This window comes from Mustela nigripes, chromosome 11 (genome assembly GCF_022355385.1).
Source record: "Mustela nigripes isolate SB6536 chromosome 11, MUSNIG.SB6536, whole genome shotgun sequence".
Taxonomy (NCBI): domain Eukaryota; kingdom Metazoa; phylum Chordata; class Mammalia; order Carnivora; family Mustelidae; genus Mustela; species Mustela nigripes.
In genome coordinates, this window is record NC_081567.1 from 38,046,306 (window position 1) to 38,315,328 (window position 269,023).

General features: G+C 61.9%; 15 protein-coding genes and 1 long non-coding RNA gene across 36 annotated transcripts; 10 read left to right on the top strand and 6 right to left on the bottom strand.

Moving 5' to 3' along the window:
• Positions 1-3,079: 3,079 nt before the first annotated feature.
• On the top strand, positions 3,080-9,338 carry PTX4 (pentraxin 4). The gene is made up of 3 exons (XM_059415725.1): positions 3,080-4,762; positions 5,432-6,068; positions 7,773-9,338. The coding sequence occupies exons 1-3, from the start codon at positions 4,622-4,624 to the stop codon at positions 8,414-8,416; spliced, it is 1,422 nt and encodes a 473-aa protein (XP_059271708.1). The 5' UTR covers positions 3,080-4,621; the 3' UTR covers positions 8,417-9,338.
• A 3,204-nt stretch (positions 9,339-12,542) lies between these two features.
• CLCN7 (chloride voltage-gated channel 7) lies at positions 12,543-34,675 on the top strand. The gene is made up of 25 exons (XM_059415728.1): positions 12,543-12,762; positions 19,234-19,305; positions 22,656-22,727; positions 22,849-22,914; positions 23,342-23,474; positions 23,705-23,814; positions 24,323-24,403; positions 25,243-25,305; positions 25,397-25,480; positions 26,247-26,340; positions 26,540-26,604; positions 27,090-27,206; positions 27,868-27,922; positions 28,383-28,443; positions 28,881-29,019; positions 29,839-29,932; positions 31,001-31,170; positions 32,171-32,222; positions 32,461-32,588; positions 32,745-32,830; positions 33,046-33,175; positions 33,682-33,741; positions 33,815-33,991; positions 34,155-34,235; positions 34,504-34,675. The coding sequence occupies exons 1-25, from the start codon at positions 12,610-12,612 to the stop codon at positions 34,588-34,590; spliced, it is 2,430 nt and encodes an 809-aa protein (XP_059271711.1). The 5' UTR covers positions 12,543-12,609; the 3' UTR covers positions 34,591-34,675.
• A 16-nt stretch (positions 34,676-34,691) lies between these two features.
• Positions 34,692-43,177, top strand: CCDC154 (coiled-coil domain containing 154). Its single transcript, XM_059415902.1, has 18 exons — positions 34,692-34,698; positions 36,331-36,404; positions 36,779-37,092; positions 37,185-37,374; positions 37,498-37,550; positions 37,824-37,919; positions 38,240-38,363; positions 39,806-39,907; positions 39,994-40,122; positions 40,194-40,318; positions 40,521-40,635; positions 40,726-40,863; positions 41,428-41,547; positions 41,623-41,699; positions 41,932-42,049; positions 42,343-42,429; positions 42,663-42,850; positions 42,949-43,177. The coding sequence occupies exons 1-18, from the start codon at positions 34,692-34,694 to the stop codon at positions 43,073-43,075; spliced, it is 2,184 nt and encodes a 727-aa protein (XP_059271885.1). The 3' UTR covers positions 43,076-43,177.
• Positions 43,178-43,324: 147 nt separating this feature from the next.
• PERCC1 (proline and glutamate rich with coiled coil 1) lies at positions 43,325-45,856 on the bottom strand. Of its 2 annotated transcripts, none has more exons than XM_059415729.1 (2): positions 45,630-45,856; positions 43,325-44,675 (listed from the first exon to the last, which is right to left on the bottom strand). In XM_059415729.1, exon 2 carries the CDS (start codon positions 44,637-44,639, stop codon positions 43,884-43,886), a length of 756 nt encoding a protein of 251 aa, XP_059271712.1. In that variant the 5' UTR covers positions 44,640-44,675; positions 45,630-45,856; the 3' UTR covers positions 43,325-43,883. The 2 variants fall into 2 exon arrangements, with proteins under 2 accessions (XP_059271712.1, XP_059271713.1); XM_059415730.1 differs by lacking the exon at positions 45,630-45,856 and adding an exon at positions 45,530-45,611.
• Positions 45,857-51,983: 6,127 nt separating this feature from the next.
• On the top strand, positions 51,984-54,212 carry LOC132027055 (ubiquinol-cytochrome-c reductase complex assembly factor 4). Its single transcript, XM_059415731.1, has 2 exons — positions 51,984-52,083; positions 52,160-54,212. The coding sequence occupies exons 1-2, from the start codon at positions 52,016-52,018 to the stop codon at positions 52,524-52,526; spliced, it is 435 nt and encodes a 144-aa protein (XP_059271714.1). The 5' UTR covers positions 51,984-52,015; the 3' UTR covers positions 52,527-54,212.
• Positions 54,213-55,424: 1,212 nt separating this feature from the next.
• On the top strand, positions 55,425-89,923 carry UNKL (unk like zinc finger). 15 transcript variants are annotated; one of them, XM_059415734.1, is made up of 15 exons: positions 55,425-55,536; positions 56,560-56,769; positions 64,555-64,731; positions 65,032-65,144; positions 67,231-67,366; positions 68,047-68,164; positions 70,047-70,131; positions 70,529-70,620; positions 74,806-74,868; positions 77,202-77,355; positions 85,598-85,690; positions 85,905-86,132; positions 86,666-86,868; positions 86,997-87,233; positions 87,860-89,923. In XM_059415734.1, exons 1-15 carry the CDS (start codon positions 55,460-55,462, stop codon positions 88,013-88,015), a joined length of 2,142 nt encoding a protein of 713 aa, XP_059271717.1. In that variant the 5' UTR covers positions 55,425-55,459; the 3' UTR covers positions 88,016-89,923. The 15 variants fall into 15 exon arrangements, with proteins under 15 accessions (XP_059271717.1, XP_059271718.1, XP_059271720.1 ...); XM_059415733.1 differs by having other exon boundaries at positions 55,427-55,536; positions 65,032-65,165; XM_059415739.1 differs by lacking the exon at positions 55,425-55,536 and adding an exon at positions 55,688-55,750 and having other exon boundaries at positions 56,663-56,769; positions 65,032-65,165.
• On the bottom strand, positions 89,901-118,180 carry GNPTG (N-acetylglucosamine-1-phosphate transferase subunit gamma). Its single transcript, XM_059415751.1, has 11 exons — positions 118,075-118,180; positions 117,934-117,991; positions 117,785-117,852; positions 91,270-91,324; positions 91,122-91,205; positions 90,951-91,044; positions 90,763-90,877; positions 90,602-90,684; positions 90,393-90,521; positions 90,228-90,309; positions 89,901-90,131 (listed from the first exon to the last, which is right to left on the bottom strand). The coding sequence occupies exons 1-11, from the start codon at positions 118,124-118,126 to the stop codon at positions 90,034-90,036; spliced, it is 918 nt and encodes a 305-aa protein (XP_059271734.1). The 5' UTR covers positions 118,127-118,180; the 3' UTR covers positions 89,901-90,033.
• Positions 118,181-118,209: 29 nt separating this feature from the next.
• TSR3 (TSR3 ribosome maturation factor) lies at positions 118,210-120,428 on the top strand. The gene is made up of 6 exons (XM_059415749.1): positions 118,210-118,387; positions 118,490-118,709; positions 118,986-119,179; positions 119,537-119,713; positions 119,887-119,950; positions 120,048-120,428. Exons 1-6 carry the CDS (start codon positions 118,276-118,278, stop codon positions 120,232-120,234), a joined length of 954 nt encoding a protein of 317 aa, XP_059271732.1. The 5' UTR covers positions 118,210-118,275; the 3' UTR covers positions 120,235-120,428.
• On the bottom strand, positions 120,227-134,085 carry BAIAP3 (BAI1 associated protein 3). Its single transcript, XM_059415732.1, has 34 exons — positions 133,954-134,085; positions 129,781-129,924; positions 129,386-129,473; positions 129,162-129,242; positions 128,717-128,824; positions 128,298-128,357; positions 128,092-128,158; positions 127,793-127,988; positions 127,499-127,543; positions 127,314-127,391; positions 127,126-127,228; positions 126,757-126,864; positions 126,565-126,660; positions 126,338-126,441; positions 125,731-125,851; positions 125,210-125,334; positions 125,032-125,122; positions 124,855-124,911; positions 124,674-124,771; positions 124,542-124,593; positions 124,321-124,451; positions 123,980-124,103; positions 123,758-123,901; positions 123,572-123,664; positions 123,275-123,466; positions 123,127-123,195; positions 122,976-123,055; positions 122,788-122,896; positions 122,452-122,523; positions 122,289-122,369; positions 122,078-122,198; positions 121,869-121,992; positions 121,580-121,785; positions 120,227-121,490 (listed from the first exon to the last, which is right to left on the bottom strand). The coding sequence occupies exons 2-34, from the start codon at positions 129,912-129,914 to the stop codon at positions 121,387-121,389; spliced, it is 3,462 nt and encodes a 1,153-aa protein (XP_059271715.1). The 5' UTR covers positions 129,915-129,924; positions 133,954-134,085; the 3' UTR covers positions 120,227-121,386.
• Positions 134,086-139,887: 5,802 nt separating this feature from the next.
• On the bottom strand, positions 139,888-152,760 carry UBE2I (ubiquitin conjugating enzyme E2 I). 2 transcript variants are annotated; one of them, XM_059415753.1, is made up of 7 exons: positions 152,616-152,760; positions 148,212-148,288; positions 147,939-148,022; positions 146,777-146,849; positions 143,273-143,382; positions 143,054-143,133; positions 139,888-140,490 (listed from the first exon to the last, which is right to left on the bottom strand). In XM_059415753.1, the coding sequence occupies exons 2-7, from the start codon at positions 148,275-148,277 to the stop codon at positions 140,427-140,429; spliced, it is 477 nt and encodes a 158-aa protein (XP_059271736.1). In that variant the 5' UTR covers positions 148,278-148,288; positions 152,616-152,760; the 3' UTR covers positions 139,888-140,426. The 2 variants fall into 2 exon arrangements, with proteins under 2 accessions (XP_059271736.1, XP_059271735.1); XM_059415752.1 differs by lacking the exon at positions 152,616-152,760 and adding an exon at positions 148,371-148,562.
• A 3,145-nt stretch (positions 152,761-155,905) lies between these two features.
• LOC132027250 (uncharacterized) lies at positions 155,906-163,015 on the bottom strand. 3 transcript variants are annotated; one of them, XR_009407114.1, is made up of 7 exons: positions 162,899-163,015; positions 162,398-162,470; positions 160,630-160,819; positions 159,707-160,056; positions 158,509-158,687; positions 156,690-156,798; positions 155,906-156,323 (listed from the first exon to the last, which is right to left on the bottom strand). It is a non-coding gene; the product is annotated as an uncharacterized LOC132027250 (long non-coding RNA). The 3 variants fall into 3 exon arrangements; XR_009407113.1 differs by having other exon boundaries at positions 162,398-162,954; XR_009407115.1 differs by lacking the exons at positions 162,398-162,470; positions 162,899-163,015 and adding an exon at positions 161,891-161,923.
• An 11,434-nt stretch (positions 163,016-174,449) lies between these two features.
• Positions 174,450-175,349, top strand: LOC132027126 (mastin-like). Its single transcript, XM_059415903.1, is given in 4 exon segments — positions 174,450-174,612; positions 174,765-174,952; positions 175,105-175,219; positions 175,222-175,349. Coding segments are annotated over 4 exon segments (594 nt in total).
• Positions 175,350-191,921: 16,572 nt separating this feature from the next.
• On the top strand, positions 191,922-193,689 carry LOC132027251 (putative serine protease 29). Its single transcript, XM_059416006.1, has 6 exons — positions 191,922-191,938; positions 192,045-192,102; positions 192,262-192,442; positions 192,592-192,857; positions 193,049-193,212; positions 193,296-193,689. Exons 2-6 carry the CDS (start codon positions 192,045-192,047, stop codon positions 193,458-193,460), a joined length of 834 nt encoding a protein of 277 aa, XP_059271989.1. The 5' UTR covers positions 191,922-191,938; the 3' UTR covers positions 193,461-193,689.
• A 2,639-nt stretch (positions 193,690-196,328) lies between these two features.
• On the top strand, positions 196,329-201,700 carry LOC132027063 (prostasin-like). 2 transcript variants are annotated; one of them, XM_059415756.1, is made up of 6 exons: positions 196,329-196,526; positions 196,775-196,823; positions 197,601-197,760; positions 199,619-199,893; positions 200,212-200,357; positions 201,203-201,700. In XM_059415756.1, the coding sequence occupies exons 1-6, from the start codon at positions 196,401-196,403 to the stop codon at positions 201,395-201,397; spliced, it is 951 nt and encodes a 316-aa protein (XP_059271739.1). In that variant the 5' UTR covers positions 196,329-196,400; the 3' UTR covers positions 201,398-201,700. The 2 variants fall into 2 exon arrangements, with proteins under 2 accessions (XP_059271739.1, XP_059271740.1); XM_059415757.1 differs by having other exon boundaries at positions 196,423-196,516.
• Positions 201,701-204,428: 2,728 nt separating this feature from the next.
• LOC132027064 (tryptase-like) lies at positions 204,429-206,226 on the top strand. Its single transcript, XM_059415758.1, has 6 exons — positions 204,429-204,467; positions 204,674-204,734; positions 204,890-205,061; positions 205,154-205,419; positions 205,561-205,724; positions 205,904-206,226. Exons 2-6 carry the CDS (start codon positions 204,674-204,676, stop codon positions 206,066-206,068), a joined length of 828 nt encoding a protein of 275 aa, XP_059271741.1. The 5' UTR covers positions 204,429-204,467; the 3' UTR covers positions 206,069-206,226.
• Positions 206,227-209,987: 3,761 nt separating this feature from the next.
• Positions 209,988-266,068, bottom strand: CACNA1H (calcium voltage-gated channel subunit alpha1 H). 2 transcript variants are annotated; one of them, XM_059415754.1, is made up of 34 exons: positions 265,767-266,068; positions 232,748-232,859; positions 232,531-232,664; positions 232,003-232,100; positions 230,831-230,990; positions 229,658-229,976; positions 229,401-229,493; positions 227,568-228,354; positions 226,126-226,568; positions 224,595-224,746; positions 223,803-223,988; positions 223,434-223,551; positions 223,089-223,244; positions 222,760-222,850; positions 222,438-222,646; positions 220,922-221,332; positions 220,388-220,488; positions 220,135-220,258; positions 219,975-220,043; positions 219,686-219,870; positions 219,444-219,570; positions 219,183-219,308; positions 218,982-219,071; positions 218,566-218,758; positions 218,132-218,149; positions 216,717-216,868; positions 216,002-216,111; positions 215,711-215,844; positions 215,387-215,461; positions 214,282-214,356; positions 213,318-213,439; positions 212,810-213,203; positions 212,547-212,710; positions 209,988-211,955 (listed from the first exon to the last, which is right to left on the bottom strand). In XM_059415754.1, the coding sequence occupies exons 1-34, from the start codon at positions 266,066-266,068 to the stop codon at positions 210,948-210,950; spliced, it is 7,038 nt and encodes a 2,345-aa protein (XP_059271737.1). In that variant the 3' UTR covers positions 209,988-210,947. The 2 variants fall into 2 exon arrangements, with proteins under 2 accessions (XP_059271737.1, XP_059271738.1); XM_059415755.1 differs by lacking the exon at positions 218,132-218,149.
• Positions 266,069-269,023: the final 2,955 nt, after the last annotated feature.

Below are 269,023 nucleotides of genomic sequence, written 5' to 3' on the forward strand. Positions count from 1 at the left end.
ATGGGCGGGGCCGCCAGGGAAAGGGGCGTTCCACGCCGGGGTCGCCAGCGCAGGTGGCCGGGTCCGTGGGCCGAAATCCGGTTCCTCGGTGGCCGCTTTCCAAGGGCCGCTCTTCACCCCGGCGCACGTGCGATGGGCAGCGTCGGGTGCGATCTGCGAAGGCCTCCGAGAGGCGCCGGTTCAGCCTCGACTGCCCTAGGCGACGCCCGGGAAGCAGGCCTTCTCTCGGCGCGCACCGTTTAAATGCCCACTGCGCACCCCAAGCCCTGCTCGGGGCGGACCGTGAGGCCGAGAGTCCCCGCTCCCGAATTAGGGACACAAACGGAGTGCCGGCGGGACGTGTATGATGGGAAAAACTGGGCAGGGGCTCCTGCGTGGCGCAGCCGGTGGAGCGCGGAACTCTCGGTTGGGGCCGGGGTCGTGGGTTTGGGCCCCGGCTGCGGCTCCGCGCTGGCCGGCCGGGAGCGGGCTGGAGACTCTCGGTTCTCTCCTCGTGCGCCTCTGCCCGTCCCCGGCTCGCGCGGGCGCGCCTCTCGCTCTCGCGCGCGCTCAGATCGGATCTTTCGAAAGAGAAGGCGGCCGGCTCTGGAGTCTGGTTTTGGAATTCCCGCCCTGGGCGCGGGCGGGAGACGCGCGGGAGCGGGCAGCTGCGGGCGCAGGGAGCGCAGGTGCGCGGCAGGTGCAGCCCGGGTGTGGGCGGGTCGGAGCGCTGGCCCGGTGCCCGGCGGAGCGGGGCTGACGGCGGGGACATGGGCTGGGCCAGGCTGCGCGGAGTCCCGGAGGACGCCTTCCTGGGACTGCGGGCCTCCGCCCCGACCGCCCCTGAGTTGGAGCCTCGCTCTCCACTTGCTACATACAGCAGCTTCTCTCGACCTTGACTCCCGTGTTTCCAGCAGGCCTGTCAGGCTGCTAGGCGCCTCCTGCCGCGGGACACAAACCTCTCCGGCCTTCACGTGTGTGAAAAGTGCGTTTGCTCTTTGCGCCAGGCAGGTTCACGTTTGAGCCTGATGGACAATTTTAAGTGAAAATAAATTTCACTCACTCGGGCATGTGAAGGTTTGTTCCTCTGGGTTGGTTGGTTGAATTTTTTTGTGTTTATTTTATTTCAAAGATTTTATTTGTTTTTTTTTTTTTTAAGATTCTATTATTTATTTGACAGAGATCACAAGTAGGCGGAGAGGCAGGCAGAGAGAGAGGGGGAAGCAGGCTCCCTGCAGAGCAGAGAGCCCAATGGGGGGCTCGATCCCAGGACTCTGAGATCATGACTTGAGCCGAAGGCAGAGGGTGTAACCCACGGAGCCACCCAGGTGCCCCAACAAAGATTTTATTTATTTGACAGAGAGAGAAAACACAAGCAGGGGGAGCAGCAGGCAGAGGGAGAAGCAGACTTCCCACTAAGCAGGGAGCCTGACATGGGACTCAATCCCAGGAACCTGAAATCATGAGCAAAGGCAGAGGTTTAACCAGACACCCCGCCCCTCTGTTTTTGGCAGCTGGCCAGCATTTAGTTCTCTAAGGAGAGTCTTAGTCTTTCCCATTGACCAGGTTTTTCCTCCTAAGACACTTCTAGAATCCTCTCCTCATCCACAGGGTTCTGACACTTGATGACACACCTGGCCTCTCTGACACACAGTCTTGAGACTGACAGATGCTCTTGACTGTGACACCTTCCCAGACTATCTTCCCATTTTCTTTTCTTTTCTTTTTTTTTTTAAGATTTTACTTATTCGGGTGCCTGGGTGGCTCAGTGGGTTAAGCCTCTGCCTTCAGCTCAGGTCATGATCTCGGGGTCCTGGGATCCAGCCCCGCAGCGGGCTCTCTGCTTAGCGGGGAGCCTGCTTCCTCCTCTCTCTCTGCCTGCCTCTCTGCCTGCTTGTGACTCTCTCTCTCTTTCTCAAATAAATAAATAAGATCTTTTTTTAAAAAAAGTTTTAAGTTTTTTTTTTAAAGTTTTTTTTTTAATCTTTTTTAAAAAAAAGATCTCATTTATTTGACAGAGAGAGACACAGTGAGAGGGGCAACACAAGCAGGGGGAGGGTGAGAGGGAGAAGCAGGCGTCCAGCTCAGCAGAAAACCTGATGTGGAGCTCAATCCCAGGACCCAGGGATCATGACCCAAGCCAAAGGCAGACACTTAATGACTGAGCCCCCCCAGTCGCCCCCCTATTTTCTTCAGTCTCACTCTCTGTACTCGCTTTTCATTGGATTGACCTTGAAGGGCTTGTTTTCTTTCTCTCTCTCTCTCTTTTCATCTCTTTGTCTTCTTGCCCTACTTTCTGGGCAATTCTTTTAAGCCTGGCCTTTTAGCTGTCCTGATTTAATTACTTATTTACTTGGAAAATCCTCGTTTTCATTCTTCCGGACCAACTTCTTCATTTTTTATTATTCCTTTTCTCGTAATATCCACGTTTCCGCCTTGCGGACACAAAGCTTTTCTAGTCTTCCTGGGGGTGGTAATTAAGATCTTTCAGAGCTTTCCCTTGGCTCTCTGCGTGTTTCTGTTTGGGCAGATTTCTGTCAGAGGCCCCTGTGTCTAGAGATGTCTAGTTTAGCCTTCATATTAAGCCCGAGACAGTTAAGGGCCAGAAGCTGTGTATGTGGATGAGGGGAACTTGCTTTGACAGATGGGGGGGGGGCGGCGGAGGGAGGCTCTTGCTTCTTCCCAGGGTTAAAGAAGTCCCTCCTCCTACCTGGGGGCAGGTGTCTGGCTGTGGCTGCTGCTTTCTGGAAGTGGGTGGAACCCTCAGCGCCCCACAATTCAAAATGCAGCATCTTTCTCATCTCTTTCTTTTTAAGTCAGTTTCTTTATTGAAAGTGGTCTCCATGCCCAATGGGGGCTTCAACTCATGATCCTGAGAGTAAGAGTCAGGCGCTGTACCGACTGAGCCAGCCAGGCGCCCCAGCAAATATATTTTATGTAACCCAATCAGTCCAGATTGTTACCTTTTGAACACGTAGTCCCGTATAAAGTATGATGACTGGTGAGGTGGTTTGCATTCCTTTTTTGTACTAAGTTCTGAATCCAGTGTGCATTATATCCCTGGCGGACCTCAAGGCCAGTCACATGGCAGGGGGAAGGGGGGCGCGGGAGAGCCAGCTGACCACATCCTGTGGTGGTGGGGCTGGTGAACAGAGCTTTCACCAGCTGCAGGAGCTCAAAGAGGCTCTGGGGACCCAGGAGCTCTCCAGACTCACACGAGTCCCTTCACTTAAGCCTGTGCCATGCCCCAACTTCCCAGTGTCCCTGGATGCCCTTGGCCTCTCAGAGCTCTCTGTAATAAGCTGAATGGTGGATCCCAAAACGTAGGTCCAGGTCCTAGGCCCACCCATGTGAATGCAAGCTTTTTCAGAGCCCTGGGGAAGAAGGAGCAGGGCCCTAGGACATTGGGGCATGGGCGCGCAAAAGAAAAAAACCCTGTTTTCAGCTCCCCTGTGGGGGTCACGGGTTACCAGCCCAGCCGTGGGGCTTGAGCACAGCCAGTGGCCTAAGGAAGTGGGGCCAGTGGGGACCTCATCCCAGGGCTGGCTGCAAGGACCATGATGCGGGGAGGGAGCAGAATAAACGGCGGTCAGTTAGACAGCCGTGCAAGTTTCCTCTTCCCCAGGCACCGCTTCGATGGCAGCAGAAGGACAAAGGTGAAGGAGCCCAGGGCCCAGGAGAGGGCAAGGGGAGCTGCACGGGAGGCACGGATCCATTGTGGCCTGGGAGAGTGACAGGTCAAGGGCAGAGCAGGGGGAGCTGCGGAAAGAGCCGCCCAAGGGAAGGGAGGGAAGGAGTCAGTGTCCCCAGGCCCCAACCAATGACCCGTAACCAATGGAGGTCCCAGGTCAGCAGGTCCCAGGCTGCGCCTTCCCAAGGCTCCAGGGAAGACCGCTCAGGCCTCATCCAGCTCTCCCTGCACCCGCAGCGCTCCGGTCTCTGCCTCGGTCTTCCCACGGCCTTCTCCCCTGTGTCTTTTCTGTCTCTTGTAAGGACCCCCTAATTCAGCATGGTCTCCTCTCGAAACCTTTCATGACGTCTGCAAGGGACTTCTTCCCAAATAAACTCACCTTTGCAGGTGCACGGGGATTCACAGGGTTAGGATGAGGACCTACAATTTCGGGGGCCACCGTTCAGCCCACCATGCAACCTCTACCACAGAATAATTTAAGGTGGCCCCCAACCCCATTTCCTTTGCCTTATCCGAGGGAGAGAGGTAGACTTCACAGGCCCCTCTGTGCAAGGCCCAAACTCTGGGCCCCACAGCGGACTTGGCTCCAGAGGCTCCCTGGCCCCAGCCTGGCCCCAGCCTGCTTCAGCTTCTGGTTTTTGGGAGCCGAGTGCGTGTGTCCCCTGCTAAAGCAATCACCTCCGCATGGCTCTGAGCCGGCCAGGCCAGGGCTCGCACCCAGAATTGTCTTCCAGAGAAACTGTTTGCATCTGTTTTAAGCTTGTGTCCTTGGGAACCTCTAGCTCTCCAGAGTTCACTGACTGGAGGGCAAATGCTTTTCATTAAGGTGGCAGGAGGAAGCTGACTCCCAGCCAGGGTGGGAGAAGGAAAGCCGCCGCACTGGCTGGCTTGGGGGGGTGGGGGCAGCAGCGCACAGCCTTTCAGTCGGGGGCTCCTCTCCACGTCGACAGGATGGGCTGCCCGCGGAGGAAGGCCCTGTCTCTCCTCATTATTCTTGTGCCGGTGCATCTGCACAGGGCTTTGTCGCAGGGAGCCAGCCCTGCAGGGCCAAGGAAGCCATTTCTCGAGCGGCTCCGCAGGCTGGAAGAGCAGGTGAGTGTCCCCACCACGTGGGACAGCTGTGAGTGCAGCTCTATGGCAGACGCAGCGACAGACGGTGAGCGTCCTGCTCTGGAGATGCAGACGTGAAACGCAGGCTTCTTTCCATCCGTGACTACTGTCCCCTGCAGTGGGGCACCCATAGAGTAGGCTGCTGGGCTCTGCTAGGAAGTCAAGCCAACCGACGTGGAGGACAGGTTGGGAGTCGGGCTGGGCGGTGGAGTGGGATGCCCCAAGAGGGGGCGCTGGAGGGGTGCTGGGGCGTGCTGGGCATCGGGGTGGGAGCTCTGCCGGCACTGCCCGCTTTGATCCCCAGAAACCACTCATGAAGCTCGCCCTGCCCTACGTCCACTCAGGCAGGACCCCGAGTGTCACAGGGGTGAGGCGTGCACGGTATGGGGGGTGTAGGGGAGATGGGAGCCTGAAGCCCTCACCCCACAGTGTGCACCCCAAAGACTTTGGGCTGGTCTCACGCGTCTCTGAGCAAGGCCACCACAGGGCTGGGTGTGGTCATCGGCCCAGCCCTGGTGCCGCTGCCTGAGGAGCCGGTCAGCGTGGGGCATGGCCGGGGGGTGACAGGCACCAAGAAGCGTGAGCGGGAAGGCTTGTCCTGCGTCCTCTCTGGCCCAAGGCCCCTGTGACTGCTGCGTGTCTTTTCTGTAGTTCCGGAGGTTCCAAGAGGTGACCTTAACCCACCTGCAAGACCTTGCCAGGAACTACAACCTGTCGTACGATGTCGATGCCCGGTTCCAGAGCCTGGCCTGCAAGACCCAGGCCGTGGCCCTGGCTGTGAACCAGTCACATGCTGCCGTGCAGGGTGACCTGAGCCACCTCAGGACACGGATGCAGAAGATGCAGCGCAGAAGCCGGAAGGTGGAGTCCAGGCTGCTGGCCCTGGGGGCTGCCCTGAGTGAAAGGCAGCACACCCAGGACAGGGAGGACCAAGAGGCGCGGAGGGGTGCCCTCTCCAGCCTGGCCCCGGCCGTGAGAGCCCTGCAGGACACGCTGGCTCACCTCACGGCCCTCGTGCAGGGCCAAGATGCCAGGCTGGGTGCTCTCGAGGCCCGGATGCAGGGGGCAGGTCCCAGCACCGCGACCCCGGCGCTGACCCCGGCCCAGCCCCTCCCCCCACCTGGGCTGCCCAGCCCCAGCTCCCCGGCGGAGCACAGGGGGAGGCAGGTGCTCAGACCACCTGAGACCGGTGACCCGCCTCAGGACTCTGCAGGCCATCCGCAAGGGACATGGGCACCCCCTGGCCCTGGCAGCCAGCGGGCGTGGCCCCCTGAGAAACCAGGAGAGAGTGAGTACCACAGCCTGCCCTTACCCTGTCGGCCTCCCCTCTCCTCCCTCGTGCCTCCTCAGGCCTCTGGTCCCTTCTGAGCAGCCTTCTCCCCCGAGCTGCGGGGAGAGGATACTTCACAGCCCTGGGCACCCCCCACAGAAACGGGGGCCATGGGGGAGGTGATGGCCTGTCTGCAGGCTCTTCCCAGCGCCCTGGAGCAGACATGCACAGACATCGGGTGCTGCCCAGGGGGTCCCCCACTCCCTCCTATGACCGCTCTCACAAGGGCTGGTGGGTTAGCAAGACGTCCTCCGCTGCTCGGGGAGGTGTTTTGTGCCGAGCGGGGTCCCACTGCGGAGCCGGCCCTCTGCTGTCTCGGATCTCCCAGGAGAGGGTTTCTTGGGCACTACTGCGGGGCGGCCTTGCCCCGGGTGCTGTGGGGTTGAGCAGTGGCCCCAGCCTCTATGCACTGGAGGCCTGTCCATGTTTGCCTTGTTTTTGACTGGATTGCTTCTCTGTCTGGCTGACCAGCCCTGGGGTCCCAGGAATCGGAAGCAGGGTCCCCCTCCCTCTGGGTCGCTCTGGCAGCCTCACCAATAAGACGGAGCTGACCAGCTGACCTCGGAGGGACCACCAGGGCCCCTGGGAAAGATATGGGGATCCCCAAAGTTCTGACAACTAAAATGCCTGCAGATATCCCTAGGTGTGTGCAGGGGGGCAGTTACCCCCAATGGCACCTGCTCTATGTTATTATTATGATGATGACTGTTATTTTAAAGAGAGAAAGGGGGCAGAAGGGGCTGAGCAAGAATCTCAAGCCGACAACATGCTGAGCTCAGAGCCCAACCCAGGGCTCGGTCCCACAGTCCTGAGATCACATGACCTGAGCCAAAATCAAGAGCTAGACACTTAACCGACTGAGCCACCTGGATGCCCCCTGCCCTAGATTACGACAGATACCCCTGAGGGGAAGATTGGGGCTGGGAGCCCTCCATCCTTGGGTCCAGTGGGGTGGCAGGTGAGACCTGTAGGTCCCCAGCCTGCCAGTCGGAACCCCAGACCTCACCCCACCCCATAGACCCCCCCTGTCAGGCTGACCTGAAGGGGGGTGGCCCCAAACACGTTCACATCCTGACCCCTGGGCCCTGTGGATGCAGCCCCTCGGGGGGTCAGGGGACTTTCCAGCTGTGATTACAGATTGTGAGACAGGAGGGGATCTGGGATTAACACCAGGGTCTTCTCAGGGGAGGCCGGAAGGTCAGAGAGGGAGCTGGGACCACAGGGACGGAGGTGAGAGGAAGGTACTTTGATGATGAGGAGGGGCCGTGAGCCACGGAGCGGGGGCTTCTCCGGAAGCTGACGGGCAGGAAAGGATTCTCCCTGGGACCTCCACCTGGAGCCAGCTGCCTCCATCATGACTTTAGTCGGAGGGACCAGCTCTGGCCTTGACCTCCAGAAATGGAAGATACTCAGTGCATGTTATTTGGAGCACCTGAGTCTGTGGGGCTCCTGCAGCTGGGGCCGTGCCTGCAGGCTCACTCCCACTGGGGCGTAGACCGCTCTGGCTCCCAGTCTCCCCACCTGCAGGATGGGCCCATCATGCCATGGGGCCCATGGGGACCCCGCTCGGCCGGCCTCCCGGCTCGTGCTGAGGCAGCCCCGCCGGGTCTGCAGCCCCTGCCTCCGCGTGCTGCCGGGGCTGACTCCCCTCTCTGTTTCCAGCCTGTGACGTGGGCCCCGTGCTGGTCTTCCCCAACGCCTCCACCCAGAACGTCGCCTTCCTCAGCCCCGGCTTCCCGTGGGGTCTGCGAGCCCTGTCCGTCTGCAGCTGGGTGCGCACGACCTCGGGCCGCCTGGGCACCCTGCTGTCCTATGCCACGGAGGAGAATGACAACAAGCTCGTGCTGCATGGCGGCGGGAAATCCCTGGCCCCGGGAGCCATCCACTTCGTGATCGGAGACCCGGCCTTCAGGGAGCTGCCCCTGCAGCCACTGCTGGACGGCCAGTGGCACCACGTGTGTGTCATCTGGACGTCCATCCTGGGCAGGTACTGGCTGCACGTGGACCGCAGGCTCGCGGCCACCGGCTCCCACTTCAGGGCGGGCTATGAGATCCCTGCAGGAGGGTCCCTGGTGCTGGGCCAGGAGCAAGACAGTGTGGGCGGTGGCTTTGACAGCTCTGAGGCCTTTGTGGGGAGCCTGGCAGGCCTGGCCATATGGGACCGGGCGCTGGTCCCCGGGGAGGTCGCAAAACTGGCCACCGGGAGGGAGGTCCCAGGGGGCGCCATCCTGACACTGGACGATGCCCAGTGGAGAGGCGGGTTTGTGCAGCAGGTGAACTGCAGCTGCCTGGAGCTCTGTCCCTGAGGCCCTGCGCTCTGGGTCCCCACAGGAGCAGCCTCCGCCGCCCTCAGCCACCCCCTCCCCAGCCACCCCAGTGCACGTGCCCTGTCCAGGGCCACTGAGGGACACCCTGGGCATTTGGATTTGCAGAGCTGAGATGTGGACAAGACGCTTTAAATGTATCTTTCTCTGAAACCGTGAAAAGTCTGTGGCTGGGTAACAATTCCTCACAGTGGGCCTAGCATTCCCCACAGCAAACGCTTTCTGTCTTGATTTTATACTATTCCCCAGCAGGGCAATGTGGGAGGTAGGGAGCGGACTGACAGGTGCAGTGGGGCTGTGGGAGGACCCGTGGGCTGTGATGTCATTCCCTCCTGGGGGGGCAGGACTCTGTGGGGGCCTCGCGTCTGGGCTGGGTTTGCCAACGGAGAGCCCTGTTTTCGTGGTACCTGGCTGGGTGCATTTGAACGGCCCTCTCTCGAGGTGGCTTGGAAAGCCCCCGGGTGGTCCTTGCTGCCATGTCCCTCATGAAAAGGACCAGGAATCCATTGCCTGCCCCGAAGCCCCAGCGACTTGACCGGTCGCCCCCCCGGGGCCTCCATCAAGGTGCCGCTGTGGGAGTCTGTGAAGGGAGCAAGTGATTCAAGCGATTCAGAAACAAACGGGAGCAATAGCAGGCAGCACTTTCAAGGCACCCTCGTTGGGGTACTATGGGAGCAGAAGCCAGGAGGCCACCGGGATGTGTGTCCAGTGCAGAGATTGTTAGTGAATTCACAGAGCTGTGCCCCCATCACCGCAACCTAGCTTTAAGGTGTTTCCATGCCCCCCCAAATCATGCCTGTTAGTGGTCGCTCCTGTCCCCCCCAGCTCCGGTGCCCCCTGACCGGGACCCCACACTGCTCTCCATTCACCTGCTTCCAGTCTCTGGCTTTTGTGAATAAAGCTCTTCGAGCACTCTCACATGAGTCCTTGTGCATTCATGGGTTCCTGTTTCCCTTGAGCGGGGGCCTGGGGCTTGAATTTCTGGGTCTCGTGGGGAACTCATGTCTGAACTTTCAAAGAAAGACCGGTTTGCAGAGGAGCTGCCTCCCTCTCCGTTCCCACCCCACCCCTGCCGGTGTCAGCTAGATGTCTGCCTGCCAATGTTTATTTTTGCAATTCTGAAGCGAGGCCCCTAGAAGATCAGGCACCGACAGAAGGGCCTTCCGTTTCAGTGTGATGAAAAGGAACCCCTACGGTATCGGGGATTCTCATGGGAGAACCAAATACAAGCTCACACAATCAGGAAGGAGGCCATGAAGACAGGAGAGGGTGCTCGGGCAAAGGGGGGCACCACGGCTGGGAGAGGCAGGGAATCACCGAGTTCAGAAACAGCCTCGGTTCTTAGAACTCTCCTTGCTTTATTTTTTTTATTTTTAAAAGATTTTATTTTTAACTAATCTCCACACCCAATGTGGGGCTTCAGCTCACGACCTCGGGATCAAGAGTCCCACACTGCACCAGCTGAGCCAGGCATATGCCCTGAGAACTCCCCCAGTTTTGTTTTTTTAAAGATTTATTATGCATTTGTTTGGGAGAGAGCACGCATGTGCGCATGCATGAGAGCTTGGGGAAGGGCTGAGGGAGAAAGAGACTCCCGAGCTGACTCACCGCAGAGCACCCCATGCATTGGGGGTGGGGGGCACTCAATCCCCGACCCTGAGATAATGACCTGAGCTGAAACCAATGGTCAGATCTCAGGCTTAACTGACTGAGCCACCCAGGAGCCCCTCCCCCACGTCACCCTCGCGCCAGCCAGACTGGCCTGGCCTCTCAGCCCTGAAGCTGCTCCTTGAGGGAAGTGCTCTATCCAAATAAGGACTTCCTGGGTCCTCTAGGGCACTCCCATCTCTGCAGAGCTGTGGTCCCAGCCATCAGGGGCTGTGAGGTGTTCAGACGAGGTGGCTGCCTCCCCATGAGTCAAGATCAAGAGGAGGCATTCTAGGACCGAAATCCCCCTGGGTGGCTCCATGGGTGCTCCCTGAATCACTGACTTTGGCTTCCCCTTGCACTTCCCCAGGGCACATGCACCTTTAGGGACCATCTCGGGCTCTTCTTTCCTGGGCCCCTGGGACTTTCTCCGGAGGTCTTGGGATGACATGCTGCTTTAGGGAACACTGGTAATCTCTTTCTTAAGGGACAGCAGGGTCCCCAGCATAAAAAGACCACACAGGGTACTATTTCCGGGCCCTCCCCTTCTTGTGGGTACTTTTAACACCTGGGGTACCCAGGATGGCCCACCATTCATAGCAGCATTCCCCTACAAGTCCACAGACCCTAAAGCTGCAGGAATAGGGCAGAGACAGCAAGCCACATTCATACTCGGGAAGCTTTGTGGGGAGTGGGATTCCAGGAGGACAGAGTGGGCTGGGGAAGGGCTTGGAGTCAGGGCTGAGACAGCTTCAGGGAGAGCTCTGGTCACTGAGAATTTGGTCTGTCCAGCAAGACAAGGGAAGCCATGCACGGTTTGAAGCAGGGCAGTCTGAACACAAAACTCGAGCAATTGGCCATCCCCACAGGGTCAGTTTCCCCCCTCCCTGCCCAACCTTGCATTCTGAAGCCTGACCACCTGTGGTCCATCAAACCCTATCAATGACCTGAGCCTGTTGTGTTTCCAGGTAAGGACAGCATGACCCTGAGGTGCCCTTCTCATGCTACAGAGTCTGGGGCCTGGTGAGAAGCTGGGGTTGGCTTCTCCCTCCCCACCCCATGCCCTCAGCCTGTTTATCCTCCAGAAGGACCACTCAGCCCCCACAAGTGCAGTCAGACCCCTCATCTGTCTGACAGCTTTGGCCTTCGGGACTGGCCACAGAGATGCCCCCCGACCTCCAGCAGGAACCCCTTCTCCAGTCCAGTCGGGCATCCATGCCCAGCCCCAGCCCACCTGAGCCTCACAGCTGGTGTGCCAGGCCACAACTGGGGGCCGTCACACTGCCCCGGTCCATCACTCGAGAGGATAAAGCCAGATGACACGAATGAGAAAACACCCTTTTTGGAAAGAACGTTGTTCTCGGAATTTCCAAAAGAGCATTGCACAGTCATTGTAGGGAAAATTCAAAACCCTGTCCCACTTCTCTTATTCTGGTTTTCGTTCTGATTTCGAGTTATGTGGGGGGAGGGACTCTATTCCTTTCTCAGCCTCAGAGCCTCTGAAACACCCCATAAACTATTTTCTTTTGACAAGTTTCATACCTAAAAAACAGAAGTTGCAAGACGAACACATTGTGGTCATACAGGTTGGGCCTAGCCTGACCGCGTCAGCACCCGGCCACATCTGGTCCCCTCTGTCGCTGGCTCCCGTCCCCATGATGGTGGAGGTGCCCCGTCCCAGCCCATCCCCCCGCATAAGCCCCGTGTCTCCTGAGAACAAGGACTTTTCCTGCGGTGACCCCAAGACAATGTTCACCTTGGGCAGGGAACCGGGCAATCCCCCCACCCAGCCCAGTGCACGCCCAAGGTCTGCCAGTCGTCCAAGCGAGGCCGGAGCCGCCGGGAGCCTTCAGCTGTCCTGTCCCTTCAACCCCATCACGGAGGGCGGTCCTGGCCCTTCGCGGCGGAGCACAGCCGCCTAGCAGGGTGTGTGCAATTGCCCGGTGGTGAGGGACGCCATGCCCCAGAGCCGCGCGTCCTCGTCAGCACAAGCCCCGGGAGGCCCAGGCGGTGCTCAGCCTGTCCTGGGCTCCGGGGGGCATCCGCGGGGCTTCCAAAATCCTACATGATTATAGAAGACATGATTTCTTCCCCTTCCCGCTTGTCGGTAACGTGCAGGCAGATGCCGAGACCGCGCACGGAGTCCGCACGCAGCGGACCTGCCCGGACGGTGGAGGACCCGCCTGCGACCGGTCGTTCCTCCCGCGCCGCCACCTGCTCCGGGAGGGACAGCCTGCCCGCCTTCCTCCCCCTTCCTCCTGTCCAGTCCTCGCGGATCCCGGCTCCATTCTCCGTTCTCGGGGACCCGGTCCCCGCTGGTCACCTGAGTGGCGGTGGAGCACCCTCCGCCCCAGACGGCACTGGGGCGCGGCACTACAACTCCCAGAAGGACCCCGCGCGCATGACCCCGCGCGGCCGCCGTTGTGCCTCAAGTGCGCAGGCCTCGCGGGTCACGTGGGCGCGGCGCGGGTCACGAGAACAAACACCCGGTCGCCGCGCTTCCCCCGCCGGGCCGTCTGCCGCGGATCATGGCTAACGTGTCTAAGAAGGTGTCGTGGTCCGGCCGCGACCTGGACGACGACGAGGCGGCGCCGCTGCTGCGGAGGACGGCGCGGCCCGGGGCGCGGGCCGGGGAGAGCACGCCGCTCTTGAACGGGGCTGGGCCGGCGGCCGCCCGTCAGGTGAGGCCGGTCCGCCGGGAGAGCCCCGGGCCCGCGCCTCAGTCTCCCCGCGCCGGGAGCCGGCCTCGCCGTGGCGGGCGTGGACCAGGTCCTCCGCGCCGCTCGCACTCGGGGGTCAGCGGCTCTGGCATGCGGAGGGTGGCTCCCTCGCCGGTGGCCTTGTGCCTGGCCGGTGCTGACCGGCGCGTCGGTGCTCCGATCGCCACCCGGTGAAGAGGAGGGGATGTGCCGCGGTCGGGCGCGGGAATGGGCCCGGGGTCGTCTTCCGCACGTGGCAGCGCTGGCCTCGGAATCGAGGCCCTGGGGCTCTGGGGTCCCGGAAGGGAGGAAGCTCGGGGCCGGGTGGCTGCGGGGCTCGAGGAGCAGGCCGAGCTCACCGTGACCCTGTGCTCCGAGCGCGCACGAGCTGCCGGCCGCCGGCTGCTCTCGGTAGTGCGGCGCTCTGCGGGCCCCTTCTCTGCACGCGTCCGTGCGGGGCGATCTTAGGGGTGGTGGGTGTCTCCACCGCGGTTTCCTCACCAGTTACGCGACGGGAGAGCGTGCAGACCCGCGCTCTAAGCAACAGGTCAGAGCGGTTGCGCCGCTCGGTGACTCGGGTTGCGGCTTTGCAAGCGTGCACGGGTGTTGTGTTGATTTTGAGTTAATGAGCTGTTTCTCTTTGTCGCTCGGTCTTACTCTGCTTTTGGTTGTTATTCTTGTTCCTTTTTTCTTCTCTGTCCATTAACCATTGGAACAGTCCTCAAAAAGCGGGAAGGAGGCAAACGTCAGGCCGTTTCTGTAGGGCTTATCCCCAGGTTGCCTCCCTCCCTTGGAAATGCATGAGCGTGAAAGTGCAGGTCTACTCTTTGAGTGGCATCTTGTTCGGAAATGCCCTCTGTTATCTACACTAGAAGTGACCTGAAATGGCTAATTTGGAGGGGAGGGCCTTAAGGGTGCTTTGTTATTTTTTCCTTCTAAAAGAAAGTAGCCTAGGGTCTATGAAAGGGAATCGTGAAACTGGCTTTAAGAGTCGACAGGGAAAGCGCTAGAAACATTGAGGTGGAATTTGGGTTTATCTCAGGACTGAACGTGTGTTTCCCACTTTGCAAGTTGACCAAAGGAGTTGGCTTTTTTTTTTTTTTTTTTAAGAAGAGTCTTTTGAACTCTTAAAAAAAATCGTTAAAAACTGTTTGCAAACTATTGCGCATTTGTGTTTAGTAACACCTGACTAGCTTCTCTTAAACAACTGAAAAAGAATTACTATGCACATACTGTGTGCCTGGCTGCCTGCAATTTACCCAGAACAGAGGTGCAAAAGCAGCTTCCTTCCTACTGGCTGCAGGCTCGTGGAGAAGCATGCCTGGTGCTCTGTGAAGACTGAGGGGCCCCAAGGGCAGGAGAGGTACCATCGGGGTCCAGTCTTGAGTGCAAGACGCACAGGCAGTCCGACAGGTGGGAAAGAATGGAGAGCGTCCATGGGATCCTCTGTGAGTTTGGAAAGTAGATCGGAGCAGGGAGAGAGGTAGGTCAGACCTGTAGGGGACAGCTCTTGGCTTTGAATCCAGCTTTCTCTCAGGGGGAGTCCTGCAGGAAGCTGGAGATTTCAGTCTTCAGGGATCATTCAGACTGATGGCAAGGGGGAAACCGCTACGCACCCCAGGAGGCAAGCCCCGCGGCCTCTGCTGCCTCAGGGTGACCCCCTGCAGGAAGGTGAATGTGTGTGCCGTTCTGAGCAGTGCCCGTCCCGGCTGGTGGATGGTGGCCACTCTGTGGATTAGTACCGGAGACAGCATGAAAGTGACGGTCTTTGGGTTATTGCTCACCAGGTGACCCCACTGGCAGCTGATGGGATTCCTTGATGCCAGCTTTCTTGTGGGGAAGGTGTGCTCTGGGCTCGCAGGGCAAGTTCAGAGTTGGGCTCGGGGGCACCCTAGCTCTGCGGCAGACAGTGGCCTGTGAGGTGCTGCCAGTCGGGGGCCATTGGAACCAAAAGGACACCCCGGACCAACAACCATCCTGTGGACACGTCCTAGTGACTCTGACGTGGGAGCTCATCTTGGCCACCTCCCGGCCCTTTGGGGTTTCTTGCCCGACACCCAGAGTGGGATGGTGGTGGCGTGGGCACAGCAGAGCCGGCCAGCCTCCTGAAGCTGTTGCTTGGGGAGGCATGTGCCGTGTGGCTGCCTGGCAGGCTGCTGAGTGCCCCACGGGGAGAAGCATGGCCCTGGGCAGGAGAGACCTGGCCGCCCTGAGCTAAGCCTCCACCTGCCCCGGAGCAGCTGTTCAGAGGCCCCTGTGGGCTGCTCTTCCCTTTGTCAGGCCCCTGGGCCCAACATGCTGGAGCAGGGGGTCATGGTGAGTTACCAGAGCGTCACTGCCATTCAGCCGCTGGGAGAGAGTGAGGTCAGCCAGCAAGTCATTGTCATGTGTGTGGGCAGCGGGAAGCGGAGCATTTCCAGAGCTTCTGCAGGGAATTCTCAGGCAGAAACAGACGCTCTGGAGGCGGAGGGTGGGATAGCCGTGGAGTTGGTGACTGTGGGACATTTCCAGGGCCCACGGCTTCGGGAAGCTCCTCCTGAGACACTTGGCAGCACGGGGTGGGGATAGGACTCTCAGGTTTAGAATCCGTTCTAAGGATCCAGCTTCTTTGGGAACTGGCTTACTTCTGTGTCCTGCCCATACAGCTGGGGCCCCAGACCGCAGCCTGGAGTGCCAGGGGCAGCAGAGGCGGCGCTCACGGGTGGCTCATCTGTCGTCCTCACTGGCCCCTCGAGCTGTGCTCTGCAGTAAGCAAGCACCCCATCTTCCTCCGAGGTGGCTCTTAGCACCGGGCTCAGCTCCTCCTGGAGGTCCCTCCTCGCTCTCTGCCCACCCATGGCCTCGCTGGTAGGGTTGGGGTGGGCTGCCTGAGGGCTGCCCAGGTCTGTGTCCCTCCTGCCTTTGGTTTCACCTGTGCGGGGTCAGTGAGAGCTGAGGGACAGGACTGGGCCCAGGCTTAGACTGAGGGTCCTGGGACTGCGCCCCCCCCCCCCCACAGCGCAGTCCTTCTCCTCACTGGGATGGGGTTCAGCCTGCAGGCCTCCTCATCAGCCTGACCTCACAGGCTTCCTCACGTTTGCAGTTACCCTGTTCATGGGCGTCTGTGTGCTTAGCCTGGAAGCCTGTGGCTGCTGGAGCCCCGTGTCCTCCGTGCTGAGCGTGGAGCCTGGTGGCTGCGGGAATACACACCAGTCCAGCGGGACAGGTCATGGCCTTGGGATTGTTTGTAAACTTGGTTTTACTGTGAGTGAGAACATACAACAGAATTCACCGCCATGACCAGCGCACAGCTCCCTGCACTCAGAGGCCTGCATGCTGTTGTGTAACTGTCCCGCCAGCTCCCTGGGGAACTGGGCCGCCTTGCACAACTGAAACTGTCCCCATGAAACACCCAGCACCCGCCCCTACCCAGGCCCTGGGGCCCACCCTTCTGCTTTCCCTCTCTGTAAACCTGACTGTTTTAGAAGTCTCACACTGTGGCATGTGTGTCTTTTTGTGACAGGTGGCTTTCTTCAACATAATGTGCCCGAGATTCGTCCCTGTTCCCCGTGGTAGCAGGTTGCAGAATTTCCTTCCTTTTCAAGGCCCTGCGACCTTCTGCTGCCCGGGTGGGCCCTGGCCAGTTTTCCCACTCATCTGTCAGGGGACGCTGGTGTCGTTTCCAGCCCTTGGCTGATGTGAGTCACATGGGTTCCCATGTCCAGGGGTTGGATCCCTGGGTCACGTGGTCATCCCATGTCTTTGAGGACATGCCAGGGGTCGGATCACTGGGGCACGTGGTCGTCCCACACTGCTCTCCACAGCTGCTGTGCCGCCGTGCACCCACCCAGCGTGCTTCCGGCCCCCTCCCTGGCTCACGCTGCGCTGGGGGCAGCATGTCCTTGTGGTTCGGCTGCTGGTGTCAAGTGTGTTTTCATGTGCTTATTGGCTGTGCGTGTGTCACCGTTGGAGATGTGTCTTCAGGTCCTCTGCCCACTGTTTCTTTTCTTTTCTTTTCTTTTTTTCCCCCCACTGTTTCTTACCAGGTTGTTTTGTTGACTTCAGTTCCTGACGTGAGGCAGGTGTTAACTCCTTTCGGGTGCGCGATCTGTAGTACGTTCTCCCGTACTACAAGAGGCACGGAACTCTCTTGTCCTGCCTCTAGGTCGCCCCTCCCGCACCCAACCTGCTCCCATTCCCCCGGGCCCGACGTTTTGAGGTCGGGTCAGTGCGGCTGCTCAGTGTGTAATTTGTGGGATTGGCCACTTTTCCTTGGCATCAGTCCCCAGAGCCTCTGTCTGGCCTCTTGTACGTGTTGTAGTTGGAGGAGCTGGTACGTGATCTAACCTGTGTTCAAGGGGAAGACACAGACACTTCGAGGAGATCACTGAGCTCTAAATCAGCTTGCTTCACCACAAAAGATATTTTCTGGAAGATGCACGTACAGCCCAAAGAGAGAAGCGGGGGCGGGGGGGAGAAGGGAGGGGCCGCCACCTCCCAGTCGAGGCATGCCCTCCTGGGGTGCCCCCCTGCCCTGCTGGCGTCCTCTGGTCAGGGGCTAAGGGCCTGTATCCCCTGAGCCAGTAAGTCTGTGCTGACTAGACTGTTCGTTTTTTTTTTCTTTTGGAAGATTTTATTTGTTAGCGAGAAAGAGAGCAGGGACAGAGGAAGAAGCAGGCTGCAGGTAGGGAGCCCTGTGTGGGACTCGATCCCAGGACCCTGGGATCATGACCTGAGTGGAAGGCAGATGCTTCGTTGACTGACAGGGGACAGGCATCCCCTGACCTGACCGTTCTTGTCACACCTCTCCCAAGGCTGCCGCGTGGCTCTTGGAAACTGCAGAGGCGAGAGGAGATGTGTGATGGGTCCTGACTTTGGGTCCCTTGTTGCGGAGGGGTGACGGTCCCATGTAACCGAGCTTCTTTCCTGGTCACTGGTGGGGGCGTTGGAAGTGACCAAACAGCCTTTCTCTATGGCTCCGTCTGCCGGTTCGGGGTGTGGATCCCGTCACACTGTCCACGTGGCCTGGCCTTGCTCAGTGGGGTCTGTCCATCTGTGCACCCTGTCTGGCTGGCCGGTCTGTGTGTACAGACATATCCCCGGGGATGTGCATTTGGTGTTGCTGTGGCTAAGCTGCGGGCTGGGTGGTGGCCCAGACCCCTTCCTGCTCACACGTGTCCTGTCAGTGGAGCGGAGGTGGCAGCCAGCTTGAGAACGGGGGTTCCTTGCGGGGCCGGCACGGTGGCCAGCAGGGATAGTTCTCCTGGAGTCGGTGGTTTGGGGACACTGTCGGTGTTCTTTTTTTTTTTTTTAAGATTTTATTTATTTATTTGACAGAGAGAGATCACAAGTAGGCAGAGAGGCAGGCAGAGAGAGAGGAGGAATCAGGCTCCCCGCCGAGCAGAGAGCCCGATGCGGGACTCGATCCCAGGACCCCGAGATCATGACCTGAGCCGAAGGCAGCGGCTTAACCAGCTGAGCCACTCAGGTGCCCCGACACTGTCGGTGTTCTTAAAGAGAAATGGGTTTCTCTCCGCCACCCCCGGTCGCTGGCTCTCGGTATGCGTGTGTGAAGGGCGCCCATCTGTGCGCGGGGAGCATGGCAATGCCCGTGTGCACACGCGGCTCAGAAGGCCCCCTGGTGGGGCAAGCATGTGCAGCCCGAGCCTGCGGACTGTGCATACTGCAGCGCCCTGCTTGGGCAGTTGGTACGTCAGGCGCGGCGAGAGGTCAGGCAAGAACACGTGCAGCGACACACGGGGATGCAAGTGCTGCCGTCACGGGGCTCCTGTTCCCACGTGAGGGGTCCAGCAGGGAGACCGGCGCTATGGGGTGCAGGGTGAGCTGACTGCTGAGCTGCTGGTGTGGCAGGAGGAGGGTCATCTGCTCCCGGCTGAACCCATGGGGCTGTGGTTCCGGGGGCCGGTGTGGGTGTCGCGGTCATGGAGGGCCGCAGGGTAAATGACGGGGCAGCCAGTTCCACCTGCGCTGCCGAGGAACCCCGGGTCGGGCTTCCATGCAGCATCTGGGATATACCGACCCCAATCGAAACAGGTTTCACGGCAACGCACACCTGCCGGGCGCCTGTGTTCTGCTTCCCAGGCCTCTGCCATGCGGTGCATGTGAGGACAGTCAAGTGCCTGCCTGTCTGTCCCCGGGGACTGACAGGAGTGTGGCTGTGTGTCTGGAGGGCCTGCCTGGAAGCCGGGGACGGCTCCCTGCCTGCCAGAGCCCCTCAGTCTCATGATGAGGGGACTCGGGAAGTGGCTTGGGTGGGGGAACCTGGGCGTGGGCGACCTTCCGATCTCATCCCCAGGGTTGGCAGGTGTCTGCCGTTTCGGCCGTGTCTTAGGCCAAGGTAATAGGGGGCCCTGTGGGGAAAAGAAGGCCTGGGCTCATGCAGAGTCTGGACTTGTCTGGGGTCCAGCACTGGTCACATGACCTGCGGCTGAGCACCTGCAATCTCTCTTCCAGTCGCCACGTTCAGCATTCTTCCGGGTTGGACAGATGAGCAACGTGGAGCTAGACGATGAGATGCTCGACCCGGTGAGTAGTGGATTCGCTCCACCCTGCAGCTCTCAGCCCCTGCCCACCCCCAGGAAGGTCACGGCCCGCTCTTGTGGAGGTGCCGAGCAGAGTGCAGGGGTAAACAGCAAACAGGAAGGCGATGGACAGCAAGCAAGGCAGTGTAGAGCTCGGGGACAGGTACAGGCAGCTCTGTCCGGAGCGAGGAGGCAGGTGTGGACAGTTCCGTGCAGAGTGGGAGGGCAGGTGTGGGCAGTCTCTGCAGAGCTGGGGGACAAAATGATGAGCAGACCGTGGGCGGGCCCCCAGAGCCTGGGCAACCAAGGAAGTTGGCTCTGAGGGTCTGTGTCCCCTGAGGCTGATCTACATGAGCAGAGATGGGGCAAGTGCATGCAGGAGGTTGCCCTGAGCCTGTCCTATGCAAATGGAGGAAGCAAGGCCAGAGGAGCCGGCAGCACGTGTGGGACAGGGGCCCTGAGTGGGCAGGAGGTGGGCTCTGGGGACAGGGATCTCAAGGGTCAGGGACCTTTAGATAGGGACCTTTGGACCTTTGTCCTCTTCTCCTGCCCCCGTGCCAAGCTGTGTGGTAGCTGGCAGGGAATGTTTCTTGAGCCTGCCCTGTTCTCCAGCCTTGCACTTGACTTCCTCCCCAGGGTTTTGCGGTTCTGACCTTCCCCCCCTCTGATGGCCAGTGACGGCCAGCTGATCTTTCCTGCACTGGTGGCCACGTGTATGTCTTCTTTGCAGCAACATCTCTTCACATCCTGTGCCACTCTAATCGCGTTGTTTGTATTTTTGTCGTTGGGTTACAAGAACTCTTTGTATATTAGACGCGTGTTGTTGGTCAGGTACGAAATCTGCAGACCCCGTCTTAGGGTGTCTTCTCGCTTTCTGACAGTGTTTTTGAAAGCACAGAGCCTATTTTATTTTATTTTTTAGAGAGTGGGAAGGTGCAGTAGGGGAGAGGGAGAGGGAGATGGAATCTGGAGCGGGTTCCAGGCCCATCGCAGAGCCTGACACAGGGCTTGATCCCACGACCCTGGGATCATGACCTGAGCCGAAATCAAGAGTAGGACACTCAGCCTTTGACTGTGGCTCCCAGGTGCCCCACAAAAGCTTTGATTGTAAGTACGTCAAGTTGTCTGTTGTGTTGTTGGTGCCGTGCTGTTGGCGTCGTGTTGAAGAAGCCACTGCCTAGCCCAAGATCATAAAGATTTTCTGTTTTCTTCTGAGAGTTCTCTGACTTTAGACCTTTGATCCATTCATTTTTCACCGATCTTGTGTTCAGTGGAGGAAAAAAGGTACGAGCTCATTCGCGTGTGGGTGTCTGGACTCTCAGGACCCTCTCTCTGAAAAACCAGTCTTTCCTAATGAGTCATCTAGGCACCGTCTTAGAGAACCAGTTGGCCATGAACACGAGGGTTTCTCTCGGGGCTCTGCTTCTCTTGCACTGATGCCCGTGTCTGTCCTTGTCCCCGGGCCATGCCCTCTGGAGGACTAGGTCTTTTGTGGTGAGTTTTGAAACTAGGAAGTGAGAGTCCTCCAGCTTTGTTTTCCTTTTGCCTTTTCTGTAAGATTTTATTTACTTATTTTGAGAGAGTGCATGAGCACAAGCAGGGGGAGTGGCAGGCAGAGGGAGAAGCAGACTCCCTGCTGGGCAAGGAGCCCGACACAGGGCTTGATCTCAGGACCCCGGGATCATGACTTGAGCTGAACACAGACGCTTCACCGGCTGAACCCCCCAGGTGCCCCTGTTCTCCTTTTTTAGGGTCGTTTTGGCTGCTCGAGACCCTGTGCATTTCCATGTAGTTTCAGGGCTGCCCGCCGCGGCTTCACTCCCAGTCTCCTGACAGAAGGACGCAGCATCCTTCCGTTCATTCTTGCCTCCCACTCCTCCCGGCAGCGCTCTGTGGTTGTCAGTGTACATGTGTTCCTTCGTCGAGTGTATCTGGGGAATACACTTCAGTTATTTTATTCTCGCTGCTTTTGTCACTGCAGTTCTCTGGATTTCCTTCCTGGCTGTGCTTGCAGGCGTGTGGAGAAGCCCGTGGGTTTGCGCACCAGCCTTCTGTCCTGCAGTCTTTTTGAGCACGTTATTCTGATAATTTCTTAGCGTATTTTTGGGGATTTTGTGTATGCGAGGTCATGTCATCTACCAATAGTGAGTTTCATTTCTTCCTTTCTGCTCTGGATGCCTGTTATCTCTTCTTGCCTCCCTGCCATGGTCGGAGCTCCAGGGCCATATGGAGCAGGCGGGGCCCGGGCAGGTGTCCTTGTCGTGTTCCTGATCTGAGGGGAGAAGCTTCTGTCTCTCACCGTTGACTGGGACGCTCGCCGTGGGGTTTTCCTGGACACCCTGATCAGGCTGAGGATATTCTTTCTGTTCTTACTCTGTTACGTATTCTTGTCTTGAAGGAGTGTTAGATATTTGTTAGATCAATTTTCTGAGTCTGTTGAGATGATCGTGAGGACTTTGTCCTTTATCCTGTCGCAGCAGTGTTGAGGGTTGTGAGTACCACACTGCAGATGCTGAACGTGTGGGTTTCCTTAGCAATTCGCTCTCCCGTCCTCTGCAGACAGCAGCTGGGTGTCCTACAGCTTAACTCAGTTCTGACACCATCTGCCAGGCATGAGTGCAGACCCCCTCCCCAGGCTGCCGGCCGGGTCCCACGAGACCGCCCCCATGTCCAGGCTGTCACCAGCTATAAGTCAGGGTTCCAGACCTCCTTGTCCAGCCATAATTTGCTAGAACGGCTCACAGAACTCAGGGAAACTGGTTCATTGTCAAGGACAGGACCCGGGAACAGCAGAAGGAAGACACCCACAGGGCGGGCGGGGTGTGGAAGGAGCACAGGGCTTCCAGGCCCTGCCCCCTGCCGGCACCCCTATGTGCCTGGAGGCTCCCATACCCCTTCCATTCTTAGGGGGCCTCGGGGCTGATGGGCTCCTCAGTCGTGGGTGATAGGCTCAGTCTCAGCCCCTCCCCCTCTGCAGAGGTCACGGGTCAGGGTGTGGAGCTGAGAATCTGCCCTCTGGTCAGCCTTGATCTCTCTGGCTGGCAGCCCCCACCGGTCCCTGAGCGCATAGAGAACACCCTCTAGAGAGGCCACAGGATTTCAGACGTGGGGGCAGCACCTGGGACACAGACCAGGAACATGTTTCCCACAGTTTCACAAACACCATGTCACTTGAGTTCTGGTGTGTAGCTGGGATGATCCTGACCTGCCCGTGGTGCCGCAGGGCATGGGCCTGCACTTGCAGCCTCCTGGCTTCGTGGGACACACAGACATGTGCCCCCCCGCCCCTTTTCCTTGCTCTGTTCCTGCATATGCTGGTTGTCAGGTGTGCGGCTCTGCTTCTTTCTTCTGCAGGAGACGGACCCCCCTCACCCTTTCCCCAAGGAGATCCCGCACAACGAGAAGCTGTTGTCCCTCAAGTACGAGGTGGGCCTTCTCCCTCGCCGCCCCTACCCCATGCAGACCCTCGCCCCCTCGCCCCTCCCCCTTCTGCCCCATGACCCAGGAGCACCGGGGTCAGCTGTGTGTCTTGTGTGCCTTCCTGCAGAGCTTGGACTACGACAACAGTGAGAACCAGCTGTTCCTGGAGGAGGAGAGGCGCATCAACCACACGGTGAGTCTGCGCTGGTGTCCTCACCATGCACCCTGCTCTCAGCTGCCCTCGTGCTGCCCCCTGGCCTGGGTGCAGCCCCCTCCCACCCCCTCTGGGGTCCTCCAGCCTCCGATCCTGGTTTGTGTCCTGGAGCCAGAGACGCCTAGGGACAGGGATGGGAGTGGGTGTGTTAGGTGGGTGTGATGGAGGAGGACAGGCAGTCGTCAGCTGGGTGCCTGCGCTATCAGCCACTGACTGTGAACTGGTGGGGAAGGTCCACCGCCTCTGAGATGTTGACCAGAGGCTGCCTTCCCTGGATGCGGGGTCCCGCACGCATTGCACTGGTGGTGGCCTGCAGAACCCCTGGGGCTGGACGCACCATGTCCAGAGGGGCCTGTGGTGGAGGTGCCTGCACCGTGCCTGTTTCTGATGGTTGCCCTCCCCGCAGGCCTTCCGGACGGTAGAGATGAAGCGCTGGGTCATCTGTGCCATGATTGGAATCCTCACGGGCCTCGTGGCCTGCTTCATTGACATCGTGGTAGAGAACGTGGCTGGCTTGAAGTACAAGGTCGTCAAGGACAGTATCCTTTGTCCGAAGTCCCTGGCAGAGAAGGCGGCGCGGGCTCCACCGGGTGGGGTTGTGCAGCTCTGAGCCGGCTAGCGGTGAGGCCTCCCTGCCAGGCACGTTTGCCATCCTCACGGGGGAGGCGTGGCTGCGTGGGGGCATCGGGGGCCAGGGTGGTGCTACGGGCCCAGGAGGGCAGCAGGCAGGCCAAGGGTGAAGCTGCCAGTCGTCCTTGATGAGCACCAGATATCGACAAGTTCACGGAGAGGGGCGGGCTTTCCTTCTCCCTTTTGCTGTGGGCCACGCTGAACTCCGCGTTCGTGCTCGTAGGCTCTGCAATCGTCGCCTTTGTGGAGGTACGGCTGCCAGGGGGCTCCTGTGGGAGGGAACCCTGAAGCCTGTGCCAGCAAGGTCCACGCGGCTACACTGGCAGGGCCTCTGGTGCAGACATTCCGTGTTCTGGCAAAGCAGAAGGCGGCGGGGCCTCAGCAGCAGGGCTGGTCTGGGTGGAAGGGAGCACCCCTTCCTGGACTTCTCCCAGAAGCCTCCATTCCTGTGGCCTGCCTCTCTCTTGGCTTCTCCCCTGCCATGAGTGTAGCATCCGGAAGCTCCTATCTGCAGTGCCCGTCCCCCACCCCTGGGACACTGGGCCTCTTTTCCGCTCAATTCCCGACCCCTCCCATGGCCTGCTCCCCGTTCCCCACCATCATCACTGCCTCTGGAATAAGAGGAAGCAGGAGAGGAACCCAGCTCCATGGGCAGCTGTCCTGTCCCGGGCACCGTGTGGCCCTGTCTGCTGGGACCCATGGGGGCTGTAGCACCGCCGTCGCTCGGCCTGCTCAGTGCTGATCTCTCTCCTTCCAGCCGGTCGCCGCTGGCAGCGGGATCCCCCAGATCAAGTGCTTCCTGAACGGGGTGAAGATCCCCCACGTGGTCCGGCTCAAGGTGAGGCCCGGAGGCCGCGCTGGGCGGGAGCTACGGTGGGTCCCCGAGCGCCTCTGGGACTTGGCCAGACCCTCCTTGTGCTGCCCATGAGCTTGGGTGTGCATTTCACGTAAACCTGCTTCAGAAGGGGCTAGAATTTTCTCTTACATACTGTAAATTAGGTACTTGTGCTTAAACGGGGCGGCAGCTGGGCTCACCAGCCGTGTGGAACGTGTCCGTATATTCTGCGTGGTAGTTAGTATCTCAAGGTCAGAATAGCTCTGTTGGAGTGGTAGGTACTCTTTCCGTGAGTTTTTTCCTGTTTTTGTAGTTTTCCTTAACGTTCTGCTTAATATTCTTGACAACGCCCTAATTCTGAAGAGATTGGGGCATCTAGGAGTGTGGTTCCTCCGTGGCCATCTCCAGGTGTCGGGTCGGCATGCCTCAGGCAGAGGCTTCTCTTGGCTCGTCCGGGGCGGGGTGCTCCCGGGGCCCTGGGCTGTGTCCCAGGGGTGGGGACCTGCAGTGGCAGCCTGAGGAGCAGGGCTTGTACCCGCCACATGCAGCGGGGTCCCCCTGGTGGGTGCAGGGTCAGCAAACACACCTGGGCTGTGTCTAGTGAAGCAGAAGCTGCTGCTTCCGGCTTTCAGGGGTGCACAACTTCTCGGGATGAGAGATTTGAAGGTTCGAGAAGAATCAGCCGGAGCCCCATGCCTAGGATGCCCATTGTGCGGCGGCCTTCCTGTGTGCCTGCCTTGTGTCGTGGTTCTGAGCTGGGCACTTGGTCGGATTGTGCTACACGCTCTCAGACTATACGCGGCCTTTCTTCAGAGACTTGACATGCCTTCCTTTGTGTTTAGACCCTCGTGATCAAAGTGTCCGGCGTGATCTTGTCCGTGGTGGGCGGACTGGCAGTGGGAAAGGTAACGGAACCCTGCTTGCTGCCGATGACCCGAGGCCACTTAGTTCTCTCAGAGCCACACTTGTCTGAGGGCGGCTATCCTGTGCTTCCAGGAGGGGCCGATGATTCACTCGGGCTCCGTCATTGCCGCTGGAATTTCCCAGGGGAGGTCGACGTCGCTGAAGCGAGATTTCAAGGTGCGTGGACCGCCCCAGTGTGCCCAGGACCACGGCCTTGCCCGCAGCCGTGCCAGAGGCACATGGGGCCTCGGAGGAGGTCAGGGCGGCTCATGTGACTAGTGAAGACCCTGCGCTTCCAAGATCTGTTTCACAGCAATTTGCCACGTTTCCTCCCAAAGTCACCAGCATCCTGACGGGTGTTGCACTGACTTTACACAGGAATTCAGATGTTTGCAGTCTTTACAGGACAGTCTTGGGTTTTCTTTTTGTTTTTTTTTTTTAAGTGTATTTATTTGAGAGAGACACGGCAAGAGAGGGAACACAAGCGGGGGAAGCAGGCTTCCCACTGAGCAGAGAGTCTGATGCGGGGCTCAATCCCAGGACCCCGGGATCATGACCTGAGCTGAAGGCAGACACTCAATGACTGAGCCCCCTAGGGACCCCCAGTCTTGTGTTTTTATATCAAGCACGTGTCTTCAGCATCTCTTCTGTTTGGTTTTAGTCTGGTGTTCCGTGGGGTTTTGAGGTGTCTGGTGGGTCTTAGGTGGTCTGTAAAGGTTCCCCAGTGTTGCGAGCCTCCTCCCTTGGCTGTTGGCCCATGAGGGCACCTATGGTTCTGTGGTGCCACGGCTGTTCTGTGGTCTTCATGAGTCCGCATGGGTGGACTGTCCTGAGAGCCCTCTCCCGTGGGCCTGGTGTCCCTGGTGCTTGCTGACCTTGCTGTGCTCTCAGGGGTGCCCGTGGGAAGGCTACTGAAGTGAGTCCCCGTGTCCCCCTGTTGCAGATCTTTGAGTACTTCCGCAGGGACACGGAGAAGCGGGACTTTGTCTCCGCGGGAGCTGCGGCCGGCGTGTCTGCTGCATTCGGAGCCCCCGTGGGTGAGGAGGGCGGCCCACACGGGGCAAGCCGTGGTACCTCCCGTGTGGGAGAGGGGTCTTGCTGTTTGCAGACTCTGGGGGAGGAGGAGGGTGCAGGCATGTGGCCCAACAGGCCTGGCGACTGCCTCTGCCTGTCTTGGTGCCCTGGGGTCACAGGCTCCTGGGGAGCACGTCAGGGCTGGGCTGCTTGCCGTTCCAGGTGGGGTCCTGTTCAGCTTGGAGGAGGGTGCCTCGTTCTGGAACCAGTTCCTGACGTGGAGAATAGTAAGTGCCTGCAAAGGGCCACTCCGTCAGGCAGTGCTGTCACCTGGCCTCCGTTCACTCGAGGGACGTCTGGCTCTTGGCCTGCACTGTGGTGCCTTCCCCTGGGGTCTCCAGTTGGCTGTGCTGGGAGCCGTGCTCCTATGGGGCTGCTGTGGCCGACTCTGCCCATCGCCCGACCTGAGCTGCTTGCTGTCCTCCCGCCTCGTGTGCTCCCCCGGCAGCCATGGGCCTTGTTCGCACCTTGTCGCCCCCTTCATGGGCCCACCCAGACCCCACCACCGCACATCTCGTCCCTCAGCTTCGTCACGGCTTGGCCCCAGCACACGCTCGCCCAGCCAGGGGGGGCCAGGCACCTCCTGGATGACGGGAGGGGAGGGTCCCCTCCCATCTCCCCAGCTCCCGGCCTTCCGGCCCCGGGGCCTCCCAACTCCCCCGCCTCAGGCATGCTTGGCTCTGACGGTGCCCATGTTCCTCTCTGCCCACAGTTCTTTGCTTCTATGATTTCCACGTTCACCCTGAATTTCGTTCTGAGCATTTACCATGGAAATATATGGGACCTGTCCAGCCCAGGGCTTATCAATTTTGGGAGATTTGACACAGAGGTAATACACTGTGCTCTCTTGTCGTCTTGCTTTCTCTGGCTGGGGTCATGGTCACACACTTGAGGTTCATCCTGAGAGTGTGGGCTTTTGGGGAACATTTGCTCTTCACTGCAGGGTTGAGCTCTTGGTTGTAAGTGCTGGGGGCCAGGAGGGGACGTAGGGAAGCTCACAGCTGACCTACCTGTGCAGGTCCGGAAGCCTGACACTGCTGGGGCCTCTGGGTGGTCTGCTGAGGCCACGGGCCCAGGGTGCTCATATGGTCGTGTCCACGGAGCAAGTGGGTGCTGTGCACTAGGACCCTGCTCCCATGGGCGCCGCACATAATGGACACAGCAGAGCCCTCGGGTCACTTGGGGTCACAAGATGTATTCCTGGGGTTCTTCCTCACTTGCTCACTTGTGCCCCCCTGACTGCTATTTGGCGAAAGCTCAGGCCGTCCCCACCTTCAGGTGGACGAAGACCCCGGCCGGGAGCAGGCAAAAGCCCTTAGAGGGAGCGTGGTGTGCTCGGAAGCGCCGTGCCTCTGTTCTGCGGACCCCTGTAGTCTGCATGAAAGTGTCGGATGGCCTGTGCGTGGGCCGATTGCGGGCCGTGTCCTTGCTCACGTCAGAGTGCAGAGGGCCGGCGGTGTTCCCACGGGCGCTTGTTCTCTCCTCCGCAGACAATGGTGTACACAATCCACGAAATTCCCATCTTCATCGCCATGGGCGTAGTGGGTAAGGGCTGTCCCATGAAGAACCGCTTCCCATCCCCCCTACTCAGGTGGGGGCGGAGACTTCCGGCGAGGTCAGTGTGTGGTGGGATCCGGGCCTGCCAGACCACAGGCCTGGCTCAGCTTTGACGCGGCTGGAGGGGGCTGTGGCCCCCACAGCCAGGGAGCTGTCCTCCCATGCTCTGCCCTGTGCACGCACCCCTGGGAGGGAGCCCACAGCCGGAAGACTGGAGCTCTCCCCCTGCTGGAGAAGCCCCTTGGTGGGTGACCTTCTACAGTAGAATGAGCTCTGGACAGCACTTCTCACTCTGAAAAACCTCCTGCCCCCTGAAGGAAGGCAAAGCTTTTGAGAAATCCACTTGTGCGTGTGCTGGGCTATGCTGACATACAGCACACAGACGCACAGACCCTGTCCTCCTGTCCTTTCTCCTGTGTCCCTTACTCCTGTTGCCTCCTGGTCCTAGGTGGTATTCTTGGCGCCGTGTTCAATGCCTTGAATTACTGGCTGACAATGTTTCGAATCAGGTGAGAAGCCTTTGTTTTGTTCCCCCCGGGGTTTTCGAAATGGGCGTGTTGTGGGCTCTGTGCCCGTGGGGTTGCATGGAAGGCCACATGCTGACAGCCCTCCTTGTCAGTGGTTCATGTCTCGGGAGGCCTGGGAAGCCCTGAGCCAGGGGACACTCAGGCCTGGAGAGCAGTTCTGGGAGGTTTCGGGTTTCTCAAAATCTTTGGGTAGGCTCTGGGCTTGAGGAGGCACTTCTGCCTTCTTGTTCTCTTGCCTGGACTTAAAATGCTGTTGGCGGCGCCCAGGAGATGACCCGGTGACTGTGTGCTCTGCATCACCCTCTGTCACCCCATCCTGTCCTGTGACGAGCTCTCCTGAGACACGGACTCCAGGTGCCACCACAGCTGTTCAGCTGTGCAGCTGTCCTGAGGCCGGTCCATCCTGCTGTTTGCTCTAGGTACATCCACCGGCCCTGCCTCCAGGTGATCGAGGCCATGCTGGTGGCCGCAGTGACGGCCACGGTCGCCTTCGTGCTGATTTACTCATCCCGAGACTGCCAGCCCTTGCAGGGGAGCTCTGTGTCCTACCCGCTCCAGGTAGGAGGCCCAGGTCCAGTGGGTGGGTCTGTCAGGCGGGATGGGGCCAGAGGGTGGCCAGAAGCTGAAATCTGGCTCAAGTGGGCTTCCTGGGCCTGCTAAGCATCAGGAGAGCAGAAGTTACACTGGGTGGGTTCTCCCTGGTACTCCTCCCAGATTAGCATTCCTCCCGGGCCACACGGGGACTTCAGAATGGGGGACGGGGGGGGTGTTATAGGTGTGGACCCGAGAAGCCCCAAACATGCACAGACCTGCCACAGCATGGCCACAGCATGGCCACAGCATGGCCACGGCCCACCTGGCAAACTGACCAGCAAAATGGGGTTTGTCCGTAAGTGGGTGTGTTTGGCTGTGGAAAGAGCCGATGCTCTGATACGCCAGGCCGTGGCTGAAGCTCAGAAGCACCTTGGACATGGGCCAGACAGAACGGCCCGAGTGCGTGTGATGCTCTGTGTGCAAGATGCCCAGAACTGGCAAAGCCACAGAGGCCGGGCAGATGTTTGATGTCCAGGGCTGGGGGGTACCTAGGGGTCACAGAACCCGCCTTGCTCAGCCTGAGAGGACTCAGCCCGCTGGCTCCAGGGCTCAGGTGCCGGCTGCGGAGCCCCAGAGACCCCGCGTGCCCCAGCAACAGACTCCCTGTCCGGCCAGGCTCCTGTGGACTGGCCCCGCAGGCTGGACCTGCCTCTGGAGCCCTCGCCGTCCCTGGGCCTGGCTCTTGGCGTCCTGCCTCTCTGAGGCCACAACCTGAGCCAACCGTCACATCGTGGACACCAGGACCAGTCCACCCACTGGACGTTCTCTTTCCTGACCTCGCAGCTCTTCTGTGCAGACGGCGAGTACAACTCCATGGCCGCCGCCTTCTTCAACACCCCGGAGAAGAGCGTGGTCAGCCTCTTCCACGACCCCCCAGGTGCGTGCCTGAGCTCCATGCCATCAGCCACATGGGGGGTCTTGGCCCCTCCAGGCTGGTCTGAGACCGACATGCAGTCCCTGGGCCTGAGGGTTCCCTTCCAGCCAGTGTGCCCCAAGGGCAGAGGTCAACACCCTTGCCGTTGTGGCGGGTGCGCTGGCGAAGGGGGTGGGAGCTCGGGTAGGCCAGGGCCTTCCCCTCCTAGAGGGCAGCTGCTGTCTCCGTCGGTGACGATGTTCCTGTCTCCCACCGAGTTTCCCTCTGGGAGTTGCTTGCATGGGCGGCCTCCAGCCCAGTGACACTCACTGGCCACTGCGTCTCCTTTCTAAGTGACCTCCACCCCAACCATGGGGCTCAGACTCACGCTCCCCCAACTGACCTGGCCGCGTGCCCCCAGCTGCACTCATTTTTAATTAAAAAAACAGGTTGTCAAGTGTAGAGCGCTCCTTTTCAGCGCGTCTGCCATGGTGCTGCTGTGCGCAGTGGCTCGCCTCCGCCCATGGCACCAGGCCCACGAGGGTGGCTGCTGTGTGCACCTGTGGAAGCCAGCAAGTGGTCATTCTACGACATCATTTCACCTTTTCCGTTTGGGGCTCTTTTAGGCCATCTCTAATTGCTCCCTGCTGTGAACAGGGTCACTGAGAACTTTCTAGTTTGTCTCTGTACACGCGCAGCAGGTCCATGCGATTTAGCGGGAAGGTTTAAACACGGGGTGAGGCTGAGCCCTTGGTGCCCTGGGCCAGGCTGTTGGGTAGACAGCAGTTTCCTGGACTGGGTGGTCCCAGGTTTGAGTGGGTTTCTTTTGGTGCCTGGAAGTGTCTGCCCTAGATTGATGCCTGGCGGTCTACCTCCCCTGGTGTCCAGGGGTCCACACGTCCTTCCCTTGGCCTCAGGTCAGCCCCACCTGCCAGGCCCTGTCCTCTTGCCTCAGGGACTAGGCCTCCAAGATTCTCACTGTGGCCCCTGAGGATGGGGCTACTTGGGGGAAGCGGACTGGGCAGCTGGGCATGGTGACCATGTTCCAGGTGAATCCACGAGGCAGGTCCTAGCCAGACCCCTCTCCCCTAGGCTCCTACAACCCCATGACGCTCGGCCTTTTCACCCTGGTCTACTTCTTCCTGGCCTGCTGGACCTATGGGCTGACGGTGTCCGCCGGTGTCTTCATCCCATCGCTGCTCATCGGGGCCGCCTGGGGCCGGCTCTTTGGCATTTCACTGTCCTACGTTACAGGGGCTGCGGTGAGTGTGGGCTTTTCCACGCTCCAGGCCTGGGATCCAGGGCTTTCCGTGCAAGGGGACAGGTGCATCTGAGCCCCTGGTCTTTCGGCGTGGCCTCGAGTTTTCTGGCCGCTGGTGTTTGACCGAGACTGCCATCTGCAGACATGGTGCTAGAAGCATGGACCGGGGAGATACTCGGTGTGACTTGAGTGTGTGACCCAGGCGCGTTTGCCCGTCCCCTGGGGGCTAGCCTTTCTTTTTGTGTATCTTCCTTTCTTACTTCAGTCTTTGAAATAAGATTTTTAAAACCGCTGGAGGAGTCGGAGTGGGTCCCCATTGCCCGCCTGCTCCCTTTTCTAGGTCTCGCCATGCCTGTGTCATGTTTCCTCCCAGGCGTGGCTCCGATTTTCCTTTCTCAGTTGAGGGGTGATTCACGTACTGTCAGGCCTCCTGCCGTGGAAGCGTGCAGCTCGGGGGCTCTCCCCGTGCGATGGTGGTCTGCGTCACGTGTCTAGCGTCATGCCTGTGTTCCTGGTGCAGTCGCTGCCGTACCCAGCCCCTACAGCTGCTTGCCTGCCTTCTGTCTCCACGGGTTTGCTTGTCAAGGGCGTTTCCTGAGAGGAGTTGCACAGCGTGGCCAGTATGTGGCTTCACTGCTGCTGGTCCACGCTGGGCCCTCTCTCTGCACATGGGGACTCTGCCGGCCTCCCTGCACACACCTGCCCTGCTTCCTTCCTTGGCACGTGGAATGCGGGCTCCTGCCGTAGCTGCCGAGTTGTCCCGTATGTGCGTGTGGCCCAGATCCTTCAGGGCCTCCTGAGCGGGGTACCCCCAGGGGGTTTCCAGGCTTCTGTTGCCATAGGTGCTACTGCAGACCACATTACCTGTGTGTGTGGATGTAGGAGTTTCTTCTAGGGTTGGTGTTGCTGGGCCCAGGGCCCGCCGCGGGGGAGTCACGTATCTCAGTGGGCTTGAGAAGGGGGCTGCCATCCCTCTGACAGCTCCTCTGTCATCCCCACAGATCTGGGCAGACCCTGGAAAATATGCCCTCATGGGAGCAGCTGCCCAGCTGGGTGAGTCCTGGCCACCCCGTGGGTGTCCCAAGGTCAGGAGGGGGCGCCTTCTCCCTGGGGAACGGAGGGCCGCGAGTCCACCCTGTGGCATGCAGGGTTGCTGTCCCCACTCTGCAGCCTGCAGGACCAGACCACCGGGGCGAGTGGGTGGGGTGCCGGCATGGACACTGGGAGATGAGGGGGTTTGCACGGAGCAGCCTCTGTGGCTGCAGCCTCCTCTGATGACCTCCCTGGGCAGGTGGGATTGTGAGGATGACCCTCAGCCTGACTGTCATCATGATGGAGGCCACCAGCAACGTGACGTATGGCTTCCCCATCATGCTGGTCCTGATGACCGCCAAGATTGTGGGCGACATCTTCATCGAGGTGTGGCATATGGGAGGAGGCCTGCCTGCCTCCTCCCCTGCTCTGTGCGCCCCCACCCACCCCCAGCGGGGAGCCTGAGACTGGGGTCTGGGAGGTGGGCAGCGGAGGGGTGGAAGGGGCCCTCCGCTGGTCTCAGCGCCGCCCACCCCCCCTCAGGGCCTGTACGACATGCACATCCAGCTGCAGAGCGTGCCTTTCCTGCATTGGGAGGCCCCTGTCACCTCTCACTCGCTCACCGCCAGGTATGGCCAGCAGGGTTCAGTGGACAGCAGACATTCCTGGGAGGTTGGGGAGGGTGCACCGGTGTCTGGATGTCCGGGTGGCGGGCCCCCTGGCTCCTCGTCCCCGGTTTCCTGTGTCTGGCAGCTTCCTGCCTGTCGAGCCTCCGTCTGGGCGAGGAGAGGATATTAGTCATGTGGTCGCTTGCGGCAAGGCCACAGCAGACACTCTTGCCCAGGGAGGTGATGAGCACACCGGTCACCTGCCTGCGGAGGAGGGAGAAGGTGGGCGTCATTGTGGACATTCTCAGCAACACAGCGTCCAATCACAACGGGTTTCCTGTGGTGGAATTTGCTGGCGACAACCAGGTACCTGGGGCCCCCGGGTGCAGGTGGTTGTCCGGCCCATACATGTGCGTGGCCTCAGCTTTGGCACATGGAGTGGAAACCCTGTGTGGGCCCATGGATCTCACGTCCACCAGCTGCAAAGGAATGGGGTCCTGTGGCTAGGAGACCGCGGCCTGGGAGCTGCTGACTGCCGGTCAGGGCTGCCGGCACCCACGCGTTTTGGGGTCTGACTCCACGCTGTGCCGTCAGCCAGGGCGTTGGGGCAGTGACATGTGTCGGAAGCGGTGCGGACAGATGTGGGCGGGTGGCGGGGTGGGTCTCACCACGGCCTCTTGCCGCCCCAGCCTCTGGGCAGCAGTGAGCAAGTGCGGGCAAAGTGCCCGCAGCACGCCGGCTCCAGAGCAGCCACGCGTTGAGGGGAGCCTGGTGGGGTTTCCCGCAGTGGACGTCTGCGATCACAGCAGGGAGCCCTCGTGGCTGGAAGGGTTTCAGTCTTGGCTCCTCACAGACGAGGTCTCTTTCCACAGCCGGCCCGGCTGCAGGGCTTGATCCTGCGCTCCCAGCTCATCGTCCTCCTGAAGCACAAGGTAGCTGCTGGCCACTCGGGGGGTTGGGGGCCGAGGGGGTGGTGGCTCGTGGCTCTGACGCCCGCCGCTGCAGGTATTCGTGGAGCGCTCCAGCATGGGCCTGGTGCGGCGGCGGCTGAGGCTGAAGGACTTCCGAGACGCCTACCCACGCTTCCCGCCCATCCAGTCCATCCACGTGTCGCAGGACGAGCGCGAGTGCACCATGGACCTCTCGGAGTTCATGAACCCCTCGCCCTACACGGTGCCCCAGGTACTGCCACAGGCCGTGGCCGGGGATGGGTGGCTTGGGCACGTGGCTGTGGGGCAGGGGCAGGGGAGGGGGCCACCAGCGGCCCCAGGCTCTGTCGGAGGTGCCACCCTTCTCGGATGGGACCAGCAGGGGTTGCTCAGCAGCGTGCCTGCCCCCTTTGCAGGACGCGTCCCTCCCGCGCGTGTTCAAGCTGTTCCGGGCTCTCGGCCTCCGGCACCTGGTGGTAGTGGACAACTGCAACCAGGTGAGTAGCCGCAGTATCCTGGCTGCCCTGGTCGCACTTGGGCGCGTGGCTGTGGGGCAGGGGCAGGGGAGGGGGCCACGGGATCTGCTCTCAGCCCCTGGACGGGGGGTGGGTGGGTGGGGGGTTGTGCAAGGCTCAATACCCAGACCGGCCAGGTGTCTGACCCTGGGGCTCCCCCTCATGGTGCTGCCCCCTGCAGGGCATGGGGCTGGGTTTCCACGACTGCAAGAGACTGCTGCCAGCCCCTGCCCCGGCTTTGCTCCCGCAGGTGGTTGGACTGGTGACCAGGAAGGACCTGGCCAGGTACCGCCTCGGGAGGGGGGGCCTGGAGGAGCTGGCCCTGGCCCAGACGTGAGCCCCGCCCCCCACGCCCCCTCGCTCCCTGGGGCAGCGGTGGATGCGGCATCCCCCAGTGTTCGGGGCACGCGTGTGTCTGTGTGTCTGTGCGCGTGTGAGATGGCGGGTGGGCCCCTTGCTGCGGCTGCGCCGTCTGCTCCCCTGCGGGCTGGCCCGGGAGGACCACGCCATCTGCACTTCACCGGCTGGGGCCTGGGGGACTCGCAGCTCTCAAAGAGACCCTCAGCCTTGTCCCTTCCACTCCGTCTTCAACCTTGAGGTGATGGGGCTGCACCTGGAGGCGGGCACCCTGGGGAGCAGACGTGGCAGCAGGCTCTAGAAGGAGGCCAGCTGTTTCGCAGACTTGCCACACGGCCCTCCAGGGTCTTGGCTGGAGAGAATGCTGAGAACCATCCGTGGGTCTGAACGGCTTCGTCACCCCGACATCAGGACTGATGGCTGTCGCCTGTGTGCACCGAGAGACTGGCACTTCTGAGGGGGGGGCGGCTCCCACTGGCCTTCAAGGACCCTTGGCCCAGGGCCACTTTTTGGGGCAGCTCTGGTCCCGGTCCTGGGGCAGGTGGACTCTGGGATGGGCCAGTGGGCCTGGAGCAAGGACACTCTGCTTCTCCTGTGTCCCCAGGACCCCAGGGAACTCTTTCTGGAGGTGATTCCTTGGACTGCTTCTGAGACAAGGCTACCTGGCTGCCGCTGTGGCAGAGCCTGGGGGCGGGGGCAGTCGTCCATCTTGGTTTGGGCCCCTTTTAAGGGAGTGGGGCCTTCAAAAGCCAGTCCCTTCCTGGCAGGAGCCCTCTGGGGGACACAGGGTGACGAACGTTTTGGGGGCTCTGGAAGGGAGAAATAAAAGAATCATATCAGGACGGCCAGTGCTGGCTCCCTGGTTCCTGCCCAGCACACGCCACGGTCCAGCAGTCGGGGCTTTGCAGGCCGCTAACCAGGGGCAACCGGGACGGGGCAGCCTTGACCCCCCGGAGGGGACGGAGGCAGTTGTGGCAGATGCTTGTCTGTGGGATATCTTAGCACTGGACTCTGGACCCCCGGGGGCCCTCAGTCTGGGTGCTGTTCTGAGCTGTGGGGTGCAGAAAGGCCCCCAGACCAGGGCTGACTTTGGAATAGTTGCCTTGTCCTGGGGAAGGCCCAGTCTGCCCTCAGTGAGCGAGCCTGGCTCACTGGGCGCAGGGATCAGGTCCGCACTGGCCTGACCTGGGGTGGGAAAGCAGGGACGTAGTGATTCATGGTGATGACATTTTGAGCCAGCCACAGGGTCCCCATGGGGGAAATAAAACACTGGAAACTTGTACCTGTCTCTGTTCACTTTCTGACTGGCTGCAAGGAATCTGGAGGCACTGTGCAGCCCGTGCCTGTGGCCTCCACCCTCCCCTGGCTCCGGGGGCGCCCTGTTTGTGCCCTCTGCCAGCCGGCCGTGAGCACCTGCACGTCCCTCCCACCCAGGCGCCCGGCTCTCCCAGCCCTGTCTCCTGGGACAGTGACCGCTGCCCACGCCGGCTGGCTCTGCGGTGCCCCTCAGATCTTTCTGGCAATGGGCAGTTGGGGCCGTGGGGGGCCGGCAGGGTTGAGGGCCCAAGTTCCATTGGCAGTTGGCCCATGAAGTCACGAGGTTCTGGCGAGAGAAGGATGGTTCCAGAAGAGCACCTGCCGCTCGTCTGCTGCGCTGTTGTCCTGGAAGGAGCAACATGAGGGCAGGCGCGCCCTCCTGACACCCCACGCGCCCCCCAAGGCCCCAGAGCCTTCCAGGCCCACCTGCCCTTCCTTCCTCCGGCCGCCCTGGTGTCCAGCGCTCGGCAGTCGTGGGTGCGAGGCCCAGGGCCTCTGGCCAGTGGCTGAAGCCGTACCAGGTGAGCCTGGTGCCAACAGGGGCCAAGCCAGGAGGCTGGTCCAGGGAAGGGCCTGTGCGGGGGTGCACTGTGGGCCTCCCGGGGCAGCTCTGTTTCCTGACCCCTCAAGGAGCCATACTGCCCCCGGGGCTCGCTCTGGCGCGGGGCAGGCTGGACACAGTGTTGTTTCTGCTTCCTGGTGCTGTGAGTTCTCAGGCGGGGGTCTGGGCCTCTCTGAGCACGAGCTCCCCATTGAGGGGGAGCAAGAGCGGAGCTCCTGCCCACCCCCCACCCCCCACCGCCTGGGCCAGCCTGCGTGACTCAGCCGACGGGCCAAGTTGAGCCCAGTAGACACTCTCAGCCGATCACTGCAGTGACTTTGGTCCCCATCATCCTGAGCCCCACCTAGGAGCTGGCACCCATCAGCCCGGGAGCCACCTTCTTGCAGAGCTGGATGCTAGCACCCCGTCATCGGGGGCTTCACCCCCCTCCCAGACAAGCACTGTCACCCTGGGAGGCCTAGGGCTCTGCCTGGAGGAAGAACTGGCCAGCCCCGAGCTCTTGAGTCTGGAGGAGATGGGGAGGCATGAGTCAAGCCCCCTGGCATCCGCCACCTCCCTCCTGGAGCGGGACTCCCCCAAGCGCTGGACACAGCCGGAGCAGTGGTGAGCCTGGGCAGGGCTGGGGAGGGACAGCTGGGCCGTGCCCGCCCCCCGGCAGGCGGGGCCCAACTCAGCCTGCTCCTCGCCCTGGCCAGGGTGGCCGACTTGCAGGCTGAGGTGGCGTCCCTGCGGGGACACAAGGAGCGCTGCGAGCGAGCGGTGCTGAGTCTGCTGCGGGAGATGCTGCAGCTCCGAGCCTGCGTGCAGCTGCAGGACGCCGAGCTCAAGAGGCTGCGGCAGGACCTGCGGCCAGCGGCCCAGGCTCCTGAGAAGGAGGCCCTCGAGGTGAGCAGCCGCTGTGCCCACCCAGAGTCAAGCTCCCCTGCTCCCGGGACACCCCGCGCCCAGCTCAGGCCCCCGTCTGTGCTGGCCGGGCCACGAGGCTTAGCCTCCCCTTCCTCCTTGCAGTTCCCCAGCCCCCAGAACCAGAACCAGAACCAGATGCAGGCCCTGGACAAGAGGTACCCCCCACCCAGTGGTGCAGGCGTAACTGGGAGGCTGGGGGCCTGGGGAAGGCGGCGACTGGGGCGGGACCCCAGGGCATCTGCCTGTCCCTCCTCCTTATCTTGCTCTGGGAAGCCGTGTGCAACTGCGGCCCAATTCAGAGGTCTGGCTTTGTGTGACCGTGGCTGGGGGCCTGCAGCTAGGGACCCTGGGCCAGGACCCTGACCCTCAGAGGCAGCCAGGAGGGTAGGCCGGGCAGGCCCCAGACCTAAACGGCCCTTGTGTGTCAGGCTGGTGGAGGTGCGGGAGGCCCTGACCCAGATCCGGAGGAAGCAGGCGCTGCAGGACAGTGAGCGGAAGGACACCGAGCAGGAGGTCAACCTCAGGTGGGTGTCGCCGGCCTCCCTCGGGAGGGGCTGTTTCGGGACCCACCCTGTGTGGGCACCAGGAATGGAGGTGCAAGCCCAGATGCCCTGCATCCTCCCCCATCTAGTCGCGCTAGCCCAGGCCGCTCTGGGCTCTCCACCTGGGGCCATGGAAGTCCGTGTCTTGCCCTTGTCTCTGATTGCTCAGGTGGGGTTACCCCACCTGCCTTGCCAGCCTGTAGGTCAGCCTGGGCCCCCCAGCGGCAGGCCTGGGCCCAGAAAGCATTCACAGTGTCTCAGGGCCCCGGTGGGGCGGCTGGGACCTGCGGCTGTTTTCCTAGGCTGGCGGGGCTGGCCGGGAAGCTGGAGCGGGAGGAGCAGTTCCGGGAAGCGGCCTGCAGCGCCCTACAGAGGAGCCAGGAGGACGCCAGCCACAGGGTGGACCGTGAGGTAGCCCAGATGCAGGTACCAGGAGGGAGGCTGGGCCCAGGGCGACCGGGCAAGCCATCCTTCCCGGCCATGTGGTGTAGCCCAGGGTGTGGGGGGTGCTCCCGAGGACCTGCACCGTCCAGTCCGTGGCCACCAGCTGCAGGGGGCTCTGTCTGCAGGGAGCCAGCATTTCAGTTTCCTCTGTCCCACGAGCCACGTGTCAGGGACCCCACGGCCGTGTGTGGCCCATAGCTGCTGATGTGGGCAGAGCCAAGATGGAGCTCATCTGTCAGCACGGACGTTCGCTCCCTGATGACGTCTCTGCCCCTGGTCCTTGCCCCCCCGTCCTGTGACCGGCACCCAGATCTGGAGACAGAACGTCGTAGGCCTGCAGCCCCTTTCTCAGCCATTCCTGGGGCGGCCCCACCCCCGGGCTGCAGCAGGATCCCCTCCCGCTCGAGACGCAGCCTCTTTAGTTCTGCAAACAGAGCCCGGGGGCCGCAGGGCCCGCCCAGTGCGCCCAGCTGCTGCCCACATAGCTCGGCTGCCCAGCTTCGGTGGCTTTCCCCTCGCCGCTGCCCTTTGGGGAGCTCGTGTCTTGGCTTCATCAGGACACTGTGCCCCACTGGGACCAGGAGCTCCCAAAGACCCCAGGCCCAGGGATTCCTGGTGCTCCAGGCAAGGGCAGGGAGCAGAGCCATCCTGCACCGCCCCCTAGGCCAGGGTCAGCAGGCCGTGACCACCACCGGTGTTCGCCAAGCTGGATCGGCACATGGCCCCACCCATTTGTTACGTCCGGCTCATTTCTGGGTCTGCCCTGGGACACTGGGCATAGACCCCACATCCTCGGGCTCCTTGCAGAAACGGCCTGCTGACCCCCTCCGCAGAGCACCCTCACAGCATGGGAGGGGCTGGCAGGCGCTCAGGGCGCAACCCCCGTGGCTGTGGGAGCTGGAGCCCCGGCCTTGACACCACAGCTTGGACACACTCCAATCCGTGATGCAGTAGGAAGGGGAGGAGAAGGAGGGGCTGTGGGCCCCGGGGCTGAGGACGTCGTGTGCGCACTGATGTGCGGGTCTGCGAGCTCATGGGCGCACATGTGCGCGCGGCTGCCCTGACGGAGGCTCCCACCTCGGGACGCGATGCAGCATCTGCCATCTGCCCAGGGCAGCGTCTGTGGTCACCGCGAGTACCATCCATGGTCTGGGTCCCCACAAGTTTTACCTGTGGGCCCGTCACAGCCCCCTGCCTGGCCCTTGGGGAGGACACGTGGGCCTTGCCTTCCTAAGGAGGGTGTGGTGGGAGCAGTGCTGTGAGGCTCAGGGCATTAGGGGACATGGCCTGGGGTCGACACAGTCGAGCCAGGACACAGAGCAGTCCGAGCTCACCCTGGGTCTGGGGCGGGGGCGGGCAGGGCAGGGGCTGGACGAGGCCAGGAGGATGGTCGGACCCCACGGCTACCGCACTGATTCCCACAGGCCCAGGTGACCAAGCTCGGCGAGGAGATGAGCCTCCGCTTCCTCAAGAGGGAGGCCAAGCTGTGTGGCTTCCTGCAGAAGAGCTTCCTGGCCCTGGAGAAGGTGGAGGCCCTGGGCCTGCGGCTGGGCCGTGCCCCCCACCCCCGCACCCTCTCTGCTCACAGCTGGTGGGGCTGGTCTCCCCACAGAGAATGAAGGCCTCAGAGAGCACCCGGCTGAAGGCGGAGAGCAGCCTGCGGGGAGAGCTGGACGGCCGGTGGCAGAGGCTCCAGGAGCAGGCTGAGGAGCGCGCGCAGGCCCTGCAAGGGCAACGCCAGGTGGGCAGTCCAGGGCTGGGGGTGGCGGCGATGGGGGCAGCGGGGGCTCAGGCCTGCCTCTCCCCCCTCAGCAGGAAGAAGGCCGCCTCCTGGAGCAGTGCCGGGGCCTGGACCAAGCCGTGATCCAGCTGACCAAGTTTGTGCGGCAGAACCAGATGTCGCTGAACCGGATCCTCCTGGCCGAGCAGAAGGCCTGGTGGGTGTCCCCGGCGCCCAGCGTCCTCGGACAGGGGCTCCCGTCCGCCCCGCGGAGGACTCTGCACTCACCATTGGATGCAGCCCCGTCCAGGGGGGCTCCCTGATCATTCTCCATCCCCTGCTCCCTGGGGTTCTCCCGAATGGTTCCAGAGCTGGCCCGACCCAGCTGAAGGACAGTCTGTGTTGGCACCAACCCCCAGGGACAGCAAGGGGCACCTGGAGGAGACCCGGGCAGGGGAGCTGGCCGCCTTCCTGCAGGAGAGCCTGGAGGCCGGCCAGCTGGCCCGACAGGAGGCCCACAGCGCGCTAGAGCTGGTGAGGGCGGTGGGGGCCGGGTCCGTGACCCCAGGGCCGCCGCCACCCCAGGCAGCCCCACTCAGCCCACCCTCCCCTGCCCACCCGCAGCTCCGAGAGAAGAGCCAGGCTCTGGAGGTGTCGCTGGCTGAGCTGGGGAAGCAGGTGAAGGACCTGAGCGACCATTTCATGGCCCTGAGCTGGAGGCTGGACCTGCAGGACCGGACGCTGAGCCTGCGGCTGAGCGAGGTGAGCACGGCAGGCCCACTGGGGCCCTAGCGCGCAGCGGCTTCCACGGCAGGGCCGCAAGCCCTCGCCCATGGGCTCTTTCCTCTTCTTCGTCGTGACGTCATCGACACAGTTCCCACGCCGTGCAGTCTACCCTCGTGAAACCTGGGGTGTGGCAGCTCCTTGTGGATCCGGGGCTGAGCAGCTGTCTTGTCCCCACGGAGGAAGCCCCACGCCGCGAGCAGCCCCTCCCACCTGCAGCCCCCGGCGACCCGCAACCTGCCACCGGCCTGTGGGGATTCGCCTGTTCTGGACGTTGCCTACAAAGGCTCGCACGTGGCACGTGCCCAGTCTGTGTGTTGTTCCACTGATGGACCCCGGGGTCACCCCCTCCCGCAGCTGGGGGAGGCCATCTGTCCCCATCTCTGCTGACTCTGGGTAGGTGGGGGCCAAGCCAGGCCTCCCTGGTTCCGCTCAGCCTGGACTACCCAGGTGGCCCCATTGGCTCCAGGGGCCCCGTCGATCTGTCCCCCTTCGTCCCCCTCCATCCCCCAGCTCTGGCCCTCACTGGTGTCTGTGTTCCAGGCAAAGAGAGAGTGGGAAGGCTTGGAGCAGAGATCGCGGGAGGGCCTGGCCCGGTGTCAGAAGGAGGCCGAGGCACGGCTGAGGGAGCTGCGGGAGCGAGTGGACAGCCTGCCCCACCAGGTAGGTGAGGGCTGGGGGCGCGGCTCCCCAGCCCACCAGCTCCTGGGCTACCCACCCACCCTGCGTGCGTTGCAGATAGAGGTCGTCTCTGACAAGTGCGTCCTGCACAAGAGTGACTCGGACCTCAAGATCTCAGCGGAGGGGCGAGCCAGGTGAGGCCACATCCGCCGGACGGCAGGAGGGAAGCTGCGGCTCCCCCAGCTCTGGGCTCAGCCCCCACCCCGGGGCAGCCTGCACAGTCCTCGAGCTTTGCCGTCCATCACCTGCTGGCAACCCCCCAGGTCCCACTGGAGAGGTGGCAAAGTGGAGCACGCACCCCTGCACCCCTGCCCTCCCCCTCCCCCTTGCCTCTGGGCTACCACCCAGAGCCTCCTGTTCTGACAGAGAGTTCGAGGTCGGGGCCATGCGGCAGGAACTGGCCACTCTGCTCTCGTCTGTGCAGCTGCTCAGGGAGGGCAACCCCGGGCGGAAGATCGCCGAGATCCAGGGCAAGCTGGCCACGGTACCCCGGGGGCCTCCACGCCTGTCCCGCTCAGCAGAGGGGGCCCCGGGATGCCCCGGATCCCAGACACCCTGAGGTTCAGTGGCTTACAGAGCCAGCATGCAGTGGGGCACCTGTCTGGCACCTCACATGCCGGGGGTGTCCTCATGGTGAAAGGAGCCGGCCTGAGTGCTGGCCAGGACCACCGGATCACCCCCAGGGGCCCAGACCCCGCTGCAGGGGCCTGGGGTGGGGGCTGCCCTCACGCAGGCCAGCATACCACAACCGAGCCGACGAGCAGGGGCCACGTTCAGTTCCAGAACCAGATAATGAAACTGGAAAACAGCTTGCAGGACAGCAAGACTATCCAGAACCTCAAGTTTAATACAGAAACCAAGCTGGTGCGAAGTGGTCCCTGCACTTGGGGGGAGCTCCTGGCCCCCTACCCCTCCTTGCCGGGTCCCTGGTTCTGTGGGCATTCCCATGCCCATATGTCTGTGTGTCTGGCCCGAGCAGGGTTTCCTGGTAGATAAGACCCTGTTTTGTCAGAGAGAAATCCAGGGCTGTCCTGTCCCCCGAGGGCCGGATGCCTGGGTTCCCGCAGCAGCTGCTCCTCACACGCCCTTGTCCGCAGCGCATGGAGGAGACGGCCAGCCTGCGTGAGAGCATCCTTCGTCTACGGAGTGAGGAGAGCCCCTGGGCCCTGACGCTGGGCAGCAGAAGGGTCCTCGCGGCCCTGGGGAAGCAGCAGTCCTTCGTCAAGGACACGGCTGCTGGAGAGGTGGTCCCTGTGAACCGCTGGGGCATGTATCAGGCCGTGAGGTGGGCTATGGGGAGCTGCTGTCTGGAGACTCCTCCGGGTCTGGGGTGGTCCTGGGAGGCCCCAAGGCCAGCGGACCTGAGCCGCGTTTCCTGGGCAGGTGGCTGCAGTGGAAGGCGGTCCTCCTGAACCTGGTGGCCCAGCGGAGGCCAAGCGCATTCCTGGAGAAGTCCTTCCGCCAGGAGCCTTCCCACCAGCTCATGTCCTTGCCCCTTGCCCAGAAATAAAGGTGCCAGCTCCTGTGGACCTGAGTCTGAGCTCCTTCCCAGGAGGGTCCGTTCCCCTGTCTGAGGCCCAGCCGAGCTGCAGGCCCGCCACCGTCTCAGGCTGTCCTGCCCACAGCCGCAGAGTCCCGGAGCCCTGCCTGCTCCTGGTAGCCCTGTGGAGGGCCAGTTGGCCCAGGCTTGGGGTCTTGGCCCCTGGCCCTCGGTGGCTGGCCAAGCCCTTCACACTGAGGTGGCGAACCTGGAAAGCAGCTCCGTCTGCCCTACCATAGGGAGCAAACTGTGTGTTTGCTCACACACTCGCATAGTGCCCCTTCCTCCTGCCTCCAAGAACACCGTTGCTCATCCCACGGGAGCTGGTCCTGCCACCTGCTGTGGGGCCTGAGGGAGGGGCAGCCTCAGGACCAGCCAGGCGGGCGGCTGCCGACCTGAGACCTCAGGGCAGGTCTGGTGGGGCCAGTGGGCCTCACCCAGAGTGGGGCACAGTGTGCAAACCACCTGAGCCCACCTGCCCTCCCATCCCAGGGGCAGAGCTCCGAGGGCTAAGGGCCAGGCTGTCTGAGATGGTGTCTCCCGCCTGTTCCCTGCCCAGGGGTCCTCTGGTGGTGGCAGCTCCAGGCCCCAGGAGGAGCCTGGCCTAGCCTCCCCAGGCCTGGGACATCCCTCCCTGAGCTGGCTTGTCCTGCTGGTGGCCGGCCACCTTGGTGGGACGGCCCCTGGGGCTCCAGCAGAGAGAGCAGTGACAGGCTGCGCCCCTGAAGGAAAGGCAGTGCCTGCTACCCCTGGTGCCCCACGGACCCTGACCCGCTCACTAGGCCTCGGCCAGCGGCACCCCGTCCAGGGCCTGGGGGGCCCCTCCCCCGGGTATCTCGGGGCCAGTCTCCACCGACCAGCTGGCCAGCAGGTCGCTGAAGTCAGGTGTGCCAGGGTGGAGCAGGCCCAGGGGGCCCAGGGCCGGCTCCTCCCAAAAGGAGAGCGGCAGCTTCCTCTGGGCCATGGGGACAATGTGGCCATACTTGCGCTCCAGCCGGAGCCGCCTGCCGGCCGGGGCCCCAAGCACTGGGTACTGCCGCAGCCCGTAGTCGAAGAGCTCGGCCAGCGGCCCCAGCCCGCGAGCCTGCCCCTCGGGACCCCTGGGGGAGAGCACTCCGGGCTGCGCAGCCTCATCGCCGTCTGGGGGTCCAGCCGGAGCCGGGCGTGCTGGGTCAGCGCACTGGAGGTCGTCTGCGTGGACGTCACCGGCGTCAGGGTCCTGCCCCCCGTCCTTGCGGCCGAAATACCGCTGGATGTCGCCGCTGATGAGCTCGGAGAACCGCAGCAGCCGCAGGGGTGTTTCTGGGCTGCTGGGGCCCCGAGGAGCTGCTTCTGGGGCCCAGCCCGAGGCCAGGGGGCCTGGGCTCCTACCGCCCAGCCCCGCAGCCTCTGGCACGTCCTCCTCCTCCTCCTCCTCCTCCTCGTCCTCGTCCTCGGAGGTCTCCTGGGGCTCCGGGTCTGAGGGCAGGAAGGGCCGGCGGGCTGCCAGGGGCAGCTGGAAGTCGCACAGAGGCCGGATCACGCCCGCGGCCATCTCCTCGAGCCCGCGTCTCCAGGGCAGCAGCTGTGGCTGGGGAGGGAGGCAGAGGGCAGACAGGTGAGCTTTCAGGTCCCCAGGCCTGTGTGGCCACCGCTGAGCCTGGAGCAGGGGCCACGATCAGAAGCCAGGGATGTGTGGAAAGACTAAGGCCATGGGTGTCGGGGGCGCAGAGGCGGTTCCGGAGCAACAGGCCGGCCCACCGGGGCATCTGCTCAGGTGCCGGCCAGGGGCACCCTAGGAGCAGGGCCTGGCTGCCCCAGTCAGCGCTCTGGGTCCAGATCCCACAGCCCCTTTGGCTTCGGGGGTCTCACGGGTGGAGGGCCCCGGCCCCAAGCTGGGTGCTGTTTCCCTCCAACCCCCTGCACGGTCTGATGCTGCTGGTGAGAGCCCCGGGCCCCTGGGGTTTGGAGAGTTGGGCGGGTTAGCAGGAAGCAGGGAAGCTGTGTGGGCCTGGCGCTCAGGGCAGGGTGGGCGGGGTGGGATTTGGGGAGCTGACAGAGACAGGGCTGGTCTGAGGCCAGACGGGGCTGCCTCTGAGTGTTGGCGTGCTCTGGGCCCCGAGGACGAGTGCGAGGGAGCGGGGAGCCAGCTTGCAGCCGGGAGGGCCTTTCTGCCTCCTGGCAGGACGGGAAGAAAGGGAAAGTGGTGTGAAGGAGAGGGGGGCTTGCTGCTTGTCAGAACCCCCACCCCAGCAGGCTCACTCTTCTGCCTACAGCCGTCCATCCGCACTGGGCTCTGGCTCTCACTCACAAGATGGGGAGGGGCTCTTCCCTGCCGGGGACACCCTGGGCCCAGCACTGGGCTGTGGGGAAGCCGACGTGGGTGCCCTCCTTCTCCAGCCCCGCCTCTTGTCCTCCTGGTGGGTGGGTGGTCCCATAACCCACCTGGCCCAAAGGCACAGCGCCTTCCAGAAGAAGGGAGGTGGCCAGGTCCCCGTGGCCAGTGCCAGCACCCTTCCTGCCCGCCCCCCAGTCCGGCTCCTACCTGCCGAGGCCTGCAGCTCCCGCGGGGCAGGCCCACCTGCACCTGGGCTCAAGCATTTATAGCTGGGCTCCTCGGCCGGCCGGGCTGGCAAATATTTGGCGACTGCATTGTCATCGCAGACTGGGCAAATAGAGCCCGTTTGCTTTAGCGCCCAGCAACCAGGGCCCCGCGGGGGGAGCCTCAACCTGCCCGGGGACCGTGGAGTGTTTGCCGCGGGCCCAGCTGGCTCACACCCGGGGCCGAGGACCCTTATCTCCGCCACTGATTGGGACCCGGACCAAGCCTTGTCAAATAGGCGGAAAATTAAATTTCATGCTATTTTGACTTCTGGAGTAGGCTCCTCTAGAGGACATCCTGCTTCTGTGGTTCTCTGGATAAATGGTGCTCCTTGCTGGCGGGCGGAGCCAGGCAGGCCTGAAACAGGAGGCTGGGGGACCCCCGGCCAGGGCCCAGGTGGTGGGATCCTATGCAGCGGGCCCCATCCAAGCACCGGGCCCTCCGGGACACTGTGACAGGTCCCAGCCATCCCAGAGTTGCCAGTGTGTTTGCAACCAACCCGATTCAGCCCCTGCACCCCCAACACAGGGCCTCACCCCCAGGGTCCAAACTGGTCCCACGCCACTGCCCCCGCCCCCCACCGCAGAGCCCACCTGGGGACCTCCCCATGAGCATCTCCCACACACACACACTGAGTTACAGCCAACACCATCCCAGGACCCCAGGCGGTGCCGCCTGAGGCTGCCTGACCGTCCTGGAGACACAGTAGCCAATCACCCAAACGGGGGGTCCAGGAGCAGCAAAGGGGTGTCGTCCAGGGGAAAACCCATGCTTCCTTCCCAGTGTCCGCAGTGGGGCTCCTTGGCTGCAGATGGGTCACCCTAACCTCTGCCTCCATTTGTGCACGGCCGTCCCATGGGAGTCTGGGTCCCAGTTTCTTTCCCCCAAGGACACCCATCATTGGACTCAGGGCCCACTGGGATCCAGTCCGACTTGGTATTCACGACTGCAGCTGCAGACACGCGTTTCCGCAGAAGAGTCCACCCTGAGGTTCCGGCAGACGAAGTTTGGGGGACAGCCATTCAGCGCACGTGGCCCCTGCTAGCTGCCTCGCTCCCAGCTGGGGGTCTCCAGAGACCCGTTGGCCTTGGCTTGAAGCCACCGCTGCCTGTGGGCCAGCCAGGTTCTGAGGGCAGGACGGCAGCCCCCTCCCTGCTTGGCAGGTCCCTGGTCCCCGATCTTCTTCCCACCAATGGGGGCTCACCCTTCTGGGGATGCCTTCGCAGTCCTCCCTGGGCCTTTGGCCTTGGCTCCAGTCTCTGCTCCCTTCAGAGAGGAGACAGCACCTCTCCTACCTAGTGACCCTCCATTACGTGAGCTGTGGGCACAGACGGGGGTGGGCCTTTCCTGCAACCGGGGGCCATGGGGGCATTGCTGCGGGCATTTCTTGGGCATTTGGAGGGCCCAATGGAGGAGTCATAGGACACCCGGCTGTGGGGAAGTGACAGGGAATGAAGCGTGTGGCCCCGGCCAGGCTGGTAACTTGCCGTGGGTGGGTCCTTGGAGCCGCCTATCTCTCCCAAGCAGGTTGTCTGCCTGGGCCGGGGCCTTGCAGAGAGAGTGCAGGCGTGTGTGGTACGCCAGGCCTCCCTATGCCTGTGGTTCGTGGTTCCTGGATTGTCACGGCCCCTTCCCCACGTCCCAGGGCGCGACCAGGACACAAGTAAGCTGTCTCATGAGTTCAGTCTGCACTTGGACCCCGGTTCCCAGAAACCGACCTCAGGCACAGCCACAGTTCTGCCCTGAGACTCTGGGTTCAGTGACACTGTTGTCCAGGCTCTGGCCGAGGGAGTGGCCCTCCCCAGCAGCTGGTGTCCCCTCAGACCCAGCACAGTGAGCCTCAGCCCTGCTAGCTGGGATCCCAGGGAGGGGCCCCACAGGTGCGGGGACTGCGACCACAGCACCCCCTGCTGCTCCTCGGGAAGGACTAGGGCCAGGACCTGGGAAGCGGGTGGGCTGGGGGAGGTGTGGCCCCGAGGACCCGAAGCGGGTGCAGTATGGGTGGCGGCTCCAGGAGGGCCTTTGGGCTCAGTCTCCAGCCCTCCTCGGTGCCCTGTCAGGGCTAGGCAGAGTGGGGGTGCTTCTCCCGTCCCCTGCCAACGAGAGCATTCCCCCCTACCTCCGTGTGTCCAGAGGATGGGCTTCAGGAAGGTCATCGTCTGCTGGGCACTGGATGGGACCAGGAGCTCACCTGGCCATCTGTGCGAAGAGCAGGTGTCTCCGCAGAGGAGACAGCCTGGAAAGGCCTCAGCAACGAGGAGCTGGCACCCTGTGTTTAGGGGACCCCACAGACGTCCGCACCCCAATCCCTAGGGACTGTGGACATGTCACATCACTGCACTAGCCTCAGCAGTCAATGCTAGGGTCCCACAAAGCACAGCCCGAGAGTGTGAAGGTGGGAGACAAACATGAGAGGGACTGAAGAATCAGATCTGAGGTCTTAGTAGGGTGTGGTGAATTACCCCCGTCCTTGCCACTCCTGCTTCTGAGCCACGTTCAGGAGGAACTGGGAGTCCAGCGACTAGAGGTTGGACTCTGGCTTTTGTTACTGGCAAGGCTGGGTTGGTGGAGACGCACTTTCTCAGAACCACTGCGTACCCAAGTCCAGCTAGGTGTTGGGTAGCCAGGGCCAGGCCAAGTAACATAGGTGTCCCAAGCCCCCTGCTCCCATTGGGACCACTGCAGTGGGCCTGGAACTGATGCACTCGGGCTCGGGCCCCAGAACATGTCCGAGCACCTGCTCCCAGCCAGCTCTGGTGTGGTAGGCCTTACAGAGCTCTACGCCCTTGCTGCCCCCGCCAGCCCCTGCTCCATGATCAGGCCTCTGTCCCTGGAAAGAGTCTCTGCTCATTGGAAGGCGAAGGCGCGGACCTGCTTGTCCCCACGCACCCCGTATTGATCTTCCTGGGGAAAATCAATAGCCCCAATATGTCAGCTCTCAGGTGAACCAGCCCTGCCCATTAGGGAGACATTAGACCCCGAGAGGTTCTTCTGTGTGCTTTGAGATAATGAAGGCCGAGGTGTCAGTTTATGCCCTGAGGGGGTGGGGGAGGGGACTCAGACCAGAGCAGGCAGCACTGCAGGCTCAGGCTCCAGCACCTGTCATCCAGCGCCCTGGGTGGGGAGTGCTGGGGTTGGGGCGGGGGATGTGGCTGCCTCTGGGGGAGAGCCTTGGAAAGGGCTGTGGGTCATGGACAGGGTCGGGTGAGGGGCTCGGCTCTGGGGTGCTGGCTGGTAGGAAGCAGGAAGCTCTGCGACCACGTCCTGGGGAAGCTCTGCGACCACGTCCTGGGGCCGCCAGGGCAAAGCACGACACACTGGGTGATTTAATATGACAGCAAGTCTTCTCTCGATCTGGAGGCCAGCGTCTGAAGTGAGGGTGTCAGCTGGCTCACCCCCCCACCCCGGGGAGGGTCTGTCCTGGGCCTTTCTCTCTCTTCCTTCTGGTGTTGCTGGCAGTCCTTGGTGCTCCGTGGCTTGGGGACTCTCTGCGTGGCCTCCCCCATGTGTCTCTGTGTCTTTTCTGCTTTTCTTAGGAGGACACCAGGCCTTGGATTTAGACCCCCCAACCTGGTGAACTTTGATCTACATCTGCAAAGACCCTATTTCCAAATAAAGTCATGTGCTGAGTTCCAGGTGAATGTGAATTTGGGGGGACAGAGTTCAGCCCGGTCCGGCACCCCAGAGCATCTTACCCAGAAGGAGGGCAGACGAGGTGGGGCTGCCAAGGTCTGGGCGGTGTCTGGACCGTGTGTGCTCACATGTGATTACAGCGGGGCCTTCTTTCATCCCAAGCAGTCCCGCAGTGGCGTGACCCACACTTGTCCTTGCGTGGAAAGATGCTTATGTCCAATAGAGACCCCAGCTATGAGTCCCAGCTCCCAAAGGCCAGGGGAGACTGGGACTCTACACGACCAGGGCACCCAGGAGGCTCAGTCAGTTAAGCTCTGGCACTTGGCTCAGGTCACAACCCTGGGGTCCTGGGATCGAGTTCTGAAACTGTCTTCTTGCTCAGCCGGGAGTCTGCTTCTTCTTCTCCCCCCCACCCCTCCCCAATCTCACCCCATTTCCCCCCACCCCATGCTTGCTCTCTCAGTTAGGTAAATAAATAAAATCTTAAAAAAAAAAAAAAAAAAGAAGGACTCTGCAGGACCTGTGTTTTTGCATAGCATTTTCACAATCAGTGGAGACCAAGTGGCAGCAGGAATTGGGGACAGAGGAGTCGTCATTTGGACACATGGATTTGCTTTTTTTTTTTTTTAAGATTTTAAAATTTTATTTATTTGACAAGAGACACAGCTAGACAGGGAACACAAGCAGGGGGAGTGGGAGAGGTAGAATCAGGCTTCGCGACGAGCAGGGAGCCCGATATGGGGCTCGATCCCAGGATCCTGGGATTGTGACCCGTTAAGGCAGATGCTTAACGACTGAGCTACCCAGGCACCTCCCCCCTTTTTAAAAAGACTTACGTATTTATTAGAGAGAGGGAGAGAGTGTGAGCTTGAGAGAGCAAGCATGGGCGTGCACAAGCAGGGGAGGGGCAGAAGGAGAGGGAGGGAGAGAATCCTCTCCAGACCTTCCACTGAGCAGCTCCACCTCCAACCTCAGAGGGCTTTAATTTCCATCTCCTCCAGGAAGTCCTCCAGGCTACACACCAGGATGATTCCAGCCCATTCTCTCACAGTATGAATCCCTTCCACCAATCTGCAGCGGGGGCTCCTGGGCTTGCCTGTGGGTGAGTTGGTTAGGCAGTGATTTCAGGTGGGGTTCTGAGGTAGAGGAGAGGAAAGCTCTCCGAAGGTCTGATATACAAGGGAAGTCATTTTAGATTTCTCTATCAGGATGGCGGTACATAAACTATCTTTAAACCAAAAGCCGGACTTAAGGGCCTGCCACACAACACATTGTATGTCTGGCTCCTGAGTGAGCATCCTAAGGGAAAACCCCCTTGCCTTTGAGATGTCAGACACACTCCTGCTGCCTTCCTTGAAGTTAAACCTCGTAATCCTAAACGCACAGCGATTAGCATATACGCTAATCGGTACCCTTCTGAGCTCTTAAAAGCTGTAAAGAACTCTCTGACTCTGCGAAAACAGTTCATTTCTCCAGAACTCTCTCCCCGTGAAGACCTGCCTCCCGGGCGGCTCTCGGTTTGAATAAAACTTCGTATTTCCTTCGTGTGTTAGAGGGTTCGTGCTGGCCAGTCTGCACGGACAGGGTGGAACAGGTGGGGTGGGGCCCAACGAGGAGGACCCGGACACACAGGTGCCTCTGTTGACACAGCAGCTCTGGACATGGTCCCGGGCTGGGAGCTGAGCTGCCGCCGCGCGCCAGGGCTTCCTAGGCTGGGGGGGACCCGCAGGTGCTGTTGCGTGGGGACCGTCTCCAGCCCGCCCCCCCCCCCCCCCCCCTAGTGTCTGGAGAGTCCCCGGAGGGGCGGGGCGGAGACCCGCGCGGGGTCTGGTGTCTCTGCCGGAAGCGGGTGCAGGAAGGAGCAGTCCAGAGGCAAAGACGCCGGGTTGGGGAGGCAGCTTGTCACCGTCCACAGGGCGGCCTCGCCATCTGACTGTGTCACGCAGTCCCCAGCGCCCCTACACGCACCCCCACAACGTCTGTGAGGATGCCTGCACACCCTCCGTGACCCTCTGACGGGAAAGATCAGCAAACCAGGCCCGGTTTTGACACTGAGGACAAAAGCTCCAGCAGCGTCCCTATAGGGCCGAGCAGGGAGCCCCAGGGCAGCCCGAAGGGCGCCCCCCGCCTGACTCGGAAGGGTGACCCAGGAGAGCAACGTACGTGCGCACGGGGTCCCGCTGGCCCTCGGCGAGCAGGCCCGACGCCCGGGGAGTGCCGTGCGCGTGCCCTGCGGCGCCGGCTGCGGGATCGCGGCCCCGAGGCCGAGCCCTGCGCGGAAACGCCGCCCCGCAAAGAGGTCTGGGTCTAGAGACAGCTCTGCGTACGCTGCACAGGGCAACGCACAGCGCCAGGACGTGGGCGAGGGCCTGCGGTCGCGCAGCCGCACGAATCCCGGGGCTGCGCCTGCACGGCAGGAAGGGTGCGGGGTGCGCGGGGGCCAGTGCCACGATCTCGCTCCAACCCGCCCCTGCACTCAGGGACCTCTCGGCTCCTTCCTCTTCGGGCTGGTAGCGAACTACAGTTCCCGGCACGCCCTTGCGGCCTGGCGTGGGTGGCTGGCTGCGACGGAAGAGGCCGCCCGAGAGTGCGCGTTATTTCCGTCGCGCGACCGGACCCACGTTCTATAGTCGTGAACAGAGGCCTCGAACGGCGTCCGGCTTCCGGTTTCACGCGTCGGAAGTGACGCCAACCCGATGCGCCACGGCGCCGAGCGTGGAGGCCGGGTCGCGATGCGCGGCGTCCTGTGTGCGCCGGCGGCCGGGTGAGCTGTGCAGCTTCTTGGATCGGCCGAGGGCGGGGGCGACGGGCGGGCGCGCTCACAGCTGTCTCTCTTGCAGGGCCGTCCGGACGCTGAGGTTCGTGCGCTGGACTTCGCGCGCCCAGCCGCCGCCGAGTGGCCGAGCGCAGGCCCCGCCCGCGGCCGAGGAAGAGGACGACCCTGACCGTCCCATTCACTTTTCCTCCAGCCGAGCCCACCCGTCCCGCTGGACGGTGCAGCATTCCCTGGGGAAGGAGCAGCAGCGGGCCTGGTGGAGGGTGTTGCCCTTCAGCCTCTCTCTCATGGCTCTGGTCTTCTGGTGCTTCCTGCGGCAGGAGACCGGCGCGGACCGGTGGCTGAAACAGGTGTTCGGGGAAGAGGAGGCGGAGCCCGGCGAGGGTTCGCAGGAGCCCGGAGCTCGGGCTGCCCACCAGGCGAGGACTTAGCGGGCTGGCGGCGCGGGGACAGCGGGGGACGCGTGGCTGGCGGCGAGGGCACAGGCCGCCGCCCCGACGCTTTGGCCATCGGGTTTGGCGATTCTGCCGCGGTTGCGCGCGTCAGCGGAGTGAAGAACTCGGCGCACCGGGCCACGCTGACCCGCGTGGAAGGCGGAGCGGAAGGCCATCCTGTCGGGGCCGGCTTTCGGCCGAACACTGATACCCAGCGGATACGTCCAGAGGACATGGCGTTTCCAGATGCTCGGGAGAAGCCTCGGTTGCGTCGTGCGCTTTTGAATTTGTGGGGTGTCTTTCTACGGCGCGATCGCGTTTCCGAAGCGGTGCTCGTGACACTCGTGATCCCCGGATCCAGTTCGCGGGTCTTTTGTTTTCGGGGACGGAACAGCTGGCGAAAGAGTTAACCTTCCGATTTGCAGTGTACTGTAGTGCGTAGAAATTGTTTTACAAACTAATTGACAGTACATTTTAATTTGGTAATGTGGAATCAAGCCGATCCCCTCCCCTTGTTTGCGTTTCATTTTAGAAAAATAGAGGGGGAGACTTTTAGTCCTTTCCAGTTCCTTTGTTCTGTTTTTCCAGAGTTGGAACTGAGGGAAGAAATCTGAATGTAAATTGTGGAGTTTACGAAGGATGCTGGAAATAATGAACTTCATCAGCTCTACAGAATTTTAGGTTTAACAGTTTTCTGGTGACAGAAAAAGGTCACCAGATTTTCTGAATAGAATAAGACTGATAAGTATTTCTTTTTATTTTTCCTTTTTTTTGGTGATTTTTTTTAAAAAAGGATTTTATTCATTTATTTGACAGAGACAGAGAGGGAACACAAGCAGTGGGAGTGGGAGACGGGGAAGCAGGCTTCCCGCGTAGTAGGGAACCGAAGGCAGACGCGCCCAACGACTAAGCCACCCAGGTGCCCCTGATAAGTATTTGTTTTGACAAATTGCAGACAGTATTTTTGGGCATCTAAATGATAGCCTTTTCAAGTAGTAAGTAAGAAACAGCTTGGTTTTTAATTAAATACAAGATGCACTAAAGGAGGATTTTGTTTACTTACGCTTCTAGTGGAAGGTTTTATCTTGGCATGTCATTGGTCCCAAAATTACATGGAGGTTTCTTTCATTGGTGTGTTTGAAGGCTGCTGGATGCCTGCCAGTGTGCTGGCTTCCAGAAGGGTCTCTGTGAGGGAGTACTCTCCGTCCGGCAGTGTCTGGGCTCAGTAGGGAAATAAAACTGATGCAAGTATGTTCATTATTTAAAGACAGATCAAGGTTTGGAAAAATTGACCTAATTGTAGTTCAGGCTACATTTTTATCCCAGCAGGAGCAAAGAACTAAGCCGTCCTTTCTCTAACCTGGCATGGTTGTTACCTGTTTAATTGTAAACTATTTTGTTGGAGCAAATTGTTCAAACCTGAACCCTTACTTTTCTCTCAGTAGTTCCTGCAGGGGGAAGAAAAAGGCCTAATGAAAAGAATTTTTGTTTTAATTAAAATTAATTCTCATATGACAGAAACAACATGGATTATCTGGAAAAGTTAGATAACCATAGTAAGCAAAAGGAGGAGAATCAGAAACACTAAAAATCCCACTGCCTAGAGCCAGCTGCTGTGAACACTTTGTTGTTTACCTTCCCAGATTGTTTTGTGTGTATAAATACACAGCTTTTCAAAACACAGGGGTGGGTAATCTTTTGGATGAAACATCATGTACTACATGGGAACACATCCTGAGTATTTCTACGGCAGCCGCCGGCGAGGGCGTTTCTGGTTCTGGACTTTACACCCGGGGCACGGTGGTCCTCTTGAGCAGAAGGAAGACCAAGGCGCTGGTGACAGTGGGAGCAGGCCCTCCGGGACCTGGGCTTTTCCAAGGGGCAGGGCAGAGCAGGTGGGCAGGGGAGCTGTTCCCTAAAGCCCTTCATCGTCTCAGTCTTTGTCCCAACCGCCCTCCTTCAAGGGCTTGTCTTGCTGCAGCATTGGAGGGTTTCTGTTCAGAACAGAAAATACCCACTCTATGGGCTCTGCCTTATTTTCACTTGCTTTTTAAAATAATTTTTAATTTAATTACTAGCTGGGTTGAACATTTTCAGAAGTGTCTCATGCCTCATATTTACAAAACTGCGTGCTCTGAACCTAGGTTCTCCCTCCTGAAGTGCATATCCTCCCTCCTACCCCAGGCTCACCGAGCCAGGACCCTGCTGCTGCTCTGCTGCTTGCTTCCCCGAGCCCCCCCCCCCCCCCAGTGCGTCCGCGTGGTGACAAGAGCCGTGTGTGACTTCCCCTTGACTGTAGGCCTCTTGGATTCTTTCTTAAAATCAGCGTTACTGATACACAATTCACCCACTTGCAGTATGTAATGAAAAAAACGTTTCAAATAGTGACTTGGGGCAGCCATGACCACAGCCTAATTTGAGGACTTGTTCGCAATCCTTAAGAGAAAGCTGGGTACCCGTAAGCAGCGCTGCACAGCCCCCCACATCTCCCACACCCAGCCCTAAGCCACGGCGTCCGGTCCCCGCAGCTCCGCACCCAGCCTGGGGGGGGTAGAGTCTATGAAGGAGTGGGCTGTGAGCTGCCAGCCAGCTGTCCCACGCGGGGCACCTGCTCCGGGTCGTGCAGGACGCTCTGCGGGAGGGGCCGGGGTCCGCCTGAGCGCGGGTTGGCGTGAACGCGGACGAGGGGAGCCCGCAGGGGCACAGAAGTGTGCACCGGGGGCGGGGGAGGCGCGCTCGGGGCGTGTCCCTGCGGAGCCGGCGCGGGGTGCGCTCTCCGGGCAGGTCCGGGGTCCACCGGACGCCCGCGGGGCCGGGGCGGGGCGGGGCGGGGCGGGGGGGGGGTCGCGGGGGGCCCCGGGCGGGGGGGGATCCGGGGGGGGGGGGGCGGGCCCGCCTGGCGCATGCGCGCTGCATTGTTTTGACTGAAAATGCCGTCGGTTTCGAAAGCGGCGGCGGCGGCGCTGAGCGGGTCCCCCCCGCAGACGGAGAAGCCGACCCACTACAGGTCAGTGGCCGGGCTGGCCGCGGCGGGGACGGGGTCGGGCCGGGGGACGGCCCCGTGCGCCCCCCGGCCCGCGCCCCGCGCACCTGGGCCTGGATGCCGCTGCCGGTGCGGCCTGGAGCCCCGCGCCGCCCCCCGGCCCCCGCCCCGGCCTCAGCGTCGCGCCTGGGCTCGGGGCGGGCTGACCGCCGTCCGACGCGGGCTGCAGCCGCCTGAGGTCTGGGGCGGCGGCGCCCTGGTCTGGGGCGGCACCTGGGGGCGGGGGCTGGGGAGCGCGCCAGGAGGCGGGGGTCCATGGGCCTTCGCTGAGGGTTCGGGGGATTGCGGAGAATGAGCCTGGGGGCCGGGGGGAGGGCGGCCATCTGCACCCGGGCTGCCTCCGTCTGGGATCAGGGATGGCACCAGAGCTTGGGGCTCGGGGCGTGCCTGGGGTCGCCGTGTCGCCCCTGAAGTTGGGGGTCGCGTCGGGGGCCGGGATTGGGGGATGCTGCGTACGGCGTCCAGGGAATCGCATCCGTGCTGGGGGAAGGGCGGCCGTCTGCACTGGAAGTGGGGGGTCGCGCCTGGGGTCGGGGATGGACGGCCGCGCCTGGGCTCGGAGGGAGGGCGGCCATCTGGACTCGGGCTGCCTCTGTCCCCGGTTGGGGCGCTCCCGGGGTCGCTGTGTCGCGCCTGAACTTGGGGCTCACGCCCGTGGCCGGGATGGGGGTTGCTGCGGACGGGGTCTGGGAACTCGCACCCGGGCTGGGGGTAGGGTAGGGCGGCCGTCCGGACACAGAGTGGAGGGCCGCACCTCAGGGCGGAGATGGTTGCCTGCGCTTGGGGTCGGGGACTGTGCCTGAGATGCGAGGGACGCTCTGGGGATGGGGGGCGGCCTTTGGGGTCATCTGCCTTCAGAGTGGGGGCTGCTCCTGAGGTTGGGTTGCCCTGGCTTGCGGGGTCCGGTCCCCGCCCACGAGTCCCCCGATGCCGCCCGCCGGCGGCGGTGGCGGCGGAAGCGACCCGCAACGCTGTTTGTCTTTTTAGGTATCTAAAGGAGTTTAGGACAGAGCAGTGCTCCCTGTTTGTGCAGCACAAGTGCGCCCAGCACAGGCCATTTACCTGTTTCCATTGGCATTTCCTAAATCAGCGTCGGCGTAGACCGCTCCGCAGGCGGGACGGCACCTTCAACTACAGCCCGGACGTGTACTGCTCCAAGTACGACGAGGCCAGCGGCGTGTGCCCCGACGGCGACGAGTGAGTGTGCGCCGCGGCCGGGTGGCCTTCTGCGGAGCGGGTCCTGCCTTCCCTCGGAAGCCTTCCCCCGGCCGCCAGTGGCTTTCCTCTGCCTGCGGGGCTGTGTGTCTCCCGGAGCTCCGGACCCCCTGCCCCGCCCACGTGGGAACCGGGTCCCCGCACTCCCTGCGTTAAAACCAGCCCTTAGGATGTGCACCTGTTCGAGGCTGTCTGTGGCTGTCGGCCAGAGGGCTGCTGGAATGCTTGCAAATCATATCTGGAGCAGTTCCTTTCTTGTGGCTCAGTCGTCTGACTTCTCTGTAACAGACTGGTAGGGACGTTATTGTATCTGTAGGCTGCCATTTCCGTAGTACTCTTAAAATTTAAGAAACGAAGGTTTTGTTTTGGTTGGCTTTTTTCTTACAAGTTTCTTCATGGTGTTATGAACAGATGTATTTATTCAGCAATATGTAGACTGGGAAACAGGCGAGCACAAGTCAGAGTATGTGCGTTCGTGGAGTGGGCAGAAATCTGTAGCCGGAGGCTTTCTACTTTTCTCCTGGACCGTTGGGGCAGGAGGATGGCTGGTCCGTCTCTGCCTGGATTGGGGCAGTCTCCCTGGGCCCCAGGGCCTCTGGTAACCACTGCTTGCCCCCCTTCTGTTCAGACCCAGCACTGATTTGGGGGCGGTCTCAGGCCAGGGAGGAAACTTTTCATCTGTGTGTTATAAACTTTATACTCTTACACTTACTGCAAGTGTAGTTGAGCTCAAGATCAGTAAGGTTGTTGTCGAGGCAGCTGGAATACTGCTGAAGAGATGTGCCCTGCTCCTCCCCTGCTGAGATGGTGAGGCTTCTGTGGAGTTTTTTTGTTTTTTTTTTTTCAATTTATTTGACAGAGAAGCAGAATGAGAGAGAGAGAGAGAGAGAGAGAGAGAGAAGAGCGCATGAGCAGGGTGGAAAGGGCAGAGGTAGAGGGAGAAGCAGTCTCCCCACTGAGCAGGGAGCCCGATGAGGGGGTTTGATCCCAGAACCCTGGTAGCATGACCCGAGCCAAAGGCAGACGCTTTACTGACTGAGCTCCTGAGGCACCCCTGCTTCTGTGAAGTGTTACAAGGGTGTTACTTAATTGTTTCTTGAGCTGATGTTTTCTGCAAACGGGTCTTCAGAAGGGACGTGTTTGTCTAGCTGAGGCCTGACATCAGGTCCCACATTTCCTTTGGCCATGTCAGTCACCCCCCCAGCCTTGAGTCCTGAATTACCCCGGGGGGCGGGGGTACAGATGCTTGTCACTGGTGCTAGGGATCCAGTCACCCAGCATGTTTGACCCTGTCCTAGAGAACCAAGTGGCATATTCACTAATGCTCTTAATGCATGCGGCCAAAGCCTATTGGAACAGCTGTTTGGGGTTCTGAAGTCTGTGTGTCCTGGTACTGACCTGGCCCCTTTGCTGGGCCTTAGGATGGCATCCCGGCCTCTCAGGATGAAGAGTTAGCAGTGGACACTTACCTGCACGTGGTCATTTCAGCTGGGCTCAGGAATAATTAAGTAGCACACAGTTATTGATTACAGAAATAGTGACATGCGATCTCAGGGACACGGAGGTCATCACTGAGAATCAGGATGAGTGGGAGTGAGCTGCCTGTTGGCCCTTTTCTGTTGCGGGTGTGTCCGGTGACTGTCCATACAGTGAGAAAGTCACAGGTCTAAGTAAACAGTTTGTCCTTTGTCTTGAGCATCAATCCTTTAGGAAGTGTTTGGTAGCATGCATGTCCCCCTGGGATCTCTCCTTAGTAATTGGTGCTCCACTACGTGGGGGAGGGGCTTTCTCATTCCCCACAAGTGGAGTGGCCGAGTTTGTCCGGTTTGACTGGTTCACATAGCATCTTCATGGAATTTGTAAGTAGGTTGTGCCAATCTGTTATTTTAAAGCATGAACACCCTGAGAGGGCCGAACCCCTTCAGTCCTTGTCAGGTGACATAAGCATCCAGTGTTGGTCTTAGCGCTGGCTGAGGCCACCTCTCAGCTGAGCTGTGGGGCAGGACAAGACGGAGATGGAGGGATGGCACCCCTGCTGTCAGGGCGTTTTCTAAGCTGGCGGTTACCTTCTCCCCTCACTGTTACTTCTCTTCCTGTGGCCCCTCCCCCACCGACACCTCTTTTCCGTGGCGGGTGGTCACCCTTTCCCTCTCGCCATCACCCATTCCTCCAGGGCCCCCTTCTCCCCCCCTGGTGTCGCCAGTGTCCCCTCTCGGTAAACATCCCTCTCTCATCTCCCCCTCCCCAGAGACACCCCGCCACGATCCTCTTCTTTGGGCGGACGGGCCCCCCTTTCGCCCGGGGAAAATCAGTCTCGCGCTCCAGACCCGCGGTCCTAGCTCTCTGGGGGCGGCCCCCTCTGCCGGACACGCCCCTTCCCCCCGGTGCCGGCCACGATTGGCCGTGCGGGTCACGTGCCCCATCCCCGCCCCGCGGCCGGAGCGCGGGGGTCCGCGGCGCGCGGTGTGCGTGGAGCAGTAGACCGAGACGGTAAGAGGTGCGAGAGGCTGCTTCGGAGCTTGGGCTCCGGCCCCGCTGCACCGCGGCCCGGCTGCACTGCGCCGGTGTTCCCTCTTGGAGGATCCGTCCCAGGTATTTCTTAGGCCGGGCTTCAAGGAAGGCCACGCCTGTGCCGAGGGTTTTCAGGTCGGCCCCGTCCCGAAAGCAGGTCTGTGTGGACAGCCCCAGGCCCCCGCCGGCCCTGCTTCGCTCGCCAGGCCCGCGGGCTAGTGTGAGTGCTCGCAATGCGGTCGGCCCCTCCCCCTGCCCGAGAGCACGTGCGTGCGCAGGTGTCTTCCCTCAGGTTGGCTTTGGCATAGGAGAGGAAAGGGCTTCGCTTCGCCCGGTTCCTCGAGGCCTCTCATGGAGAAACTTTTCATTGGGGAAACCAGCAGCCCCCAGCTACCCCGAGTACAGAGTAACCAGTCTCCTCTGCTGACCCTGCTCCTGCCCTGGCGAGTGGCCCTCCCAATCCTTTGATAAGATATGGGCCCGACCCGTTCCTCCAGGGTTCCCCTGGCAGGCCTGGCTCTTGTCCCCACAGCCCCCTCCTCACTGCGCTTGGGGTCTCCGAGGACGCAGGCCCTGGACCAGGTGGGCTGTTGGTGTGTGATTCGGTGGGCTTGCCCCTGGACGCCCAGGTGTTGCTTGGAGCTGCTGTCCTCAGCGTCTGCTGCACCACACCTGCCTTCTGTCAGCTCTGCTGTGCTCAGAGACCCGAGTGTCTGCGGTCCCCAGTTCCGGGTGAATTTCCCTGTGGGGTAGCTGTACGCTTGCCCCACACTGGTCTTACCAGTGAACTCTGCTTGGGCATTTGGGGTGAGGTGAGAGCCAAGGGCAGGTCCTGAAGGTTAGAGCCATGTAGCCCATGGTCATGGGTCTGTGGTCTGGAAGATACAGGCTTTTAGGTGACACATTACCAGCTTGAGGGAATTAGGTGACCAGGTTGGCCTGGGGGAACCCCATAGAGCGAAGGGGCAGGGGTGGAGGAGGCAACCAGGAGGCCGCCCCAGGCACAGGGAGACCCCTTGCAGGCCACTGGAACCTTCTGTCTTCTGGACGGGGTGTCAGCTTGGCAGGGACACAGGGAGGAGTGACACCTGTTGGTGGTGCTGCGGCTCCCTGTGAGGGACTAGCCATGGGTCACTGGCCTGGCTCCGAGGTCCTGAGACTGAGGGTGCAGGGCGGAGGGGTTGGGCATGGTCAACATGGGGTTAGTGGGCAGTTCCCCTCCCCTAGCATCAGAGAGTAGGGGTGGGTGTGCCGTGACACTCCTCCCAGCTCCTCCCAGAAGCCCCATCTACCCTCCCCCACCTCCCTGCCCCCAGTTGTCTGCAGCCCATGGGTCCTCCCTTTGTTCATGTTTGTTGTCTCCTATGTGGCTGCCCTTGGTGGTTTGGCCCGTTCCATTCCACATCTCAGTTACTTATTTGTGTGCTGTGTTCGCCCCGCCCCCCAGCCCCTTGGGAGCTGGCAGGAAGTTGGGTTAAAGGGAGTCCCCCTTAAAGCCCAGTAGCATTGACGTCACCTGGGGCTCTCCTGCAGGTGGGCTCTGAGGCTCTCACCTGGACTGGCAGCATCAGACCTTCTGGGATTGGCCCACCCTTCCAGGGCTTGTGACGCACTCCCCGGTGAGCTCCTGGCCGGTGCTGATGCGCAGTGGGTCCGAGCTTGGTGGGCCATCTCTGTGTCCCTTCGCAGACCCATCTTGGTGAGCACTACCAGAGGGAGGGGGACAGCTTCAGACTGTCCTGGAGAGGTAGGGGCAGTCTTGAGCCCCTGGTCTGTTCCTCCCTGCTCCCCGCTTCTTGGCCCACGGGTTCAAGCACGTTGGGATTGTGCTGGTCTCCTGCACATGCCGGATGCCCCTGACAGAATGCTGGTTGAATTCCACTGTTTGGGTCACTGATTGGGGCAGATGGCTTGAGTACCGAGGGCGTCACCTGAACTGGTGCTCGGCAGAACTGAGTCACACCTAGGTACATCGTGGGGGCGGCGGGATTGCCCGTGGCCCAGGGACTAGTGGGCTCCTGCGAGGAAGAATGCTCGTGCCGTGTTGGGCTGAGCCCCAGCTCTTCCCCGCCCCAGAGAGGGTCTGGCTTTGCCGCTGTGTTCTGAGCGTTCTGTGTTCTCCTCACTTCTCAGACCTTCCCAAGGTGGAACCATTTTCTTTCATTAAATAAGAGCCCTTCAGTGTCTTGAGGTCATGCCCGTGTGAAATAATAATGCCCGCTCTGTGCTCTGCGCTCAGTGCTCTCTGCTTGGTGCTCCATGCCTGGTGCTCTGTGCTTGGTGCTTGTGTTGGTGCTCCACACACTGTGCTTGGCGCTCTGTGTTTGGTGGTCATGTTTCGTTTTCTGTGCTCAGTCCTATGTACTTGGTGCTTGTGCTGGTCCTGGTGCTCCATGTTTGGTGCTGGTGTTCTGTACTCTGTGCTTGGTGGTTGTGCTCTGTGCTTTCTGCTTGGTGGTTGTGCTTGGTACTCTGTGCTGGTACTCTGTGCTGGTGCTCAGTGCTCCATGCTTGATGCTCCGTGCACTGTGCTTGGTGCTCTGTACTTGGTGGTTGTGCTCCATGCTCTGTGCTTTCTGCTTGATGATCATGCTGAGTGCTCCGTGCTTGGCGCTTGTACTGGTGCTCTGTGCTCCGTGCTTGCTGCTCCGTGCTTGTCCTGGTGCTCAGTGCTCTCTGCTTGGTGGTTGTGCTCAGTGCTCCGTGCTCGGTTCTCCATGCTTGGTGCTCCATGCACCGTGCTTGGCGCTCTGTTTTGTGGTCATGCTTTGTGCTCCATGCTCAGTGCTCTCTCCTTGTTGGTCATGCTCAATGCTCTGTGGTTGGGGCTTGTGCTGGTGCCCTATGCTTGGTGCTGGTGCTTGGTGCTCCATGCTTGGTGGTTGTGCTTCGTGCTTGATACTCTGTGCTTGTTGCTTGTGTTGGTGCTTCATGCTCTGTGCTTGGTACTTGTGCTTTGTGTTCCATGCTTGGTGCTCTCTGCTTGGTGGTCATGCTGAGTGCTGTGTGCTTGGCACTTGTGCATGCTCTGTGTACTGTGCTTGGTGCTGGTGCTCCGTGCTCTATGCTTGCTGCTCTTTGTTTGGTGCTGGTGTTCCGTGCTTGGTAGTTGGTGGTTGTGCTTGCTGCTCCGTGCTTGGTGCTTGTGCTGGTGCTCAGTGCTTCATGCTTGCTGCTCCATGCTTGGTGCTGGTGCTCAGTACTCCATGCTTGGCCCTTGTGCTGGTGCTGGTTGCTCTGTGCTCGGTGCTCCATGCTCAGTGCTGAGGCCTGGGCAGGGGGACTAGGCAGGCTCTGGTTGCGCTGGCAACAGCACCAGCAAAGAAAGCAGAGGGTGCTTAGCACTTTGCTGAGGGGCTGCTAGGAAGGGAGTGAGGGCCAAGCCGTGACATTGTTACATTGGGATGGGAGGTTGGGGCGGGGGGCACCTGCAGGGAGCACGGTCAGTGCTCTTTGCGAGTGATGCTGGTCTCTATGGCTGCCTTGCCACCTGGCTGCCCCAGATTGAGTCACAAACCAGTGTTTCGTGCACACACAGGGTTGAGCCTGGGGGGACGCAGACCTGTGACACACAGCTGGTGCAGCGGGGCCTGGGGCAAGGCGGCGCCCGCACTCATGCCTGCGCTGGACCTTCACTGGGGAGGGCTCTCTGGTCTCAGATGCACAGTGGCAACGTGGTCCTTGTTCGCTGTTTTCACAAAGTGAGACCGAGGCGTTTTGGGACGTCTCTCTGTGTCTCACACGTCTTTGGCGATCGGCAGCGGCTACCACTGTTCCCGTGGAGAGTTCACAGGACGCTGACCGGAGGGGTTCCCTGTGGTGTGCAGTCGCCTCCCTTCCCATTCCAGTGCGCTGTGAGCACACCTTCCTGTAGGAGTAGGTCAGGTCTCTCTCTCCCCTCTCTCCTCTGGTCCCGGGGGTTTTGTTGATGATTTCGGTTACGCACGTGTGCTGTGAAACGTGTAATTTTAACCGTATTTCCGTGTGCGGTGCAGTGGCCGCGAGCACTCTCATCGGGTTGTGCACCCGTCCCCAGCCTCTGCTTCCAGATCCTTCCAGCTTCGCACGCAGGTGTTGCCATTCTGCACTGGGTCCCCGCTGGTTCCTGAGCCGCTCGCGCCCACGCTCCCCCCTCAGCCCGTTGGTCTCACTTTGACTTCCTAGGACCACCTGGAGCGGCATCATAAGGCCGTTGTCCCTTCGTGTCTCTTTTCTTTCACTGAGCAGAATGTGTCCTCTAGGTGTCCAGTGCATTTCTGGCCGCATCCCGGGAGCGCACCTGCCTGGCCCGCCCGCTGGCTTCTCCTTTGGTGGCTGCTTGGTTGGTTCCGAGGGACTGTCCGGCTGGGCATGGAGTCCTGTCTCCTCATGCTGTGTGTGGCACGGGTGCCCCGGAGGTCTGGGTGCCCCGGTGCGAGGGCTGAGCCTGCGTTTCCTTACTCCAGGGAGAGGGGTTGAGAGTGAGGTGGCCTCCGAGCCGTTCTCTCCGAGTCTGGTCCGTGCTCCTTGTGGGGAAACATGCGGCGCAGCGAGGTGGGGCTAGGCCTTGCCCGAGCCTCCCATGCTGCTCCCTGGCTGTCGCTGGAGGGGCCGGGCAGTGACAGGCTCCCACATCACTCCGCGGGTGGCTCTGGGGCATGGCTGGCTCGGGCTCCTTTCCTCGCTCCTGTGTGTCTGTGGCTCTTGTCTAGAGGGACTGACTGCGATGGGGCTCGGGGCCCGGCTCCACGTGTGCCGGTCTCCTCCGTGCTACTCGAGCCCTTCACTGCCTGGGGAGCCGTGTGGACTGCCCCCGGGCTTGAGTGGCCAGTGTCCACATGTGACCCTGCCCCTCCCCCTGCACCTGCTTCTCTCTTGTGCAACCAGCGTCCCCCTCCGGCCATGTGCAGGCCCTTCCTTCCCTCGAGGGGTCCCCAAAAGCCCCTGGGTGGGATGGGAGTGACTGCCTATCCCTCGTCTAATAGTGCTTGTCAGGGACAGGGCGTGTCCAGCTGCGGGAGGAGAGCCCCGTTTGTCCATGGTCACATCATGACGCAGGATGATTTCCAGGGAGACCCAATAGTGTTTTCTACCACACACAGTGGAGGGATTTGTGGGGGGTCTCAGCATCTGGGGATGGATGCTGTGCCTGGGGCGGTGGTCCCGCGGTGAGACGGGGTGGCTGGCTCCTGAGGCGGGGTGGGGCAGGTCCGTGCCGAGTGTGTCCCCACAGCCCTGAGGCCTCAGATGGCCTGTGCCGGCCCCTCTGCTCTCCAGGTGCCCGTACCTGCACCGGACGACTGGGGACACGGAGCGCAAGTACCACCTGCGCTACTACAAGACGGGCACGTGCATCCATGAGACGGACGCCCGGGGCCACTGCTCGAAGAATGGGCCACACTGCGCCTTCGCACACGGCCCGCTGGACCTGCGGCCCCCCGTGTGCGACATCAGGTGTGTGGGGCAGCTGCGCTCCCCGCCCAGCCTTGCCCTCGCCCTGGTGACATGGTTTCCTTCCTTCCGACGTGGGTGTCCGTGGGAGCTCGTGGGGCCGAGCCCGAGGGAGGCGGCCAGGGCCTCGCCAACCACTGCACAGCTCTGACGGGACTGGATCTCGGGTTGTACCCGAGGGACGCCCATCGGGAGCCTTCCAGGCAGCCGCATAGGGTGACGGCGGAGAACCGTTGTCTCACTGGTGCGGAGGGCTGAGGCCGCCCGCGGCGGAGCTGTGACCGCCGTGTGGTTTGGTTGTAGGGAGCTGCAGGCCCAGGAAGCCTTGCAGGACGGCCAACTGTGCGGCACGGATGGTGTCCCTGACCTGCAGCCCGGGGTCTTGGCCAGCCAGGCCATGATCGAGAAGATCCTGGGTGAGGACCCCCGGTGGCAAGGTAACCCGAGGCCGCCATGGGTGGGGGGGGTTGACGCTCTTCTCTGTCTGCAAAGTGACCGCACGGCTGACCCACTCTTTGTTTGGAGACTGGGTGGGGAAACGGAGTCTCCTGCGCGCATTACCCCCAGTCCATCGGGTGGTGGCGGCCGAGTGGGTCTCAGCCCAGGCTGCTCTTGTCCCCAGGCTGCTCGGACCTCTACGCCCGGGTGTCTGTGGTGAGGTCAGCCGCCAGCTGCCCCCAGGGAGCGGATTGCTGCGGGCCCTGCTGCTTTGGGCTTCCTGTCCCAGAGCGGGCTTGAGGTGGGGGTGGGCTGTTTAATTAGATTTTACCGTGGGTAAATCTCTTTAGGTTTCTGGACAAGTCACAGGTAGTGTGAGCCCCCACGCCTCCCTGTCCTGCCCCGGCATCCTGGTTTCGGGTCATAGACACCTGCACCGGCCTGATACGTTTGCAACAATCAGGGAACCAAGGTTGACACTTTGTCACTAAGTAGCGAGTCCTGGTTTCGGGTCATAGACACCTGCACCGGCCTGATACGTTTGCAACAATCAGGGAACCAAGGTTGACACTTTGTCACTAAGTAGCGAGTGCGGATTCTCTCAGGTCTCTGCGGGCTGGGAGAGGGGGGCTTGGGCAAGTGCATCCTGTGTCTGCTCTGCAGCATCCTTCAGGCTGTTGCCACTGCCCCAGCCCCTGGAGACCCCTGGTCCTTTAAGCCATCGTTCTGTTCCCACGGCTTTGCCTTTTCCAGAATTTCCCATAACTGGAATTGTCCAGGGTGTAGCTTCTCAGGCTCCCTTCCTCCAGGGCTCGCTGGCTTGTGTCTTCTCCCCTCTAAGAGCCCACTGTCAGGACGGGCCACCATGCCTGTGTCCATCACCTCCCGAAGGACTTTGGGGTCATAGGCTGTGTCTTGGGTGTCTTCTGCCCCATGGGTGGGATGTGTGTGCTGCCCCTGGGGTGCGTTTGCATACCTGGGAGTGTGCAGACCGCATCCTTGCCTCCCTGGGAGCTGGGCAACCCCCAGTCACGGCTGACTTTCCGGACATGTGCCTTCACGCTCGCCGAAGCGTTGGAAGCTTTAAGGAACCGTGGTGTCACCCGCTTGCCGCAGATCGCTCGTTTCTGCCGGTGTCGTGGCGCTTGGCAGGACCGGTGTCTGCAGCAGGCGTGCGGTCAGCGTTGGGAATCCCTATTCTGTAATTTTTATTTTCTCAAAGTCGGCCCTTTTGTTCCTCAAGCCCCTTCTGCTCTCTGCACAGCCTCCTGTGTGGGTCACCGCTCTTGTCTTCGATGACGTGTTTGAGACAGACTCCGGCACTGCCGGACCAGAAAACACTTTTTGAGGGCTGGGCTGTCCCTCCTGTGGCTGCCCGCTGACTCTCAGCATGGAGCTCCGCGCTTGCCCATTAGTAGCCAGCCCGAGAGCAGAGCGGTTTCTAGAATGTCCTATCAGCTCCATTTTTAAATGACCCCACTGGCGTTTTGCAGGTTTCTGCTTTGAGATGCCCTTTAAAGAGCGTGAAATTAATCGTTTGAAATATAGACCTGTTCGGGGGGCAGTGTTCGGTTCCACAGATGGGAAGGTGCGGGGGGGTTCCCGCACATCCCGTGACTCCCTGTGTTCCGCGTCCCCGTCCCCGCTGCTGCAGGACACGTGTCCCCCACCCTGGCAAGCGGACAGGATGAGCTCTTCCCTCCCAGAGTCTTTCGTTTACATCACAGCTCAGATGTCCGTTGCAGGGTTTCCGGAATGTTCGGGGTCAAGCATTCCTGTTGGGAGCTAGCGTGAGACTGTCCTGGCCGTTGGGCCAGCCGCGTCCCTGCCACCGCCGCCGCCCCCGTGCCCTTTCTGTGAGCAGATCCGTGGCGGGACCCCACGGTCGCTGGTCCCCTGAATCTGGCCATGCCCTGAGCAGCAGGTTCTCCAGTTCACCAGCCTGTGGCGGATGTCGTGCCCCGCTCCCGTGCGCAGCCGTGGGGTGGACACCTCATGTTGGGCCGTCAACGAGACTGGGGTGGCTCCTCCTTACACGTTCCCACGCTGACCCCTGTTTTTCAGACTCCAACTTCGTGCTGGGCAGCTATAAGACGGAGCAGTGCCCGAAGCCACCACGCCTGTGCCGCCAGGGCTACGCATGCCCGCACTACCACAACAGCCGGGACCGCCGCCGGGACCCCAGGAGGTTCCAGTACCGGTGAGCCCTGGGGCGCGGGGGCCCGGCTGGCCCGAGTACCACTGGGTCCGTGCAGGGACTCGCCACCGCCGAATGTGCCCAGGTCGGCCGGGCTCTCCCTGTTGTTTCGGGACGGGGCGGAGAGCCACCGATTTGCAGCCCCGGGCGCTCCTCAGCGGAGGTGGAGTCACTCCCTGTGACCCCAGTGACGCACAGGAGAAGAGGCGGGGAATTTCCCGCGTGTCCAGGCCACATGTGTGCCAGGGAATAACAATAATATGATTCATTTCCTTCTGCGGGTGATTTTTCCCATACATCCAAGGACAGGGCAGTCCCGCTGCCTGCAGGTGCAGGGAGAGCGAGGCCCAGGGGCGGGTTCTCAATGCACGTGGCCCAGCCCGCCGGCTCCCCGGCTATAGGGGTCCGGCTGCTGCCCCGACGGGCTCCGCTCGTGAGCGTGGGGGGCTTGGACTCAGCCTCGCTTTACCTTTAGTGGAAAATAGAAACAGGCTTCCTGAGTCCCCGTCTGGGTCGAGGCGGTGCTCGGCCTGCTTTTGCGTGTCCTGGTGGGAAGGTGGCGTGTCTGGGGCCAGGTGCGCTGTCCTGCGTGTGGCGGGAGCCCCGTGACAGCTGGACGGCCTGGGGCGCGCAGGAAGAACTCCTGCTCTTGTGTCCTTAGTGACCCCACCCTGTGCCCCCAGGTCCACCCCGTGTTCCAGCGTGAAGCACGGTGACGAGTGGGGCGAGCCCGCGAGGTGTGACAGCGGGGACAGCTGTCAGTACTGCCATTCCCGCGCAGAGCAGCAGTTCCACCCCGAGGTACGAGCCAGGGCACCCCTCCCAGCCTGCGCCAGGACGGGTCTTCCTCTGGGTCTGGGGTCTCCTGGACCCCTCCACAGGTCCCGTGATTTGCTCAAAGGCCTCGTGGGGCCCGGCAGTGCTGTGGTGCCCTTAGTTAGGGGTCACGAGTGACTGGAGATAGGCCAAAATCCGTGTGGGTGGGGTCCCCGGGAAGCAGGCACCAGCGCCCCGCTCTGTCCTCTAGTGGGTCGTGTGGCCAGCACCCACTTTTCTCAGCGGCAATGTGTCACCAACTAGGGAAACCCCCTGGCCCTTAGTGTCTAGGGTTTTTATCAGGGGTCATGTGGCCGTGGCTGAGTTTCCCGCCCTCCCGAGGCTGAGCTAAGACCGTGGGGCCCAGAGCCGCCCCCATAAATCATGTTGTTACCCTCTGCTGTGGCGCACAACCAGGTAAACGGACATACTTCCCAGGCAGGACATTCCAGGGGCTCAGATGTTGGCCCCCCCGCCCCCAGGAGCTGGTGAAGGGTGTAGTTGGCCAAAGTCATCTGAGCTGAGCAGCGCATGGCTTGGGTTTGTGTCAGAAACAAACCAGTCAGGCGCTGGGGTCAGGGGGTGTGCGTTCTGCCGACGGCCGGCCGGCTCTCGACTTCGGTCAGATCGTGGGCTCAGGGTCGGGAGACTGGACCTGCGTCTGGATCCGCGCTTACCAGGGAGTCTGCTTGAGGTTCTCTCTGCCGCTCTCCTGCTTGCGTGTTCTTTGTCTGTCTCTCAAAACAGTTAAGTAAATCTTTTTAAAAAACAAACAAAACCAAGTGCCTGGGTGGCTCAGTGGCTTAAGCGTCTGCCTTCGGCTCAGGTCATGATCTCAGGGTCCTGGAATCGAGTCCTGCTTTGGGCTTCCTGCTCAGCGGGGAACATGCTTCCCCCTCTGCCTGCCTCTCTCCCTGCTTGTGCTCTCTCTGCCAAATCAATAAATCTTTAAAAAACTGACAAAACCCCAGCAGATCAGCCCCTTCGGGGAGCAGGAGAGCATGTGGACCAGGGCGGCTGGGGGTGGAGGATGAGGCCTCACGGGTGGGTAGGGAGGGTGGGGTGTGCCGATCCCTGTGAACCAAGCCTGCTTGCAGGAGGGGAGCCGGGTGGGGAGAGCCAGGGACAGGGGTGGAGCAGGCAAGTCAGAGAGCAGGGAATGGGGGACCTTTCAGTGCCCAGGCCGGGCAACGGGCCCGGGAAGAGGGCTGCCCTGTGGTCTGGGCTGGCTGTCAGGGGTCGGGGGGCCCTGTTCTGGCCCGGGTCCTGGCAGCCCCAGGGAAGGAGAGCGAAGAGAGAGTGGCGTTTGTGGGGCAGGGGAGGCGGGAGGCAGGGGAAGCCTTCCAGAGGATGTTGGGTGGGATCTGGTGGGGGTGCGGAGGGCCTGGCTTCGAGGTCCTGGTGAGCTGGTGGCCAGCACTGAGTGTTGTAGGCACCATGAGCGTGTTTCCGATCTAGGTGAGGCGGCTCCAGGCTGGCCGTGGAGCTCACGCCCATGTTTGCATCTCGGTCATTTCTTCAGTGGCCGCTGTATGCCGTGCCCTGAATCCGGGGCCTCTTACGGAAAACGCCAAGTGGTCAGTCGACTCTGCGTGTGATTTCAAGGACATCTGACCTGCTCTGTGGCAGGGAGGGGACCCCGGCGCATGGGCCGTGTGCGCACCCGTCCTCAGGAAGCTCTGCGGACACTGGGAGCGGGGTTTTCTGCCCTGCGAGGTGGCAGCCCCCGGCTTCTTGCAGGGTCTGGGCTCTGAGACCGTGGCCCAAGCCGGAGCCAAGAGCCTGGTGCCTCACTGACAAGCCACCCAGGCATCCCTGTTTTATTTTTGAGTTTTATTGACTTCGTTGTTTTGCTTTTGTCTCTTAGATCTACAAATCCACCAAGTGCAATGACATGCGGCAGACCGGGTACTGCCCACGGGGCCCGTTCTGCGCCTTCGCGCACGTGGATAGTGAGTGCCCGACGCGGCCGCCCGCGGCTCCCCTCCCACTGGGCTTCGCGCTCACCTGGAGCAGGAGGGGAGCCGGCAACCCATGACAGGCCTTCTAGGGCCGTGTTGGGCCGGTCCCCCGCCCCACTCAGGGGCCACCCTGCCCTGTGGGGCCCAGGCTCCAGTGAGGACAGTTGTACCCTCTGGCTTTCCCGTCTGCTTTTTATGTTAATGGGGAGGGTGGCTGGTCTCGGAGAAATTCCTTGTCTGTTTTGTAGCTCTCCCGTCACTTGGGAGGACTGTGGTCACCTGGCCTCTCTTCCTCCCTCGCGTGGGGGCTCCTGGGACCCAGCCACCCTGCACTGGCTCGGTTTCCAGCCCGCGGGGGCTCACAGTCCACCATCCCCCTTTCTTGCAGAGAGCCTCGGGACGGCTAACGGCTGGGGCTGCCGAGATCCGGCGCCCGCCCCCGCCAGCAGCTCTGTGGCCAGCAGCGGCCAGCCTGCACATGTAAGTGGACAGAGTCCTGGGGAGGGCACCCCAGGCCTCATGGCATTTAGGGACATGGATGGATGGGGTCTGATGTGGGGTCGGCGGCTCCTTCTAGAAGTCCGTGCAAGTCTGGCTGGCTTCCGGCCTGGGTGGGCTGACCCAGCCTCGCTGGACACACGCACTCCAACCACACGGGAAATATGGCATTGGGCTGGGCTCCGAGTCCGGGCGGGACCCCTCGCGGGTAGGCAGTGTGGTGGGAGGGGCAGGGACCGGGCAGGGCGGGTGGCCCCTGGCCAGCTGGGCCTGGGGTTGGTGCTGCAGTTTTGCTAAAGGCACAGAGAGAGTCAGGGTGTCCACGTCGGGACCCTCGTGTCTGTGGGGCGGGGGCTCCTTCTGCCTGCTCCCGCTGGATACTCGCAGGGGTGTGAGAGTTGCCCCTCCTGTAGGACAGGGGCGGCTGACTGTCAGGGTTCCCCAGAAAGTGCCCCCGTCTGAGGAAACGGGAAGTGCGCAAGCATCTCCCACCCACCTTCCCACTGGCTGCTCTTCATGGAACTCACTTGCAAGGAGCCTGGCCACTGAGACACCTGGTTGCAAGCCATCCTGCGCCCCTCTGTGTCCTGCGCCAGGGGCTGCCCGGCCGTGGCTGCGCTCCCGGTGAGCTGGCATGGAGCGGCCTCTGCCCGTGGGCACTGGTGTCTGAGCCCAGAGCCCAGGACAGTCGTGCGCCTGCTGCATCCCCACCGTCCTGGCTTGGAAGCATTGGGGGGTCCAGCATGATTCCCCCTTGTACCCACTCCCGTGGCCACCGAACACAGGCCCCCCTCTCTGTGCCATTGACCCTCTTCGTGTCCAGCTAGGTGGCCCCTGGCAGACTGAGCGGAGAGCGTTCTGGACCACCAGTCAGCCCACAGCCTCGCTGGACACGGCAGGAAACCCTTCCTCTCTCCTTTTGGTGGTGGTTCTCAGGGCTGTGGCAGTTGTGGGCTTAGATGGTGGTTAGACGGCCACTGGCTGGGCCTCTCTGAGGGTCTGGGCTGCGTGGAGCCTGTTGTGGGGGGTGGTTTGTACCCAGGGAGGTAGCACTCCTGATGGAAGCCCTGGGCTCCTTGGGGGACAGTGTGGGAGCAGTGAGCCCACACCTGGCGCACACAGCCTGATGAGGACACGGCCTGGTGCAAACGTCTTTTATGTTTTTTTCCTAAATTATTTGGCAATTTAAAAAGTGGACCCGTGGGCGCCTGGGTGGCTCAGTGGGTTAAGCCGCTGCCTTCGGCTCAGGTCATGATCTCAGGGTCCTGGGATCGAGTCCCGCATCGGGCTCTCTGCTCAGCGGAGAGCCTGCTTCCCTCTCTCTCTGGCTGCCTCTCCGTCTACTTGTGATTTCTCTCTGTCAAATTAATAAATAAAATCTTTAAAAAAAAAAAAAAAAAAAAAAAAAAAAGTGGACCCGTTGCGGGCAGAATGGATCCCGGGTCGTGGGCGAGCTCCTGGGGGGATGGATGTCTGAAGTGTGGTGGTCTGTGGTCACGCAGTCTCGTGACCATGCTGAGTGCTGCAGAGCCCTCCGCTGTGGGAGGCGTGTGCTCCTGTGAGTTTGTGTCTGTTAAAGTAAAACACGAGTGGGCCAGCGTGCTCCTGTAGGCCGGCTCTGATATCCGGATCCCCATGTGCACCACTTGGTGGCGGCCCCGGGGCACACTGGCCCAGACCTCCCTGAGGTCTCCTGCTGTAGTGGCCCCTCTGGGAGGGCCAAGTTTGGGGCCTCACTGGCCTGGCCACTACCAGGCACCAGGTCTGGACGAGATCGCGCTGGGGCGGGGGCTGTGCAGGGAGGGCTTCTCAGCCAGACCCCTAGGTCTGCCTCACTCCCAAGTACCATCGTCTGTAAGGGTTGACGTCAAACCCCAAACCCTGGCCTTTGCTCTGCGTGCCCCCCGCTGCTTCGTTTGCACCGTGAATAGGTCTGTGCCAGTGGAGGTTCGGCACGAAAACCACGAGCCTCTGGGGCACTGTCGGATTCACTCAGGCCGTGTCCTTGTGTCGGGCACACCCGAGGACACCTGGGGTCTCACTGTGTGTAGACCTTGTGCCGGTTCAAGGACTCCAGGGTTGGACTCCCTCGTTCAGATGCGGGGTGGGAAGGCCCGAGTGTGCGCTGCAGACCTGCTCTTTCTGCCCAGAACATGCCCAGAAAACCTGTATGTTGTTCCTGAGAACAGCTATTGAGGCCCTTGTAATTTCCTGGGTGATAGAACCCTCTTTTTTTTTTTTTTTTTTTTTTTTTGAGGTGGTTCCTCAGTGCTCCTGGATGGGGGCTGGTCACTGGGAAGGCCAAGCCACAGTTAGAAACTCAGAACTTTCTGCGCCAGCCCATGTGACCCCGAGGGCGGGAAGGGGCTGGGGATGGAGTTAATGGGACGAACTTCCGTGAAAATCCCCCACGTCCGGGGTGGGGAGCATCTCCGTGCTGGGGAGGCGGCCCCAGCCCGCACGTGGGACTCTTGCAGACCTCAGCCGGTGCGACCCTAGCTAGCTGTGTTCTTTGCCCTGTCGTTCGTTACACAGTAAATCGACATAAGTGTGTGCTTCCCGAAGCCCTGTGAGCTCTTTCAGAAAGTGGCGGGGCCCGAGGGGAGTTGTGTGCGTCCTGATTGACAGTGGTCACAGGTGATAGTCTGACCCCAGGCAGAGGGTGTTGGAACTGGACTGGCATGGGGACGCTGACACTGGGTGTCACAGGAATGTGGTGTGGAGTGTCCAGGCCCCCACAGCGGGGAGGGGCCTGGAAGAAGGGGTGAGGTTGCCTGCAGGGAGCCCTATATTCTGAAGGCAAGCAGAATGGTTTCGGGGTAACCTTGCTTTCCTCAGTGTCACTTAGTCTGGAAGCATAGATACTCAGGTCTTTGGTCAGTGTCTTTGGAAGCCCTCAGCCTGCTCTGCAGGGAGAAGGTCACTTCTGGACAAGAGAGCTGCAGGGGATTCAGAAGTATCTGGCTTGAACCCGTGGCCCATCGCCCTGCAAAAGGAGGGGCCCCAATCAGCACTTCTCTGGACACCTTCCCCGCCTCGCCCCCTGGGGATCATTCTGGGTTCTTTTGTGATTCCAGAAGCCAAAAAAAGAAAGGAAGAAAGGCCAGGATGCCCTGAGCCACCACTGTGAATTCACGTATTATAAAATGAGTTATAAAAATCAGAATATTCCGATGATCTGAAGGACATTTTGGTCCACAGTTCTTGTGTGGATGCTGACCTGGGCAGAGCCGATGCAGAGCTCTGAGCACAGCCTTCGTCCGGCCCGGCGGGCCCAGCAGATGGCTTGTCAGTCAGGGTTTCTGTATGTGTAGGGGAGAAAAAAACATTTCCCACCACCCTCTTCGGTTCAAGACCAGGCCCCTGCAATTTTTTTTTTTAAAGAGTATTTATTTATTTATTTGACAGACAGAGATCACAAGTAGGCAGAGAGGCAGAGAGAGAGAGAGAGGAGGAAGCAGGCTCCCTGCTGAGCAGAGAGCCCGATGCGGGACTCGATCCCAGAACCCCGAGATCATGACCTGAGCCGAAGGCCGCAGCTTAACCCACTGAGCCACCCAGGTGCCCCATAGGCCCCTGCAATTTAAACTGATAAAAGGAGAAAAAGGTTATTATGTATCCATTTAGAAGTCTTTATAGAGAAGCAGTTAGATGTGGCAGCTTAATACCCTTTTAACGACGAGTAGTGAACCATGCAGGACCAGCGAGACAAAAGCAACGGGGTTTCTGTTTCCAGGGGGGTGAGCTGTGGGACAGTAAACGTATGGGGGAAGTAACATCAGGCCAGGGTTACTTAGTGAGGCCTGTTCTGTGAACACGGTGCTGGCGTGGGAGAGGGGAGGGTGTGCCTTCACAAAGGAAGCTTACTCTGCCTTCCCGGCTTTCTGCAGTTTTAGTGGAAGAGCCCTTTGCTTCCAGCTCAAGCCTGACTGCTGGTGGGCTTGGGGAGTGGGGGTTGCGGTGCAGAGCTCCCCATGACCCCTGCCAGGACCAGCCCGGAGGTCAGAGGTCAGGGAGCAGGTGGGAGAGACAGATTCAGACGTGAGGGAGGGTAGCGACATGAACACCTTTGCCGTCTCCTGAGCCATCTGTACTCCGCCTTGTGCACGTGAGCGAGGCTTGGGGGTCTGTGTGCCTGGAGCCCACCACTGCCTCCTTCTGTTGCAGGCAAAGCGGAGAGAGTCCCCTGCCGAGGGCAGCCACCAGGCCAGCGAGCAGGACGGCAAGCAGGTACTGCGGGGGCAGCCCTGGCTGCTGGGGCTCCCACAGACCTCTCCAGCCGCTGGCCGTCTGTGGTGTCCTTGTGTTTCCACTTGCCTTCCTCCCAAACTGGCCTGTGCCTCTGTCTTTCATTCGAATGTTCAGAAAATGCTGCTGTTGCCCTTTGGAAACAACAGAAGCCCCCAGCATTGTCCTCAAAGGGAGCACGGGGTGCCCTTTGCGGCCCGTCTGCGTGTGTCTTGGAGCTGCCTGAACAGAGCCTGAACAGAGCCCCATGGGGCTGCGTCAGCCACAGCCCCAGCTGCCCTTGAGATCCCCAAGTTGTCCTCCCGGCGTGGGCAGGGCCGGGCCCACCATCTCGCCTGGCGCTCTCCCCTGCGTCCGGCGCTGTCTGCGATTTCCGCTTTCCATGAGGACATGGGTCCCCACGAACGCTGGCTGCGGCTGCACTCAGCACTCGGCACACTGATATTTCTCTGTCGCCATCCATGCTTGGAAGGCCTGGGGTGCCGAGTGGCTGCCGACGTGCCCCTGTGGGCAAGCACGTCGTCTCTTGCCGTGGGTCTGTGCTGTGGGCTCTGTTCCTAAGTCCTCTGCAGGCGGCGCACCCGGCCTCCCTCCGGCCTGGTCTGCGGCTGTCCCCAGAGGGCTCTGCATCATGGCTGGACCAAGTTGCGAAGGTTCGTTCTCGTCTCAGGAGCTGTGACAGCAGCAGAAAGGGAGTTGGAAGTGAAAATGCAACTTAGTTATTTTGTGATGTTGCAAGGGAATCAAAACTGTAAGATGTTCGTTAAGAATCTGAAGCTGGACACATGGGCGATAACAGCTGGTTCACCGGGGGACCCAGGCACCCACCAGCCCAGACACCCCAGGGCATGTTGCGCTGGCCCCCAGCCCATCCTCATGTCCGCCAGCAGCCGGGAGCAAGCTGCCAGGCTCCTCTTAAGGCTCCTGCCCGCCTGTACCCAGAGACACCCTCCATCCTGTCCAGAGCTGGACCCCAGGACAGCAGGTGCCCCACTGGGGCTTCCCAGGTCACTGGAGTGGCTCCCAGTACTTCCCTGGGACCCCCAGTTTGAAGGCCACGTGGTTGGAGGCTGGCCTGGCCGTCCTCTGGGGACCCCTCACTTGCCTCTGGACACCTGTGTGCCTGCTGGCGCCGGACCTTCCCTCCGTGTAGCCCCAGGGAGACACGAGTGAGGGTATCCTCAGGTTTCAGGATTGAGTGTCACCTGATGTCTGCCAAGAACACGTCTTTGCACTGTGACTCCGTGGGTGGAGGAAGCCACAACGGGAGCCTCAGGCCAGCGGCTTCCAGCCGGGCTCAGAGCATGGGGGGATGGTGGGCTGCTTGCCCTGCCTTCCTGCCTCAGCCGGGACAGAGCGGGAGCCTGAGCCCCGGGAGCCTGGGGACCTTGCCCTCCAGACTTGGGCGGTTCAGGCTCATGTCACACGTGCGGCAGGGGCTGTCACAGTGTCCCCTGTGCTCACGGCTGGTGTCTGCACCAGGGGCTGAACGCAGCCAGCCGTCCGGGAAACACTCAGAGGAGCTGTCTGTGCAGGGTGGCCTTCCCTCATGAAGCATGTGTTCTTTCTGTTCCTGTCATTGTCATCATCATCATCGTGGAAAACATAACTGGGGCCGACCACATAGTAAAGCCATCCCGGCCTAGGCTGGCGCGGGCCCTGTCCAAAGTTGACTTCTGTCTCGTTTTGAAGCAAAAACCAGACACCACACGTTTCCCTTCCGTGTGGCTACCGGTCCCTGACCGCACGGTGACTGGGGTGCAACCTGCAGGGCCCCGAGCCCTGGCTTGCCCCTTGTCCTGGTCCCATGGGTCGTCAGTGTGCTGCCACGCTGCCGGCTGGGCCCCGGGACCGCACTTGTCCTGATCTGCGGCTACCGAGTGAAGTCGCGCGCCTTGCCCTCTGTTTTTTACCCTTTTCGGGTAATGAGATTATTTTTCTGTTTTCAGAAGCGGTGTTGGTTCTCTGCTGATGCCTTTTGGTGGATTTTTTCTTTACTGCCACGTATCTGCTCTTGAAACAGTTTCTGCAGAAAAGGCCATTAAAGCGACACTTTTTAGATGCATTTGTGCCCGTCCCTGGGTGATTGGCAGCTAGTGACTGTCTGTCCTGGTCGTTACAACCCACTAGGCAGTTAAAGAACTGAAACATTCGGAGGAGTCACACTGTGTTATATTTGTTGTGGGGTTGGACGTTAGCCAGCCGTCCCGTCTGTGACTGTCCCCGCGCCCCCCTCTAGTGGCCTCCGTCATGGAGCAGTCACGTTACCGCTCCCTGCGCCCGTCTACTCATCTTGTTTCCGTGTCTCCACGCAGAACCACCTGTCCGTGTCCGTGGTGGCTCACCCGCTTGCCCCTGGTGTGGGGTCCAGCGCCGGCTCCGGCAGCTCCTCACCGACCGCCCTGCCCACCCTCCCGGCCTGTGCCCACCCGCCCGAGCCCCCCAGCGGTGCTGCCGAGCCCGTCCCAGGTAAGTCTAACACTTCCTGGTTTCCTGACTTCGCTTCGCACTCACGTTGTATCTTTTTAGGGCTCTGTGTCAGGACACGTGGTAGGAGGCTCCTTGTTGTAGAAAAGCCACTGTGTATTAGGCACCTGTCCCGTGGCTGTACTGTCTGTGATCTAGAAACACGCCCCCTAGCAGCAGCCTCCTGGCCCTAAGACGAGAGCAGAGAGTGTGAGGACGAGGCTGGCCGAAGGCGGGGGCGTGGCTGAGTGGTCATTAGCTGCTAGGAGTCCTTGAGGGTCGGGGGACTGATGACCCAGGTGATTGGAGTCTGGCCAGAGGGAGAGTGTTGTCCTGAGAGCAGGGTGTGGAGCGGGGTGGTAGGGGCGGGAGGGCGACCTTGCCATGCTGGGCAGCACCCCCGCCCCAGGGCCCCGTCTGTGGTCCCATGTATGGCCACAGTTGCAGAGGGCTCGCATTGCTGGCCTGACCCGAGCCCCCATCTCTGTCCCGGTAAAGGGAGACTCCGCAGGGGCTCTGTTCATGGCTCTTGCCGTGCTCTCTGTCCCAGGGCTGGCCGGGATGGTGTGGCTGTGGGTACCACAGGGAAGTCGCTCCAGTGAGAGGCCAGCTCAGTTAGCTCCAGTGCCGTCCGTCCTCTGCACTTGGAGTCCTGGAGCGCATCCTTTCTTTTTCACCTGCTCTCTTGGGGACTGCAGGGGACTGGGAAGGCCCCTGTGTACCCGCGTCAGGGCACCACTTGGGCGTCAGGTGGCCAGCCCGGGGATGGTACGCTCTTACCCAGAGGTAAACGTCCATGGCTGGTGGCCCAGGAGTGTGTGCATATTGCTTTCCACCCCCTTAAACTTGGGCACCCCGGTCACGGCAGCCCAGGACAGGGAGGAGAGTATCTTTCCAGCGGCCATGCAGATGGCAAATCCTGGACTTGAAGGGGCCATGGAGCCCTTTGGTCCCTCCTGCTGATGTGAGGGACGCCGGACAGGTGAACACAGTCCTACTCCGGCATCGTGGCCCGCTCCGGGGCGCGCTCCGCATCGCTGGCTCAGGCTGGCCTCCCGGCCCCGTGCTCATTCTCAGGAGGGTCTTTAAAGGGTCACTCTTCTACAACCGGGAGACCTTCTGTGGCCGGGCATGTCTTGCTGCACAGCCCTGGCATTCCTGCATGGGCTCCACCTCGGAGCTGCTGCTTCTGCTGAAGAATCTTCTGGAGTCGAGCTGGCCTTGCCCCCCAGGATGGGAAGCTGGGGGGCAAAGAGGGGACCCCTGATGCAGCTGCCCCATCCCCCCACCGGCTCCCCCCCCCCCCAGCCCTGAACTTCTCAAACTTGTGACTCTTGCTTCCATGCTCTGGGCTTTTCTGGAAATTATGTCTATGCAGCTGTGAGAACCGCCAGCGGCTCTCCCCCGGGCTCTTCCTTAGACCGGCTTGTTGCTTCAAGGCTTACCTTCTTCATGGGTGGGTTCTGCGTCCGTTTTCTTATAAGCAAAACCAACCAACCACACGTGTTTTAGCTTGACCTGAAATGGGGGTGGAACGAGGTGTTCCTCTTGAACACAGATTTGATGTGGACTCAACGTGGCCAGTGGGCTGGAGAACTCAGCCGAGTCGCACGTGTTGGCAGAGACTTGGAGGCGGCGGGGTGGTCGTGCCAGCGTGTGTGAGCTGTCTGGCCACTGAGCAGGTCCCCTGCTGCGCTTGGGGGCTGAGTGGTTAGTTATGCAAGGAGCGCCGTCTGTATCGTGTGTCTCTAAGTGGCTCCCCTAGAGAATGCTGGACTGAGGCGCTTGGCTGCCGGACACGTGTGGTTAAAGACCCGAGCCTGGGTTGGGCACATGCACCGGTGTGCACTGGACACCTTTGTTTCCAGCTGGAAAGGAGCCAGGAAGCTGTTGCTCTGAATGGCATGTTTGATTTTACTCTTTGGGGTTTTTTGTGTAAAACGCAGAGGTTTAAAAAAAAAAGCTTATTTTCCCAGTTCACAGGTAGTCATAGTAAAATTGGAGACTCCTACACAGGCAGTCAGGGAAGAAAATCCCTGCCCTAAGCAGATGAGGCCACATTCAGCTCTGCCCCCAGACCCCCAAACGGACAGAGCTGGGGGCACCTGCACCTCGAGAGTGGCCTCGCGGCAGTGTGGCGGCCCCAGGGGAATCCGCGTCTTCTTAGTGTCCCTAGCCATCACCCTTCCGTCAGGGTCCTCGGCCTGTTTGTGTCACGGAGCGTTTGTAGGTCCTTCTTCCGCTCACCTCAGTATTCCCTGAGCCAGCTGCCCAGAGGTAGCACTGCCTGCTGACAGTACGTTTTCGGTGCCCCTGCTGTTAGAATCAGGGGCTGCTGTCATCGTTTTCTCTGGAGATCATCGCGTGTGGTCAGACCCCAGTCTACGGGCCCAGTTAGGACTCCTCAGAACTACCCTCTGGTCCCAGGAGGGCCCTTGCCAGCGGCCTTCCTGCTGCTGAGGACCCCCACGCTGCGGGGCACCTGGAAAGAGCCTGCCCTACCTGCGGTGGCCTCATGGAGGCTGGTGTGGCTTGGGTTCTGGCTTTATGGTGCTCTGCCCACGGGGAATGAGTAAACGCTCGTGTGAGTAGATGCTGTTTGCAAACTAATTGTGCGATTGGTGGGTTTAGTGGAATCATTTCACGGCACTTGGTGGATTTCCTTTCCTTTGCCTTCCACTTCATACCAGCGGGTTTCCGATTAAAATAGTGACCTTGAAATAGTCCTGGTGCAGCTCATTGCCAGGAGTGGCCGGGAGTCAAGGGTGGGAGAGCCTTCATCCAGAGACCAGATGGACTATGGAGGGGATGGGGGGCCTGGCCGCGGGGCTGTGGGCAGCTGACTCGCAGTGACCTCGAGGGCAGAGGTCTGGGCGGGGGGCCTGGCCCAGGGCCACGGCGTGCTCCGTGGTTAGCTCATTTCCATCTGAGCGTGTCTGGACGGGAGGTAAGGTCCTTAAAGCGGCCCTGCCAGTTGAAGCCCCTTCGGGCACCTGGACGTGGGCTTTGCGCACACTGCCTCGAGGTGCCAGTGTCAGGAGGTACGCGCCCCTCTGGGGTCCCACATACAGGGCGGCAAGGAACTGGGTGCTGCGAGGACTCGGGCTGGCGAGGTCCGCCCCCGCGCACCCCGCCCGCGGCGCCCCCGACCGGAGCTGCAGGGCCGGGGCCGGCACAGATCTAAGGGTTGCGTCACCGGGGGCGGGGCTGGCGCGGGGTGAGTAGGAGGGTCGCGTTGTTCGGGGGGTGGGGCCGGCGCTGGGTGGGTGGGGCTGGTCTCAGGGTTACGTCACGCAGGGGTGGGCCGAAGGATTGCGTCACTCGGGGGCGGGCCCGACGCAGGGCGGGCGGGGCGCGGGCTGCGTTTGAATCGGCGGCGGCGGCGGCGCGGTGGACGGTGAGTCAGCATCGTCAGCCCCGCGCCGTCTGGGTGTGGGTCGTCGTTATGCGGAACTAGCTGTGCACCCCGGGCGAGGTGAGAGCCAACTCCGTCTCGACGCGCCTCCCCGCCAGGAGAGCAAACACCCCTCCCGGTTGCGCTTCCTCCCCAGGTGCGCCATGTCCCCACGTGCCCACCTCCCCAGGTGAGGTGCGTCTCCCACCTCTCTGCTTTTCCAGTTCCCCGGTGGGCCTCCTCCCCAGGTGCGCTACCCCGTGCACCGAGCCCCCTCCCCCAGGCGAAGTGTGTCTCCCATCCCCCTCTCACCTTCCTCCTTCCCAGGTGCACCTCCTCTCGCCTCCAGGTGCTGCTCGTACCCGTTGTCGTCGCGTCTGTGCCCAGCCAGGGATGGCACCCAGGGGTCAATACCAGCTCCCTTAGAGACTGTCAGTGGTGTGAATGCAAACAGACCCTTTTTGGGAACCTGCTCTGCAGAGGCGCCCGCGGGTTCCCTGCGTGGGCGGGAGCCGCGGGGCTTCTTCGGGGGGCCTGCATCACCTAGCGGAGGTGCTTTGGCTCCTAGTGACGGCGGGGTTCCTGCCTGGTCCTGCGGGGGATCGTCACCTGCACTGTTGGATATTCAGGCCGGTCGGTGGGTGAGCGGGTTTGCCGGGTGCTTCTCCATGCTGTCTTAGGGGAGGACGGTCTGCTGGGGGGCATCCGGCCCTGGGTGGGGAGCACCCCCACGTCAGGGCTGCCCAATGCTGGTCTTTAATTCTGTGCACTGTGCTCGTTGTCCCTGTGTGTCCTTTGACCCTGAAGGACCGCGTGGCCTCCTGAATGTGCTGTGTCACGTCAGGATCTGGGGATTGCCAGGGCCGTTACTCAGCAGCTCTCCGCGGATTTCTCACCAAGGTCTGGGTGGTTCCTAGTGGCTGGGCAAGGCGGGTTCTGGGTCCGATGGCACAGCTTACGTAATTTAGCTTTGATTTTGAGCGTTCAAGTCTTTTTTAAAAGTCTGCTTTCGTTTGAGAGAATATCCCAGAGGACTTGGGTCTGACCCAGAGCACTGATGTGGAGCAGCGACGGATCTTGTTCTGAGATGAGCAGCCGGTGCGCCCCAGTCCGCACGCTGGCTGTGCTGTCCTGGGCAGTGGGCCCCTCTCTGCTGAGTCATGGGGTGGGGGTGGGGGACTGTGAGAAGATAAATCTTTTCCAGGTGAGGAAAGGCTCTTGGTTCAGCTTCTTCTCCCCTATGGTCGGTTCATTTGTGCTTTTGTTATGAGAAAGTGTTTCTAGAACTTTGTTGGGTTAAAGCATGCCACACCTAATCTGGTGCTGAAGGTTGAGGCCCCGTCATCAGGCCTGGCTGACCTGCGTGTCCAGGACAGAGGGTTGGGACCCCAGGCCTGCGCCAGAAGGGTGGGTTTGGGCTTCCATCCTTTGTGGCCACCTTGCAGAGCACAGAGAGGTGGGGGCAGGGCAGGTGGGGGGGGTGGAGCTGGCTTTCAGCACATGAGTCTGCAGGGGGTCCAGGCAGACAACTAAAACGAGGGTTTGGGAGGCTGAGCAGAAGTTCTCGCAGGATGAGGGGAGCCGATGGAAGATTTGGTTAGGCTGCAGCCTAGGCAGTGTCCAGTGTCATAAGTCCCAGAGGAAGAGCCACGGTGGGGGCAGGGTCTGGCCCCGGTGGCCACGAGCATGCCAAGAGGCACAGTCTCCACCGGAGGTAGGACTATTGACGTGCCAGGATTGGCATTTTAAAAAGGCCCCTTGTGGGACATCGTGGTGGGGCACAAGGGGCAGCCCCCAGAGACCGCTGGAGCTTAGGGCCCTTGGGTGCGGGTTCTAGGAGGATGGAGGGGCTAAGGGCTCCTCCTGGGGCCCTGCTGAGCGCATGAGCCCTGGTGCATGGCGGGGGGAGGGGCCTCTGTGTCCCCAGAGTTTGGGAAGCTGCTGATGGGGCAGTGGGCCTCTCCCTGGTAGGAGGAGGCAGAGTGTCTACGCGGGGGGGGGATATGTTGGCATCTCAGGGTTAGGGCTGCTGAAGCGGAGTGTGTGGCTGTGGAGCAAGCATTGGAGGGGCTACTGGGCCTCCCCAGGCCCCCCAGAGAGGATGGGAGGTTTGAGAAGGGGGTTCTGGTAGGGGAGGGGAGGGCAAGGTGGTGCTGGGGAGAGGGTGCTGCCTTTTCCCAGAGCATGGAGGCATGGGTGCAAGGCTGGAGGGCAAGGTTTAGCAGTAGTTTGGGGTAAGGTGGGGACAGGATGTCAAGGGGGGGTTGGTCAGCGAGGGCTCTGGTGCAGGGCTGCCAGGGGCTTCCAGTGCCACAGTGGGTGGGCATGGGTGAGGGGCGTCAGGGTCAGCGGTGTCTTCCCCAGAAGCAGGTGGACCCTCTGGGCAGTTCATAGTTCTGTTCGAGGAGGGTCCCAGGAGTTCTGGGCCTTTGGTCTGTGGGAGGTGTCTGTCCTTGGACCCCATTATTGTGGGTTGAATTATGTGTCCTCAAAAGGTAGCTCTCCGTTCTAATCCCTGAGAACGGGATTTTATTTGGAAACAGGCCTTGCGGATGTAGTCAAGGTAAAACGAGGTCACGTGCATGGGTCCTAACCCAGTGCGATGTGTCTAAGAAGGTAACAATTTGGCCCAGACGTGGAGGGGTGGCCGTGGGACAGCCGAGGCCAGGGCTGGGGTGTCCACCGGCCCAAGACTGCCAGGGGTTGCCAGCAACACCAGCAGGACTGAGCCTGCCCCAGAGCCATGGGAGGAAGCTGGCCCTGTGGGCCTTGCTCTCATCTTCTCTCCTAACAGTGCGATGGACTCGTGGGGCAGATTCGTGGGGCGCTGTTGGAAGCCACCTCCTGTGGTGCTCAGTTTGGGTGGCACCAGGATGCAGGTGGCCTGTGCTGCTGGGTCTTAGGAAGGAGTGGGCCAGCAGGCGGGCGTGTGTGTGTTGGTGGGGTCCTGGCTGTAAAGAAAGGCCGGAGAAGCACGGGCTGGGGGAGCCCACCAGGAGGAAGGGGCCCTGTGGGCCCCAGCTGAGCCGTGTCTGCCTGAGGGGCTCTATCTGTCCATTGTCCCTGCAGCCGTCTGGTGCAGGGCTGCCAGGGCCTTCCAGTGCCACAGTGGGTTCCCTGGCTGATCTGGCGCGGGGTCTTTCTCTACAGCCCCACGGAGGACCACAGCCCCGCGTCCTGTGCTTGGCTCCTCGGCTTCTTGCTCCTCAGAGCAGCTGGGGTGGGCTTGAGCCCGGCAGCCACTGTGCGTGCTCACCTCCTCCCTAGATGGGAGCCACAGGAGACCCTAAAACCTTTGTTGGAAGAGTGTTTCCTCCTGAGCGGGCAGGCTGCAGTGGGGGTGGGGGAGGCCAGCTGACCTGGGTACAGTTCTGTTGGGCATGGGAATCCAAAGCAGGGCGGGGGGGGGGGGCAGGGCAGGGCATGCCTGCACGGTGCCCCCCGTTGTGCGCTCCCGGCCATGCCCTCCCTCCCCCGCCCCGAGTCCCAGTCCCAGCAAGCCCACATCTCCCCTCCACATGGGCTGGAGGAAAGGGCGGTGTGTGCCTGCGATAGGAGACTTAGCCTGGAGCTGCCTTTAGGCCGGCCGCCAGGAGCCAGCAGAGCACAAGGCACCATCCCTGCGGCCAGCTCAGTGGGCTTCACGGTGGTAAGCGGTGTCCACCAGCCCTATGGACAGGGAAGGGGTGGTGTGGCTGGGGGCCAGACCCCAGCTCTGATCCGCAGGCGTCCTGCAGCCGGCTCCCGGGAAGTCTGCCTGTCCCAGGCCTGCGGTGGTTCCGAAGTCCCGTTTCTAACCCTCTCCCTGCCTGGGTTTCCCCATAAATACAGTAATTCCCTGGTAATTACGGTAGATGCTTTTTGTTTGAAGGGAGGTAGTTTCTCTGCAGCCGCCGGGAGGTTTGGGCTTCGCTCCTGGATTCTAACCCAGCTGTTGGCCGTGGTCATGGTCCCCCTGCTGCTTCCGGGCATGTCCCTGGAGCCGCGGCACGGCCAGGAGTCTGGGCCCAGCCGAGGGTGGGATTTGGTCAGCAATGAGCAGTGGCTCCTCCTCCTGGTGCCTCTGGTTTGCTGTCATTTGTCACAGTTCAGGCGACTTGGACACTAGGAGGCTGGGGGCAGGGCCGAAGCAGAAGGCTCCAGAAGTGTGGCTCACAGACCCCGAACAAGCAGGCCCAACTTGGGCCTCCAGGGTGTGTGCCTCGGGCTCTGGCATGGCCATTGGGCCTGGGGCTCTGGGGGCGGGCGACACCCTGTGGCTTCCAGAGACTGTTCCTGTTGCACATGACAGGCTGTCGGGGGGTCGGAGGGCCTGCTGGCTGGCAGGGGAGGAGCAAGGCTCAGCCACATGGGAAAGGCCACCTGCTTCACGGAAGGGTGCACGGTGGGGCCGTGTGGCTGACCTCGTGCTGTGCCTTCAGCACCCCCGGGTCTTCTGTGTACCCTGGGCCGGAAGATGGCGGCAGCTCGGGCCCAGCGGGTGTCCTAGGAGTCACACAGATGGCTGGTGGGGATGTCCTCTGGCCGCCCCTTCCCGGAGTCGACCGCTGTGCGGCTGCTGGAATTGAGAAGCTCTTGGGGCTGCTGGCCCGGAGCCAGGTGCCTGGGGGCCGGTGTCAGAGGGGGAGGGGATGAGGGGAGGGAGACCCCTGCTTGCAGGAGAGGGAAAGCTTTGGGAGGTGGGGAGCCCCATGTTGTTCCAGGCCTCTATTCCAGTAACAGACGGGCCGAGAGCGTGCTGGGGTCCCAGAAGCCCTACCAGCGCCATGGTCTGGGCAAGGAGAGTGCGCATCTCTCGCATGGGCCAGGCTCTGGTGCGGCCCCACACTCACGGGACATCCTGTTCTCCAGGTCCTTCTCTGGACCTTCATCTCCGCGACGTTGGCCTCCCCGCCCTAGACAGAGAGCTGGAAGAGCATGACAGCGCCGACCTGGGCCCGGCAGGTAGGTCAGAGCACCGGGGCTCTTAGCTGGGCTGGGCGGGCTTTCTCTTCAGAGGGTCCCATGGCCAGTCTGTGGTCAGCCCCCCGACCCCTCGGGGCCTCTGGCCTAGCATCGTGGTCTCTGCGGAGACCTGGGCGCAGCCACCACGGTCCTGCATGGTGGTCAGGCCAGCCCCAGCCCCACCTGCTCACTCGACCACGTCCGCTCTCCGCAGGTCCGAGGTCACTGGGGGGCTCGGTGCCTGTCACCGTCCCAGGCTGCCCGCCCCGGTCCCCGTCCCTGCACTCATCCTCGTCGCTGTCCACCTCCCCGCTCAGCTCGCTGTCCCAGTCCCTGTCGGGGCCTCTCGTCTCCTCGGCCATGACGCCCCCCCAGCAGCCGCCGGCCCTCAGGTCGGAGCCCGGGGCGCTGGGCCCCTCCACCGCATCCTACAGCTCCTTAGGTGAGCCGGGCCCCCCACGTGGTCATACTGCCCGGACTCGGGGGTGGCCACTGCCCGGACTCGGGGGTGGCCACTGCCCGAGGGGGTGGGTCCCCTGTTCAGTCTGCTGGCCGTGCTTTGGGGCACAAGGATGGGCTGTACACATAGCCCGCTGTCAGGGTGGCCCCGTCTGTCACCTGGGAGTAGGGGGACCTGGGACGTCACTCGGGACCCAGCGCACAGCGGCACCAGCCCTCGCTTTATTTCCTCATCAGGGACGGTTCACTCACGCACCTCCCGACACTCTCAGGCCGCACATGCCTCCCCGTAGGCGACCCCACAGCTCCCGGGCCTCCAGACTGAAGTGAGGGGGTTTCCGGGGCCAGGGTTCGCGCGGTGACAGCTCTGACCTCAGTTCCTCTTCTGCTTACGCGCCCTGAGTGGCCAGGAAGAGGCTGCGGCAAAAGATGGTGGTGGGGGTCGCTGTCAGCGGGGCCCAGAGGTGGCGTTTCAGCGCTGTCGCCAGTGACCGCTCCCGTCCCCTCCACACACAGGCTTGAACGGCGTCCCTGGGAGCATCTGGGACTTTGTTTCCGGCAGTTTCTCACCCAGTCCGTCCCCCATCCTGAACAGCGGCCCCGCCCCGCCGGCAAGCACGAGTCCCAGCGGTGCTGAGCTGGCACGTGTCCGGCGGCAGCTGGACGAGGCCAAGAGGAAGATCCGGCAGTGGGAGGAGTCCTGGCAGCAGGTGAAGCAGGTGCGCGCCAGTGGGGCACAAGGAGGCTGGAGGGGAGGCGGGACAGGTGCGCCCATGGCCGGGGGCGGGGGGGGGGGGCGCACACCATGCCGCCCGCTGCTGCAGCCTCCTCTCCCCCTGGGTTGCAGGCCTGTGACGCATGGCAGCGGGAGGCGCAGGAGGCGAAGGAGCGGGCCCTGGCGGCAGACAGCGCGCGGCAGCTGGCGCTGCAGAAGAAGGAGGAGGTGGAGGCCCAGTTCCGGCGGCTGCAGGAGGAGCTGGAGGGCCGCGGGTTGCGGCGCTGCGCCGACCTGGGCGCCGTCCCTCTGCCCCAGCTGCACTCGCTGCAGAGTCGGCTGCGCCTGGACTTGGAAGCCGTGGACGGGGTGAGTCCTGGTGTTGGCTCCAGGCAGCTGCCAAGGCCAGCGGAGCCGGTCTGTCCCCTCCCTGCCGGCTCTGCCCTCAGAGGACGAGGACGGGCTGGGCACCCCTCCCGCCAGGCGGGATCAGAGCCAGAGTGGCCCCTCCCCGAGGTCACCCCAGGTCCCAGGGCAGATCTCTGCCTTTGTGTTCTCCACCCTGGGCTGTAAATCCCTTCTACAGCAGGGCCTGTTGTGAGAACATCTGGAAGGTTCCACGGCCCTCACACACTGTTCCCCTCCCATGGCCGCACAGCCCCCCAGGCTCTGTCTGCTCTCTTGGCCGGAGGCCCGGGTCCCAAGTCAGGGTGCCTACGAGCCCAGCCCCTCAAGTTTGCTGGCCACAGGGCACGGTTGGGGCCTCCATGTGGTCCTAGTCCCTCAAGGTGGCCACGTGCAGGGCTGCCCCCTTCCGTGCCCGTGCGGCTGCTCAGCTCCTGGGTCTTGTGAGGGGTTCCCTGGCCCTGACTCTGCAGCCGGGGCCACCTTCTCCGACGTCCCATGGAGGCCCCGTCCGTGGTTTTCCTGGGGCCTTGGTTTGGCTGCAGCAGGCTGCCGACCCCACCGCCGACCGGTCGCGTCTCACCCCACAGGTGATCTTCCAGCTGCGAGCCAAGCAGTGCGCCGTGTGCCGGGAGCACGCCCGTGGTGCCGTCCTCCAGCCCTGCCAGCACCGCGTGCTCTGCGAGTCGTGCGCTGCGGGCGCGCCCCCCTGCCCCTACTGTGAGGGCCAGCCCCTCCCATGGTGACTGTTCCTGTGTTCACAGCCTGGGCTGCGGCCGCTGCCTCTCCAGCCTCAGGGGTGCACTCCCCTGGAGCCCGCCCAGCCAGCCCCACAGGCTCAGGAATGACGCAGGTGACCTTGCCAAGCACTTTGTAAACTGGGGGCGTTACACATTCTGAGTTGCTGTAAGCTGCTTTCTAGGTTTGTGGTTTTTTAATACGCGATAATGCGAAGCTTTATATGTGGACTGTGAACTTACACAGTTTCCTGTCCGTTCGTTAACCCGTGGTATGGTAAAGCTCTTAGATTTCCTATTCTGAAATGAGTACTTAATGAAATGAGCGTTTATCTAGTAGTGAGAAATGCCTAATTTTTTTAGTTTTCCAGTTAAGTGCAAACTATCTGTAGCAGTGACGCCGAAAGACAGTCTGCGGAAGGACCCTCACCCTGTGCGCACTCACTAACTGGTTTTCTAGGCCAGAAGCATGCAGTGGCGCCAGGCGCCGAGCCCCGATCGTGCTCCGTGACCCGCAGCCGCTTGTCTAAGTGCCTGAGCCTCACATGAGGGGCGGACGAGGCCCTTCCCTTGGGCTTGTCGCTCCCAGGGGCCTGATGGCGGAGGCTCTCACATTCATCTCGCAAAGCTGTCCCTGAGCCTCTGCAGCCCTGAGAGCCTGCCGGGCCCCCCATTGGGCGGCCTGAGGCCAGAGACTCACCCCCTGCTCCGGGGTAGTCCAGGGGGTCACCAGGGTCACTCAGGTGACCCCAGGCTTGTAGGGAGAGCCCAGCCACCTGGCCCTGGCAGAAATGCTCCTGAGAGCTGGTGTGGTTTGGGGGATGACCTGAATTTTCTCTGATCCAAGCTGGGTTGTTTTCCTAGAAATCTGGGGAGAAGCAGAGGATGTGTGTAGTCGGCCCAGACTTTGTCGTCCTCACGACGCTGTAGAGGCGGCGGGAACAGGTGCGGCCCCTCTGGCCCGGAGGTCTGGGCCCACACGTGGCTTTGCCAAAGACTTTTCATAGCATTTTGTAAGCGGCTCGGTGTAAATTCTTATCAGTAACCAAATATTTACTAGAGTAAGAGGTTGAAAACTTTTCTTAACTTAGGACATACCGATAGCTCTCACTTCCAGGGCGGCTCCATGACGTTCCGCAGCTGGCCCACTATGAAGGTGACTGTTGACTTGGTTTTAGTGAATCTACTTTGTTTTTAATGACAGTGATGATTTATTAGCTCTTAGAAATTACGTATATTTTGTGCTACTGTTATCACCGTTTAAAATTCTTTATTTTTATTAATATTTATGCATCGTTTCCCATTTTAGGCCTTTGGTCATTTTTGGGAAACAGGACAATGTTTATTATCAGTACCTAGTCTAGACGTTTTCAAAGTGTGGACTAAGGGCAGGCACTTCAGCTTGAAGCCTGTAGAAGTTGCTCTGGTTGGTTCTTGCCGTGTGGTGGGCAAGACAGGAGCCATGGGGACCCAGAGAACCGCCCGAGTGGGCCCCCGGGGGACTGCCTGTTGGGGTCCTTCCCGCCCCGTGGGTGGGGAGCCTCAGCTAACCTGCAGGTGGGTGGCCACGGTGCTGGGTGTAGCTGCTCCCGCCTCTCGGCGCTCGTGGTCGTGGCCACGTCCCGCCTCTGCGGCCGGTGTAACTGGGGCCACAGGAGACCTCACTTGGTGGGTGGCTTCGTGGGGGGATTTAGGGAAGCCTCCGCTTACGTTCTAAGTATTAGAGGAGAACGTTACCAGAATGGAACTTTAACCCAGAAAGTAGTATTTATAATGCATAATCATTTACTTGTAGTGAATTGTTCCGAGTTAACACTTGTTTAAAGTTTTTTACACTACAGCATTTATGCAGCGGTTTACAGAATCCATGGAATTATTTTTATCAGTACAGGAATTAATTAAAACTTTGAGTCTTTATTCTGTCTGCCTCTCTGAGCCGAGCCTGAGTCCCTCCCGGGCCCCAGAGGAAGCGGCTCCCTCCTGCCCCCCTCCCCGCGGGTCTAGGGCTGCCCTTGGCCTGTCTCGGGTCACAAGGTGTTCCCACGCAGTCCTGGGTCGCCTCGTAGCTGCTCTGCTGTCCCGTCTGTGGGTGTCTTGGGGCCCACGTGCTCAGAGCTGGGAGCTCCTGCCAGAACAGCAAGTGGCAGGAGTCAGCACAGGCCCTGGCCTGTAGGCCGCAGGTCCCACAGGGGGCCAGGGCCCCGCAAGGGGCATGACTCACCCGCGGGCCTGGCGTAGGGGATGCCGTGCTGCGTCAGCACACTCTGCAGTCTCCGCAGCTCCTTCACCAGCTCTCTGTGCGCCTGCGACAGATAAGCCCGGAGGGCAGGGGTGCAGAGCAGTGCTGGGGACCATCTTGGGGCTGGCCGCCCTGCCCTTTCCCTACCTCACTGCAGCTCTCTAAGGTCTGGAACACTGGGTCCTTGACCGCTCCTTCCTGCGCTGACTCTCCTTCTTCTAGAGGCTGTAGGTAGCCGGCGTCCTCAAAAAGTGCCCGGAGCACCTTGCTGTAGCCCTGGGGACGGGGGGAGGAGGGAAGAGTCAGCTCCAGGCTGCACTGTGCCCAGGGGAGGGGGTGCCCACCCCACACCTCACCTGTACTGTGATGAGCTCCTCAGCCAGGTCCTGCTCCGCCTGGTCCCACCGCTGCTGCAGGGCCGGGGGAAGCGCAGGGTACACTAGGGTCCAACAGAAGCTGGCTGAGCCACGCTCCTACCCACCCCCTCCACGCTGCCCGGCCGGCTGGGGGGTCCTACCTAACAACGAGTGTGGGTGGCAGACCAGAGGCGTCTCAAACGTCAGTGCGTAGACGCAAGTGCTCGGCTCGGACACGTGGGCCAGGCGGTGGCTTTTTCCACAGGTAAGCTCCACCTGCGGGGATAGCTGGTAGGTAGGCTGGGGGGGGCCAGTACCCACGCCCTCGGACCCTTCCCCAAGATCCCACCTTGCTCTGCCGGCTCCGGGTGCGGCACGAGTCACCGTCGCGCATCCACATGGCCCGGAAGGTGCTGTTGACGATTTCCCACTCGTGCCAGATGCTGAGGGCGAACGGAGTGCGTGAGGCAGGGCGGGAGTGGGGGGGACGCCAGCCCGGGGCCCGGGATCCCCTGCTCACCCCAGGATCCCGCTGTAGGCGTTCCAGCGGAAGGTCTGCTCGTGCTGCGTCACGTTGTGGAATGGGCAGAACTCGTACTTGTACCTGGGGGCACAGGCGCGTCAGGGGGGTCCCTGCAGCCGCCCCCGCCGGCACCCAGCTCACTCACGTGGACTCCAGCAGGCTGAAGCACTTGCCGGAAAGCCTGGAGAGGTGCGCGGGCCCTGGAAGAGAGCAGACCGGCTGAGTGCGGCGTGGGGCGGGCGGGCGCGTCCGCGGGATGAGTGGCCCTGGGAATGGGAGCGTGGGTGCTGGACAAAGAGCCAGAAGCCAGGGGACCCGGCCTTGCTGGAGGCTCTGGAGCACAGAGAGGGCCGATGACCAAGCAGGGACCCAGTTCTGCACCCAGCGCTCGCCCGGGTGTCCCGATTCACACGGGACACGCCAAGACAGCATGGCCACACCCAAGGGAAGAGGGACAGAACCCTCCCGGGAGCAGCCAGACGCTGGACTTAGGAGACTTCCAAACAGTCCTAAATAAGCTCCAAGAACGGGAGGACAAAGACCGACACTAGAGGAAGGCGCCTGGAGAGACATGCTGGAGCCAGAGGCCGGTAAGGGGTTTGCAGGATGGGCCGGTGAGTGCACGGAGCACCAGCACATGGCCGCGGTGAGCCCCGGGCACAGCCGGAGAGAAGCCGTGAAGCCCGCAGCACGGGCGGGCAAGGGTCTGACCCCAACCGCACAGCCCCATGGAAGGCGGTGGTGGTGCGTCTGGAACAGCCCTCCCTGATGGGGACGGAGTGACAACGGCCCGGGGCGCCCCTCAGATGGATCGAGGTCTGTGCGCCTCTCCGGGACGCGCGAATGCACAGCCGACAGGGTCCCAGACACATCGGCACCGGCCTCTGCTGGGGGCACCCCGTGTCCAATGGGGTCGCCTGCAGGGCCAGTGCCCAGGCTGGGGGAGGGCGGAGCCAACCCGAGTAGTGTAGGGCATAAAGGAAAACTCAGAACTTAATGCTGTCCGAGGTCCTTAATCCCTACGGTTTCTGGGGGCGCCGGGGTGGCTCGGGGGGTTAAGCCTCTGCCTTCGGCTCAGGTCATGATCTCAGGGTCCTGGGATCGAGTCCCGCATCGGGCTCTCTGCTCAGCAGGGAGCCTGCTTCCTCCTCTCTCTCTGCCCGCCTCTCTGCCTACTTGTGATCTCTGTCAAGTAAATAAATAAAATCTTTAAAAAAAAAAAAAAAAAATCCCTACAGTTTCCAGAGAAGACAGACGAGGGAGAGGCACACGTGGAAGAGGAGTGACATCGAGCCTGTCGCCTGGAAGAAAATGTCAACAGAGCAACGAGGAACAGAGAAGCCGCCGGGCCATTCCGGGTAGGCCGTGCTCTCCATGCGTCCCGAGGGCCACACTGGCTGTGAGGAAGGCCCCGTGCGGGAATCGTCGGAGATGCGGATGCCCCAGCCACGGCCCCGGGCAGATGGAGCTCAAAGAGCTCTGGAAAGCCGCCTCCACCGCAGCCCACAGGAGAAGTCCCAAGGGAAATCGGAAAGCCCTGACACAAAGCCTGGACCACAGGCCTCCAGCGCTCACGGGTGCAGCTCCGACTCGGGCCACAAGCAGAGCCCGCATCTTCACGGCATCATAGACTAGACCAGGGGCTCGCCAGACGCACGCTAGTGACAGGAGAGACAGACGGGGCAGAGGCCGGAGAGAAGCCGGCAAACGCGACACTGGTTCTTCAAAGAGCCCAGCAGACTTCACGGCTTTCAGCAGGACTGCCAGCCCACTGCCGCGGCTCCTCCAGTCGGGCGGGATGGAGGGGACACGGCCAGGTCTGCAGACATGAGATGCCAGGAGAAGCGCCCACTGGCAGCCGACCCAGCAGCCAACCCGTGTGACATGCACACGATCCTGGAGACACGGCCGCTCTGTCCTCCCCACGCGTCCCCAGAGCCTCCAGGGCCAGCATCACTGCAACACCAAAGTCACGGAAATCTATGATGAGCACGAGTGTGGAGAGCCCTCGCCGAAAACACCGCCGATGTCCTCCGACAGCAGGCCGGGGGGCCACGCTCCATCCCAGGGGCTCGTCCACAGCAGGGGTGCCCGCACCTCCAGCCGCCGGGGTAGCGCGGGGACAACACAGCAGCCGCAAGCATGGAAGAGCAGGAAGGCGGCACCACAACAGAGGCCACCTAGGCGGACCCCACAGCGCGTGTCCTGCCGGAGACACACGGCACGAGACCCCTGCGCTGCCTCTTAGCTCCGTGCAGTCCTGCCCGCTCCAGCCCCGCATGCCCGTTTGCACCAGAGCAGTCGGGCACCAGAGCAAGAAAAGGCATCCAAACTGGAAAAGAAGAAATACAGTGACGTGGCCACGACGGAGTCCCCAAGCCCGTTCACGATGTCGCAGGACACAACACTGCGGACGCCGGAGTGTTTCCCTCCACTAACCATCCAGGGAGCACTTCACACAGTTCCGCGTGGCAGAGCACCGGGAAGGTGGAGGACGCAGACCGCGGACCCCACGGACGCGACCAGAGACGCACGAAGCAAACCTCAATCCTAAAATATGACAAATGCCCAAAATGATGTGATTCAACCTGTACCAAATTCAGTAATGTTTCTTTGCAGAAATGGGAAAACCCATCATAAAATGGAATCTAAAGGACCCCAAAAAGCCAGAACTATCTTACAGTAAAAGAATGAAATGGAAAAACTCAATCCCTGGTTCCCAACTGTGCTGCGGGGCCGCGGAGAAACACCTCAGGGCACTGGGACACAGGCAGGGACAGCTGGGAGCCCGCAGTCCCGGATGTCCGTCCCCACGCCCTGACGTCAGGCTCACGCAGTGGGGAAAGGGCCGTCTTCTCAGTAAGCGGTGCCGGGAGAGGAGAGCGGACGCAGGATGACACGGAACCTTCCTTTAGACCATGTACTGCGGAACTCTGGATGGGTTTGAGGCTAAGCCTAAAGCTTAGCAGAAAAGCAGAGGGGAAGCCTTACGACAGCGGTGTCCCCAGTGACTCCGTGGGCTCTAACCCCAGACGAACTCTGAGGAACGACACTTAAGAGCCGGCCTTGGGATTTTAGGACTCACGTGCCTCAGGGGCGCGTCCACAGTGAGAGAGACACCCATGGGCAGCAAGGAGACAGGTGCAGTGCACACTGCCAGGACACACAGAGCTGAACCGGCAGCCTCGCTGGAAATGCGCCAAGGACTGAGGAGAGGGTTCTCTGAAGCAGCTCCAGACCTCCCCCGGGGAGCCACGGCCCCGTGTTGGGATGGCCGTGCTCGCTCGCACTGCACGGGAGGACCGCAGGCCGGGGTCGGGATCTGGAGGAGCACGCCGGGCCGGTGCTCTGCGGTCGCACAGACGCTGGCCCAAGCACTGCACGCCGCAGCCACCAGCACGTTCTTGATCTGCTTTCCCCCCCAGCTCACAGAGGACCCACAGACGGGCCTCTTGCTGGCGGGTTGGGCGGTCTGTGCGCACCTGCCCACGGTGTCCCGTGAGAACCGCACGAGTGCGGCCGCGTGGCCCGAGTTAACACACGACTGTGAGTACACAGCTCGAATCAGCGGAGCCCAGCTATGTGCGGTGGGGAGCGTGACCTCACGGGAGGTCCCTCTCGCTGAGCTGAGAGCACACGCTTCACGAGTTCATAGTCATGGCTGTGAGAGCGTGGACATCCTCATCTGTGTAGGAAGAAGCCAAGAGGGGCGCCAGGGTGGCTCGGTCACTGAAGCAACTGCCTTCGGCTCAGGTCATGATCCCGGGGTCCTGGATCGAGTGCCGCGTCAGGCTCCCTCCTCTACCGGAGCTGCTTCCCCTCTGCTGCTCCCCCTGCTTGTGCCCTCGCTCTCGCCCTCTCTCTCTGACAAATAAATACAGTCTTTAAAAAACACAACCTCGGGGCTCAGTGGGTTAAGCTGCTGCCTTCGGCTCAGGTCATGATCCCAGGGTCCTGGGATCGAGCCCCGCACCGGACTCTCTGCTCAGCGGGGAGCCTACGTCCCCCGCTTCTCTGTCTGCGTTTCTGCCTACTTGTGATCTGTCAAATAAATAAATAAAATCTTTTTTTTTTTAAAGATTTTATTTATTTGACAGAGATCACAAGTAGGCAGAGAGGCAGGCAGAGAGAGGGAGGAAGGGCTCGATCCCAGGACCCTGGGATCATGACCTGAGCCGAAGGCAGAGGCTTTAACCCACTGAGCCACCCAGGTGCCCCAATAAATAAAATATTTTTAAAAAATAAACAACCTCAAATTATTATTAAAAAGGCAGCACAGAAGTCTTTGCTGTGTTGGAGGCGGCCGCCCCTCCTGCAGGGCACTCTGCAATGCATGTGGCCCCACCGCGGGGCCTGGGCCTAGGCGAGCCCACCCAGGGTCATGGGCCCCGGTGACAGGGATGCTGGGGGGTGACCCAGCAGCTGGGATGTCGGGGCAACAGGGCAGCAGGCCCCAGGGAAGAGCCCCCAGCATCGCATCTCCCTCTGCAGGCGGCCCAAGGGAAGGACAGCAGCCCCGGGCCCGGCGCGGACAGCGTCCCTGCGAGAAAATGCGCTGCCGGTGGGGCAGGATCAGCCCTTCCACTCCGTGAGCACGAGGACGCACGAGGACACACATCCTTGACAGAACTGAGTGGGAAGAACCAGACAGGGGCGCGTGGCCGTCGTGTCCCGCGCAGGCTGTGTGTGCAGACCTCCCGGCCCGCTGGCAGCCCCCGTGCTCCCTCCCTGCGCCAGCGGAGAGGTCTCGGTCCGCTTCTCGGTCCAGCTGTCGCTACACAGCACAAAGCAGGCAAGCAACGTCACAGAAACGCTGCAATCAGACTGGAGGAGAAAAGCCTCGTTTTCTGCTGCAGAGCTGTGGTGGGCTAGAGCCGGTGGAGCGGGCAGGAGGCTTCTGAGAAACCCGCCTGGGCTTGAGAGCAAGGTGGTAGCGCTCCTTCTCGAACACCTCAGCTCTAAGGGGTCAGAAGTGAAACCAGGGGGCCCCCTCGCTGGTTCAGTTGGAGAAGCACGCGACTCTTGGTTTCAGGGTCCTGATGCTGGGTGTGGCAAATACAAAACGAGCGGTTTCATTGCGTCTGGGCGACGGCTGTTGGCTAACTGTGCACGGTCTTGCCTGGAGGACACTGAGGTCTCCGACATGTCCCCACTGCTCCCTGCCGGAAGAGACAGAGACAGATGCCCGCACGGGGGTGTCCCCGCCCCACGCTAGCGGTGGTTCTCCCCCTGCTCCCCGAGGACATCAGAGCCCTGGGCCTAGTGCGGTCAGGGCAAACAGCTGGTCACTCTCGGTCTTGCATTCTGAAGACCAGGGTTGAATCTCACGTTCTGGGAAACGGAAATCCGCAGGAGAACTCTGGGTGCCGCATCGCACGGAGTCCCGTGGGACCCGCCACCCACCATGACCAGTCCCGAGTGCCCCGTGCTTGGCCTGGATGCCTGAGCCCGTGTCACTGCCTTTGGCTCTTTTGAATCCTTGATTAACTTACTTTCCCTTTTAAAATTCTGATTTAGTTGCTGGAGGAAATCCCATGTCACTGAACGGAGGGAAATTTCCTCACAGAATGGTCCTCAACTCTGGTCTGTGCCTCATGTGCTCCAGATGGTTTCTCCGAGTTCGGCGAGAGACCAGAGCCTGCGTCACGCAGCTGCTACGATCATGCTCAGTTCCCCTTGATGTTTTAAACGACAGGCGGTCCGAGAGCCACTGGCCCTCTCCCAGGTCTCCGACCTTTCGAGTTTTGACCTTAATCATTCTCTTAGAGAAAATCCTCACACTACGTTATTTTCATAAAACCCAAGATTTTCACGTGAAAGGGTTTGTTTTGGAAGAAATACTAAAGGCTTTTAAAAAGTGAAGCTTAGGGGCGCCTGGGTGACTCAGTCGTTGGGCGTCTGCCTTTGGCTCAGGTCATGATCCTGGGGTCCTGGGATCGAGCCCTGCATCGGGCTCCCTGCTCAGCTGGAAGCTGCTTCTCCCTCTCCCACTCCCCCTGTTTGTGCTCCCTTTCCCGCTGTGTCTCTGTCAAATAAATAATAAATAAAAAATTTTTTTAAAAAAGTAGTGAAGCTTAATAAACAGATGAGGTTTACCTGAGGCTGCATTCCCCGCACCACTCACTGGGTGGCTCGGGGTCAGTTCAGGTCAGCCGGGAGCCCTGACAGAACCCCTGCCTACCTTCCCTAGAGCCAGCCTCAGACTCCCGAGCGGGAAGCCCGCGGTTCGCACTGAGGGACGCACACGTCGGCGGGAGGGGTGGGAGACGGGGGAACGTCTGTCTTCGGTCCACAAAACTAAGCCACCAAATATTCTGTAGGAAACTGTGTTAGCCACACAACCACCCAGTGCCACTGTCACACGTGCGCGTCGTCACACATCTGAACCCTTCAGTCTGCAATGGATTATTCCAGACGCGAGCCGTCTCTCAGCAAAGACTAGCTCTGGTGAGAAAACCTCACTGAGAGCCTCCGAGAGAAGAAGAGCAGTGCGGCCGCGGCCGCCCCGCCGAGAACAGACGAGGGGTAGCGCCGGGGCCTCTCCCCCACCCCCCGCAAGGCTCCGGGCCGTGTCCTCCCAACACCTGCAGAGAGCGCGCCTGTGCGGTCATGTCGGCGCTTGGTCTGAGAATAAATATTCTGGAAACGGGGACAGTCCTGAAGAAACTGTCTCCAGACCTTCTGAAGCAGCCAGGACGCACCCAGCCCGGGCGGGCGTCCCACAGAGCCCTGCGCCCCCAGCAGCAGAGCGCCACCCGAGAACCCGGCAGTGTTCTCGGTCCTTCTTTTTACATCTTTATAAACAACCACACTAAAAACCTCATAAATCAGGCCAGCGAAGATTAGTTTTGCTTTCTGAAGGAACATTCCCATGAGGTGGAAGCAGCCGGAGACGTAACTTCTGTGCGCCCTACATGTCTCAGGCTCTGCAGAAAAACAGCTTGACCTCCGGTACACTGCAAACCCATGAGGCCCGTTTAAAAATCACAGAATAATTTAAAATTCAACCTTTACAGCTGTTTTGAAAGCCTTTATATTTTTGTTGGGTAATTTTAAAAAATATTTTATTTATTTGCAAGAAAACGCAAATGTGGGGTGAGCAGAGGGAGAGGGAGAAGCAGACTCCCTGATGAGCAGGGAGTGCTTAGCTGGTCATTTTCCCCAAGTCCTGAATGTAATCTACTAAACCATGTTTATGCTGTCCACTCTGTTTTTTCAGTTGGGGAAAACAGATGTTAAAAATATTTATGATGGGGGCACCTGGGTGGCTCAGTGGATTAAAGCCTCTGCCTTCGGCTCAGGTCATGATCCCAGGGTCCTGGGATCGAGCCCTGCATCGGGCTCTCTGCTCAGCAGGGAACCTGCTTTCCTTCCTCTCTCTCTGCCTGCCTCTCTGCCTACTTGTGATCTCTGTCAAATAAATTAAAAATAAATAAATAAATAAAAAGAACACATTGTGAGCAATCATACACCAGCAAACCTGACAATCTAGAAGAAATAGATGCATTCCTAGAGACTATAAACTACCACAACTGAACCAGGAAGAAACAGAAAACCTGAACAGACCCATAACCAGTAAGGAGATTGAAGCAGTCATCAAAAACCTCCCAACAAACAAGAGCCCAGGGCCAGACGGCTTCCCAGGGGAATTCTACCAAACATTTAAAGGATAATGAATATCTGTTCTGAAACTGTTCCAAAAAACAGAAATGGAAGGAAACTTCAAAACTCATTTTATGAGTCCAGAATTACCCTGATCCCCAAACCAGACAAAGACCCCATCAAAAAGAGAATTACAGACCAATATCCTTGACGAACACAGATGCGAAAATTCTCACCAAAATACTAGCCAATAGGATCCAACAGGACATTAAAAGGATAATTTACCACGACCAAGTGGGATTTATTCCAGGGCTGCAAGGCTGGTTCAACATCTGCAAATCGATCAATGTGATACAACACATTTATAAAAGAAAGAACAAGAACCGCATGATACTCTCAATAGGTGTTGAAAAAGCATGTGACAAAGTACAGCATCCCTTCCTGATCAAAATTCTTCACAGTGTAGAGATGGAGGGTACATACCTCAATATCATCACAGCCATCTATGAAAAACCCACAGCAATATCATTCTCAATGGGGAAAAACTGACAGCTTTTTCCTCTAAGGTCAAGAACATGGCAGGGATGTCCATTATCACCACTGCTGTTCAACACTAGTAGAAGTCCCAGCCTCAGCAATCAGACAACAAAAAGAAATGAAAGGCATCCAAATTAGCAAAGCAAGAGTCAAACTCTCACTCTTTGCAGATGGTATGATACTGTATGTGGAAAACCCAAAAGACTGCACTCCAAATCTGCTAGAACTTGTATAGGAATTCAGTAAAGTGTCAGGATATAAAATCAATGCACAGAAGTCAGTTGCACTTCTATATACCAACAGCAAGACAGAAGAAAGAGAAATTAAGGAGTTGATCCCATTTACAGTTGCACCCCAAACCATAAGATACCTAGGAATAAGCCTAACCAAAGAGGCAAAGAGTGAGGAGCTCCTGAGTGGCTCAGTGGGTTAAGCCTCTGCCTTCAGCTTAGGTCATGATCGCAGGGTCCTGAGATCAAGCCTGGCATCAGGCTCTCTGCTCAGCAGGGACCCTGCTTCCTCTGCTCTCTCTGCCTGCCTCTCTGCCTACTTGTGATCTCTGTCTGTCAAATAAATAAAAATAAAATCTTCTTAAAAATAGAGGCAAAGAATCTCTACTCAGAAAACTATAAAGTACTCATGAAAGAAATTGAGGAAGACACACAAAGAAATGGAAAAACATTCCATGCTCATGGATTGGAAGGACAAATATTATGAAGATATCTATGCTACCTAAACCAATCTACACATTTAACACAATCCCTATCAAAACACCATCAATGTTTTTCAAAGATACGGAACAAATAATCCTAAAACATATATGGAACCAGAAAAGACCCCAAATATTGAATGTTGCAAAAGAAAGCCAAAGTTAGCGGCATCACACTTCCAGCCTCAAGCTCTATTACAAAGCTGTCATCATCAAGACAGTATGGTACTGGCACAAAAACAGACACACAGATCAATGGAACAGGATAGAGCGCCCTGAAATGGACCCTCAACTCTATGGTCAACTAATCTTCAACAAAGCAGGAAAGGATGTCCAGTGGAAAAAAGTCTCTTCAACAAATAGTGTTGGGAAAACGGGTCAGCCACATACAGAAGAACAAAACTGGACCATGTCCTTACACCACACACAAACAATAGACTCAAAATGGATGAAGGACCTCAGCGTGAGACAGGAATCCATCCAAATCCTCGAGGAGAACACAGGCAGCAACCTCTTGGACCTCAGCCACAGCAACGTCTTCCCAGAAACATCGCCAAAGGCAAGGGAAGCAAGGGCAAAAATGAACTACTTGGACTTCATCAGGATCAAAAGCTTTTGCACAGCAAAGTAAACAGTCAACAAAACCAAAAGACGACTGACAGAATGGGAGAAAATATCTGCAAATGACATATCAGATAAAGGGCTGGTATCCAAAATCTATAAAGAACTTACCAAACTCAACACCCAAAGAACAAATAATCCAATCAAGAAATGGCCCAAACCACGAACAGACATTTTTGCAAAGAAGACATCCAGATGGCCCACAGACACATGAAAAAGTGCTCCATATCACTCGGCATCAGGGAAATACAAATCAAACCCACAATGAGATACCACCACACACCAGTCAGAATGGCTAAAATTAACAAGTCAGGTAACAACAGGTGCTGGAGAGGATGCGGAGAAAGGGGAACCCTCCTACCCTGTTGTGGGGAACGCAAGCTGGTGCGGCCACTCTGTAAAACAGCACGGAGCTTCCTCAAAAAGTTGAAAACAGAGCTGCCCTACGACCCAGCAATCGCACTACTGGATATTTACCCTAAAGATATAAACGTAGTGACCCGAAGGGGCACGTGCACCAGAATGTTTATAGCAGAGATGTCCACAATAGCCAAACTATGTGATGTGGGAAACAGAAGTAGAAGAAAAATTACTGAATTTCCTACCCATTGACAGGCCCTAGAAGCAGGCAGCATGACATTCCTCTAGGGACTTAACCGCCTCCCCCTTAAGGCTCTGCTAAGGGCAAAGGGCAATCCTAGCCTGACCGACCCCTACCCCCAACTAGGATCCTGAAGTCTGCTTTACCAATTCCTTTGGAAACTATCTCTAAGCCCTCCAAAGATCCGCATTGGCAGTCACCCCCCGAGCATAGGGCCCACTGACACATATCTGAAGGGTCTCCGGACACAGGTTTTATTACCAGGGATGAAAAACCTTTTTCCCCAACAACAGCCAGCCCCTCGAGGTCCTGGAAACCTTGCTTCCAAAACTCCTCAGAGCCTTACGCCATCCCTGACCCACTCCCAACTTGCAAGCATATAAGGATGTTGGAGGCCAGGGCACGGCTGGGGTCGAGGACCAAACCAGGCCCTGACTTGTGTCTCCTTCAAAGTCCGGACACCTTGACGAGGTTAAGGATGGGAAAGTGGAGTGCACTGAGAAAGGGTCTGTGCTATGTGTCGTGCCTCACCTACGTGACTTCCCACACACTATCCCGGCAGTAGGGAACAATGTGGCCAGAGTCCTGAGTTCTTAGTTAATCCTCGTTGTTCTGTACCTCCCATGATCCACTCCCATGATCCACTCCCTGTCTGACTGTCTTGCTAATGGCTTTAGCCGAAACTACCTGGGCTCACGAGGTTTGCTTGTAGTTCATGTAAACTTGTTATAGGAACTTGCGGTCATCTGACTAGGTACCGATGTAATGCTCCTCCTATTCTGGTTTGCCTTATAAATGCTTGTGAGACGTGGAATAAACTTGGCGCTGTTGGACAGCCTCTTCAGTGTCCCTCCTGCCCCCATCACTTTGTCTCTTTTTTCATCATCCTCTTAGCCCCCACGGTTACCCCGGTCGATTCGGTTACCCCGGTCGATTCGGTTACCCCGGTCGATTCGTTACACTGGCCGCGACATAAGGGTCCACCCCTCACAGCCCCGGGGCAGCAGCTCTTCCTGCCCACAGGTCCTGTCCCCGTGTTTTAATAAACCACCATTCTGCACCAAAGACGTCTCAAGAATTCTTTCCTGCGGGGCGCCTGGGTGGCTCAGTGGGTTAAAGCCTCTGCCTTCAGCTCAGGTCATGACCCCAGGGTCCTGGGATCGAGCCCCGTGTCGGGCTCTCTGCTCAGCAGGGAACCTGCTTTCCTTCCTCTCTCTCTGCCTGCCTCTCTGCCTACTTGTGATCTCTGTCAAGTAAATAAATAAAATCTTAAAAAAACCAAAAAAATTCTTTCCTGGTCATCGGCTCCAAACCTCACCCACCGAACCTCATCTATGTCCTAAGACTTAATCATTCGGTGCCCGAATGTGGGGCTGTGAGTCTTTACATCGGATTCTGAGTTTCGGGGTCAAAATTGGCGAGTGCTTTGTCTCCTCTTCCTTTAGTCTCATTTCAGAGGCTCTTCAAGGAGGGCGGTCTTACTGGAACACTTGCATGTCGACTGCTCAGGCTGGAGTTCTTTAGCCTGTGGCTGCTTCAGGGGGAGGAGAATGCCTGCCTTTTGGCTGGAAGTCAGTACCCCAGCCGGAATGGTAACGAGACCCAGAACTGGATGCCCTCTCTCCGTTCCTGTCTGTCTTGGGCACGGGACAGCCACCTCAGTCACCAGTACAGCTGCCAACCTTAGGAGTCCACGTGAGGTTTCCTCTTGACTGATCTAATGTGATCCCCTCCACATCCCTGGTCTAGTGCTTCTGGCAGCGGGACCTCCACTGGGAGCCGGCGAAACCAGTACCCGACTGAATTAAAACCCAACCGGACCGTTTCCTAGGGAAGTTGGCTGTAGGGACTATGTGTACTGGAATGTTGCTTAGACCGTGATGGACTTCAGTCTTTACTGTTTCTTCTCAGTGTCCTCTACTAATCACTTAAAGCTACAAAATTGGGTAATTTCCCCTTGCCAAACTTTTCTAGTATTTTCTATGGGTTAAAAATGGCAAGACAGAGGTGCCTGGGGGGCTCAGTCTGGTTGAGACTCTGCCTTCCACTCAGATCATGATCTCAGGGTCCTGGGATTAAGCCCTCTGCTCAGCAGGGAGCCTGCTTCCACCTCTCTCTGCCTGCCTCTCTGCCTGCTTGTGATCTCTGTCTCTGTCAAATTAAAAAATAAAATCTTTTTTTTTTTTTAAATGGCAAAACAGGGACGCCTGGGTGGCTCAGTTGGTTAAGCAGCTGCCTTCGGCTTAGGTCATGATCCCAGCGTCCTGGGATTGAGTCCCGCATTGGGCTCCTTGCTTGGCAGGGAGTCTGCTTCTCCCTCTGCCTGCCATTCTGTCTGTCTGTGCTTGCTCTCTCTCCCTCTCTCTCTGATAAATAAATAAAATCTTAAAAAAAAAAAAAAGGCAACACAGCATGCAACCTGCAGGAGAGATGATGGCACGGTGCGGCATGGTGTTTCAGTCCATTCACCAGGCACCCATCGGCAGCCCAGGACGCAATGGGGGAGGGGAAGGGCGCCGGCACCCCTCCGGAGCCATCTACGGCAGGAACGCCTTCCTGGAAGGCAGGCTCGTGCTCAGGAGCAATGTCTTCTGTGAGGGATGCCTCCGGTCGCTTTTGACACCTGGAACGTCGGACGCATCCTGCATGGCACGCCGCCCGGGAGTCCCCCCGACCCGACTGTGATAATGGACCTGGGAGTCGGGGGGTTGTGATAATGGACCTTCTCACTTTTCTAGGAACATGGGATTCTCTAATTCTGCTCCCACGGATTCTCCTTTGGGGCGCCTTCTGACCCACTGGAAACAATCTGGATTGCAAGATTTGAGGGAAAAAAGAATGGTTGTCTTCTGTAACACTGAATGGCCTCAGTACTCCCCAGGAGACGCGGAGAAGTGGCCCCTACATGGGACATTAAGTTTCACTCAATCTCTCAGACCTCTTTTGTGAGGAAAAGGGTAATTGGACTGAAGTCCCATACATCCAAGCCTTTATGACCCTAGATCGAGGTCCGGGCCTGCGGGCCTCTTGTACAGCGGGTCACCCTCAGCCCGGCTAACAGAACCCCCCGGCCATTTACAGTCTGGATGGTGACTGTCTACATAGGCCGATTCCGCTCGACAAAGCCGGGATGCTGGAGAAATGGCTGGCCAGCCCGAAGAGAGAGGTCACTGGTGCTGCTGCTTTCCTTCCTCCTTCCAAACCCCAAAACCCCTCTGCCCCCAGCCCCGCTGGAGAGACCAGGAGCGGGACTCCTGGCCTCCAGGAGCTCCAGCGGGTGGTGGGGTGCATCCTCCTAGGGAAGGTGCTCGTGGAGAAGTGGCACAATGAGGAGCCACATCCCATCCTCCACGGCAGACCTGGCTCAGGACGACATTCTGCAATCCTCCTCACTCTACTGAAGGCTTCGAGAAGTACCTATTACATTCGGGGGCACCTGGAAGGATGTATTTATCATTTTAACTCGCCGTCGCTCCCCTGAGAAGAAACGAGTCTGGGAGGCAGCACAGGGGTGGGCTGATGAGTGGCCGTGAGAGATCGGGGTCTCTGCCGGCTGGGGTGCCACTGGCCCTCGTGCTGGAGCACACGAACTATTGGGAGGAGAGTCTGGGCAGAGAAAAATGAGACCTCATGATCGCTTGTTTAACAGAAGGAATGGAAAAGGGTTTCCTAACTCTGTGAACTTGGATCACGCTCAGGCGGTCCCACGAGGAGCTGCTGGAACTCCCACTCTGCTTCACTGACGATGGGCCGCTGTGGCCGCAGACACACCCGCTCGCACCCCGGCCCACCTGAGGCAGTGACCGGACTAAACACGTGTTTTATAGGCCAGTCAGCACCTGACATCTGTCGAAAATTAACTAAAATGGCTTTAGGCCCTCAAACTCCCATCCAGCGCCTACTAGAGGCAGCAACCGAAATCTTTAATAACAGAGACACGGCCTTAAGGCAAAAAAAGCACAGCAGGGCTGAACCTCAGCATAAGGTACAGGAGCCAACAGCGGCGGCTGCCCCTGCGGGCAGCACCAGACTCACCAGGGGCAAAAGAAAAGTCCGGTATCAGACGAAGAACTAGTGAGTCCCCTGCTATACACGTGGCCAGACGGCACATGGGAGCAAAGACGGTGTGAACACACGCCCTCCACCAGGGCCACGAGCAGTCTGTCAAGAAACAGGATACTGGAAGAGAGACCGTCCTTCTCTCCAGAGAGAGGGAGACAGGACTCACTTCCCCGCCCGAGAGCCGGAGCTGGAGCAGCTGGCAGGATGGGGCCCTGCGGCTGGTCCAGCTCCCTCTGCCATCAAGACGACCGAGCCCCGGGTCACCCTGGACGTGGGAGGTGAGTGACTAGTTTTCTTACAGATGTAGGAGCCACGGGCTCTGGCCCTCCTCAGCACTCTGGCCCCGCCCGTCCTTCTAACCTTACAGCTGCTGGCACAGGAGGAGAAACTGAGACATGCCACCAGACAGTGCCTGGAACCTGCAGGCACAAGAACCTTGGCTGGTCGCTCAGGTTTTCTGGTCCTTCCGTCGGGTCCCACCCATCACGGGACGAGACTTCATGGATAAACTGGTGGCCGATGCACTCTTCCTACAGAGGACGACGGCTTATTTCTCTAATGTCTAGAGAGCTCAGGCTATATCCTACTACCCCAACTCCCAGTGTCTGGAAGGAAGTAAGCCCACAGGTCTGGGACTAGACTACCCCAGGACAGGCTCTCACAGCCCAGCCTGCCAAGGCGGTCCTGAAGGACCCAACCTGCACGCGTCATAAAACCAAAACCCCTCAAACCTGAGGCCGAAGCTGGCTTACAACTGCTTACTGGTAAGTTTCTCAGACTTGGCATTTTAAAGCCTTGTCAGTCTCCTTAGAACACCCCAGTTTCACCGGTAAGAAAGCCAAATGGGGACTACTGGATGGTCCAAGACCTGAGAGCTGTGAATGCGGCAGTAACGCCTGTCCATGCCGGTGTGCCGAGTCCGGACACTGCTCCTGCCGCGTCCCTGGTGGTGCCGACTGGGTTACGGGATGTGACTCAGAAGACGCCTGGTTTTGCATCCCACTAAGGGAGGAGACGCAGCCGCTGTCTGCCTTTACGTGGACCTCACCTTCAAGGCCACAGTCCGCTCAATTAACCTGGACGGCCTTGCCACAGGGATGCAGAAACAGTCCTCACCTACTCGGAGCCGCACTCAGCAAAGATCTCAGTGAGATGCCCTCGTCTGAAGGGACAGTGATTCAACATGCCGACGGCACTCTGACCTGCGGTCCCACAGAGGAGACCACTGATAAAGATTCTATAACCTTACTTAATTTCTTGGCGGAAAGAGGGTATCGTGCATCCCCTATAAAGGCACAAATATCTCTACAAAAGGTGCACTATTTAGGGCATGAACTAACACACCAGGTCACCCTGTTCTAGCCATTGACAGAAAAAGGGCCATGCCGGAACTTGAGCCTCCGACTAAAGAAGAACCACACGTGCTTTTCTAGGCATGGCAGGTTCCGCCACGTGTGCATCCAGGCTTGGACTCTTAGCCAAACCCCTGCATGACCCACTAACGGCCCCGATGAGGAACCCTTGCTCCGGACTGAAGCTCAGCACGCAGCCGTTCAAACGTTACAAGCCCAACTCCCATCAGCTCCAGCTCTGGCATTCCCAAGTTGGGGAAAACCTTTCACTCTGTATGTAGAAAAGCAGAGCCGAGCCCTGGGAGCTCTCATGCAAAAAGGCAATGAAGCAAGGCCAGCAGGAGGTTTTTCAGAGTCACGTGACAGTGAAGCCAAGTGTGGCCGGATTGTCTCTGCGCGGAGGCTGCCACAGCCCTCCTGGCAAAAGAGGCCTCAAAGCTCAGAGCGGGACAGTCCCTGATGACTGTCAGGGACTCCGCAACAGGTCCGGAGTGTCTTAGAGATCGAAGGCCACCAACGGGTGGCGGGAGACCGCCTTCCTAAACACCAGGCTATGCTTTTGGATACACCTGAAGGAACACTCACAACTTGTTGAGCTTTAAACCCAGCTTCTCCGATGCCTGCACCTGACCGTCGTACTTCTACGGAACACAGCTGCTCAGAGGTCACTGGTTTTGTTCATGCTAGCGGGCCAGAGTGAAAAGAATTCCCCACTGAAAGTGCAGATGGTGACTGGCCTACTGGCGGCAGCAGCTTTGCGGATGAGGGAGAAAGAAAGGCTTCGTATGCCACAGTTTGTCTGATTAAAGCTTCTGGGGCAAAACACTTTTTAATAAATACTTCTGCGCAGGGGCGCCGGGGCAGCTCAGTGGGTTGAGCCTCTGCCTTCAGCTCAGGTCATGGTTCCAGGGTCCTGGGATCGAGCCCCGCATTGGGCTCTCTGCTCAGCGGGGAGCTTGCTTCCTCCTCTCTCTCTGTCAAATGGATAAATGGAATCTTTAAAAAAAAAAAAAAAAAACTTTTGCCAGGGGCGCCTGGGTGGCTCAGCGGGTTAAGCCACTGCCTTCAGCTCAGGTCATGAACTCGGAGTCCTGGGATCGAGCCCCGCATCGGGCTCTCTGCTCGGCAGGGAGCCTGCTTCCTCCTCTCTCTCTGCCTGCCTCTCTGCCTGCTTGTGATCTCTCTCAATAAATAAATAAAATCTTTAAAAAAAAAACAACAAACAAACAACTTTTGCCAAAAAGGCTGAAATAACAGCGCTCACCCGTGCTCCTCAACTGGTGAAAGGTTTAAAAATCAACACTTACACAGACTCCAAATATGCCCTCCCAGCATGACATGCCCGTGGAGTTATCGGAAAGGAAAGGGGATCACTATTAAGCTGTGACTCCCCAGTCAAATACAGGCCTGAAATCATGACCCTTTTTTTTTTTTAAAAGATTTTATTTATTTATTTGAGAGATCACAAGTAGGCAGAGAAAGGGGGAAGCAGGCTGCCCGCTGAGCAGAGAGCCCGATGCGGGCCTCGATCCCAGGACCCTGGGATCACGAACCTGAGCCGAAGGCAGAGGCTTTAACCCACTGAGCCACCCAGGCACCCCAATCATGACCCTTCTTAAGGCTGTACCCCTGCCCAAGGACTGAGCCATGATTCACCTCAGAGGACATCGAAAGGATATGATCTTAGAATCTTAAAGCAACAACTTAGCAGACCGTGCAGTCAAATAGGCAGCAAAGGATAAAGAGATGTTCAGCCTTCTGCTAGCATGAACTCCGACAGCGTCCGTAACTCCAGTCTATCCAGACCAAGAGACTCATGCAGCTCAGGAGCGAGGATGTATTACAAACACACAGGACAGGCTTGTTAACGATGAGGGAAAATCTCTATACCCAAAAATAGTCAATGGAAGGTAATCCAGGGCCCACACCAGGCTACTACTCACTTGGGCAAAGATGCTTTAAGACATTTAATTAAAAATCTATTTGGGGGCACCTCGGTGGCTCAGTGGGTTAAAGCCTCTGCCTTTGGCTCGGGTCATGATCTCAGGGTCCTGGGATCCAGCCCTGCATCGGGGAGTCTGCTTCCCCCCCACCCCCCCGCCTGCCTCTCTGCCTACTTGTGATCTCTGTCGAATAAATAAAATCTTTAAAAATAAATAAATAAATAAAAATACATTTGATGGAGTAAACCTAAAAGCCGCGATAAAACACGTCTGCCGATCCTGTGTTGTCTGTGCCCAGGTAAATCCGGGAGGTGCAGCTCGACCTCCTGCTCTCTTAAGACCAGCCCGAAGGCGTGGATCCTCTCTAGGAGAGGACTGGCAACCTGATTTCACACAAAGGTCACCTTACAAAAACTCCAGGTTTCTATTAGTGTTGCTGATACCTTCACTGGATGGTCGAGGCCTTTCCCGGGGGGTCACTGAAGAGCTGTAGAGGTAACTAAGATGCTATTGTGGGACATTATTCCTAGATTCGGCCTTCCCCGATCTCTCCGGAGTGACAACCGTCCTCTTTTTACTGCTCAAATAACTCAACAAACAGCCCAAGCATTAAAAATTAAATAATTCCCGCATTCAGGCTGCATCCACGATCCTCCAGGAAGTAGAAAAGGCTGATCAAACTCTAAAATGCCACCTTGCTAAAGTCAGTCTAGAAACCCAGGAAAATCGGGTCACTCTCTTGCTATCAGGACCTCTCAGTGTAAGGACTGCTTTGAAACAACCTCGGGGACTCAGCCCTTTCTCAGCCATTTCTCTCTGCAGATCTGTTATTAGATGAAGATTCTAATGCTTTTCTAATGCTTTCCACTGGAAGCTGGCTTACTTCATGAGTTACTCCACATATCTACTAATCATTTACTCCCCAAACCTGACTTAACTACAACTGAAAACCCACCCCGTGCGAGTCCGAGAACAGCAAACCTACATCGAAAACGGAAAGGTCCTACCAGGTATCCATGTACTCCCGCTGCGGTAAAGCAGGAAGGCCACGCTCCACGGGCTCGGGTACCTAGAATAAAGGCTGCTCCTCCGGCACGGGAGCCCGGTGAGCAGACCGCGGGCTTTCTTTCTCCTGTGAACGCGTACAAGAATGCTCTTCAATGAAAATGAAGGCCGTGTTTCTTCTCTTTATGTTCCTCTCGCCTGTCCTGACTGACAGCTCCTTTCTACAGCGGGCACAGCAATACGCTGAGCTGTGAAATGAAACGAGGCACTGGGCATGGGGAATGCCCATGCCGTGGCCAGTATGTCAGGGCTACCCTGGTGGGTTTCCCCTTCGCAGCGCACAGACTGGCACCCTCTACGTGACTGTGTTTCAGAAACAATATGAGGGGACAGTGCTTGTCGGAATAAAGCTGTCACTAATCAACAAGTTCTTTCCTGGCCCACAGTTGGTAAGACACCAGGACGTAATCAAATCTTCTCATATCCTCAAACTATTAAAGTCCTAACTGACCTCACAAACCCACCAATTAACCCCCACCAACCAGGGCCACAGCTATAAACCCCTACCGGTCGCGGTCCCGAGCAGGGCGTGCATCAAACCTGGGGTACTTACTGGTGGCTCACAGCCACTACGGGACAGCTCAGTGACAAGGCAGTTTTATGCTGGGAGCAAAGACATCCTACACATGATACTTGTACAAGTAACACACGATGCCTGGGATGGCCAGCATTAGAAGCGTGTCCCCACGTAACAGCGCTCCCGGCCACCAACTGGTTTGCCACTGACCGGGTAAGGAGACCCGGCATCACATGGCCAGTGCCAAACGGAACCCACTGGATACGTGAACCACCTGGGGCCCCGGCTTCCGGCAAGGTGGGCACAGGCCGCTGCGCCTTAGGGTTTGCCCGGAGTCATGGACGCATTACCAAAACCCCCACTACCGCAGCGAATCTCCCCAATTTAAAGCCAAGAGGGACACGATGTTTCTAAATGGTATCATCACTTCCCATCCGTTTCTGCTCCCTCCGCAGGCCAGAGGTGGTATCTGGCAGGGAAAAGCCCTTCGTAACTACTCCGTGAAGGTGCTCAGTGGGTCACTGAACGCCATCTCCCTTCCTGGTATCGAAGAGACACAGGCGCGGCAGTCCTGCGGGACAGGACCTCTCGTGTCTGAACGGCCACGCAGGGCGGCACAGGCGCCATCGTCAGGGCGGGATGCTGTGCGTACCCCCCAGATCACCACGGAATGGCACAGGACTCACGAGAGACATGAACGCCCAGACGGAGGCTCTACAGGAGCCTTCTCTCTCTCTCAGGCATCGGTTAAGTTCTGGTTTGAAGGAGGACTACCATCGGCAATTAACGATCTCCTCTGCGGACTTCTCGTTCTTACAGCCTTGCTAATCCTAATGTGTCGCCTTCTTCAGTGTTTCTCCACTTGGGCTGAGACTCCGCGGCGGCAACGGCTTCCTGATGACAGACGATCCTGAACCACACACAGACACCTCTTCGCTGCCAGCGCAGGACTCAGCTGCCTCCGTCTTTCGTCGCTCGCCCGCACACTCCTCAACTGAGCGGTGCTGACCGCGGGCAGGGACAGCTCTACACCTCTCTTCAGCAGGAAAAAGTTACGGAAAATGAGATCTTCTGCCCTCAACAACCTCAAAGAGTTAAGGGTCAAAACTGTTCAGAGGGGAATGATGTGGGAAACAAGGCAGAAGAAAGATTACTGAATTCCCTTACCCATTGACAGGCCCTAGAAGCAGGCAGCGTGGCATCCTCTAGGGATTCAACTGCCTCCCCCTTAAGGCTCTGCTAAGGGCAAAGGGCAATCCTCATCTGACCGACCCCTACCTCCAACCAGGATCCTGAAGTCTGCTTTACCAACTCCTTATGAAACGATCTCTGAACCGCCCAGGACAGTGCTGACAGCCATATGGCCCACTGATACACAGCTAAGGGGTCTCACAACACAGGTTTTATTACTGTTAATGAATAATCTTTTTCCCAACAACAGCCAGCCCCTCAAGGCCCTGGAAAACTTGCTGCCAAAACTCCTTAGAGACTTAGGCCATCCCTGACCCACTCCCAACTTGCAAGCATATAAGGGACCGCCCCTCACAGCCCCAGGGCAGTCACAGCCCCAGGGCAGCAGCTCTTCCTGCCCACGGGTCCTGTCCCCGTGCTTCAATGAACCACCATTCTGCACCAAAGATGTCTCGAGAATTCTTTCTTGGTCATCGGCTCCAGACCTCAGCCACCAAACCTCACCTATGTTCTAAGACTTCATCACTTGGAGAGAACCTACATGTTGGTCAACAGAGGAATGGATAGAGAAGATGTGGTATATACATACAACGGAACACCACGCAGCCATCACAAGAAATGAAATCTTGCCATTTGCAACGAGGTGGATGGAACTAGAGGGTATTAAACTGAGTGAAGTAAGTCCATCAGAGAAAGACAACTATCATATGATCTCCCTGATATGAGGAATTTGAGAGCCAGGGTGGGGTGTGGGGGCGGGCAGGGAGGGGAATAAATGAAACAAGATACGACCAGGGAGGGAAACAAACCATAAGAGACTCTTAATCTCAGTAAACAAACTGAGGGCTGCCAGGGGGATGGGGGTAGGGACGGGGTGGCTGGGTGATGGACGTGGGGGAAGATACGTGCTATGGTGAGTGCTATGAGATGTGCCTGATGATTCACAGACCTGCACCCTGGGAGAAAATAATACATCATATGTTAATTTAAAAAATTAAAACAAAAAAGAAAAAACAAACACAAAAATGAAAACAAAAAACCCACAAAGGAGCACAGCTGTGCCTATGTCAAGAACTCACTCCAGAAACACGAGCTGTGCGAGCGCCCAGGCACTGTGACCCATGCCTGAGTGAAAAGGAAAACTCTGGCAGGTCCAGCCGCATACCGCGTGGATGCTGAAAGCAAAAGAGAATTTTAAAGCAGCTACTACAGGTGCTCAGGGGAGTAACGGGAAACAGGAACCGAGAGTCACAGCAGTCACGCAGAAAACAGAAAAGACTGAAATTCTGGAAATGAAAAGCAGGTCAAAAACAGCAATTTAAATGCATCAGTATATAAAACATGTACTTGTCACGGCTGAGGGGGGCTCACGGCAAGGTTAGAGGTTGGCTCCGCATTCAGGGACTCACGCTCGCGGCTGGATAAACCGCCCAAGACACCGAACTCCCAACTGCCTCAACGGGTGCAGAAGAGCCTCTGCCAAAATCCGCCCCCCTGCACGCCGCAGAGCATGGGCGGGCAGGCCCAGCCGGGAACCTCGTTCATCTTCCATGGCAACAGCGGACACCCCCACCCACAGAGGGGACGCCGGGCAAGGAGCATGGAGGGACTGACGCTGCTCGGAGGCACAGGTCAGGGCCTGAGCGAGAGGCGGGAAAGACTAAGGATGGGAAAGAGAAAAACAAAAGGGCCTTTCCTCCAGCCAACAGGAATCCGGACTCTTAAGCTCCACAGGAACGAGTGAACAAAATTCAGAATGTGGGAAACAAATGGCCCAATTTCTTCAATAAAGAAGTTGTGAGCAAACAGGGGGCAGAGCTCTAGATCCGGACGCGCAGCGCATGAGGCCACGACACACAGAGAACACGGACTCGCACAAACCAGCTCCTGAACACGGGGGACTATCAGACACCCGAAGCACGGATGGATTTTTTACCGAAGGAATGTGCTCATCTTTTCCTAAGTGTGACAAAAATAATATGGCTATGCCCTTAGGACGTCCACACAGAATGATTTATAGACGATCTGAGCTATGAGATCAGCCGCGGCAAGACGGCCTCAGCGGGACCGCGGTCTCCAAGGCCTTCCTGCCGCTCTCCCACACGCTCCCAAAAGGCCCTATCACAAAACTGTTCAAACTCAAACAAAAATCAGGCGCCTGGGGGGCGCCATCTGCTGAGCGTCTAACTCTTGATTTCGGCTCAGGTCACAATCTCAGGGTTGTAAGATTGAGCCCCACGTGGGGCTCCGGGCTCAGTGAGGGGTTTGCTCCGGATTCTCTCCCTCTGCCCCTCTTAGCTCCCCCCCAACCCTGCTCGTGAGCTCTTTCTCTAAAATAAATACATCTTAGGCGCCTGGGTGGCTCAGTGGGTTAAGCTGCTGCCTTCGGCTCAGGTCATGATCTCAGGGTCCTGGGATCGAGTCCTGCATCGGGCTCTCTGCTCGGCAGGGAGCCTGTTTCCCTCTCTCTCTCTCTCTCTCTGCCTGCCTCTCCATCTACTTGTGATTTCTCTCTGTCAAATAAATAAATAAAATCTTTAAAAATAAAATAAAATAAAATAAATACATCTTAAAAACAAACAAACAAAAAACCACCTTAAAAACAAACAGTTTTAGGGGTGCCTGGCTGGCTCAGTGGGTTAAAGCCTCTACCTTCAGCTCAGGTCATGATCTCAGGGTCCTGGGATGGAGCCCCGCATTGGGCTCTCTGCTCAGCGGGAAGCCTGTTTCCTCCTCTCTGCCTGCCTCTGCCTATGTGTGATCTCTGTCTGTCAAATAAAGAAATAAAATCTTAAAAAATAAAAACGGTTCTAAAGTTCAGTGAAAATCCTAAGTGGAAAAAATGCACATCGGGCACTAGCAGTGAGCACAAGCAGAAACATTTGCCCCAAGTGCTCATCAAAGTGATTAGTAGATGCAGATGTGGTCAGCCTTGTAGCCCAGAGCTCTGAGGTCCATCTCTGGTTGGATACACCCTAAAACGAACTCCAACACCACCCTCTCGTTTCATGGTTACTGGTACTACTATTATTATAAACCCAAAGCTATTTTATATAATTAACAGAGTAATTCGGTAGACGTACTTATGTAATTAAGGATCCTAGCTTTTCAATGTTAGAAAAAGATGGGGGAAAAAACCCCAGCCCTGCAGTACTACATTTCAGTTGGAAACTTAAAGTCACATGGGTCTTCCTTCATACACACACACACGCATGCGTATCCTTTTTCAAATAATGAGACAAGAAGCTGCAAAACTCCAGGTCCACGGTCCATGTACCATCACGCAGCCTCTCCCACCGCCTACACAGCTCTGCTTCATCACCTCGACTATGACACGGATATACACGCATGACACAATCAACTACGGGCCATACTCAGGCTCCAGTTTTATATGCACCAATAAGTAAGAGCAGTGATACACCAGCACGAGGACTCCCGGAAACACGAGGCCAGAAAGCAACCAGACATGGGGATCTGTGTGCTGGGGCGCCATGTAGCTGCAGGCCACGCACAGAGACCCGTCCACAGTGACAGACACCAGAAAGGGAGGAGGAGGATCTGGAAAGGAACACGGTCATTTTCTGGGTGACAGACCTGTTCTCCACCTTGTTTTGGGTAACCAGGACATAGACGTGAGCAACTGCCACACGTAAGTCCCATAAAAATAGTTTCAGTCTGAGCCAATAATGATCTTCAAAAAGAATAAAGAAAGGAAGGGAGAGGAAGGGTCTTCCCTGTCAGACAGTCAGCTAGGAGATGCAGAAGGCATGAGAGCGGTAGAAAGCGGACACGCTTTCTCCTCCTCCTATGGGGTACAGCGTGAGACTCCTGGGCACAGAGGTCGCTCCAAGCCCAGGGACAGCTCAAAGCCCACACACCAAGAGCACAGGCAGAAGTCTGTGTCAACCCTGGAGAGACCCTGTCCACGCTGTGCCACAACCAAACCCTGACCTCCCACATGAGGCCACACGTGTCTTGCTAGGAAGGATCCGTGTCCAGACTGCTGGACTTGACCACCTGACTGCAGTCAAGCTCCCCAGCTATCTTCCCACTCATGGAGCACACACCAAAGGAAGGAGGACAAGGCAAACGACCTAAACCAGACCAATCCAGGAGGTCACTCTGAGACAACTGACCCAGACTCCTCCAAACTCAAGATCATGAAAATCTTTTTTATTTTTATTGTTTTAAAACATTTTTGTTTATTTGACAGAAAAAGATCACAAGTAGGCAGACAGGCAGGCAGAAAGAGAGAGGGAAGCAGGCTCTCCGCTGAGCAGAGAGCCCAATGAAGGACTCGATCCCAGGACTCTGAGATCATGACCTGACCCGAAGCCAGAGACCCAACCCACTGAGCCACCCAGGCACCCATGAAGGCCTTTTTTAAACTGAGGTACAGGGTAGAGGGACCTGTTCCAGATTTAAAATTAGACACCTGGGGCGCCTGGGTGGCTCAGTGGGTTAAGCCTCTGCGTTCAGCTCAGGTCATGGTCTCAGGGTCCTGGGATCGAGCCCCGCATTGGGCTCTCTGCTCAGCGCGGAGCCTGCTTCCCCCTTTCTCTCTCTCTGCCTGCCTCTCTGCCTACTTGTGATCTCTCTGTCAAATAAATAAATAAAATAAAATAAACAAAACTCAATTATTTAAAACAAACAAACAAACTAGAAACCTGACTAACCAAAGACATGTGTGAGCCTTGAACAATCCTGGGATGGGGGGCAGCTGTGGAGGGCACTGAGGCAACCAGGGGACGTGGACTGCTTACATCACACACCGACTAATTTGGGGGACTGGGGGACCCATACTGGAATTATTTAGGGACAAAATGTCATAACGTCTATAACCTGGTTTCAAACTTGCTTTTTTCAAAATGGTAACGGAAAGGAAGACCAGGCGAGTGTGAAACGTTCACGGAGGCCCAGAGCACGCTGGTGTTCACGGTCCCGTTTCTCCATTTCTCTTTTTGATACTTTTAGTAATAAAAAGCAGGGGCAGGACACCTGGGTGGCTCAGTGGGTTAAGCCGCTGCCTTCAGCTCAGGTCATGATCTTGGGGTCCTGGAATCAAGTCCCACATCGGGCTCTCTGCTCAGCAGGGAGCCTGCTTCCCTTCCTGTCTCTCTGCCTGCCTCTCTGCCTACTTGTGATCTCTCTGTCAAATAAATAAATAAAAATCTTTAAAAAAAAAAAAAAAAAGGCAAGGATAGACTTGTCACATCTGTTCCCTCTCTGACTTCATCCCACACATCCCCAACCCTGTTGGCTTGGGCCCCCCCTTTTGCTGTACCCCTCTTCCCAAGAACCCCCATCCCTGCCTCACATCCTTTCCTCCTTCAGCTTCGGACCAAAATGTCATCTCTCAGCTTTTTCCTGACTCCCCTAATTAAAATGTCAATTCCAAGGGGCGCCCAGCAGCTCAGTCCCTAGAGCACATGCCTCTTGATCTTGGGGTCATGAGTTTGAGCCCCACAACGTGTACACTTAAGAATAGTTAAAAATAAAATAAAATGGCAATCACCAAAACACTCACATCTTCACACACATACTGTAACTTTCTCTGCTTTCCACACCTACAGAGTAATCCTCATCATCAAGCATCCCATACTTCCCCTACTTCTTGGTTTACAGACACACACACACACACGCGCAAACGCGCACACACTCCCCCCCCCCCCCCCCCCCCCCCCCCCCCCCCCACACACCCCCCCCCCCCCCATAGACTGTCACCTCCTGGAGAACAAACGCTCTATGTTTTGCTTATTTCTGCATTCCCACCACACACGCTACCACACAGTATGCTCAATAAAAAACACTACTGGGTCTCTGCTTCCCGAGCCCGCGACCCCACTTCTGGGATCCTGCCTTAGCAAACCGTGCACCAGCTCAGGAAGAGTCCGGACGGGGAATGTTACCCACAGCACTGCTTCTAGCGGCCAACGAGCTTAAACAGAACGTTTGACGATACGGAAATGCAGCGCCATCCTCTAACAAACCAAGCATCAAGTGAGGAGCGTGGAGGCCGGTGCAACTCCCCACCAGGAGGACACACAGTGACTCCCAACACCAAATGAACAAACCTGTGTAGCTCGCGCTGTCTGAAAAAAGGCCAAAAAAGGGCAAAAGATACGTTTTAAAAAACAGCGGCAGAAAGCACCTTAATGCACGTTTTTCCTTGTACCTTTAGGCACGTAAAAGCACAAAAGACGTCAGTGCCCAAAGGCTAACGGAAATTCTCCACAAAAAGAATTAAAGCGAACTCATCCGGACAACCTGTTTAACTGGCACTAGAACGTTCTGGAAATACTAACGCTGGTGCACTCGAAGACTGAGCGGCTGACAAGCGAATGCACGCGCCCCGCGCCCTTGTAGGGACCCTCCTCCCCGGCTACCCCGTCCACCCGCGCCGGGTACCCGCTCCCCTCCCTGGTCGCCCCCATGGGCGGGGCCAGGGCCCCGCACTCACCAGACACGGGTGAAGGGTCCTTCTTCGGCTGGAGGCGACTGGTCTGGGGCAGGAACGGGTTGTTGAGCCTGCGAGAAGCGGCAGGGTCAGCGGCAACCGGGCTCGGGGCTGTCCCTCCGCGCCCCGCCGCGCCCCGCGGGGCCGCTCACCCGAACGCGTTGGGCTCCTCCACCACTTTCATCTTGGCGGCAGCGGCGGGCGCCGGCCCTGCGGGGAAGCGGAAGGTGAGGAGGCGCGCGGGAGGCTGGGGGCGGCGCACGCGAGGGGCCCCGGAGCTCAGGGACACTAACCGCGTGCCGCGAGCCCCAGCAGCAGCAGGAACCCCCCCAACCCCACCGCCATCGCTCCGCCGCGCGCGCGGTCACGTGGGCGCTGCCCGGTCACGTGGGCGCCGCTGGGCCGGAAGTGGCGCTCGGCGCCTGCGCGAGCGCTCGTGGATCACCTGCGGCGGAGCTGTGAATCCGCAGGTGGCAGGAGCCCCGCTGCCCGCCATGGGCCGCAGAAGGGCCGCGCGGAGGCCGGGGGCCGAAGGCAGCCGCGCTCGGCACCCCGCGGGCCGCTCCCTGGAGGCCTTCGCCGAGGAGGTGGGCGCCGCGCTGCGCGGTGAGTGGGTGCGATCGGGGGTCGCGGGGTGGGGAGCCGGGGTCTGGGGTCCAGCCTACGAGCTGCGCCTGAGCCTCGGTATCCTTCCGCGCCCCCGTGCAGCGTCCGTGGAACCAGAGGCGGCTGATGACGGGGGCTCCTCCGGCCCGGCGCGGCTACCCTGCACGCTGGCCATGTGGGAGCTGGGCCACTGTGACCCCCGGCGCTGTACCGGCCGCAAGCTGGCCCGCCTGGGTCTGGTGCGCTGCCTGCGCCTGGGCCACAGGTTCGGCGGCGTCGTGCTCAGCCCGGTGGGCTCCCAGTACGTGTCCCCCGCGGACAGGTAGGAGTAGGGCCCGGGGATGGCGGAGTGGGCGGGACCCTGGCACATCCTTCTTGCGGGGCTCCGCGAGGCGTGCTTGTCTAGGTCGCCCACGCTGCCTCCCGCAGGACCTAGTAGGTCTCAGTAAACGTGTGTTGAGTGAATAAAGGAGTCTGCTGCAGGAACACACGCTGCTGGGGCTGTTTGGGGGCCGAGGAATGACGTTCTTGTATCCCTGGAGAGGTCAGTCTCCAGGGACGTCGTCTCCAGAACCTAGCCCTCCCCTGCTCCCGACAGACAGCTGGTGGCACAGAGTGGGGTCGCTGTGGTCGACTGCTCCTGGGCCCGCCTGGACGAGACCCCGTTCGGGAAGATGCGGGGGAGCCACTTGCGGCTGCTGCCCCACCTAGTCGCCGCCAACCCCGTGAACTACGGCCGGCCCTGCAAGCTGTCCTGTGTGGAGGCTTTTGCCGCCACCTTCTGCATCTTGGGTGAGTGCCGGCAAGCTGCTGAGTCTGGCCACGCCGGCAGCAGTGTTTTCCACCATCTCCTGCGAGCAGTGTGAGGGTGTGTGGGGCGGTCAAGGTGGACAGGCCAGGACTTCAGTGCCACCTGTCACCCCTCACCTTGCCCTCAGAGAACACATGGTCCCTGTGGAGGCTCGGACAGGCAGCCCCGTGAGAGGGCCTCTGTGAACGGCAGAGGCGAGCGAGCAGCTCGTCTGGACCGTAGTATGGTGTCTGATGGGGAGTTTCAAGTGTGGGGATGGCATTGTGGGTCCCGGGGATACACTTGGGATGGGAGACGGATTGTCAGCATTGTTGGGTTTTTGGTGTCCACGCCATCAGGCTTCTCGGACCTTGCTGTCATTCTGCTGCGGAAGTTCAAGTGGGGCGAGGGCTTCCTAGACCTGAACCGCCAGCTCCTGGACAAGTATGCAGCCTGCAGCAGCGCGGAGGAGGTGCTCCAGGCCGAACAGGAGTTCCTGGCCCACGCCAAGGAGCGCCCCGAGGAGGAGGAAATTGGTGAGGCCTGGCATGGATGCAAGCCCTCTGGTTGGGAGCCAGGACCATCCAGGCATGCCACACCTCCTTCTGAGAAGCCGAGGGGTGAGGCCTTCCTGCCCCAGCACCTGGGAGGCTCCATTGTGCTCTGAGCTCACTTGTAAATCCCTTTCTTGCTTACTTCCTCTCTTCAGATCCTTTTGACTTGGATTCTGGGCGCGAGTTTGCAAACCCCAACAGGCCAGTGGCTGGCACCCGGTAGGTCCTTGGGCTTTCCAGGGAACAGTTGAATCTGTCCTCAGCTGGGCTTTTGTGGAGCGAGTGTGCCCTCGGTGAACACACCTGTCCCTTCCAGGCTGCTTGCAGACAGCGGTGACAGCGACAGCGAGGACGAGTCTGAGGGGCACGGCCCTGATGCTGAGGACGAAGGAGACCACGGCAGCAGCAGCTGCCCTGAGGAGGACAGTCCTCTTGAGCAAGGGGCAAAGGCCAAGGCCCCCGCAGAGGTTTGGGAAGGAATCAAGAAACGGCAAAGAGACTAAACACTGCACACACGTTTATTTTCATGGCGGAGCAATGAGGACTGGAGACACAGCAGAACTTGTGGGGACACAGACAGGCCTAGTAACCTCAGCCCTCACAGCACTGAGCAGCACCAGACTCTGTCCCCATGCATGTGACATGGCTGTGCTCTGGGGCTGTCCAGCCCTCCCAATGAAGCTGCAGGCCAAGGAGACCCCAGTGTGAGCCTGTTTCTTTGCTCTTGGTCTGGGGATTGGGGAGGCTTGTTGGGGAGGAATATGCAGTGAGGCAGGGCCTGCCTGCGAAGGGTGTGGACCGTGGGGTGCCAGGCGTGAGGCTGGTCTAGCATGGGTAGGTGCGGGTAGACACAGAATACGCTGGACAGCTGCATGGACCAACTGCGTGATGTCCCCAGCCTCACAGTGATGCCAGGGGACCCTCTCCCAGGCCTCAGAGCCAGGTGGTGAATGGAGACATATGCAGTTCTTAAACAAACCTGTCTGTACATCCTCTGCCCACCCTCCCCTTTGTCAGAGCCCCTGGGAGCGGTTTCCTGCCACCTTGCTTGGTGCAGACTGAAACCCAAGCTGTCCTGCCTCTTGGCCCATAAGGCCCTGCCACACTCCCAGCCCCAGAAGAGAAGACAGAGCTTCCTCTAAGACGTGCTTTCTGCTATGGTGCTGGTAACATCTGAGAGCGGCCCACCTTTGCTCGGGGTACCCCTGGTCTCACCACTAGTGCCAGTAGCCTCTCCTCCAGCCTGTAGTTGCGACCACCAAAACTGACTCCAGACATGGCCTAACGTTTCCTGGGGAGCTAAGCCACCCCACTGAGAACCCTGCTCTCAAACCGGTGCCTGCCTGCTCTGGGGCCATGGGGGCCGAGCCGGCAGACGGGGAAGCTCACCTCATGGCCAGGCCTGCTCTCTTCTGCGTCCAGGGGCATAGCTGCTGGCCAGGCCCCACCAAGTCAGCCCCCCAGACCTGGCATGGGGGGTGCTGGATGGATTCATGGGGTTCACAGGACACACCACATGGACATGACCAGGTTAAGAAGGAGCGGGACGGTCAGCTGCGCATGCACACTACGCGGTGTGGTGGGGGAGCGAGCCCCGGCTGCACAAAGCTGACGACGGGGCTGGATGAGGACGAGGAGGGGACCCATGGAGGGGCTCAAGGGTCTGCTTCCATGCTCTTCTCCAGCTCCTTGAGTTTCTTGACAAACTCCTGCGCCTCCTTGTTGGTGCGGCCCTCCAGCATTCTGAGCGCTGACTTCACTGCCGGCAGGAGGTTGGGGGGTGAGGGAGCATGAGCCCCTACCTCCAGCCAGCCCTCTCCCCACCCCCACCCCCGGACCCGCACTTACCCTGGGCTCTGGGCCTGCGCAGGTGCAGGGTGACAGGCTGCCTGGCCCTCGAGCTCCCTCCCACCTGCGGCCGTGCTATGCCACCAATGCTGCCCAGGCTGAGGGCCGCCTCCCCCGCGAAGTCGTTGGTGGACAGCCAGTCGTGGTCCATGACCGTGAACAGCACGCAGGCGCCGCGGCGGCGGCACGCCTCTGCGGGCACGGAGCTGCAAGCAGAGGGCGGTCATCGGAGCCCGGCTCCGGCTGGACTGGCGCGCAAGGACTGCTGGGGGCAGGGCGGGACACTCACAAGTAGAAGAGCTCGTCATACACGGGGTGCAGCGTCCGGCTCTTGACTTGCGTCCTCTGGCTGCGCACCAGCGGGAAGAGGTGCGGCGGGCCCAGCTCCACAATCACGAAAGGGTCACTCAGGCCTGAAGGGCGCAGCCAGGAGAGGCCGTGAGCCCCGCCGCCCGGCAGCCCTTCAGCCGCGCCCCCGCCGGCGCCCCGCCCCCTCACCATTGGCGTCCAGCGGGGGCAGGTCCGCGGCGTGCAGGACCTCCACCACCAGTCTCTGCTCCGCCGCCTCGTAGTGGCAGCGGACGCTCAGGCGCCCGAACCGGTTCTGCTCCAGGGACCTCTGTGGAAGGACTCAGGCCAGTGACCGGGGTGGGGGTGGGGGGCGGAGAGCGCGGGGAGAGGCCGAGTGCACAGCCCCTGGCCTCACTACCTGCTTGAGCTTGTCCAGGTAGTACTGCTCGATGCACTCGCGGGTGGAGCACTGATGCAGACGCAGCTCCTCCTCCAGCCTCTGCGGGGCGGACCGGGCGCTGAGCACGGCCCCCAGCGCGCACAACCCCCCCTTGGCCAGAGGCCCCCAGGCCAGGCCTCACCTTGTAGCTTCCATCCCTCAGGCTCTCCAGGGGCAGACCCTGACCCTCCGCGTGGAAAAAATTCACCAGGGCCTGGGGCAGGGCAAGAAGGCAGAGCCGTCAGAGGCACAGCTGTCAGGGGGCCCAAGGCTGAGACTGGTGGACCCGCTTCTCACGCCTCGTGCCCCTCTGAAGCCCCGGGCCAGCGGGGGAGAATGCCAAGGCCCAGGGGCCCAGGTGCTGCTGACACAGTGGGTGGGCGGGCAGGAGATGTCGGGCGGCCAGGATTCCCGAGGACCCCTTCAGGCCTGGAAGTCCAGGCGCCCCGGCAGGGACTGCTCCTCCCCAGGGCCCTACCTCCAGTGCGAAGTGGAAGCGGCCATAGAAGTCCGCAGAGACGTCAAGGTTGGCCCCGAGGGCCTGCAGGATGGCCTGTAGCAGCAGCTCCCAGAGGGCCTCCAGCACCCTGCAGGGACACCCAGCGTGGGCTGCAGCACCACGGACCGCACCCTGCCCACCCCCGACACCCCCAGACCCAGCCCTACCTGCTCAGGTTCTCCTTGACCAGCACCGTGTTCAGCAGGGCCAGCTTCTCGTCCAGGTACTTCATGAGTGGGGCCACAGCCTGCAGGCAGCACCCTCAGTGCCAGCCGGCCAACGGGCCCCCCACAGACCCCCCGCCGGCAGCGCACTCACCTCGTCGTTCTGGATGGAGTCCGGCGACAGGCTGATGTGCTGCACGTATTTCCGGATGTCGGCCACCATCTGCGGAAGGGCAGTGCTCGGCACCCCGCAGCAGGGCACCCAGCAGCCAGCTCCCCCACCTGCCTGCCGGCCCGCCCACCTTGGAAGTCAGGTGCGCGGTCACGGTCTGGACCTCCTGCTGCAGGTCTTCGTCCAGGGCCTGCATGCAGCTGAGCAGGGGCCGCGGGAGCCCCCCTTCCAGCGCCAAGGTCGCCTCCGGCCACGCCAGACCCCGCAGAGCCTGCCCAGCAGCCTTGCGGAGAAGCTCCACGTTGTTGAGCACCACGCAGAGCTGGGGAGGCGGGCCAGGTGTGGGTGAGTGCGCAGGCAGCCCTGCGCCGGCCCCACGCAGCCACCAGCACCCCCCCCCCCCCGACTTGGCCACCAGCCCACTCACTGGCTCGCTCACTGCCTCGCCCGCGGCCCCAGGCTGAGCGTCCACCTTCTTCCGCAACAGCTCCGTGTAGAAGAGGGTGGCCTCGCACAGGTCCTAGGGTGAGACATGAGGGGTGAGAGTTGTGGGCTGCGTCCGCTGCTGCTGCTGCCACCTTCCCACACGCTCCCCAAACCCACAGCCGCGCACCTGGCTCAGCTGGGTGCCCAGCGCCTGGGCCTGGGCCGGGTCTGGCCACGCCAGGCGGGCCCACAGCTCCTGGATGTGACTGAAGCAGAGGCTGGCAGTGGCCGCGGAGCTGCTGTGCTTGGAGGAGGCATCCGTGGGCTCCAGCTAAGAGGGCGGGAGGAGGCCTGGGTGGCAGGGCAGCCCTGGCGGAGCCCAGCAGCCTCGGGCCTGGGTCTTACTCACTGTGTCCACGTCCACGGCTCCCTGCAGTCTGCACCTGGTCTGGTCCCGCAGCACCTGCAGCCAGAGCTTCACGGCGGGCAGGAAAGGGGCGTGGATGCCAGCCAGAGCAAGGGAGCGGCTGTCACTGCAGCGGGGGCCCGACAGAGCTTGCCCTGACTCAGCCACCCGGAGCCAGCAAAGCCCAGGTGCCCTCCCTCCAAGGCCCCTGTCCCAGGGGCCCCCTAGAGGAGGCTGGAGGACAGCCAGGGGGGGGGGGGGGAGATGGGTCTGGGAGGCAAAGAGTGGACAGAGACAGGTGGGGGCGGGTGGAGGGAAGGGGAGAGGCTGGGCAGGGCACCCACCGGCCGGGGAGGCTGCTCCAGAAGCCCTGGATGTCGGCCAGGGTCAGGTACAGCTCGAAGAGCCCCGAGGCCACCTCGAGGGTCAACTTGGGGCTCAGCTCCTCCGTCAGCACCCACGCCTCCTCGGCCACCTGTCAGGATGGTGGAGTCAGGGGCTGTGGGCAAAAAGGAAACCAAGGCGCCCTCCCAGCCAGGGGGCTTCTCCCCACTCCCCTCCTCACCAGACGTTCCAGCTGCCGGAAGGTGAGGGTGAAGAAGTCGATCTCGACGATGCTGCGGAACAAACCCCACACACCTGCTTGCCCCACGCCCAGCCTAGCGGCATCCCCGAGGAGCCAGGGCAGGGGCCCTACCTGTGGAAGAGGCTGGCATAGACCCCATAGCAGGACTGCAGATCCTCGTAGACAGTGTCAGCCAGGTGCACCAGCCCAGCGAGGCGCTGTGGCCCCGGCTGCAGGGAAGCGGGGTTCACATGACCTCTGGGCCCAGCCTGCCCCACCCCGCCCCTGTGGCCAGGCCCTCCCTGAGCGGCACCTGCTCCCGAGGACTCTTGCTGTTCAGGAGCCTGTCGTACCACTCACGGTTGCCTCTCTGCAAGACAAGTCACCGAGACGCTGTGAGGAACGGGGGAGGCTCAAAGGGCAGCAGAGAATGGCAGAGCAGGCCGAGCCGGGGGCCAGGGCGGGGTGGGCAACTGGGGGTGGGACACACCTTCAGAGCCGCGGCGATGTCCATGTTCAGCTCCGTCTCAAAGGGGCAGCTCTCGAAGGACGGCTGGAAGAGCTGCATCTTGCTGAGACACCTGGACAGGGGCCACCTGCTGACTGCGGCCGCCCCAGTCCCATACATCCCCCCCTCCCCGCCCCACCAGCACCGGGGTGGCACTCACTTCAGCAGCAGCTCCAGGCGGTACACAGCTGTGCTGTTGGTGGCTGGGAAATAGTCTCGCAACTGGCGCAGCAGCCGCAGCCCGAACTCGGAGAAGGCAGAGAAGCTGTCAACCAGGCTCTCCTCCTAGGCACACAGGGCCCATCAGAGCTGACCCTCTCACGGCCATCCCCGCGGGTAGGGGTGGGGGAGCAGCCCGTCTGCAAAGGCTTCCTGCAGCCATCCACAGGCCTGGCCCTGCAACTATCTCCCACAGCCTCAGGGCCTTTGCACCACCAGTTCCCCCTGGCCAGTGGCCAGAGCCCACTGCCTTGGCCCCTCAGCCAAGTGAAGGGTACAACCTCCCCATCCTGAGATTCCACCCCATCCCCCGATCTCAGCAGTGCCCAGTCTTGCTCTGCCCTGGGCCACGAAGTCTATTTTCAAGCTCACACCACCCTGTAGGCCATGTGCCCTGTCTGTCCAGCCCACAAGCAGCCCAGGGCACAGCACTTTCAGGCAACGAAGAGGGCGCGCTCTCACCTGATCCTGGGGCAGGGATGACGCCTCCTCCCAGTGTGCCTGCAGGTCCTCCAGCAGCCCCAGCAGGTAGCCATAGTCCAGGGTGCAGGTCTGATGGTGGCGGCTGCTGACCTGCCAGTGCCTGTGGGGGCCAGCCCTGCCGCAGTCAGTGCAGAGTCAAGGAGGCAACCCCCCAGGAGACCCCTTGTGCCCCTTCTATTGCCCCTTCCCATCCTACAGTGCCCTCATGGCACCACCCCTTTTCACCCCTTCCCACTCAAAGCACTCCTACGCCTTCCCTTCCTGCCCCGCCCAACCGCGTCCACACACACCACACAGCACGCCTCTTTCCCCTCCCACAAGACCCCTCCAGCTCCGCCCCTCTCAGCTGCTGCCACTCACAGCACCCCTTCTCGCCCCAGGGGCCCCTCCACCATGACCCACCTCTTCCAAGACCACGCCCACTTTCTACCTCATTCCCCACAGCCCTGCCCCTTCCCGGGCCCGCCCCTCTTAGCCCGCCCACTGGCAGCGCCTCTTTCCCGCCACAACCCCGCCCCCATCCCCCCGCCCCGCCTACAGCGCAGCCCTCCCACCCGCGGCTCCTCCCCGCGCCCCGCCCACTCACAGCACCGCCAGCTGCAGCGAAGACAGGTTGCTCTGGGCGCCGTGCAGACACAGCACAGTGGCCGCGGGCCCGCTGAGCTCCCCGCGCCAGCTGCTTGAGTCCGGCTGGGAAAGGGGGCAGACGTGAGCGGAAGGAGCAGACGCCATCGCCTCCTGCCCCCGGTGCCCAGCCTCCCCTGCTCTCCCTCCCCAGGCACCAGGTCACCCTGGTCCCTAGGGCGTGGCTACCTCCTGGGACCGATGCTCGAACTGCAGCAGACGGCTCAGCAGCAGCATGTAGGACAGGAAGCCCGACCGCCCACGCTGGCTCATGCCCGTGTCCCTCTGGAAGGCAGGGCCCGCCTGTCACCAGCCCTGCCCCAGCCTGCCAGCAGGGTTGGAGGGCCAGGATGCAGGGCAGGGGACCCCGGAGCTCCCCACCTGTGTGGTGATCAGCTTTAGGACCAGCTGGCAGTCCCCCTGCACTCGGGAGGCGCTGGAGCGCGGTTCCAGCTTGAACCAGCGGTCTTCACCAGCCACAGGCACCTCCTGAGAGAAGGGGGTGCAGACCGGCAGTTCTCCTCCCTGTCCCTCCCACAGACCTCTGCTTCCCACTGAACACAGGCCACTGGCACACAGTGAGCACTCAGGGGTGCCTGGACACAAGACACCACAGAAAGCTGTTCCTTCCCCCTCCTCTGCTGCATAAGGCTCCCACCCAGCCCAAGAAGGATGGGAGAGGCTTGGGGGGATCACAGGACATAGCCACCAGCAGAGTCCCCGGGGGGAACAGGCCCTGGCCCCACTCACCCGGATGGGGATGTTGAGACACCCCAAGAAGTCATCCGTGTGGTCCTCTGTGGGCCCTGCTGTCCCATTCGCACGGGCCGACTTGACAATCTGTTTGAAATACCTGAGCAAAGCAAGGTAGATGCCCACCTGGGGTCCCCGGGGAGCCGCCACCTGTTGGCCCATGTCTGGGGGGCCCCCCATCCTACCTGCTCATGCCCTTCAGGCCGATGACTTCGTTCAGCTTCCTGCATGCCTCCACCAGAGACACATCATCGTCATGGTCCCTAGGGGCGGGCAAGGGGGCGGACATGGCTTGTCTGGGGCCTGGTTGGGCCCTGAATGCCCCCTCCCACTGCATGTCCCTTGCGCTGCAGGGCCCCGGGGCCTATACCAGATGTCCAGGTGCAGCTGGTCTGTGCTGACGTCCTCGATCTCACTATGAGGAAACAGAGAGATTGTCCCTTAGAAGCTCCAGCTTCTAAGACTGGCTGGACGTGAATCCTGACTGTGTGGCCACTGGGGCCAGCACCTTTCTCTGAGACAGTGACGTCCTCTGGAAGCCCGTCCTCGGACCAGCCCTGCTCGGATCGCTGGAGCAGGCACTGAGACAGCACGCATCCTGGCATAGCAGCCCCCCGTGTCCCCACTCCCACCACCGCTGCCCCGGCTGCAAAAAAGGACTTACAAGAAGAAGTTTTCCTTCCAGACAGGGTTCAGGGTGCTGCTCTTGACCTCGGTGACCTGGATACACTTGGCCGGCAGTGGGCCTCCACGCTTGCTGCCTTTGCGGAAGCTAAAACGCTGCTCCTTGTGCGGGCCTGGCTCCCGTGGGGCGCCCGAGGCCGGCAGGATGCCCAGCATGCAGTAGGGGTCGCTGAAGCCTGAGACGCCACAGGCACCTCAGTCCCCGGCCCCAGGCTGCCCCCCGCCCTCCACAGCCACCAGGCCCGGGCACAGCCAAGTTCCTGGCTGGTCCCCACTCACCATTGGGGTCTTTGGCCAGCAAGTTCTTGGCACGCATGACAGAGACTTTCAGGGCGTATGTGGGGGCCTGTGGGCCGAGGGTGCCGAGGGGCCGCTTGAGGGAGGATCTGTGGGGCCAGGCCAGGGCCCCGCGCTGTGCCCTCTCCACCCCCAAACCCTAGCCCTGTGGCTGGTCAGCGTCTGCCCACCCTGCGTGGCAGCCCCACCTTGGCCTTCTTCACGCGTTCAATGGCCTTGGCATGCTCGTCGGAGCTTGTACCAAACACCTGTAGAGGATGGGCAGGTGTGAGGGCCCAGGTACCCCCAAAAAAGAGCCGCCCAGTCTCCTGGGGGCCACACAGGAGAGGAGAAAGATGCATTTGTCTATCCATCCATCCTCTGTGTGTCCGTGTGTCTGTCCATTGCCCCATCCTTCCGGGGATGCCAATCAGCCTGTATGTGTGTCTGCCTGGGCACACACGTGTGTGTAGGGGGTGTTCTGTATGTGGGCCAAGCCTTCATTATTTGGGTGAGGGGGACAACACCAGGTAGAGAACAGGGCTGGGAGAGACAGTGGGCTCCTGAAAAGCAGGGCAGGGAGGGGCCGGGCTGGGCCAGCAGGGAGGAAGGAACCGGGGAGACTCACCTGCTGCAAGTAGCCCAGGAGGGTCTCCTGGTCGTCCACCTGGTCAGGACCCATGGTCCCCGCCCGGTAAAGGACTGTGTACAGGGCTTCCTCATAGAGCATCTCCACCTATGGGCAGGGAGCAGGGCATGCCCTGAGTCCCAGCCAGCCCACCCCTGTCCCCCTGAGCCCTGGCCGCTGGGGGTCCAGGCACCTTGCTCCCCCCCACCCTACCCCGGCATCCCAGCTCCCAGGAGCTCCGTCCACCGGCAGAGACAGGTCCCAGCATCCACACAGTTGTACCTGCTCGGCCCTGCAGGGGTCTGACCCCCAACTTACCGGCTTCCATGGGGAATTCTAGTCCTCACCCCCACCACCTTTGCTGTCCGCCCGTCCCCAGGACCTGAGCATGGCACACAGGAAGTGCTCTTGGATCTCCCTGGACCCAGACCCCTGTCCCCTTTACCTCCTCCTGGGTTAGGGCTCTCAGGCCATGGCTGGGGTCCACGGGCTCGGCAGGGGCTGGTGAACCACTGCGTAAGAGGACCTGTGAGGGCGCTCAGGTAAGGGCCTCCTGTGGGGACCACTCCAGGGAGGGGAGGAGTTGAGGTGCAGGGGTGGGGGCAGGGGGGCAGTGGGACAGCCCAGCGTGGTGCCCCCGCACCGGGCAGCAGCACCAGCTGTCCTCACCTCGGGGCAGGGAAGGCCCTGTCTGCCTTCGCCCTTCTTCAGAATGAGACGCATGTGCGCGAAGAACTCCACACCGTCCCCAGGTTTCCTGCAGAGGGAGGCCGGGCCGAGGGTCAGCAGGTCCTCCCTGAAGCTCAGGGTTCCCGGCATGTGCCTGCCCCCCCAACCCAGGGCCAGCCACCGGCCCCTACAACTTGAGGGGACTGCCTGGGTCTCCGCTTGTCCCAGGGCTCAGTCCGATGTCCAAGGCGTGGACCCCACCCCCTGCAGGCCTTGGGTTCAGACTCTCCTGGGCTCCCCCCAGAGGCTGTGCTAGGGCAGCAGGAGAGTGGGCGCCAGTGAGAGAAGGGCAGCCAGGTGCACGTGACTATACGGGACTGGGGGGGGGCACCCACCAAGCCCCTGCAGCGGTAGGCTCTTGTGGGTCAGCGCCAGTGCTCCCCGGCTCCCCCTCGGTCCTCCGGCGGAAGGATGGGCGCACCTGCACCTGCCTGAGCACACTGCTCTTGATCTCCAGCAGGGTCGTCATGGTGGGGGGTCTGCGGGCAGAGAACACGGCCGTAGCCTCTGACATCCAGCGGCCAGCAGCTCGGCCATGCTGGCCCCAGCCACCACAGGTGCACAACCAGCAATGGTCCAACCAGCCACAGACCGACGGTGGCAGGGCACTGCCTCCCGATGGGGCTGCCCACGGCACAGGAGGGGGCACCCGAGCCTCCCCAGAGCACCCCCTCCCTTGCTGCTGGACGGCACTGGGCACCCTGGGGGCCATGTGCACTCCTGCTGGCAACCTGGGGCCAGTCCCTTGGTCTAAGTCTTCATGGCCTGTTTGCAAAATGGGGCACCCCTGCTGTGTTGCGCTGGGGACTGAACAGTGCCAAGAGGTGACTATAAGTTGATTGGTAGGTTGGTCGATAGAGCCTGGCACAGCCCTCACTCTGTGGCTGGGAGCTGCTGGGCTCCAGCCCATCCTGCCACACCCCCACCCACCACCCATCCGGGGGGGGGGGTCCCCTGGCTGTGTCCCTGGAGTCGGAGGACACCTCAGCAGCAAGGGCCTGTGTGTCCTGGGGGCTCTGCTCTGTGCAGACAGAACGCGGACAGGCAGGCTTGGAGGACAAATCCACCACCCTGCAAAGGGCTGAGCCCAGGCCCCCAGAAGTGTGCATCTCCGAGTTGGGGACAACCTGCTGAGGTCTCCCCTGAGACTCCCTTGAGGAGTGTCCAGGACTCCCCTGAGGAGTGTCCCCGTGTGCATTCGTTCTCATCCGCAGTCTCCCCCGCCCTGCCAACCACCGTCACACTGGCTCACCTCCTCCAGGGAGTTCAGGATCCCCTGCAGACCCAGAGGCAAGGGCAGCGGGACCACAGAGCTGCCGCGGGGCATCTTCCACAGCACTGGCTGGTCCAGGCACCCACCTCTCTCCTGGCCCACCCAACAACCTGTGCCTCCCCCCAAATCCCAAGGTCTCCTTGTGCCCCTGTTGGAAGCCATCAAAGTGCTGACCCCCTGGCCAGGCTGACTCCTCCACTCTGTGCCTACCCCTTGAGCTCCCTGCCCCAGGCTTGCCAGCCTCTGGTATATGGCACACATCATGTTCTCCTCAGTGTGCCACAGGACCTTTGCACTTGCTGCCCTGGTCCCCCTTCCTGGCAGAGCTCACCCGTCCACTCACTGAGGGAACCTCAAGGCAGGCCCAGCCTGTGCAGAGGAGCACTATCATCTTGCTGACAAAAGAGAAGTGGGCCCTCAGCTGGGTGCAACAATTCTGGCCCCAGATCTCCCAGGCAGTTCGTGGCAGGAGAGCCAGGAGAGCATCCCCCCTCCCGCCTAGTGTGCCCAGGCCAGCGCCCCAGGGATCATGCCCACATCCCTGCAAGTCCCTAGGGAACACCTGCTCCCTCCTCCTCTGCACCTTATGCCCTGGTGGGAGCGCTGGAGCCCAGGCATGCTGGCCACTTCCCGAGTCCTGACCGAATCCCTGCCCTGCGCTGCATCTGTCTCTCTATGGCCCCAGGGCTACCATCCCTTCTCTGTGCCCCCGGCCAGCTCAGCCCACCCAGGCAGCATGCAGCCTGCTCCCTGAAGCCCCAGCACCAGTCCTGTGGGGCCTTGGGGAGTGCTGGGCTCCGAGGGTCTCATCTGAGCAGCCCAAGAGCTGGGGACAGAAAGGGCTGCGGGCTCCAACTCTGAAATGAGGCCCTACTTTCCCTTCTCAGACTGACCACTGCCTGCCCCTGGGGGGGGGGGGCTTCCTGCAAAGATGGGGGGGGGTGTGAGGAGGCAGGTGCTGCAACGTGGAGGTGCTGTCCTACAGGCCATCAGCAGTGAGGTTATCAGGGCCCCCTTCCCCTCTCTAGCTGTGGGGAGGAAGCAGCGGCTACCCCCGCAGCCCCTCAAAGCCGGGTAGCAGCCAGTGCTTGAGCTGTTGCCAAGGCAACCGCCAACTGCGTCTGCCGAGTGACAGGGGCTACAGGGGCTCACGGACCCAGAGACAGACATGACGCAGTAGCCAAGTGGCCACAGAGTCGGGGTGCCTCCCTGAGAATAAAACGCTCAAGACAGAGGGAGAGCTGCCCCACCCCATAATCTCAGCCCCAGAAAGGGGGTGCTGCTCTGCTCCCCTCATCTACCTGGAGAAACTGAGGTCTCGGGCTTAGAAGCTTATGCGAGGCCACAGAGCCCGCAAGTGGCCAGGGACAGAGCCCACCTCCAAATTCAGTGTCCAAGCTCTAAGCTCCGGCACATCCTGAGTTCTGGGGCCCAAGGAAGTTGGCCTCTGGCTCTGTGGCACCTGGCACTGGACAGGGGCAAAAGTGGCATCCGGGCACAGGTGTCTGGGAAAGATGGCTCATCTCTGGGTGCCCAGACACTCGTCCTGTTTCCCTGGAAACGGTCCGCCACTCTGGCACTGACACTGCGGCACACAGTGGCCTGGTCCCGGGAACCAGTCAACTCCTCGCCCAGAGATGCATGGTGTGAGTGCACGGCTGACCCCCAGGAAGCCCCCGCCGGCCGCAGGGCCCCTCCGTCTGTCTGCCAGGCCCCAGGACAACTCTTCCCTGAGTTCTGTGTGTCTCTGGTCCCCCTGGGCTGGGCAGCAGCATGGAACAAGATGGGCCTGCATCCTTGCTCATGCCTGGCCACCAGGGCCAGGATCCCAGCCCTGCTTGTCCAGTAGGCAAAGTGAGGCTGGCCAAGGACCTGAATGTCACACTGACACGGGGGCCAAGCCAATATGAACATGTCCACCTTGTCCCCTGGCTGACCCCAAGGCCCAGGCTGAACGGGAAGTGGGAACCCTACAAAGTGGACCCCCCATCCCATCTCACACCCCGGGGCTGGGTGAGCTGCCTGGAGCCTGGACTCCAGCCAGGGACTCTGAGCCACACTGTCTCCTAGCCCACCTGGGGGCTTGGGTGGCACCAAAGCAGCTGGTGATAGGGGCAGCTGAGCCAAAGAGCCAGGCTTTCTCCCTAGCTAGAGTCCCCTGGGGCCCCTGGCCACCCCCACAGTGAATAAATAACTTTATGATCAACATCTCAGAGCACTACATCCCTTTGTACCAAGATTTGGTCCCTGGAGACTTGCAGGCAGGGGTCCTCCGCAGCTACCTGTGTGTGTAGGGGGAGTGACAGGGTATCTGGCCCCACATGCTGGTCTCCATGTCACCCTCTTGGTCTTCTCTTCCCAGCCCATCTGCCTTCACTTTTCCTATTGGATTTCCAGCTGTCGCCTTCTGATGGCTCCCTAGACAGCCTGAGCCCTGGGGAAGGGCCTGGGAACGTGCATTTTTGAGCAGCTCTGCAGTCCGACCTAAAGCCGTGTGAGGCGCGGGATCCACTGCAAAGGGCCACCCAGATACTTCTAGAACGAAAACCGAGGCCCCTCCGTCCGAATTTCCTGCGAGGCTCCCTCCCGCGCCTTTACTCACCTGTCTCCACCGCGACGTCCCTCCCGCCTGGCTCACGCACATCTCTTCCCTCTGCCCCTTCCCGCCCTGCCCCCCCCTCTGTGCCGCCACAGAAGCCTGGGGGCCCCCCAGTTCCGTCGAGGTCTTTCCCTCCTCGATGAGGGGGGTGGGTCTGCGGGCCGCTTAGAAGCCTGGTGAGTGCGCATTGTTTTTACCGCTCCGCCCCCGGAGGGGTTTCGTGGAGACCAGGGGTCTTCAGACGACGGGCGGCGGGGAGGGAGGGAGCGGCGCCGGCGGCATCTGCCCCCCGGGAAAACCCGCGGGGCGGCACGGAGGTCCCCAGCCCAGACCCACCTGCGGCCTCCGTGGGGCATGGGACAGCGGGGTCGGAGGGGCGTCCTGCCGCCCCCCCCCCAACTCGACCCCCGCCGGCTCCGGCGCTCCTGAAGACGCGGGCCGACAGAAGCGCCAGGGACCCGTCCCTCCGAGCACGCGCCGGCCTCAGTTTCCCCGCAGCCGGGGGCGCGCCTTCCCACTTGCCGTCGCCCTCCTCCTCGGGGGGGCCTCCCCGCGCCCATCGGGGTTCGCAAACGCAGGGGCCGGACCGGGCGCGCGGCGGCGGCGGCGACGGCCGCCCGGAGTCCGAGCACTCACCGTGGGCCGGGGGCGCGGTGCCCGGGGGTCGGGGGGTCGCGAGCTGGGGAGACGCCGCGCTCCACACCTGCTCCACGGACGCCGGGCACAGCGCGCTGGCAGCCGAGCCGACGACTGAGCGCTGCGGGGGCGGGGCCTGGCTGCGAGCCCCGCCCCCGGCCCGCCCCCGCCGCTCTCCCCCGCCCCTGGGACCCTGCAGCGCGTACACCGGCTGCCAGGGGAGTCGGGCCCGGGAGTCCCGGTACCTGGGCGCGGAGGGGACGCGGGGCCGACCGTCAAGCCGCGGGTGGGTGCAGAGCGGGGAGCGGCTTCTGCTGGGTCAGGACCCCCTCCCCGGGGACCCTCGGCTGGCCAAAGTCGCAAAAACCGAGCGAGACCCGCCCGGGCCGCCGCGCAGACTTTTCTCGAAGGGCCTCCCCGCCCAGGCTCTGACCGCTGCAGGCATCTTCCCGGGGCGCTCCCCACACCGCGTCACCTGTTGGGCCAGCGTCCGCACGCCGCAGGGGAGACCCCCGTCGCCCCACTTGGGAGGGTGCGGGGTTTCGCCAGCTGGTAGCTCCAGGCCCGCACGGGACCCTGTGCCTGCGCCCTTCCTTGCCCACCCCGTGGGCCTCGCCCTGTGTGCGACTGGCGAGCTCCAGAGAACGGGGGCTCGCTGCTGATCCCAGCAGTCTGGGCCGGCCCACCAGCCCTTTCCGACAAACTCCCGGTGGCGCTGGGGGATCATCAGCGGACCTGGTACTTAGGGGATCCGCCGATCTGGAGATTTTTAATAAAGATTTTATTTATTTGACAGAGAGATATCACAGGTAGGCAGAGAGGCAGGCAGAGAGAGAGGGAAGCGAGCTCCCCGCTGAGCAGACAGCCCGATGCGGGGCTCGATCCCAGGACCTTGAGATCATGACCTGAGCTGAAGGCAGAGGCTTTAACCCACTGAGCCACCCAGGCGCCCTGGAGATGTTTTTAACCCCAAGTACCTTTTCTCTAATGGTGGGGGCCCAGGCAGTGCCGGAAATAGAAAGGCCCAGAACACACTCCAGCTCAGTCCAGGGCAAGGACAAGGTTTGCTGGCAGGAGGCCAGGGGTAGGCTGAGCTGAGCGCCAAAGGTGGGGGACCAGGGTTCCAGAACAGCCACTCGAAGGGAGGGAGCTCAGACGCAGCTGGGCACCAGGCTGTGACCCTCCCACGTTGCAGCCCCATTCTGCCCACTTGGTGGAGTTCAGGGAGGGAGTGTGGCAACAGCATGGCCTTGGGGGGACCCAGCACCTCTCCCATCACCCCGGGATGGGACGGACAGGGCTCTGAGGGGGACAACCACCTGTCGTAGCTGTCAGGTCTGGACCCATACGGGTCCACACTGCCTTGGAGGAGACGTGGCATTCCCAGGGTGGGTTCGGCTTCTGCAACCTCTCTGCCTGCGGGCCCTGCTTCCATCCTGGCCCAGCACAGCCAGCACAGGGGGATAGAGATGCTCAGGAACACACCTTGACTGCTTGGGACTAAGCTGAGCACAGGATGGGGATTGCGGAGGGAGCAGCTGCTGCTCTCCCCTGGGGGCTGGCAGGTCCTGAGCTAGGATCTCAGAGCCCACAACCCCCCCAACCCCTGCAGTCCTTCGTGAGCTTCTGCCAACCTGTTGGAACAAACACGGGGCCTGGTTGCCATGGTGATCATAATGGCTTTGGAGTGAAGAGATGAGATCCCACAGCCACTATAAACAGGAAGTTAGGAGGGGCCGCTGCCAAGGGAGGGAACTCTGCTAGCACCCACATCCCCTGTCCCTTGGGGAGCATGGGGCTGGGGTCCAGCAGCACAGAGGCCCCAGCCCTAACCCTGTGGCCTGTTGGGGTGGAGGCCTGTTGGAGACCTCACCACCCTCTTTGACAGATAAGAAAGCTATGTCCTGGGGAGGGGAAGGGCTGTTCCCGGGCCACAAAGCAACTGGCTGGGTCCCGAGCCCGGCCCTGGACCTCAGTTTCCCCAGAAAATCCCCCGGGCCTCCATCCACAAACACTGCCTGGGAAGGGAGAGATGGGCCCATTCTTGCCCATTCCCGTCCTCCTTCCCACCTCGGTCAGGCCTCTGTCCCGTCACACCGCTTTGCTGCCCTGGACCTCAGTTTCCCTTTTGTTGGTTAAATGGACATAGCGGGACGCTTGGGTGGCTCAGTTTGTTGGACGACTGCCTTCAGCTCAGGTCATGATCCCGGAGTCCCGGGATCGAGTCCCGCATCGGGGCTCCCAACTCCACGGGGAGTTGGCTTCTCTCTCTGACCTTCTCCTCGCTCATGTTCTCTCTCACTGTCTCTCTCTCAAATAAATAAATATTAAAAAAAAAAAAAAGAAAAAAAAAGAAATGGACGTAACAACGGCACCCACCCCTCAGCAAGGGGCCGGGGGGCAGGTCTCATCAAGGAGGCGGTACTGGGTCAGGTCCACATGGGACGGTACCCATGGCCATGGCTGCCCTCAGGGCACTCAGTTCCCACCTCTGTAGGTGTGTGGGGGGGTGATCCCACAGCAAGGAGAGAGGGTGGGGAGGGGGCAATGTGGAACACACATATTTCACAGCAGGAGTTGGGGCACAAAACCTCACCTAGAGAGATCAGGCTCGGCAGGACTGGTGGAGAAGTGGGGTTCACCTCCTCTGGGCTCTGGGCAGGCAGGGGGTGCGGCTTTCCCTCAGTAGGGCCAGGAGAGAACCCCCAGGCTCTGGACAGATGCTCGGCAGCTGGAGGGCAGGGAGAAGGGCAGCCTCGGAGGTGAGGGGGCGTCTCTGGAAGGCCACGCCAGCCCTCATGGTTCAAAGACGTTTGGAGCACCTGGCCGGCTCTGTCAGTGGAGCGTGCAACTCTTGATCTCCAAGTGTAGGTTCAAGCCTACATAAAAAAATAAAATTTTAGAGTAAGAAAATGGAGTAGCTTGACCTCATGCCCTCTGGTGGCAGCCCTTGGAATTGCAGGCAGAGCCCCAAGCAGGCAGGCTCCTCCCACCAGCTCCCGTCTGTTCCTGGGCACCTGTCAGGTGTGAGGGGGAGGGCAGCCATGGAGAATGGCCGGAGCAAAGCCCAGGGACTTGGACCAGGGCACTCAGGACCGCAGGAATGCGTCCCATTGCCTGTACCATCTGGGTGGTTCTGCCAGTAGAAGATGTGGCCCCAGGTGGGAGGGGTCATGTCACCAGAAGCCAACACCTGCACAGGTGAAGCCTGCACCAGGTCAGGGTGGTCTTGGGCTTCAGGCTCAGGTGCCACTGTGGGCCTGAGGTTTCCGTGGGGCTGGGGGAGGGGGCGGGAGCGGAGCAGCGGGCCCACACAGGGCTCCACAGGGCTCCGTGGGGGCCAGCCTCCTCGCCGCAGAGTGCTGTCCACTGTCTGTCCACTGAGCCTGCCCATCAGCTTCTGGCCCAGAGGCAGGTGTGTGGGGCCACCTCCCAGCAAGGCCCCTTCTGCACTCACTCCTCTGTGAGGGGCCGTGGAGGGGGCAAAGGTCGTGCGCCCCATCAGGAGGCAGAGATGGGGGAGCTGAGTACCCAGCACCCTCCTCTGCACAATGGAGGGCCCAGGTTCTGAGGCTCTAGGAGCAGGAGGGGCAGCATGAGCACCAAAGGCCTCTGTCTTCAGGAGGGTGCTGAGTAGGTCCCCTGGAAATGGAGGTGTCAGGGAGGGAGAACCCAGGCCTTGGACCCGCAACTTTGTGACAGGTGCTGGGTTCCTTGGGTCTGGGGACAGCAGGGTGGACGGGACCGAGTACTCCTGCCCTGTCCCACCCCATGGTCTTAAGCCAGCCCCCTCAGTCAGGGCCAGGGCCTTTGCAGATGGGATCCCAGCATCTGGAGGACTCCAGACAAGCCTTGGGGCACAGCAACAGGAAAGCCCCCAGACCCAGCACCAAGGTCAGCTGGGGACAGAGCCTAGACCAGCATTTCTCAGGCCCCTCCCTGCTGGAGCAGGCTCAGACTGGTTCTAGGCGGCCCAAGCCAGTGTTCAGCCTGGCCCTCCAACCTCCGCCAGGCAACTTGTCGTCATGGCAACCTCAAAATGGGGGCTGCCCGTCCGCAGAGCCTGAGCTGCACCCAGAGGCTTCCGGCAGCCCCACCAGGTAAGGAGGCAGCTTTGCACACTGGACAGGTGTGAGGGTGCAGATCTGGCCTGGGCGAGAACATCCTGGGAGGCCAGGGGGACTCTTGGGGACCCACTGCCCTTCCAGCCCTGGCCAGGTTTTCCCAGGAGCCCCAAGGCCAGGCCGGAGCCCCAGGCCATCCTGGACGCAGTGCTGGGGTCTGAGTTGAGGACTCACATGCAGCTGGGCATTCCTGGGGGAGGCCCGCCCCAGGAGTCAAGGCCAGCTTGGGGTCCCAGGGGGGACGCCCTGCTCTAGCAGGCCTGGGAGATGCAGGGGGCCCCTGGCCACAGGGCCAAAGTCAGCACAGGATGGGTGCCTGGTCTCCAGGGGGTCCACAGGGGCATTCCACCCTGGCTCCAGGGTCACTGGCACCCCCCTCCCCCCACTGCAAACCCCTGAGAGTCTGAGGCGGATGGGTTGGGGGCAGGAAAAGGACACACCCTACAGGCAGCACTTTGTGGAAATGTTTTTAATTGGAGGGTTCTTAGATACAGTGGTTTATGTACTGCCCACAATTCCTTACTAATCATCCGGCACCCCATGCTGGGAACACACTCTCGACCCTCACGTCGGAAACAGGACAGGCACATTGCATACTCCTGTTACAAGAGTCACATCTTTATTAAGCCAAGGACTGTGGCACAAAAGGACATTTCATTAGTGGAAATCATGACAATCTGCTAGAAACATTGATTACTTCAGAATGCTTCAACTAGAAAATATATTGAATTTCCATATATATTAACCATATACATGTGCAGCCGTTACTAAGTGTCGCTCGGTCATTACAAAATAAGACATTCTGGGAGAGGCTACAGACACACAAGCCAGCTGAGTCCCCAGGAAGGCCATCTGTATCAGAACAAATCACCAACATCAAACGTCCAGCTTCGTCCGGCTAAGCGAGCAAGCAAGGCACTGGGACCTCGGAGCCACGCAAGAACTGTGGCCGAGGAGCCTCCAGACACGGCCTCCAACCTCTGCGGCCATCCTGCCGCTGGGCCCTGTCCCGATGCCCTTCCTGACCAAGGGCCCTTGCGACGGGCCCTCCCGCCCTGGCTCCGTCTATGCGCTGGAACCACAGGTGAGACGTTCAGAGTCCCCGGAGTGGGGGATGGGGGAAAGGCGAGGTCAGCTGGTGCAGGGCCCTGAGCTCACCTGGCCCGGCCCCTGGCTTGCCTGTCTTCACCTAGGGCCTCCGGTGGCTGAGCCAGCTCCCAGACCTGTTTCCCAACTGAGCAGGCAGCTGACCTGGGGAAGCTGTGCAGTGGGGGCAGGTTTTGGGGTGCTGTGTGAGCACAGCACAGCAGGCGTTGGACCGGGCTCAGAGCCTCTCGGGAACAGGGAGGTGCCTGTGCACGGTGGCCTCAGCCTGGCCCCCGCACTTGGGGTGGGGGCTGGCGCAGCGGGCGCAGGGAGGTCGCAGGGCAGCCAGTGAGGCCAGGTGGGCACTGGAGACTGCCGGCCCGAGGTGGACACCAGCACGTGCCAGAACGAGGGGGAGCTGCTGGTGCCCCGTCTTCCCTGGGGCTGGGTCCTGCCCACGCCAGTTCTAGAAGGCTCTTGACACCACTTCCGACCTGACCCCATCCGCTCTCTGCACAGCCCCCAGACCTGGGGTGTGGGGACAGGCTCTGGACGCACGTCGTCCTCACACACAGCACTATTCAGAGGCCCAAGCCGGGCGCCACGCAGGTCCAGGCAAGGCCGGGCACAGCAGCGAGCTGGGCTCCGTGCGCCTGCTGCCGTGTGGGGGGCCGGGCACCGTGAGGCCGCCTCCTCACGCTCTTAATGACGATAATGCAACGAAAACCTTTATATAAACAGTTTATTTACTCTAAACAGCAACACAGACAAAACGCCATATAAACACAAAGGAAGTGATGCGGAAACGAGACGCCGGCGGCCTTTGGATCTGAGGCTCATAAGCAACACAACCGGGATCTGCGGGGAGCAAGGCGGGAGGGGCCGGCGGGCGGCTGCGTAGCTCTACACGGCGGGAGGCATGCCTGCATCCGCGAGCAAAGGAAACTAGCTCCTCGGGGCTCATCGAAGTATAAAAGTTTATAATTTTACAGCAGTTGAAATACTGACATCAATATTAAAATAAAAGCAAGTTTTACATAACAATCAAAAATACAAAAGACCGAAGGAAGAGACCCTGTATGAAAAACCGGGCAGCTCAGCGCGTCGAGGACTGCGTGCCAGCGGCGGAAATGGAAAATGGCGCCCGCCCCCCCTCCCAGGTGACTAGTAATTGTACAGAGCAACGTCAGATTTGCAAAAATGTTGTAAACAAGTTCTTGCCAAACCAATCCCTTCCTTCTTACGCTGCTGTGTGGTCGCTGCTTATGAAGGCGCGAACTTCTTGGCTTGTGCTCGAACCCTCTTCTCGTACTCCACTCTGTTTTGGCTGAGGAGGAGGTCAAGAGAGAGACAGGTCAGCAGGCGCGGCCCCCTCGGGGCCCGGGGCGTCAAGGGACGCAGAGCAGGCTCAGAGGGCGGCCTCTGATCGGAAAGGCCCCGGGGGCGGCCAGGCGTGTACCGCGCTCTAAGCCGGAAGCAGCTGCTTTCGTTCTGGAGAGAAAGTCCAGATTGCTGGGCACGAATCTTGGCTACAGACGGACGGGACTCCTGCTTCTTTCCCTGTGGGGCCCTGAGGGCCAACGGAAGCTCCGGGGCTGACCTGGGACCCTGCCCAGAGCCCAGGTGCAGTGTGTGCACGTGGGGACACTCGCCTGGGGGTGTGGAGTGCTCCCCGCATGGAAGCTAGGGGGCCCCCCAAGCTGTGCTCTCTCCATGGACGCCTCTCAGGACGCTGCTCCAAGTCACTGTGGCCCAGGCCCCGGGCACGATGGGGCTCTCAGGGTGGAGGGACAAAGGGCCCCCGAGGGGACTTCCCTCAAGGGGCAGCGGGCTCCAGCGAACACACCACAGTGGTAGCCACCTGCCCGGGCCACGGAGAGCTGCGGCATCAAGGCCACAGGACTCCTGTCTGCGGCCCGTTCCAGCCCCAGAGCTCCAGGGCAGGGGCAGCCAGGCCGGCTGTCCACCGCCAGGGGAGCCCCTGTGGCCCGCAGTGGCCAGCGGAGCTGTTCCAACGTACTCTTAAAAGGGACGCTGATGGGAGAAGTCGTGGCAACAAGGGCAGGCCAGGACTGGTGGCGACGCTTCCCGGAGCAGGAAAGATACCCAGCAGCCCCGGGGGAGCGGCCACACACCCCGCCGGGTCTGCTGGTGCACCACAGCTAGCCTCCAGTCCTGCTGCCCCGGCGCTGGGAAGAGACACGAAGAAAGCCGGCTGCTTATGGGGACACTGCGGTGCCTGTGGCCACCATCAGCCACAATGAGCGTCACCCATGACAAAGAGCACACCGGGGGGCGCCTGGGTGGCTCAGTGGGTAAAGCCTCTGCCTTTGGCTCAGGTCATGATCCCAGGGTCCTGGGATCGAGCCCCACATCGGGCTCTCTGCTCGGCGGGGAGCCTGCCTCCCCCTCTGTCACTGTCATTCCACCTGCCTGTGCTCTGTCTCTGACAAATAAGTAATCGTAAAATAAATAAATAAATAAGTGATCTTAAGAAAACAAAAAACAAAAAAACCCTCGCGCACCAGGCCAGCAAGTTCTCGGAAGGCCCGAGACCTCCTCAGCTCTACAGGCCACTTGGTCTGTCACAAGAACGCGGTGCGTCCTGAGTGGCCTCATATGCGAGGCTTAGACCGCCATGTCAGTGCGGACAGATGGCACGGTGACATCGCACAGCACCCGGCTCAGGACCAAGGGAGAGGATGGATCTCCTGAGTCACTGTGAGTGCACACACGCCAACAGGACACGGGACCTGCTGCTGAGCCCCACTGGGACAGGCCCCGGCCCTGGCTGGGCGCATCCTGCTGCTCGCTCCTGGCCAACACTGGGCTGGGCCTAGGACCTGAAACCACTTTGGGGGGACAAATGCAACGCCTGCAACCTGGCACTTCTCTCAGGTGCTCCCCGGACGCGCCACCTGGCAATGTCCAGAGCGGCAGGAGAATGGTCCTGACCTCAGCTTTGACCCTCGGCACTGCTGATTCCAGAAACGTCCCCCAGGAGGAACATGCCCCAGCCTCTCCCCTATGTTAGCCCCATCGGTCCCAGCTTTCCAAATGTGGAGCAGCAGGGGGCCAGAGTCCCCTCCCTGGCATAAGGCCCCTAACCTGGGCCAGCCTAAGAGGCTGGCGGACATGGCCAGGGGACCCAGGATCCACAACCGTGGGGCCTCTGCTCAAGCACAGGGCTCTCTCTGCGGCTGACTGGCCCAGGCCTGGGAATCTATCCTGGTCACTGCCTCCCTCAGCGCAGGCGGTGGGCAACACAGTACCACGCAGGGAAGGGCTGGGGCGAGGAGTGAACTCCTGACATCTGGTGGGGACAGCATGGCAGCTAGGTGACCCAGATCAAGCCAGGAGTACCGCTCCCCTATGGCCCACATCTAGGCCTGGGAGGAGCAGCAAGATGGAAACGGCGGGAGCTGTGGGGCCCCTGGGGAACCACGATACTGAACATGCCTCCTTTGGTGCCCACACCCGGGGGCCTTGCCCTCTGAGCTGCACTGGGGTTCACCGAGGCACCTGGTTTGCCTGGCCACAGCTTATCAGGGACAAAGTAGCCAATGGGAGCCTATGTCATCCAACTTCCGTCTCCTGACCGCCCCCCCAACCCTTAACCAACAGTGCTGTGGCGATACTGGCCCTGGTCACCTGTTCTTGCTCACCACAGGCCCTTTGCACATGGACTTCCCACTGCCTACAGGGCCTGCCTGCTTGCTTCCCGGCCTCAGACGCTTCCGTGCCCACCTCACTCGGTCTCCTGGTCACTGGTCGAGTCTCAGGGCCATGCAAGAAGGCCAATGGGAGTGGCAGCCTGGGCCAGACTTCTAGGGAAGCGTGTACAAGCCAACAAGCCAAGCCACGGCAAGGGCGGCCGGACCAGTACTTACCAGTAAATCGTGTAGGCCTCTGCTTGAGCTGGGTCCTGGATATTTGGTTCATTTAGAAGTTCCTGTATTCCTAACAAGATCTGTTTAAGAAATAAAGAAAACACAGAGCTCAGCGGTTAAAAAACCAAGCTTTCCTAGAACACTGGCCCCGGCTTCAGAGCAAGACCACCGTCCTCTGGCCCCACAGAAAGGCTGAGGCTGGCCCCCTGCACCTCGTACCTGCTTAATTGTGATGGCTGGCCTCCAGTCCTTGTCCTCCTCAAGGATGGACAGGCACACCGTGCCCGAAGGGTACACGTTCGGGTGAAACAGTGGTGGCTCAAATTTACCTGCGGCAGAGAGAGGAAGGAAACACGTTTCTGTGGCGGCTGCTGTCCCCTCCCCTGCATTGGGTGCCTTGCTGGCCAGCAGGCTTGCGGTTCAGAATGGGGGCTGTGAGGTGGCAGTGTGGGCAGGGCGCACAGTTCCCAGACTCAGGGGCGAAGCCATGTGTTTGCCTAGGTCCCCGGCCCTAGTCACCCTCACCCACCTCCCAAAGCCAGCCCAGATGTGGGAAGGAGGGCAGCTGTAGCAATGAGACAGTCCTGGGGGCACAGTGGAGGGCAGGAACTGAGACCCTTCCAAACAAGTGGCCATTTTCAGAGCAAATCACCCTGCTTTGAAGAGAGGCCTGTAGGACCTCACACTATACCCCTCCACATTTTTTAAAACACAAAAACTAAAACAAAACAAAACAAAAAAACCACATGGGAAACTGTAAAATGTATAAGAACAAGAACTGCCTTGAATCCACCCTGGGAAGGTCCCACCGCTAAGGTCTGAGGCCATTTCTCTTCATGTGGGCGCCCTCCCCCTCCCCCCCGTACTTACATTCACCCAGAAAAGCACGAAGGAGGCAGAGCAGCTGGAGGATCCCAAAACGACAGACCGCTGGAGCCGCCCCGAGCTGCTCTTCGCCCCCAACACGCGAGCAGCACCCCGGCGGGGACTCCTCAGATGCAGGCGCTGTGGCAAGTGTCCCCCCACACCCCACCCCGGAGCCACCTCTGCTCGCACCCGGCCGCCGTAGACAAAGCCGTGAGCAGGCGTTGTGTGTCCGTCCTGAAAAGGAGGCAGTGCCCGTGTGCAGCTTCCGTGAGCCCAGCAGAGCCAGCCAGGCCCCGTGGAGCTCTGCCGTCCCCCTAAGGAGCGGCAGCCGCCTCCTGCGACTCGGGCCGGTGCTGCCCTGGAGACCCCAGGGGCGAGTGCCACACACAGTGCTCTTTTCAAAACACCCATCAAGTCTTGTCCGTTTGCCAGTGGGGCCATCCCGACTCGCCGAGCGCCACGCACATTCTGGCCACAAGCCCCATCTGGTGGGCCTTGCAGGAACCTTCTTCCGTGCCGTGGATGCCTTTTCGCTCTTCCTCTGGGCCCTCCAGTGAGCACAACCCCTGGTCTGCGTCTCATCTGAGGGGCGGGTCTGCTGTGTTACCGAGGAAAGCGCACGGTCGAGGGAGCAGCCGCTTCCCCTGAAGTCCTGACCCCAATTCTGGTCCCCGCTGGCTCCCTCTGCCTGGAGAGGTCCCCGCCCCGAGGTGTCACAGGGCCCACCGCTGACTCCCACGAGGACTCCGGGTCCAACTGCGTGTCATCGCGTCGGGTCCTCCCCTCCGGTGGCTGTGGGTCAGCCCCCACTGCCCACCATGGGCTCGTCCACGGACCCTGGGGCTGCCTCCGGCTTCCGGCAAGCACACGTGCGTCTGGATAATCACCTGGTTAGCGCAGCTGGTGCCCGGGCAGGCCCAAGCCCGGCTCCAGCAGACACGGCGCAGACACAGCGCAGACACAGCAGGTGGCGGGCTCCGACTAATCGGCCCTTTCCACCCTGGCCACACGTGGCTTGCAAATGTCCGGTGACAGAGCTGGGCACCTTCCTTCTCTCTGCAGGTTGGCAGGCTCTCTGCCTTTTCCTCACTGACCGCGTGCGTGCCCTTCAGGTACTCAGGGTACGTGCTCAGGATCACCTGGAACCTTCACCACACCCCACTCTGCCGCTGTCCCCGGGGAAGGCCTGCTCTAGGCGTCTTGCAATCCGCTTGCGGGCTGCTCCACCCCCAGGGGGCGCCCTGTGTCACTGCTCAAAGTTTAAGGGACCCAAGGAATGGAGGTGCCACCTCCTACCCACCCCCTTCCTCTCAGAGCCCTAAGGCTCCACCTCTGCGTGGGGCATCCAGATCTCTCCCGGAGGCTGATTCCCTCCTCCTTCTGCTATGATGCTCCATGGTCTGTTACTTAGGGCACCCTCTCCCCACACCTCTTGCTCCTTCCGTCAAGAACTGAGCCACCCTGCGTGTGGCGGCTCTGCTCCGCGGGCCTGCGTCTCCCATCACCGGGTCCCCGCGGCTGGGGCATCGAGGTCCCATCTTGCCCATCCCGCTGTCAAGGCCGGGTACCCGCTCCTGACGGGCCTCTGCCTGGGCCTCACAACCACCCCCGGCACTCTGAGGGCCAAGCCACTCTCCACCCTCTGCGCCTCTACCTGCCAGGGTCCCCGTGGCCACTGCCACACAAATGTGCTTAGACTGTACCTGGGATCACACGTGCCCCACAGACAGGCTTTGAGACAACAGACACCCTCACAGCACTGGGGCTTCCCATCCATCCGGGGAACCCAGGTCCTTGTGTCGGAACCTGTCCTTGGCTTCTGTGTTGTGATCCTGACCCTCCAGTCTGGAGGTATGAACTCTGGGTGGATTCACTCCTGTGTCTGAGGCTACTGTTGCACCTGGTTGGAACGCTTCACTTGTAGCAACTCCAGGAAAACAGGTTTTTGCACGTTAACCTCTCATCCCACAACCTTCACAAGCCAGCGCTGGGAAGAAGGCTTGCAGCCCGTCTCCCTTTCATGCTCTTTTGCGGGCATTTTTCTCTTCCTTGTTGCATTTGCTCAAACTTCCATATTGAACAGAATTGAGAAAAGCAACTAAAATGTATCTCATTTTTCAGTGAAGGCAGTCATTTGAAGGGACAGCTGCACGTGATGAAAGTATCCGAACAGCAGAGAATCACCCCGAACAGTCTCCATCCCAGTGGTTACCCCGCTAATCATTGATTTCTCAAGTTCTTCTGGTACATGCCCTCATAATGGAAAACGTACTTCTATCTTCTGAATAAATAACTGCAGGGTAAACGTTTACACATGGCCTGGCCTTGCCATGGGCTGTGCACACACGGAGACACGTGTTCACTGCCTAACTGACCGACCACGGACAGGGCTGGGGGAACCTCTGGCCACAAAGCAGGAGGGACTTGCAGGCCCTCACTGCCACAGTTCTGCCACAGTGCACAGCACTGTGTGAGGCACCGCGGTCTGCCCGGGCTGCACACACAAAACTGTTACCAGCAAGGAGAGTGACACTGAGTGAGGGACACAAAGCTGTCTGGGTGGGGAGGCCCTGGACTGTGGTCCTTCACATGCCCATCCCTGCCGGGGCTGGAGGTGGTGGCACCTTCTCCCCAGGAGGCACAAAGAGCCCGGGAGCCTCCCAGTGATCACAGCCAGAATCTGTGACCCAGCCCACTGTGTGTGCCTCCCAGCCCAGGGGGCTCGAATGAGCTCCGATCCACAGCCAGGCTCAGGGACAGGAGTCCCCAGAGTCGCCCCCCCAAGAACACAGGACCGCAGATCTCTGCTGGAACGTGCCGGAGCAGAGTGACTCTGGCAGACTTCGCTCTACTCACATTTTGGGGGTGAGGATGGGTAATCGTCTTTGAAAAGCATCCGGAGCTTAAACAAGCCTCCTTCCCAGGGAGTCTGTTGGGAAACGAAGCAGCGGTTAGGAGCGTGGCAGGCTGAGCTCAGAAAAGCCGGCGTTTGCAGCCCGTCCCCCAGCACCATCCCAACAGGGAGGTGGACTCCTAAACTGGCCCAAAGACCAGCTGCCCCCATGACAGAGCTGTAAGTGTCTTCATGGCCCCCAAGGGGGCCTGGAAAGAGCCCTTCTTGGGGAGGAGTGGGGCTGAGGTTGGACTTCTAGAAAGATAGCAGGGACTTGGCAGCCCCTATGACCCCAGGACTGGGGGGAGTGGGTCGTGGTCAGATCTCCATCTAAGCAGCTGCATCGAGGCCCCTCCCACCAGCTCTGTGACCCCACAGCCCTCCGCAGCCTCCTCTGGGAGGAAGACGGCCACCCCCGCTGCAGCCTCAGACAAGGGGCGGAGAATGGTCACAGTACAGGCAGAGGCGCAGGCTGGCCGCCGAACCCAGACCCAGACCCCGTCACCACGCAAAGCCATGTCCTACCCCCACCGGCTTCACAGAGGAAGAGGAGGCTCCTGGACGGTCACCACGAATCACAGGAGAAAGAAAACAGGCGACAAGGCCTTGGGAACAATGGGGACACCTCAGGGGCTTCCTCTTCCCTTTGGGGTCATCCCGGAAAAGCTGGACACAGGGTTGTGGGAGATCCTCACTCCCATATGCTTCCAGCATGCTGGTTCCCAACGGCCCTGGCACGCTCAGGCTGCACAAAGCTTTCCCAGGTGGCCCACGGGGAACGTCTGCATCTGAGCAGCAGTAGCTGGCCCGGGGGCCAGCTTAAAGACCGCCGGGACCAGCATCATGAGCTTGGGGCTGAAGGACAAGCGTGAAGGCCCTCAAAGCTCCTCTTGCCCCAGAAATGAAGCACATTCTGGCCCCCAGGCTTGGTGGAGGTGTGGCATCCACCCCTCTCCACAGCCTGGCTCCCCTTTCTCAATTACAAGTGCCCATGGGGCGGGGCTGGGGGCGTCACAGGTCACCCTATCCCTGCCCCCCCAGGGGGATGGGGCCAGGGCCTGTGGGGCCAACACGGGCAGGCTGGCCGTAGGTAAGAGCAGCTCCGGTAAGAACAGCCTCTCTTACCCCTTTCTTCCCCGGAATGGCGCACTCCCAGTTCATGAGGTTCATCGTGCCGTCGGGATTCTTTGTCGGGACGGCCACAAAGCCCTGAGAGAAGACAAGCACACAGGCACATCAGTGCCACGAATCCCAGCTCGCCCGCTCGCAGAACCGTCCTGTGACCCCAGCGGGCGCTCTGCACAGCGTGTGACAGGCCCGAGCGGAAAGGGGACTTCCCGGTTTCCACAAGGGGAATCGAGTTCACTCTGCTGCGTGCAGAAATAAAGCTTTCCTTACAAACGGGTGGTCCTTCCTCCAGGCTTTCCGCTCCTGGGCGAGTCTGCTGAGGGCGATCCCCGACATGTTCAAAGTCCCTGGAAGAGACCAGACAGAGCAAGCAGTTAATTGAGGCAGCCCTCAGGCTCCCCGCCGCCCCCAGGGCCTCAAGGCACACACCGTGGGCACAGCGAGGCCGGGGTGCAGGAAGGCCGAGGCGCAGGCCTGGGGCCACACGGCTGTCAGGTGCTGTGCAGGGAGAGCCCGCCAGCACTCCTGGCAGATGCCTGTACCCTCGCCCTGCTCTCCTGTGTCCCAGGGTGGCGGGCTAGAGCAACAGGGATCCCGAGCTCACTGTCATACTCCTCACTGTCAGACTCTGCAGGAAACGCAAGGACAAGGTGAGGCTGTCCACAGCACCGCCTGACAACGGGGAGGGGGCCGTGGGTGTGGCAGGGTGCTCTCCTTTGCCAGTGGAGATGCAGGCGGGGTGCCATCAGGCCCCAGCTTAGAATTTAAATTCAGGTCTGGCCAGGAGAATAATCCTTGTTCTTAAAAGCAATGGAGTAGAAAAGCGCCCCAGGGCGGACAGCTGTCCAAGAGCATCACAGACAAGTCCCTAGACCACACCCAGCCCACAGCACCCAAGAGACCTACCTCTCACCGCGGCCCCCAGCACTGTCCTCTGTCCCCTCCACTTTTGCATCCCACAGCACCCCCATCCCCTGGCGGGTCAAGGCCTGTCTGCCATTCACTTCAGGAGAGTCAGCAGAAGGTTGGTGTGGCAGCAGGGAGCACCCAGGAAGGCCAGAAGACACCCCGGCAGGCCTGCAGGCAGGTCAGCCCACAGCCCGCCTGCTGTGTCCACCTGTCCTGGGAGTGGGCACGGGAGTGGAGTGGGGGGGAGGGCGGCTCAAAGACCTGCCGTTCCTCGAGGGCCTCCAGACCATCCCCACCCCCACCCCAGCCCAGAGTCCCCCGTGCACAGCCCCGCACAACCTGCAGCTCAAGCGGACTGTCTAGGCCGCTGCTTCCCTAGCGGGGCCCAACAGGCCAGCGCCCCCAGCTGCCCTCAGAGAGTCTGACCCGAGGTCCCTCTGGTGGTCCTCAAAGTCCACGGAAACGCTGGAGATACCCAGAACCCAGCACTTCCCTTAGACAAAGCTTGACAAGAGGAAGAAGGTGTCTCCTGGAAGAGAACACCGACCCTTCGGGCTTCTACAGAAGGCGGGTAACAGGTCCTTCCGCTCTTTCGGGGGAAGAGGTGCAACACCCCACGTGCCTGAGTGCGACACAGGGTTCTGCACACCACGAGGGCTCTCAGCCAGACTCAGAAGGACAACCTCCCAGCCATGCTTCCTGGCTCAGGCTCAACTACCTGTCCCTAGCCAGGCTCATCACAGACCTAGGAACAACCAGAAGAGAAACCCAGAAAGCAAGGTTCCGGCTAAGCAGGGAACCTCAACTCGAAGCCAGCTAGGGCCCCCCCGCCCTTCCTGTTAGCCACTCCTGTGCAGCAGCCCCCAGCCCAGCTCAGGCTGACCTTTGACTGCCCCCGAGCCCTCCGATCCACATCACACTCTTCGCTCCGGCCCCCGCTGCTCCCCCGCAGTTACCCCACTCCCAGTCTCTGAGCGACACACACCCTGGCCAGGGCCCACACCGTTGTGCAGCAGGAGTGAGGCCAACAGCTCAACAGAGACCAGCCCTAGACTCTCCAAGTGGGGTCCTGGGTGCTTGTCAGAAATGTATATCCTCCAGGTCCCTGGGGCCCTCAGTCAGGAACTCTGGGTAGGGCCCAGTGCTCAGGGTTTAGGAGGCTCTTGGACAATTCTTTTCCCAAGAAGTAAGTTAAGTGGGACGAGGGGTCTGGGAATGGCCGTCCCAGAGAGCCACCGCAGTCCCCGGTGTCCTGCAAGAGCCCAGGTCTCAGGAAGTGGGTTGAGTCACGACAAAGCGCCAGACCAGCTAGACGCCAACCCATTTCAAAAAACGTGTACTGAGATTATAACACGAAAAAATCACAGGTCTCCACTCATGATGCATGGCCGTAAGGATGATGGAACAGATCTGACCCCAGAACACACCTTGTAACAAATGCCCAACCTTACTGGACCTCAAAATTATGTACAAACTAGACACCGCCATGCTAGGACCAAAAAAGACCTCCAATTCAGCACCACAAAATCCCAGCATTCTGGTCTGCACCCTTTGTCCCCATCCCTGTGCAGACCAGACCACCAGGAACATGACGCCATGGGTGTCTGGGACCCCCCTTGCACACACCTGCCCAGATCTCCTTCACAGCACAGCACCCCTGTCTGGAGTATCTATCCGGGCAGAAGCGGGGCCCAGGGTGCATGTCCTCTGGTCAGATGCAGGCAATAATGACCCTGAGACTGAAAATCCAGGCAATAATGACCCTGAGACTGAAAATCCTTCACCTCCACGTGTTTCTCAAACTCTTGCCCCAACAACGACCCCAGGGTCAGCAGAGACGCCCTTCCCTGCAAGAGACTCGAGGAAAAGGCACACTCTTGTCCCTGGCGCTTGGCAACACTCCCCCGGGCCCCCCAAGCAGACAGCACAAGTTGGCAGGTCGCTTCTGCCAAATCAGCCGGCACAGAGGTTTGGTGCCCAAACACAAGACTGACAAGCACTTCTTTTAAGTGAGATGCAAGGTCCCTGCGAATTTGAGCTCAGCCAGGAATCAAAACAGGTTCCTGAAACCCCAGGCCCGCCCAAGCGATCCTGAGTACGTCTGCTTGCTGACCCTGTGTCACAACCCTGCTGCAGGCCACCTCCTCTGCCCTGAAGACCAGACAGATCCTAGATCCTAGCTGTGTGAGCTGTCCCACCTTGTGGGAGGTAATGAGGGGTGGTGCCGTAAGAGCTCCTGCAGCCCCCTCCTCAGGGGTGCCGATGGACCAGATGGGGCGCCAAAGCAGGTTTCTGCCATCAGGGCGAAGAGCCACAGGTGCACAGCTGCCTGGTCTCAGTCTCAAGTAGAGACCTGGTCTCTAAAACATGCTTCCACTCCCACCGGCCTCCCGCTGTCTGCAACAAAGCAGCCCATTTGTTACATTTTAACTACAACACAGAAGGGCTCATTCAGGATCCCACCGAAAACCCAAGCTAACAGACCTGCACTTAGGGAGCAGGTAATGCAGGTACAGGTTAACCAGACACTGCAGAACAGCAGGGGCGAGATGAAGACTGTCTCTGAACCACAGGCAGAGTGGGAGGTCTGCCCTCCAACCTCCCTCCACCGCTCCCACACTGGGATGTACTAGAAGATGCTCTCCTCCAATCCTGCCCTGCTCCCCGAGGGCAAGAACCCTAGAGCCACTTCCTGGCTGCCCAAGTGCCCGCAAGTCTCTTCTCTCCCCCTTCCTCATGCTTCTCAGTCTGTAAAATGGGTGAAAGCCCCTAAAACAGGCCACAAACAATGCAGAGAAAGTGGGGGTTCATCTCCCTTTCTCTGGGAAGAGAAGAAAGTGGAGATGCACCCCCACTTTCTGTGAAGTCGGTTCTCTACCCAAAGGCCGTTCCCTGAACAGCAAGAAATATTCAGGCTCCAGACCCCAGACAGCAACAAGTAGAAAGCCAGCTGTGCAGACCCAAGAACTGAGGATATTCCCGCACTACACCCAGCGAGCCAGCCACGGCCGCGATCCGGAGCCACCGTGCCCGCCCCTCCTTCTGCTCTCGGAGCTACCAAGTCCGCCCTCCGTTCAGCCCGCACAGAGCGACCTCCTGGAAGCCCCCCTGCAGCGCTCCGTTCGGGTCCCACCAAGCGCGAGCGGCGCGCTTCAAAAGCAGGAGAAAACTCGGACGGCTCCGCTCTCCAGACCCCCGCCAGGCCCGCCGGCGCGGCCGCACTCCGCCACTTGGAGCTCCTCCTGCCGTGCACGCTCTCCCCGGCTGGCAAGCGCCACAGGTCTGTGTGCAGACCGTGACCCCGGAAACGAATTTCCCTGGGGCGGAGGAGAACCGCGGCGGCGGGGCGGCCCAGGCTCGCGTCCCTGTCAACAGCGGCCACTGCCAGCAGCAGCTCGGGGACGCCGCCGCGCGCGCGCCAGGGGGCCGTTCTCCCCGCTCCCGAACGGGCGCGCGGCGGGGGCTCGAAGGGCCGGCCGGCCGCGACCCCAGCCAGGCCCGGCGGGGGCGGGGGCGGGCCCGAGGCCGGTGGGACCCGGGACGCGGTGTGGGGGGGTAAGCCGCACGGCCGCGGCTCCCAGGCGGACCTGACCCCAGGGCGCGGGGACCCTGCCCGGAGCCGGGGTGCGCGGGGCAGGCCGGGCCGGGGGTCGGGAGTGAGGAGGCGCCCGCCCGGCCCGGGCCCGACGGCGGCCGAGGCCCCGGCGCCCCGAGGCCGGCCCCCGCCCGCGCCTCCCGCCGCCCACCCGCGCCCCCCGCGCTCACCTCGGGCGGCCGCGGCCCGGCGAGCGAGGCGGACGAGGCGGCGGCGGCGGCGGCGGCGGCGCTCCCTTTGTCTCGGGACTTCCCTCCCGAGCCCGCTCCGCGCGCAGCCCGAGCGCTCCGAGGACCCCGGCGGGCGGGGCGGGGCGGGGCCTGCGAGGACTGCCCGTCGCGCGCCTGCCCCGCAAGCCGCCGGCACCGCCCCCGCGACCCCCGCCGCCTGCGCCCCCGCGCGCCGCCCGCCGCCCGCGCCCTGTCGCCGCGGACCCGCGCTCCGGGACCGGCTTGGGAGCCTGGTCCGGGTGCGACTTTCCAGTCAGGCGGCGCTGCGGACACCTGCGCCCTTAAAGGAGCCGCGTCCCCGATTGGAGGGAGCGTCGGCAAACTCCCCCTCGTGATGCGTGCGTCCACTCGAGGACACGCCGGCGGGCAGCAGGGGCAGAGGGAGGCCGAGATCTCCAAGGGCTCCCCGGATGCCGCGCGGGCAGCTCTTCGGGCACGGGTCCCGGAGGTCTCCTTGGGGCTGGGGGTAGGGGCCGGGGGGAAAAGACCACTGAGGCCTAAGGATCCCCTGAAGCGTCGCAGCACGGTGACGGTCCCCGGAGCACGGCGGCCTGTGAAGCCCCTTGCTATTGGCCGGTTCGGGGCCCTGGGCGGGGCGTCCGTCGAAGCCGCCCAATGAGTTGACCCGGTACAAGAGGCCGAGTCGCGACCCGACCGACGGGAGGAGAAGAGCGGACGCTCCCTAACCCGGGGCTGGCCGGGGGGTGGGGGCGGGGCGCCAGGGCTGCAGGCGGGTGGGGGAGGGGAGAGGAGAGGATGGGCGGGCTGTCCCGTAGCGAATACTGGCCCCTCCCGGCCTCTCCGGGCGCCTCCCCGTCGGGCGCACCTCGCTGCCCAAACTCCAGCCCCCGGTGCGGGAGCAGGCGCCTTCCAAGGTCAGCCTGCTCCGCCCGTGGACGCCTTGGGGTTAGGCGTTGGTAGGTGTCCCCCCTCCCCCAATCCGAGCAGCGGCGGGTGGAGGGCATCGCGCACTCAGGCTACACGGCGTGGAGTGGGGGGCGCTGGACTGCCGAAGCAACTCGCATCCATTCACTCCTTTTCCTCCGTTTCTCCTCCCTCCTCTCCCCAGAGACCCTAGTTGGAACTGCTGAGGCTGCGGGCTTCTCCAGCGTTAGGAACCATAGGTTGGTCCGGCGTCCAGCGGCCGCTCAGGGCATGCATTCCGTGGGCTCCCGGCCGTCCTGTTTCTTGGGGGAATAAAACGACGGCGTCTCACCAGTCTCGAGATGGGGGGAGGGGCTTCTGCCTAGGATACGTCCCGGTCAGCAGTGGTCCACAGAGCTTGGCTATAGTGACCTCGGTCCCAGGTGACAAAGGCCAGAGGGCCTGAGCAGAATGTGGGCGTTTCAGGTCTCTGTCAGCCTCTGACCTCCAGAGGGGCTGCGCGCTCTGGGATCCCCGCAGTAACCCAGCATGGGCCTGGCTTGGGGATGCTGCTGCCTTGGCCCCTCCCTTGCCAGGCAGCTGCTGCTCTCCACCTCAGGGGGCCGGGCCCATGGGGGCTTATCTGAGACACCTGTTCTCTGGGGCCCCAGCCCAGATTCCCCAGCAGTGGTCCTGGGAGTGAGAGGGTGTGTTTTAACAGGAACCCCAGGTGAGCCTGCTGTGCGGCACATGGCTGGGGACGACTCTTTAATAAGCTGGCTTCCTGCCCGGGGCATGGGCTTCAGTCCCAGCTCTTCCCTGCAGATGCCAGCGGGTTTGCACAGGGCTTTGTGGGGGACAAGGGCTGTGTGGGGAAGGCACCCGACATACGGCAGTGGCCACTAAGAGGTGATGGGCACTGCTGGAGGACAGAGAGAACCAGGGGCTTACGTGGGCTCCGCGCAGATGGGGCAGAGAGGGAGCAGGGCAGGCCACGTAGGGGGGACCTAGGGGGTAACAAGGGATGTAGTTTGGGGAGGCCGACCAATGCGCATGGCCTGGGTCTGACCCCATGGGCCTTGGGGAGCCTTGGGGTTAGGGAGAAGGAAAACTAAGACCAGGACCTGTCCATATGTGTGGCAAGGGGATACCTGGAGATGGGGAGGTGTGGCCCCTTGACCGTGGCTGCCAAGTCCCAACCGCAGTCACGCAGCTAAGGAACAGGAAGGACTGTCCTTGTAGGGGAAAGTGGCCTTCGTGCTGGGAAGAGAGTCAAGACTGCTGGAGGAGATAAGCTGGATGATAGGCTGGAGGGCAGGGGGTGAGCAGAAGGCTACCCCCCACCTGGCACCCTCAGCCCAAAGCCTCCTTGAGCTCCCACCTCGGCACACACATGCACGGCGATGGCCTCCTGGCTGTCCCTTCATTGGTCAGCTCATGCTCATGTATCCAGCACCGACTTTGGCCTTGAAGAAGCACAAGGGCATGGTGTAGACTGGGCCACACGGCACGGCACGCAGGGAACAATGGGGTGGCCTCTAGGACCTGAGGATGCTGCCCCATGACAGCCAGCAAGAAAGTGAGGACCTCAGGCTTTCAGTCGATGGGGGCGGGGGGAGGCTGAACGCTGCCAACCACCAGAGAGTTTGCAGGAAGGCCTGGAGCCTCAGATGAGGGCCGGAGACTCTGAGCAGGGGCCTCACTGAGTCTGGACTCCTCATGTACAGAAAATGAAATAACAAGGGCCTTGTTTAAAGCCACAAGGCATTCGGGGCCTTGTCACGCAGCTAAGGAACATGCCTGGTTCAGACAGCATGGTCGGGGAGGTCTCTGAAGGAGGATCAGGCCCCAGCTGTGGGGAGGCTGGGGGAGATCCTGGCAGAAGGACTAGGAGGGAAAGGCCCCTGTGGCTGGGGGCTGGGTGAGGGGGCTGGGCAGCAGGGATGAGGTTGGGCCGGGCACTTGGACGGGACGTCATGTGACAGTTCCAGGGTGCTGGGGACTCTGCTGTGTGTTCTAAGCGCTGCAGTTTCAGTGGGAGAGATGCGACTGGCCTGGGCCCAGTTCCCTGGATACAAAGGAGAAACTAAGGCTTGGACAGAGTGAGGGCTTTGTCCAGAGTCAGTGAGGGTAAGACCCAGACGAGGGAGGAAGCCAGCCTGCCGCGGCAGGTCTGACACCCACCCCACAAGGAGGGGTGGTGTCCCTGGGAGCTGCCTGGAGAAGGGGCAGGACCCTCTGCTCCCCTGGGTGCCCACTGGAGGCCAGCTGCAGCCTGGAGGAGGTCTGCGTGCAGAGCTGCCCCTCACCTCCCTTACCTCACACCACGTACATAACCATGTCAGAGACCTGACCAAATGTAGGAGCTAAAACTGTGAAATACGTAGAAGAACACGCAGGGGGAAATCCTCACAAAACTGATTTGACAATCGTTTCTCGGATGGGACACCAAAACCACCAGCAAGTCAAGAAAAAAACCAGATAAATTGGACTTCATCCATGTTAAGAACTTTTGCAGATCAAAGCAAACTGAGGAAGAAAAGATTCCCTGCAAGAGGGCAGGGCTGGGTCTGCGGGGCCGGACATGCCTTTCTGACCTCAGGACCCATTGTAGGAGGATGGCAGCCTTGTCTTCCAGCTCTGGGGAACGCATGCAGATTGCCAGGGAGACCCTGCAGCCCCCTCTCCTCCACCCCAGGCTGGTGTCCTCCACTTCCTCCTCCAGGCTCTGCTGTACTGCTGTCCCTTGGCCTCCCAGTTCCATCTAGGACATACCCAGTGTCTCTACGGGGTGGGGGAGGAGGGGGGGGTCTCTTTGTCAGGCTGAGACTTTCCCGGGATGTTCTAAGTAGTAGTGACCTAGCTGGGACACTGGTCCTACTACCCCCCTTCAAGGGGCTGCCTTTGCAAGCTTCTCAAAGGAATGGGGCATCCCTTGGACCCTGCCCCCACCCCCCGGCCTGCTCCAGGCTCCTTGGTCCCTGGCCTGACTACAGAGGCACCTTCTAGTGGTTCCAAGCTAGGTCCTGGGCCACATGAAGGTGTCCTGTCCTTCCACATCTGGTCTGTGGTCCCCAAGTTTGCTTATCCCTGCCCACTGGGTGGTTTTGTACATTAGAACAAAGAAAGAGCAAAGTCTTAGGACTTTACCTGCCTGTGCTGTGACCTGTGGGTTTGATGGTGTCTTCCTGCTCCCAAAGAGAAAGGAAGATGGTCATCAGATGCCCGTTACTGTGAACCACCAAGTCGCCACTGTCCCCTGCAAGAGACGCCAAGAACAGGCTGGGCGGCAGGCAAACCCCCTGTTGCATGTGCCTCCTGGCCGCTGGGTCTCTGCTTCTGCTCTGACCCAGCCCAGGAAGAGCGGAGGGACCAGTGTGGAAAATACCCGATTGTTGCGAGAGCCTTGAGGAGTGGAGGATAAAGGGCTTGGTTGGTGGGGCTAGGTGTCCCCCACTACTGCGTGGAAGGAACCTGGCTCCCTGAAACCCATGGAAAAGGCCATGAGGCAGGTGCATGGGGTCACATGGGCATTCATCCCTTCCCAGTGTTTCGAGCAGAGGTCAAGGGGAGGTTGGCCATTGCTGTCTCATTCTCAGATGAGACACATTTGCTATCGTGGGAGACCAATGGCTGTCCCTCGGTGGGTTGCTCTGTGGAGGGTGCTGGCTCCACGTGCCTGCAGGTGCAAACGCCCGTGGCGCCATGTCTGGAGCCCTCGCTCAGCCTGAGCCCCCACATCAAAATGAGGGAGGGGTTCTAAGGACCCCAGAGCCACCACCAGTGTGGGTCCTTGCCCCTGGGCAGCTCAGGCCTGACCAGGGCTGTCTTCTACTGCCCCAAACCAGGAGACGGAGACCCCTAGCCCACTGCCTCCAGGCACCTGCAGCACTTCCTGCCTCCAGACCCCCACACCACAGCCAGGTGAACCCCCCCACTTCCCCTCCTCCCTGCTCTAAACACAGCCCCTTGGCTGCCTCCCTCAGCACCTGGATGGCCCTCCCCATCATGTTACAACCATCTGGCTGCCTCCCAACCTGCACCCAGGTAGGACAGGAATTCATGATATGCGGAGGGACGAAGGCAGGAACAGCACACCCACCGGGCTGGGGGTGCTCTGATGCGGTTCCATGTCCTGTGGCCCAGGTGCCCCCATGGCAGTGGCAAGCAAGGCAGGTCTGACCCTGGCCCACACTGAGCCACGGGCACCCTCAGACCCGGCTGCTCCTGTCTTAGCTCAGCTATCCAGGTAACTAGCGCGTGTGAAGAGGGGACTTCCCACCCCAGCTAGGGACAATACCCCCTGTGCCGTGCGGCCCCGCACATGGAGTGCAGGCTGGCCAGACTCCTCGCTTGCGGCCGGATACAGTTACCTGCCAAGACCCCGTGTGCACACACAGGCCCTTTCTTGTTGGGGGTGGACGTGGTGGGGCAAGGCTCAGAGAGAGAGGACAGTAACCACAGAGGCCCAAAGGGGGCCCTTCTCTTCACCTGAGTCAGGAAGGTTTTACTGGGAGCCAGGGGCCTCTTTCACGCCACGGTTCCGCGGTATTCAAAGCGAGCTCCTGGGACCCTGAGAGCAGTCTGTGGACACACGTTCTCTGTGCCCCACGTGGGCATCCTGTGAGGACACCATTGTCACACGCCCACACCCCGTTCTGGGTGCCCCGTCTCCACATTCTGGGCGCCAGGCCCTGGTGAAGCTCAGGACCAAGGACATGCATCCCTGCAGCCTAGCCGGGTTCTCAGTCTCTGGCGGCCTCTCCCTGAGCAGGGGCACAGCCTCAGGGGCAGTCACGCTGCCCAGAACTGACGCAGGGAGGGCGGCTCAGCCTGAGTGCCACCATCCCTGTGCTCCCCGTTCCCGGGGGCCCTGTCCACCAGGGCTTTCCCAGGGCCCGACAGCCATGTCTGCCCCCTCCCCTGCCTGCCCACCGGCTCCCACCTGGCAGGCGGGAGGCTTACTCACCATAGGTGTGCCTTCTCCGGGGATCGGCTCAGCCCAACGCCCTGACGTGCCTTCAGGACTGACAGGCCAGAGAGGAGACGGGATGGCTCCGCAAAGGAGGCCTGCGACACCATGAGATTCTCACAGCTGGGCGGGAAAGGAGGGGCCCTGGTGCTTTCTCACTGGTCAGGGCAGCCTTCCTGGAGGAGACAACATCTTGGTGGGTGTTGTTGAGAGGGTCTGGAGAATGATGGCAAGGGACACAGTCAGGGAGGGGGTGCCAAGTGATTCGGAAGGGCCAGGGTAGGAGAATCTGGAAGGGGGTCCTGTAATGTGGCTGGGTCAGGGGAGATGGGAAGCATTCTAGGAACGGGGTGGACCTGGAGCCCCACCTACTGGTAGGGCGCAGGGTGTGCACAACAGTTTGGAGAGAGCAGGACCAACAGGGAGACTGACTCCCTGGCTCCTGGCAGAATCTGGGGGGAGGAATTTGACGGCCTGATCTCAGAAGAGGAGAGTGTCTGGCCGGTGGAGGAAGACCTAGGACTCGTGCTTGAGAACAGGAAGAAGAGAATAAGTCAAGGGTGACCACCCACTCCAGCCTTGAGGCTGTGCAGCTGGCCACGGCAAGACCCTGGAGATGCTGGAGTCTGCAGGTTTGTGGGATCACAGGTGGGCAGGGGCCCTATTTGGGGCCCTTTGGGTTCTGGGTACCACAAGACACCCCCAGAGGTGCAGACCTGGGCCTCCTCATGTACAAGGAGGCGGGCCCCCCAGGGGAGGGTGCACGGTGTTGGGAGGCAAGGTCTGCGTTGGCCAGCCGTGGTCACCAGCACATAAGGCTTGTGGCTGAGACTGGAGGGACCCACGGAGCCACGGGCACAGGGGGGCATCGTGGAGGACAGCCAAGCGGAACAGTGGGGTGAAGGCTGGGGGAGGCTGGGTGATACTGGAATGGCCCCATTGGGGTTTAGCCTTGAGAACCCCTTCCTGTAAGACGCAGACGTTCCACCCTAACGTATCCGTGCAAGAGAACTGAACCCGGGCACGGCCAGGGGAGCAGGTCCGCATGTGCTCGCGCGATTCTCCAGGCAGAGCTCGGGAGCCACACCCCTTTCATGGGCGCAGATGCGGGTCTGCAGCCCGGCTGCCGGACAGGGGACAACCGTGAGGCCACACGAGGCGGGAAGTGCTGACGCCCATCGCCACCAGGACCAACCTGCAGCGCAGGGAGGGACAGAAGCCAGGAGGCCACGCGGGGTAAGATTCCAGGCGTGCGGAATGTCTAGAGACAGGCCCAGGCTGGCGGTTCTGGGCGGCTGGCGGTGGGGTCCTCAGGCTTGGCAGGAGCAGCTTCTGCGGGAAGCCTGGGTCCTGGAACCTCCCGTCGCTGTTCACGCACGCAAGGCCGCTGACCCGTGTGCTTGAGAACTGGTCACGGGGCCAATGATCATGTTATCTCTTACTGCGCCGATGATGACGACACAAAAGCCACTCACGTCTTGTCAGGACCACCCAGTGGGGTTGCTGGTGACTTGAGGACGCCAGCGCAGGGCTGCGGGGTGCCGGCTGGTGGGGGGACAAGAAACCGGTCCTGGAGCCCAGAGCCACCAGCTGGAGAGTGGGGGAACAGGGTCGGGGAGGGAGTTCTGTCTGGGTTCTGGACGGGAGCAGCTAGAGGTGTGTTTAGCAGCTGATGACCCGGCCACTCAATGCAACGCACTAAAAAGACCCCACATTTCTGGAGCCCCAGGATGGCTCAGTCGGTAGAGCATGTGACTCGATCTCGAGGTCGAGTTTGAGCCCCACGTTGGGTGTGGAGATTACTTAAAAATAAAACCTTAAAGAAAAAAGGCACAGCTACTAAGTAACCTAAATAATGAGCTGCTCACCGACGCCCGTCACGGAAACAGTGAAGCCTGGAGAACTGGCTGGCGGAGGAAGACCAGAGGCCAGTGCCTCACAGAAGAGGAACCGAGATAAACAGGGGGAAACTGAGGCCCACCCAGGGTGAGTTGGAGACTGGGGGTGGGGAGGCAGGGCAGGGCCCAGGGGGCACGGGGTGGGGTCTCCCCAGGGCAGGGCCTATGACAGGAGAATCTGGGGAGCCGATGCTAACCCCGCTGCCCTCGAGGCACTCACTGGTCCAGGTTCCCTCATCAGTCAGGGCGTGTGACCCTGCTGAGTTCTCATAGCTTCTGCTTGGGACTCAGCTGTGTCCCCCAAATCCATGTGTTCAGGTCCCGACCTCCCGTGCCACTGTGTTTGGAGGCAGGGCATTCCGCAGGTCATCAGGGTTAATTAAGTGCGTGCACAGGGAGAGCCCCCGACCCTAGTGAGAAGAGGAAGAGGGACATCAGCATCTCTCTTTGTGTGCATGGTGTCTGCAGGCCAGGAAAGGCCCAACCCCCCCAGGGCCCCCATCTCGGACTTCTCGCCCCAGGACTCCGAGGAGTGTCTGTTGCTTAAGCCGCAGGCTGTGGCCTCTGTTGTGATGGCTGTCGGGGCAGACTGAGACACCCTCCCCGCGGCTCCCAGGCCTGGAAAGGTGCTCGCATGCCCGATGGTCACTGCGTGCCTGCGTCTGGCCAGGGGCACCTAGCCTGGGGCTGCCGTCTAGACGGTGCCCTCTGGCGGCCTACAGTGGGAGCGCGAAGGGGTGGGGGCGGCGTGGCTCCTGGGAGCAGTGCCGGCAGGTGGCGGAGCGGCCTCCTGGGCAGGGCCACGGCAAGAGCAGGCGCAGGGTGTGGGGTTCTGAGAGGGGGGGCTCTGAGAGGGCTCGGACTGGGAGAGCCCCGCGGATGGACTGCCCCGTCCTCCAGGAAGGAAGGAGCTCCTGGAGCCAGGCAGGACGGAACCACAGCAGGAAGCAGGAACGTCCTACCACTGCCAGATGCCCAAGGCTGGGCGCCAGGCTGCGGCAGGGCCCCTGCGTGGCTTGGGACAGGTCTGCTGGCTGGAGTAGGGGTGTGGCATGGGGGAAAGGGGGGGAAAGGGGTGAGAAAGCCCAGCCCGGGCCCCAGCCCTGGAGACCCTAAGTGCTGACTGCTCGGGAGTCTGCAGGGGCCACAAGCTGCAGAGACAGAGGTCTAGGGCCAAGTCTACCCTGACTGGCTGTGAGACCCTGGTAAGTCACGGCCTTCACGGGGCCAAGTCGTCGAGCCTGGGCATCGGGTCACGGGTGCTGGCCTGGACCTGCAACAGATTCGTGCTCTGGGCTCCTCCAAACCAGCAGGTGACGAAGGCGTTGTCGCTCAATAACTGGGTTATCAAGTGTGGCAGGAAAGGCAGGAGAGACACCGTTCGAGTCGTCCTTCAGCCTGGAAGGGACGTCGCCACACGCCCCGCAGCCTCGCATCCTAAGAGCTTCCCCGGTGAATCACACCCCCCAGGCCTGTCTTACCAGATGTGTCTCCGTCCCACAGCCACGGCGCCGCCAGCGTAGAGGACCCGTGAAGCGCTCCGCAGGTCAGCTGTGGGTGCCCCCCCCTACCCTTCCCACCGTCCCTCTCCTTTCTGACTAGTGTCACCAGCACATTCCACAGCCGGGGCTGCTGAGCTGACCTAGCACGGACCCCAGCATCCAGGCATCCGCGGGTCCGTGTAGGGACTAGCCCGGTGAAGTCTGCAGCCTGACCCTGTCCAGCCCTTCCTGGGATGGCCCCCTGCCCCTGATTTAAGGACTCGGCCAGAGCCGGGGAGAGGATTTGCCAAGGGCGTGTGCTTCGCCTCGGGCAGCCAGAGGGCTCAGGAGGGCGGGGAGCTCCCGGTGGGAAACCCGAGGCTCCCGCTGCCCCTCCCCCAGCGCGGGCAAGGCCCCGGCTGCCCCAGACGGAGAGCAGCGGGGCTCAGTCCAGGAGCGAGCCTGGCTTTCCCGCACTGACTCCGGGGTGCGGTCTCTGTGGCTGACCTGTCGTGCACTCCGGCTGGCGCCGCACGGACGTCGGGTTCAGCCCGGGCCTTCACCGCGCATCGGAGCTCGTCTGCGGAGGAGACGCGGAGCCGGGAAGCGGGCGCGGGGTCTGGGGCGCTCGGGGTCGGGACCCTCCAGGAGCAGTGCTCTCCGCCCCGTCCTGCAGCCGCGCGCCCTCACCAGCGGGCCGTCTTGTGTTGGGGGCGGTGGGGGGCGCAAACGGAGTGCCCACTCTGCACCAGCGCCCCCCACCACAGCGCCCAGGCGCCTGGTCAGACCAACACACACCCTGCCCTCCAGGCACCGTGGGAAACCTGGTGCTTTGGGGGACGGCCGTGCAGCTGCCTCCAGGCTGAGCAGAGCGGGGAGCCAGTGGGGACCCTCCCAGGGCAGCGGGACCTGAGCCCAGAGACGCGTCTGCGGGTGGGGTGTGGCGGGTGGGGATATGGGACAGGCTTGGACGCGGGGCGCTGACCTCAGCTCCCTGAGCGCCCTAACCTGCTCTCCTGTGCTCTGCGACAGGACACCGGAGCGCCCTGGCCTCCGCGCCCCACCTGTGCCCTTGACCTGCGCGTACTGCCGTCGCCACCCTGACCTGCGTCCCCTGACCGGCCCGTGCTGCCGTCGGCTGCATGACCTATGCCCCCAGACCTACATGTCCTGACGTCGTCCTCATGACGTACGCCCTGATCTGCACGTACTGACGTCGGCGTCATGGCCCGCGCTCCTGACCTGCGCGCACTGACGTTGTCATCATGACTTATGCCTCCTAACCTGCTTGTCCTGACGTCATCCTCCTGACGTACGCCCCGATCTGCACGTACTGTGTTGGCGTCATGACCTACGCCCCCTGACCTGCATGTACTGACGTCGTCGTCATGACCTGCTCCGTCACCTGCCTGTACTGACGTCGTCCTCATGACGTACGCCCTGACCTGCACCTGACATACGCCTTGACCTGCACGTACTGATGTTGGCGTCATGACCTACGCCCCTTGACCTGCACGTACTGACGTCGTCGTCATGACCTGCGCCCTGACCTGCTCGGACTGACGTCGGCGCCCTGACCTGTGCCCCCTGACCTGCACGTACTGACCTCTGCTTCATGACTGCGTGCACCCTGACCTGTTCCGCCTGAAACAACGGGCTTGCAGTACCTCCTCGTGGCCACACGGGGGCGGGCGGACCCGAGCGTCGGGGCAGGAGGGGCGTGGCCCAGGGGCGCGGCAGGTGGGACCAGGTACCCTAACACCTGGCTGTGGTGCGCTGGCGGCTGGGCTCCTGGGACTTCCAGGGTGGCGATCGGCGGGCGCTGCAAGCTCCATCCACGCGGACTCGAGCTTCTCCGACGGCCTCGAGGGGCTCCACAAGCCGCTTCCGTTTGTGAGCGGGTGTGCGCAGGTGCGAGCAGGTGCGTGAGGGTGTGCGCGGGTGTGTGTGAGTGGTGCAAGCGGGTGCATGCACGTGTGTGCACGTGCTAGCAGGTTTGTGCGGGTGCGTGTGTGAGGGTGCAAGCGGTGCGTGCAGGTGTGTCCAGCGTGCTGGCCCCGCTGCACACTCCTGTCGATCTCGCTCAGGGTCCGTCTCCGCACTAGCCTTGCCACAGCTTGGGAGCCCAGGGACGTTCGTCTCTCTGTCACGGTGCCTAGGACCTGACAGAGGCTGGCTCCGTGGGGAGTGTTGGAAGGAGGAATGAACCCGCGAAACCCTTGCTGGAAGGTCCGTAGGGAGTGGGCTGAAGGGGGCCCAGGTGCACCTTCGCCCCACGGTTCTCACAGCACTGCTGGTCCGAGCTGTGCTGCGGTCTTGTCCGCGTGGCTCTGGTGTTCCCGTCCTCCTCCCACTGCAGGAGGGGCAGGAACCAAGATGCAGAGGAACAGGCCAAAGGCCCCTGCTGCTTGTGCCGGGTGTTAAGTGTAGGACTTTTAGTTAAAGATATCATCTTTATTTAAGATAAAGAGAGAACGCACAAACTCGGGGAGGGACAGAGGGAGAGACAGATTCCATGCGGAACAGGGAGCCCGACGCAGGACTCGATTCCACGACCCTGCGATCACGACCTGAACTGAAGGCAGAGGCGTAACGACTGAGGCACCAGGCGCTTCCAAATCCCAGGCCTTCACCTGGCATCGGAGCCCATCTGCAGAGGAAAGGCGAAGCCGGGAAGTGGGCTCAGGGTCTGGGGCGCTCGGGGTCAGCACCCTCCAGGAGCAGTGTTCTCCACACCGTCCTGCAGCCGCGCGCCCTCACCAGCGGGCCGTCTTGTTTTGGGGGGCTGGGGGACCCAAACGGAGTGCCCACTCTGCACCGGCGCCCTCCCTGCCTAGTGCCCGGTCAAACCAACACACACACTGCCCTCCAAGCGCCCCTGGGAAGCCTGGTGCTTTGGAGGACGGTCGCGCAGCTGTCTCCAGGCTGGGCAGAGCGGGGAGCCAGTGGGGACCCTCCCAGGGCAGCGGGGCCTGAGCCCAGAGCAGCGTCTGCGGGTGGGCTGTGGTGTGTGGGGACATGGAGACAGATTTCAACAGTGACACCTGGACAGTGACAGGGACTGGGGATGCTGACAGGCCTCGAGACTGGGGGATCCACCCTTGCCCCCTTCCTCTCTGGGGCTTCCAGAGGCTGCCCCAGTGGGAGGAAGGCCACAGAGGTGGGCCACCTCCTGTTTTCCCTTCCTTTCTCTCTCTCCCCACTCCAGGGACCCGGGGAAGGAGACAGCGACCACCAGTAGGACAGTTAGGGGCAACTGGGGAGTGTAGTGACCTCAGGCGGCCGGCCTTGTGCCCAGCCTGGCTGTGGGCCTTGGGGCCAGGTCTCCCGCAGTGACCGCCGCGTACCCCCATCCTGGAGGCCACTGTGGGCCCAGGAGCACAGGGAAGGGCCTTCTCCATCCTGGGCCGCCTTCCCTCACTCCCACGATGCAGTTCTTTTCTTGGCTTGTGGGTGGGGAGATGTGCTGCAGCTGCAGCGTCCCCCTAGAATGAGTTCTGCATCCCTGCCCCGTGGAAACCAGGTTTGGCCCCATGGCTTGTCTGCACCCCGGGGGGAACCGAAGCAAGGCCTGTCGCTTGAGAGTGGGAGATTTTGGAGCTGGCTCTGACTCACCCTCCCTCGGCCACAGGATGCATGTCAGCCGAGACTTCTGGAGAGAGGGCAGGCGACCCTCCTGCCTCCCTTCTGCCTGCCGGCCAACCTTCTCCCTCAGTTTCTGAGGGACAGCTGCCCCGGTCCCGCATGGCGGCCCACCCCGCACGCAAGCCAGCACACCCACCGAGGCCGCCCACACAGGCCCCCATCACGGGGCACCCTGTCCACCTCCCGGTTCTCACCCGGGAGCCCTAGGCTCTCACCAGCTCGAGAGAGGTGTGGAAGGTTCTAGAGCAGACCTTGTTCCTGGTGGTCTCCAGCTTCTCGAGCCACCGGTACTCCCTGGCGTAGGGTACCTCGGTCCACCTTCAGAGCCAGTGTTGGCGGCCGGTCCGCACACCGGGGCCCCTCTGTCCCCCTGGCGCTGGGCTGTTTTCACCTCGAGGTCCACCAGCCGCGTGTTGCTGGGTCTCTAGCAGCAGCCCCTGACCCTGGCGTCCTCCAGCTCACACTCACAGTGGCTCCCGACAAGCAGCGCTCCTGCGGGCACGTGGCCTGCGGCCTGCTGGGGTAGAGGTGGCTTAAGATAAAATCAGGTTTTGAAGACCGACAAGCACATACGGTACTGGGAGCAGAGAGGGTCATCTGCGAGTCACAGACGACCCTCCCAGCGGCATCAACTAGCAAAGGAGAGATGAGGGGAAAGGAAATCAGGAATGAGTTCTGGGGAAGAAAACGTGTTTTTTAATGAGTATAGCCTCTCGTCCTCTGATTTTTATTTCTATAGTGAAACTTCTTAGGTTTTCATTAACTCTGTTTTCCTTTCCTCGTGGCGCAGTTTGAACACCTGCTGTCTGGGGCCACCGCCAGCCCCTGCTCGGGCTGAGACCAGGGGACCCCCCCAGCCCCGCCCCCGGCCCCCTGAGTCCTGACTGAAGCCAGGAGCCTGAGCCCCCAGGAGGGGAGGTCTCCAGGTGGAGCCAGCCCAGGGCCAGCGCAAATCCCCAGCGCCAGCCTCCGGGGGACCCGCAGCCATCTTCATTCACTTCCTCTCAAGCTGTCCCTTCCAACAGCCCCCCAGGGACCCCAGTGTTCTGGGCAGGAGGTCCCCCACAGGACCTGTCACCGGTGCAGCTGAACGTAAAAGCGTCGGTATGCAAATGGGATGTCCCCCTGGGAAGTAAAGAAGGAAGGCATCATTGGCGAGGAGACCCCACCTCTCTGGATATTTCCAGTTCAAGCCCCAGGGGACACATTTGGTGATTCCGTGTGAAAATATTTTTTAAATGTGCCGCTCTCCAAGAGGCGGTGGGTTTATGTGACCTGGGGCCGCTGAGCACACCTACACATACACACACGCATGTCTCGACCAGGGGTTTAGGAGGTCCTTGAAATGTCACAACTGGCTGAGCAGCTCTGCCCAGGCTGGGGTCCGCGGGTGTCTGGAGGGGCTCCGTCCGGCGCTGTGGGAGGGAGCTGGACCCCTAACCCCGCCAGGTTCTTCCAATTAGCCGGCCCCACCTCCTTCCTGGGTGGGCCCTTGGCTGCCCTCCGGTGGGCTCTGGGGGACTGCAGGTCACGTGAAGACCGGCAAGGCAGCTCCAGGAGTCCCAGCCCCCTCCCGTGAGTGCCACCGGCTCCTGGAGCAGGTGCCAGCTGGCTGTGGGCTTCAGTCAGTGAGTCCTGTGCCCGCCTCCCCGGGGCGGACCCCCACGAGGGCTGTGCGGGTGGGGCTGGGGGCCCAGGGTCAGGGCGCTTCAGGGCAACCGCCGGTTTAGGCTGTGGGGGGGTCTCCGTGCTTTAGGCTGTGGCCACCAGGTGGACCCCCCAAGCTAATGGGGTCTTGGCCTGTCTTGCATGGCGTCCCGCCCCCAAGGGCCTTCAGGGTCGGGAGGGAGTCACTCTGTGGCTGATCTGGGGACTGCTCAGAGAGGCTGGGGCTGCGGGGCACACACTGGCTTGGGAGTGTCGCAGGTCCACACTCTCCCTCCCGCCAGCCCCTGCCCAGGACTTGAAGATTCCAGCCACATGGTGTCCTCCCCCTGCCCTGAGCCACGGCCACCTTGTCCCTGGGGGCAGTTCTGTCTCCTGGACAGATGGTGGGGAAGGGAGAGAGTGGCCTCAGTTCTCTGGGGGAGTCTTGCCATCCCTTTGGAGCCGACTCTCCAGACCTTGTGGAAGGTATCAGGCAGGGCAGGCGGGTCCGGCGAGATCCATGGGCATCCCCAGGTCCCAGGTGGCACTGGGACCTAGCTGGAGTTCTCAGCCTCAGGGAGAAAAATCCAGCAGCTAAAGGGACCGCCCTGGGGGTGCCCATCCCGGCTGGGCCTGGACACTCCGTACCTTTCCTGCAGTCTGTCCTGCAGTGCTGGGGGTCGGGCTGCGGCCCCTGAAGTTCGGATGCCCGTCTGCCTCCGGGACGTGGACTCGCTCGCCAGAGTCCGGGCTCCCGTACCAGTGTCCGCAGCAGGACCCACAGCCTCCCTGGGAAAATTCTGCCTCAGCAACTGAGGAGCTGGGACCTTGGTGGGTCACCCACACTCCGTGAGCCTGGGTTTCTTCCCCCGAGACTCAAGGGCCCCTGTCTGCCCTCCGACTGTGGTGGCCAGAGTCCAGGTGGGATGTGGCGAGGGGACTTGCCGGCCCAGAGCAAGTTCCTGGTTCCTGAGGTCTGTTCCAGAAACGCCCTGTCCAAAACCCTGGCATCACAGCCCACCCACCCCGGGGATCCCAGAAGGGGCTGCAGGGAGCCACGTACTATGAAGGCCCAGCCCCCAGCCCCTCGTCCTTCCCCACCTCATCTCCCTAACACCCGCACCTGTCCGCGGTGTCACCCCAGCTGGTGGACACAGGGTCAGCCTGGCCCTTAGTGGCCCATCGGCCTAGTGCTAGCGAGTGGGCTGCAGGACTGGTCACTTATGGGACCACCTCAGCCTCAGGACCCTGATGTCAATAGTCCCATGATCCACCGGTGGAGTCTGCCAAGCACCCCTCGTGTTTTAAATGAGAAACTGATTTGAACTGCCAAACTCCCCAAAACCAACACATGCAGTTTGTGGGCATGCAGGAAGCCCCGGGGCTTGCGGACGTGCTGTAGGGCCTCAGGCCGACCGCGGTGGGCGTGGACATCACCCTGCTGAGACTGGAGGCCCCCCTGGCTCTCTCTGAGGTTGTCAACCTGGTGTCCCTCCGGCGGCCTCCCTGAGGGTTCCCTGGAGGAAGATGCGCTGGGTGGGCAGCTGGGGTGACTTCAGACTCTGAGGCAGGGCTCAGGGGCAGCTGGTGCAGGGGCGCTCTTCACCTCAGCGCCGCCTGGGGTCCTGCTGGCCCGTGGGGGTGAGCCGGGCGGAGTGTTGGGTGGGGGCCGCCGGAGGACCACAAACTTGGGGACTGTTCCACACGTCATGTAAACCTGTTGGTGGAAAACTCACGCTCAGCATTTTCGGGGGCTCTCATGTCTAGCTGGGGCACTTCGAACGCATCCTAGGCAGGGTAAAGCCTTCCAGAACGTCCGCCGAGATCGCCATCCCCGCCAGATACTCCAACCCGCCCACTTCCGAAGCCGCCACTGGGGCAATTCTCCCCGGCCTGTGGGTGTGAGACTCCCCCGAGGCCAGCTTCCCTCCGCCTTCCGACAGGCACAGCAGGCTGCCTCCGGTCTTTGGAGGGAAGGAACACCCATGTCCTCACCTCCAGGTGCAAGCCTCCTGTCCCCAAGGATGTCCCTTTGTCCTGAGGAGAACCGGTGACTGCAAATAGGAGAGGAGGGAGATGGGGGTGCCGGAGCTCCCTGCTCTGGGAGTCAAGAATGGGGTTCTTTTGTTTTTAAAGATTTTGTTTGTCAGTGAGAGAGAGAGAGCGAGAGAGAGCGAGAAAGAGCGAGAGAGAGAGAGAGAGAGAGAGAGCGCGCAAGCAGGGGGAGCCACCTGCAGAGGGAGAAGCAGGCGCTCCAATGAGCAGAGCCCAATGCGGGGCTCGATCCCAGGACCCTGGGATCATGACCAGAGCCGAAGGCAGACGCTCAACCGATGGACCCCCCAGGTACCCCAAGCTCGGGGTTCTTTACCACAACCCTCCAGAGACCTGCCGACGCCCACCCTTCCCAGACACCTTCCCAGTGATGGAGCCTAAGTCACCCCTGCCCCATTCGTCCCCGCTCAGTTCCTGTGTTGTCTCAAATGATCACATCCTCCAACCCAGACTGGGGCAGACCCACTGTCCCTTTTGTTCATGGTGTTCTCACGGCCCTGTGCCAGGCACAGGGCCGGGTTCAGGGAATGTTTGTTGATTGACTGACGGACCAGTAATCAGCCCTGGTCCCAGGAGAGGGAGAGAAACTCAGCAGCGTCCACCAGCTGCAGCCCAGGAGAACTGCCAGGTCTCCAGTGGGGAAACTGGCACTCAGAGGGATACAACGATGTGCTCGGCTTCACAGTGGTGATGCCAACTTTGAACCCAGCAGGTGATCCCCGTGAGGCTCGGCCCAGCGCGGACACCACCACCCAGAGTCAGTGTGACGGGCTGACGCGGAAGGAAGCTTGGCCCCACCGTGTGCAGTAAGGGTGTCCCTCCCTCCCGCTCTCCCCCTCCCTCCCGCTCTCCTTCAGAAGTGTTCAGGTGACTGGGAGCCCGGGAGCATTCGGTAGTACTTCTTGGAAATCTCACCAAAGTCCATCAAAAGGCCCCCTTGGGATTGGCATCGGAATCACGTAGACTCTAGAGGCACTAACGTCTCCGTGACACGCCGTCCTTCCAGCCACAGCAGAGCCCCCTTCGGTTTATGTCTCCTCAAAAGTCTATCCCAGGAGCTGCCCCACTTTCGTAGCAGCACCATCTGCGGGTGCTGAAAGGTGGGAGCGAGCGGAGTGCCCACTGCCAGGGGAATAGTACGCACGGCACGTTCCATCCATGTAGGGGACAGGGATGCTGCCTGGGGAAGGGGGTTCTGACACCTGTTCCAGCACGATGAACCCGGAGGATGTGCCTGTTCTAATTTCAACACGAAATGAAGCAGATGCAGCCATAAAGTTACAGATGTTTCACTTTCCCGCTTCTCTGAGGTCCCTGGAGTCATCAAATCCACAGACACGGAGAGCAGATGGCACAAACCGGGCGCCGGGGGAGGGGCGCTGTGTAATGTGGACACAGCTTCAGTTCTGCGAGATGAGAAAGTTCTGGAAGTGGATGGTGGGTCCGGCTGTACATTATGAATGGATTAAATGCCACAGAACTGTGCACTTAAAATGTCTAAGATACACACACACACACACATTTATTTACTTATTTGAGAGAGAGAGAGGGCGGGGGGAAGGGCAGAGAGAGAATCCCAAGCAGACCCCCGACTGAGCTCGGCGCCCCACACGGGGCTTGATCCCAGGACCCTGGGATCGTGACCTGAGCCGAGATCAAGTCGAACCCTTCACCGTCCAAGCCACCCAGGTGCTCCTAAGATATATGTATGTGTATTTTACCATGATAAAAAAAATTAGGAAAAAAGATCCTAATAATTTTCATAATTTCCTTTCTTGGATTCTTGTACCCCTTTGAGCAGACAGACTCGTACCGATGTGGAAGTGGCATCTCCTCACTGGAATGGCCAGGGCTTTACTGGTGGTACGTGAGAATGCTGGGCTTTTTTTTTTTCTTTTCCATTTCTCGTTACATTAGCTACAACTTCAACGCAATATTAAATAAAAGTGAAGGTCATACTCCCTCTTGGCTGATTTTTTTTTTTTTTTAATTTCATAGAAGATACGTCGAATCATGATCCACTTGGGGTGGCGTCTCCCCGCGGGGCTTGAACTCACAACCCTAAGATCAAGACCTGAGTGGAGATCAAGAGCCAAACGCTTAACGGAAGGAGCCGTCCAGGTGCCCCTCCATTGTCCTTTCTTAGAATGAATGGTCTGGGGGTGACGCTAGCCTCACAGTGGCATCTTAGGACAAGGTGTGTGGGTTTCACTCTTTCCCTCTTTTGGGAGAGAAGATCTTGTTTCAAACCGGGCTGACAAATGGCTAAAAATTTTGACAGAACCCATCTTTAAAATATCCGTGTCTGGTGCCTTTTTTCCTTTTTAACAAAATAGCTACAACGGTCCCACTTTCATGATGATTTCCATACCTATTACTTCCGGGCTCCCGCTCTAGGGTCACGTTTCAGGTTTAGGAGGGAAAATCCAGCTGCTTGAGCGTGTGGACCTGAGTTGTGACAAACGTGCACAGTCAGGGATCAGTCCCCCCACTCCAGACCCCCTGTGCCCCCTCGTGCCTAAGCCCCCTGTCCCGCAGCCTCTGGTGGCTCATGATGTGTTTTCCGCCTGTGATTCTATCTTTTCCAGAAGGTCCCACTCATGGAACCACACGGCACTGGCACTTGGCCCTCACAGACCACATGGCTGTCACCTTCACTGGCCTACAGTTTTACTGTTTTGTTTTGTCTTGGTTTATACACGACCCACCCCCACCCCCACCCTGCTGCAGACTGTCGGCCGACGCGGGTCTCCCGCAATCTGGCTGGAAGCGGATCCGCTGTCGGCATCCTGGCTCCCGGTGTGGTCCATGACACTTAGCCCTCCCCGGCCTTCGGCTTCCCGCATTTTTCCCCCCAATCTTGCCCCGATCCCGCTTTCACAGCTGTGCATTGGTCTTACTCTGCCTCTTCCTAATGCCAAAAGACGGCCGGCACTTTCTCCCACGCCCGTCTGCCGGTGTGTGGTTCCTTCTGGGGAGTGTTCCCATCTTTTCAGGATTTCTTTACTTGGCTTTCTGCTTCCTCATTATGGTGTGGACAACCCCTTACGCGTTCTGGGTACAAGTATTTTATCTTCTGCAAATGTTTTCTCCCCGCCTGCAACTTCCGTGCTCTCCCGTTTCCTTGGAGTGTTTTTGGATGAGCATGTTCTGAATTTTGACAAAATCCAACTTATCAAAAAAGCTTTTTAATGAATCGTGCTATCTTTTTCCTGGCACTTGCCTGCAGTATCTCTTCCCTTCAGCTTTCGGTTCTGTCTTGCAAGCGGTGTACATCCACCTTCATTACTGACATCTTCACCGGTAAGTTCACTTGCTCTGGGTTTATTGCAATCGCCAATATTCTCGGGCTGATTCCTACCGCCTTGATTTATTATTTTATATTGTTCAACTATCCCTGTTTCATTTTTTCATTTTTTCTCCCTTTCTAGAACAGGTGTCCACGGGAAGGGAAGACCGCGTCTGCGCCTCCAGCCTCCTGGTCTGACTTTCTTAATTCTGTCGCCAGGTTGGTATCATCTTGACGGTTGGACCTGGGTTTCCCTGGCTCTATCTTCTCTTTGACTTTGATACTATCTTAAAAAAAAAAGATAACAGTAACTTTTGTGATGATACTTGGTTTCTTTTGCTGGATATCTCTCTTGCAACATTTTCCTTTAAGAGTTTTATCTAAACTGTTTCAAAGGGAGGCAAAGCTTTGCTATGCCTGGGAACTTTCCTGAGGATATAGTCCTGTGGCTTCTAAAGGGGGGCTTGCTGGGTTCTCAATGACTTGTGTTCACCTTGAATGACACCAGAATGGCGTGCGTACAAGCGTGCATCGGTCTCTGTGCTGGCCTGCCCACCCACGCACGGCCCTGGGCCTCCTGCGGCCTCTCGGAGAGGACAGGAGTGTGCCAGGGCTGACCACCCATGCCCAGGATCACGGCCTCCTCGAGGGCTGTGTGTTTCCACATTCCCAGTGTGTCCCTGGGGCTCAAACTGGGGCTTTCCAGGGGGCTCCTCCAGAGATGCCCCCATTCTGAGGGAAGACCCTGTTTGCATTTCTAGGCTCTCCATCTGGCTGCACCTGTGCCAGGGCCCCCCATAGCCCCCCCACCCTGGGCACCTGCAGGCCATAGGCCCAAGGCCTTTTGGAGCCTCCTGCCCTGTTCTGGGGGCCCCTGCTGAAGGGAGCGGAGAGCCAGGGCCTGACAGAAGACGGGAGTGGGCCCATCACCCCAGTGCCCTCCCTGCCCTGCCCTGGGGCCCCCCAGCGCCCCACACCATGCTGCGTGCTCTGACCCTACTTGTTGAAAGCTAGCATGAGCAGAGAAGAATGGGGATCCTGTCTCCGCCCTGAGGTTGGGACTGGGGTTCTCACCCCTTCTTCTGGGCTGTGTGGGCATCCCGGCATCTCTCGGTCCTCCCTGGGGCAGGAGGCTCCATGGCTCTGGCTGGGCCGAGGGCCTGGGGGGCGTCACTGCCCCGTTGCCTAATCTCTTCTCGCGACACTGTGGGGGCCTCAGGGAGTGGCTGAGGCCCCGGGAGCGCGGGTCTCCCAGAGGACCTCAGGCAAGTTTCCTGGAAGGCCGAGGACCCCAGGCCCTGGGCACCCCCTCACTTCCCCTCTTTTGGGCGAGCATGGGAGGCCAAGACACTCTCCATGAAAGAAAGACAAAGCACAACTTGGTAGAACGTTCGAGCCCATCTTGGGTGCCCTCTGTGAGTCCCAGACAGAGCAGAACGGTTGCCACTGAGAGGGACTCCGGGAATCCTACCCATCTCCGTCCGGAAATATCCCAGCTTAGCCTCGACGTCCGAAGGGAAGCCAGGCGTGGAGTGTGCTCGTCTGCTCAGGGCACCCCCCCGCCCCACTGCCCCGACTGACTGGGACAGAGGAAGCAGGACCGTGGGCCGCGCGTGGGGCATCACCAAGCAGAGGGCAGAATGGCTGCAAGTTCTCCGTCTCAGCCTGAGGCACTCCCTCAGGCAGCAGACGGTGGGGAGGGGGGTCTTCCCACCAAATTCTCACTCTTTGCAGACATCAAGGTCATGACCATGTCCTTTGTGATGGCACCCACTGTCACAGGGTGGCCCCGGGAGGTTTTCTCCTCCACCCACCCAGGGTCCAGCCCTGTGCCCTGTCACTACTGGCCCCATGGAAGAAGACCTGTTGGGCTGCAGCCCCGGAGAAGCCTAGCCTGCCACGGCCACTTCCTGTATTGTTAGGATGAATGGGGGATTGGAGGGATGGCCCCGGAAGGAACCGTCATGGAGAAAGCTGGTACTGGGCCTGAGCTCTCCCCCGCCGGGCACCCTGCAGATGCTGTGGTGGCTGTTTCTGACCATCCCCTGGCTGGGGGACTCTGTGCCCGGACCCGTGGTGAGTCCCGATCCCCTCCAATATGCTCAGGGCTCCTGGGACTCAACCAGGAGGAACAGGGACGGTCCCCATTCCCTTAGGGAAAAGCTTGCCTTGTCCTTTCCTGAGCTCTGGGAAGGTCATGATCTGGGTCCCTCATGGCCCCACCACTTGTTTCGGCACACTCCAGCCTGGGGCGTGAGCTGGGGGGCATCGTGGGGGCTGCGACGTGGCAGGACCCGTGGCCGGACCCGTGGCCAGTCAGCCTGAGCTTCTACAACCTGAGGCACAGCCTGTGGCAGCACATCTGCAGGGGGTCCATCAGCCACCCCCAGTGGGTGCTGACCGCTGCCCATTGCCCGGAGCCGAGAGTCCTGCCTTCTCCATCCCTGTGGCTGGAGGTGTGCACAGATGCATGTGCATGTGCAGGGTCCCCCCGTGGGAGACTGGCTTCTCGGGGTCCCCCAGCTCTGAGAGCCCCCAGCCTGCCCTGAGAAGCCCGGCTCTCCGCTTCCCCAGGAAGAACCTGGAGGCTGGTGCCTTCAGGGTCCCGGTCGGGCAGCTGAGACTCTACGACCATGACCAGCTGTACAAAGTGGCTGAGATCATCTGTCACCCCAGGTTCAACGAGAGCCTGTCTGTGCGGACATTGCTCTGCTGGGACTGGAGGACCCCCTGGCTCTCTCTGAGGTTGTCAACCTGGTGTCCCCCCACCACATCCCACCTGGACTCTGGCACCACAGTCAGAGGGCAGACAGGGGCCCTTGAGTCATGGGGGAAGAAACCCAGGCTCGTGGAGTGTGGGTGACCCACCAAGATCCCAGCTCCTCAGTGGCTGAGGCAGAATTTTCCTGGGGAGGCTGTGGATCCTACTGTGGACACTGGCATGGGAGCCTGGACGCTGGCGAGCGAGTCCACATCCTGGAGCCAGACGGGCATCCGACCTTCCGGTGCTGCAGCCTGACCCCAAGCACGGCCGACGTGGGGAAATAGCACTAGGTCTGGTGCTGGACCCCAGGTCAGGGCTGGCCGCGGGGATGTCCCCTGCCCCCACTGATAGACCGGGGCGGGGGTCCCAGCACAAAGTAGGAGTACGTGTGAGATGGGAAGGCGAGGAACCCCCATTCTCACGCAGCACCCCCCCACAGAGCCGCTGCCCCCCACCACCTACAGGAAGTGGAGGTTCCCATCGTGAGGAACAGGGAGTGTGATCACCGCTCCCAGAACTCTCCGGACCCAACGATCAGATCATCAAGGGTGACATGCTGTGTGCCTGGAGCGAGGGCTGGGACTCCTGCCAGGTGAGGTCCCAGGCTGCCCCAGGTGCGTGCTTGGTCCCCTTCTAGCTGGGACCGTGGGACCTACCGGTCCCTTTATCGTGGGGACGTGGGACGCTCTTGCTCAGTGGCTTCTATCCACAGAGCTGGACCCTGGGGGTCCAGTGGAACTGCACCTGGGTCCAGGGGGGTCTCGCGAGCTGGGGCTACAGGTGTGGCGACTGCGACTTCCCTGGGGTGTATACCCGCGTCATGAGCGACGTGTCCTCGATCTGCCAGTATGTCCCTCTGTTTCTGGGACCCTAGAAGGGACCGACGCCCCCTCCTCCTCATCTCTGCACCCTGTTTTCCCTGCGGAGGGCAAGGGAGCAGGGGCGAGGCTTCAGCGGGGAGTACAGGTGGGGAAAGCCCAGGAATCCTGCTGGAATTAGGTTATTAAACATGGCGGGAAAACCCTCCAAGGCTGTGCGTGCTTGACTCTCCTGCATCTAGGGGTTTAGGGGGTTGGCCGACCAGGCCTGGCTATTGGGGGTCCCTGACGCTGGCATCTCCAGGCCCGGCAGAGCGGAGAGGGAAGGGGTCCAGGGCAGGTTTCTGTGCTTCTCTTCCCAGAAGGATGTCCGCTGAGATGGGCTGTGGTTCTCTGCCCCAGACTCCCTCCTCTCCTTCCTGCCTGCTTCCCTCTGGTCCCTCTGAAGCCACGGCTGAGGTGTGGGATCTGGGGGGATGCCCCTGGGGTCCTCCTCCCACTGTCCCGCAAGCCCCCTCCTCTCCTGGACAGTGTGGCCGGCTGGTGCCACAGACCATTCCCTCCCTTTCACAGGCTCCTTTCCTGGGTGTTCAAAGTCCCATCTGACAAGGCTGGTTTATTCTGAAGCGTGTCCTGTATGCCTTGGCCCCTTAAGGTCCTCCTGTGGGGGGTGGCATCCGCCCAGAGGACAAGTTCACCAGGAAAACGGGGGTCCCCTTTGGCACCTCTGCATTTCCTAGGGGCTCTGTAACATGACAGCCAGGTCTGCCTCCCATGCAGCTCTCCAGCACAGTCTAGAACGACCGGACCCATAGAGCACAAGGCCATTGTCGGGGCCAAGGGGCTGCTCTGCCCTGCTCGATGGCTCAGCTCCCAGAAATCTCAGCTTGGCTCCTTCCCTCCAACCCCCAACTCCCCACCCCCAACTTAAAAACAACAACAACAACTAAACACTAAAAAGAAAACATTTTAAAAGAGGCCACAGCTCTCACATTCCTGATTTCCTCGTAGCCGATAAACCAGGACCCAAGCGCCTGGAGAAGCTGCCGAGACCTGCGTGTCTGCAAAGGCACCGGGGCCTTCTGGGCTCCCCTCCTGCACAGGGGATGTGGGGGTCTGAAAAGCAGCAGCCCCCAGGTCTGCAGCGCAGCCACCAGACGGAGGCCCACTGTCCAGCTTCTCCCAAGCTTGGGAAACCCCTCCTCAGAGGTCCTGGTGGGGCTGGTTTCCCATCTCCTCTGTGTGGGCGCGCCACACGAGCTGGCTGAGCAGGGGAAGGGGTCAGGGGTGCTGGGAGTCGATGAGGTGGGAGGTTGGCTGTGGGGGCCAGCGGGGGTCAGTGGCAGCTGTGCGGGTGCCAGGGGGACAGTGTGGTGGGACAGTTCTGGTGCCTGCAAGCGGCCCCTGCCCCTTCATCCCTGACCTTGCGGGCTTCTGTACCCAGCAGGGACCCAGCTGGGGTGGTGATGACGGGACCCTTCCCCAGACACAGCACCCGCATGTCAACAAACTCAGCCAGATCCTAGCACTCCACCTGGGAAGCCTTCTCCCACACTGGCCAAGGGGGTGTCCAGCCCCAGGAGGAGATAGGAGGGCTCCATGTGGGGTCCCCGCAGAGGTCCCTGAGTTCCAGCCCTCACCAGCGCAGATCAAGCTCCTGGGACTCTGGTGGGGCCACGTGGGGGAGTTGGCGGTCCCACCAGGGCTGCCCTCTTTCCTAGGTGGGTCCACAGGTGGGTGTGGACACAGGAACCCAGCTCTGCCCTTATCCTTCAGGTCTGACCTCTGACCAGGCTCCTAGGACAGGCCTCTCCTGACCGTGGGCACCTCCTGTCCTCACTGCCCTCATTGCCACGGAGGTCCCTGATCCCCCCAGGACGGACACATGTCCACTTTGTCCCCTGTGTCCCTGGCACCCAAGCCCAGGCCAGCCACGGTGTGTTCTCTGCAAATGCTGATGCTGTGACCCCTTGCACAGGGGAAGCCCTGCCCCAGAGCCCCCCACCTCTCACCGCACCACTTCCTGGACAGGGAGAAGAAAGGGGCTCAGAGGCCCCGGGGGCAGAAGGCAGAGGACCTGGCATAGTAAGGACCCACTCAGATCCTTGCCTTCTCCGTTCCCTGTCCAGAGGGGTCCTGGCCCTGGTCTCCCGACTCCAGACTTTCCTTCTCCCCTTGCAGATGCTGTGGGACCTGACCCTCCCCAGCCTGGGGGGCTCGAAGCTCACGACCCCAGGTGAGGCCTAGTGTGGAGCAATACCCCTGCTGCCCTGAGTCCCGCGGGTGATCTCAGCCTGTGCTGACCTGGGCGGGACAGGGTGGGGACCCCCAGGTGAGGACGGCTGAGGGAGTGATTGAGTGTGGGAGGCTGTGCCGAGTGCCAGGCAGGGGCACCTGGGTCCTTGAGGGCTCCTCCCTGCGTGTCCCCAGACCCTGGCCTGGGGACTGAGCTGGCGGGCATCGATGACGTCCCTGCCGGGAAGGGGCTGTGGCAGGTGACCCTGAGGCTGCTCAACGCCGAGCGTGCCCAGTGGCAGCACATCTGTGGGGGTTCCCTCAGCCACCCCCAGTGGGTGCTGACCGCCGCCCGCTGGGCTGCACCTTGAGTGATTCACGTGCCTGCTCCTCTGGGGGGCGGGGGGAGGGCAGCGAGCTGAGGGACAATGCAATGGGAGGGGACAGTGTCCTGGGCTGGGACAGGAGATCCAGGGTTCATGCAGCTCGGAAGGTGTCCGGGGGAACCTTCAGGCTCGGAGCCCCAGAGGCCCTCCTGCTGCTGGGGGCCGGGGGTCAAGTGCTTCCCCCACTCAGGCTCCTGGAACAGCTCCTGGTCCTCTCCCAGGGCTGCACTGGAGCCACAGAAAACAGGGTCCAGGTCGGGCAGCTGAGTCTCTACGACCACGACCAGCTGCACAGAGTGGCCGAGATCATCTGTCACCCCAAATTCAATGTGAGCCTGTCGGCTGCGGGGGGACGCGGACATCGTCCTGCTGAGACTGGAGGCCCTGGGGACACTCCCCAGGCTCGTGAGCCTGTCACCCTTTCTCCCAGTTCCCTGGTGCTCAGCCCCGGAATGAAGTGCTGGGTGACTGGCTGGGGGACCTTTGGGGTCCACAGTAAGGCGAGGGAACCTGAAGGATGGACAAGGAAGGGGACATGGGTGGGGTGTGTGGGGACCACATGGCCAATGGCCTCAGTTCTGGATGGGGGAGTAGGGGAACATGCTCGGGTCACAGATGCCCAGTAGCAGTCCGCCTGCCCCAGCCGGGCTTTGGGATGCATCTGAAAAAGCTCTTGTTTAAACTTGGACAGCGTCCCAGAAGCAAGCAGGCATTTCCGAGTGTTGCTGGGGAAGCCAGTGGTTTGGGACTCGGTCTCAGGGGAGAGACTTTATTCCTGTGTTTCCCCAGTAAAAACTGCCGAGGGGGACAGGTTCCCTCCCTTCCCTTGCCTGTCCCTATTTACCCAGGCTCTGTGCCCTCCAGGGGCTAAGATGGGGAAACTGAGGCACGGGCTTAGGCTCACACAGCGTTCCTGGGAGAGGCCCCTTCCTCACCCTGGTTCCTGGCTCCAGAGCTGGTTTCTCTGGCCGTGGGGCACCCCGCCCCCGGAAATTGGGGCCTGCAGGATACATGGGAGGGTACAGCTCCTCCTCCCACGTGGACCCCTGTGGAGCCTGGCTTCAGACCCCACAGGTCCCCCAAAGCCAGTCCCACCTCTTTCATGGGGTCTGGCTCTGGTGTAGCCCCCTCTCCTGACTGCTGGAGCGCTGCAGCCCTCCCTCGCCCCCCCTCCCGCAGCACCACCGTCCCAGTCCTCAGCCCGCCGCCTACAGGCAGCCCAGGTCCCCATCCTGTGCAACTGTTCTAGGCTCCTCCAGTGGCTCAGCCTTCCTCCCCAGCCTTCTCCCCCAAACCCCAAGGACGAGACAAATGTCCTCTCCCAGCACTCCTTCCCCAGACAGTCAGCTGCTTCATTACCTCATGGCCCCATCTACGCCATCAAACTCAGTTTCCCCTGGGGCCAGACACCAAGGAAAGGTAAGAGGTGGTCCTGTACCCAGCACCGGGATGTGTCCTTCTCTAGGAACATGGAGATTCGCTTCTGCCCCCCCAGGACAGCCTGGACCATTGTCTGCCCATGTGGGGCCGCATATACACAACTTAACCAAGCGTGAAGTAAGGGAGAACTCATGTCCTCAGTCTCACAAGCGACAGCACGGGACAGTGGATACGGAGACACCGTCCACCATCCCAGGAAGGTCCACCGGGCAGCTGCGTTCGCAGTTCAGAGAGCCGACAGAGCCAAGTGATCCAGAGGCGGGTGTGGGAGAAGAGCCCGCCCAGCTCCCCGAGCGCACAGCTCCTCCCCTGCTCTCTCTGCTCTCTCCTCCTCCCAACACCCGACCCTTCCCTGCTTGCCCGTCCTACAGCGCCCTCAGTCCCATCTGCCCTGGTGGACACTGACTGCTCCTGCCTCCAACACTGGGAAGAAGAAAAATGGAAGCTGCTTTGAATGAGGGTTAGGAACAGAGACCTACCTCTCAGACCTACGTCTGGGACCACGTCTCAGTTCTGTTTCATTAAACTGTTAGCAAAGCAAGACAGAAAGTGCCCAGTGATTTCTTGGGTGTGGGTGTGGCGGGGAGTGGTTTGTGACCCTGCGGCTACCTGATGAGGGTCCACCTGCTTTGACAGTTGGGTTGGAAAAATTTTTGCTCCAGGCCAGGCACTGAATGGGGGGGTGGTGGGGGATAGAAGGGGTGGCGTGAGGGAGGGGGATATTCTGTGACTCCTCCACTCTAGGGACCCTTGCTCACAGCCCATCCTCCCCTAGAAGGCCAGCCTTATCTCAAAATTGCAACCATCCACCCACTCATCCATCCACACATCCATCCACCAACCATCCCTCCATCCCGAATGCTATGTGACAGGCCCTGAGTTGCCTTTGGAAGACACAGACATGAAGAGAACATGGCCTCTGCTTCTCTCAGTCCTCCAGCCTCGCAGGACACCACCTTTTAAACAAATAGTGAGGGGAGGGTGTGGCATAGAAGTGGTGCCACAGAGGTAGATCCGGTGTCTGTGCTGGGGACCTGAGCAAGCCTTCCAGGGCCGTTAGGAGAGCTGCTCCGAGGAGGGGTTGCCCGACTGGCTCTCCGAGGAGACATAGCGTGTCCCTCAGGGGACGTGATGAGGCAGGCTCTCCACGGGCGAAGGCACTGGCACAGACCAGCAACCGGTGTGCACTGGTGTGTCAGTGCGAGGCCAGGTCTGGGAGTCACGCGGAGAGAGGGCACAGCAGGGGGCCGGACGTGAAATGCCCGAGTTCCGAGCCGGTCTGTGGCTCTCTTTAACCCGAGCTCCATCCCCAAGTCGCTCGAGGGCTTTGTCAGGTGCGTGGGGCTGTGTACCCCCAGCCTCACCCCACCTTGTGAAGATGCTTCTGGACTGTGCTGCCTCTCAGACTGCTTGCCGGGGGCTTGGGGGTGTTTGGCACCACCACGTGGCATGGGTGTCCGTGCCCACCCGGGATCTGGTGCAGGGCCAAGCGGCTGCCGGGGGAACGGAGAGGGCTGGGCGGCCTCAGCTGGAGGGGATAGCCCTCCCAGACAGGAGGCTGAGAAGGCCCCTGAGCTCTCCGGAAGGGCCGGTTTATACCCCACTTGCTGGAGAGGGTCGGGTGCACAAAAGGGCCCTTCTCACTCCCACCATGAGTGAGGCAGGGAGGACCCCGCTCTTCCCCAGAAAGTCTCTCCCACCCACCCAGAGAGGATTTCTGTGCTATGAGCAGGGTGGGGGTGGGAGGGCCGAGAGAGGGGTGGAGGCACAGAGTGAGGTGGGCGGGGGGTCCCGGGACAGGATCCAACTGGGGGCTGTGCCAAGCTCCGACAAGCGAAGACTGAGGGCAGGATGCTGGGCTCAGCACCTCTCATCTACCAGACCCCTCTGGGCAAACGGCCCCTCTCATCTACCAGACTCCTCTGGCAACGTTGCTGTGGAGGCCGGACCGGTGGGAGCTGTGTGTCCCTGGGGCCCGGGTCCTGGGACTGGGCACTGGGCACGGGGAGGTCTCCCGGAGGCCCTCCTCCCCATGGTGGCTCTCTGCTGGCTGTCTCCTGGCGCCAGCAGGCCTGGGGCTTCATGCGGCCACAGGGACAGTCGGACTCCAGTCTTGCTCAGCCTCCTTTCTGCTCACAGGGATGCAGCCCGCTGAGAAGTTCGACCCCATCCCCGCCACCCTTGGTCCCCACTGTCTTATGACACATCCTCTCCCAAGTCTAATGGCCCTTGGCTGGCTTCCAGGCCGAGCCGACTCCACCGTGACGGCTGACGGGCTCTGGGGATGGCCACTGCGTTCTGCTTACTGCTATCCTGGGAACCCATTGCCACGATGGCTGCCCTCCACCCTGAGGTGACACTGAGGTGTCCTCTGTGACCCTGGGCCTGTCCCGGGCTCCACTGTGACCATCACTTCCCGCAGCCCAGCTGCCTTTGGGTCCTGTGTTGGCATCTCCCTCCTGCCTGCTCTGCATGCTCTCCACTGTCTCTCCCCTTGGAGACCCAGGCCGCCTGTCCTGGCCGGGCTCTACCAGGTCCGCAGCATTAACTGGCAAGCGCCTGAGGTCACCAGCGCCTGCCGACAGTCATCCTGGCAAGCCCGCTGCCCCGTGGGACACCCGCCAGGTCTTGTGTTGTTTCTTGGTTGGTTTCTCCCAGGGTATTCAGTTTCCCTAGAAGAAACTTCCCTCTGCTTCCCTTGGCTCCAGGGCAGGGGCTGGGGCTGGGAGGCTGGAGGCGGCACCACCTGCTTGCTGATGTGGCCCTGAGCTGTGTTTCAGTCCTAGGTGGGGCTCCCTGCACCGGGAGCCTCCCAGGCCTGCCCTCCCCGGGCCTCCGTCCCTGGGTAGTCCTCCTGCCTCCAGGACAAAGGAAATGTCTAGTCACGCATGCCGCATCTGCAGGGACAGGTCCCAGCTAAGCACCAGGCAGCAGGGCAGGCTCACCAGGTTCACAGGCTCTGAACATCCGAGAGGGGTTGCTGGGGCTGTATCTGTTGTTACTGACCGGGGATGTCTGCCCTCGCCCCCCATCACCAGCCTCAATGGACCCCAGAACTCCACCTCGCCTTCCTCTCTGGAGCTCACGGTCACTTATCTTGTATTTAAAGACAGCGGGAGGCCACTTCAGACCCGCTCATCTCGGCTCAGATTATGGACACAAACTCTCCTGCATCTGGAAACTTAAAAATACACTTCCAAACAATTCTTACGTCTGGGCGCCTGGTGGCTCAGTCAGTTAAGCCTCTGCCCTTGGCTCAGGTCATGATCTCAGGGTCCTGGGATCGAGCTCCGCATCGGGCTCTCTGCTCAGCGAGGAGCCTGCTTCCCCCTCTGCCTCTGCGCCTCCTCCCTGCTCATGCTCTCTCTCTCTCTCTGACAAATAAATAAACAAATACTGTCTTAAAAAAAAAAAAAAAAAGGAAAGAAAGAAAGAAAGGACAGGGCTGCAAAGCCAAGTCAAGTTCCTTGACCCTCAGGGGGAGGTGGAGCTCTGAGGCAGCAAAGCAGGTACACAGACATCAGGAACAGGAAGGGGTGAACACAGGCGTGGCAGCTGTGATCCCCGAGCTTGGTATCAGATGCTAGGGACAACGCGGAGACTGGCACAGCTCAGGGCGATGCCAGAGGAGGAAGAATGCTGGCACAGATGTGCGACCACAGAGGAACGGCGTGTGGGCAGCTCACGGTTGCCCCGGACGCAAAATACAAATGAACACCCCTGTTTCACTTGGTTGCCCAGGAGAATGACTCTCAGACAGTCCCCACTTCATGCAAACCCTTCCAGGCAATGGAAGGAAGGGGGGAATCCCTGGAGAATCCTGTGAGATCCATGTAAACCAGAGAGCGCACCGGGCACACAGACTAACGGACATTTTCAGGCCATGTTCAACAAGGAACACCGATTCGTGATCCAACATAGAACATGAGCAATCCAACGCCAATAACGTCTTTAAAACATTACAGTATAACCGAAGAGGGTCTAAACCAGGGTGGTTTAACACCGGAGAACTCTACTGGTGCAGCTGGCCACGTAACGGGGGCTGGGGTGGGGGGGGAACGGGTGCGCGAGCCAGCACTGATCTCAGCAGATGAGGGGAATGCATTTGATTCTTGGGGTTGATACGTTCAACCACCGTTCATGATAAAACTCTTAGCAAACCTGGGCAGAGGGGGGCTTTGTAGGTTCCATAAGGAGGAGTCTCACCAGGGCCTGTCGCCAAGGTCCTGCCAAGGGCAGAGGGACCCGGAAGCCCGTGTGGGACAGGCAGGGATGGCCAACGCTGGCCCGCGGGCCCCTCGGGAGCCTCCTGGGGTCATCTGAGACTGGCTGCACAGGCAGAGGGCAGGCATAGGCTGAAGGAAGAGCCGGCCCCCCCCAGGTGGGGAGGTGGCAGGGTTCCTAAGCAAAAGGAACTTACATCCCCGTACCTGCCCACCAGAGCCTAAAAGGTGGTGTCGGGGGCGGGGGGGGGGGGGCTGCCCTGGGCTCTGTTACCGTGCAGGTGTTCTCAGCCCCACGGCGCTACCTCGGGGCTGGGTCCTCACAGCAGGCTCCGGGAGTGAAAAGGCTGTGGAACCCATAGTCCAAGACAGGGGAGGGGAGTGAGGAGCCTCCCGTTGCCCAGATCCAGCTCCAGGGGCCGCAGGTGGCTGCGTCTCTTCCCGTCCGGACAGACAGATGCCCTGCGCAGAGCTGCTCTGTCTCCCCTCCCGCCGACCGCCTCAGAGTCACGTTCGAGGCCGGCGGCCAAGCCCGGCCCGCACACGGCTGCACACAGAACCCGCATGGCGCCGTTGGGCTCATCCAGCGTCAGGCTGACGACCAACAATCCCCCCTAAAAAGTTATAAATTCCTCGTGTGGGGGCGCTGTGGGGCTCAGTCGGTTCAGCCTCTGCTTTCAGCTCAGGGCCTCATCCCCGGGTCTCTCTGCCTCAGATACATAACATAACATAACATAACTAAAATAAAATAAAATAAAATAAAGGTGCCTGCGTTAGTACCTCGTGCGTCACCGGCTCCCGGGGCTCGGAGGGTCCCTGCGCCACCTGCCTCCGTCCCAGCAGAGCCCTGGACCTCTCCTCCATGGCCGCCCAGCCCGCTCACTGCCCGCAGCCGCCGGGTCTGGGTCCGGGTCCGGCTGGTGGGGGGTCAAGAGGCCGCGGCCGCCCCGTGGGGACCCGCACACGACGCGGAGAACCGTGCAAGACCCGGAGGTGCGCACACGGCCGTCCTGCTCGCTCGCGGACGCCTCCCTGCAAGAGGCCTCACCCGCCCGCCCGCTGTCCGCCCCGGCCCTTTCCTGCCGGAAATCCCGCCCCGTGTGGACACACACCGCCAGGTCGGCGTCTCTGCTCCTGTGCCCCTCGCGAGGCCGCTCAGGCCTGAGCCCGTTGCGCATCCTGGAGAGCCTGGGGCTGGAGGCTGGCCCTGCAGGCTCCGGCCCGCCAAGCCTTGAGCGTCTGGGGCTCGTGGCCGCGCGGCTCGGTCCGGGTCCTGTCCTGCGTCTCCCCATCTCAACCCCCCTATTTTGTCCTTTAAGGCCACCTGTCACTAGATGTCGGTCCGCCCTGAATCCCAGACCACCTCCTCCAGAGATCCCAGCTCACTCCCATCTGCAAAGACCCTGTTCCCCAGTAAGGTCACGTTCACAGGTGCCGGGGTCGGGAAGCGGGCACGGCTCGGCCCACCACCCTGTATCTCCTCCAGGCTTACTGACCCTTCTCCTCCCAGAGGACGTCCTGTGGGACATGGAGCCCGCCAGCCTTCCCAGCCTGGTCCCAGCAGAAATGCCCCCATGACCCGGACCTCACATGACTCCAGGTCGGCACTGAGTAAAGAGAAAGAGAAATGCAGGCCACTCCCTTCCCATAAGCACAGGTCGGGCTCAGGCTGCCCCAGACCTTGAAGTCACCTGGGCCTGGGGCTCCTCCTGCCTCTCCAGGGGTCAAGGTGCCCAGAACACCACAGGTCCCACATCTAGCAACTATGGCCCATGGCACTCCCGATGAACGGCGTTCCTGCATCCTGCTCTCTGCACAGACTTGGCCTTGTCCTGACGGGCCACCGCGCTGGCCTTTCCCAGACGCCCTGGGGGTCTGCTCTCTGGGCTGGTGAGGGCAGGAGGTCTGGAGTGGAGCGCCTGGGCGTGTTGTGCACCCTGGCCAGTGCCCTGCACGCTCCCACACCACTTTCTCCTGCGTCGCTGGCCGGAGGGGTGGCCAAGGGCCACGCTCCAGGCTCCTTGTCTGCATGTGTCTCCTGAGTCTCCTCTCGGGCAGGAAGGGCACAGGACTGGCACACCGTGGGTGACAGGGCACAGCCTCCCCACCTGCCTCCTCCCTCAAGGGACCCCATGCCCACATGAGGACCTCTGGGACCGCAGCCTGGCCTGCGCAGGGGGAGCTGCCCTCGCTGGCACACTCACATACTCGCACGTGCTCACGCACTCACGCTTGCACATACACGCACAGACCCAAACATGCACACTCACACACACGATGCTCTCGATTGTACATTTTCACACTCACACCTGCGCACACACATTGCACTCCCCATGGGAAGTGAGACTGGTTCTAGAGAGGTGTGTTCACCTTCCTCCCTGGGCCGCAGCCTCCTGACGTCACGGGGACAGTGAGGCAGGCAGGGGCGCTGGGGGCTGTCTTTGGGAGACGCGGTTCCCAGTGGTCTGAGATCCCGCTAGACGGCGGACACCCTCCTTGCCTGTGGTCACTGTCGGGTACACAGCAAGAAGGGCATCCAGGCCCCCAGGAGGGAATCTCTGCTCTGGTGCGTGAACAGGCCCAGGCTCTGGGCGGCTGGGATGGGCTGTGGTTTCTGCCCTTTAGGCCTCGCCGCGTGGAGAGTGGGTTTCTCTAGATGCCGAGGTCTGCCGTCACCAGAATGGCCACGCCTGGCCCAGGGACATTTCAGCCTGGGCACTGGACACGAGGCCAGATGACCTTCCATTGCGGGTTGCCCTGTGCAACGCAGGGTGCTTACTGGTGTCCCCAGTCACCACGTGGGAAGGACCCCACTGTCTGGCACCCAGAATGTCTCCAGATTTCCGTGGTGGCTCAGGCTGAGACGGGCCTGTCTGGACAGGTCATCCAGCTGGTCCGTTGTGTCTCTCCCAGGAGCTGCTCTGGGCCCAGCCGGGGGATGGACAGGGCTGGGGTGAGGCCGAGGCCCCAACTGCCACTCTGGTCTCAGCAGGAGCTTGGCATCATGTCCCCTCTCAGGGCCAGGCTGTGGGTCAGCGGAGGACCGCACTTCTGCCACATCATGGCCCCGAGCCGAGCTAACATCCCACACTGCTCCCCTCCCTTCCCTGTACTTCAGCCCTGCCCTCTCCTGCCCCTCCTGTGGCCCCATCCTCCCATCCCCGTGGGGAGAGGTGCGGTGGAGGCCCTGAGGGGGGGTGGTGTCGGCAGGTGTGCTTGTCTCATTAAACCTTGTGAACAGGCTGGTGGTCAGAGTGGTCTTTGAGGGGCTGCGGCTGCAGAGTGGCAGGCGGGGCTGGGGGCGCTCACCTGTTTGGAATCCTAGAGTGCTGGCCGTGCTGCGAAGGCTCGGGCTCGGGCAGGGGGAGCAGAGGTGGATGAGGTGATCCGAGACTCTCCCTCAGCCTCTGGCCACCACCCGCTGTCCCATCCGGCCTGGCCCCAGGCCACCACCCTTGTCTGGCTCCCCATCTTGCCTGGCTCCGGGCCACCACCCGCTGAGCACCCTGTCACCAAGTGAGAGTGTAGTTTACGGACAGCGGAGCCGCCCTTGGGATCTCATTCATCCCAACCAGAGTCACCGGGTGGCACGTCCCCGCGTACAGCGGAGTACACGTTGGCTTCCTGGATCCCAGGGTCTGGAGGGGAGGGAGATGCATCGCAAGGGCTTGAAATGCAGCGTAGAAGGCCACACAACCCCATAAAGCCAACCAACAGTGAGGCGGGAAGGTCGGGTCTGTACTCGCCAGCGGGGTGACAAGGAAAGGAGGAGAGCTGGCGTGACAAACCTCGAAGCAGGAGACGGGGAGGGAGGCAGCACAAGGGAAAGCCCATCGAGGCGGAAGACATTGGCGCAAGACCTGAGTCCCCTTCCATGTCCCCTCTCCGGCCTGGGTCTCATTTGGACTCCGGGACCCCCGATGAAAACACAGTAAAAAACAGATAAGCCCTGTCCACGGCCGGAGAGTCTGCGCGTGACCAGAACTAACCGGAGGAAGCCCGTCGGATGTGCCACACGCGTCCTGACCTCGGCCACGTCCCTCTTTCTGGACACAAAGGGGAAAGTGCCATTTGTACGAAGATGAGCCTCAGGACAGCTGTCCTGCTGTAGGGCCCACGGGGACAAATCCAGCGACGGCCGGGTAAGACTTCGGTGGGGAGCTGGAGTGTGGAAGGAAGGTCACGGGAGGCAGCCCGGACACCCAGGAGAAAGTCCCATGTGTCTGGATGAAGCAGCGGCGGGGGGGGGGGCATGAACCCCTCCGTTAACCAATGAGTCATTCGGTTTTGGCGAATGTGTCACCATGGTTTTCACAGAGGGTGAAGAGCTTGTCCTCAGAGCCAGGAGGGAGCAGACAGCCAAGACTGGTCGGGACGTGTGAAGAGGAAGAAGAGGGTGGGTTTGGGAAGCTGGAACTTCTGGAACAGGGGTGGGTGCGGGGAACGCAGGCGGCGCGAGTCCCAGCACTGGCTGCCGTGTGTCGCTGGCAGGAGGTACCGGGGCCACGGACCACGGGACCTCACGCGTGTGCGGCCGCTGGGCTGCGTGGTCCCCCGCTTCCACACAGGAGGGGGCCTCTCGGATCCCTACATCGGCCACTGCCCCTGGAGATCCACGGCCACTTCCCGCCAGCTCTGGACACCAGGTGCTGCGGGGGGCTGGCAGGGAAGCTCCTCCGCGTAGACTCGGCTCCCTGGGCGACTGAATACAGAGCTCACGAGCTCACGTCAGCGTAGCCAACTTGGAGCTCCAAGTAGTGACGCAGAAACTGCTTTCCTCTTTTAATTACTAAGCATTGCTCGGTTTGTTTGTTTTTTAAAAGATGCATTTATTTCTTTGAGAGAGCACACAAGCAGGGGGAACGGTAGAGGGAGAGAAAGAAGCAAACTCCCCGGCGAACAGAGAGCCTGATGTGGGACTCGATCCCAGGACCCCGAGACTATGACCTGAGCCGAAGGCAGAGGTTTAATCCACTGAGCCCGCCAGCACCCTAAGCATAGCTTTAAATCCCAGACCCAGCCCTCCCTCCGTCCACCCTGCCGGCCGGTGAAGCCTGTTTCTTGGACTGGGAAATGGGGGCAGGAGCTGTGTCTTTCCCGTATTTACGTGAATTGTTGGGTGGGTGAAGTCTGAACGGAGGGGAGACACGGACGCGTCGTCTAAAGTGCGGCTGGCTGGGGGACGGACAGGAGGGAGGGGTGGAGAGAGGGATGGATGGAGGGATGGACAGAAGGGTGGAGAGAGGGACGCACGGCCCTGCGGTCCCAGCCTGAGTACCATCTTGGACCGGGCCCCGCGCCGCTCAGTGCGCTGATAATTAGATGGGATGAGTACACGTGCAGAACGTTACCTGATTTGTTGTTTTCACAGCAAACGACACAAGCGTCTGTCTGTGGGGAGCTGGTTCCATAAGGTTCCCCAGAGCCCTACAACTGAACACGCTGGCTATTACCAATGATGCATTTCTCTGGGGGGTGGTGAAGGGAACACGTGCTCACGGCGACATCACTGCCTGCTCCTCTTGCCTGGCTGGGAATGGGAGTGACCGTGGGTGGCCACAGCGGCTACTGCTGGCGGGAGATTATTGAGAATTTCTACGTTTTACTTTTTTTTTTTTTGGTAGCCCGAGTTACATTATTTTCATAATTTTAAAAAAGTATTTTCATGCATGTTGGAGGAAACACGGTTTCTGGTTTTTAAAAGCCACATCAAAGTGGATTTTAAGTTCCTCCCAAAACTTCTGCTTCGATTCGGAGCATCTCAACGGCTCCGTCAAAGTGGCCCCAGGAAAGCCTCTTCCTGTCGGGGACGTCCCCACAGACGCCGGGCATTTGCTGTGCGATGCAGAGATCTGACCCCTGATGCCGCAGAAGGGAGACTCTGTGAGGGTTCCCTGGAAACACATGGGAGGGCCTTCCAGGTATTGCCAGAGAGTTCTGCCAAAGCCAGGGTGCCCCCGTTCATTGTTGTTGGGTTTCTGTTTGTGCCCAAAGACTGGGTCACCAAGGGGGCCATGAAGGAAATGTGGAGAGGGACGCTCCTCCCTCCAGGTTCCTGTGACCCCCCGACTCTCCGCTCTGTGCCGAGACCCCCTGCCCAGTCTTCTGCCCAGCCAAGAGCTTTCGCAACCAGCCCAGGGCAGCCACATCCCTGACCCAACGACATCCCTGAACCAGGCATCCTGGCCACAGTCCTGACGGTTGCAAGCCCCCTGCCGCGCAGCCCCCAATCCTTCCTCTGATGCTATCGCTGCGCCTTCTCCGGGTGGTCCAGTCCCGACCCTATCACGGCAAGCAGGTGTCCTGCCCCCAGGGGCCGTTGCTCAACAGCTGAAGCACCAGTGGCCGGGGGGCGATGGCCTGAGGTTGCTGTCCTCTAGATAAGGGACCCCGTCCTCACCACTGGCACAGAAAGCACCCTGGGTGTTGCCATGCCACTGCTGCTTGTTCCTGCCCCCGGCGTCACTCCCCGCGCTGTGGCGGCAGAGGCCGGAGGGTGTGAGGAACTGGCCGTCGGGCCTGTCTCTGAGTCGGGAAGATGCCGGGCCCCCGTGCTCCCTCCTTCCATGCCTCTAGACGGCCGTTTTCCCTCAGTGACCCACGACCTCCCTCATCTTTCTTCCCAGACGCTGGGCGCAAAGATTTCTCTGATGGGCTGTTGGTCTCAGGCGTCCTTGGGAGACCCCAAGCCTCCCCTCGAAGGCTGGGGTGCGGGGCTTAGACCCTGCTCACTGACTCCAGGAGGACCTCGCCCCCTCCGACTGCCCACACGCTGCCGTGTTTGGCGCGGGGCTCTCCGAGACTAGGGGCCTATGCACGCATGCTCCGTGGGGTCTCCTGGGCTCACTCTGTCCTCTTCAGTGCCCCGTGCCCACGTGCCCTGGACAAACAGGGCTGGGCCAGGCCAGTCGGCACAGGTCCCCTATCACGGCCCTTCATCCTCTGTCTCCGTTGGAGGGGAGTCCGGGTCGAGGTATGCCGTCTCCCCAGTGACCTTCCCCCGGGTTCCTGAAGCCCAGTGGCCCCGAGCCAATCCGAATCACTGTCACCATTGACCATAGGCGCTGTTCCGCGCTTGGAGCTCAGGGACAGGAGGCTCTGAATGGGGCTCGGGCGTCACCTTCCTGAGTCGCTCTTGGGATAGGTGACACACAATCTGCTCCTGACATGGGAGAGAGGGAGGGCCTGGCAGGGTACGGGGTGTGGGGCCTGGGGGCTGCAGCCGGAGGCTGGTTGGCATGCCACTGGGTAGGGGCATGGGGCTGGAGACTCTCCCGAGGTGGGGAGGCCCCAGCAGACCCCATAGGACATTGCACCTGCCCCGACAGGTCAGGCCAACACAGGGGAAGATGATGTGTCTGCAGTGGCTGAAAAGGGGGGTTTGGGGGCGGGCGGTAGGTGGGGAAGCACCCAGGCTGGGCCCGCCCTTCTTCCCCACCCTCCCCTCCAAGGGGATGGCTGACCCAGCTGCCTGCTTACTTCCTGTGGCCAAGAGATAAAGGGGCTCAGGAGGCCCCCAGAGCAGAGGCTGTCGGAGTCTGGCAAGGTAAGGCTGTTGCCCCTTCCAGACGCCTGCAGAAGCTCCTGGCCCTCTCCATTCCTGAGCCCGGGGCCTGAGTCCCAGCTGTCCCTCCCTGCCCTCTCCCCCTCAGATGCTGTGGCTGGCGCTTTCGACCTTCTTCTTGGGGAACTCCATTGCTGGCAGCCCAGGTGAGTCTTGACCCCATGGAACTCCTCCCTTCCCCAGAGGCCCCTGGAACCTTGTGTCTAGTTCCAGCTGCTCAGGACCCCTCGGGACGGGGGCTCAGCTCAGCCACCTCCTCCGGCCACTCCAGGAGGGCCTCAGCGCCACCCCTGTCTCTTCCTCAGCGCCGGTCCCTGAGGGTGAGCGGGCGGGTATCATCGGCGGCGACAACGCCCCGCAGGGGAAGTGGCCGTGGCAGGTCAGCCTGAGAGTCTACACTTACCACTGGGCCTCCTGGGTGCACATCTGTGGTGGGTCCCTCATCCACCCGCGGTGGGTGTTGACCGCCGCCCATTGCATTTCCCGGTGAGTCCCCCACGCTGCTGTCCAGCTCTGGGTGGGACGTGGAGGGGGAGTCAGGGCTCACGGGAGGACTCGTTTCTGGAATTGCCAAGGCTACCCCCCGCGGTGGCTACCCCCGGGGGGCCCACCTGCGTGGCTTCTTTTGACCCCAGGAAGGAGGCCGACCCTTCTGCCTACCGCATCCACGCCGGGGACGTGTACCTGTACGGTGGCCGGACGCTGCTGAATGTGAGCCGTGTCATCGTCCACCCCAACTATATCTCCGCCGGCCTGGGCGCGGACATTGCCCTGCTCCAGCTGTCGGACTCTGTGGAAGGCACTGCTAACGTCAAGCCGGTCAGGCTCTCGTCGGCCCAGCTGGAGGTCATCCCGGAGGACCAGTGCTGGGTGACCGGCTGGGGCTCCATTGGGATGCACGGTGAGTCCGGGGTGGGGGCTGTCATCCCCGGGAACTCCTGGGGGGCGGGTGGTGGTGGGTTCCGGGAAGGAAAGAGAAGGGGCCACCGGCGCAGGGGTGGGGTCTCTGGCCTCATCTCCTGCCCACCCCAGCCCTCCCCTCAGGAGGGAGATCTGACCGCGTTGCCAGCCCCCGGTGGCTTCTCTCCCCAGAGCCGCTGCCGCCGCCTTACCGCCTGCAGCAGGTGGCAGTGCAGGTGGTGGAGAACGGCGTCTGCGACCAGCTGTACCACAACGCCTCCGAGCACCACCAGCTTGGGAAGATCATCCAGGATGACATGCTGTGTGCGGGCACCGAGGGCCGAGACTCCTGCTACGTGAGTCCCACCCCTGCCCTGCCCAGCCCCTGCTGCGGGGGTGGGGGCGGGGGGACCACTCAGCCCTCCCTCTCCTCCCGCAGGGCGACTCCGGAGGGCCCCTAGTCTGCAAGCTGAAGCACTGCTGGTACTTGGTGGGCGTGGTCAGCTGGGGCTACGGCTGTGGCCTGCGCAACATCCCCGGGGTCTATGCTCGTGTCCAGACCTACCAGCCGTGGATCACGCGGCAGATCCAGAGCGGCCCCTGACCCGGCCTTGGGCAGCGGCTCCCGCCTCCTCCTGGCACCTGCTGCTTCAACCCTGGCCCCCTGGCCCTGGCCTGGGCCCCACCTTCTCGTCTGCTCTTCTCCGTGTCCACAGCTTCCCAGACGGCCGGCGGATGGAGCAGGGAGATGCTGGGGAGAGGGGTGAAAGGCCACTGCGGTGAGGGCGCCTCATCCTGCTGTCTCTGTCCGATTAAAGAGCTTAATGACTGGAGTGTGGTCAGAGTCTTTGTGGGACAGGCTGACCATGGGCAACTTGGCTTTCCAAGGGAGTATGTCCCCGATGTGCAGAGGGCTGCCCTGGGGCGGTGTCCTTCCAGACTTGGAAAGGGACAGCAAGGCTCTCAGTGCGGCTCCACTCGGGGGTCACAGACCCTAGCTCTGTCCTGCCCCAGAGGTCAGCATCTGGTACTGTGGGTGGTCCCAAAAGGGACTGATCTGAGTCCCAGGATTCGGTCTACTCACCCACCCATCTGTCTGTCCGTCCGACTTCTCTCGCAAGGCCTGTTCTCTGAATTAGCCACTCACCATGCAAACATGACCTGGATGTGATGCATCCTGGGAGATGTCTGCTTGTTGGGTGAGAGCCTTCCCTGACCCTCCCAGGGTGCCCTCTCAGGTTGGCTCTGAGTTCCAGACGCTGGGCTCCGCGGGAAGAAATGCCCACAGGCAGCTGGGATCAGGGAGCCAACAAGGCTGATGCTCCGGCCCCGGGGAGCAGGGGGCAAGAGGAGGCCAGAACGTGGGTGTGCTTTCCTGGGCTGTCCCGGAGCGGGCCCCACGGCCACGACGGAGAAGTTTCTGGGCACTCACCTTGGCGGGGTGTTGGGAGCCGTGCCAGGGTCACACCTTCCCCAGCCTTGCCCACAGTCCTGAGGAACTAGTGGCCTGAGCCCCATGGGGCCCCGTCCTGTAACGTTCACGGCTCTAGGCATCGAGCAGAACTAGAAAGCTTTTCCACACAGGTGCAGGGACAAGTGAATTACGAGTGTGTGCCCAGATGGAAACAGGAGCAGCTGTAGGTCTCCCTCAGTGGGGGAGCGAGCCGTGCGGATGTGTCCACTAACTCTTGTGAGATGAATCTGAGCCTGGGGTGGTGAGATCGGTCAGCGCCTGGGAACTCCTGGACTCAGGTCGTGGGGATCTGCCGGCGTGCCGTGGGGACATGCCAAGGGGCCGAGGGGCCAATGCAGGACATTCCTGACCTTCGACGACAGGAGAGAGGCTGGGTCCTCGGCAGCCAGCACGACTGGTAGGATCTGGGGTGGTTTTACTTCTTGGCCATGACCTTCCAGACATCTGCATCTTCTGTTCAGAAGAACAACACATCTGTAACCAGGAAACAAATTACGATTTTTATCACGAACACCAGAGAAATTTTCTGGTTGGGTTTTTAAACCACGTAAGTGCGAGCTTGAGTCGCCTGATAAAGGGCTCCCGTGCAAAGGCCCTGGGGCTGGGGAGGGCCTGGCTGAGCAGCCGAGGAGGGCTGTGGTGCCAGTTTGGTGGAGAAAAACACCCCGGAGCTTGGCTTAAAGCCTCTGCCTTCAGCTCAGGTCATGATTCTAGGGTCCTGGGATTGAGCCCCGCATCGGGCTCTCTGCTCAGCAGGGACCCTGCTTCCCGCTCTCTCTCTGCTTGCCTCTCTGCCTACTTGTGATCTCTGTCAAATAAATAAATAAAATCTTTAAAAAACAAAACAAACACCCCAGAGCTCGATGGCGGGAGGGCGGGCAGCACTGGGAATGCACTCAAGGCACTGAGCTGTGTACTCGCACTGGTCCAGGAGTGGAATCGATGTTTCCTGCACGAAAACGTGCTCAAATACGCGAAGACCCGCGCGGGTGCCTGCATTTACAAGGGGCCCAGCGAGGGGTCCGAGGGCACAGTCTGAGCCAGATGGAGGGCTGCCTGTCCAGCACGGGCTGCTCTGTGAAGAGCCAGACCTCCCGGCCCATGGCTGCCCCGCGCCCCCCAGGGCTGGCTCCTCTGCCTTTCACCTCCCCAGAAGGACAGCATTTTCGGGAAGCCAGAGGCCACGTGGGGCAGGGGCAGGAAGGGGAGTGGCTGCCAGAGATAAGACAGGCTCAGGTGTCTCCCGCCTCGCCAGAGTCAACAGGGACACAGAGTCAACAGGGATGCAGCTCCCGGAACCTCCCAGGCCTTCCTGCTCTGTGTTTGTTCTGCACCTGGACTAGGCAGATGCTGAAGGTCACTCTGGGCTGGGCTTCTCACCTCAAATCCCACCCCGTTCCCCGAAGCCTGATCCCTGACCACTGGTGTGGCCTTGCCTTGCTGGGATGGCTGTGTCCCAGAGCCTGGGGCTGGGCCCTGGGGGGCCAGGCCCTCTTTCCCACGTGCAGGGCAGGAGACAGAGCTGACAGCAGGACCCTGAGGGGGCTGGCTGGGAGGGACAGCTGTGTGACCACGGTTGTGTGACAGCATTGCCCATCAGTGGGACCCAGCCAGCAGCCACAAGTAGGGAGTCTCCCAGGGAGGATGCCGGTGGTGTCGGGGACAGTAACTTATCTTCAGGGGGGCCCTAGGGTCACTTCCTGGCAGAGGGGACAGGGCTCTAGCCTGACGGGACCTACAGCCAGGGCAGGAGAGAGCAGCTCTGTGTCAGAGAGTGGGTCCTAGCCTGGGGCCTGGGTCTCAGCAATGGCACAGCCCACGTGGCAGGGACGGCTGACCTTCCTTATCTGTCCCTGGCAGGCAGTGAGGGGGTGGAGAGCTCTCCGGGGAACATCAGGAACCAAGCAATCACCTTGGCTGGCTGCCAGCACCTGGGGAACCCGGGATCCCTGTGCCCTCCATCCCTCTGCTTGACCCCCACCCCGACACCCCAGTGCAGGCCCCACACCAGCAGCCAGTGGCTTCCGTCCCTGCCTGGATGCGTCCGGGACCGCCAGGGACAGGGCAGAGATGGGAGGCCAAGAGGGAGGGGCTGGTGCTGTTCCAGGCCAGCGGGACACCATACCAGAGTCAGGAGCCACCACGGCTCACGGAGAACCTGGAGTCCCTGGCAGGCCATGGCCGAGGTCTGTCCTGGTGAGGAGGGGGCTGTGGGGAGCAGGAGGGGCGGGCATCCCCTCTCTAGCCCCCGTCTGCCTGTGCTCATTCCCAGGGTGGGGGTGGTACGGACCCCCACAAGGGCAGGGTCACCGGCTGGGGGCCACCCGGTTTGTCCTCTTTGGAGCCCTGGGTGTTGGCTGTGGGGAGACCTGTGGGGAGGCTGGTCCCGCAGCCCCCCTGCCGGCTGGGCTTCCCACACCCTCCACCCCTGCCTCTGCCTGCAGATGCGGCTCCTCCTGGTGCTCCTCATGCTCCCGTTCCTGGGAGAAAGGGGTGAGTCCCCAGGCCAGAGCGCGCAGCTGCCTGGAATCCGGGCCTCTAACTGGGGGGACCCTGTCCAACCTCCCCCACCCGAGTCCTCCTGCAGCCACACGCACCTTCCACAGTCCCTCCCAGGCGAGGGAGGGGGACACTCGATCCAGACCCTCCTTGGGGCCCCACAGCCTGCTCCAGCAGGTCTGTGTGCGGGAACCGTCCCAGCCGTGTGCCCTGCCGTAACCATCAGCTCTCAGGGTCCTTTACCTTGGAGCAAGTCCTCCGTGTGGGACTCAGGAGGACGTCGAGGCACGGGCTGGGAGACCGAGGCTTCTGGGCTGCCTCCCCCACCCCCACCCCCCCGAGCCGGGCTGGGACCACAGGCAGGGCTTTCTGCTGACTGTTTATGCTTCAAAATCGTAGCCGTGGAAATGCCATCCGGGGCAGGAAGACGGGAGGTCTGCCTCCTTCTCCAACCCTGCGCCACCAGCCACCCTTGGGGGCTGCTGACCTCTTGATTACTTATGATTCAGATGAAAAAGTCTGGTCCCCAATCCCGGGGACGCTTCCTTCCCGTGGCCAGGGGCCTGGCCTGCAATGACCCGCACTGGCCCGCACGCAGAGCAGGTGCACCGCCGTAGAGAGTTCCACTGGGCCGTGCTATCTGCGGTTCTGAGAACTGACTGTGGGCTAAGGCGTCCGCGCTGGAGGCAGGAGGAGGGCCCAGCTCTCCGCCCCGGACCTGGGTCCTGTTTTCCCAGAGGAGGCCAGCCGGTGACCCCGTCTCTCCACCAGGGAGCGGCTTTAGCCCGGAGGCCCGCATTGTCGGGGGTACAGCAGCTGTGCCCCGGCAGTGGCCCTGGCAGGTCAGCCTGCGTGACCGGGGCCAGCATGTCTGCGGGGGCAGTCTTATCAGCCACCAGTGGGTGCTGACCGCCGCCCACTGTGTCTCCAGGTAAGTCCTGCCTCCCCACACCGGGTGGCCCGGGCCGTGAGATGCCATGGGGCCGCGCACAGGGAAGGGGATCGTGGCTGCGGCATGGCACCTGGGCCCAGGTGGCTCAGAGCCCCGCGGCGGGGGCTGGACGCCTCAGACGCCAGCTACTCCTTTCAAACTAGGAAAGAAAACACACTTTACTTATTTGAAGGTACTTGGAAGTCATGTACTTGTTTCCAGTTTTGGGGACTCTGGTTAAAGGCACAGCCTGAGACTGATCATCTCGATCCTTTCTCAGAACGCGGTTCACGCTGCTGAGGGACCACCCCCCCCTACCTGGGAACACCTCTGTCCTCCCAAACGGAAGCTCTGTGCCCATTAAGCTCTCAGGTCCCCCTCCCCGGCCCAGCACACCCCTCCACTTCCGTCTCCGTGTCTCTGATGACCGCAGGGACCTCATCGCAGCCAAATCCTACAGCCCATGTTCTCCGGAGTCTGGCCTATCGCACAGAGTGGAAGGTCTTCAAGGGTCAACCACATTATGGCAGCGAGTGTCAGAAATTCCCTCCTTCTATCGCTGGACATTGCCCCGCTGTGTGCATGGGCTGCATTTAGTTGATTCATTCCTCCCCGTTTTCAGCAATTGAGTCTCGCTGCCCAGCACGGGGCTGTGAGGAAGTAGAGAACATTCCAGAGCTAGATGCCCCTTCATGATACTCGAAAACAAAAAGCAGAATGAAGCTATTATAAAGCAATTGAGCACTGAATTCTATAAAAAGAGACTCCACAATCAAGGTGGGTCTCTCCCAGAGCTAAATTATGGAGTCAGCTTAACCTTGGCAGACACGATAATTAAAACACAATCAACTAGTCCCAGGTGTCATTTTGGGGTAAATAAGCCTTTGCCATTTGGTGCTGGGGCTGTTCCTGGAATGTCCTCGGGAGATGTCCAGTCCTGGAAATCATGACCGACGGCTACCAGGGACTTCCTGCCCCAGTGCACAGGCCCAAGCACACTCAGGACAACCTCCGTAGGTAGACACTTTTACCCCCAGGTTCCAGGATGGGAAACTGAGGCACAGAGAAGTAATTTGCTTGAGACCGTATGATAAGCAAAAGGCAGTTGAGGGATGTGGACCCCAAGGAAAGGGACACTGGGGTTAGCGGCAGTCCTGCTGGGACAGGTTAGCCCTCCGGGGCACAGGCCTTAGGCAGAGAGCACACGGCTCCCTGAGGACCTGCACTTTCAGCACAAGCTCCTGCTCTCCGCGCTTCCGAATGGGTCCTCCCGGTGGGAGACACGCTGACTGCTGCTGTCCCGGCTCCCTGCCCACCTGTTGTCCTCAGATGCCGGGGAGGGGGCCCGCTGACACGTTCCATGAGTTCTGCAGCCCCCCAAATGCAGGTCCCCCAACTTGCACCCCTGCATGCTCTGTGGGGTCACCACCCCCGCCCCGCTGAGAACATGGTCTCCCTGCCCACCACTCTGGTTCAGCCTGACCTGATCCCCCAGAACCCCGACCCGCCATCTTGGCGCTGCGACCCCGCTGTCCCTCTGGTCCAGAAGAGCAGGACTGTGTCCGCTCTGTCCCCACAAGGACAGGCCCTGCCACTGGGAAGGCTCGCCACAGCCCAAGGCTGAACTCCATCACTGGGAGCTGGACTTTACTCAGGAGTCTCTCCGGGCCAGACAGGACTTCTCGGGAACAAGGGCCCAGAGGGGGGCCCTGTGCTCCTGTGATCCGACTCAGAGGGCCAGGGCAGAGCAGAGGGTCCTTTAACGCCATGCCCCCATCCCAGTGGAGCTAGCGGGGTGGAGCCAAGCCACCAGCCTCCACCCTCTGAGCCCACCACGTCCTCTCTGCTTCCCACCCAGCTCCGCAAGTCTACAGGACCTGAGGGTCCAGCTGGGAGAGGCTGCGCTGTACTCCCGTCCCCGGGGCTCCATCTCCGTGGCTGTCGTCCGTGCCATCCAGCACCCCTCCTTCACCGGGGACGCCCTCCAGGGCAGTGACGTGGCTCTCGTGAAGCTGGCACGCCCTGTGCCCTTCTCCAGCACCATCAGACCCATCGCCCTGGCTCCACCAGGCTCTGAATTCCCTGCAGGCTCCCTCTGCTGGGTGACCGGCTGGGGGGACGTCCAGCAGGACGGTGGGTGAGGGGCAAGGGGCTGGGGGCTCGGGGAGCTGGCCCGAGGGGAAGGCACTCCAGGGGTGGAGCGAGTCACCCCAGTCTCCTCTCTGAGCCTCACCTCATGGTAGAGGCCGGCCTAGGACTCATCCCGCACTACTCAGCCCTGCCTTGGACCTGCATCCGCCTCCCCGCTGGCAGGACAGGAACGTGGGCCCCAGGGACAGACGCCGTGGAGCTGCTGCTCTGGACTGTCCACAGGGAGCTGGCTGGGGGCTCGGCGGCACACCACCGTGCGGCCCCTGAGAGCACCTAAGCCGCTGTCCCTGTGTCCCACAGTGGCCCTGTCTGAGCCCCTCAGGCTGCAGGAGGTGGACGTGCGCGTGGTTGGCCTAGACAGCTGTCGCAGGCTCTACTACCCAGAGCCCATCACCAAGAACATGCTCTGCGCTGGTGACGTCCAGGGCCAAAAGGGATTCTGCGAGGTCAGTCCCGTCCAGCCTGCATCCCTGCCCCTGATGCAACGCAGGTTCTGGGAGAGTCACCGGACATCCCCCCCTCAGTTTCCCCAAAAGTGCAACGGAAGTAAGGGAGCGGAGCCCCCCCTTTCACAGGGAACCTGTGATGTACCTCCCTCCTCCGTACTTAGCCAAAGGCTCTGGTCACCTCCCTAACCCTAAGAGACCCTGGGAAGCAGGCTGGATCCTGGACTTGGGGCAGGGGTGGCATCTTCTGATCTAGCTCCCCGAGGCCAGGGACTTTCCTCACCCAAGGTAGAACAGTGTCTGACTTGGAGCCGGACTTGACAGTATTTCTTGTAAGAATGAGTCCAGAGCCATCCTGACAAAAAAAAAAAAGCAGAACACGCGGGCTCCAGCTGTCATAGGATGTGAGCAGGTGTGGCAGGGGTGAGAGGGGCAGGGGTCCAGGACCAGAGACGCCAGGCGACCCTTATAGGAGCCAGAGTGCATTGGAAGAAGCAGGCAGGCTTTGGGAGAATAACAACAGCAACCATAAAAAAGCGACTGCATCCCAGCACTGCTTGTACTAGCTGTGCAACCTTCAGCAAACTACTTGACCTCTCTGAACCGTTAAAAACAACAAAAAACGCAGCTAGAGCTGATAGCACGCTGCAGGGAGGAACAGCTCCAAGATGGAAACCTAGGGCGACCACGCCTGCTACCTGGAGGCCCAAGGGGACCTCCCCCTGCTTCCAGCATCCCACCCGCTCCCACGTGCTCCCTGACGTCAGCCTCAGTCTGAGAGCTCCCACTCCTGCTGCGTAGACCGGAGTCCCACTGCCCCTGTTTGTCATTCCTGTTTCCTTCAGGGCGACTCCGGGGGCCCCCTGGTCTGTCAGCTGCGGGACAGGCGCTGGGTGCAGGCAGCGGTGGTGAGCTTCAGCAGGGGATGTGCTGAGCCCGGACTCCCGGGGGTGTATGCCCGGGTCTCTTCCTACTGGGCCTGGATCCAGCGCCACCTGCTCCTGCCCGGGCACTTTCGCAGGAACTTCAGCAGGGGCTGACCCCTCTCCTCTCATCTGCATTCTTCCACCTGTTTCCCACGTGCCCGAACGCCCCTTCTCCCTTCGGTCCCGCTGGCTTTGCCCCTCGCGCTCAAACACCGCCGCCCGCCGCGCTCGGTGCTCCCGGTCCCCACCCGCCCCCGATCGGCCAGCTGACCTCCGGAGCCCAAGTGCCGGCTCTAGCGGAGAGAGAGAAGAGGGTGGGAGGCGGGCAGTTTGCCTGGCACCTGCTGAAGGATGAAAGCACGAGGGGGGCGTGGGGGCGGCCCGGGGCGGCCACCGCCTGTCCGCGCGGAATAAATGCTTGGCTCCCTGCTCCTCCGGTCACTTCCTAACAACCGTGGGAGAGCGGCAGGACCGCACTTGCCCCAGGCAGAGGCCGCACGGGTGCGCTGCGCGCGGGGGGCGTGGGCGGGGCCGGCGGGGGGTCGTCGGCGGGACCGGTGCGGGCGGGGCCGGCGGGGGGTCGTCGGCGGGACCGGTGCGGGCGGGGTCGGCGGGGGGTTGTCGGCGGGGCCGACGTGGGCGGGGCCGGCCCTCCCGGAGACGCCCGGGGCTCCCGCCAGGCCGCAGCGGCCGCTAGTCGAACCATTCTTCTCCGTCCTGTCGGCGTCTCTCTCTGCTCCAAGAGTATTCAGTTTGCGGCTTAACGCCGGGCTCCCTCGGGGCACGGGACACCCGCCGAGGGAGCTCAGAGGCCGGGAGCCCGGGTCGCAGCCGGGCAGGGCTGGAAGCCGCTCCCTCCTCGCCGCTCCGCGAGCAGCCCCGGCGCCGCCCCCGCCTTCTCCATAGCCCCGCCTCCAATGCGCACGGCCCCGCCCCGTACCCGGCATCCCCGTCCCCGCCCCGCTGAGCCCCGCCCCCTCCGCAACCCCGACCTCCAGCCGGCTCACCTCAGGGGGCGGAGGGGGTGGTCCGGCCGCAGAAGGACCCCGGCCCCGCAGGGGGCACACAGGCCGCTCCTGACTGGTCTGCGGGGCTGCGCGTCCGCCCCCTCCCATTGGCGGCTGAGAGGGAGGGGCTTGCTGGCTGGGGGTCGGCTCTCCCTCTCTCTCAAATAAATAAATAAATATGTATATTTTAAAGACTTCATCTGCTAGAGAGAAAGAGAGAGGGGGAGAGAGCAGACTCCCCGCTGAGCAGGGAGCCCCACTCCAGGACCCGGAGATCAGGACCTGAGCCAAAGGCAGACCCCTCACTCACTGAGCCACCCAGGCACCCCGACCAAATTTGTGTCCAAATCAATGGGTCAGACAAATGCATGAAATCAAGCAGCCGCCCCCACAATCAAGTTTAGACACGGTTCCCTCTCTCCCTCTTTGCCCTCCTGTCTGCCGCACCCCCAGCAGAACAGTCCCACAGGGAGGCAGGACAGAGGAGGGGCTGAGGGCAGGCCCCACCTGCGGCTTCTGTGCACCCTGAAGCCGTGGGCCTTTGTCCCCCCATGCATGCCCTCATCTGGCGATGAGTGGCCGGCTCAGGGACACAGACCACAGCACGACCAAGTCAGACCCGAGGTGCCCTGTGTGCAAACTGTGGCTTCCTCCTCAGCCAGGCGGGGGTGGGGATCGATGCCCCCCCACCTCCAGGAAGCCGTCCCCAGACTCCTTGTCCCCACACCCGCCCCCGGCTCCCGTGGTCTCCGCCGCACATCAGATGGGCACAGCGCCTAGCTGCCTGGCTCAGGGTGGGCCCTTCCTAACGGTCCTCCGTGTGGCCAGGGCCTCGTGACTGAACCACTGAGCGGCCCTGGGAGGGCCCGGACTTGCCTGCACCCGACCTGGGTTTGAGAAAGAAACTCTGAAGACCATCTGTGGAGCCCCTCCATGTCCTCGACGCTGTGCCCTTTCTGTCCCCTTTGACAGGAGAGCAAACTGAGGCACACGGAGGGGTGTTCTGTCCCTGCGTGCCTCCCTGCTCCGGCCCCCGGATGCCCTCCTGGGTGGGTGGGCTCTCCTGCTGCCCAGTGGATGTGGCTCATGCGGGCCTGTGCAGTGGCCCCTCAGTCCAGGAGGACCCCTCCTCCCTTGTTCCCACCCTCACACTAGCTGCTCACTTGGCTCAGGCTGTCCTTTGGCCTTGACCTTTCCTGGTCTGAGCTGGGCTTAGCTGTATCTGTGAACAGGAGCTGGGCTGTGTGGGTATGGTTTTCAGGAATATGGGACACCCTAGATGTAGGTTCACCCTCTGCCATGCTCCCCTCCCCTGCCCCAGGGCTGCTCAGGTCTGCAGCTCTGGGCTTGAAGGAGCCTAATCCCTTCTTTCTGCACCTCCCCCCACCCTGTCCCCACTGAGCCTCGTGGGCTGAGGAGGGCTTGGACCTGCAAAGGTGAAGAAGGCTCCTGACTTGCTCCTAGAGCCTCACGTGACATGGAGATCAGCTCTAGAAGGATTAGAGGCAAACTTGTGTGTACACATGAATGAACAATAATTAAATCTGCAGTCTATAACTCAAACACCTCCAATTTTAAAAAGCAGACAAAACAGTTTTTAGCAACTGTGAAAACCAAAACATAAAGGTGTTCATTTAGTTGAAAATCTCCAAATGCTGAGAAGAAGCCTAGAGCTCTATCTGACAAAGGAAGGGCTAAGCTGGAGGCGACAAGCCACTGACCGACACAGGGAAGTTCCCAGCTGCCCCAGAAAGGAGACGCACACAACTCTCGAACGGAAAAGGGGCCTCCCGGATGGCAGCGTGGGGGCTGCAGAGGTGGGGGGCCAGGGTCTATGTGTGGACTGGGAGGTATCCTAGTCATCCAGAGCCTAGGGAGCCAACCATGTCCCCCTAGGCAGGTGTGTGTGTGTGTGTGTGTGTGTGAGAGAGAGAGAGAGAGAGAGAGGCTCATCCTCTGCTTGGCTCTATGCCCACACTTGGGGCCCGGGGACACCCAGATGGGTATCTGGGTGGTGGGGACACGTGCCTGCCATAGGAGGGCCTTCCTCTGAATCCTCCACTCCCTTGACCCTGGATTGGAGGATGCAAGGCCCCTCCTCTGACCACATCCCAGCCAGGAAGGATAAATGGGCAGGGGAGAGGGGGCTGAGTTCACAGCAGCAGTGGTCGGCCAAGGTAAGCCCCCAATCTGAGACCCCAACATCTGGGTGTCGCTGCGGAACAGAACAGAGGAGCCCCAGATCCAGAGCATTGAGACCCAGCCCCCTGGACTTGAGCGACCCCCTGATTCCGGGGGGCAGGAAGCGTCACGCCATCCGCACACCATACCCTGCAGACCCCAGCCAGGCTCCACTGCCCCCACCCCACACTGTTCCTTTCAGATGCCGAGTCTGCTGGCACTGGCACTGCCCCTCCTGGGGAGCCTGGTCCATTTGGCCCCTGGTGAGTCCTGACCTGGGCCTGCCCTGGCCCTGCCCCCTCACTCCGCACGCCCAGCAATGACTGGGTGGGTGGTGCAGAGAAGCCCGGGGTCGGGTGGGGCAGGGAAGGGCCCCGGGCCAGGCCGTGTCCTGTGCTAAAGGCGCTTCCGTCCCCAGCTTCAGGCCGGGCACTGGAGCGAGTGGGCATCGTAGGGGGGAAGGAGGCCCCCGGGAACAGGTGGCCCTGGCAGGTGAGCCTGAGACTCCATGAAGGTTACTGGAAGCACATCTGCGGAGGCTCCCTCATCCACCCGCAGTGGGTGCTGACAGCAGCGCACTGCCTGGGACCGTGAGTGACCCTGGGGCCTCGGGGGGCTGGGCTGCCTGGAGATCCCCTGGAGCAGCCTGCTCAAGCCCCGGGGGGCCGCCTGCTCTCCCCAGGCACGTCACGTACCCTGAAGAAGTCAGGGTCCAGCTGAGGGAGCAGCACCTCTACTATGAGGACACGCTGCTGCCCGTCAGCCGGGTCATCGTGCACCCCTCCTTCTACATCACCGAGAACGGGGCCGACATCGGCCTGCTGGAACTCGAGGACCCGGTCAACATCTCCCACCACGGGCAGCTGGCCACCCTGCCCCCGGCCTCAGAGACCTTCCCCACGGGGACGCCATGCTGGGTGACAGGCTGGGGGCACGTGAAAAGTGGAAGTGAGCGTCAGGGGCAGCTGGAGGGCTAGGGTGAGCAGGGGCGGGTCACGGCCCTGATCCAGCCTCTGGGACCGCCGCTGGGGGGCTCAGGGCCATGGTGGCTTTGCCCTCCTAATGTTGTGCGCTTGCCTTTCCCTCCAGCGCCTCTCCCGCCGCCATTCCCCCTGAAGCAGGTGAAGGTGCCCATCGTGGAGAACGGCATTTGTGACGCACAGTACCACCTTGGCCTCAACACTGGGGACAACACACAGATCGTCCGTGAGGACATGCTGTGCGCGGGGGGCCACAAGAGGGACTCGTGCCAGGTGGGCCCTCGTGTCCTCCCCAGCCCCCACCTCCCACTCCCCAAGCCCCCACTGACCCGATCCCCCCCAGGGCAACTCCTACCAGGTCCTCTCCCAGCCCCTCCTCCCTCCTCCTCACGTCCTCCCCCAGCCCCCAACCTCCTGCCTCGTGAGGCTCCACTGACCCGTCCCCTCCTCAGGGCGACTCCGGAGGGCCCCTGGTCTGCAAGGTGAGGGGCACCTGGCTGCAGGCGGGCGTGGTCAGCTGGGGCGAGGGCTGCGGTCAACCCAACCGGCCCGGCATCTACACCCGGGTCACCTACTATCTGGACTGGATCCACCAGTATGTTCCCAAAGAGCCCTGAGCCCAGGCCCCGGAGCTGCCACCCAGACGGGTGCAGAAACCAGCCCGCTGCTGTCCCACACCAGTGCCCAGGCGGCGTCCTTCCGCCCACCTTCCCCATGCCTTGTTGGGGAGCCCCTGGTGGGCGCAAACCCTCATTAAAGTGGATAGAAGCAGAAACGGTTGTCGGTTGTCACCACGGCTTGAGTCGCGCGGGTCACTGAGGGAGAGGGAGGGGGTCCAGGGCACAGCCCCGTGTCACTGCTGTCAGCGAGGGTCCTGAGCACGGGGGGGTTGCTGCGAAATGCCCCCTACCCAGCCCTTCAGATGAGGGTTCATTCTCAGCTCACGGTTTCATCTCTTGGGGAATGACATCGCCCATTCGGAATGGGGAGAGCAAGGCAGACTCTGAAAAGATGTTTGTGGGGACACCTGGGCACTGTGAGGGGGTTGAGAGTGGGCACCGCCCCATGCCCTGTCCCCGATTCCCCGCACACTGTCACGTCTCACAGCCGCGCCCACTCCTGTCCCAGGCGGCCGTCCAGGCTGCTGCAGGGTGCAGGCTGTCCGCACTGGGGCATCTCAGGACCACGTGGCTGTGGCCGTTGCTGTGTGCAACCCCCGGTGATGGTGGCGTGTGTGGGTGGGGGGCTGCTGAGGTGTGGGGCCTGCACGTCGTCCTCCCCTCTCTAGATGGGGCCACCGGCTCTGGCATGCTGCCCTCCTGGCCTCCCACAGGGGAGGGGAGTGTGCCCGTTCCTCCCCACCCTGCCGCCCTCCTTGCTGGACTGGGTGGTGGTCTCGTTTCGTTTTTAGTTGGTGTTTTCTGGAGTTTGGATGAGCGCAGTCCTTTCAGCAGGAGGTGGCCTCGTCCTGGGCGGGGGAGGGGAACGGCTGTCCACCCACACTGTGGCAGCACCACAGCCCGGGACCCTTCCAGAGCCCCCACCCCTGCACACAGGCGCCCGGCCTGGGGGTGTTCCGGCATGACCCTGGCCATGGCCGGGTCGCCGCTGACGCCCACACGAGGCGTGTGTTCTAGGTTGTGCTGCTTCGCACTCGGGGTTATGGGGCCCCTCACCCTGTGGTCTGGACCCCGGGAGCCAGGACGCGGACTCCTGCTGCCCGCCAGGCCCGCTGGGAAGAGCCGGTCGCTGATGCAAACTGTTCCTGTCCTCTGCCGATCGAGGAACTCCTTCATTTTCGGGTCCTCTAAAATGGGGGGCTAACGTCCGCCTTTGGGGGTACGTGTTCCCTCGGCCCCTGCTTTTCTGTGTAGACACGGTCGTGCGCGTGAACATACAGAGCGCTGAATCAACAGCTTGTTTTGGGGAGTTTTCCGGGCTCTTCAGGCCAGAAAGAACTTTCTAGATTCAACATTCACCTCTCTCCTTCCAGTTGTTGGATGCAAAGATGCACATTTAACCTTGGAGAATTGACCTCTGTGACCTCTGGTCATAGGAAGTCAGGGGCCTGCTCTTCACCGTCTGGCGCGCATAGAGCCCTTGCTCTGCTGGAGCCACCGTGACAGACGAGGTCCTCGGCCCGTCTTCCCTTGTGAGCCCAGACTTATCACCGCGGTTGCGTGTCCACTCCAAGACCATGAAAGGAAGGAAGAACCCGCAGAGCTCACTCCTTCCCCCACCATCTCACCCCTCGGGGTCCCTTTCCTTGATTGTCAGCCTCATATACGTACACTAAAACCTTTTTTAAAAAAAGATTTATTGGAGAGAGAGAGAGAGGGAGAAGGAGCAGGGGTTGGGGCAGAGCGAGAGGCCCGAGTGTGGACCTCCATCTCATGACCCTGAGATCCCAACCTGAACTGAAACCCAGTCGGGGGCCCGACTGCACCCCCCCAGGTACCCCCACACTTAAACTTTAAGAGTAGGTTGTGGGGGGTGAGACCAAGGGATGAGATCCAGAAGGGATGGACCCGAAAGCCCCTGGATTCCTTGAGATGGGAGTAAGGGTCCCAACCTGGGGAGTGGGGAGGGGGCCTCGGACCCCTGGCTTCCCCATCTGGTCCAGGGAGCTGAGGAGCGCAGCCCATCAAGCAGGGGCAGGCGAGAGGCCTTGTACTGGGGAAGTCAGGCCACCCTTGCAGGGCAGGCTGAGCCCGAGGGGGTCGACCCTCCCACCACCACCGGGCAACAGAACAGGAGACCCCGCTGGGCTGGGAGGGCATCCACGGGGCCAGAGGAGGGGGGCACCTTGGGACAGGACAGCCCCCAGGAGCCGAGTGAGGGGGTGCTGCTTCGCACTCGGGGTTACGGGGTTGTAGGGAGAAGGTTCCCCACTAGGGGAAGCGAACTGAGCCAGGACAGCGAGGGCCCTGAAGTCCTGCCTGTGGGGATGCGGGGATGACTCTGGGGGTTCAGGGGTCCTGGGCTGGGCTCCTCCAAACCTGCCCTGCTCCCCAACACTGGGTACCATCAAGGCCTCCTGGGCTCCAGGAAGGGTGGCCTGGGCCGAACTGCTGCCACCCCAACCAGGCTGGCAGGGGCAGGTGCCCCCTCTCCAGAGACCCACTCCCCAGGTGGGGGGCCATCAGGCTCAACATAGACCCCGCACACAGAGGTGACCCACTGTTGTCCATCATCGGGACAAGCGCCGAACACACCTTCTGAGCCTCCGCTCCCCGCCAGAGGGAAACAAGTGTGTGCCCCGAGAACCCACACCCTGAGAAATAGTCAAGCAACCACCCCGTGCCTTAGTTTCCCTGTCTCTAAGAGGGGATCGCTGACTTAGAGGGTCTCATAGGGACCCTCCCACCTGTCCTGCGACCTGCAGCTGGGCAGGGAGCTGGGGGCGGGTGCAGGCAAGTTGGGACCCTCCCAGGGCTGCTCAGCGGTTCAGTCATGAGGCCCTGGCCACACGGAAGACCGTTAGGAAGGGCCCGCCCTGAGCCAGGCAGCTGGGCGCTGTGCCCATCTGATGTGCGGTGGAGACCATGGGAGCCCAGGGCGGATGTGGGGATGGGGAGTCTGGGGATGGCTTCCTGGAGGTGGGGGGGCATCGATCCCCACCCCCGCCTGGCTGAGGAGGAAGCCACAGTTTGCACACAGGGCACCTCGGGTCTGACTTGGTCGTGCTGTGGTCTGTGTCCCTGAGCCGGCCACTCATCACCAGATGAAGCGTGGACAAAAACCCACAGCTTCGGGGTGTGCAGGAGCAGGTGGGGTCTGCCCCTTGGTCCCTCCTCTGCACCACAGGTGTATGGCGCTCCCTCTACCCCCCGCCCTAGGCCAAAGCATGCAGGGCTCAGGTAGTCCCCTGACCCAGCAGGACCCAGCCATCATGAACCTGGGGCACTGTGAACCCCTGCCCAGCTGGTACCTGATGGGGGACCCTGTGAGCAGCTGGGGGGGGGGTGGAGGGCAAGGGCTTCTGCCAATTCTGTGGGCCTCTGGCTGAAGTCACTTTTCCAGCAATCACGGAGCTGAGCCCCTCAGCTGGACACCCTGGCCCCAGGAAAGCTGTGGCTGAGAGAGATTGGGGTGACCTGGGGGCTGAGACAAGAGAGAGTCCCTGTAGGCTTGGTGTCTGCCCTGCCCATTGGGGTCAGAGCGCAGGATTCTGGCCTTAGCCAGGTGGGGCCTCCCGCCACCCAGACCACCCCCCCAAACCCGGAGGTGGCTGTGGTGGGCCACAGCCAGGTTCCTGCTTTGCTGTGTGGTGGGAAGGGCCTGGAGCCCACCCTGGAGCTAGTCTGCACCTGGCTCAGCCGTCAGGCAGCACGGTCACAGCCATCGCCAACAGGGACCCCAAGTCCTACCCTGTCTGAGCCATCGGTACCCACTCTCATGCCTTCCACGAGCTCTGGGTCCTGAGAGGCCAGCACCCTGCAGAGCCTCAGCAGCTCTCCCCAAGGGGCGCACGCTCTGCCACCCCTCCATGCCTGGAGCTTGGCAAAAACTTGCCCCGAATTTTCCCCAACATGTGAATGGTAACATGTGAACTTGGCTCCTACTGGGAGCCTGACTCCTCCCTCAGCCACCAGAGGGGACAGGCCGAGCCTCTCGGGGACCCCATGGCTGGTGGCACAGCCGGCCGCAGCCCCGCATCCCCCAGCCCTGCTCTTGGCAAGGCGACGGCTCGCCACACTCCCATGCAGTGGTGGGGGTCCCACCGGCGGTGATCCAGTGCGTTTCTTAAATAAGTTAATATTTATTCCATTTGGCTTTGCCTCCCACCCCCGCTTCCATCCCCTTAAGAAGCCAAATGTCCCGTATCATATTATTGCAACGTTTAACCTGAATTTATGAAAGAAAGAGCCACGAGACGCAGGGGGTCGGCGGACACCTCAGCCCAGGCCCAGGTGGGGGCCGTGCAGGGACCCCACTGCCCCACGACGCGGGCATTTCTGGAACACCCGAGGGCAGAACCGTGGGGCGTCAGAGACGGTGACAAGGAGTGGGGACAGACAGGTGAGAACTCAGACTGAGTGACAGTGAGCGTGGCTGTGGCGGCCCCGGGGACCAAACTGCCACCCAGACGGCACAGGTGGCCCCAAGCACGTGTTCCCTAGAAAAGTAAGTGGGTGTGAGAACGGGGCGCTGCCTGGCAGCCTCAGACCGCCTCCTCCCGGTCGTTTCCCAATCTCTGTGGCGAGGGCACAGCAGCTGTCAGGGCCCCTCACCAGGCGTCAGCACGGCCTCAGACCACGGTGGTGAAACTCGGAAAAACCCACCGGCTCGAGTCGGCAGGCTGAGGGGCAGTCCCCCGCGCTCTGCTCCACCCAGACCTGGCGTCTGCCTCCCTCCCCGGGCGGACGGCCTCGCGGGACTCTCTGCTGCAGCGGGGCCTGCACTGGGGACCACGCACAGCCCTGCCCGGGGCTGCCACCTCGCCGGGTGCACACCGGCCCTGCTGCTCAGACCTGTGTGGCACCATGCCCTGAGCTACACGGGCCTGTCTACACTGTCCCCGGGGGTGGGGGTGGCTGGGGGAGACCCGGCTTTCTTTGGGGGACTCTGGAGGACTTTGAGGTGCAACCCCCATTCCTTCTCTGGGGGGTCGCTGGAGGAAACAGGAGGCTCTGTTTTGTGGGGTTCAGGAGGCACCGTAGCCCCTGAGAAGGAAGCCCTGGATTCTGGGGCCACATTGTGGCCACCGTCCAAAAACGGGCCTCCGCCAGGACCCCCCACGTCCAGCGGCTCGAAGGCGAAGTTGGGGACGGTCAGGTGTTCCGCGCGGCAGGCGGCCTGTGCCCGCCGCTCCCCCTTGGCACCAGGGTCCACCCCCGCCCCCTCCATGGGCTCCAGGGAGTCCCTGTGCAGCACGACCTCACAGGATGGGGTTCGCCGCCGCAGAGTGGTGCTGCTGCCCTCGGCTGGGGGGGGCCGTGCCGTGCCCTCGTCCTCCACAGGGGGGTCCACGGAGATGCAGGGGGGGCTCATCTTCTTCTTTCTGCGTGCCCCCAAGGCTGGCTCGGCCTCCGGTGCCCGAGACTTCACCTCCCGAGCCTCTGGGGGCCCGTCCCCGCCCCCCTGCTCCCCAGAGGCCCGCCTCTGCTCATCCGCCTGGCTCGGCTGTTCCAGGAAGCCCTGGGCGTCCATGCCGTAGAGCCCACACAGGTCCGGGTCTCTGCCTCCCCCTCCGCGGGCAGTGGGCGAGGCTGAGGGACTCCGGGCCGAGCTGGTGATGTGGCTGACCTCCTCGTCAGCAGGATCTGGGGTCTCGGCCTCCTCCCCTCCTGGGGCCAGCGGCCTACTGGAGACGCAGCGCTGTCCAAACGTGTGTTTGCGCGTGCGGATGCTGCTGGGCCGCGGGGACCGGGGTGGGGACCGTAGGGAGGGCCCCAGGGGTGCCTGCCTCACGGGGGTCTTCCCGCCAGGCTCCCCCCAGCCCGGGCCACTGTCCCTGGGGCTGTCAACGTGCCCTTCCTGTGAGTCCATGTGCATGGCCTCCTGCAAGGAAGGAGGGATCGGATGCGGAAGGCTGGGCAGGACCCGACCGGCAGCCAGGAACGCAGTCACTGTGCTCCCCAGAGAAGTCGCAGACTGGGCTTACGTGCCCTGGACGAGGGATCAGGGATCAGCCCTGATATGTGGCTGAGAGGCACTGCGGCATGGGGGGAAAGGGGAGGGACGACACTCTGGGCCCAACCCTGCCTGTGCCAAACACAGGGCTCGGAACCAGGCTGTGTGCAGATGCTCTCCACAGGCGCTGGTGATGTTGGCGGGACCGTGAGGATGGGGGGCTGTGGGGCTGAGCCCCTGTGGGTGGAGCCTCACCCTGCCCAACACCACCCTGAGAACAGGGGTTGTGGGGAGGGAGAGGGTCTGAGGCTGTGGGGCTGGAGTGGTCTGTGGGTACAGGTGAGGCTTGGGGGTGCTGCCCAAGGAGATGGGGTCCCCAGGGCCCTGCACTCTGTCGCGGGTTCCAGGGATGCACTCCTGCTCTCTCCTCTGGGGTCCCAGTCCCTCCTCCTTTGGATGGGGGGGAGCCATAGCACAACCCCCAGGTCTGGGCCACGGACCTGGGACAGCTTCTCCTACCTGTCTGTAGAGCAGCCGGCTGAGGCTGGGGGAGCGGGCTGCACCCCGCTGGGACAGGGCGTGGAGCGTGTCGCTGTCCCGGGCCGGGGAGAGTGTGGCTGTCGAGGGGACCTGGAGAGAGCTGCAGGGCTCCCCGGGCGGGGGGTGCGCGGAGGTCACAGGGCCTGGGGCAGGAAAGCGAGCGCCCTGCAGTGGCCAGCACCCCACCGAAGCCCATCCCACCTGTCCCACCTGTGTCCCTGGGTCACCTGGAGGGGCCGTACCAGCGGCGTCCGCTTCCCGCGGCGGGCGGGGATGTGGGGCTGAGGCGGGCGCCACAGGCCGGAACATGTAGCTGTCGTTGGGCAGAGACAGCACCCTGGACACGGACACCTTGCGCACCACCAGGAGGCCAGGGGCGTCCGGGCTGTGCGGGGCCACAGGCGGGGGGCCGGCTGGGGGCCCTGGGGCCTCCTCCAGGTCCGGCTCCGCGTCCAGCTCCGCGTCTTCGCGGGCCTCCTTGTTGCTCTCCTCCAGGTGCTTCATGAGCACGGCCACCACCACGTTGACCAGCACGAACTGGGCCACCAGCACGAAGGTGACGAAGTAGATGGGGGAGATGGCGGGCAGGTAGCTGAGGCAGTGCTTGTCCTCGCGGGCGCACTCCCGCAGAGTGTCCTGAGGGGCAGGCCGGCGGCTCAGGGACTGGGAGGGGTGCCCCGCCTCCCAGCTCCCAGCCCCCAAGGGGCGCCTTCCCTGGGGAGGTGGGCACCGCCGGGCCCATGCTGGTACCTTCATGATGCCATTCCAGTTGTCCCCGGTGGACACGCGGAACAGCGTGAGGAAAGCCATGCCGAAGTTGGAGAAGGTGGCGTGCCGGCTCAAGCCCTCACACGGGTTGTCCTCACTGCACTCTGCGGGGAGATCCTCGCCCCGTTAGCCCACGGGCATGGCAAGGGCAGGGCACACCCGGCCCCCAGGGACCCCACTGACCCACGGTGGGCCCTGCCCTCCCCTGGGGAGAAAGCTCCCTTCTCTGAGGGTACAGGGCCCAGGCGGGTGGGCACGGGGCTCTCTGGGGGCTGCGTCCTTTCACAGCAGGGGCGGAGGTGGGGGGGAACAGGACTGCTCCCTTCGCAGCAGTGGAGGCTGCCTCTGGTCCTGGAGCTTCAGACCTGGGGCTTTCCCAACGGACATGGTCCCTGTGGGTCCACAGGCCAAACCCTCTGGGGCAGCTGGGCATGGCTCAGCCCCAGCAAAGGGCTCCCATGCTCCCCAGCCTGCTTGCGGGGTCAGCACGGTCTCCGGCCTCAGCAGCAGGACAGGGAAGAGGGAGGCACTGTGAATGACGGGCCAGGCCCCGAGTCTTCAGGGCTGGGATCTGGGGCACCAGCTGCTGAGCCCTGGGCAGACCTGAACTGGGATGGACATGTCAGCCACCTTGTGGACAGGCCCGCTGGGGGTGGGGGGCTGTTCAGCTAGACCAAGTGCCCAGGAGATCTCCCAAGGGCTCTGTGGTCACAGGAAGCCCTGCCAAGTCCCCGCCCGGAGCCTTGGGCCTGGGGGAGGAGGGAGGACAGGGGGGCGGGGTCTGTAGCCCACAGAGCACACGGAGTTCAGGGGAACTTGAGCATGCGTTCGTGGCTGCACAGGGCGTGCGCATGTCCACGTGTGCACGCATGGAGATGCTCCCTTGTGGGTCTGCCCGGCCGGCACCCAGGGTCCCGGGCTCGCGGGTGCGGCTGTGCACACTCACCAAGTCTCCCGAACAGCTCCACCCCCAGGGCAGCATAGATAAAAAACAGGAGCATGAAAAGTAGGCCGAGGTTCCCTACCTACATGGGAAAGAAGCAGAATGAGGTCAGGGGCCGCCCCAGACCCTCCCCAAGCCGGGCACCTGGTGCCCCGCCTCGCTGGCCTCCCCCGCGTCCCAGCCAGGCTCCCCAACACGGCCTCCTGGCTTTCCTCTGGACCCATGTGTCCCAGCACCCGAGCTCTGCAATCCTCCTCTCGTCCGGCCTGATGCCCAAAGCCTCCCCCGCGGCAACCCCACCTCGGTGCCTGCTCTCCTCACACCTACCCTGCACTCTGGACCCCGGACCCCACTGCCCACAGCTCCTCTGCTGTTCGGACCCCACCGGCCCTGCACAGGGCCTGCCTCCAGGCTTGGGGGCCCCGCAGGGTCAGCCGTGCAGATGGAGGGGGCCCCGAACCCTGTCCCCGGCCTGCTTGCAGGTCTGGCCTATCCCCCCCTGGCTCGGCAGGGCATCCGGTGACCCTGTCCCCCTCCTCCCCTCTTGTCGCTCCCACAGACACAGGCTGAGGGACTGCTGAGGGCGTGGCTGGGACCCACTGAATGGGGGAGGCGGTGAGGTGCCATGGGGGTGAGTGAGTGGCCGGACACGGGGACAGCCGCCATGGTTGCATGGACGGACAGGAGGACACAGGATGGCTGAAAGGCCGGCAGAGGGACTGGGCACAGTATAAAGACGACCCGAGTCTCCTTCAGCTGAAGAGGCCACAGAGCATCGGGGCTGGCGCCGTAAGCGCACCGAGGGAGGACCCAGGGTCGGGGCCGGAGAGGAGTGGGACCAGCGGCCGACACGTGGTCCCCTGAAGTCTGACGAGCGCATTGGGACCATGTTCCCTGCCCGCCGCATCCAGAGCTGGGCTGGGGGCACTAGTTTCCACTCCTTCCCGACAAGCTGAGGCTCAGAGAGCGCCGGCTCCCGTGCCAGCACATCTGAGCTACGCCTGAGGATGTGAGCACCACCGAGCATGGCCCGCCCGCGGCTTGTGCTCCTGGGGGTGTCTAACGCGCGCCCTCCGGCAGAGATGGTGACCCAGCCCGCGCCGTGGACCTACCTGGGGCAGGGCTTGAACCACCGTGTCCAGGAGTGCCCGCATGCCGGTGGCCATCTTCAGCAGCTTCAGCACTACGGCCGGGAGCCAAGCATCAGGCAGGGCCGTGTGGCCTGGGCCGGGCGGACCCTCCCTTGCTGGGGGCGAGACCGGGGGCCCCCCACCCCTGTCCCTTAAACTCCCCGACGCCACACAGTCCCCAGGCAGAGGCTGCAGGGTGAGCAGAGGAAGGACACTGGGCTGGGGCCGGGGAGCTTGGCAGCAGGGCCACCTACCCTGCCTGCCGGCCTCGGGGTACTGGGAAGGGCCGGCAGGCTGCCTACCGCGGGCGATGCGGAGCACACGCATGATGCGAATGATGGTGGGGTTGATGGGCAGGGCGGCGCTCATCTCGATCTCCTCCAGCGTGATCCCCATGATGGACAGCAGCACGATGGCCAGGTCCAGCTGGTTCCACCTGGGCCGGGGGCCGGGCAGGCTGAGCACCGCCTCCCTCCTGCACCCCCCCGCCTGGTCCCCATGCTGCTCAGGTGGGCTTGAGGGGAGAGGAGGGGCGCGGCTCTCGCCTGACCTTGGCCGAAGGACCTTCCTGGCCCCGGCATGGCCCCACACACCTGTCCTTGAAGAACCTCCGGAACCCGAAAGCCACCAGCTTCAGCGCGGCTTCGAAGACGAAGACGACGGTGAACACGTAGTTGCAATACTTGAGGGCCTCGTCCAGCGACTGCGAGCAGAGCGTCAGGCTGCGGAGGCCCCTGGCTCGCAGCACCCCTGTCCGGCTCAGCCTGCCACCCTCTCCTCTGCACGCAGGGCTGGGTGAGGCCCCCGAGGCACGGCCCAGAGATTCCCTTGTGGTGTTCTGAGCCCGCCCAGAACCCCGGCCCCCCCTGCACTCGGCCCCTACCCACTCGGCAGACCCAGCTGAGACCACTCCCTTCCTCCGCAGAGGTGGGGCGGGGAGAGCAGTCCCTTCTTTAGAGCAAGGCAGGGACACAGATACAACGTCAGCACAATAAAAAGCCCAGCGCCTTCCACTTGGCCAGTTCACTCCTGGGCAGCTGGGCTCACAGATGTGCCCCCAGCCAGTGTTTCCAGACCGTGGGGAGGGCCCTTCGGGGCTGGTGGCCCTGAGAGCGTCACCCACACCACACCTCCACATACCCTGGGAAGCCCAGGCAGGGCTTGGACAAGGCCGCAGACCTGGGACCCCCGGTACTGATCCAGGCCACCCCCCTGAGCACCGGGCCCCACCCGCACCCCGGGGGGCCTGTGTCCCCACAGCGGCCTTGGAGGCAGGCTGAGCGGGCATCTCCAGGCACCGGGCCCCACCTTGGGCTGGTTGTAGTGCTCCATGGACATGGTGATGACGTTGACCCCAATAATGAACGTGATGAAGAGATCAAGGTAGTGGCTAGTGCACAGCGCGTGGATGGAGCGGCGGGTCGGCGAGTAATCCGCGTAGTAGGGGCGGCGCTGGGCCTCTGCGGGGAGAGCGTGTCTGTGAGTTGGGGTGGGGGCTGCCTGTGCCCCGGTGGCACTGGGATGTCCCTGCTTGTCTGCTGGGAGGGGTGCAGCATGGGGACTGCCAGGGGAGGGCCCGGGCTCAGACACGAGGCATTTACTAGAGCCGGGAGGAAAGGAGTTCTCCAGGAAGGGGGGCCCTTATAGGTAGAAAACGGCTCCCTGTGAGCCCAGCTCCCACTCCTAGCTGGAACCACAGGCTAGGGGCTGGGGCAGGTCACTGTGTGATCTCCTGGGAGCCCGGGCCCTGGGACAGGTGCTAGGAGTGGGCCAGGCAGCGGAGATCCCACCTGGGCCCTGGTCGGTCCCCATCCCAGCCAGGGGGTCCCGCCACGTCGGGGTGAAGACACCTTGATGATGGACACTGAGCAGACAAGGGCCTTCCTAGGTGCAGGACCAGCCCGATCCCCAGCCCCAGCGGTTGCTAGGCACGGGGGACGCTGCCCCCTGTTCCACCTCAGCCTGGACCGAGCTGCCTCTGGTCACCAGGCCCACAATGTCTCCCCTCCTTGTACTCTAAGAGCTCAGTGGCCACTCCCTGCTGCCTGGGCTCTGCCGAACCTCTGGTCCATCTGGCGCTGATGCCACGACCTGGGGAGGTCCTGTGCTGGCCAACGGTTCTGCCTGCACTAAACCCTTTGGAGCTTGTCAAAATCCACTTAGCACTGGATGAGGGCACAGCTGCCACCACTGCACACGGGAGCAATCCTGGGCCACAGAGCCCCGCGCAGGCAGCGCCCAGGGTGACAAGTGCTACAGCTGTCCCGGCCGGATGGCTCAGGGCCTGGGAGGGCAGGGCTGATGGGCACTGACCCCTCCCTGGGACCCGCATGCCCCTTGGGCTGGCGTGCGACCACTAGAGATGGTTCAGCTCGTCAGGCCGGCAGCCAGGCAGGCGGAGCAGCCACAGGCGGGCAGGGGTCCCAGAGCGCAGAGCTGCAGGCAGGCATGCAGCCAGGCAAAGGGTGGGACCCAAGCTCAGAGGCAGCAGCACAACACCGGGCAGGTGAGCCAGCAAATCCTCTTCCCTCCCACTGAGGCTGGTGCCCAACCCCCGCCACCCCGTACCTGTCCGGCAAGCAACCCCAGCAGGCCTGGCACCAGAGCCTGCAACATCCACCCCTCCCCACAACTGCCACGGAGAAACGGAGGCCGGGTCCGCCCACAGCCCCATGCGCAGAAGCGGGGGCTGACACATGCAGGGCAGGGGTGGGGGCAGATACCTGGGCTGGGGAAAGTGCCTGGAAAGACAAGGAGATGGTCTGAGCTGGCCTCGGTGGGGTTGGGTGAGAACTCCACATGGGGCAGGCCGGGCGAGGACACTCAGCAGGCCCCCTGCTGCCCCCAAGCTGACTGGGACTTCCCTAAGACCCTGACTAACTCTGGCAGCTTCGCTTGCTCGACCCGTGGCCCGCGAACTCTCACGGGCGCAAACCAGCCCCTACAGCCACGGCCGTGAAGACCACGGGTCTCGTTCATGTCCTGTGCTACTCGGGAGGAGGCCCCCTCCTCCTGCCACACGGCTCTCCCTGCCCCGGCCCGGGCATCCAGGGGATGCTGGGGTGCTGGGGCCGGGAGCCCGCCTCTCAGCCGGCGCCCAGATCGCAGGGCATGGGGCACGGGGCGCAGGGACCGACCACCGCCAGCAGCGCCTTACTCCTGCGCTTGCGCTGCAGCCGCCGCTGCCGCTTCTCCTCACGCCGCCGCGCCTCCTCGGCCTCCTGGTGCTGCCGACACTTGTGGAAGTTCTCCACCACGACGCCCACGAACATGTTGAGCACGAAAAAGCTGACGATGAGCAGGAAGGAGATGAAGTACAGCAGCATCCAGGGGTTGTGGTTGGGCACGGGCTGCGGCACACAAGTGACACGTGGGTGCCTGCCCCCCACCCCTGCTCCGGGGCACCCCTTCCCAAGGACGGCGCATGCCCTCCGGGGTCAAAGACAGAGCCCTGAGATGGCTAGAAACTCTGAGGCCGTAAACCAGCCTCCTGGGAAAAGGTTCCTCGAGATGCCTGGAAGCTGGGGGACAGGGGGTCCCCACGGGAGGTGCGCGCTGACCCCTGCTCCGTACCTGTTGGTCTATGCCCACAGCATCCAGCCCGTCATACATGATGTTCACCCAGCCATCCTTGGACGACAGCACAAACAGGGACATCAGTGCCTGTGAGGGCAGAACAAGGCTGGTCACCACAGCTCTGCATCTACCCAGGGGACCACACCACCCAGGCTGACCATGGTGCTGGTCCGCGCCCCCACCCGCGGCCCTGCGCACCTGGCCCAGGTTGTCGAAGTTGTACTTGCGCCGCACCCAGCGGTAGTGAGCCGCCCAGCACTCAGCCTTGGTAGAGATGTTCCTGGTGTCCGCGCCTTCGCAGTAGTAAAACTTGCCTTTGAAGAGCTGACCATGGGGCAGAGATCACCTCGCGGCCTGGTCCCGTGCCCCCGGCCCCCCAGACCACCCCCACATGACCCCCTCCGGGCTGCCGGCCGCTGTGGACCACAGCCAGATGCCCGGGGCAAGAGGGGCGCGCACCTGCACCCCCAGGATGCCAAAGATGATGAAGAAAGCACAGCAGATGAGGACGATGTTCCCGATGGGCCTGAGTGAAGATATCAGGGTCTCCACCACCAGCTTGAGGCCTGGAGCTCGGCTGATGACCCTGGACGAACACAGCAAAGGCGGGTCCCTGATCCCAGCCCGAAGCCCGTGCAGGCCCCGCCTGCCTCGGGCCGCGGCCCCGCGCCCCCTCCCCCCCCCCCCCCCGCCTCGCCCACCTCAGGGGCCGCAGCGTCCGCAGGAGCCGCAGCACGCGCAGGATGCCCAGGATCTTGGCGCCCCCGGCCGAGGCCATGGCTACGATGATGTCCACCAGGGACACCAGGACCAGCAGCCCATCCAGCACGTTCCAGCTGCTCTGCAGGTAGGCGTGACTGCCGGAGACCAGGCCCAGGGCCACCACCTGGGAGGCACAGGGGGGAGGAACGCAGGTGGGTGGGGCGTTCGAGGAGCACAGAGGCTGGGGGCTGCTGGGTGGGCAGGCGGGGATCCCCCCAGGCCTGGTACCTTCACCATCATCTCAGCCACGAAGATCGCCGTGAAGACGTAGTTGGAAACGCTGAGGAAGACGCGCTCCTGCAAGCACAGGGCGGTGGGACGGGCTGGTCGCGCCCCCTTGGACCCCCCCCAACTCCCCCAACTCCCTGGGCCCAGGAGGGCGCCTCACGGTGCTGCCTGGGTCGATGTCGGGCCTCTCTAGGGCGATGGTTATGCAGTTGAGGAAGATGAAGACCAGGACCACATGATCGAACATCTTGTGGGCGATGATCTTCTGGCAGGTGACCCGGAACCTGGACGGAGGGGCGGGGCCAGTGAGCCGCGGGGGAGGGCCCGAAGCAAGGCCCACGTGGTGGGGACCGCAGGGGGCGGAGTCGGTTCCACGCAGGCCCGCCCCGCAGCCGGCGCGCCCCGCCCCTCACCTGTTCTGTGGAGAGAAGAGGTACAGGGCCCAGGGCTCCCGGCTGCGACACCAGGCGGGCTTGTAGGGTTCCAGCACCTTGTGCAGGCGCAGGCAGCAACTCTGGGGGTGGAGGGGTACAGGTCCTCAGGGCCCCTCCCTGCCAGCCAGCCCCTGGGCTCCCAACTGGCCCACCTGGGACACTGAGACCCACATGGGGAGTCCATGGAGACCCCATCCCAAGCTGACCTCCATCTTGCGGAGCTTCCCTGGGCAAGGGGAGTGCCTCCCTGAGGGAGCCCTGCCCTCCTGCCCATCTGGCTACTCCCCTTGGCCGGAGGCCAGGCCCTGGGGCAAACCTGCTCTAGAGGTCCCCATGGAAGAGCTGTGGCCACGTAACCCGTTGAGCAAGGCTCAGCCAGTCCTGCTCCGCCCACCCCTGACCTGGGGCAGCCGAGACCCCACGCATCGCATGCCCCCAGTCCCTGTCTCTCCGTTCTGCTGTGGGGAACGGGTCCACAATGGGAGGGAGGTGTGAAGACGGGCCTTCACTCACATCCTCCACGTCGTCCTCGAACTCAGTGGGATCCTCCTTGTGGCTGTCGATGCGCAGGAAGAACTCGCCGGGCAGGGCCAGCACCTGCCCATTGCAGTCCTGGGACTTTGGGGGCAGCAGCGCAGCCGGCCGCGGGGGCCGCACATCCAGGCTGCTGTGGTGGTCCAGGGACTCAGCACGCCGCAGCGGGACGGGGCGTGTCTCTGGGGAGGCCCCTGCCCCGGGCCTGCCATCCTCCGCCTCCTCGTCTGTGCTGCCCTTGCCCTCCCCAGACAGCAGGGACTCACGTTCCCCACACTGGCTCCGCCGCTTGAGGCTGGGTGCGCGGCCCAGGCTGTTCCAGCTAGAGCGCCGGCTGCTCCAGGCACTGTTGGGGCCCCAGTGGGCGCAGGGCGAGCTTCGGAGGCTGGACTGCGTTGGGGGATAAGGAGTGAGCAGGGCCAGGGCCCCGAGTCCCCCCACATATCCCCGGGGCCCTGGCCACAGCGGCCATTCCTGACCAGCAGCATTCCTGTGAACACCGTGATGGCACCTGCAATGGATCGCCCCCTTGACTACACAGATGACTGTGTCAGGGGAGCACCCAGTGACCTGGCATTTCAGCATGTCCCTGTGGCACCAAGCCCATCCCCTGTGAGTTAGAGACACAGGCAGCCAATGTCTGGGGCCAAGATGGGCTGCAGCCGGCCACCTGCGGCCGCTGTGGGCTGGGGGCAGGCACAGGTGCTTATCCACGAGCCTGCGCCCAGTCTCGGGCCGGGCATCCTCACACAAGGCGCCAGTGGCCAGGGCGGGGGCCCACATCAGCGCTGAGCGGGCAGTGTCTGGGGTGTGTAAAGACAAACCAAGAGGCTGCGTCAGGGTCAGGGATCTGGCTCCGCTGCTTCATCCTCCCTCCTGTCACTCGCGTCCCCTTCCAGGGAACAGCTTGGGCTGGGCATCCCCACAGGTGCCTGTCCCCACCTCCCGGCTGGATGCGTCTGCTTGCTGGCTGCCCGCTGGCTGCCCAGGGCCTCCGCAGCAGGCACAGGAGATCCTGTCTCCACAGGGCACCCCTCCCCCTCCTCCGCCCACCCTCCCCGCCTTCAGAAGCAGCTTCTCAAGCATCCCTTGGGTCTGCAGGAAGCCCCGTGGCTTGGGCTCTGAGGGACACCTGCCCCGCTTCTGTCACGGCATCTTCCTTTCCCCTTGGACGTGCGCTCTGTGCCTGCCAGCCTTTAGCCTTCACTCCGGTCAGGAGACAAATTCATGGCCTGGCGTTCCGCTGGAGAGGACGGGGCCACGTGGTCCCGCGTCTGCTCTACGCGTTCCTGCGCCTGCTCTACGCGGGCTCCTTCTGCGAGAGCAGGAGCTCCCGGCCCCGTTTATAGAGACAGAGCGGTTGTCTCCGCTTGGGGACAGAGATTTGTGCAGTGTGACTAGGGAGTGTGTGGGGGCCCACACTCCTCCTGGGGAGAGGCCATGAAGACCCAGGTGAAGGGGGTGCCCTGAGGCCGGGGCAGGGAAGGGTCCCTACCAGCGACTTCTGGTCGCCCAGCTGGGGGTCCACAGAGCTGCTGCTGCCTCGCCGCGAGTCCAGGAGGCCGGGGGCCGGGTCCAGGTGCGGGGAGCTCTTGGGGGTGGGCATGGGTGTAGCCGCCGTGCACATGATGAGAGGAGGGGGCAGGCTGCCTCGGCCCTCTGGGTGCCCGTTGGGGGTCACAGCCAGTGAGTACATCTTCATCTCTGGAGGGAGAAGGGGATGCTCGCCCTGCGTGGCTTCCAGGAAGGGAATGCGCTGGCCCAGAGCCTGCCTGTGGGAGTCCCAGCTGTCCCAGTCCCACTGCCCACGCGCTCACCAGTGGCCCGGAGGTCTGAGAACTTATCAAAATCCTCCTCCAGGTGGGTGGACGTCTTGTCATCGTCTGTGTCGGACCTGTTGGCATCCCCCTGCGCCCCGCAGAGCGGGAGGCAGAGCGGAGTCCCCTTAGGTGGGAGCCATCTGTGCCCAGCATGCACAGGCGGACTCCCCCAGGGACAGCCGGGCCAGTCTGCAGGCAGGCGTGGCCGGGAGCGCTGGGCCTCTGAGTTACCACCGGGGTTGGGGGGGTGGTTGCAGGATGGAGCAAAGCCCCCTCTCTACAGTGGTCCGGGCGGGACTCCCACTCCTCCACCCTCCACCCCTCACCTCTGCCTGGAAGCCCTCCACCAGGATAGCCACCAGCAGGTTGAAGAGCACGTAGTTGCCGAAAGTCATCAGCGCCACGAAGTAGAGGGCAGCCCAGGAGGAGGTGGAGGCCATGCCGTTGTAGAGGACCACGTTCCAGTCCTCCTGGGTGAGGATCTGGGGGGAGGGGCCGTGAGGCAGGGAGTGCAGCCAAGTCCCAGTTGGTGGGTGGCAGGGGCTCAGCACGGTATCTCTGCAGCGCCGGCCTCAGACAGGCCCAGGCACACCCTTGGGGGCTGGCTGGAGCAGGATAGTGGCTCTCCTGGGGATCACTGTCCCGTCGGGGGACGCCTGCACACGGTTTACCTGGAACACAGTGACGATGGCCCACAGCAGGGAGTCAAAGTTCTTCCTGTCCGGGACCGTGTCTCCGGTGTCTGTCGTCAGGCTGAACTTGCAGCCAAAGAGGTGCATGCCCAGGATGCTGAGGGCAGGGCAGGGGTGTGTGAACTCAGGAGGGGTGCGGGGAGGCAGGCAGCAGTCACCTCCACACCTAGCGGCTGCTCCACCCCCGCTGGCCCGCCCCCAAGCCCTCCTGGCGCCCAGGGCCCGGCCTTCCCAGTGGTTGGCGTGAAGACGGAGCCCGGGGTGGGAGGGACCCGGGGTGCCCATCTCCCAGGCCAGCTGGCCAGCTGGCGACTCAGACGTCCCCGCGCAGGGCCGGGCTGCGCCCACCTGAAGATGAAGATGAAGAGCGTCAGCAGCATGCAGAAGGTGGCCACGTTGTCCACGGTCTTCATGAGCACCACCAGCTGCCGCCGCAGCGCCGGCAGGAAGCGCACCAGCTTCAGCACCCGCAGCAGCCGGAAGGTCCGCAGCACCGACAGCCCGCCATCCGCCTGCCCCACGATCTCCCACACGCTGTGGGCCGGCCGGGCCGGGGGTCAGCAGGGGCCCCTCCTTGTCCCGCGGCCTTGACCATACGGCCGAGAAGAGGCACGGCCGTATCCGGGAACCCAGGGGGCCAAGGGACCATGGCAGGATGGCCAAAGCCCGCTGGCTAACTGCCGGCCGCCGGGAGCTGCTGGAACTCGGGCTCTGGCCTTCCCCACCCTCCTCCTTCACAGACAGCTACCTCCCTCCCTGCTGGGGGGACCTCTGGACTCAGAGAGCCCTGCTTCCTCCTGGGGGAGGGTCACCCCAGATTTTCCCCCTCCTTTGTGTTGATCTGGCTGCAGCTGACGCCACCCAGGCGAGGTGGCCTTCCTTGCAGGGGCTGAGACCTGAGTGACCTCCGGCCAGGCGGCTGAGCGCCTACTCTGTTCCTGCAGGGAATGGCTCCCCCGTGTCTTAGCAACACCTGCCCGAGAAGCAGCGGACTATGTGCAGCTGCCAGCAGGGAGGGACGTGGCCCGTGACAGCTGGTGCCCGACTGGGGCTCAGCTCTGTGGGGCGGGGGGTAGGGGCGTTCGCCTGACCCCAGAACTTCCTGGGCCCCCGCAGTCCAGCTGGGAGGCAGGGGAGCACCTGATGACCACGATGATGCCGTCAAAGATGTTGTAGGGGTTGTGGATGTAGCCCAGCGGGCCACAGGCCAGTAGCTTCAGCAGCATCTCCAGGGCAAACATGCTGGTGAAGACGATGTTGCTGATCTCCAGGGCGCTGGTCAGCTCATCGGGCTGTGGGCGGCGGGGAGGCCGTCAGGGCCCCTCCACGGCTCCCACCCACCAGGGACGAGGCCTCCCTGCCACCAGGAATCCAGGAGCAGGCAAGGCTACATGCAGGCAGCACTGGGGGGCAACCTGACCTGGCTGCCCCCCGGGAGAAATTGGACCCGTGCTCTGACCCCGACTGTCCCCGGCTTCCCGGGAGCCCTGCTGGCCCAGCCCGGCAGCACGTCCAAGCTCCGGAGCAAGAACGGGCCATGGGAACTGAGCCCTGAGCATTCGCTCCCAGGTTCCAGGGTGGGCAAAGGGGACCCCAGGGTGCACAGGGCATGGGAGCCACCTCAGATCTGCTGCCGCAGTGTCTGGTGGCCTCACACACCCCTTCTGGGGGCAGAGACCACAGGGGCCTTTCTTACCGGGGACACGCTGGCTCACCTGTGTGTCCGCACTTGCACGTGTGTGTGCGTGCCCACCGCTAGCACCAACATTCCCACTCATGTGCTCGCCCAAGCACTTCCCAACATGGGGCCTGCCGCTTGCATACATGTGTGTACTCGTCATGTGCACACGCACACGAGAATGCGGGCGTATACGTGCACAGGTTTCTCCTTACCAGGGACTCCCCCGAAACCTCCCGGTCTCCCTGCCTCGACCTCCCTGTACCCCTGCCCCAGAAAGAGCCTCTCAACACGGGGCCACCACAGACTACTGCTGCTCAGATGTTCCCTGAGTTGTTTCAGAGTGAAAAACATCACTTAAACAACTGGAAAAGCCCCAGGAGTGGGACTCAAGGAACACCCATTTGGTCACTAAAAATGACCCAGCCTGGTCGCCAGAAACGACCCCCTCTCCCTGCCAAATCTGGCTACTGCCCCGCCCTGCTGTGGTCCCCGTCTGGGGCAGGGGCCAAAGAGGCCCAGTGTGCACGATCGAGAGCTTCTACGGCTGCTAGGGCACCAGAAATGACCCCAGCGCCTCCTCCTGGGGGCCAACCCATGCTCTGGCCTTTTGTGAGCATGCAGTGGTCCCACCCAGTGGTCCCAGCTTGTAGAAGGGGTGCCCCCTCTGCGAGAGCTAAGCCAGGAGCATCCCGTCCTCAGAAGCACCAGATGCCCTTGGCCCTGCTGCCTCTAGTCAGTGCTGGCACCCCGGACCCTGGGTCAGGAGGAAGCTCTACGCGGGAAGTGTGGCGCGTGTCCACACTCGCTATCGACAGAGCCCTGGCCCAAGGAGATGCGAGCATCTCTCAAACAATGGACAGAAACCTCCCGCGGCCAAGCACACCTGCCCCGACACAGGCCCTGCCCCGCCACCCCGCAGCCCTTCTGCAGGGTCCCACAGGAGCACGGGGTCCCCGGGGGGCACGAGGGCCATCCCAGCCCCTCCCTCACCTGCTCATGGTACTCCACGCCCATGCTCAGCGTGTTGGTGAGGATGGCCACCATGATGCCACGGTTGAAGTACTTGCTGTCCACGATGCGGCACAGCTTGCCACTGAAAGCGGCCCACGCGTGGCCGAGCCCACCCTGCTCGCCCGGGGCCGCCCGCCGCTGCGCCCGTGGCCGCGTGCTGCCCTGGCCCGGGGCGTCGGCCGCTGGGGGGGCCCGCATGGGGTCGCGGCGGTCCCCGTGCCGCACGTCCTGTGTGAACTCATACACTGCGTTGCCTTCTGAGCCTCCACTCTCAGAGTCGCTGAACTCGAGGTCCGGGTCGTCCAGGGCGCTGGCGCAATATGGACAGTCCTTCAGCTCGCAGGTCAGCGTGCCTGCCTGGGGGCTGGGCAGGGGGCAGGGCACGCTCAGGCCTGAGAGGTGGCTGGGGGCCCGGCCCAGTCCTGCGGGGAGAAGGGCACGGGCAGGGTCAGGCCACAGCCTGATGGGGCTCCTGTGGGGTACACCGGGCGCGCAGCTCGACCAGTAGCAGAGACGCTCTATCTGCCGGCAGCTGCGTTGTCTGTGGAAAAGGCACGCAAGTGCCATTCTCGTGCCCACATTGGACAGGTGTAACGAACGTCAATGCCCTATCTGTCCCAGCGTGTCTGAACCCTCACTGCTCCGATCCGAGGAATGCACACACCACCCAGGGCCCACCATACGGCTTCTTCATGCAAAGTTTCTGGAGCCAGAGGCGTGGCTCCCACCAACGGCCTGCCACGGCCTCCAGGTGCCACAGCTCCGGAGCCCTACAGGGTGGGCTGGGCTGCAGCACACACACTGTGGCGGGCTGGCCACACCCACCCACCTGCTCCTGATGCACTATGGCCCGCACCCCTGCACACCCCACCTGGGAACGCCTCTCGGTTGTGTGGGACCCAGTGTCCCTCCGACTGCTTGTCCGAGGAGGGTGCAGCTGAGCCCCACGTGGGGGAGACCAGGAGTGTACTGGGGCACACCTGGTCCCCTCCTAGACACTCGCAGGCTCTGGGACCTCAACGTTACCTTCTGTACCCCGCACCCCAGCATCTTAGCCTAGAAAAGGGAGCAGCCACTCCTCTAGAGTGACCAGCCACAGACACGGGCATGTAACCACTCCTGGGGCCTGGTGGGGCAACGGAGCACAGGCCTGGGGGTCTGATGGGGTTTATCAGTCTTGGAATTCTCCTATCCTTGTGAGGTTCGTGTCTCACTTGTACTGGGGCTTGCTGTAAGTGGAAGGAGACCTGGCGCCCTTTTCCAGACCAGCGGCATCAAAGCCCGAGATGCCCAGGCCTGCCCCCACCCCCTTCCCATGAAACCCAAAAGGAGAAAGGAAGACATCCCAAGAGTCCTGTCTCCTCACGGCTCACCCAGCCTGGGTCCCAACCTCCACCGCAAGTGGGGGGCTGGGTCCTTACCGTGTTCCCCAACCAAATGCTGGATCTTCTCGTAGGGGTCAGCACCCCTCAGGCTCAGGGGGCTGTGCTCTCCGGCTCTTGGAGGCCCGCCAGCCCGCTTCCCCGTGGGCCCGGGGCCGGTGCCACCTTTGCCGCCCCCAGCGGATGAGGGCAGGATTGTGGGGTAGTTCATGGCTCTCAGCCCCGTGGCCAGCTTGAGGTTGGCGGCAGCGGCGGCCGCAGTGGATGCCACCCGGGCCCTCTCCTGCGGCCCCTCCACATGGCAGTCTGCGTGGTACACGCTGTGCACTGACTCGGCATCGGGGGGCCCACAGCCCGGTGAGGGCGGTGAGGGCAAGGCCCCAGCCCGCACCAGCCGGGTGTCCCCGGGGCCGGGCTCAGGCCGGCGGGGGCTGCCGTGGCTGAAGTGGTAGTGGTGGTGGTGGTGGTGGTGGTGGTGGTACACCAGGTGGTGAACGGAGGCCGTGGGCCTGCCCGTCCGCCTTGGCCGCCGCCCGGGGCCCTGGCCATGCAGGCCGCTGCTGGGGTCCACCTTCTGGCGCCAGCGGCTCTGCCAGCGTGCATACAGACGCAGGCCGCGCCGCTTGACCTTGCGGCAGATGTGGCCCACATACTTGAGCAGCTCCTCGTAGCAGCTGCCCGGCTCGGAAAAGCTGGCCAGCGTGCTATCGTTGGAAAGGTAGCGCGCTCGCTGCTCCCGCATGAGCTGGTTCTCCCGCTGCTTGGTCTCCGAGAACTGCGTGGCGATCACCACCAGGCACAGATTGATCATGAAGAAGGAGCCCACCTGCGGCAGGCGGGCAGTGGTGAGCCCCCAGAGGCCGGCCGTGACCCGTCGCCCCGCCAACCTCTGACCAGGGAGCTGCGGAAGAGGGCGGGGCGGGTGACGGCCAGCAGGGCAGTGACCGAGTCCCTGAGGGAACAGAGCCCTACTGGGCGCTGCTTGTTCTCAGGGCTGGGGACACAGCTGGGAGCGTGGCTGGGTGGTCGCCCCACGATGCTGGGGTCCCCGCTGATGTGAAGCCGGAACCCAGCATCTGCCAAGGGCGGCTCAAGCTAAGTGCTCCTTGCCCATCAGCACGGCCCACATGTGAACAGGAGAGTGACACACGGGGGTGGGGGGGTGGGGAGAGACTATCCTTCCCATAATCTGTATAACTCGCCACCCCCACCCCTGACCCTGCAGCTTCACTTCCTCCAGGAGCATCACCAAGCAACACTTCTCTGCTCGTGCTCGTGATCAGAAACAAGGGGGCAGGACACCTCCCCATCTGTGTTCACAGCGGGGTCCTCGTAGACCCTGCCCGGGTCACCTCCAAGCCTGGAGGCCCACATACACTGTGGACGGCTGTACCTGGCGGGGGCACCTACGCTAGAGAGACCTATGTCTTCGGGGCAGCCTGCTCTATGAAGCACTGGGTCTGTAGGCCCATGAGCACTGGAGCAGTCTGGGAATCCCAGACACTGTCCTGCATCTCCTGCAGCCTCCAGACAGGACCCGGCTGTGGGAGGGCCAGGGGGGCTGTCCGAGGGCTCCTGGAGGTGGGCCTTCCCCAGCAACGCCATCCTGTTGGGGGCCAGGAAGAAGCCCCCCGCCGCCCCATGGGCAGCCCTGACCCTCTGCCACCCCGCCCTGCAGCTCGGCCAGCTTAGCGACCCTGAGCATCAGTGGAGGCTGGGAGGGTGGGCGTTGGGAAGGGGCACGAGAGTGCCCGCCGAAAGGGGACTTTGGCGGTCCGCGGCCAGCCGTCACGCTGCCAGGGCACCCCCACCCGCAAGCACTGGTGAGCACCCCGCCCAGCCCCCAGGACCTGCCCCATCGCCCGCACTCACGATGATGAGCAGAATGAAGTAGATGAAGTTGTAGAAGGAATGAGCGTCCATGACGTAGTACATTATGTCCACCCAGCCCTCCAGCGTGATCACCTGCGGGGGCAGGCGGCTACACACATGCACGGCCCCGGGAAGGCGGAGGGGCCTCCTCGCCAGTACCCCCGTGGCCCTGCACACGCAGTGCCCGCCCCCCCCTGCCCCGGCCCGGCTGATGGGGAACCTGAGGCTGGGCCCTTCACCGCAGAGCCAGGACCCACCTGGAAGATGGCGATCCAGGCGTAGCCAATGTTGTCGAAGTTGATGGCGCCGTTGTGGGGGTTGGAGCCCCCAGAGCGGCACACATTGTAATACTGGTTCCAGTTGATGCAGGCATTGTGGGCAGCACCGGTCGGGCCCTCGCGCTGCGGCTGCCCGTAGGCCTCCCAGCCCAGCGTGCACTCCACGCGCAGCTCCCGGCGGCTGGGGATGTGTGAGCACTTCTGCATGCCATTGTCTCGGCGAGAGGAGCAGATGAAGGGATTCTCCTCGCCCTCCTCTGTCTGGTAGTACGGCCGCAGGAAGGTGAGGTTGTTGTTTCTGTGGGCAGACGGCGGTCCCGGAGCCGCAGAGGGACGCAGAGACGAGAGAGACGGACAGAAGAGCAGAGAAACACGGGTGAGACAGGCAGCGACAAAAACAGCATGACAGGCAATCAGAAATGGTGAAACGAGCAGATTAACAGGGAAGTACCCAAAAGCACACGTAAAAACAAAGAAATGAAACAGATCCAGAAAAAAAAAACCCCAGCTAACAGTACTCTAAGAAAAGTGCGTTCCTAGAACCGGAACTGGAGGGAAGGAGCCTGAGGGGCTGGAGAAGTGGAGCATCTGGAGGCTGCACATCTAGGGGCCCAGCAGGAGCATCTGGGGTGGGGCTGTAGGAGAGGAGCCTACTGGGGGCGGGGCATCTGGGGGCGGGGGATGTAGGGGCCAGGCTGTAGGAGCGGAGCATCTGGGGTGGGGCTGTAGCGGGGGGGAATCTGGAGGCAGAGCATGTGGAGGCGGAGCATCTGGAGGCTGCGCATCTAGGGGCCGGGCAGGAGCATCTGGGGTGGGGCTGTAGGGGAGGAGCCTACTGGGGGCGGAGCATCTAGGGGCCAGGCTGGAGGCCTGCAGCACCTGGGGTGGGGCCAGGGGGGAGGAGCCTGCTGGGGGCAGACCCTGTTGGGGGCGGAACATCTAGGGGTGGGGCTGGAGGCATGCAGCATCTGGGGATCTGGGGTGGGGCCAGAGGGGAGGAGCCTTCTGGGGACGGAGCATCTACAGGTGGGACTGGAGGGGTGGAACATCTGGAGGCGGAGCATCTAGGGGCCGGGCTGGAGGCCTGGAGCATCTGGGGTGGGGCCGGAGGGGAAGAGCCTGCTGGGGGCAAGAGCCCACAGGGCCCCACACCTGGCAAAGGTGCTGTCCAGGAAGCAGCGGTTGCGCAGCAGGCCAGCCCACAGCTGGACGCCCACGATGCCGAAGATGAAGAAGACAAAGAAGCAGAGCAGGAGAACGTTCCCGAGCATGGGCAGTGTGTCCAGCAGCAGCGTGACCAGGATCCGCATGCCTGCAGGGGCAGGGAAAGAAGTCAGCACAGCGGAGCTCTCCCGGCGCTCCCGCTAGCCCACAACCCTACGGAGCGCCCTCAGCCCTCCTGCTTTTCACACATGGGATCAGCAACTCCGGGGAGAGCTTGCAGTGGTCCCCACACACTTGGCAGGCCCCAAGCCCCGTGACACCTGTGGATCAGACCTACGTGAAGGAAAGCAAGGCTGTGGGCCTAGAAGGTCTGGGGGCTGGTGGAGTCCAACAGCCCCAGCCTCGGGGCCACCAGGAGCTCAGGCTCTGGGCTGCCTCCAGCACTCAGGAGCCCGGGGTTGTACAACAAGTACGGGGTCCAAGGACATTTCTTCCCAGGCCCTGTGTGAATCGTGCTGGAGGCAAGTCCTGCCCTGGAGGGAGGGACCCCAAGGCAGGGGTGGTGTGCTGAGAGGCAGTGTTGAAGCCTGGGCACCTGGTGCTGGATACATGCAAATGAAATTGGGAGCCGGTGAGCTGAGCCCCATGTGGTCACAGGCCCCTACCCACGTGGGCCTGTCCCCTCCCAGACCTCAGCAAGGAGGACTGACTCCTCCCCCGGAACAAGCAAGGGCAGGGCTGAGGCACCAAACCGCACTCTGGGCAGGCAGGAGCGGGGTGCAGATGCCAAGGCCTTGGGGAGCAGCAACCTGGGGGGGGGGGTGCGACATGGCAGAACACGCCCATGCAGCCGCTGGCATGACCCTCAAAGGCAGTGCAGATGGGGAGCCTGAGGTTAGCCCAGCAGCACGGTGGGGAGCCCGGGCCCTGTGCAGACTGTCACTCCCCGACCCTGTCCGAGTTTGTTGTGTGCTTTCCAGAAAAAAGCAGCCAGTCCCCAGGAGCCCCCTGCGGTGAGTGGCGGGAGGCTTGCCGTCTACACCCCCTGCCCCCGCCCAGGGCTGGGGCCACCGCATCTAGGAGCAGCCCCAGCAGACCCTGGTGAGCTCTCTGCAGGGCCAGCGGGATGCGCAGGCCTGTCCTGGGGGAGGGTTACTCACTGGGCACACGGTTGATGGCGCGGAGGGGCCGCAGCACACGCACGGTCCGGATGGCCGAGAGGCTCACGTTGTGCCCATCCAGCGAGTACTCCATCATGCTGGCGGGTGGGCAGAGGAACAGGAAGGCTCGGGGGCTGGGGCCTGGACAGGGCCCCGGGGGCAGGGCTGAGCACCACCTTTCTCCAGAGCACCTTGCCAACTGAGGCCAGAGGGCCTGGTCCCTGTGCCTCCCTGGGGCCCCTTGCCACTCATGGACCATCTGCATCTGTTCCCCCCCTCCCTCACCGCTGGCCATGGGGCAGCGTCCTTCTCCCTGTCAGAGGCTGCACTGACCCCACCCCCAGCTGCCTCCCAGTACTGCCTCCACCGGATCCCTGCAGAGTGCACCTCCCCCTCCTGGTGGGACCCCGTTGCTAGCAGAGCCATGGGGAACAGGTGGCCCAGCCGGGCTTGGCCAGGCACGCCTGCCACCACGGGTCCAAGGGTCTCCTGGGCCAGCCCCGGCTCTTGGGGGGCAGGGGAGCATACCCCGCCATGACGATGAAGAAATCCAGCCTGTTCCACGTGTCCCCCAGGTAGCACTTCTGCCCGAAGAGCCCCAGGGCCACCATCTTGATGATCATCTCCACCGCGAAAAAGGCGAAGATGAAGTCGTCGAAAGCCTGGCGGGAGATGGAGCCTGAGCACTGTTCCTGCTGGCACTCCCCGGGGGCCGGCCCTGGCCTCCCCAGCGTCCCGGGCCCACCTCCAGGATGCTGCAGCGCTCTGACTGGCACTCGACGTCCTCGCAGGGCCGGAACATGCCCAGGGTCACGCAATTGAGCATGATGACCAGCATGCTGACGTGCTCGAACCACGTGGGCCGGCCGCTGAGTTAAGGATCAACGGTGGGGACGGGAGCGACCTGGGGAGCGTGGACCCAGGACCCACCCCAGCACCCTATCCGCTGGGCCTGCAGAGGCAGGGCCACAACCCTGGCCCCTGTGTGCTGCGCCGGCAACTCCCCGCCATGGGCCCCTGTCCTCCAGCCCCTGCTCCTCTGCCAGGCTCCCCCTGACACTGGCGCCCCAAGCTGAGGCCGGTCATTTAGGGAGTCCTCTCACGGGCTCCATCCAGCCTGGGCCCCCACGTGCTGTGGATGTGCACACACCGTGAAGGCAGCGAGAACACATCTTGGTGTTAACCCCCCCGTGACTCCAGCAGGCTGACAGGGCCCTGACCAAAGCTGCTGGGACGGGGAATGAGAGCTTTCAATCTGCTCAGTCACTGGGCGCGGGGGACCCACAGTCCTCCTGAACACCTGCACCAACGGGGACCCAGGAGGATACCTCCTCGCCCCCTCCCCAGCCCCCGGCCCCAGTCCCAGAGCCAAAGCTCCCCATGGTGACTGGCCCTGTCCAGGAGTCTCTGGCTGACAAGAGGACGTCCCCGTGGGGTGGGAGCCTCTGAAGCCAGCTCAGCAGGCAGTGCCGCTTCCCCACACACTCCGCACCCCTGCATCCCTGGTGTGGGGACCAGAGCCCCCCTGTGACCTCCTGGACCTCCCAGGAGCAGCCACCAGGGGGCGCTAGGGTTCCACACAGGCTGTACCGTGCCCTGGCCCAGGGTGGGCGTCTCTGGGAAGGGGTGCACCCAGCACTCCCACCCCAGTTGGTGCACTAGGGACTCGGGGCGACCTGTGCTGGGCCGGCTGGACCAGGCTGCGTGGGGAGCTGGGCGCCATGCAAACCCTGTGAATGTGGACAGGTATGCCCAGCGGCTGGCAGGACTTGTGGTATTCTGTGCAGCTCACACGCTGTCCCCACATCAGGATCTGGAAGCAGCCCATCCTCTTCCCTCTCTCCCCCAGCACCCCGATCCTGGGCAGAGGTGGGGCCAACACCGTCACTCCATTCCCACACCCACGCAGCCCCAGCCCTCAGCCCCCACCCAGGGGGCCTGGCTTGCCTGCCGGCGGGTGGGGATGCAAGGCCAGAGACCTGTGGCTGATGACTGCACCTGCAGTGCACCAGCAAGCCTCCACCAGGGCGTCTTGGGGCCCCCCTGCACAGACCAGGTCCCAGGCTGTCAAGGAGGGCTCAGGCTGCACCAACCCCCTAACCCTTTGTCCCTTAAAGGCTGCAGTCATAGCTCTAAGGAGGGACCATCTGTGTGTGTCACTGTGGGGGGGGTCCCCAGTATAGAATGGCTCAATAGGTCCTCCTACAAGGAGACAAACCTCCCACATCCCCATAAGGCCCAGCCGGGGAGCAGGAGGCTCTGGGTGGGTGATGGTCAGAGGGTGTGAGGGAGTGCGTCCCACCCCTGATACCCAGGTGGACGCATGTGCATGCCCCGCCTCCTTGCCCCTGGCCCGGAAGAAGCCCACCAGCTACCCTCAAGGCCCTAACCATCACTGCTACCCACCCTCACTACTGCAAGACCCGGAGCCACCGTTCGGGGTCCTGACAGAGGCAGGTGGGGATGAAAGGGGCAGGTACAGGCATCTCCTGGTCTAGGGGATGCCTGCAGGGGACCTGCCCCAGACCCCACAGCTACTGTCAGGCAAAGCTGAGGACCTCTGCCCTCGAAAGCAGAGCAGACCCAGGCCCTGGGCTCCACTAGGCCAGAACCCACAAGACTATTCAGCTCAAGGGCTGGGAGGGGCCCTCAATCCCCAAGACAAGCCACAAACCAGGGCCCTGTAACAGGAAAAGACCGCCCTGCTTGGGGTCCTACCTCCACATCTTCCCAAGCTGCCGACAAGTGAAGCCTGGGACCCACCAACTGTGGCTCCGACTCCGCGGGTCCTGTGGGTGTGGGCCCGCCTGCCCCACCCATGAGACACGCCTGGCAGGCTCAGTAGCCCTCCCTCCCTCAGTACCCCTCCCAGGTCCCCAGCGGGGAGGGCACGAGTGCAGGTTTATCCCAGAAGTAAGGCCACTACTAGAGTGACTGATGACCAAACCGGTCAGCACGAGCACAGCACCTCAGAAGTCCTCCATCCACCCCCAAGAGCTCTCACCCTTTGGGGTTTCTCTCCTAATGATAAAGCCTCCCCACAACCAGCCCAGACACACACCTGGGAGGAAATGACCCTAGGGTCCTGCACCTGAGCCCCAAGACCTTGCCTTGGTCTGTGTAGGGGTGGGTAAGGGTGCTCACGTGTACACACGGTTCTCCCGAGACCCCCCCAGAGCCACCATGCAGATGGCTGGGGGCTCCCCAGAGAAAAGAGTAGCGGGCCCAGGGGTCACTGCACACCAAGGCCACCCCCTCCCCCATCACACCTTAGCGGGCAGCCAAGGACAGGCAGGGCCAACCTGCTCCTCAACCAGAGCCCGGCGACTCCCAGAGACTTAATCACACAGATGGATTTTCTGGGTTTTAATTAAAAATCCTTTAGGTTTTGAACCAAATTCTACAAATTAGAGTCAGCTTCCACCAGGGTTCCAAGAAAGCCTCGGTGATGTACAGCCTGGAGGCGGTGGCCACACTGGCATAGGGAGGGGTCGAGTCCGACGCTGAGTGATACGGTCTCTGCCACAGGACCCCAGAGCACTGGCAGGCTCAGTCTGGCCGTGAGCCCCCTGACCTACATACTGCGACTCCCCTGGGCCTAGCCGGTCCAGCTCCAGGGAATTCCCGGGGCCTGGGCTGGGCCTGCACCACCACCCAGGCTGGTGGGGGGTGGCCTATCAATGAGAGACAGGGCTCAGACAGGCCTGATGAGAGGTCCCAGAGCCCCTCTCGGCATTGGGAACAAAGGTCCTGTCTGTTGGGGACCTCTCAAGGACCCTGCCCATGCTGTGGGCACACACCCTTCCAGCATACTCCCCATGGCCTGGCCTGATGCCAGCCTTTCCCACTGCCTCCCTCTCCTCCAGGTCTTCCTGGGCCTGGTGGGGCTAGCAGGTGTCCAGCCAACGCTGCGCCACCTTTGCACTCTCCCAATGGTGCCCACGGCCAGGCCTCTCTGAGCTGGGGTGGAGGGGGAGCCCAGTCCTGTCCTGACACTCTTGGTGCTGGAAGGACGGCCTCTCATGCCACCAGGGCTCCAATGCACCCCACAAAGACACCCCAAAACCAGGCCCAGCCGGGGAGGAGGTAGAGTCGGTAGAGTCGAGGACCGAGCCAGGTGACCGCTGTCCGTGGTGCTGAAGACATCCTGCCCCAGGCCCGCTGGGGGCTGGGGAGGAGGCTGTGGACGGGTCACCTGCTGAGCAGCCCCGAGGTGGGGGGAGTGGGGGGTGCTGCTCCCCCTGACCCAGGCTTCCCGGGGAACCACCCACCGATCCACGTGCCTCCTCAGACTGCCAGCTGGCTAAGCAAAGCACACCAACTGAGGCTTTGAAGACGGTGCAGGCCTGAGAGCACCCTCTCCCTCCTGTCCCTGGCTGTGGGCACTGGGTGGGGACGGCCAGGAAGTGGGGGTGACCGTGGCAGGCACAGTCATCTCTGCACAAAGGCGTCATCAGCTGGAAGCATGAGGCTGCTGGGCCTGGGCCTGGAAGCCAGAAGGGGCTCACAGACACTCAGCCCCCGTTTCAGCGGCTGTCAGCCCCTCACCAGCAGCTGTGCCAACAGGGAACCTGACGCTCTGGGAGGTCCCCCCCGGCCTGTAGGGCACAGGACTGTGTGGCTGAAGGGTGGTCCTGGACCTCTGAGCCGAATCCTCACTGATGGCCACCCAGCCCTGCTGGCTCAGGGCCCCCAGAACTGTGGAGTAGGCCATCTTCTCTCCCCCCTACCAGCTTGCAGCCTGGCCCGACAGTACCACTACCTACCCCTCACCCTGAGCCTCAGTTTCCCCAGCTGCAGCACAGGAGTGATGGTAGGTATCATCAGACGTGGAGGGGAGCGCCCAGCAGGCTCCAGGTCCCCCTCCCTCATCCTGACGGTGTCACTTCAGCTCCCTGGCTGGCTGCAGACATGAAGAAAAGGGACATTGTGTTTTCGACAGGGGTGCAGATGGGGAAGCAGGATACCTCTCCTTGAGGGGTGGACAACGGTGGGGAACACGGCTGTAAGGCTGTGGGGGGGTGGCCACAATGCAGGCTTCATGGGGACCAGGCCCTGACCGCGCAGGCTGGGCTCCCCGAGGGGCAGCCGTGAGCTCACAGGGACAGAGGGAAGATGAGAAAGCCCCAAACAGGCCAGCCCCACCTGCCGACCCCCAGAGCAATCTGCTCCACCAGCTAAGCTCCATTAGACCACATCCACAATAGCTTGGTGAGTGTCCCTGTGCCTGGGAAGGCAGTGGGGCACGTGCGGTGGGAAGGAGGGGACGCAAGGCAGGGTGGCCCACAGCCTTCAGACTCTCAGGCTGGCACCTGTCTCTTCCTCATGGCCTCGGCCCAGGTCAGGCCAGCAGCCTCCCCCACCTCCCTGTCGTCTACCCTGTACCCATGGCAGCCCCCCACTGCCAGGATCTACTGAGCACAGCCAAGAGGCAGCCCGGGGCCACCCTGATCCATTGCCCATCAGGAACACCGAGCCCAAACCGCCGACTCCAAGCCCTTGGGCACCAGCCTCTGACCTCGATGGGACTGGCAGTCTTCCTGTGTGGTGTGGATAAGGGGCCCCGACAGGCAGGGGAGGTGTGGGGATGAGCTTGGCCACTCCATACGCCTGCACCTGCCCTCAGATGCACAGTGGCCCCACACTCCGTGCCAAGGGCTCCCCCCCACCCCATGGACTGCTGGTGGGCAAACCCTTCCCGTTGGCTGCGCACACGAGGCCTGCTGCTCTCACCCCTGGCCCCCCAGCCTTCGATCTCTTGAGCATTCAACCTTGCTTTTGCAATTTGTTCAAGGAGAAAAGCCTGTGTTTGTTTACGGGGGAGAAAGCCCCTTCTGGAGGACAGAACAATCCTGGGTTACCAACAAGAAGACATCTGCGGTCCCCATTCAGCCAAGTGGACAGCTACAGACAGAACAGCTCTGGGGCGGGAAGGAACAGGCCCCATGGGACCCAGCCAGCTGCAGATCAAATCCTGGGGCCCAGCGGGCAGCACCGGAGATCCCCAGACCCGGCCAACCTCACAGAGCACAGCGTGGCCTTCCCCAGCCCGGGCCCCTCCCAGCCCCGCATCCGACGGCTGGGACAAGGGCAGTGCAGGGGACCTGGGGAAAGAACCCAAGGGCGCGTGTGGCCAGGCTGGTGAGCCCAGAAGTGCAGTCGACAACCAGGGAAGCTGAATGTCACGTCTCTGTGGTCGAGGGGGAGACTGCGGTGAGGGGCACAGAAACCCACCCTGGTTGGATGGAGTGGCGCACGGCCGCAGCGGGAGGCGTGCACAGAGAGAATCAACGTGCAGAGGCCCGGCTCCCTAGAACACAGGTGGACATACGTGCGCGAAGAGGCATGTGGAATGTCTGGGAAAAGCTCCCGTGGGGGGGAGGGGGAGGGTCACGGCTCCGTGCAGGGAGCAGGCGAGACAGGACCTGGGATCTACCCCGCCTCTGTCCTCTGGGCCTCTGCAGGCCACGTAGGACTGCCACAGTGAGGCGTCTCACTGCCCAGGCCCACACTGCGTGGCTGCCAACGTGGGGGAGGCCTGGGAAAGGCCCCCACCCACCAGGGCAGACACTCGGCCCCTTGCTCACGGTGGCGGGAGTCCACGGGCCTTCTGCTCTGTGCCTGGCTGGCAAGCCCCCCTCCCAATGTTGCCACAGCAACACGCTGGCAACAGCCTCCTCCCTGGCCCAGCATCTGAACAGGAAGCAGCATGTTCTTACCAGAGACCATTAACGACACGGCTCCTCCCAGACCCGCTCCTCTGCACCGTCAGGGACCCACTAGGCCTCTGTGAGCACCTCCAGGGAGCCCTCAAGGGAGGCATGCAAGATGGACAGCGGCTGAGCTGGGCAGCCGTGCCCTCTGGGGACGGCGGACTTGGCGGGCAGTTCCCCCTGCCCAGCCCACTGTCTGAGACCCTCCCAATGGCGCACCCCCACGTTCCTGCGCGGCTTGGCAGCACCCCCCCAGCACACCCAGAGGTGGAAACAGGTCCTCGGACACACATGCACACACACACACGTGTGTGTATACCCAGCAGCAGGGCTTGAGACCACCCCAACATCCACTAACGCACAGCAGCACGTAGTCCATCCACATGACACTGCTCTGCTGTGAGGAACGGCGTGTCGACACTCATGTGACCAGCTGACCCAGAGAACTGGATGCGCAGGGAGAAGCCAGGCGCACGAGAACAAGGCTGTAGGACCCAGAGTCTATGAAGCAGGACAGATAGACGCAGGCAGACCAGAGACCCATGGCTGCCAGGGGCAGGGGAGTGAGAGTTAATGGGACAAGCTCCCTTCGGGGTGATGGAATGTTCTGGAACTAGGGAGGACGGGAGCTTGCAAGACACTGTGAATGCACTCCCCTCCCCAGGACTGCTCACAGAGGACGTAAGAGTTTTATAGCTGGCGCAGGTCACCTCGGTGACCAGAACAGTCTGTGTTCATCCTGCTGGAGTCCCAGTCCCATCACTGCGGTCACTCACTCACAGGGCAGAGACACAGGCCCTACACTGGCGTGGGTGGGGGTCCCCTCCCGGCTCCCTGGACTCTCAGCCCCCCTGCAGGGCACAGCCATCCCCCGACTCGGGGCCACCGAGTCCTCCTCGGAGCCAGCACTCCTGAGTCCTCCTGGTGGCTCCCCACCATGAGTCCAGCTGCCCACAGGGAGGGCATCTGAGGACGCCTCCCACAGCTCCCAGTAGCCGGGGTGCTGGGGTCGGGGGGTCTGGCCACGGGAGAACCTTCGGTGGCAGCTACAGGCCAGGGACTAAGCCAGTGTCGCTCAGCCCCCACCCTGGGCCGTGAGCCCGGTTAACTCCTGTAACCTATAAACTGGGCCTGGCCCCACAGGGCACCCCTGGTCCTGGTGGAGCCCAAGCCTTCGGCCATACAACCCCGTGCCTCAGGAGGGTCCATGCCTGTGCAACTGCCAATGACGCCCCCAGCCTGAGGGCAACCGGCCCCCAGCTGGAGCCACAGGCAGGGGGCTGCTCCCTGGTATCAGCGCCCCATTCCCGTGGCAGCCTGGACTCCTGGGGCTGACTCCATCCCTGGAGCACAGAGGCCCCCTTGGGCAGAAGGTGTGGAGTGGAGACCTTTGTGGATCCTGCCCATTTCCCAGCCGCCTGAGGATCCCCTGAGGTCTTCAGACTTCTGCCCCAGACTGGGGGTTCGGGCACAGCCCCCCAGGGCAAATGGGCAAATGCCCTTGCTACTGGGCAGAGTTACAAACACTCCTGTTTACTTCACTAAGGATGCTACGGAGGGAGGCTCTTCCTGTCGCACCAGGCCTACCCAGGCTGGGATGTTCACCTGCCGTTGCGGGGCCTGGGGGCAGGGGGTCAGTCAATTGTACACCTGCTCACACACCGGGTCCCTGAAGAGCGGCACAGCATCGCTAGGGCCTGGATGCTTCTGCTGTAGAGGCTCCCCTGTACGTGGGACCCACCCTCGGGCCCAGCCAGCTGGTGTCCACACTGCAGGCAGCCACGGTGAGCGAGGATGCCAGCACGGCCTCAACAAGTGGTGGAAGAATCCCACGGCAGCTGCCCAGCTCCGCCAGGGGCCTGCCAAGTGGGCACACAGACGTGTCCACGGCTACACCCCTCTGTGGCAGCCTGGTGGCACGGTAACCTTTACCTGCCCCAGCATGCCCAGGCCACCGCCCACAGGGACACATTGACAGCCGTGCCAACTGCCTGGATGTCGGGAAGATGGGATGCTGGGCTCTGGGGGGAAGCAGGCACCCTCCCCTACAGCTGTGGACAGGGCTAGCCGTGCCAGACCTGCCACCGTGGGAGCAGCGGTTGTCCTCCAGCAGCTGCGGGAACCGACGGTGCCCACAGGGCTCCTGGAACAGGGCCTCTGTGCCACCAACCCCAATGCCCACACGGGCACTTAGTCCAGTTCCCCGGGGGGCCCTCTGTAAGGAGCAGGAAGCAGCCACTCCTGACCACGATGGAAGGAAGTCTCTCTCCTTCCCAAGCTTGCTGCCATGATGACCAGCTGCTGGAAAGGGGAGAAGTAGACTGTGGGAGGGGGATCCCCCAGCTCACACCCTCTACCAGTCCCACAGCTCAGCCCAGACCCTGGTGTCCAGACCCCTACCCCAGGGGCCACCACCCCAGGACTTTATCTGGGGGAAAAGGGTGCAGTCCAGAAGGTCCTGTCAGTGTCTGGGAAAAAGGGGGGGACAGGAGTGGGGTCCGGGGGACCAGGGGTCCCCACCAGGTGCAGGTGCAGGCACACTCTTCGGAAGTCACAAATGAAGGGCTTTCTCAGCCTCTCCCCACCACACAATGCTGGCTCTGCGCAAGGAAGGGCCTTGGTTGCCTGTGGCCGGCCCCCATTCATCCCCGCCGTGGGACACAGGACCGCTGCCCCTGGGGAAGCTGCCTGTCAAGAACTCCCTGGACGTGGCTCCCCCAGCATCCTAGTGACGGGATCTACCACGGCCCCTGGGGGGTGCAGCGGGACCCCATCCCCTCCCCACTCTGACACAGGGGCCAGCCTCTGTGCCGAGTCTGTCCCCCACAGCCTTTCCTAAATGATTCCCTCTGCTCGGAGGTCCAGCCTCCCCCCTGCTTGCCCTCTGGCCAGACTTTGCCACAGGGAACCCTCCTCCCCAACTCTGTCCCTGTCCCTGTCCCCCCACCACAGCCTAGGCCTGTGTGACTCATGCTCACTGGGCTCTGGCCGGGGTGGAGAGGCGGCATGGCTGGCCAAACATGGAGCTGTTTGTTCTCGGCCAGCGGCTCAGGGTCACATGGTGGGGGGTGGGGGGAGCGGCGGGGTGGGGGGAACGGGGAGTTCAGAGGGGCTGGGCCGTTCCTGGGAGAGCACCTCCACGGGAAAGCTGAGCGGCTACAAGCCCACTCCCCATGTGGGGATGCTCCCACTGCCAGAACATTCTTCCTCTGTTCTGAGAGCTGCTCCCGGTTGGCGACCTGGAGACTTTAGCCACCTCTGACACCAACCTACAGTGAACCCACTCCCTGGACCCCTGGGCCCCTCCACATCCCCCAGCAGAGCCCAGGGCCTGGGTATGTTGTCAGTGGCTCGAGGCACCGAGGCCCCTCCCGCCCACGTGATTTCTGAGCCAATCCAGCCACGGCCCTGTCCTGGCCCGAGTGGCACCTGCGTCCATCTGCCCCAAGAGGGGGTCACGGAGGGCAAGCAGGCCGGGCAGGGCCCTGGCAACCCAGACCCTGGCAGCGGCATGAGCCTGGGGCGTGTCTGGGCACGTGCGTGCGTACCTCTCGTCCCTGTGCACTGTGCACACCCTGTACACATACACCTGAGCGGGGCGGTGTATGCACAATGACACACGCACACAGCTTCCGGTGCTCGCCTTGAAAGGAGAGGGGCTGGTGGCTGACTCTTCTCCTGAAGGAAGAGCCCCCCACCCCCCGAACAACATGAAATGCTCCCTGACACAGACATCAAGGAGCCCGAGCACATGCCCACAGCTCCCTCTAATTGCACACAATTTTAAAGACCATGCTAATTAGGAAGAGTGCTAATGTCTCCACTTAGCTCTTAATAAAGAGCTTGATTTGGGAATTTTTTCCAAGGCATAATTGAGTGGAAAAGCACCCCATCCCACCTCCCACCACTGTACCTGCAGGGCGCCTGCCTGTGCTGGCCACGGACCCTCACAGGGACCCTGTCAGCCACTTGGTGGCAGCGTGCCCAAGCGCCTTGAGGGCCCACAACCCCCCTCGCCCAGAGATTTTCCTGTATGAAAATGGAGCTGTTTCATTCCACATTCTGATGGATCCCCAGGTCACAGCCCTGGCCTGCTTCCTGCTGGGGAAGCTGAGGGCCTGCCGGGCTCCCAGGACCTGGCCACCCCTTCAGGTTGGCTTTGTCCTGAATGCAGAAGGTCGGAAGGGCCGGCCTTGCCAGGTGAAGTCTTCCCCAAGACCCTGGAAGAGAAAGGCAAGGGCCAGGGCACAGAGCCAGGAGGGCCCCCCGGGGAAGAGGACAGACCGCCCGTGGGGACAGGCCTTCAGGGCCTGCTCTGGGCAAGAATTCTCCAGGCCAGGAATAGCAGCAGTCGGCCCACCGCACAGCTGCCCGAGGCCGGAATTAGCGACCCCGACCCTGGGGGACTGGACGGCCCCTCCTTGAGAACCCAGCCTGGAGGACGCCGTCGGCCCCACCCCCTATGGCAGGTCTGAGGGAAGCTGGAGGAGCTCCTGCTGCCAGAGAACCAGGCCCCGAGGACTGGAGCCAGGGAGGCCCAGTCCCTCACAGTCTTGCCCATGCCGGCACACACGGCAACCGTGGCAGGAACACGCTACCCTGTATACATGGGAGCCTGGCTCACCCCACAGGTAGGCAAGGGGGCCCCGCAGCAGGGCTGTTCCCACACCCGTCTCCAACACCAGCTGCCCCCCTCCCCCCGCCCTGGGAAATCCCAGCCTCCCAAGTGTCGCCTGGCACCTGGGTACTGAGGGGACGGGCCTTCTGGTCACGCCTGGCCACCTGCTCTCTCGTGGCCCACGGGGGCACCGCAGCCCAAGCTTCCTGCTGGGAGGGGGGACCCCCAAACCTCCTGGCTGAGATCGGGGATGCTGGAGTCCATGCCCCACCCACCCACACGACACACGCGCACAGGGCTCCTTCCCAAACTTTCGGGTGGGTAAGAATCCCCAGGGTGCTGGGCAGAAATGCAGCCCCTGCCCCAGGCACAGGAGGGCCACCTGGGGGCCCCGAGGGCAGGGCGCTCGGACCACTCTGGCTGGTCAAAGTAGCCTGCCAGTCTCGGGGGCCACGCGCCCTCCACAGCCGGCTGCTGCTCTGAGATTCACCCACCACCACCACTGGGCGCTGCCGTCCCGCCAGGCCCCTGAGGCAGCAGCCGCCCCATCGGATGGGGCCTGCCCTCCTGCGGGCTGAGAGCTGCTGGGCAGGGGCCCCGGGACTGCCTCGAGGAGGACGCTTCAGCAGAGCCCAAGGCTGGGTGGGTGGAGGCCTCACCACCGGCAGAGGGGGCAGCATCTAGAAACTTCTGGATAAGTCCCGGGCACTGGGGGCCCCCCAGAGCAGCTCCAGCCCTCACTGGCTCCCAAGGGATGAATGTCCAACAGACACCAGGCACAGGGGCTGCAGTCCTGCGGGCCCCACCAGCACCATGTCCCCCGCACTGTGGGAATCCGCCCCAACCAAGACAGAGGCTCAGGCTGACCGCAGGAGCCACAATTAAAGCGGGACACCCTGCCCCCACCCAACCTGAGATGTAGCTAGGTTGCCTTCCACTCTGAGAAGCCGATGGCCAGAGACACTCGGGGTCGGGGCACTGGTGGTAGATGGTAACATGGGGCTTTCAGATGCCTGCGCTAGACTGGGGCCAGAGGAGGCGGCAGCAGAGGCCAGAGAACCCCTCACCGAGAGCTGCAGGTGTCCCACACAGACCCCCAGATGCCCCAGCTCTGCTCTTCCTCCCTGCAAGGGCGCTGGCCATCCACACCCACACGCAGTCCAGACCCGCCCGTGAGGCAGCTGTAGGATCTTCTGGAAAGGCTCTGGAGCCCACGGGTTCCTACGGCCCCCATTTTACACACGGACACCAGAAGGCCCAAGAGAAGCAAGCTCCTGCTTGTGCGGTAAGTTCAAGGCCCATGGGGCACCTCTCCCGGCCCTTGGAGAGCACATTGCCCCCAAGCAGACCCCCACTGGTGCTGAGACCAGCCCCTCGGGAAGGCCTGGGCAGCCCCCACACACCCCACAGGGAGCTGCCTACTCCGGCCGGCCCAGCCCCGTCGGGACCCCAGAGGCCATCTGGCTCTGCCCCCAGGTTATTAATAGCAGTGACATTTGAAAAGGACGGCCCAGAACCTCAGATGTTGGGTTTCAACTTGAAAGCTGCAGGACTGAGCTCAGCACCCGGTGCTGCTGTCCCCAGTGCCTCAAGGGCCCCCGGGGCCCCCGCCGAGCCCGGCCTGACCCCTGGCCCTGACATTTACACAGGGCCGCCCCTGCCAGCATCCTTGGAGCGCCTGCCCACAGCTCAGGGCCAACACCGTCCCTCTGACCACGGCGGAACGCACAGAACATGACACGGAACTCACCGTGGCTCGGTGTCCTGCGCATGGACCTCCAGTACGAGAGCCCCCCGCCCGGCCCAAGCAGAGGCGGGGGCAGGACTCGCTCATGTGAGGAATCCTGGGGTCCAGGCACAGAGTTCGCAGTGCCAGGCCTGAGGGGATTCCGCCCCCCTGCACCCGGACCACAGGCCCCTTCCCTGCTCAGCCACCAGCGATGAGGCACTCCCTCCCAGCCCTGTCCCCCAGACCCTGCTGCCACGGGCTGAACTGTGATCCCCCAGATTCCTCCGCAGGAACCCTAACCCCCAGGACCTCAGAACATGTCTGCGTTTGGTAATGGGTCTTGAAGTGATTTAGGTAAACTGAGGTCAGTAGGGTGGGCCCCATCCCCTCTGACTAGCATCCTCACGAGGGCCGAGGGGATGCCCAGGAGGACCTGGCCCAGCCACGCCCGGACCTCAGCCTCACCGTCCTCCAGCCCTGGCAGGAACACACGCACTCCGTGGTGTCTGACACAGAAGCTGTGAGCAAAGACAGGGGCCAGCACACCCCTGGGGGCAGGTGTGGCCCTAACGCCCCGTCCCCACTGAGCTCCAGAAATTGGTGGTGGCCTGCTGCCCAGACGGACGGCGGACACGTTCAATCCCTGAGCTTTCTGTGAACATCTCCCAGATACAGGCTTGGCCCGATCTGGCCCGAGGGGTGCCACTCCAGCAGCAGCCGGGTCCTGCCAGTCGGGCGTGGTAGGAAGAGCTCCTCCCTCCCCCACACCGGGGCCATGGACCCAGTGGCTTGGCTCTGAGCTCTGCCCAGGGGCAGGCTCCCCATGCTGCCTGACAGCAGGGTGACTGGCTGCCAACCCTGTGGGGACAGGCACTCCCCCAGAACCCAGTGGGCTGGACCAGGCACCACCCCCTAAACGGCCACCAGGATGTCCCTGAGGCAACGGCAGCCCAAGGCCACGGGCAGACAGAGGACCCTGAGGCAGAGCCCAGGCTGTCAAAGTGGAGAGGGCAGGAGGAGCTGGTGGGAGATGGAGGCCCAGCGGCTGCCGACACAGGTGTGGGTACCTGCTCAGATGGGCCACCTACAGTGCGCCGTCTGCCTTCTGCCTGGGAACACTCTATGCTTGCTTCAGAAGCCACAGAGAGCACCTCGACCTCCCTCACTGAGCACCTACTGTGTATTGGGCCTGCTCTGGGTCCCTGGACAGGAGTAAGCACGCGAGGGCCCGCATTCAGGGAGCCAGCCAGAGGACGGTAAGAAACGGGTGACGTGTCCGGCAAGAACATCAGTGCGGTGAGAACTGCTCCAGGCCTAAGTGAGGGGACGGAAGAGCCTCTGGTCTGGGCGAAGGCCCGGCAGCGGGAGCAGGGACAGGACGACCTGCGGGGGGGCAGAGCCAGGGCCAGTGATGGGGCTGTGCCCTGAGTTCACGTGACAAGCCCACTCCTCACCCCTGTGCAGCACTGGACAGGACAGGGTCCTTGGGACTGCCTGCCCCACACCTGGGGACTCCTGGGGGTGAGGAGTCTCCTGGGCCTCTCAGAGCCCACCCTGCTCAACCCTCAAGGCAGAACAGAGCCTCAGGAAAACCCTGTGCACCGTAGGCTTTACTTAGTAGGTACACCTGTGCGCACAGTAGGCCCTCAGATCACGAGCGGCTTGGGCTCAGGTCTGTGTGCACACCGAGATAGCGGTGGATCGTACACACAGTAGGGCCTCAGCCCAGCAGGGACTACAGATACAGGCTTCTGCACACAGTAGGGCTTCACCTTCCAGGAGTCATGCCCCCAGGAAAGCCTCCTTGGAAAGGTGCACCTGCGCCCCTGGTGCCCTGGGCCCCAGCCTCCCTGCATCCAGCTGACAGCCCAGCCCACCGGCCCACTAGCCCCAACCGCAGGGGGGCCCTGGGGAGTCTCGCAGCCATGCAGCCTGCCGGTCGGCCTAGCCTGGCTCCCCTCCAGCCGCCCGAGTCCGAGCTGATCCCCTAATAACTCGATCCATTATGTTGGAGTAGAGTTCCTGGAAACCGGCAGGAAAGGGGAGGCTTCTGTGAATCATCCGAGCGATTTTTTTTAAACCAACAATGGGGCGCCTCTCCCCTCCCTAGGGCAACAGGCTGCCCACGCTTGCTGCTGTCCCCCCACTGCTGGTCAGGCGGCACCGTGCACCCTGAGGGGTGGGGGTCACGAGTACCGATGGACCCCAGGGGCCTGGGCAGAGCAGCAACCCCCTCCAGAGCTCACGGCCCCATCCTTCCCACCTCCAGCTTGGCCGAGGCATGGCTTCTCCCCCATCCCACCGCCCCGAGGTCAGCCTGGCTGGGGGTCAGGCTGCCCACCAGCAGAGAGATCTGCTAGCGTCTGTGAGCAAAATTCCATCCAGCCGCCCACGAGCGCTATTCCCCTGTCCTGGGGTCCGGTCCCCACCAAAGTAATGGCTCCAAGAAGGAATGGGGTCAAAAGGAAGGAGGAGATTCTGGAGCTCAGAGTGACCCACACAGACCACGGGCCTGACTGCCCAGTGTCAGGGCGAACTGTGGCTCCCAGTGCCTGGTCCAGGGCAGGCAGTCAGGCCCCTGGGAACTCCGTGTGTGTGTTCTCAGGGACCGCGGATCCCCTTCCCCCAGACGACGGGGAGCCACATCCACCCCACAAGATGCCACGTGAAAGGCGAGGCAGGCGAGCAGCCTCCCCACAGCTTCCTGACCTGACCCCACAAGCAGCAGGAAGGGGCCCGGTCCGTCCGCGGGAGCGGGCCGGTGGGACTCGCCGAACTGTGAATGCCCCCTCCTCACTCAGCCTCCGTGTTGCTACAGAAAAAAGGCGGACACGGAGTGGGTTCATTACCACCCAAGGACGGCCAGGCCTGCTGTCCTCCAGTCCTAGTGAGGAGAATGGCAAGACGCACTCCCAGGGCCGTCCGTCCTCTGTCCCCCGCGGCCCGGGCACTCCGCACATGGGGCTCGCAGGCCACCAGCAAGCACGCTCCAGCACCCCAGCCCAAGTTACCCTGAGCCAGAGGCTCCCGCGCCCTGAAGGACATCCCCCCGTTGCCCAGGGACCCCCTGACGGTGAGCAGTCCCTGCACTCAGAGTCCTGACTAGTCTCTCGAACCACCAGGCCACGATTTGCCGCCAACACCCACTGGGACACATGCACCTCTGGGCCCTTCCGGCCACACCAAGGGGTCCCCACGCCCCTGACGCGGCACGAGACTCACCCTCCCGCATCTGCCCAGGCCCTGTGGGGCTGGGGCTGCGGATGGCCGGGGGCGGGGGGAGCACCGGCCACAGCAGAGGGCCACGCGTCTCCTGGCTGTCGGAAGCCGGCACTTTCGTGACAAATCCCACAATTAGGGAAATCCCCGGGCTCAGAAGAGCTGGGGCATGCGGTCACCTGTTGTGCCCACATCCTGGGGTTCCCTCTGCCCATCATGGGGCGTGCTGCCTGGGGGAGGGGGGCCCGGCCCTCTTGGTGCGGGGGTCTGGGGAGGAGCAGGCGGAACCCGGGGACGCCGAACTCCAGGGGGAATGTGAGAGCTGTTCCCGTCGGACACAGAAGGCACGTTCCGGAGAAGCCTTTGACACCCGCAGCTCTCCTGCACGTATCTGGAAGCTTCTGTGAAGGGGTGAAGGGGAGGCTCCAGAGGGTGTGGGTCTGCAGCATGGCTCCACGGGGGTGCAGAGGCTCGGGCAGGCTGGACCTCAGGATGGCGGCCATGGGGTCGGGGGAACATCAGGCAGCCTGAGACTGATCCCACACAGCCTGGCTGGCTTTCCCAGGGACAGAGTGTCACCAAGCCCCCACCCCGGTTCTGGCCTGGCCTTCGTACCCCCCTGCTGGCCCGCTGGAACGCCCCCCATAGCTGCAGGCCCCCAACTTCCAGAGGCGCCACCCCCAAGGAGTGGGGCTGCCCAAAAGGGTAACATGTGGATCCCAGAACGCACGGCTGGAGAATGGGGGGGCGTGCGCCAGTGCGGGGGGGTGGGGCACACAGTGACGCAGGCTTGGGGTGGGACCAGAATAGGGCAGCCAGGGCTGGGTCAGGGTGATGAGGGTTGGGAGCACCAGGGCAGGGGTGAGGGGGCAGAGTAGGCTTGGGGATGTCCCCTAGCCGGCCCAGCCTGGGGGCCCCGGGGCGTGGTCTCCCCGGGGCTGTGCCCCAAGACGCAGCTTCCCAGCCCAGAGGGACAACACGCTGTGTAGCTGTGAGGGATCCCTGAGCCCCAAGCCCTGTGGTTGGGAGTTAGGACGGGGGACGCCCCTGAGGCAAGGAGTGGAGGGGCAGCCCACAGAAGGAGGAGATCGAGGTGTTCACCCCACCCCCGCTGAGCACTCCTGCAGAGCAGGTGCTGGGAGGGGGCGTCAGAAAGGCTACCAGGAAGCCAGCAGGCCACAGGCAGAGACGCACGGAGTCGGAGTCAGAGAGACAACATTGATCCCAAGGCAGCCTCGGGGGAGCTCGGCTTGGGGGAGTGGCTGAGACGCTTTCAACCACCTGGTCCCTAACCCTCCCTCCCCGAATCCCTCTTTTACGGTAAAACTCCCAGCTGAGGGGGAACAGCCCAGCCCAGCCTGGCTGCCAGATTTCTCAGAACTCCCTGGTCCCACGAGCCCGCCCCCACCCCCACCCAGCTCCTGGACTGCTGGCCACAGCCACGGGATCCGAAAAGGCTGGAGAGTGTGCAGAAGGGTCTCCCCTCTTGGGGAGCAGGTGGCATGGGGCTGACCAGATGGAAACACATGGGGGCAGAGGGCTGGATCTCGAGGTGAGGTCCCCCCTCCCATGCCCACCAGGCAGCTGGAGCGTGCTGGAGGCGGGAGGCGCCCTTGGTGGCGGGGCGGGGGGGGGGGCACCGTCTCTTCCCGGGCCCAGCCTCCAGAACTCTTCAGATAAACAGTCTAAATTAGGAATTAAAACATCCCTTGTTCCCACCAGCCGGCAGGCCGTATTTCAAACGTGCAGGAAACACGCCTGCTGCCTCAAGCCCCAGACTTCCCAGCCAGAGAACTCTGCAAGATCTCCCAGCAGAGATGAAGGGGCGTGGATGGGGTCCCGGGCCCCTGCTAACACCGCGCTCCAGCTGCCCTGCCTAGACCTGCCGCCAGCCCCTGAGAAGACAGGAGCGGGTACGGAGCCCTACCATGGGGCTTCTCCCGCTGCCCCAGGCCACGCGGCAGGCGTGGGGAGCCCCGTGACCATCTGTGAAGGGGATGTTGGGAGGAAGCACCCTCCCGACGGCCCCCTCCCTGCCCAGAGGAAGGCCTGGTGGGCACAGGGCAATGATTCCCACCCTCAGGCACTGGCTGGGACTCAGTGTGGGGCAGACTGTGGGGACCCTTCCTCCCTGAGCTCCAACCCAAGACTCCCCTGACCGAGGCTTCCTGCCCACCCTGCTCCCAGTGGGGCCTGGCAGGGCTCAAGCCTGGAACAGGATGCAGCTCTGAGACAGAGGGTGGTCTGGGGTGGACTTCCAGGCATCAGTCAACAGAACGGAGGGGCTCGCCCTGGAATTCCAGACGCTAGGCCCAGCATGTGGGGCTGTCTGCTATGCCATGAGTTAGCAGGTGGCCCCGGGGTCAGGCTGGGACCACGGGGGCTAGTCCAGGGGTAGCCACCTTCCCTGGGGAGGCGTCCTCGGAGAGGACTTGGAACCAAGGCAGAGGTGGGAGAAGGCGGCATGTCAGGAACGGGGGGCACAGAGGCAGGGAGGGAGGCTGCACCAGAGGCTGGGTCCCTCTCAGAGCCTCCTGCCCAACACAGCCACTGCCTAACTGCTGCTGGGGCAGGGGTGTGTCCTCTCCTAACTCTCCCGCAGCACCCCAGGCAGGGCACTGGCCAGGCATGGGGCCCCTGCCCCTGCGCCTCTCAGGCTGTCCCCCCCCACACACACCCCTGTCAATCCCAGCCACAATGAGCATGGCGACAGTGAGAGGGACGCTGTCTGACCCACAGAATCCCGGTGGCGGGAGGGGACACCAGGGTCTGGCTCCAAACACCACCCAGCTGCCTCGGGCCGGGAGGGTCACCAAACCCCAGGAGACACACATTCACACGGCCCCTCTCCCCATGTCCGCTTAGACACTCTGGCCCCCAAGGAGTCACGGCTGCCCGGCCCTTCCGCCTGTGATCAACGTCTCTGTGAGCAAGTTGAGGCTGACCTTCCTCCAGGAAGGAGACCAGGCAGCGCTGAGAAGCCGGACCAGACCAGGGTGGCCGCCGACCAGCCGTGCAGATATCGGGCTCGCAACAGCAGTGAGTGGCGCAGAGCACATGGCCAGAAGGGGCCCCATGGTGACACGTGCAGGGTGGCCAGGGGCCCCCCGGGGGCACCCACCCTCTGATGTAACAGCTGCCCTCAGCCCGTGATGTCAGCCTAGGTAGGGGACACCCTGAGGCTCAGACACATCGCAGATGGGGACAGGGCCCATGAGACTTCAGGCCTCCGTGTCCCATCAGCACGGCCCCTCTGCCCACCAGCTGCTCATCCGAGGACCAAACCCCACTCCCCCAGCCGCAACTCTGCAGCCCATCACTGCCCCTAGGACAAGACCCCAATCTCCTCTCCTCTCAGACAGATGTCCCACGACTCCCGGTCGGGCCAGCCTGAGAAAGGTCGAGGCCGGGCCTGGCAGGACCTGGAGACTCAGATGCGGCCAAGGGTCCAGGAGCTCCAACAGCAACGTGGGGAGCAGAGACCTCGGCCCGGGATCACTGCCCAGCAACCCACCTCCCTCCCTTCTCTGGCCCCCACTCCCCAGCTCTGCAACCCCAATGTCAGATCACTCTGCCATCTGGAATTACCTAGAACCTTCCGCACATCCTCCCTGCTGTCCTGAGCACCCCTGAGCCATCAGCCCCGGGCCCCAGGGCAGAAGGAGCGCCGGAGGCAGGTGGAGGCAGGCGGGGAGCTCTCCGGGACTGAGACTCCCGCCTGGGCTTACCTCCACATGCTGCCTGGGGCACGGGGGCTCCAGGGGATACAGGCCGCCTCCTCCCTCTACCAAGGTCAGCAGGGCCCTGCGAGGGTGCTCTCGACGGAAGGAAGCCCTGGGCCAGGCCACAGGAAGGGGGTGGGTTTACTAGCAGGGGTGTGAGACCAACTGTTGCCCCAGGGAGCCCCATATCGGGCCTGCTGCCCAGACGCTCACTGGCCAGGGGCCGTTCCTGGGGGGCCCCACGGCGGGCTGCAGACGCTAGACGGAGGAGGTGTGGCTGGAAGAGCCCACGTGGGCCAGGAACCCTGCTTGGTGCTCCACGAGGCTCAGGGAGACCAGGGAGCCCCAGAGCTGATCCAGGACCATTGGGGGCGCTGGGGAGCAGCCCTCCCCAGAAACCTCCCAGGCCAGAACCCTCAGAGAAAGACTATGCTTGGAAAGGAATGTTCTGAATGGACAACAAGAAGTTTGGGTAAAATGGGCCTAAGCGTCCCTGACATCCTTGTGACAGGGGGAAGACACAGACACGCACTTGGAGTGAGCACTTGAGGACACAGGGAACAGCTGGCCCCGTCCAGGCCTGGGTCTCGGATGCCCCGCGTCCAGAACTGGGAGACGACACACTCTGTGCTATGCTGTGGGCTGGGGTCCTCTATCACACGGCCCAAGCCCATGCACACAGAGACAAGGCAGCACCACAGCAAGGGAGTCAGGAGGGGGTACCCCCAGTGGCTCCCTGAGCTGCCCTCAGAGCTCACCCGCAGCGGGGGAGGGGCTCGCAGGGGAGTCAAGTCAGGGCCCACGAAACACAACGGGCACCGCCCTGACGGAGTCCCCCCTTCCTACCAGAGCTGTGTGGAGACAGCCTCCTCTAGGAAGCCCTCCCTGAACCATCACATCTCCTATGGGGACAACTGCACAGAGCCACATGCCTCCCCACCTTGCACCCGCTCAGGCAGCCAGAGGGTGTCCCAGAGCAACTGCTGAAGGAGCCCACACCCTCAAGTCAGGAGCCTCCCCACCAGGCTGGCCCTGTCCGAGAGCCGGGCCTGGGCAGGCGGCCAGACTACCGACAGCAGGGTCTACCTGCCCCAGATGCCTAAGCTCTGGCCTTGGCACACTCGCAGGCGGGAAGCAAGTCGGGGACCAGGCCACGCACCACCGTCGCCCCCCACGCGGAGGCCCCAGCGTCAGAGCCGGCTGAGCCGACACAGTGGTCCCGCCCACGCCTCCTGGCTGTCAGCGTGGACTGGGGGTTGCCGGAAAGCACCTGGCCTTGAAGGGATCTCACCACCTCTCAGGGTACAGGTGTCCACGCTCCTTCTAGAATGTTCTCCCAAACCAAGCCTAGGCCACACGGAGGCCTGGGTGCTGGCCCCGGGGCCCCAGCCAGCTCCGATGGCCCTGAGGACACACTGCTCCCCCACTCGGCATTTACCGACCCCCACTCTGGGCCAGCCCGCCCCGCACAGTACGTGCGGCGAGCCCAGCAGCAAACGGACCCTCCACAGCCTCTCTTTCCAGCAAACACCCGGACCGGGGGCCTCTGTTTCCCGCAGCTGCGGGTCTGCACGTGTGGCCTGCGGAGGAAGGAGGGAGGGCCGGCTGCTCGCTGAGATGGGTGTCTGGGGAGGCTGGGGGCCGAGGGGGCTCCATTCTGGGAGCAGCCCTGCACTCGCTAAATTGCTTTATGTAAGTGGGGCCAGGCCAGGAAACCAGGAGCCCAGCTGGGGATTAGTGACAGGCGTTGCCACGGCAACCTGATTAGTGGGAAACATGTCGTCTTTGGGAGTGCTGCTCAGCAAAGGTAAAAGGAACCCCAGAGATTCATTAGCAACAGGTTCCCATGGCAACCGCTCCAAGCTCATTAATAATTTTTTTCTTATTCCAAGTGTGGGTGTTGAAATTCTCCAGAGAGCTGATGAAGGAACGGATGCCGGACAGACAGACACGCACACGCGTGTGCACGCACACGCCTGTTCTTCCCACCTGCCACCAGCCCCACCCCACCCCACCCCGAGATCCGCACAGCACATGCCTCGCCCCACCTGGCTGGCCCCGGGTTTCCGACGGCCCCGACCTGCCTGGATGGCCCCCAACAGGGCAGCCCGATCAGAAGGGCCGCTCTGACCCGGGGGGGCGGCCAAGACCACCTCCGCGGGGACACCCCAAAGTGTGTGCAGGAAGGGAGGCGGGGAGGGGCCCGTTCACGCTGCATCAGGCTGGGCGTCGTGCCCGCTGCTCCCCGGCTGCCTCTTCCGGGACGACCGCCAGCGCCCCCACAGAGCTCCGCAGAGACCCCACGTGCGGTGGGGCTGGGGCTCGACAAGCAGACTCCACCTTGGGAACACGCCAGCAGGTCCTAGCACAGCTGCCTCTGCACAGCAAGTCTGCTCTCAGGTGCGCACCCACGAGAACTGACATCAGGGCCACACGGTGACCATGCCGCCAGTCTGCTCTGGTGCTGCACAGGCCAGAAGAGCGGGAGAGCTGACATGCCCACAGACGAACACGCACGGTCTGTCCACACAGCGGGGTGGGGCTCAGCCACAAAGGGAATGGAGCCCTGACAGATGCTACGGCGTGGCCCCAGCTGGAGGATGCGACGTTCAGAGGCCACAGGCAAAGAGCCATGTGGCGTGGGATCCCATTTCTAGGAAACACCCAGAAGAGGCAGATCCAGGGACGCAACGAGATCAGGGGCGCCAGGGCAGGGGCTGGGGTCTCTCTTGGGGGACGAGAACGTTCCAGAGTTAACGGTGAGGGCCGTACAGCTCTGCGGGCTGTAAAAACCAGGCAATTGTGTGCTTTCTGCATGAGTCGTGCGAGGACACATCCGTGACAGCACAAGCGAGCGTGTGCTCGGAGTTCCAGAGGCCGCGCAGGGACCCACACTGGGCCACACTTTCCCGTCGGGACACAGGACTCTGGTCCTGCACGCCCCTGGGCCGACACCAAGACAGGGGCTCCCCACAGTGAACAGGGCAACTGCTTGCCTCCACCCCCCCGCCCCCGGGTCGGCGGGAACCGGCGACCAACCCGTGGGGCGTGCACACCTGCTGCCCGCTGGAACGTGACCCAGAGCCCGGCCACGGCCATCTGGGACGGCAGGGCCCCCTGCTCCATCCTGGCCATGCGGGGCGGTCGGGCGCCCTGAGGAAACGTGACGACACAAGCTCTCCCTGACGCTGAGCGGTGGTTACTGGGTCTGAGGCAGCAGACGGGATGCTTCTCCAGGTGCTGCCTGTCCGGGAGCTGGCTCCGGAGCGGAGGGACGCAGAGACCCGTGGTCAATGGGCGCACGGGCCGTCCCCCACGGACCCGCCTGCTGCCAGTCACGCCCCCACACGGCCCCTGACCCGACCCAGACTCGCAAACCTGACGGTCTGCTGGGTCACGCTGGATATGGCCCCAGAGGGAGAGAAGGGAAGGTCGCGGGGTGGGAGGCCAGCAAATCTCTGGACATCGCACACCAGGACAGGGCGTGTGCAGGGATGGAGGCCCCCCACACCCGGGTGTGCTCAGGTGTCAGCCCGGGCCCTCCGAACCCCCAAAGCCAACAACCTCATCTCTGCCCTGGTGCCCCCTCCCTCCCCGGCCCCCCAGCCTCTGCCCGCAGGCTCCCACAGCCTGAGTCCCCTCCTTAACCAAGTGACCCCCGTTTTACAGTAAAATTTTTTTAAAAAAGGTAAGCTCTGGAACATTCAGAAACGTCAGGCACGCCCGGTTCTAAAAGGTGACACCACGGTCTGTGGTTGTGGGTCTGTGAGCCTCTGGCCCCAGGCCCTCCAGGTCCCTGGTGTGGATTCGGACTTCTACAGTGTTCCTGGGACAGAAGCATGGCCCCAAGGTAATCCCGGCTAGTGGGGCCAGGCAGAGAGTTCCCAGGCAGCGGCCCCATCCCCCTGCAATCGGCCGGTGTCCTCCTCACCAGGACTCTCCCTGCCGTGCCCTCTGCCAGCCCCTTCCCGTGTCCCGCCTCATCCCCCAGCAGCCCCCCTCAGCCTCCAGGCAGGCCATGCGCCCCATGTGAGCGGTCCTCCAGGTCCCGGAACGCCCTGCACCAGACCTCCCCGAGAGGTGCCTACAGGGCACTCCAGCTAGCTCAGGACTTCAGGGGCTGGGCCTGCCATGCCTGAGGGCACGTCACACGCATGCCGGACAGGGCAGGCCAGCTCGGGGCCAGACCTCACGGCTGCCCTGCCAGCAACCCGTGCCCCAGACCGCGTCCCAGTCCACATCCATGAGGCGCTAATGCAAGCTGACTCATCAGACTGCGGCCGGCTGGGGACCGGTGCAAAGACAAAGGGACGCAGCGGGTGCATGAGGCTACGTGGCCCCCACCCGGCCTAGGGAATGTCCTCTGGGCCTCCAGGCATGGGCTCCGTCTCTGTGGGGGGCTAAGGCCGCAGACAGGCCGCACAGACGCCCAGTGCCCCTGCCTGGGCCCACACCCCAATGCCCTCCATGCCAGGTCCCTGGGCCACTGCCCATCACACAGCACCCCGGAGTCCACCACCACCTGCCAACCGCTCTGCCCACAGTGGCCCCCACAGCCTGGGAGCAACCGTCCCCCAGACCTTCACACCCTGGCCCCGCAGAGCCCCGCTCTCCTCTACCCTCCCCACCCCCGCGACTCAGCCAAGCCCTGCCGGGCACCCCAAACAAGGCCCCGGGAAGCTGGGGGTCACGGGGAAGGCGGCACGCCCTTGTCACCCAAGAATGAAGGGGCACTGGGCTCCAGGGTTGGAGGAGGGTCCTCTGGGAGCCCCCACAGACAGGAGACCACCTCTTCTCTGGCCACCCCCCAGCCCCTGTGGCTTCTCAGAGGGGCCGGTCCCCCGAGTCTCTGTTGCTGCAGGGGGGGGTTCCCCAGCTGGGAATCCAGCCCCATCAGTCCCTGCAGAAAGCCGTCCGCCTGACCACAGGTCTCAGGATGGAGTCATGCTGGGCTCAACCTGGGGCTCTGTCTCTGGTCCTGACACTCTATCTGCGTGTCCCTGGGGCTGCAGGGACCTGCAGGGGCCGGGGGAGGACACTGGTGGAACGAAGGCCTCGGACTCCCAGAGGCGTCTGTGGGACTCTATCCTGGGGAGACAGGCCAGTCCAGAAAAAGGGACTTGCAGAGTGGACATCGGGACAGATCCTTCCCTGGGGAAGCCCCCCCGGAAGCCCAGAGGACGTGGGCACATAGACAGGCGCGACCCCTGCCCCTCCTCACCACGGAGCCTGGCCTCTGACACCCTGCCAGGGCCCAGAACGGGAGGGGTCCCCTAGGCTCAAAGCCCAGGCCTGCCTTGCTGCCTGTGACTTCAGCGGCACACGCTCTGTCCACCCCAAATTGCTCCGAGTGGCTGATTTCACGGTCGGTTTTCCCTCTCCCCGGGTGGCTTCTCGTCAGAGAGCCTGACACGGCCCAGCTGGCGTGACTCATATCCTAACAAGGACTCCCTCCCGGTCAGACATCCAGCACCCCCTCGAGCTCCCTCTGGGGGGACAGCAGAGGGCACGCCCAGGGTGTGCGAGCTGGGGCAGCAGGAGTTCAGTCTGGAGGTGTCAGCATGCCAGGTCCTTCTGGGGGTCCCTCCGTTCCAGGGGCCGCAGGAAAACCTGACCGTCATGGACCCACGACCCCAACTTCCCATGATCTCATGCACGGTCTGCCTCTGTCTTTGCTTCTCTCCTGAGCACATGCCCCACTGTACGCTGACCTCGTCTCACCTTGGTTATGGCCACAAAGACTCAGTCGCCATGGAAATCCACGTTCTGAGGTTCCTAGTAGACGTGAACTCGGGGGATACTAATCACGCCAGTACAGTGGCTCCCATGTGCCAGCTGGAGAGAGCGACGTGCACAGCCCCAGAGCCCCTGCCAGCTGTGGTGCCCCCGCCTGCCCCTGACCCAGGCTGCCCCACGATGCCCTGCTGCAGAGCAGGGGCACGGCCTCTGAAAGTACCCAGCACTGCCATCTTCCCGTTGCTGCTTCTCTCCGCCCCTGTCAACAGCTCCCCGGCCAGTGGGGACCCCTCCCCGGGCCAGCACCAAGGGCAGGGCCAAGAAGACTCGCCCTAACCAAGTCCCAAGAGGTCACCCAAAGGCCACACAGCTGGGAGACAGCTGGCCCTAGACCCTCTGGGTCGCCTGAGGAGCAGGTTCAAAGGTCGCCCCTGGGGCACGAAGTGGGCAGCGTGGGCTGCGGCCTCAGGTCTGGTGCCAGGAACACCCACCTGAGAATCTGGGGGGCTTGTTCCCATAGGTACCACCCAAAGGCCATCGGAGAAGACCCGAACTCTGCCTGTCCCCGACAGCCTGGTCCCTGCAGCCCAGCTCCTTGGCCATCCTCCCAGGGGATACGCGGCCCTCCATCCACGGGCCAATGGGTGATCCCCAGCTCCCCGGCCCCCCGGTGGCCGAGACTCCACGCTACTGCTCCAAAGGATGGAAATTGAGTGGCAAGGGGGACCCACACCCAGAACGCAGGCCCCTCCCTCAGATCAGGAAACACAACCTCAGAATAAGTCCTTGTCCACCACGGCCCTCAGCTTCGGGGTGGGGACCCAAGGGGCCCCAGCCTCTGACACAGGGATGAGGTCTGGAGTAGGAGACCCCCCAAGCTCAGACTACCTCTGCTTCGCTCCCTCACACTTCAAAGACACACACCCTGTCCACCCCAACAGCTCTGCTCTTTCTAAAGAACACCCACCTCTGCCTCTCCCTTCCGCGTTCCCGTGTCCGCGACTGCACACCCCACACGCAGTCCGGGGACGGGGAAACCGAGGGGAGCCCCATGTACTCTCAGAGCCGGGGACAACATGGAGGGCAAGCCCAGGGGTCTCCAGGGCCCTCTCCCCTGGCCTGCCGCGCACTGGCCTGGGCCCTTCACCCGTTGATCAGGGTCCCCAGTGACCCCACGCTATCAGTGACCAAGAGGACAATCGGGACCCTGTGAGGAAAAACCGAAGCTGGCGTGGGACCACTGCCACGCTGCAGGAAGGGGTACCAGGAACACCTAAGGAATCCTGGAAGGCTCTGGGGCCCTCCCGGGGTGAGGGGGCTCGGCCTTGGGGCCACACGCCCTGCACAGCCGGTGTCGTCCCCACCTCTCCGCCCAAGGTCCTCAGACCAATAAGGAGCTGAGACCTAGGGTCCTGCTGGCGGCTGCACCCTCCACACCCAGCATCCAGAGCTCCAACCTCCCCGAGCGTGGGAGTGGGGGAGGCACCGGCAGAGCCCAGAACAGAGAGGACGGCGTGACCAAGCAGGCTGGCCGCGGCTGGCCACGCATGTCTCAGCACCTGTACCAGGGTCTGGCTTCACTCGGCTCCAGCAAGACAAGGAACGGCACCCCCCCCCAGGAGGACTCACCTGCCCGGGGCTCTGACCGGGCCAGGGGAGCTGCTGGCCCCTGAGCACCCCTGAGCACGACCGCCCAGCCCACCCACACCCGCCCCTGGTGGGCTCCGTGCTCTCAGTAACATCAGTTCCCTATTCTGTGTGAGCGCTGTGATCGGCAGACGCGGAGGCCGGGCCTGGGGCCACCCAGCGTGAGCGCGTTGGCGGCCAGATCGCAGGCCCACCTGTACCTGTCTGGCCCTGGGGCCGTCGCGGGACCAAGACTTCCGTGCCCCGGGACAGTGCTTCTGCTGTGCGACACCTTTGCTCCTCATGTGCGTTACGAAGAACGCAAGGGGCTCCTGGTGCCCCTGAACCCTCCCCCACCCAGGAGCAACTCGGGGACTCCCCTCACAACGCTGCCGGCTGCTGGGGTGCACGGGGGGGGGGCATCGCGCCCACCCTGCACGCTGATTTCACGCCCTCATCCACGGTCCCACTAATCACAACTCCAGGAGCGGACAACTCCTCCCGGCAGCCGGGGGGCCAGGGACACACAGCCTTGCCTCCCCTGCACGGCGTTCGTCTGTTCCGGGGGGGCCTGTGAGCAGAGCTGCTACTCACTCAGCGGAGACGCGCAGCAGAGGGCCCCCATCTGTCATCTGCGGCGGGCACGGTGCTCTGGGGACGGTGCCCGAAGCCGCTGCCAGCTCCCGAGGGCGGGGCTGTCTTCCTCTGTACCCCATCCCGTCTGGGAATCCAAGCCTTAAATAACGATGTAAGGCCGTCCCTGGACTCCACTCCCCCATCTCCTCACTGCAAATTCAACGGGGGTCCCTGTGACTCAGGGGTATTCCTGTTCCTACCTGTGTCACCACCGAAAAAAGAGTGTAACCGAGTCATCGCGACCCTAACCCAACACCCATTTGCCATGGAAAGAGAAAGCCTGCTCCCTGACCAGGCCTCTGGTGGTGAGAAAGACAACAGGAGAAGGGGAGACGGCGGGGAAGAGGGAACAGGGACTGGACACGAGGACACCTGGATGCAAAGATAACATTTCCCCCCCTGACTTTGATGGCTTGGGACCGAGGTCCGGCCCCTGAGAATCCAGCAAGCAGACTGAGCGGGACAAGCACAGCTGCCCTGATTCCTCTCAGGGATGCCTGACAGGCCAGCCCATCCCCCACATCCCTCCACATCCTGACCCCGGACCAAGGGTCCTGCAAGCCGTTCCGGGAGGTGCTGTCTGGCCCGCTGCACCACAGGAAGGTGCAGGGAGCTCCCTGGACCCCTCTGAGTGCTCTGCCATGCCAGGGAGGATGGGACACCCACAGGGTCTGAGAGCGTCCTCTGACAGTCCGGCACCAGTTGTGTCCTGCCCACACGTCACGGGGGTGGTGGGGGAGTGCCGGCACCTTCCCGTCTCCTGGCCTCTGTCCCTGCAGTGCCCTCCACCTGCTCCTCTCTCCCTACCTCTCCTCTATTTTTCCCCGACCCTGGTCCCCACATCACGGCTCCCTTAAGGGGTGAGTCCAACCCCCCCCCCCCCCCGGGGGCAGAGCTCTTCCCTGAGATACAGCCCAGGCCCACCATACTCACTCCTGGCCTCCCTGCCTCCCATCGCCTTTACCTCGCAGCAAAACCCAAACAGCTGCAGACTCACGGATACATCCTACCTGCCTCAGGACCTTTGCTTGTGCCATCCCCCTGCAAGGCACATTCTTGCTCCATATCCTCCCAAAACCAGTCTCTGTGTCCACTCAGCTGCTGTAAACTCCCCAGCCCCCAAGAGCCTCCATCTGGTCCCCCCAGCCCAGTGCCTCCACCAAGATCAGGCCAGTGGAGCCCTGATGCAGCGTGACTGATGGCAGGACACACTGAGCACACGGCGGGAGATCCCCGAGTCCTGCAGAGAACCACAGCAGGCCCAGCACAAAGACCAGCACAGAGCTTAGGCCGAGAGAGGTCTGTAGAATGAAGAGGCCTTGCAGTCCCCGCCGGGCTCAGGGCCCCCAGGCCCTCTGTAGAGTCCAGCTGGACTGCAGATGTGGGGATGGGGCCACACCTGGCCTCACCACGGCACACGCACACCCCATTTAATCAGTGCTTCCCGACCTCTGCCGACTAAGCAGGCCGCCAATAAGCTCGATGAACACCAACCGTCTGCCCAGCTCGGGGTCCCAGGGGTGCCCGGATGGGGGCACAGGGCAAGAGAATAGTCTAGGCCACAAACCTTCCTGGGCTGACCCCAAGGAAGCTGCGGAGACGCAGGAAGCCAGGTCCGTCCCCACAGACACACACTAACCCCCTTCCGCTGCCTGCTCCCCTCAAAGGCTGAGGCTGCCACAGATCCAGACTTTTCATCAGAGACCGATTCCCAAAGACCAAACCCTTCCGCCTCCTCGTGGGAAGCAGAAACCCTTATAAAACCCACAAAAATCTTCCCGCTCCTTCTCTACTACAGCTCCTATCCACCCACACAGCCCAGCCCGACCTCACTTCTGCCAGGAAGCCCTCCTTAGCAGCCCACAGAACCCAAGAGAAGGCACCTTGCTGCCCAGGTCTCACTCAGGGGCCAACAAGAGGTCAGGCCCGTGTCCAAGGACACCCCCTCCCACCAAGCCCTCCAGAAGCAGCCAAGCTAAGAACAGGGCTCCCCCAACCCTGCCTCTGGCAGGGATTCAGACCCACCTTGCCCCGCTGCCCGCCCCAGCGCTCAGGACCAGCAGTCTCCCTGTGAAGCCCCCTACCATAGCCGGCTCCGCTCACGCCGGCCCGGAGAGCAGGGACAGGCCCGTCCCAGCCAGCACACACTCAGGGCTTGGCATGTGCGTGAGCAAACAGCGGCGCAGTCCAGACACACGGGACAATCACCGTCCCTCGTTCCTTCTTCAATCGGAAAAAGGGAGCCACCGGGAGAATGGCCTGCAGCGTGGGGAGCCCAGGGCCCGTGCAGACACGCCACGCCCTGGCCAGCCCACAGAGGTGAGGCCCCCCACTCTGCACACATCCCTTCTGCCTTCACACCCCCCCATTCTACCAGGTACGGGATGGCCTTCCCCTCGGCCCACCCCAGGCCCGTCCAGCACCCATTTCAGAACCTGTCAAGGACTCCCCACGAGAGGCTGGCCTGGGGACTCTCAGTCCAGGCAGAGATACACATGGATGCCAGGAGAACAGAGACCCAGGTCCAGGAACAAGATGCTGGCATGAGGAGGGGCTTGAAAGGGGAGCACTCCCAGGGCTCTGTCCCCAGAGCACACAAAGGAAGCCCCGTGTGTCAGGCAAAGTGTGCCGGGGAGCACGGTCACAAGGTCAGGAAGGTGAGCATCACGTGTAACTGTCCTGCTTGGTTCCGGTCTGCGGGAGCAGAGTGGGCTGCAGGATGGAGAGAAGGACTGGGCCTGTTCTAGGTCAATGCCCTCAGCGTCCACACCAGGACACCCACACCCACTGTGAGCCCTGCGTGCCCGTGGCGGCCGGACGGCTAGCAGCAGCTTTCATGAGATGCCTCTGAAAACCCAGACTGACCCAGCCTCGCACCCCTGACAAAGACAGGGACCTGAGAGTCTGACTGGGCTCCCCCAGCTCTGCCCTCCAGCAGCTGCGTGACCTTGGTGTGTCCTCTGGCTTCTCCGAGCCCTAGGCTGAGGCGCACCCTGTACCTGGCCCCTGGGAGGTGACTCCTAGAGGTGCGTGCCACCCGAGCCCCCAGGGGCTTCCTCGGCACCCTCCTGGTCCCTTACACCCTCGCTGGGCTGCAGCCAGCCTCCCCTGGGGCCCCATCCAGAGCAGTGAGCGTCCCCAGAGGCCCCACGGGCTGGGTGCTAGGACGCAGCAGCTGCGCGGCCGGCAGACAGGCACGGAGTCAGGAGCCCAGGGGGAGCCCGGGCAGAACATAACCCAGCCACGCAGGCTACAACACACAGATCCCACCCACCTTCCTCTATAAATAAACCTGTGTAGGAGAAACGGCGCTTGCCCCGAAAGTTCCAGCGCCACTGTATTTTCAAAAAGCCAAGTCAATTGATAAGGACGTAGATTGCCCTTGTCGGCTCCTCTGCCGCGTGTCGGGAGTCCCCCTTAGAGCCCGAGCAGACCACGCAGTATCGTGGGTGCTGGGGTCACCCCCACAGGGATTCCCGAGAGCTTGGGGGCTTGGGGAAGGCCCCTTCCCGCGTTCCAGTCGCCGAATGAATCGCGGTGTGGGGCTGTGACGTGGGCTGGGACTGCGCCAGCCTCCGGCGAGTGTGGGTTCCCAGAGCAAACCCAATTATCCCACTTGGCTCTCTGACTTTGTCTCCTGCAGCAGGGCAGACAGGGAGCTGGCGGTGTCAGCCGCACCCCATGTGTGCCCGAGGCCAGCCCGTCGGCCCGCAGGAATCCGAGTGCTCCGCCGAGCCATGCAGAGGCCCCAGGAGCTTGCCAGGGGAACCAGTCCCCACCTGTCCAGGCACGCGGCTTATTTTAGGTTTGCCCCAGAGCCGACACGCCCCCACTGCTTCAGCCTGGCGTCTGCTGGAGGTCAGCAGCTGCCCCCACAAGGCCGAAGGCTGAGCCGTGCCCACCCTGCCTGACAGACGCAGGATCTCCACAGAACACAAATGAGCAGGATCTGAACCCACCTCCTGCCAGTGCCATCCCCCTCCAGCCCGGTGGCCCTCCTGCTCCCAGAGTGACAGGGAATCCCTCTCCTTGGGTCACAAGGACGCACAGAGATGGGGACGCCACCACGAGGCCCAGCCGGCCCCCTCCCCCAAGCCACTCTGGCTTCACCCTATCTGCATGAGCCACCCCTGCCCCTGCTCCCCTACACGGAGTCACACACACGCGCGCCTGTCAGATATGCCCAGGAACACAGAACACCCCAGCACCCCTGGGTCAGACCGTTACACTCCCTCAGCCTCCAGGGCCCGGAGCAGCCACACGGGGCTGTCAGCGGAGACAAAGCACAGGCCCCACTCAGCTCTTTCCCTATCTGGTCTCTGCACACGCTTGGAAATGCCGCACACGCACGCAAAGCTGGCCGCCAGGCCTGTCCCAGCCTAGGGTGCTCAGACAGACACGGCCCCATCACCCGCCATGACACCCAGCCATGCCACCTTCCTGCCAACCACGAGGTGCCCGGGCTGTCTCCAGGCCGGAGTTCCAGAGAGGACGGACCATGCCCCAACATGGGGGAGGTGTCGCCCGCCGACTGCCGAGGGTGCAGGCAGCCAGGCCCGGAGCTGGCTACTGGGCTGCGACCATGACCCCCTTCTTCACAACCGGGAGCAGAACTGGACTCGGCCAATGTTTGGATTTGGAAAAAAAAAGTAATGTGGGTCTTATTACTTTTCACGGTACAGTTTCCTCTTTTACATTTAATATTTATACAGTTAAACACACAAGGTAGGAAAAATATACACACACGCTGCTTTAGCCTCTGCCTCAATTTTGACAAATAAAGTTTACTTGCAGGTCCCCACCTCAGTCAACCCCCACCCCCTGTCCCTGTCTGTCCAGGATGTCCAATCTCTCCAGGGCAAGGGGCCTGAAGGCACAGCACCCGCGGCACCGCCTCCTGAAAACCAGCTCCCACCACCAGTGAGAAGAACCAGAAAGCCAGGACCCAGGGCCAACCAGAGCCCACCAGGACAGCCCCCAAACACCATCTGCTGGGGGGGGGGGCACCAAACGTGCCGCCTACATCCCAGAAGTGCCCCCTGGCTGCCCCAACACCACTCTGGAACCTTCTCTGAAAGTCTGTGCCACTCTGGCTGGAAGCAGAGAGGGGGCCCCCTCCTCCAAGGCCAGGAAAAGCCCTAGGGGAAGGGACCAGAGCGCACAGAGCCAGCTGCGTCCCTGCCCCCCACCCCCAGCTGCGCATGACTTAAATCAGCCCCAGCACGGAGTTCAGCCTGGAAAGGAGAGTTCACAACCAACGTCACGGCATCTCTCCGTGGAAAAGGGCCGGCAAACTCGCACCGCCTCCGGGCCCCACGGGTCTCCCGCAACGCTCTGAAGCGCAAAGCACGGGCTGAAAACTTCGCTCCCCTTACTCTACTTCCCGCCGGCCTCCCCCTCCCCAGCGGGGGTCCCGCCTCTGGCGGACAGTCTGTAAGCCCAGGGGCCAGCACTCCCGTTCCGACCTCCACCCAAGTGGGCACGACTTCCCGCGCGGCCGACCCCTGCTCCCCTCCAAGCTCGTGATGGCCTCGCGGCTTCTCTCCCACCCTCTCCCATCCCGCGCTAGCTCGGCACCGGGGACACCCAGGCCGGGTATGGAGCGAAGCGCCCCCCTGCCGTCCCTGCCCTGCCCTGCCGCTCCCCGCGCGCCCATCCCGCTCCGGGTCCAACGAGTCCGGCCTCGCGGGGGCCACGCGGAGGAGGTCCCGCGCGCTGGACCCCTAGTCCCGCACCGCCGCAGCCCGGTGGCCCTGGAAGGATATGGGTTACAGACCAGCCGGAGACACCAGCTGCGCGGCCGCGTGGTCTGCCCGAGGCAGAAGAAGACCGTGGCCGCCAGCGCCGGGTACGGGACGGGCTGCTCCTCGTCGGCGCCCAGCTCCGCGCCCCGCTCGGCCTCCGGGCTCTCGGGGGGTGACGCGCCAGGCCCGGACCCCGGCTCCGCCTTCCGCCCCGGCACCCCGGGGCTCGCCGGGGACGCCCCAGCCGCCGCCGCCGCGGGGCCCGGGGCCGGAGCGCCCAGGGGCACTCGGACCTCGTCGGCCGCCTGCACGCCCTCGGTCATGGTGGCAGCGGGCAGCACCTGCGGGGTGACAGGCGGTGACCGGGGCCCGGGAACGACACCCCTCGCCCGCCTCGGGCACAGCGGAGCTGCGGGAACAGCCGCGGTCGCCGGGATGTCTTTGTCTTCCCTTATTAGAGACAAATGCGCCCCCCGCCCCCGCCCGCCCCCTCCCTCCGGCGAGGGTTGGGCCGCCCCTCCCCCACCGCCGGGGCGGGGGGCCCCAGGGGCCCCCTCGCCGGCTCCGCTAAGTTGAAGAGGGTCCCGCCGCGCAGTGGGGCGCGCGTCCCCGCCGTGTCTCACCTAGCTCCGGCGGCCGGCGGCGTCCCCGCGGGCATCGCCCGGGCGGCGCGGTCACCGCGGACCCGGCACGGCGCTCGGCCGCGGCTGGAGCGCGCCGCCCCCGGCCCCGAGCCCCCGGCCCCGGCCCGCCGGCTTCGGCTCCCGCTCCGGCTGTCCAGGCGGCGACGGCGGCGGCCCCAGCGCGGAGGGGACCGCTGGGCGGACGAGCCGGGGGTGCGGGGCGCGGGGCCGGGGGGCGCGGGCGGGGGCGCGGCGCGGCGAGCAAGCCCGGAGCGTGTCCGCGCGCAGCGCAGGAAACTTCGGAGTGAGCCGCGGAGGGCGGGGGCGGGGCCGGCGCGGGGGCGGGGCCGCAGGGGCGCCGAGAGGGAGGGGCCGCCCCCGCCCCGAGGCACGCGCGCGGCGACCCTCCCCCATCGCTGGGGGCGCCCGCCGGTTCCCAGGGTCCCGGGGGGGGCGGGGGCGGAGCTGGACCCCACCGCGTCCCCACCCCCTCAACGGGCGCGCGGGACGCCACGGGGCGCGCGCGGAGCGGCTCGGCGGGGGGGCGGGGAGCGGCGCCAACGTGCTCCCCGCCCCCAGCTGCGGGGGCGGCCCGAGTCGCGGAGGCGGGCTCTCCCCTCCCCCTCGCCGCCGCCGCCGCCGCCGCCGCCGCGCACCGCCCCTACACCCCGGCGACGCGGGCCGGGGTCGCCGAGGGGGCGGGGCTGGGCGGGCGTGGGCGGCCGCGACCACGACTGAGAGGCTGCGTGCCCCTCCCCCTCCGCGTGTGTGTTTTGGGTGTGACCGTGCCCGTGTGATGCGCTGCCGTGTCCGTGGGTGGGATTCTGGGCGCGCCTGCATCCGCATCTCCCCCAGCACCGGCGCGCGCGCAAACGGGAGGCAGTTTCGGCGAACTTGTCCGCTGCCCACCCCTCCCGGGTGGAGACCCCTGAGGGCCTGGGAAAGGGGAAGGGGCCAGGCCCTCCTGCAAGGCTCCAGGCTCTCACACTGAGCACATACAAGACAGGTCACTGGAGCGCCTGTATTCCAGGGGTCCCTCCACAGCGGAGTCCTCGCGGGGCCGGCAGCACCTCAGAGCCTGGACCAGACCAGGCGGGCCCCACCAGGCCCACAGAGAGCCCTGCCTGCCAGTTGTCAGCAGGGAGGGCGCCCCGCGGCTCCTGACTCCTCCCCACCCCAGCGCCCCGCCTTGGTCGTGGTGGAGGCTCCTACTTTCCCCACCCGTCCCTGTCCCCACCCCACTTCCTCTGGGAGCACCTTCCCCACACCCCAGGCAGCCCCGGAGGGGCGGCTCCCTCCCTCTTTCCAAGCCCATCCTCAGCGCCCAGAAAGCCCCTTCCTCTGGACAAAGAGCAGGCAGTTGGTCCTCACGAGTCCAGTCCAGGAGCCTTGTTTGGGCCTCACCAGCTGCTGGCATGGCCTGGAGTGGGGGCCACCTGGCAAGCCTGCAGTTAGGTCCCTGCCAGCCTGAGCTTCCCCACCTGCAGGACAGCAGGCCAGGTGTAGCCCTGATGGGGAGGGGGCTGTGTGGGGCAGGGGCTGAGCAGGGGCAGAGGGGGAGGAAGGCCCCAGGAGGCAGCTGTGCCCCAGGAAGGCACTGGACGAAGGGACAGGAAGACATGGCTGGGGCAGCTTTGGTGCGGGTCTCAGGAGGTGCCCTGGACAGGCTGCTCTCCTCTCGGCAGGGCCTTCTCTTGTATACGTGAACTTTTCAAGAAAAGGAAAACATTTACTCTATTTTAATGCTCCTACTTAGCATTGGAGGGCCCCAGCCGGTAATTAAGGTCCTCAAACAGCAATTAGGGCCCTAGCTCGGAAGGAGAAGGCTCTGGGAGAGCCCAGGGCCTAGAGCTCAGCCCTACAGGGAGGCTTGCAAGCAGGGGACAGACACCAGAGCTGAAGCAGGTCCCTGATCTCCTACACACTCATTAAGTCTAGGGCGAAGCTCCAGGTTGGTTTTAGTTGGAGGCTGTTACTGATTTGCTGGACAAAAATGGGGGGGGGGGGGCTGCAGTGTGCCAGGTCTGGGTGGAACTGGGGGTGTAGTGACAAGGACCAGTACCGGCCTTGTCCTTGTTCCCTGGAGCTTCATTCCAGGAAGGAGGCAGCCAGTAACGCATCCTTGGATGCAGGACAAAAACATTTACAAACTGTGTTCAGTGCCATGGACAACCGAGAAAGGAAGCAGCAGACATATTGAGAACAAGAAAGCAGCCAGAAGAGGAGCAAAGGGTTATTCCCAGCAGTGAGAGCAGTCTGTGCAAAGGCCCCGTGGCAGACAGGAGAAAGCTGACCCAGAGAGAGCCTGGAGTGCGTATGTGGTGGGCGGACTGTGAGGTGTGGTGCCGGGGATGGGGGGGCAGGACAGAGCTTCTGCAGGATCTTGTGGTACAGGGAGGAAACTGTCATTCTAAATGAGAGACTGTCACCCTCTTCTGTCGCGCTCCATCTTCCAGATGTCTGCAGAAGGGACAGGGCCATGGATTTTTAAAGTAGACATTATTTTTTAAAGACAAAATCTATAACCTGACAAAGCCTATGGCCTTCAGAAACCCCATGGCCCATTTACCACCGGTGGTGCTGTAAAGACCCCTGGAGGGGGCTTCTCCATCCCCAACTACCTTCCCCTCCACTTGCCCAAGCTGAGGACCTGCT

What these genes read in the sequence shown, in the direction of transcription:
- PTX4 (XM_059415725.1), top strand. Translation starts at nt 4,622, where the DNA reads ATGGGCTGCCCGCGGAGGAAGGCCCTGTCTCTCCTCATTATTCTTGTG. An exon ending in TCCGCAGGCTGGAAGAGCAG is followed by an intron (nt 4,763 to 5,431) that starts GTGAGTGTCCCC and finishes TCTTTTCTGTAG; the next exon opens with TTCCGGAGGTTCCAAGAGGT. An exon ending in CCCTGAGAAACCAGGAGAGA is followed by an intron (nt 6,069 to 7,772) that starts GTGAGTACCACA and finishes CTCTGTTTCCAG; the next exon opens with CCTGTGACGTGGGCCCCGTG.
- CLCN7 (XM_059415728.1), top strand. Translation starts at nt 12,610, where the DNA reads ATGGCTAACGTGTCTAAGAAGGTGTCGTGGTCCGGCCGCGACCTGGAC. An exon ending in CGCCCTACACGGTGCCCCAG is followed by an intron (nt 33,992 to 34,154) that starts GTACTGCCACAG and finishes CCCCCTTTGCAG; the next exon opens with GACGCGTCCCTCCCGCGCGT. An exon ending in TAGTGGACAACTGCAACCAG is followed by an intron (nt 34,236 to 34,503) that starts GTGAGTAGCCGC and finishes TTGCTCCCGCAG; the next exon opens with GTGGTTGGACTGGTGACCAG.
- CCDC154 (XM_059415902.1), top strand. An exon ending in CCCACAGCGCGCTAGAGCTG is followed by an intron (nt 40,636 to 40,725) that starts GTGAGGGCGGTG and finishes GCCCACCCGCAG; the next exon opens with CTCCGAGAGAAGAGCCAGGC. An exon ending in TGAGCCTGCGGCTGAGCGAG is followed by an intron (nt 40,864 to 41,427) that starts GTGAGCACGGCA and finishes TCTGTGTTCCAG; the next exon opens with GCAAAGAGAGAGTGGGAAGG.
- PERCC1 (XM_059415729.1), bottom strand. Translation starts at nt 44,639, where the DNA reads ATGGCCGCGGGCGTGATCCGGCCTCTGTGCGACTTCCAGCTGCCCCTG.
- LOC132027055 (XM_059415731.1), top strand. Translation starts at nt 52,016, where the DNA reads ATGCGCCACGGCGCCGAGCGTGGAGGCCGGGTCGCGATGCGCGGCGTC. An exon ending in CTGTGTGCGCCGGCGGCCGG is followed by an intron (nt 52,084 to 52,159) that starts GTGAGCTGTGCA and finishes TCTCTCTTGCAG; the next exon opens with GGCCGTCCGGACGCTGAGGT.
- UNKL (XM_059415733.1), top strand. Translation starts at nt 55,460, where the DNA reads ATGCCGTCGGTTTCGAAAGCGGCGGCGGCGGCGCTGAGCGGGTCCCCC. An exon ending in TGAGGACCCCCGGTGGCAAG is followed by an intron (nt 65,166 to 67,230) that starts GTAACCCGAGGC and finishes CCTGTTTTTCAG; the next exon opens with ACTCCAACTTCGTGCTGGGC. An exon ending in CGCCTTCGCGCACGTGGATA is followed by an intron (nt 70,132 to 70,528) that starts GTGAGTGCCCGA and finishes CCTTTCTTGCAG; the next exon opens with AGAGCCTCGGGACGGCTAAC.
- GNPTG (XM_059415751.1), bottom strand. Translation starts at nt 118,126, where the DNA reads ATGGCGGTGGGGTTGGGGGGGTTCCTGCTGCTGCTGGGGCTCGCGGCA. An exon ending in GGACCCTTCACCCGTGTCTG is followed by an intron (nt 91,325 to 117,784) that starts GTGAGTGCGGGG and finishes GCTCTCTTCCAG; the next exon opens with GGCCCGCGCACCTCTCCAGG. An exon ending in CCCCTACGCCAGGCCCGCGG is followed by an intron (nt 90,132 to 90,227) that starts GTGAGTCATGCC and finishes CTGTTCTGGCAG; the next exon opens with GAGCTCCCAGCTCTGAGCAC.
- TSR3 (XM_059415749.1), top strand. Translation starts at nt 118,276, where the DNA reads ATGGGCCGCAGAAGGGCCGCGCGGAGGCCGGGGGCCGAAGGCAGCCGC. An exon ending in GGTGGGCGCCGCGCTGCGCG is followed by an intron (nt 118,388 to 118,489) that starts GTGAGTGGGTGC and finishes GCCCCCGTGCAG; the next exon opens with CGTCCGTGGAACCAGAGGCG. An exon ending in CCCCGAGGAGGAGGAAATTG is followed by an intron (nt 119,714 to 119,886) that starts GTGAGGCCTGGC and finishes TCCTCTCTTCAG; the next exon opens with ATCCTTTTGACTTGGATTCT.
- BAIAP3 (XM_059415732.1), bottom strand. Translation starts at nt 129,914, where the DNA reads ATGACGACCCTGCTGGAGATCAAGAGCAGTGTGCTCAGGCAGGTGCAG. An exon ending in TGGAAGGAAAACTTCTTCTT is followed by an intron (nt 127,544 to 127,792) that starts GTAAGTCCTTTT and finishes GTTTCCTCATAG; the next exon opens with TGAGATCGAGGACGTCAGCA. An exon ending in TAAAGCTGATCACCACACAG is followed by an intron (nt 126,661 to 126,756) that starts GTGGGGAGCTCC and finishes CCTGCCTTCCAG; the next exon opens with AGGGACACGGGCATGAGCCA.
- UBE2I (XM_059415753.1), bottom strand. Translation starts at nt 148,277, where the DNA reads ATGTCGGGGATCGCCCTCAGCAGACTCGCCCAGGAGCGGAAAGCCTGG. An exon ending in GGAGGAAGGACCACCCGTTT is followed by an intron (nt 148,023 to 148,211) that starts GTAAGGAAAGCT and finishes GTCTTCTCTCAG; the next exon opens with GGCTTTGTGGCCGTCCCGAC. An exon ending in CCCATCCTCACCCCCAAAAT is followed by an intron (nt 143,383 to 146,776) that starts GTGAGTAGAGCG and finishes TCTCTGCCGCAG; the next exon opens with GTAAATTTGAGCCACCACTG.
- LOC132027251 (XM_059416006.1), top strand. Translation starts at nt 192,045, where the DNA reads ATGCTGTGGCTGGCGCTTTCGACCTTCTTCTTGGGGAACTCCATTGCT. An exon ending in GCCGCCCATTGCATTTCCCG is followed by an intron (nt 192,443 to 192,591) that starts GTGAGTCCCCCA and finishes TTTTGACCCCAG; the next exon opens with GAAGGAGGCCGACCCTTCTG. An exon ending in GGGCTCCATTGGGATGCACG is followed by an intron (nt 192,858 to 193,048) that starts GTGAGTCCGGGG and finishes TTCTCTCCCCAG; the next exon opens with AGCCGCTGCCGCCGCCTTAC.
- LOC132027063 (XM_059415756.1), top strand. Translation starts at nt 196,401, where the DNA reads ATGGGAGGCCAAGAGGGAGGGGCTGGTGCTGTTCCAGGCCAGCGGGAC. An exon ending in CATGGCCGAGGTCTGTCCTG is followed by an intron (nt 196,527 to 196,774) that starts GTGAGGAGGGGG and finishes CTCTGCCTGCAG; the next exon opens with ATGCGGCTCCTCCTGGTGCT. An exon ending in GCCGCCCACTGTGTCTCCAG is followed by an intron (nt 197,761 to 199,618) that starts GTAAGTCCTGCC and finishes CTTCCCACCCAG; the next exon opens with CTCCGCAAGTCTACAGGACC.
- LOC132027064 (XM_059415758.1), top strand. Translation starts at nt 204,674, where the DNA reads ATGCCGAGTCTGCTGGCACTGGCACTGCCCCTCCTGGGGAGCCTGGTC. An exon ending in GGGGCACGTGAAAAGTGGAA is followed by an intron (nt 205,420 to 205,560) that starts GTGAGCGTCAGG and finishes CTTTCCCTCCAG; the next exon opens with CGCCTCTCCCGCCGCCATTC. An exon ending in ACAAGAGGGACTCGTGCCAG is followed by an intron (nt 205,725 to 205,903) that starts GTGGGCCCTCGT and finishes TCCCCTCCTCAG; the next exon opens with GGCGACTCCGGAGGGCCCCT.
- CACNA1H (XM_059415754.1), bottom strand. Translation starts at nt 266,068, where the DNA reads ATGACCGAGGGCGTGCAGGCGGCCGACGAGGTCCGAGTGCCCCTGGGC. An exon ending in GCATTTGGTTGGGGAACACG is followed by an intron (nt 226,569 to 227,567) that starts GTAAGGACCCAG and finishes TTCTCCCCGCAG; the next exon opens with GACTGGGCCGGGCCCCCAGC. An exon ending in TCAAGCCCTGCCCCAGGTAG is followed by an intron (nt 214,357 to 215,386) that starts GTCCACGGCGCG and finishes CCATGTAGGTAG; the next exon opens with GGAACCTCGGCCTACTTTTC.